Below are 284,942 nucleotides of genomic sequence, written 5' to 3'. Positions count from 1 at the left end.
TGGACCCCACACCGAAGTTGTCCCCACCTCAAATTTGTGCTGCCCTGATAGACCCAAGGGAGCCCTACAAACTGACATCAGAAACCTGGACTGCTGAGTTTTCTTTCCCAGGGAAAATGGCCAAAGGTTGTGCCCAGGGGCACCTAGCCCTGACAGCAAAAAATCCTTATATCGAAGGATGGACCCCACACCAAAGTTGTCCCCACCTCAAACTTGTGCTGCCCTGATAGACCCAAGGGAGCCCTACAAACTGACATCAGGAACCTGGACTGCTGAGTTTTCTTTCCCAGGGAAAATGGAAAAAGGATGTGCCCCGGGTCCCCTGGCCCTGGGCTGGGGCCTGACTGCAAAAAATCCTTATATCGAAGGATGGACCCCAGACCGAAGTTGTCCCCACCTCAAACTTGTGCTGCCCTGATAGACCCAAGGGAGCCCTACAAACTGACATCAGAAACCTGGACTGCTGAGTTTTCTTTCCCAGGGAAAATGGAAAAAAGACGTGCCCAGGGGACCCTGGCCCTGACTGCAAAAAATCCTTATATCGAAGGATGGAGCCCACACCGAAGTTGTCCCCACGTCAAACTTGTGCTGCCCTGATAGACCTAAGGAAGCCCTACAAACTGACATCAGGAACCTGGACTGCTGAGTTTTCTTTCCCAGGGAAAATGGAAAAAGGATGTGCCCAGGGGCCCCTGGCCCTGGGCTGGGGCCTCACTGCAAAGAATCCTTATATCGAAGGATGGACCCCACACCGAAGATGTCCCCACCTCAAACTTGTGCTGCCCTGATAGACCCAAGGGAGCCCTACAAACTGACATCAGGAACCTGGACTGCTGAGTTTTCTTTCCCAGGGAAAATGGAAAAAGGATGTGCCCAGGGGCCCCTGGCCCTGGGCTGGGGCCTCACTGCAAAGAATCCTTATATCGAAGGATGGACCCCACACCGAAGTTGTCCCCACCTCAAACTTGTGCTGCCCTGATAGACCCAAGGGAGCCCTACAAACTGACATCAGGAACCTGGACTGCTGAGTTTTCTTTCCCAGGGAAAATGGCCAAAGGTTGTGCCCAGGGGCTCCTAGCCCTGACTGCAAAAAATCCTTATATCGAAGGATGGACCCCACACCGAAGTTGTCCCCACCTCAAACTTGTGCTGCCCTGATAGACCCAAGGGAGCCCTACAAACTGACATCAGGAACCTGGACTGCTGAGTTTTCTTTCCCAGGGAAAATGGAAAAAGGATGTGCCCAGGGGCCCCTGACCCTGGGCTGGGGCCTCACTGCAAAGAATCCTTATATCGAAGGATGGACCCCACACCGAAGTTGTCCCCACCTCAAACTTGTGCTGCCCTGATAGACCCAAGGGAGCCCTACAAACTGACATCAGGAACCTGGACTGCTGAGTTTTCTTTCCCAGGGAAAATGGAAAAAGGATGTGCCCAGGGGCCCCTGGCCCTGACTGCAAAGAATCCTTATATCGAAGGATGGACCCCACACCGAAGTTGTCCCCACCTCAAACTTGTGCTGCCCTGATAGACCCAAGGGAGCCCTACAAACTGACATCAGGAACCTGGACTGCTGAGTTTTCTTTCCCAGGGAAAATGGATAAAGGATGTGCCCAGGGGCCCCTGGCCCTGACTGCAAAAAATCCATATATCTAAGGATGGACCCCACACCGAAGTTGTCCCCACCTCAAACTTGAGCTGCCCTGATAGACCTAAGGGAGCCCTACAAACTGACATCAGGAACCTGGACTGCTGAGTTTTCTTTCCCAGGGAAAATGCAAAAAGGATGTGCCCAGGGGCCCCTGGCCCTGGGCTTAGACCTCACTGCAAAAAAACCTTATATCGAAGGATGGACCCCACACCGTACATGTCCCCACCTCAAACTTGTGCTGCCCTGATACACCCAAGAGAGCCGGACAAACTGACATCAGGAACCTGGACTGCTGAGTTTTCTTTCCCAGGGAAAATGGAAAAAGGATGTGCCCAGGGGCCCCTGGCCCTGACTGCAAACAATCCTTATATCGAAAGATGGAACCCACACCGAAGTTGTCCCCACCTCAAACTTGTGCTGCCCTGATAGACCCAAGGGAGCCCTACAAACTGACATCAGGAACGTGGACTGCTGAGTTTTCTTTCCCAGGGAAAATGGAAAAAGGATGTGCCCAGGGGCCCCTGGCCCTGGGCAGGGGCCTCAATGCAAAGAATCCTTATATCGAAGGATGGATCCCACACCGATATTGTTCCCACCTCAAACTTGTGCTGCCCTGATAGACCCAAGGGAGCCCAACAAACTGACATCAGGAACCTGGACTGCTGAGTTTTCTTACCCAGGGAAAATGGCCAAAGGTTGTGTCCAGGGGCCCCTGGCCCTGGGCCACGGGCCCTGACTGCAAAAAATCCTTATATCGAAGGATGGAGCCCACACCGAAGTTGTCCCCACCTCAAACTTGTGCTGCCCTGATAGACCCAAGGGAGCCCTACATACTGACATCAGGAACCTGGACTGCTGAGTTTTCTTTCCCAGGGAAAATGGAAAAAGGATGTGCCCATGGTCCCCTGGCCCTGGGCCGCTGGCCCTGACTGCAAAAAATCCTTATATCGAAGGATGGAGCCCAGACCAAAGTTCTCCCCACCTCAAACTTGTGCTGCCCTGATAGACCCAAGGGAGCCCTACAAACTGACATCAGGAACCTGGACTGCTGAGTTTTCTTTCCCAGGGAAAATGGAAAAAGGATGTGCCCAGGTGCCCCTGGCCCTGACTGTAAAGAATCCTTATATCGAAGGATGGACCCCACACCGAAGTTGTCCCCACCTCAAACTTGTGCTGCCCTGATAGACCCAAGGGAGCCCAACAAACTGACATCAGGAACCTGGACTGCTGAGTTTTCTTTCCCAGGGAAAATGGCCAAAGGATGTGCCCAGGGGCCCCTGGCCCTGGGCTGGGGCCTCACTACAAAAAAACCTTATATCGAAGGATGGACCCCACACCGAAGTTGTCCCCACCTCAAACTTGTGCTGCCCTGATAGACCCACGGGAGCCCTACAAACTGACATCAGGAACCTGGACTGTTGAGTTTTCTTTCCCAGGGAAAATGGAAAAAGGATGTGCCCAGGGGCCCCTGGCCCTGGGCTGGGGCCTCAATGCAAAGAATCCTTATATCGAAGGATGGACCCCACACCGAAGTTATCCCCACCTCAAACTTGTGCTGCCCTGATAGACACAAGGGAGCCCTACAAACTGACATCAAGAACCTGGACTGCTGAGTTTTCTTTCCCAGGGAAAATGGAAAAAGGATGTGCCCAGGGGCCCCTGGCCCTGACTGCAAAGAATCCTTATATCGAAGGATGGACCCCACACCGAAGTTGTCCCCACCTCAAACTTGTGCTGCCCTGATAGACCCAAGGGAGCCCTACAAACTGACATGAGGAACCTGGACCGCTGAGTTTTCTTTCCCAGGGAAAATGGAAAAAGGATGTGCCCAGGGGCCCCTGGCCCTGACTGCAAAAAATCCATATATCGAAGGATGGACCCCACACCGAAGTTGTCCCCACCTCAAACTTGTGCTGCCCTGATAGACCCAAGGGAGCCCTACAAACTGACATCAGGAACCTGGACTGCTGAGTTTTCTTTCCCAGGGAAAATGGAAAAAGGATGTGCCCAGGGGCCCCTGGCCCTGGGCTTAGACCTCACTGCAAAAAAACCTTATATCGAAGGATGGACCCCACACCGAAGATGTCCCCACGTCAAACTTGTGCTGCCCTGATAGACCCAAGGGAGCCCTACAAACTGACATCAGGAACCTGGACTGCTGAGTTTTCTTTCCCAGGGAAAATGGAAAAAGGATGTGCCCCGGGTCCCCTGGCCCTGGGCTGGGACCTGACTGCAAAAAATCCTTATATCGAAGGATGGACCCCACACCGAAGTTGTCCCCACCTCAAACTTGTGCTGCCCTGATAGACCCAAGGGAGCCCTACAAACTGACATCAGAAACCTGGACTGCTGAGTTTTCTTTCCCAGGGAAAATGGAAAAAAGTTGTGCCCAGGGGACCCTGGCCCTGACTGCAAAAAATCCTTATATCGAAGGATGGAGCCCACACCGAAGTTGTCCCCACGTCAAACTTGTGCTGCCCTGATAGACCTAAGGAAGCCCTACAAACTGACATCAGGAACCTGGACTGCTGAGTTTTCTTTCCCAGGGAAAATGGAAAAAGGATGTGCCCAGGGGCCCCTGGCCCTGGGCTGGGGCCTGAATGCAAAAAATCCTTATATCGAAGGATGGACCCCACACCGAAGATGTCCCCACCTCAAACTTGTGCTGCCCTGATACACCCAAGGGAGCCCTACAAACTGACATCAGGAACCTGGACTGCTGAGTTTTCTTTCCCAGGGAAAATGGAAAAAGGATGTGCCCAGGGGCCCCTGGACCTGGGCTGGGGCCTCACTGCAAAGAATCCTTATATCGAAGGATGGACCCCACACCGAAGTTGTCCCCACCTCAAACTTGTGCTGCCCTGATAGACCCAAGGGAGCCCTACAAACTGACATCAGGAACCTGGACTGCTGAGTTTTCTTTCCCAGGGAAAATGCAAAAAGGATGTGCCCAGGGGCACCTGGCCATGACTACAAAAAATCCTTATATCGAAGGATGGAGCCCACACCGAAGTTGTCCCCACCTCAAACTTGTGCTGCCCTGATAGACCCAAGGGAGCCCTACAAACTGACATCAGGAACCTGGACTGCTGAGTTTTCTTTCCCAGGGAAAATGGAAAAAGGATGTGCCCAGGGGCCCCTGCCCCTGACTGCAAAGAATCCTAATATCGAAGGATGGACCCCACACCGAAGATGTCCCCACCTCAAACTTGTGCTGCCCTGATAGACCCAAGGGAGCCCTACAAACTGACATCAGGAACCTGGACTGCTGAGTTTTCTTTCCCAGGGAAAATGGAAAAAGGATGTGCCCAAGGGCCCCTAGCCCTGACTGGAAAAAATCCTTATATCGAAGGATGGACCCCACACCGAAGTTGTCCCCACCTCAAACTTGTGCTGCCCTGATAGACCCAAGGGAGCCCTACAAACTGACATCAGGAACCTGGACTGCTGAGTTTTCTTTCCCAGGGAAAATGGAAAAAGGATGTGCCCAGGGGCCCCTGGCCCTGGGCTGGGGCCTCACTGCAAAGAATCCTTATATCGAAGGATGGACCCCACACCGAAGATGTCCCCACCTCAAACTTGTGCTGCCCTGATACACCCAAGGGAGCCCTACAAACTGACATCAGGAACCTGGACTGCTGAGTTTTCTTTCCCAGGGAAAATGGAAAAAGGATGTGCCCAGGGGCCGCTGGACCTGGGCTGGGGCCTCACTGCAAAGAATCCTTATATCGAAGGATGGACCCCACACCGAAGTTGTCCCCACCTCAAACTTGTGCTGCCCTGATAGACCCAAGGGAGCCCTACAAACTGACATCAGGAACCTGGACTGCTGAGTTTTCTTTCCCAGGGAAAATGCAAAAAGGATGTGCCCAGGGGCACCTGGCCATGACTACAAAAAATCCTTATATCGAAGGATGGAGCCCACACCGAAGTTGTCCCCACCTCAAACTTGTGCTGCCCTGATAGACCCAAGGGAGCCCTACAAACTGACATCAGGAACCTGGACTGCTGAGTTTTCTTTCCCAGGGAAAATGGAAAAAGGATGTGCCCAGGGGCCCCTGCCCCTGACTGCAAAGAATCCTAATATCGAAGGATGGACCCCACACCGAAGATGTCCCCACCTCAAACTTGTGCTGCCCTGATAGACCCAAGGGAGCCCTACAAACTGACATCAGGAACCTGGACTGCTGAGTTTTCTTTCCCAGGGAAAATGGAAAAAGGATGTGCCCAAGGGCCCCTAGCCCTGACTGGAAAAAATCCTTATATCGAAGGATGGACCCCACACCGAAGTTGTCCCCACCTCAAACTTGTGCTGCCCTGATAGACCCAAGGGAGCCCTACAAACTGACATCAGGAACCTGGACTGCTGAGTTTTCTTTCCCAGGGAAAATGGAAAAAGGATGTGCCCATGGTCCCCTGGCCCTGGGCCCCTGGCCCTGAGTGCAAAAAATCCTTATATCGAAGGATGGAGCCCACAACGAAGTTGTCCCCACCTCAAACTTGTGCTGCCCTGATAGACCCAAGGGAGCCCTACAAACTGACATCAGGAACCTGGACTGCTGAGTTTTCTTTCCCAGGGAAAATGGAAAAAGGATGTGCCCGGGGGCCCGTGGACCTGGGCTGGGGCCTCACCGCAAAGAATCCTTATATCGAAGGATGGACCCCACACCGAAGTTGTCCCCACCTCAAACTTGTGCTGCCCTGATACACCCAAGGGAGCCCTACAAACTGACATCAGGAACCTGGACTGCTGAGTTTTCTTTCCCAGGGAAAATGGAAAAAGTATGTGCCCAGGGGCCCCTGGCCCTTGGCTGGGGCCTCACTGCAAAGAATCCTTATATAGAAGGATGGACCCCACACCGAAGATGTCCCCACCTCAAACTTGTGCTGCCCTGATAGACCCACGGGAGCCCTACAAACTGACATCAGGAACCTGGACTGCTGAGTTTTCTTTCCCAGGGAAAATGGAAAAAGGATGTGCCCAGGGGCCCCTGGCCCTGGGCAGGGGCCTCAATGCAAAGAATCCTTATATCGAAGGATGGATCCCACACCGAAGATGTCCCCACCTCAAACTTGTGCTGCCCTGATAGACCAAAGGGAGCCCTACAAACTGACATCAGGAACCTGGACTGCTGAGTTTTCTTTCCCAGGGAAAATGGAAAAAGGATGTGCCCAAGGGCCCCTAGCCCTGACTGGAAAAAATCCTTTTATCGAAGGATGGACCCCACACCGAAGTTGTCCCCACCTCAAACTTGTGCTGCCCTGATAGACCCAAGGGAGCCCAACAAACTCACATCAGGAACCTGGACTGCTGAGTTTTCTTTCCCCGGGAAAATGGAAAAAGGATGTGCCCAGGGGCCCCTGGCCCTGGCCTGGGGCCTCACTGCAAAGAATCCTTATATCGAAGGATGGACCCCACACCGAAATTGTCCCCACCTCAAACTTGTGCTGCCCTGATAGACCCAAGGGAGCCCAACAAACTGACATCAGGAACCTGGACTGCAGACTTTTCTTTCCCAGGGAAAATGGAAAAAGGATGTGCCCAGGGTCCCCTGGCCCTGACTGCAAAAAATCCATTTATCGAAGGATGGACCCCACACCGAAGTTGTCCCCACCTCAAATTTGTGCTGCCCTGATAGACCCAAGGGAGCTCTACAAACTGACATCAGGAACCTGGACTGCTGAGTTTTCTTTCCCAGGGAAAATGGCCAAAGGTTGTGCCCAGGGGCCCCTAGCCCTGACAGCAAAAAATCCTTATATCGAAGGATGGACCCCACACCAAAGTTGTCCCCACGTCAAACTTGTGCTGCCCTGATAGACCCAAGGGAGCCCTACAAACTGACATCAGGAACCTGGACTGCTGAGTTTTCTTTCCCAGGGAAAATGGAAAAAGGATGTGCCCCGGGTCCCCTGGCCCTGGGCTGGGGCCTGACTGCAAAAAATCCTTATATCGAAGGATGGACCCCAGACCGAAGTTGTCCCCACCTCAAACTTGTGCTGCCCTGATAGACCCAAGGGAGCCCTACAAACTGACATCAGAAACCTGGACTGCTGAGTTTTCTTTCCCAGGGAAAATGGAAAAAAGACGTGCCCAGGGGACCCTGGCCCTGACTGCAAAAAATCCTTATATCGAAGGATGGAGCCCACACCGAAGATGTCCCCACGTCAAACTTGTGCTGCCCTGATAGACCTAAGGAAGCCCTACAAAATGACATCAGGAACCTGGACTGCTGAGTTTTCTTTCCCAGGGAAAATGGAAAAAGGATGTGCCCAGGGGCCCCTGGCCCTGGGCTGGGGCCTCACTGCAAAGAATCCTTATATCGAAGGATGGACCCCACACCGAAGATGTCCCCACCTCAAACTTGTGCTGCCCTGATAGACCCACGGGAGCCCTACAAACTGACATCAGGAACCTGGACTGTTGAGTTTTCTTTCCCAGGGAAAATGGAAAAAGGATGTGCCCAGGGGCCCCTGGCCCTGGGCTGGGGCCTCAATGCAAAGAATCCTTATATCGAAGGATGGACCCCACACCGAAAATGTCCCAACCTCAAACTTGTGCTGCCCTGATAGACCAAAGGGAGCCCTACAAACTGACATCAGGAACCTGGACTGCTGAGTTTTCTTTCCCAGGGAAAATGGAAAAAGGATGTGCCCAGGGGCCCCTGGCCCTGACTGCAAAGAATCCTTATATCGAAGGATGGAGCCCACACCGAAGTTGTCCCCACCTCAAACTTGTGCTGCCCTGATAGACCCAAGGGAGCCCTACAAACTGACATCAGGAACCTGGACTGCTGAGTTTTCTTTCCCAGGGAAAATGCAAAAAGGATGTGCCCAGGGCCACCTGGCCATGACCGCAGAAAATCCTTATATCGAAGGATGGACCCCACACCGAAGATGTCCCCACCTCAAACTTGTGCTGCCCTGATACACCCAAGGGAGCCCTACAAACTGACATCAGGAACCTGGACTGCTGAGTTTTCTTTCCCAGGGAAAATGGAAAAAGGATGTGCCCAGGGGCCCCTGACCCTGGGCTGGGGCCTCACTGCAAAGAATCCTAATATCGAAGGATGGACCCCACACCGAAGATGTCCCCACCTCAAACTTGTGCTGCCCTGATAGACCCAAGGGAGCCCTACAAACTGACATCAGGAACCTGGACTGCTGAGTTTTCTTTCCCAGGGAAAATGCAAAAAGGATGTGCCCAGGGGCACCTGGCCATGACTGCAGAAAATCCTTATATCGAAGGATGGACCCCACACCGAAGTTGTCCCCTCCTCAAATTTGTGCTGCCCTGATAGACCCAAGGGAGCCCTACAAACTGACATCAGGAACCTGGACTGCTGAGTTTTCTTTCCCAGGGAAAATGGAAAAAGGATGTGCCCAGGGGCCCCTGACCCTGGGCTGGGGCCTCACTGCAAAGAATCCTAATATCGAAGGATGGACCCCACACCGAAGATGTCCCCACCTCAAACTTGTGCTGCCCTGATAGACCCAAGGGAGCCCTACAAACTGACATCAGGAACCTGGACTGCTGAGTTTTCTTTCCCAGGGAAAATGGAAAAAGGATGTGCCCAAGGGCCCCTAGCCCTGACTGGAAAAAATCCTTATATCGAAGGATGGACCCCACACCGAAGTTGTCCCCACCTCAAACTTGTGCTGCCCTGATAGACCCAAGGGAGCCCTACAAACTGACATCAGGAACCTGGACTGCTGAGTTTTCTTTCCCAGGGAAAATGGAAAAAGGATGTGCCCATGGTCCCCTGGCCCTGGGCCCCTGGCCCTGACTGCAAAAAATCCTTATATCGAAGGATGGACCCCACACCGAAGTTGTCCCCACCTCAAACTTGTGCTGCCCTGATAGACCCAAGGGAGCCCTACAAACTGACATCAGGAACCTGGACTGCTGAGTTTTCTTTCCCAGGGAAAATGGAAAAAGGATGTGCCCGGGGGCCCGTGGACCTGGGCTGGGGCCTCACCGCAAAGAATCCTTATATCGAAGGATGGACCCCACACCGAAGTTGTCCCCACCTCAAACTTGTGCTGCCCTGATAGACCCAAGGGAGCCCTACAAACTGACATCAGGAACCTGGACTGCTGAGTTTTCTTTCCCAGGGAAAATGGAAAAAGGATGTGCCCAGGGGCCCCTGGCCCTTGGCTGGGGCCTCACTGCAAAGAATCCTTATATAGAAGGATGGACCCCACACCGAAGATGTCCCCACCTCAAACTTGTGCTGCCCTGATAGACCCACGGGAGCCCTACAAACTGACATCAGGAACCTGGACTGCTGAGTTTTCTTTCCCAGGGAAAATGGAAAAAGGATGTGCCCAGGGGCCCCTGGCCCTGGGCAGGGGCCTCAATGCAAAGAATCCTTATATCGAAGGATGGATCCCACACCGAAAATGTCCCCACCTCAAACTTGTGCTGCCCTGATAGACCCAAGGGAGCCCTACAAACTGACATCAGGAACCTGGACTGCTGAGTTTTCTTTCCCAGGGAAAATGGAAAAAGGATGTGCCCAAGGGGCCCTAGCCCTGACTGGAAAAAATCCTTATATCGAAGGATGGACCCCACACCAAAGTTGTCCCCACCTCAAACTTGTGCTGCCCTGATAGACCCAAGGGAGCCCAACAAACTGACATCAGGAACCTGGACTGCTGAGTTTTCTTTCCCAGGGAAAATGGCCAAAGGATGTGCCCAGGGGCCCCTGGCCCTGGGCCACGGGACCTGACTGCAAAAAATCCTTATATCGAAGGATGGACCCCACACCGAAGTTGTCCCCACCTCAAACTTGTGCTGCCCTGATAGACCCAAGGGAGCCCTACAAACTGACATCAGGAACCTGGACTGCTGAGTTTTCTTTCCCAGGGAAAATGGAAAAAGGATGTGCCCAGGAGCCCCTGGCCCTGACTGCAAAGAATCCTTATATCGAAGGATGGAGCGCACACCGAAGGTGTCCCCACCTCAAACTTGTGCTGCCCTGATAGACCCACGGGAGCCCTACAAACTGATATCTGGAACCTGGACTTCTGAGTTTTCTTTCCCAGGGAAAATGGAAAAAGGATGTGCCCAGGGGCCCCTGGCCCTTAGCTGGGGCCTCACTGCAAAGAATCCTTATATCGAAGGATGGACCCCACACCGAAGTTGTCCCCACCTCAAACTTGTGCTGCCCTGATAGACCCAAGGGAGCCCTACATACTGACATCAGGAACCTGGACTGCTGAGTTTTCTTTCCCAGGGAAAATGGAAAAAGGATGTGCCCAGGGGCCCCTGACCCTGGGCTGGGGCCTCACTGCAAAGAATCCTAATATCGAAGGATGGACCCCACACCGAAGATGTCCCCACCTCAAACTTGTGCTGCCCTGATAGACCCAAGGGAGCCCTACAAACTGACATCAGGAACCTGGACTGCTGAGTTTTCTTTCCCAGGGAAAATGGAAAAAGGATGTGCCCAAGGGCCCCTAGCCCTGACTGGAAAAAATCCTTATATCGAAGGATGGACCCCACACCGAAGTTGTCCCCACCTCAAACTTGTGCTGCCCTGATAGACCCAAGGGAGCCCTACAAACTGACATCAGGAACCTGGACTGCTGAGTTTTCTTTCCCAGGGAAAATGGAAAAAGGATGTGCCCATGGTCCCCTGGCCCTGGGCCCCTGGCCCTGACTGCAAAAAATCCTTATATCGAAGGATGGACCCCACACCGAAGTTGTCCCCACCTCAAACTTGTGCTGCCCTGATAGACCCAAGGGAGCCCTACAAACTGACATCAGGAACCTGGACTGCTGAGTTTTCTTTCCCAGGGAAAATGGAAAAAGGATGTGCCCGGGGGCCCGTGGACCTGGGCTGGGGCCTCACCGCAAAGAATCCTTATATCGAAGGATGGACCCCACACCGAAGTTGTCCCCACCTCAAACTTGTGCTGCCCTGATAGACCCAAGGGAGCCCTACAAACTGACATCAGGAACCTGGACTGCTGAGTTTTCTTTCCCAGGGAAAATGGAAAAAGGATGTGCCCAGGGGCCCTTGGCCCTTGGCTGGGGCCTCACTGCAAAGAATCCTTATATAGAAGGATGGACCCCACACCGAAGATGTCCCCACCTCAAACTTGTGCTGCCCTGATAGACCCACGGGAGCCCTACAAACTGACATCAGGAACCTGGACTGCTGAGTTTTCTTTCCCAGGGAAAATGGAAAAAGGATGTGCCCAGGGGCCCCTGGCCCTGGGCAGGGGCCTCAATGCAAAGAATCCTTATATCGAAGGATGGATCCCACACCGAAAATGTCCCCACCTCAAACTTGTGCTGCCCTGATAGACCCAAGGGAGCCCTACAAACTGACATCAGGAACCTGGACTGCTGAGTTTTCTTTCCCAGGGAAAATGGAAAAAGGATGTGCCCAAGGGGCCCTAGCCCTGACTGGAAAAAATCCTTATATCGAAGGATGGACCCCACACCAAAGTTGTCCCCACCTCAAACTTGTGCTGCCCTGATAGACCCAAGGGAGCCCAACAAACTGACATCAGGAACCTGGACTGCTGAGTTTTCTTTCCCAGGGAAAATGGCCAAAGGATGTGCCCAGGGGCCCCTGGCCCTGGGCCACGGGACCTGACTGCAAAAAATCCTTATATCGAAGGATGGACCCCACACCGAAGTTGTCCCCACCTCAAACTTGTGCTGCCCTGATAGACCCAAGGGAGCCCTACAAACTGACATCAGGAACCTGGACTGCTGAGTTTTCTTTCCCAGGGAAAATGGAAAAAGGATGTGCCCAGGAGCCCCTGGCCCTGACTGCAAAGAATCCTTATATCGAAGGATGGAGCGCACACCGAAGGTGTCCCCACCTCAAACTTGTGCTGCCCTGATAGACCCACGGGAGCCCTACAAACTGATATCTGGAACCTGGACTTCTGAGTTTTCTTTCCCAGGGAAAATGGAAAAAGGATGTGCCCAGGGGCCCCTGGCCCTTAGCTGGGGCCTCACTGCAAAGAATCCTTATATCGAAGGATGGACCCCACACCGAAGTTGTCCCCACCTCAAACTTGTGCTGCCCTGATAGACCCAAGGGAGCCCTACATACTGACATCAGGAACCTGGACTGCTGAGTTTTCTTTCCCAGGGAAAATGGAAAAAGGATGTGCCCAGGGGCCCCTGGCCCTGACTGCAAAAAATCCTTATATCGAAGGATGGAGCCCAGACCGAAGTTCTCCCCACCTCAAACTTGTGCTGCCCTGATAGACCAAAGGGAGCCCTACAAACTGACATCAGGAACCTGGACTGCTGAGTTTTCTTTCCCAGGGAAAATGGAAAAAGGATGTGCCCAGGGGCCCCTGGCCCTGACTGCAAAAAATCCTTATATCGAAGGATGGACCCCACACCGAAGTTGTCCCCACCTCAAACTTGTGCTGCCCTGATAGACTCAAGGGAGCCCTACAAACTGACATCAGGAACCTGGACTGCTGAGTTTTCTTTCCCAGGGAAAATGGAAAAAGGATGTGCCCAGGGGCCCCTGACCCTGGGCTGGGGCCTCACTGTAAAGAATCTTTATATCGAAGGATGGACCCCACACCGAAGTTGTCCCCACCTCAAACTTGTGCTGCCCTGATAGACCCAAGGGAGCCCTACAAACTGACATCAGGAACCTGGACTGCTGAGTTTTCTTTCCCAGGGAAAATGGAAAAAGGATGTGCCCAGGGGCCCCTGGCCCTGACTGCAAAGAATCCTTATATCGAAGGATGGACCCCACACCGAAGTTGTCCCCACCTCAAACTTGTGCTGCCCTGATAGACCCAAGGGAGCCCTACAAACTGACATCAGGAACCTGGACTGCTGAGTTTTCTTTCCCAGGGAAAATGGAAAAAGGATGTGCCCAGGGGCCCCTGGCCCTGACTGCAAAAAATCCATATATCTAAGGATGGACCCCACACCGAAGTTGTCCCCACCTCAAACTTGAGCTGCCCTGATAGACCTAAGGGAGCCCTACAAACTGACATCAGGAACCTGGACTGCTGAGTTTTCTTTCCCAGGGAAAATGCAAAAAGGATGTGCCCAGGGGCCCCTGGCCCTGGGCTTAGACCTCACTGCAAAAAAACCTTATATCGAAGGATGGACCCCACACCGTACATGTCCCCACCTCAAACTTGTGCTGCCCTGATACACCCAAGAGAGCCGGACAAACTGACATCAGGAACCTGGACTGCTGAGTTTTCTTTCCCAAGGAAAATGGAAAAAGGATGTGCCCAGGGGCCCCTGGCCCTGACTGCAAACAAGCCTTATATCGAAAGATGGAACCCACACCGAAGTTGTCCCCACCTCAAACTTGTGCTGCCCTGATAGACCCAAGGGAGCCCTACAAACTGACATCAGGAACGTGGACTGCTGAGTTTTCTTTCCCAGGGAAAATGGAAAAAGGATGTGCCCAGGGGCCCCTGGCCCTGGGCAGGGGCCTCAATGCAAAGAATCCTTATATCGAAGGATGGACCCCACACCGAAGATGTCCCCACCTCAAACTTGTGCTGCCCTGATAGACCCAAGGGAGCCCAACAAACTGACATCAGGAACCTGGACTGCTGAGTTTTCTTTCCCAGGGAAAATGGCCAAAGGTTGTGTCCAGGGGCCCCTGGCCCTGGGCCACGGGCCCTGACTGCAAAAAATCCTTATATCGAAGGATGGAGCCCACACCGAAGTTGTCCCCACCTCAAACTTGTGCTGCCCTGATAGACCCAAGGGAGCCCTACATACTGACATCAGGAACCTGGACTGCTGAGTTTTCTTTCCCAGGGAAAATGGAAAAAGGATGTGCCCAGGTGCCCCTGGCCCTGACTGTAAAGAATCCTTATATCGAAGGATGGACCCCACACCGAAGTTGTCCCCACCTCAAACTTGTGCTGCCCTGATAGACCCAAGGGAGCCCAACAAACTGACATCAGGAACCTGGACTGCTGAGTTTTCTTTCCCAGGGAAAATGGCCAAAGGATGTGCCCAGGGGCCCCTGGCCCTGGGCTGGGGCCTCACTACAAAAAAACCTTATATCGAAGGATGGACCCCACACCGAAGTTGTCCCCACCTCAAACTTGTGCTGCCCTGATAGACCCACGGGAGCCCTACAAACTGACATCAGGAACCTGGACTGTTGAGTTTTCTTTCCCAGGGAAAATGGAAAAAGGATGTGCCCAGGGGCCCCTGGCCCTGGGCTGGGGCCTCAATGCAAAGAATCCTTATATCGAAGGATGGACCCCACACCGAAAATGTCCCAACCTCAAACTTGTGCTGCCCTGATAGACCCAAGGGAGCCCTACAAACTGACATCAGGAACCTGGACTGCTGAGTTTTCTTTCCCAGGGAAAATGGAAAAAGGATGTGCCCAGGGGCCCCTGGCCCTGGGCTGGGGCCTCACTGCAAAGAATCCTTATATCGAAGGATGGACCCCACACCGAAGATGTCCCCACCTCAAACTTGTGCTGCCCTGATACACCCAAGGGAGCCCTACAAACTGACATCAGGAACCTGGACTGCTGAGTTTTCTTTCCCAGGGAAAATGGAAAAAGGATGTGCCCCGGGTCCCCTGGCCCTGGGCTGGGGCCTGACTGCAAAAAATCCTTATATCGAAGGATGGACCCCACACCGAAGTTGTCCCCACCTCAAACTTGTGCTGCCCTGATAGACCCAAGGGAGCCCTACAAACTGACATCAGAAACCTGGACTGCTGAGTTTTCTTTCCCAGGGAAAATGGAAAAAAGTTGTGCCCAGGGGACCCTGGCCCTGACTGCAAAAAATCCTTATATCGAAGGATGGAGCCCACACCGAAGTTGTCCCCACGTCAAACTTGTGCTGCCCTGATAGACCTAAGGAAGCCCTACAAACTGACATCAGGAACCTGGACTGCTGAGTTTTCTTTCCCAGGGAAAATGGAAAAAGGATGTGCCCAGGGGCCCCTGGCCCTGGGCTGGGGCCTCACTGCAAAGAATCCTTATATCGAAGGATGGACCCCACACCGAAGATGTCCCCACCTCAAACTTGTGCTGCCCTGATACACCCAAGGGAGCCCTACAAACTGACATCAGGAACCTGGACTGCTGAGTTTTCTTTCCCAGGGAAAATGGAAAAAGGATGTGCCCAGGGGCCCCTGGACCTGGGCTGGGGCCTCACTGCAAAGAATCCTTATATCGAAGGATGGACCCCACACCGAAGTTGTCCCCACCTCAAACTTGTGCTGCCCTGATAGACCCAAGGGAGCCCTACAAACTGACATCAGGAACCTGGACTGCTGAGTTTTCTTTCCCAGGGAAAATGCAAAAAGGATGTGCCCAGGGGCACCTGGCCATGACTACAAAAAATCCTTATATCGAAGGATGGAGCCCACACCGAAGTTGTCCCCACCTCAAACTTGTGCTGCCCTGATAGACCCAAGGGAGCCCTACAAACTGACATCAGGAACCTGGACTGCTGAGTTTTCTTTCCCAGGGAAAATGGAAAAAGGATGTGCCCAGGGGCCCCTGGCCCTGACTGCAAAGAATCCTAATATCGAAGGATGGACCCCACACCGAAGATGTCCCCACCTCAAACTTGTGCTGCCCTGATAGACCCAAGGGAGCCCTACAAACTGACATCAGGAACCTGGACTGCTGAGTTTTCTTTCCCAGGGAAAATGGAAAAAGGATGTGCCCAAGGGCCCCTAGCCCTGACTGGAAAAAATCCTTATATCGAAGGATGGACCCCACACCGAAGTTGTCCCCACCTCAAACTTGTGCTGCCCTGATAGACCCAAGGGAGCCCTACAAACTGACATCAGGAACCTGGACTGCTGAGTTTTCTTTCCCAGGGAAAATGGAAAAAGGATGTGCCCATGGTCCCCTGGCCCTGGGCCCCTGGCCCTGAGTGCAAAAAATCCTTATATCGAAGGATGGAGCCCACAACGAAGTTGTCCCCACCTCAAACTTGTGCTGCCCTGATAGACCCAAGGGAGCCCTACAAACTGACATCAGGAACCTGGACTGCTGAGTTTTCTTTCCCAGGGAAAATGGAAAAAGGATGTGCCCGGGGGCCCGTGGACCTGGGCTGGGGCCTCACCGCAAAGAATCCTTATATCGAAGGATGGACCCCACACCGAAGTTGTCCCCACCTCAAACTTGTGCTGCCCTGATACACCCAAGGGAGCCCTACAAACTGACATCAGGAACCTGGACTGCTGAGTTTTCTTTCCCAGGGAAAATGGAAAAAGTATGTGCCCAGGGGCCCCTGGCCCTTGGCTGGGGCCTCACTGCAAAGAATCCTTATATAGAAGGATGGACCCCACACCGAAGATGTCCCCACCTCAAACTTGTGCTGCCCTGATAGACCCACGGGAGCCCTACAAACTGACATCAGGAACCTGGACTGCTGAGTTTTCTTTCCCAGGGAAAATGGAAAAAGGATGTGCCCAGGGGCCCCTGGCCCTGGGCAGGGGCCTCAATGCAAAGAATCCTTATATCGAAGGATGGATCCCACACCGAAGATGTCCCCACCTCAAACTTGTGCTGCCCTGATAGACCAAAGGGAGCCCTACAAACTGACATCAGGAACCTGGACTGCTGAGTTTTCTTTCCCAGGGAAAATGGAAAAAGGATGTGCCCAAGGGCCCCTAGCCCTGACTGGAAAAAATCCTTTTATCGAAGGATGGACCCCACACCGAAGTTGTCCCCACCTCAAACTTGTGCTGCCCTGATAGACCCAAGGGAGCCCAACAAACTGACATCAGGAACCTGGACTGCTGAGTTTTCTTTCCCCGGGAAAATGGAAAAAGGATGTGCCCAGGGGCCCCTGGCCCTGGCCTGGGGCCTCACTGCAAAGAATCCTTATATCGAAGGATGGACCCCACACCGAAATTGTCCCCACCTCAAACTTGTGCTGCCCTGATAGACCCAAGGGAGCCCAACAAACTGACATCAGGAACCTGGACTGCAGACTTTTCTTTCCCAGGGAAAATGGAAAAAGGATGTGCCCAGGGTCCCCTGGCCCTGACTGCAAAAAATCCATTTATCGAAGGATGGACCCCACACCGAAGTTGTCCCCAACTCAAATTTGTGCTGCCCTGATAGACCCAAGGGAGCCCTACAAACTGACATCAGGAACCTGGACTGCTGAGTTTTCTTTCCCAGGGAAAATGGCCAAAGGTTGTGCCCAGGGGCCCCTAGCCCTGACAGCAAAAAATCCTTATATCGAAGGATGGACCCCACACCAAAGTTGTCCCCACGTCAAACTTGTGCTGCCCTGATAGACCCAAGGGAGCCCTACAAACTGACATCAGGAACCTGGACTGCTGAGTTTTCTTTCCCAGGGAAAATGGAAAAAGGATGTGCCCCGGGTCCCCTGGCCCTGGGCTGGGGCCTGACTGCAAAAAATCCTTATATCGAAGGATGGACCCCAGACCGAAGTTGTCCCCACCTCAAACTTGTGCTGCCCTGATAGACCCAAGGGAGCCCTACAAACTGACATCAGAAACCTGGACTGCTGAGTTTTCTTTCCCAGGGAAAATGGAAAAAAGACGTGCCCAGGGGACCCTGGCCCTGACTGCAAAAAATCCTTATATCGAAGGATGGAGCCCACACCGAAGTTGTCCCCACGTCAAACTTGTGCTGCCCTGATAGACCTAAGGAAGCCCTACAAACTGACATCAGGAACCTGGACTGCTGAGTTTTCTTTCCCAGGGAAAATGGAAAAAGGATGTGCCCAGGGGCCCCTGGCCCTGGGCTGGGGCCTCACTGCAAAGAATCCTTATATCGAAGGATGGACCCCACACCGAAGATGTCCCCACCTCAAACTTGTGCTGCCCTGATACACCCAAGGGAGCCCTACAAACTGACATCAGGAACCTGGACTGCTGAGTTTTCTTTCCCAGGGAAAATGGAAAAAGGATGTGCCCAGGGGCCCCTGGCCCTGGGCTGGGGCCTCACTGCAAAGAATCCTTATATCGAAGGATGGACCCCACACCGAAGTTGTCCCCACCTCAAACTTGTGCTGCCCTGATAGACCCAAGGGAGCCCTACAAACTGACATCAGGAACCTGGACTGCTGAGTTTTCTTTCCCAGGGAAAATGGCCAAAGGTTGTGCCCAGGGGCTCCTAGCCCTGACTGCAAAAAATCCTTATATCGAAGGATGGACCCCACACCGAAGTTGTCCCCACCTCAAACTTGTGCTGCCCTGATAGACCCAAGGGAGCCCTACAAACTGACATCAGGAACCTGGACTGCTGAGTTTTCTTTCCCAGGGAAAATGGAAAAAGGATGTGCCCAGGGGCCCCTGGCCCTGACTGCAAAAAATCCTTATATCGAAGGATGGAGCCCAGACCAAAGTTGTCCCCACCGCAAACTTGTGCTGCCCTGATAGACCCAAGGGAGCCCTACAAACTGACATCAGGAACCTGCCCTGCTGAGTTTTCTTTCCCAGGGAAAATGCAAAAAGGATGTGCCCAGGGGCACCTGGCCATGACCGCAGAAAATCCTTATATCGAAGGATGGACCCCACACCGAAGATGTCCCCACCTCAAACTTGTGCTGCCCTGATACACCCAAGGGAGCCCTACAAACTGACATCAGGAACCTGGACTGCTGAGTTTTCTTTCCCAGGGAAAATGGAAAAAGGATGTGCCCAGGGGCCCCTGACCCTGGGCTGGGGCCTCACTGCAAAGAATCCTTATATCGAAGGATGGACCCCACACCGAAGATGTCCCCACCTCAAACTTGTGCTGCCCTGATAGACCCAAGGGAGCCCTACAAACTGACATCAGGAACCTGGACTGCTGAGTTTTCTTTCCCAGGGAAAATGCAAAAAGGATGTGCCCAGGGGCACCTGGCCATGACTGCAGAAAATCCTTATATCGAAGGATGGACCCCACACCGAAGTTGTCCCCTCCTCAAATTTGTGCTGCCCTGATAGACCCAAGGGAGCCCTACAAACTGACATCAGGAACCTGGACTGCTGAGTTTTCTTTCCCAGGGAAAATGGAAAAAGGATGTGCCCAGGGGCCCCTGACCCTGGGCTGGGGCCTCACTGCAAAGAATCCTAATATCGAAGGATGGACCCCACACCGAAGATGTCCCCACCTCAAACTTGTGCTGCCCTGATAGACCCAAGGGAGCCCTACAAACTGACATCAGGAACCTGGACTGCTGAGTTTTCTTTCCCAGGGAAAATGGAAAAAGGATGTGCCCAAGGGCCCCTAGCCCTGACTGGAAAAAATCCTTATATCGAAGGATGGACCCCACAACGAAGTTGTCCCCACCTCAAACTTGTGCTGCCCTGATAGACCCAAGGGAGCCCTACAAACTGACATCAGGAACCTGGACTGCTGAGTTTTCTTTCCCAGGGAAAATGGAAAAAGGATGTGCCCATGGTCCCCTGGCCCTGGGCCCCTGGCCCTGACTGCAAAAAATCCTTATATCGAAGGATGGACCCCACACCGAAGTTGTCCCCACCTCAAACTTGTGCTGCCCTGATAGACCCAAGGGAGCCCTACAAACTGACATCAGGAACCTGGACTGCTGAGTTTTCTTTCCCAGGGAAAATGGAAAAAGGATGTGCCCGGGGGCCCGTGGACCTGGGCTGGGGCCTCACCGCAAAGAATCCTTATATCGAAGGATGGAGCCCACACCGAAGTTGTCCCCACCTCAAACTTGTGCTGCCCTGATAGACCCAAGGGAGCCCTACAAACTGACATCAGGAACCTGGACTGCTGAGTTTTCTTTCCCAGGGAAAATGGAAAAAGGATGTGCCCAGGGGCCCCTGGCCCTTGGCTGGGGCCTCACTGCAAAGAATCCTTATATAGAAGGATGGACCCCACACCGAAGATGTCCCCACCTCAAACTTGTGCTGCCCTGATAGACCCACGGGAGCCCTACAAACTGACATCAGGAACCTGGACTGCTGAGTTTTCTTTCCCAGGGAAAATGGAAAAAGGATGTGCCCAGGGGCCCCTGGCCCTGGGCAGGGGCCTCAATGCAAAGAATCCTTATATCGAAGGATGGATCCCACACCGAAGATGTCCCCACCTCAAACTTGTGCTGCCCTGATAGACCCAAGGGAGCCCTACAAACTGACATCAGGAACCTGGACTGCTGAGTTTTCTTTCCCAGGGAAAATGGAAAAAGGATGTGCCCAAGGGCCCCTAGCCCTGACTGGAAAAAATCCTTATATCGAAGGATGGACCCCACACCAAAGTTGTCCCCACCTCAAACTTGTGCTGCCCTGATAGACCCAAGGGAGCCCAACAAACTGACATCAGGAACCTGGACTGCTGAGTTTTCTTTCCCAGGGAAAATGGCCAAAGGATGTGCCCAGGGGCCCCTGTCCCTGGGCCACGGGCCCTGACTGCAAAAAATCCTTATATCGAAGGATGGACCCCACACCGAAGTTGTCCCCACCTCAAACTTGTGCTGCCCTGATAGACCCAAGGGAGCCCTACAAACTGACATCAGGAACCTGGACTGCTGAGTTTTCTTTCCCAGGGAAAATGGAAAAAGGATGTGCCCAAGGGCCCCTAGCCCTGACTGGAAAAAATCCTTATATCGAAGGATGGACCCCACACCAAAGTTGTCCCCACCTCAAACTTGTGCTGCCCTGATAGACCCAAGGGAGCCCAACAAACTGACATCAGGAACCTGGACTGCTGAGTTTTCTTTCCCAGGGAAAATGGCCAAAGGATGTGCCCAGGGGCCCCTGGCCCTGGGCCCCTGGCCCTGACTGCAAAAAATCCTTATATCGAAGGATGGACCCCACACCGAAGTTGTCCCCACCTCAAACTTGTGCTGCCCTGATAGACCCAAGGGAGCCCTACAAACTGACATCAGGAACCTGGACTGCTGAGTTTTCTTTCCCAGGGAAAATGGAAAAAGGATGTGCCCGGGGGCCCGTGGACCTGGGCTGGGGCCTCACCGCAAAGAATCCTTATATCGAAGGATGGAGCCCACACCGAAGTTGTCCCCACCTCAAACTTGTGCTGCCCTGATAGACCCAAGGGAGCCCTACAAACTGACATCAGGAACCTGGACTGCTGAGTTTTCTTTCCCAGGGAAAATGGAAAAAGGATGTGCCCAGGGGCCCCTGGCCCTTGGCTGGGGCCTCACTGCAAAGAATCCTTATATAGAAGGATGGACCCCACACCGAAGATGTCCCCACCTCAAACTTGTGCTGCCCTGATAGACCCACGGGAGCCCTACAAACTGACATCAGGAACCTGGACTGCTGAGTTTTCTTTCCCAGGGAAAATGGAAAAAGGATGTGCCCAGGGGCCCCTGGCCCTGGGCAGGGGCCTCAATGCAAAGAATCCTTATATCGAAGGATGGATCCCACACCGAAGATGTCCCCACCTCAAACTTGTGCTGCCCTGATAGACCCAAGGGAGCCCTACAAACTGACATCAGGAACCTGGACTGCTGAGTTTTCTTTCCCAGGGAAAATGGAAAAAGGATGTGCCCAAGGGCCCCTAGCCCTGACTGGAAAAAATCCTTATATCGAAGGATGGACCCCACACCAAAGTTGTCCCCACCTCAAACTTGTGCTGCCCTGATAGACCCAAGGGAGCCCAACAAACTGACATCAGGAACCTGGACTGCTGAGTTTTCTTTCCCAGGGAAAATGGCCAAAGGATGTGCCCAGGGGCCCCTGTCCCTGGGCCACGGGCCCTGACTGCAAAAAATCCTTATATCGAAGGATGGACCCCACACCGAAGTTGTCCCCACCTCAAACTTGTGCTGCCCTGATAGACCCAAGGGAGCCCTACAAACTGACATCAGGAACCTGGACTGCTGAGTTTTCTTTCCCAGGGAAAATGGAAAAAGGATGTGCCCAAGGGCCCCTAGCCCTGACTGGAAAAAATCCTTATATCGAAGGATGGACCCCACACCAAAGTTGTCCCCACCTCAAACTTGTGCTGCCCTGATAGACCCAAGGGAGCCCAACAAACTGACATCAGGAACCTGGACTGCTGAGTTTTCTTTCCCAGGGAAAATGGCCAAAGGATGTGCCCAGGGGCCCCTGGCCCTGGGCCACGGGCCCTGACTGCAAAAAATCCTTATATCGAAGGATGGACCCCACACCGAAGTTGTCCCCACCTCAAACTTGTGCTGCCCTGATAGACCCAAGGGAGCCCTACAAACTGACATCAGGAACCTGGACTGCTGAGTTTTCTTTCCCAGGGAAAATGGAAAAAGGATGTGCCCAGGAGCCCCTGGCCCTGACTGCAAAGAATCCTTATATCGAAGGATGGAGCGCACACCGAAGGTGTCCCCACCTCAAACTTGTGCTGCCCTGATAGACCCACGGGAGCCCTACAAACTGATATCTGGAACCTGGACTTCTGAGTTTTCTTTCCCAGGGAAAATGGAAAAAGGATGTGCCCAGGGGCCCCTGGCCCTTAGCTGGGGCCTCACTGCAAAGAATCCTTATATCGAAGGATGGACCCCACACCGAAGTTGTCCCCACCTCAAACTTGTGCTGCCCTGATAGACCCAAGGGAGCCCTACATACTGACATCAGGAACCTGGACTGCTGAGTTTTCTTTCCCAGGGAAAATGGAAAAAGGATGTGCCCAGGGGCCCCTGGCCCTGACTGCAAAAAATCCTTATATCGAAGGATGGAGCCCAGACCGAAGTTCTCCCCACCTCAAACTTGTGCTGCCCTGATAGACCAAAGGGAGCCCTACAAACTGACATCAGGAACCTGGACTGCTGAGTTTTCTTTCCCAGGGAAAATGGAAAAAGGATGTGCCCAGGGGCCCCTGGCCCTGACTGGAAAAAATCCTTATATCGAAGGATGGACCCCACACCGAAGTTGTCCCCACCTCAAACTTGTGCTGCCCTGATAGACTCAAGGGAGCCCTACAAACTGACATCAGGAACCTGGACTGCTGAGTTTTCTTTCCCAGGGAAAATGGAAAAAGGATGTGCCCAGGGGCCCCTGACCCTGGGCTGGGGCCTCACTGTAAAGAATCTTTATATCGAAGGATGGACCCCACACCGAAGTTGTCCCCACCTCAAACTTGTGCTGCCCTGATAGACCCAAGGGAGCCCTACAAACTGACATCAGGAACCTGGACTGCTGAGTTTTCTTTCCCAGGGAAAATGGAAAAAGGATGTGCCCAGGGGCCCCTGGCCCTGACTGCAAAGAATCCTTATATCGAAGGATGGACCCCTCACCGAAGTTGTCCCCACCTCAAACTTGTGCTGCCCTGATAGACCCAAGGGAGCCCTACAAACTGACATCAGGAACCTGGACTGCTGAGTTTTCTTTCCCAGGGAAAATGGAAAAAGGATGTGCCCAGGGGCCCCTGGCCCTGACTGCAAAAAATCCATATATCTAAGGATGGACCCCACACCGAAGTTGTCCCCACCTCAAACTTGAGCTGCCCTGATAGACCTAAGGGAGCCCTACAAACTGACATCAGGAACCTGGACTGCTGAGTTTTCTTTCCCAGGGAAAATGCAAAAAGGATGTGCCCAGGGGCCCCTGGCCCTGGGCTTAGACCTCACTGCAAAAAAACCTTATATCGAAGGATGGACCCCACACCGTACATGTCCCCACCTCAAACTTGTGCTGCCCTGATACACCCAAGAGAGCCGGACAAACTGACATCAGGAACCTGGACTGCTGAGTTTTCTTTCCCAAGGAAAATGGAAAAAGGATGTGCCCAGGGGCCCCTGGCCCTGACTGCAAACAATCCTTATATCGAAAGATGGAACCCACACCGAAGTTGTCCCCACCTCAAACTTGTGCTGCCCTGATAGACCCAAGGGAGCCCTACAAACTGACATCAGGAACGTGGACTGCTGAGTTTTCTTTCCCAGGGAAAATGGAAAAAGGATGTGCCCAGGGGCCCCTGGCCCTGGGCAGGGGCCTCAATGCAAAGAATCCTTATATCGAAGGATGGACCCCACACCGAAGATGTCCCCACCTCAAACTTGTGCTGCCCTGATAGACCCAAGGGAGCCCAACAAACTGACATCAGGAACCTGGACTGCTGAGTTTTCTTTCCCAGGGAAAATGGCCAAAGGTTGTGTCCAGGGGCCCCTGGCCCTGGGCCACGGGCCCTGACTGCAAAAAATCCTTATATCGAAGGATGGAGCCCACACCGAAGTTGTCCCCACCTCAAACTTGTGCTGCCCTGATAGACCCAAGGGAGCCCTACATACTGACATCAGGAACCTGGACTGCTGAGTTTTCTTTCCCAGGGAAAATGGAAAAAGGATGTTCCCAGGGGCCCCTGGCCCTGACTGCAAAAAATCCTTATATCGAAGGATGGAGCCCAGACCAAAGTTCTCCCCACCTCAAACTTGTGCTGCCCTGATAGACCCAAGGGAGCCCTACAAACTGACATCAGGAACCTGGACTGCTGAGTTTTCTTTCCCAGGGAAAATGGAAAAAGGATGTGCCCAGGTGCCCCTGGCCCTGACTGTAAAGAATCCTTATATCGAAGGATGGACCCCACACCGAAGTTGTCCCCACCTCAAACTTGTGCTGCCCTGATAGACCCAAGGGAGCCCAACAAACTGACATCAGGAACCTGGACTGCTGAGTTTTCTTTCCCAGGGAAAATGGCCAAAGGATGTGCCCAGGGGCCCCTGGCCCTGGGCTGGGACCTCACTACAAAAAAACCTTATATCGAAGGATGGACCCCACACCGAAGTTGTCCCCACCTCAAACTTGTGCTGCCCTGATAGACCCACGGGAGCCCTACAAACTGACATCAGGAACCTGGACTGTTGAGTTTTCTTTCCCAGGGAAAATGGAAAAAGGATGTGCCCAGGGGCCCCTGGCCCTGGGCTGGGGCCTCAATGCAAAGAATCCTTATATCGAAGGATGGACCCCACACCGAAAATGTCCCAACCTCAAACTTGTGCTGCCCTGATAGACCAAAGGGAGCCCTACAAACTGACATCAGGAACCTGGACTGCTGAGTTTTCTTTCCCAGGGAAAATGGAAAAAGGATGTGCCCAGGGGCCCCTGGCCCTGACTGCAAAAAATCCTTATATCGAAGGATGGACCCCACACCGAAGTTGTCCCCACCTCAAACTTGTGCTGCCCTGATAGACCCAAGGGAGCCCTACAAACTGACATCAGGAACCTGGACTGCTGAGTTTTCTTTCCCAGGGAAAATGGAAAAAGGATGTGCCCAGGGGCCCCTGGCCCTGACTGCAAAAAATCCATATATCTAAGGATGGACCCCACACCGAAGTTGTCCCCACCTCAAACTTGAGCTGCCCTGATAGACCTAAGGGAGCCCTACAAACTGACATCAGGAACCTGGACTGCTGAGTTTTCTTTCCCAGGGAAAATGCAAAAAGGATGTGCCCAGGGGCCCCTGGCCCTGGGCTTAGACCTCACTGCAAAAAAACCTTATATCGAAGGATGGACCCCACACCGTACATGTCCCCACCTCAAACTTGTGCTGCCCTGATACACCCAAGAGAGCCGGATAAACTGACATCAGGAACCTGGACTGCTGAGTTTTCTTTCCCAAGGAAAATGGAAAAAGGATGTGCCCAGGGGCCGCTGGCCCTGACTGCAAACAATCCTTATATCGAAAGATGGAACCCACACCGAAGTTGTCCCCACCTCAAACTTGTGCTGCCCTGATAGACCCAAGGGAGCCCTACAAACTGACATCAGGAACGTGGACTGCTGAGTTTTCTTTCCCAGGGAAAATGGAAAAAGGATGTGCCCAGGGGCCCCTGGCCCTGGGCAGGGGCCTCAATGCAAAGAATCCTTATATCGAAGGATGGACCCCACACCGAAGATGTCCCCACCTCAAACTTGTGCTGCCCTGATAGACCCAAGGGAGCCCAACAAACTGACATCAGGAACCTGGACTGCTGAGTTTTCTTTCCCAGGGAAAATGGCCAAAGGTTGTGTCCAGGGGCCCCTGGCCCTGGGCCACGGGCCCTGACTGCAAAAAATCCTTATATCGAAGGATGGAGCCCACACCGAAGTTGTCCCCACCTCAAACTTGTGCTGCCCTGATAGACCCAAGGGAGCCCTACATACTGACATCAGGAACCTGGACTGCTGAGTTTTCTTTCCCAGGGAAAATGGAAAAAGGATGTTCCCAGGGGCCCCTGGCCCTGACTGCAAAAAATCCTTATATCGAAGGATGGAGCCCAGACCAAAGTTCTCCCCACCTCAAACTTGTGCTGCCCTGATAGACCCAAGGGAGCCCTACAAACTGACATCAGGAACCTGGACTGCTGAGTTTTCTTTCCCAGGGAAAATGGAAAAAGGATGTGCCCAGGTGCCCCTGGCCCTGACTGTAAAGAATCCTTATATCGAAGGATGGACCCCACACCGAAGTTGTCCCCACCTCAAACTTGTGCTGCCCTGATAGACCCAAGGGAGCCCAACAAACTGACATCAGGAACCTGGACTGCTGAGTTTTCTTTCCCAGGGAAAATGGCCAAAGGATGTGCCCAGGGGCCCCTGGCCCTGGGCTGGGACCTCACTACAAAAAAACCTTATATCGAAGGATGGACCCCACACCGAAGTTGTCCCCACCTCAAACTTGTGCTGCCCTGATAGACCCACGGGAGCCCTACAAACTGACATCAGGAACCTGGACTGTTGAGTTTTCTTTCCCAGGGAAAATGGAAAAAGGATGTGCCCAGGGGCCCCTGGCCCTGGGCTGGGGCCTCAATGCAAAGAATCCTTATATCGAAGGATGGACCCCACACCGAAAATGTCCCAACCTCAAACTTGTGCTGCCCTGATAGACCAAAGGGAGCCCTACAAACTGACATCAGGAACCTGGACTGCTGAGTTTTCTTTCCCAGGGAAAATGGAAAAAGGATGTGCCCAGGGGCCCCTGGCCCTGACTGCAAAAAATCCTTATATCGAAGGATGGACCCCACACCGAAGTTGTCCCCACCTCAAACTTGTGCTGCCCTGATAGACCCAAGGGAGCCCTACAAACTGACATCAGGAACCTGGACTGCTGAGTTTTCTTTCCCAGGGAAAATGGAAAAAGGATGTGCCCAGGGGCCCCTGGCCCTGGGCTGGGGCCTCACTGCAAAGAATCCTTATATCGAAGGATGGACCCCACACCGAAGTTGTCCCCACCTCAAAATTGTGCTGCCCTGATAGACCCAAGGGAGCCCTACAAACTGACATCAAGAACCTGGACTGCTGAGTTTTCTTTCCCAGGGAAAATGGAAAAAGGATGTGCCCAGGGGCCCCTGGCCCTGACTGCAAAGAATCCTTATATCGAAGGATGGACCCCACACCGAAGTTGTCCCCACCTCAAACTTGTGCTGCCCTGATAGACCCAAGGGAGCCCTACAAACTGACATCAGGAACCTGGACTGCTGAGTTTTCTTTCCCAGGGAAAATGGAAAAAGGATGTGCCCAGGGGCCCCTGGCCCTGACTGCAAAAAATCCATATATCGAAGGATGGACCCCACACCGAAGTTGTCCCCACCTCAAACTTGTGCTGCCCTGATAGACCCAAGGGAGCCCTACAAACTGACATCAGGAACCTGGACTGCTGAGTTTTCTTTCCCAGGGAAAATGGAAAAAGGATGTGCCCAGGGGCCCCTGGCCCTGGGCTTAGCCCTCACTGCAAAAAAACCTTATATCGAAGGATGGACCCCACACCGAACATGTCCCCACGTCAAACTTGTGCTGCCCTGATAGACCCAAGGGAGCCCTACAAACTGACATCAGGAACCTGGACTGCTGAGTTTTCTTTCCCTGGGAAAATGGAAAAAGGATGTGCCCCGGGTCCCCTGGCCCTGGGCTGGGGCCTGACTGCAGAAAATCCTTATATCGAAGGATGGACCCCAGACCGAAGTTGTCCCCACCTCAAACTTGTGCTGCCCTGATAGACCCAAGGGAGCCCTACAAACTGACATCAGAAACCTGGACTGCTGAGTTTTCTTTCCCAGGGAAAATGGAAAAAAGTTGTGCCCAGGGGACCCTGGCCCTGACTGCAAAAAATCCTTATATCGAAGGATGGAGCCCACACCGAAGTTGTCCCCACCTCAAACTTGTGCTGCCCTGATAGACCTAAGGAAGCCCTACAAACTGACATCAGGAACCTGGACTGCTGAGTTTTCTTTCCCAGGGAAAATGGAAAAAGGATGTGCCCAGGGGCCCCTGGCCCTGGGCTGGGGCCTCACTGCAAAGAATCCTTATATCGAAGGATGGACCCCACACCGAAGATGTCCCCACCTCAAACTTGTGCTGCCCTGATACACCCAAGGGAGCCCTACAAACTGACATCAGGAACCTGGACTGCTGAGTTTTCTTTCCCAGGGAAAATGGAAAAAGGATGTGCCCAGGGGCCCCTGGCCCTGGGCTGGGACCTCACTGCAAAGAATCCTTATATCGAAGGATGGACCCCACACCGAAGTTGTCCCCACCTCAAACTTGTGCTGCCCTGATAGACCCAAGGGAGCCCTACAAACTGACATCAGGAACCTGGACTGCTGAGTTTTCTTTCTCAGGGAAAATGGAAAAAGGATGTGCCCAGGGGCCCCTGGCCCTGACTACAAAAAATCCTTATATCGAAGGATGGAGCCCACACCGAAGTTGTCCCCACCTCAAACTTGTGCTGCCCTGATACACCCAAGGGAGCCCTACAAACTGACATCAGGAACCTGGACTGCTGAGTTTTCTTTCCCAGGGAAAATGGAAAAAGGATGTGCCCAGGGGCCCCTGACCCTGGGCTGGGGCCTCACTGCAAAGAATCCTAATATCGAAGGATGGACCCCACACCGAAGATGTCCCCACCTCAAACTTGTGCTGCCCTGATAGACCCAAGGGAGCCCTACAAACTGACATCAGGAACCTGGACTGCTGAGTTTTCTTTCCCAGGGAAAATGCAAAAAGGATGTGCCCAGGGGCACCTGGCCATGACTGCAGAAAATCCTTATATCGAAGGATGGACCCCACACCGAAGTTGTCCCCTCCTCAAATTTGTGCTGCCCTGATAGACCCAAGGGAGCCCTACAAACTGACATCAGGAACCTGGACTGCTGAGTTTTCTTTCCCAGGGAAAATGGAAAAAGGATGTGCCCAGGGGCCCCTGACCCTGGGCTGGGGCCTCACTGCAAAGAATCCTAATATCGAAGGATGGACCCCACGCCGAAGATGTCCCCACCTCAAACTTGTGCTGCCCTGATAGACCCAAGGGAGCCCTACAAACTGACATCAGGAACCTGGACTGCTGAGTTTTCTTTCCCAGGGAAAATGGAAAAAGGATGTGCCCAAGGGCCCCTAGCCCTGACTGGAAAAAATCCTTATATCGAAGGATGGACCCCACACCGAAGTTGTCCCCACCTCAAACTTGTGCTGCCCTGATAGACCCAAGGGAGCCCTACAAACTGACATCAGGAACCTGGACTACTGAGTTTTCTTTCCCAGGGAAAATGGAAAAAGGATGTGCCCATGGTCCCCTGGCCCTGGGCCCCTGGCCCTGACTGCAAAAAATCCTTATATCGAAGGATGGACCCCACACCGAAGTTGTCCCCACCTCAAACTTGTGCTGCCCTGATAGACCCAAGGGAGCCCTACAAACTGACATCAGGAACCTGGACTGCTGAGTTTTCTTTCCCAGGGAAAATGGAAAAAGGATGTGCCCGGGGGCCCGTGGACCTGGGCTGGGGCCTCACCGCAAAGAATCCTTATATCGAAGGATGGACCCCACACCGAAGTTGTCCCCACCTCAAACTTGTGCTGCCCTGATAGACCCAAGGGAGCCCTACAAACTGACATCAGGAACCTGGACTGCTGAGTTTTCTTTCCCAGGGAAAATGGAAAAAGGATGTGCCCAGGGGCCCCTGGCCCTTGGCTGGGGCCTCACTGCAAAGAATCCTTATATAGAAGGATGGACCCCACACCGAAGATGTCCCCACCTCAAACTTGTGCTGCCCTGATAGACCCACGGGAGCCCTACAAACTGACATCAGGAACCTGGACTGCTGAGTTTTCTTTCCCAGGGAAAATGGAAAAAGGATGTGCCCAGGGGCCCCTGGCCCTGGGCAGGGGCCTCAATGCAAAGAATCCTTATATCGAAGGATGGATCCCACACCGAAGATGTCCCCACCTCAAACTTGTGCTGCCCTGATAGACCCAAGGGAGCCCTACAAACTGACATCAGGAACCTGGACTGCTGAGTTTTCTTTCCCAGGGAAAATGGAAAAAGGATGTGCCCAAGGGCCCCTAGCCCTGACTGGAAAAAATCCTTATATCGAAGGATGGACCCCACACCAAAGTTGTCCCCACCTCAAACTTGTGCTGCCCTGATAGACCCAAGGGAGCCCAACAAACTGACATCAGGAACCTGGACTGCTGAGTTTTCTTTCCCAGGGAAAATGGCCAAAGGATGTGCCCAGGGGCCCCTGGCCCTGGGCCACGGGCCCTGACTGCAAAAAATCCTTATATCGAAGGATGGACCCCACACCGAAGTTGTCCCCACCTCAAACTTGTGCTGCCCTGATAGACCCAAGGGAGCCCTACAAACTGACATCAGGAACCTGGATTGCTGAGTTTTCTTTCCCAGGGAAAATGGAAAAAGGATGTGCCCAGGAGCCCCTGGCCCTGACTGCAAAGAATCCTTATATCGAAGGATGGAGCGCACACCGAAGGTGTCCCCACCTCAAACTTGTGCTGCCCTGATAGACCCACGGGAGCCCTACAAACTGATATCTGGAACCTGGACTTCTGAGTTTTCTTTCCCAGGGAAAATGGAAAAAGGATGTGCCCAGGGGCCCCTGGCCCTTAGCTGGGGCCTCACTGCAAAGAATCCTTATATCGAAGGATGGACCCCACACCGAAGTTGTCCCCACGTCAAACTTGTGCTGCCCTGATAGACCCAAGGGAGCCCTACATACTGACATCAGGAACCTGGACTGCTGAGTTTTCTTTCCCAGGGAAAATGGAAAAAGGATGTGCCCAGGGGCCCCTGGCCCTGACTGCAAAAAATCCTTATATCGAAGGATGGACCCCACACCGAAGTTCTCCCCACCTCAAACTTGTGCTGCCCTGATAGACCAAAGGGAGCCCTACAAACTGACATCAGGAACCTGGACTGCTGAGTTTTCTTTCCCAGGGAAAATGGAAAAAGGATGTGCCCAGGGGCCCCTAGCCCTGACTGCAAAAAATCCTTATATCGAAGGATGGACCCCACACCGAAGTTGTCCCCACCTCAAACTTGTGCTGCCCTGATAGACTCAAGGGAGCCCTACAAACTGACATCAGGAACCTGGACTGCTGAGTTTTCTTTCCCAGGGAAAATGGAAAAAGGATGTGCCCAGGGGCCCCTGGCCCTGGGCTGGGGCCTCACTGTAAAGAATCTTTATATCGAAGGATGGACCCCACACCGAAGTTGTCCCCACCTCAAACTTGTGCTGCCCTGATAGACCCAAGGGAGCCCTACAAACTGACATCAGGAACCTGGACTGCTGAGTTTTCTTTCCCAGGGAAAATGGAAAAAGGATGTGCCCAGGGGCCCCTGGCCCTGACTGCAAAGAATCCTTATATCGAAGGATGGAGCCCACACCGAAGTTGTCCCCACCTCAAACTTGTGCTGCCCTGATAGACCCAAGGGAGCCCTACAAACTGACATCAGGAACCTGGACTGCTGAGTTTTCTTTCCCAGGGAAAATGGAAAAAGGATGTGCCCAGGGGCCCCTGGCCCTGACTGCAAAAAATCCATATATCGAAGGATGGACCCCACACCGAAGTTGTCCCCACCTCAAACTTGAGCTGCCCTGATAGACCTAAGGGAGCCCTACAAACTGACATCAGGAACCTGGACTGCTGAGTTTTCTTTCCCAGGGAAAATGCAAAAAGGATGTGCCCAGGGGCCCCTGGCCCTGGGCTTAGACCTCACTGCAAAAAAACCTTATATCGAAGGATGGACCCCACACCGTACATGTCCCCACCTCAAACTTGTGCTGCCCTGATACACCCAAGAGAGCCGGACAAACTGACATCAGGAACCTGGACTGCTGAGTTTTCTTTCCCAAGGAAAATGGAAAAAGGATGTGCCCAGGGGCCCCTGGCCCTGACTGCAAACAATCCTTATATCGAAAGATGGAACCCACACCGAAGTTGTCCCCACCTCAAACTTGTGCTGCCCTGATAGACCCAAGGGAGCCCTACAAACTGACATCAGGAACGTGGACTGCTGAGTTTTCTTTCCCAGGGAAAATGGAAAAAGGATGTGCCCAGGGGCCCCTGGCCCTGGGCAGGGGCCTCAATGCAAAGAATGCTTATATCGAAGGATGGACCCCACACCGAAGATGTCCCCACCTCAAACTTGTGCTGCCCTGATAGACCCAAGGGAGCCCAACAAACTGACATCAGGAACCTGGACTGCTGAGTTTTCTTTCCCAGGGAAAATGGCCAAAGGTTGTGTCCAGGGGCCCCTGGGCCTGGGCCACGGGCCCTGACTGCAAAAAATCCTTATATCGAAGGATGGAGCCCACACCGAAGTTGTCCCCACCTCAAACTTGTGCTGCCCTGATAGACCCAAGGGAGCCCTACATACTGACATCAGGAACCTGGACTGCTGAGTTTTCTTTCCCAGGGAAAATGGAAAAAGGATGTTCCCAGGGGCCCCTGGCCCTGACTGCAAAAAATCCTTATATCGAAGGATGGAGCCCAGACCAAAGTTCTCCCCACCTCAAACTTGTGCTGCCCTGATAGACCCAAGGGAGCCCTACAAACTGACATCAGGAACCTGGACTGCTGAGTTTTCTTTCCCAGGGAAAATGGAAAAAGGATGTGCCCAGGTGCCCCTGGCCCTGACTGTAAAGAATCCTTATATCGAAGGATGGACCCCACACCGAAGTTGTCCCCACCTCAAACTTGTGCTGCCCTGATAGACCCAAGGGAGCCCAACAAACTGACATCAGGAACCTGGACTGCTGAGTTTTCTTTCCCAGGGAAAATGGCCAAAGGATGTGCCCAGGGGCCCCTGGCCCTGGGCTGGGGCCTCACTACAAAAAATCCTTATATCGAAGGATGGACCCCACACCGAAGTTGTCCCCACCTCAAACTTGTGCTGCCCTGATAGACCCACGGGAGCCCTACAAACTGACATCAGGAACCTGGACTGTTGAGTTTTCTTTCCCAGGGAAAATGGAAAAAGGATGTGCCCAGGGGCCCCTGGCCCTGGGCTGGGGCCTCAATGCAAAGAATCCTTATATCGAAGGATGGACCCCACACCGAAAATGTCCCAACCTCAAACTTGTGCTGCCCTGATAGACCAAAGGGAGCCCTACAAACTGACATCAGGAACCTGGACTGCTGAGTTTTCTTTCCCAGGGAAAATGGAAAAAGGATGTGCCCAGGGGCCCCTGGCCCTGACTGCAAAGAATCCTTATATCGAAGGATGGAGCCCACACCGAAGTTGTCCCCACCTCAAACTTGTGCTGCCCTGATAGACCCAAGGGAGCCCTACAAACTGACATCAGGAACCTGGACTGCTGAGTTTTCTTTCCCAGGGAAAATGGAAAAAGGATGTGCCCAGGGGCCCCTGGCCCTGGGCTGGGGCCTCACTGCAAAGAATCCTTATATCGAAGGATGGACCCCACACCGAAGTTGTCCCCACCTCAAAATTGTGCTGCCCTGATAGACCCAAGGGAGCCCTACAAACTGACATCAAGAACCTGGACTGCTGAGTTTTCTTTCCCAGGGAAAATGGAAAAAGGATGTGCCCAGGGGCCCCTGGCCCTGACTGCAAAGAATCCTTATATCGAAGGATGGACCCCACACCGAAGTTGTCCCCACCTCAAACTTGTGCTGCCCTGATAGACCCAAGGGAGCCCTACAAACTGACATCAGGAACCTGGACTGCTGAGTTTTCTTTCCCAGGGAAAATGGAAAAAGGATGTGCCCAGGGGCCCCTGGCCCTGACTGCAAAAAATCCATATATCGAAGGATGGACCCCACACCGAAGTTGTCCCCACCTCAAACTTGTGCTGCCCTGATAGACCCAAGGGAGCCCTACAAACTGACATCAGGAACCTGGACTGCTGAGTTTTCTTTCCCAGGGAAAATGGAAAAAGGATGTGCCCAGGGGCCCCTGGCCCTGGGCTTAGCCCTCACTGCAAAAAAACCTTATATCGAAGGATGGACCCCACACCGAACATGTCCCCACGTCAAACTTGTGCTGCCCTGATAGACCCAAGGGAGCCCTACAAACTGACATCAGAAACCTGGACTGCTGAGTTTTCTTTCCCAGGGAAAATGGAAAAAAGTTGTGCCCAGGGGACCCTGGCCCTGACTGCAAAAAATCCTTATATCGAAGGATGGAGCCCACACCGAAGTTGTCCCCACGTCAAACTTGTGCTGCCCTGATAGACCTAAGGAAGCCCTACAAACTGACATCAGGAACCTGGACTGCTGAGTTTTCTTTCCCAGGGAAAATGGAAAAAGGATGTGCCCAGGGGCCCCTGGCCCTGGGCTGGGGCCTCACTGCAAAGAATCCTTATATCGAAGGATGGACCCCACACCGAAGATGTCCCCACCAAAAACTTGTGCTGCCCTGATACACCCAAGGGAGCCCTACAAACTGACATCAGGAACCTGGACTGCTGAGTTTTCTTTCCCAGGGAAAATGGAAAAAGGATGTGCCCAGGGGCCCCTGGCCCTGGGCTGGGACCTCACTGCAAAGAATCCTTATATCGAAGGATGGACCCCACACCGAAGTTGTCCCCACCTCAAACTTGTGCTGCCCTGATAGACCCAAGGGAGCCCTACAAACTGACATCAGGAACCTGGACTGCTGAGTTTTCTTTCTCAGGGAAAATGGAAAAAGGATGTGCCCAGGGGCCCCTGGCCCTGACTACAAAAAATCCTTATATCGAAGGATGGAGCCCACACCGAAGTTGTCCCCACCTCAAACTTGTGCTGCCCTGATACACCCAAGGGAGCCCTACAAACTGACATCAGGAACCTGGACTGCTGAGTTTTCTTTCCCAGGGAAAATGGAAAAAGGATGTGCCCAGGGGCCCCTGGCCCTGACTGCAAAGAATCCTTATATCGAAGGATGGAGCCCAGACCAAAGTTGTCCCCACCTCAAACTTGTGCTGCCCTGATAGACCCAAGGGAGCCCTACAAACTGACATCAGGAACCTGGACTGCTGAGTTTTCTTTCCCAGGGAAAATGCAAAAAGGATGTGCCCAGGGGCACCTGGCCATGACTGCAGAAAATCCTTATATCGAAGGATGGACCCCACACCGAAGTTGTCCCCTCCTCAAATTTGTGCTGCCCTGATAGACCCAAGGGAGCCCTACAAACTGACATCAGGAACCTGGACTGCTGAGTTTTCTTTCCCAGGGAAAATGGAAAAAGGATGTGCCCAGGGGCCCCTGACCCTGGGCTGGGGCCTCACTGCAAAGAATCCTAATATCGAAGGATGGACCCCACACCGAAGATGTCCCCACCTCAAACTTGTGCTGCCCTGATAGACCCAAGGGAGCCCTACAAACTGACATCAGGAACCTGGACTGCTGAGTTTTCTTTCCCAGGGAAAATGGAAAAAGGATGTGCCCAAGGGCCCCTAGCCCTGACTGGAAAAAATCCTTATATCGAAGGATGGACCCCACACCGAAGTTGTCCCCACCTCAAACTTGTGCTGCCCTGATAGACCCAAGGGAGCCCTACAAACTGACATCAGGAACCTGGACTGCTGAGTTTTCTTTCCCAGGGAAAATGGAAAAAGGATGTGCCCAGGGGCCCCTGGCCCTTGGTTGGGGCCTCACTGCAAAGAATCCTTATATAGAAGGATGGACCCCAAACCGAAGATGTCCCCACCTCAAACTTGTGCTGCCCTGATAGACCCACGGGAGCCCTACAAACTGACATCAGGAACCTGGACTGCTGAGTTTTCTTTCCCAGGGAAAATGGAAAAAGGATGTGCCCAGGGGCCCCTGGCCCTGGGCAGGGGCCTCAATGCAAAGAATCCTTATATCGAAGGATGGATCCCACACCGAAGATGTCCCCACCTCAAACTTGTGCTGCCCTGATAGACCAAAGGGAGCCCTACAAACTGACATCAGGAACCTGGACTGCTGAGTTTTCTTTCCCAGGGAAAATGGAAAAAGGATGTGCCCAAGGGCCCCTAGCCCTGACTGGAAAAAATCCTTATATCGAAGGATGGAGCCCACACCGAAGTTGTCCCCACCTCAAACTTGTGCTGCCCTGATAGACCCAAGGGAGCCCAACAAACTGACATCAGGAACCTGGACTGCTGAGTTTTCTTTCCCAGGGAAAATGGCCAAAGGATGTGCCCAGGAGCCCCTGGCCCTGACTGCAAAGAATCCTTATATCGAAGGATGGAGCGCACACCGAAGGTGTCCCCACCTCAAACTTGTGCTGCCCTGATAGACCCAAGGGAGCCCTACAAACTGATAACTGGAACCTGGACTTCTGAGTTTTCTTTCCCAGGGAAAACGGAAAAAGGATGTGCCCAGGGGCCCCTGGCCCTTAGCTGGGGCCTCACTGCAAAGAATCCTTATATCGAAGGATGGACCCCACACCGAAGTTGTCCCCACCTCAAACTTGTGCTGCCCTGATAGATCCAAGGGAGCCCTACATACTGACATCAGGAACCTGGACTGCTGAGTTTTCTTTCCCAGGGAAAATGGAAAAAGGATGTGCCCAGGGGCCCCGGGCCCTGACTGCAAAAAATCCTTATATCGAAGGATGGAGCCCAGACCGAAGTTCTCCCCACCTCAAACTTGTGCTGCCCTGATAGACCAAAGGGAGCCCTACAAACTGACATCAGGAACCTGGACTGCTGAGTTTTCTTTCCCAGGGAAAATGGAAAAAGGATGTGCCCAGGGGCCCCTGGCCCTGACTGCAAAAAATCCTTATATCGAAGGATGGACCCCACACCGAAGTTGTCCCCACCTCAAACTTGTGCTGCCCTGATAGACTCAAGGGAGCCCTACAAACTGACATCAGGAACCTGGACTGCTGAGTTTTCTTTCCCAGGGAAAATGGAAAAAGGATGTGCCCAGGGGCCCCTGGCACTGGGCGGGGGCCTCACTGCAAAGAATCCTTATATCGAAGGATGGACCCCACACCGAAGTTGTCCCCACCTCAAACTTGTGCTGCCCTGATAGACCCAAGGGAGCCCTACAAACTGACATCAGGAACCTGGACTGCTGAGTTTTCTTTCCCAGGGAAAATGGAAAAAGGATGTGCCCAGGGGCCCCTGGCCCTGACGGCAAAGAATCCTTATATCGAAGGATGGAGCCCACACCGAAGTTGTCCCCACCTCAAACTTGTGCTGCCCTGATAGACCCAAGGGAGCCCTACAAACTGACATCAGGAACCTGGACTGCTGAGTTTTCTTTCCCAGGGAAAATGGAAAAAGGATGTGCCCAGGGGCCCCTGGCCCTGACTGCAAAAAATCCATATATCTAAGGATGGACCCCACACCGAAGTTGTCCCCACCTCAAACTTGAGCTGCCCTGATAGACCTAAGGGAGCCCTACAAACTGACATCAGGAACCTGGACTGCTGAGTTTTCTTTCCCAGGGAAAATGGAAAAAGGATGTGCCCAGGGGCCCCTGGCCCTGGGCAGGGGCCTCAATGCAAAGAATCCTTATATCGAAGGATGGATCCCACACCGAAGATGTCCCCACCTCAAACTTGTGCTGCCCTGATAGACCAAAGGGAGCCCTACAAACTGACATCAGGAACCTGGACTGCTGAGTTTTCTTTCCCAGGGAAAATGGAAAAAGGATGTGCCCAGGGGCCCCTGGCCCTGGGCTGGGGCCTCACTGCAAAGAATCCTTATATCGAAGGATGGAGCCCACACCGAAGTTGTCCCCACCTCAAACTTGTGCTGCCCTGATAGACCCAAGGGAGCCCTACAAACTGACATCAGGAACCTGGACTGCTGAGTTTTCTTTCCCAGGGAAAATGGAAAAAGGATGTGCCCAGGGGCCCCTGGCCCTGACTGCAAAGAATCCTTATATCGAAGGATGGAGCCCACACCGAAGTTGTCCCCACCTCAAACTTGTGCTGCCCTGATAGACCCAAGGGAGCCCTACAAACTGACATCAGGAACCTGGACTGCTGAGTTTTCTTTCCCAGGGAAAATGGAAAAAGGATGTGCCCAGGGGCCCCTGGCCCTGACTGCAAAGAATCCTTATATCGAAGGATGGAGCCCAGACCAAAGTTGTCCCCACCTCAAACTTGTGCTGCCCTGATAGACCCAAGGGAGCCCTACAAACTGACATCAGGAACCTGGACTGCTGAGTTTTCTTTCCCAGGGAAAATGCAAAAAGGATGTGCCCAGGGGCACCTGGCCATGACTGCAGAAAATCCTTATATCGAAGGATGGACCCCACACCGAAGTTGTCCCCTCCTCAAATTTGTGCTGCCCTGATAGACCCAAGGGAGCCCTACAAACTGACATCAGGAACCTGGACTGCTGAGTTTTCTTTCCCAGGGAAAATGGAAAAAGGATGTGCCCAGGGGCCCCTAGCCCTGGGCTGGGGCCTCACTGCAAAGAATCCTAATATCGAAGGATGGACCCCACACCGAAGATGTCCCCACCTCAAACTTGTGCTGCCCTGATAGACCCAAGGGAGCCCTACAAACTGACATCAGGAACCTGGACTGCTGAGTTTTCTTTCCCAGGGAAAATGGAAAAAGGATGTGCCCAAGGGCCCCTAGCCCTGACTGGAAAAAATCCTTATATCGAAGGATGGACCCCACACCGAAGTTGTCCCCACCTCAAACTTGTGCTGCCCTGATAGACCCAAGGGAGCCCTACAAACTGACATCAGGAACCTGGACTGCTGAGTTTTCTTTCCGAGGGAAAATGGAAAAAGGATGTGCCCATGGTCCCCTGGCCCTGGGCCCCTGGCCCTGACTGCAAAAAATCCTTATATCGAAGGATGGAGCCCACACCGAAGTTGTCCCCACCTCAAACTTGTGCTGCCCTGATAGACCCAAGGGAGCCCTACAAACTGACATCAGGAACCTGGACTGCTGAGTTTTCTTTCCCAGGGAAAATGGAAAAAGGATGTGCCCGGGGGCCCGTGGACCTGGGCTGGGGCCTCACCGCAAAGAATCCTTATATCGAAGGATGGACCCCACACCGAAGTTGTCCCCACCTCAAACTTGTGCTGCCCTGATAGACCCAAGGGAGCCCTACAAACTGACATCAGGAACCTGGACTGCTGAGTTTTCTTTCCCAGGGAAAATGGAAAAAGGATGTGCCCAGGGGCCCCTGGCCCTTGGTTGGGGCCTCACTGCAAAGAATCCTTATATAGAAGGATGGACCCCAAACCGAAGATGTCCCCACCTCAAACTTGTGCTGCCCTGATAGACCCACGGGAGCCCTACAAACTGACATCAGGAACCTGGACTGCTGAGTTTTCTTTCCCAGGGAAAATGGAAAAAGGATGTGCCCAGGGGCCCCTGGCCCTGGGCAGGGGCCTCAATGCAAAGAATCCTTATATCGAAGGATGGATCCCACACCGATGATGTCCCCACCTCAAACTTGTGCTGCCCTGATAGACCAAAGGGAGCCCTACAAACTGACATCAGGAACCTGGACTGCTGAGTTTTCTTTCCCAGGGAAAATGGAAAAAGGATGTGCCCAAGGGCCCCTAGCCCTGACTGGAAAAAATCCTTATATCGAAGGATGGACCCCACACCAAAGTTGTCCCCACCTCAAACTTGTGCTGCCCTGATAGACCCAAGGGAGCCCAACAAACTGACATCAGGAACCTGGACTGCTGAGTTTTCTTTCCCAGGGAAAATGGCCAAAGGATGTGCCCAGGAGCCCCTGGCCCTGACTGCAAAGAATCCTTATATCGAAGGATGGAGCGCACACCGAAGGTGTCCCCACCTCAAACTTGTGCTGCCCTGATAGACCCACGGGAGCCCTACAAACTGATATCTGGAACCTGGACTTCTGAGTTTTCTTTCCCAGGGAAAATGGAAAAAGGATGTGCCCAGGGGCCCCTGGCCCTTAGCTGGGGCCTCACTGCAAAGAATCCTTATATCGAAGGATGGACCCCACACCGAAGTTGTCCCCACCTCAAACTTGTGCTGCCCTGATAGACCCAAGGGAGCCCTACATACTGACATCAGGAACCTGGACTGCTGAGTTTTCTTTCCCAGGGAAAATGGAAAAAGGATGTGCCCAGGGGCCCCGGGCCCTGACTGCAAAAAATCCTTATATCGAAGGATGGAGCCCAGACCGAAGTTCTCCCCACCTCAAACTTGTGCTGCCCTGATAGACCAAAGGGAGCCCTACAAACTGACATCAGGAACCTGGACTGCTGAGTTTTCTTTCCCAGGGAAAATGGAAAAAGGATGTGCCCAGGGGCCCCGGGCCCTGACTGCAAAAAATCCTTATGTCGAAGGATGGACCCCACACCGAAGTTGTCCCCACCTCAAACTTGTGCTGCCCTGATAGACTCAAGGGAGCCCTACAAACTGACATCAGGAACCTGGACTGCTGAGTTTTCTTTCCCAGGGAAAATGGAAAAAGGATGTGCCCAGGGGCCCCTGGCCCTTGGCTGGGGCCTCACTGCAAAGAATCCTTATATCGAAGGATGGACCCCACACCGAAGTTGTCCCCACCTCAAACTTGTGCTGCCCTGATAGACCCAAGGGAGCCCTACAAACTGACATCAGGAACCTGGACTGCTGAGTTTTCTTTCCCAGGGAAAATGGAAAAAGGATGTGCCCAGGGGCCCCTGGCCCTGACGGCAAAGAATCCTTATATCGAAGGATGGAGCCCACACCGAAGTTGTCCCCACCTCAAACTTGTGCTGCCCTGATAGACCCAAGGGAGCCCTACAAACTGACATCAGGAACCTGGACTGCTGAGTTTTCTTTCCCAGGGAAAATGGAAAAAGGATGTGCCCAGGGGCCCCTGGCCCTGACTGCAAAAAATCCATATATCTAAGGATGGACCCCACACCGAAGTTGTCCCCACCTCAAACTTGAGCTGCCCTGATAGACCTAAGGGAGCCCTACAAACTGACATCAGGAACCTGGACTGCTGAGTTTTCTTTCCCAGGGAAAATGGAAAAAGGATGTGCCCAGGGGCCCCTGGCCCTGGGCAGGGGCCTCAATGCAAAGAATCCTTATATCGAAGGATGGATCCCACACCGAAGATGTCCCCACCTCAAACTTGTGCTGCCCTGATAGACCAAAGGGAGCCCTACAAACTGACATCAGGAACCTGGACTGCTGAGTTTTCTTTCCCAGGGAAAATGGAAAAAGGATGTGCCCAGGGGCCCCTGGCCCTGGGCTGGGGCCTCACTGCAAAGAATCCTTATATCGAAGGATGGAGCCCACACCGAAGTTGTCCCCACCTCAAACTTGTGCTGCCCTGATAGACCCAAGGGAGCCCTACAAACTGACATCAGGAACCTGGACTGCTGAGTTTTCTTTCCCAGGGAAAATGGAAAAAGGATGTGCCCAGGGGCCCCTGGCCCTGACTGCAAAGAATCCTTATATCGAAGGATGGAGCCCACACCGAAGTTGTCCCCACCTCAAACTTGTGCTGCCCTGATAGACCCAAGGGAGCCCTACAAACTGACATCAGGAACCTGGACTGCTGAGTTTTCTTTCCCAGGGAAAATGGAAAAAGGATGTGCCCAGGGGCCCCTGGCCCTGACTGCAAAGAATCCTTATATCGAAGGATGGAGCCCAGACCAAAGTTGTCCCCACCTCAAACTTGTGCTGCCCTGATAGACCCAAGGGAGCCCTACAAACTGACATCAGGAACCTGGACTGCTGAGTTTTCTTTCCCAGGGAAAATGCAAAAAGGATGTGCCCAGGGGCACCTGGCCATGACTGCAGAAAATCCTTATATCGAAGGATGGACCCCACACCGAAGTTGTCCCCTCCTCAAATTTGTGCTGCCCTGATAGACCCAAGGGAGCCCTACAAACTGACATCAGGAACCTGGACTGCTGAGTTTTCTTTCCCAGGGAAAATGGAAAAAGGATGTGCCCAGGGGCCCCTAGCCCTGGGCTGGGGCCTCACTGCAAAGAATCCTAATATCGAAGGATGGACCCCACACCGAAGATGTCCCCACCTCAAACTTGTGCTGCCCTGATAGACCCAAGGGAGCCCTACAAACTGACATCAGGAACCTGGACTGCTGAGTTTTCTTTCCCAGGGAAAATGGAAAAAGGATGTGCCCAAGGGCCCCTAGCCCTGACTGGAAAAAATCCTTATATCGAAGGATGGACCCCACACCGAAGTTGTCCCCACCTCAAACTTGTGCTGCCCTGATAGACCCAAGGGAGCCCTACAAACTGACATCAGGAACCTGGACTGCTGAGTTTTCTTTCCGAGGGAAAATGGAAAAAGGATGTGCCCATGGTCCCCTGGCCCTGGGCCCCTGGCCCTGACTGCAAAAAATCCTTATATCGAAGGATGGAGCCCACACCGAAGTTGTCCCCACCTCAAACTTGTGCTGCCCTGATAGACCCAAGGGAGCCCTACAAACTGACATCAGGAACCTGGACTGCTGAGTTTTCTTTCCCAGGGAAAATGGAAAAAGGATGTGCCCGGGGGCCCGTGGACCTGGGCTGGGGCCTCACCGCAAAGAATCCTTATATCGAAGGATGGACCCCACACCGAAGTTGTCCCCACCTCAAACTTGTGCTGCCCTGATAGACCCAAGGGAGCCCTACAAACTGACATCAGGAACCTGGACTGCTGAGTTTTCTTTCCCAGGGAAAATGGAAAAAGGATGTGCCCAGGGGCCCCTGGCCCTTGGTTGGGGCCTCACTGCAAAGAATCCTTATATAGAAGGATGGACCCCAAACCGAAGATGTCCCCACCTCAAACTTGTGCTGCCCTGATAGACCCACGGGAGCCCTACAAACTGACATCAGGAACCTGGACTGCTGAGTTTTCTTTCCCAGGGAAAATGGAAAAAGGATGTGCCCAGGGGCCCCTGGCCCTGGGCAGGGGCCTCAATGCAAAGAATCCTTATATCGAAGGATGGATCCCACACCGATGATGTCCCCACCTCAAACTTGTGCTGCCCTGATAGACCAAAGGGAGCCCTACAAACTGACATCAGGAACCTGGACTGCTGAGTTTTCTTTCCCAGGGAAAATGGAAAAAGGATGTGCCCAAGGGCCCCTAGCCCTGACTGGAAAAAATCCTTATATCGAAGGATGGACCCCACACCAAAGTTGTCCCCACCTCAAACTTGTGCTGCCCTGATAGACCCAAGGGAGCCCAACAAACTGACATCAGGAACCTGGACTGCTGAGTTTTCTTTCCCAGGGAAAATGGCCAAAGGATGTGCCCAGGAGCCCCTGGCCCTGACTGCAAAGAATCCTTATATCGAAGGATGGAGCGCACACCGAAGGTGTCCCCACCTCAAACTTGTGCTGCCCTGATAGACCCACGGGAGCCCTACAAACTGATATCTGGAACCTGGACTTCTGAGTTTTCTTTCCCAGGGAAAATGGAAAAAGGATGTGCCCAGGGGCCCCTGGCCCTTAGCTGGGGCCTCACTGCAAAGAATCCTTATATCGAAGGATGGACCCCACACCGAAGTTGTCCCCACCTCAAACTTGTGCTGCCCTGATAGACCCAAGGGAGCCCTACATACTGACATCAGGAACCTGGACTGCTGAGTTTTCTTTCCCAGGGAAAATGGAAAAAGGATGTGCCCAGGGGCCCCGGGCCCTGACTGCAAAAAATCCTTATATCGAAGGATGGAGCCCAGACCGAAGTTCTCCCCACCTCAAACTTGTGCTGCCCTGATAGACCAAAGGGAGCCCTACAAACTGACATCAGGAACCTGGACTGCTGAGTTTTCTTTCCCAGGGAAAATGGAAAAAGGATGTGCCCAGGGGCCCCGGGCCCTGACTGCAAAAAATCCTTATGTCGAAGGATGGACCCCACACCGAAGTTGTCCCCACCTCAAACTTGTGCTGCCCTGATAGACTCAAGGGAGCCCTACAAACTGACATCAGGAACCTGGACTGCTGAGTTTTCTTTCCCAGGGAAAATGGAAAAAGGATGTGCCCAGGGGCCCCTGGCCCTTGGCTGGGGCCTCACTGCAAAGAATCCTTATATCGAAGGATGGACCCCACACCGAAGTTGTCCCCACCTCAAACTTGTGCTGCCCTGATAGACCCAAGGGAGCCCTACAAACTGACATCAGGAACCTGGACTGCTGAGTTTTCTTTCCCAGGGAAAATGGAAAAAGGATGTGCCCAGGGGCCCCTGGCCCTGACGGCAAAGAATCCTTATATCGAAGGATGGAGCCCACACCGAAGTTGTCCCCACCTCAAACTTGTGCTGCCCTGATAGACCCAAGGGAGCCCTACAAACTGACATTAGGAACCTGGACTGCTGAGTTTTCTTTCCCAGGGAAAATGGAAAAAGGATGTGCCCAGGGGCCCCTGGCCCTGACTGCAAAAAATCCATATATCTAAGGATGGACCCCACACCGAAGTTGTCCCCACCTCAAACTTGAGCTGCCCTGATAGACCTAAGGGAGCCCTACAAACTGACATCAGGAACCTGGACTGCTGAGTTTTCTTTCCCAGGGAAAATGGAAAAAGGATGTGCCCAGGGGCCCCTGGCCCTGGGCAGGGGCCTCAATGCAAAGAATCCTTATATCGAAGGATGGATCCCACACCGAAGATGTCCCCACCTCAAACTTGTGCTGCCCTGATAGACCAAAGGGAGCCCTACAAACTGACATCAGGAACCTGGACTGCTGAGTTTTCTTTCCCAGGGAAAATGGAAAAAGGATGTGCCCAAGGGCCCCTAGCCCTGACTGGAAAAAATCCTTATATCGAAGGATGGACCCCACACCAAAGTTGTCCCCACCTCAAACTTGTGCTGCCCTGATAGACCCAAGGGAGCCCAACAAACTGACATCAGGAACCTGGACTGCTGAGTTTTCTTTCCCAGGGAAAATGGCCAAAGGATGTGCCCAGGGGCCCCTGGCCCTGGGCCACGGGCCCTGACTGCAAAAAATCCTTATATCGAAGGATGGACCCCACACCGAAGTTGTCCCCACCTCAAACTTGTGCTGCCCTGATAGACCCAAGGGAGCCCTACAAACTGACATCAGGAACCTGGACTGCTGAGTTTTCTTTCCCAGGGAAAATGGAAAAAGGATGTGCCCAGGAGCCCCTGGCCCTGACTGCAAAGAATCCTTATATCGAAGGATGGACCCCACACCGAAGTTGTCCCCACCTCAAACTTGTGCTGCCCTGATAGACCCAAGGGAGCCCTACAAACTGACATCAGGAACCTGGACTGCTGAGTTTTCTTTCCCAGGGAAAATGCAAAAAGGATGTGCCCAGGGGCACCTGGCCATGACTGCAGAAAATCCTTATATCGAAGGATGGACCCCACACCGAAGTTGTCCCCTCCTCAAACTTGTGCTGCCCTGATAGACCCAAGGGAGCCCTACAAACTGACATCAGGAACCTGGACTGCTGAGTTTTCTTTCCCAGGGAAAATGGAAAAAGGATGTGCCCAGGGGCCCCTGGCCCTGGGCTGGGGCCTCACTGCAAAGAATCCTAATATCGAAGGATGGACCCCACACCGAAGATGTCCCCACCTCAAACTTGTGCTGCCCTGATAGACCCAAGGGAGCCCTACAAACTGACATCAGGAACCTGGACTGCTGAGTTTTCTTTCCCAGGGAAAATGGAAAAAGGATGTGCCCAAGGGCCCCTAGCCCTGACTGGAAAAAATCCTTATATCGAAGGATGGACCCCACACCGAAGTTGTCCCCACCTCAAACTTGTGCTGCCCTGATAGACCCAAGGGAGCCCTACAAACTGACATCAGGAACCTGGACTGCTGAGTTTTCTTTCCGAGGGAAAATGGAAAAAGGATGTGCCCATGGTCCCCTGGCCCTGGGCCCCTGGCCCTGACTGCAAAAAATCCTTATATCGAAGGATGGACCCCACACCGAAGTTGTCCCCACCTCAAACTTGTGCTGCCCTGATAGACCCAAGGGAGCCCTACAAACTGACATCAGGAACCTGGACTGCTGAGTTTTCTTTCCCAGGGAAAATGGAAAAAGGATGTGCCCGGGGGCCCGTGGACCTGGGCTGGGGCCTCACCGCAAAGAATCCTTATATCGAAGGATGGACCCCACACCGAAGTTGTCCCCACCTCAAACTTGTGCTGCCCTGATAGACCCAAGGGAGCCCTACAAACTGACATCAGGAACCTGGACTGCTGAGTTTTCTTTCCCAGGGAAAATGGAAAAAGGATGTGCCCAGGGGCCCCTGGCCCTTGGTTGGGGCCTCACTGCAAAGAATCCTTATATAGAAGGATGGACCCCAAACCGAAGATGTCCCCACCTCAAACTTGTGCTGCCCTGATAGACCCACGGGAGCCCTACAAACTGACATCAGGAACCTGGACTGCTGAGTTTTCTTTCCCAGGGAAAATGGAAAAAGGATGTGCCCAGGGGCCCCTGGCCCTGGGCAGGGGCCTCAATGCAAAGAATCCTTATATCGAAGGATGGATCCCACACCGAAGATGTCCCCACCTCAAACTTGTGCTGCCCTGATAGACCAAAGGGAGCCCTACAAACTGACATCAGGAACCTGGACTGCTGAGTTTTCTTTCCCAGGGAAAATGGAAAAAGGATGTGCCCAAGGGCCCCTAGCCCTGACTGGAAAAAATCCTTATATCGAAGGATGGACCCCACACCAAAGTTGTCCCCACCTCAAACTTGTGCTGCCCTGATAGACCCAAGGGAGCCCAACAAACTGACATCAGGAACCTGGACTGCTGAGTTTTCTTTCCCAGGGAAAATGGCCAAAGGATGTGCCCAGGAGCCCCTGGCCCTGACTGCAAAGAATCCTTATATCGAAGGATGGAGCGCACACCGAAGGTGTCCCCACCTCAAACTTGTGCTGCCCTGATAGACCCAAGGGAGCCCTACAAACTGATATCTGGAACCTGGACTTCTGAGTTTTCTTTCCCAGGGAAAATGGAAAAAGGATGTGCCCAGGGGCCCCTGGCCCTTAGCTGGGGCCTCACTGCAAAGAATCCTTATATCGAAGGATGGACCCCACACCGAAGTTGTCCCCACCTCAAACTTGTGCTGCCCTGATAGACCCAAGGGAGCCCTACATACTGACATCAGGAACCTGGACTGCTGAGTTTTCTTTCCCAGGGAAAATGGAAAAAGGATGTGCCCAGGGGCCCCGGGCCCTGACTGCAAAAAATCCTTATATCGAAGGATGGAGCCCAGACCGAAGTTCTCCCCACCTCAAACTTGTGCTGCCCTGATAGACCAAAGGGAGCCCTACAAACTGACATCAGGAACCTGGACTGCTGAGTTTTCTTTCCCAGGGAAAATGGAAAAAGGATGTGCCCAGGGGCCCCGGGCCCTGACTGCAAAAAATCCTTATATCGAAGGATGGACCCCACACCGAAGTTGTCCCCACCTCAAACTTGTGCTGCCCTGATAGACTCAAGGGAGCCCTACAAACTGACATCAGGAACCTGGACTGCTGAGTTTTCTTTCCCAGGGAAAATGGAAAAAGGATGTGCCCAGGGGCCCCTGGCCCTGGGCGGGGGCCTCACTGCAAAGAATCCTTATATCGAAGGATGGACCCCACACCGAAGTTGTCCCCACCTCAAACTTGTGCTGCCCTGATAGACCCAAGGGAGCCCTACAAACTGACATCAGGAACCTGGACTGCTGAGTTTTCTTTCCCAGGGAAAATGGAAAAAGGATGTGCCCAGGGGCCCCTGGCCCTGACGGCAAAGAATCCTTATATCGAAGGATGGAGCCCACACCGAAGTTGTCCCCACCTCAAACTTGTGCTGCCCTGATAGACCCAAGGGAGCCCTACAAACTGACATTAGGAACCTGGACTGCTGAGTTTTCTTTCCCAGGGAAAATGGAAAAAGGATGTGCCCAGGGGCCCCTGGCCCTGACTGCAAAAAATCCATATATCTAAGGATGGACCCCACACCGAAGTTGTCCCCACCTCAAACTTGAGCTGCCCTGATAGACCTAAGGGAGCCCTACAAACTGACATCAGGAACCTGGACTGCTGAGTTTTCTTTCCCAGGGAAAATGGAAAAAGGATGTGCCCAGGGGCCCCTGGCCCTGGGCAGGGGCCTCAATGCAAAGAATCCTTATATCGAAGGATGGATCCCACACCGAAGATGTCCCCACCTCAAACTTGTGCTGCCCTGATAGACCAAAGGGAGCCCTACAAACTGACATCAGGAACCTGGACTGCTGAGTTTTCTTTCCCAGGGAAAATGGAAAAAGGATGTGCCCAAGGGCCCCTAGCCCTGACTGGAAAAAATCCTTATATCGAAGGATGGACCCCACACCAAAGTTGTCCCCACCTCAAACTTGTGCTGCCCTGATAGACCCAAGGGAGCCCAACAAACTGACATCAGGAACCTGGACTGCTGAGTTTTCTTTCCCAGGGAAAATGGCCAAAGGATGTGCCCAGGGGCCCCTGGCCCTGGGCCACGGGCCCTGACTGCAAAAAATCCTTATATCGAAGGATGGACCCCACACCGAAGTTGTCCCCACCTCAAACTTGTGCTGCCCTGATAGACCCAAGGGAGCCCTACAAACTGACATCAGGAACCTGGACTGCTGAGTTTTCTTTCCCAGGGAAAATGGAAAAAGGATGTGCCCAGGAGCCCCTGGCCCTGACTGCAAAGAATCCTTATATCGAAGGATGGAGCGCACACCGAAGGTGTCCCCACCTCAAATTTGTGCTGCCCTGATAGACCCACGGGAGCCCTACAAACTGATATCTGGAACCTGGACTTCTGAGTTTTCTTTCCCAGGGAAAATGGAAAAAGGATGTGCCCAGGGGCCCCTGGCCCTTAGCTGGGGCCTCACTGCAAAGAATCCTTATATCGAAGGATGGACCCCACACCGAAGTTGTCCCCACCTCAAACTTGTGCTGCCCTGATAGACCCAAGGGAGCCCTACATACTGACATCAGGAACCTGGACTGCTGAGTTTTCTTTCCCAGGGAAAATGGAAAAAGGATGTGCCCAGGGGCCCCTGGCCCTGACTGCAAAAAATCCTTATATCGAAGGATGGAGCCCAGACCGAAGTTCTCCCCACCTCAAACTTGTGCTGCCCTGATAGACCCAAGGGAGCCCTACAAACTGACATCAGGAACCTGGACTGCTGAGTTTTCTTTCCCAGGGAAAATGGAAAAAGGATGTGCCCAGGGGCCCCTGGCCCTGACTGCAAAGAATCCTTATATCGAAGGATGGACCCCACACCGAAGTTGTCCCCACCTCAAACTTGTGCTGCCCTGATAGACTCAAGGGAGCCCTACAAACTGACATCAGGAACCTGGACTGCTGAGTTTTCTTTCCCAGGGAAAATGGAAAAAGGATGTGCCCAGGGGCCCCTGGCACTGGGCGGGGGCCTCACTGCAAAGAATCCTTATATCGAAGGATGGACCCCACACCGAAGTTGTCCCCACCTCAAACTTGTGCTGCCCTGATAGACCCAAGGGAGCCCTACAAACTGACATCAGGAACCTGGACTGCTGAGTTTTCTTTCCCAGGGAAAATGGAAAAAGGATGTGCCCAGGGGCCCCTGGCCCTGACGGCAAAGAATCCTTATATCGAAGGATGGAGCCCACACCGAAGTTGTCCCCACCTCAAACTTGTGCTGCCCTGATAGACCCAAGGGAGCCCTACAAACTGACATCAGGAACCTGGACTGCTGAGTTTTCTTTCCCAGGGAAAATGGAAAAAGGATGTGCCCAGGGGCCCCTGGCCCTGACTGCAAAAAATCCATATATCTAAGGATGGACCCCACACCGAAGTTGTCCCCACCTCAAACTTGAGCTGCCCTGATAGACCTAAGGGAGCCCTACAAACTGACATCAGGAACCTGGACTGCTGAGTTTTCTTTCCCAGGGAAAATGGAAAAAGGATGTGCCCAGGGGCCCCTGGCCCTGGGCAGGGGCCTCAATGCAAAGAATCCTTATATCGAAGGATGGATCCCACACCGAAGATGTCCCCACCTCAAACTTGTGCTGCCCTGATAGACCAAAGGGAGCCCTACAAACTGACATCAGGAACCTGGACTGCTGAGTTTTCTTTCCCAGGGAAAATGGAAAAAGGATGTGCCCAGGGGCCCCTGGCCCTGGGCTGGGGCCTCACTGCAAAGAATCCTTATATCGAAGGATGGAGCCCACACCGAAGTTGTCCTCACCTCAAACTTGTGCTGCCCTGATAGACCCAAGGGAGCCCTACAAACTGACATCAGGAACCTGGACTGCTGAGTTTTCTTTCCCAGGGAAAATGGAAAAAGGATGTGCCCAGGGGCCCCTGGCCCTGACTGCAAAGAATCCTTATATCGAAGGATGGAGCCCACACCGAAGTTGTCCCCACCTCAAACTTGTGCTGCCCTGATAGACCCAAGGGAGCCCTACAAACTGACATCAGGAACCTGGACTGCTGAGTTTTCTTTCCCAGGGAAAATGGAAAAAGGATGTGCCCAGGGGCCCCTGGCCCTGACTGCAAAGAATCCTTATATCGAAGGATGGAGCCCAGACCAAAGTTGTCCCCACCTCAAACTTGTGCTGCCCTGATAGACCCAAGGGAGCCCTACAAACTGACATCAGGAACCTGGACTGCTGAGTTTTCTTTCCCAGGGAAAATGCAAAAAGGATGTGCCCAGGGGCACCTGGCCATGACTGCAGAAAATCCTTATATCGAAGGATGGACCCCACACCGAAGTTGTCCCCTCCTCAAATTTGTGCTGCCCTGATAGACCCAAGGGAGCCCTACAAACTGACATCAGGAACCTGGACTGCTGAGTTTTCTTTCCCAGGGAAAATGGAAAAAGGATGTGCCCAGGGGCCCCTAGCCCTGGGCTGGGGCCTCACTGCAAAGAATCCTAATATCGAAGGATGGACCCCACACCGAAGATGTCCCCACCTCAAACTTGTGCTGCCCTGATAGACCCAAGGGAGCCCTACAAACTGACATCAGGAACCTGGACTGCTGAGTTTTCTTTCCCAGGGAAAATGGAAAAAGGATGTGCCCAAGGGCCCCTAGCCCTGACTGGAAAAAATCCTTATATCGAAGGATGGACCCCACACCGAAGTTGTCCCCACCTCAAACTTGTGCTGCCCTGATAGACCCAAGGGAGCCCTACAAACTGACATCAGGAACCTGGACTGCTGAGTTTTCTTTCCGAGGGAAAATGGAAAAAGGATGTGCCCATGGTCCCCTGGCCCTGGGCCCCTGGCCCTGACTGCAAAAAATCCTTATATCGAAGGATGGAGCCCACACCGAAGTTGTCCCCACCTCAAACTTGTGCTGCCCTGATAGACCCAAGGGAGCCCTACAAACTGACATCAGGAACCTGGACTGCTGAGTTTTCTTTCCCAGGGAAAATGGAAAAAGGATGTGCCCGGGGGCCCGTGGACCTGGGCTGGGGCCTCACCGCAAAGAATCCTTATATCGAAGGATGGACCCCACACCGAAGTTGTCCCCACCTCAAACTTGTGCTGCCCTGATAGACCCAAGGGAGCCCTACAAACTGACATCAGGAACCTGGACTGCTGAGTTTTCTTTCCCAGGGAAAATGGAAAAAGGATGTGCCCAGGGGCCCCTGGCCCTTGGTTGGGGCCTCACTGCAAAGAATCCTTATATAGAAGGATGGACCCCAAACCGAAGATGTCCCCACCTCAAACTTGTGCTGCCCTGATAGACCCACGGGAGCCCTACAAACTGACATCAGGAACCTGGACTGCTGAGTTTTCTTTCCCAGGGAAAATGGAAAAAGGATGTGCCCAGGGGCCCCTGGCCCTGGGCAGGGGCCTCAATGCAAAGAATCCTTATATCGAAGGATGGATCCCACACCGATGATGTCCCCACCTCAAACTTGTGCTGCCCTGATAGACCAAAGGGAGCCCTACAAACTGACATCAGGAACCTGGACTGCTGAGTTTTCTTTCCCAGGGAAAATGGAAAAAGGATGTGCCCAAGGGCCCCTAGCCCTGACTGGAAAAAATCCTTATATCGAAGGATGGACCCCACACCAAAGTTGTCCCCACCTCAAACTTGTGCTGCCCTGATAGACCCAAGGGAGCCCAACAAACTGACATCAGGAACCTGGACTGCTGAGTTTTCTTTCCCAGGGAAAATGGCCAAAGGATGTGCCCAGGAGCCCCTGGCCCTGACTGCAAAGAATCCTTATATCGAAGGATGGAGCGCACACCGAAGGTGTCCCCACCTCAAACTTGTGCTGCCCTGATAGACCCACGGGAGCCCTACAAACTGATATCTGGAACCTGGACTTCTGAGTTTTCTTTCCCAGGGAAAATGGAAAAAGGATGTGCCCAGGGGCCCCTGGCCCTTAGCTGGGGCCTCACTGCAAAGAATCCTTATATCGAAGGATGGACCCCACACCGAAGTTGTCCCCACCTCAAACTTGTGCTGCCCTGATAGACCCAAGGGAGCCCTACATACTGACATCAGGAACCTGGACTGCTGAGTTTTCTTTCCCAGGGAAAATGGAAAAAGGATGTGCCCAGGGGCCCCGGGCCCTGACTGCAAAAAATCCTTATATCGAAGGATGGAGCCCAGACCGAAGTTCTCCCCACCTCAAACTTGTGCTGCCCTGATAGACCAAAGGGAGCCCTACAAACTGACATCAGGAACCTGGACTGCTGAGTTTTCTTTCCCAGGGAAAATGGAAAAAGGATGTGCCCAGGGGCCCCGGGCCCTGACTGCAAAAAATCCTTATGTCGAAGGATGGACCCCACACCGAAGTTGTCCCCACCTCAAACTTGTGCTGCCCTGATAGACTCAAGGGAGCCCTACAAACTGACATCAGGAACCTGGACTGCTGAGTTTTCTTTCCCAGGGAAAATGGAAAAAGGATGTGCCCAGGGGCCCCTGGCCCTTGGCTGGGGCCTCACTGCAAAGAATCCTTATATCGAAGGATGGACCCCACACCGAAGTTGTCCCCACCTCAAACTTGTGCTGCCCTGATAGACCCAAGGGAGCCCTACAAACTGACATCAGGAACCTGGACTGCTGAGTTTTCTTTCCCAGGGAAAATGGAAAAAGGATGTGCCCAGGGGCCCCTGGCCCTGACGGCAAAGAATCCTTATATCGAAGGATGGAGCCCACACCGAAGTTGTCCCCACCTCAAACTTGTGCTGCCCTGATAGACCCAAGGGAGCCCTACAAACTGACATTAGGAACCTGGACTGCTGAGTTTTCTTTCCCAGGGAAAATGGAAAAAGGATGTGCCCAGGGGCCCCTGGCCCTGACTGCAAAAAATCCATATATCTAAGGATGGACCCCACACCGAAGTTGTCCCCACCTCAAACTTGAGCTGCCCTGATAGACCTAAGGGAGCCCTACAAACTGACATCAGGAACCTGGACTGCTGAGTTTTCTTTCCCAGGGAAAATGGAAAAAGGATGTGCCCAGGGGCCCCTGGCCCTGGGCAGGGGCCTCAATGCAAAGAATCCTTATATCGAAGGATGGATCCCACACCGAAGATGTCCCCACCTCAAACTTGTGCTGCCCTGATAGACCAAAGGGAGCCCTACAAACTGACATCAGGAACCTGGACTGCTGAGTTTTCTTTCCCAGGGAAAATGGAAAAAGGATGTGCCCAAGGGCCCCTAGCCCTGACTGGAAAAAATCCTTATATCGAAGGATGGACCCCACACCAAAGTTGTCCCCACCTCAAACTTGTGCTGCCCTGATAGACCCAAGGGAGCCCAACAAACTGACATCAGGAACCTGGACTGCTGAGTTTTCTTTCCCAGGGAAAATGGCCAAAGGATGTGCCCAGGGGCCCCTGGCCCTGGGCCACGGGCCCTGACTGCAAAAAATCCTTATATCGAAGGATGGACCCCACACCGAAGTTGTCCCCACCTCAAACTTGTGCTGCCCTGATAGACCCAAGGGAGCCCTACAAACTGACATCAGGAACCTGGACTGCTGAGTTTTCTTTCCCAGGGAAAATGGAAAAAGGATGTGCCCAGGAGCCCCTGGCCCTGACTGCAAAGAATCCTTATATCGAAGGATGGACCCCACACCGAAGTTGTCCCCACCTCAAACTTGTGCTGCCCTGATAGACCCAAGGGAGCCCTACAAACTGACATCAGGAACCTGGACTGCTGAGTTTTCTTTCCCAGGGAAAATGCAAAAAGGATGTGCCCAGGGGCACCTGGCCATGACTGCAGAAAATCCTTATATCGAAGGATGGACCCCACACCGAAGTTGTCCCCTCCTCAAACTTGTGCTGCCCTGATAGACCCAAGGGAGCCCTACAAACTGACATCAGGAACCTGGACTGCTGAGTTTTCTTTCCCAGGGAAAATGGAAAAAGGATGTGCCCAGGGGCCCCTGGCCCTGGGCTGGGGCCTCACTGCAAAGAATCCTAATATCGAAGGATGGACCCCACACCGAAGATGTCCCCACCTCAAACTTGTGCTGCCCTGATAGACCCAAGGGAGCCCTACAAACTGACATCAGGAACCTGGACTGCTGAGTTTTCTTTCCCAGGGAAAATGGAAAAAGGATGTGCCCAAGGGCCCCTAGCCCTGACTGGAAAAAATCCTTATATCGAAGGATGGACCCCACACCGAAGTTGTCCCCACCTCAAACTTGTGCTGCCCTGATAGACCCAAGGGAGCCCTACAAACTGACATCAGGAACCTGGACTGCTGAGTTTTCTTTCCGAGGGAAAATGGAAAAAGGATGTGCCCATGGTCCCCTGGCCCTGGGCCCCTGGCCCTGACTGCAAAAAATCCTTATATCGAAGGATGGACCCCACACCGAAGTTGTCCCCACCTCAAACTTGTGCTGCCCTGATAGACCCAAGGGAGCCCTACAAACTGACATCAGGAACCTGGACTGCTGAGTTTTCTTTCCCAGGGAAAATGGAAAAAGGATGTGCCCGGGGGCCCGTGGACCTGGGCTGGGGCCTCACCGCAAAGAATCCTTATATCGAAGGATGGACCCCACACCGAAGTTGTCCCCACCTCAAACTTGTGCTGCCCTGATAGACCCAAGGGAGCCCTACAAACTGACATCAGGAACCTGGACTGCTGAGTTTTCTTTCCCAGGGAAAATGGAAAAAGGATGTGCCCAGGGGCCCCTGGCCCTTGGTTGGGGCCTCACTGCAAAGAATCCTTATATAGAAGGATGGACCCCAAACCGAAGATGTCCCCACCTCAAACTTGTGCTGCCCTGATAGACCCACGGGAGCCCTACAAACTGACATCAGGAACCTGGACTGCTGAGTTTTCTTTCCCAGGGAAAATGGAAAAAGGATGTGCCCAGGGGCCCCTGGCCCTGGGCAGGGGCCTCAATGCAAAGAATCCTTATATCGAAGGATGGATCCCACACCGAAGATGTCCCCACCTCAAACTTGTGCTGCCCTGATAGACCAAAGGGAGCCCTACAAACTGACATCAGGAACCTGGACTGCTGAGTTTTCTTTCCCAGGGAAAATGGAAAAAGGATGTGCCCAAGGGCCCCTAGCCCTGACTGGAAAAAATCCTTATATCGAAGGATGGACCCCACACCAAAGTTGTCCCCACCTCAAACTTGTGCTGCCCTGATAGACCCAAGGGAGCCCAACAAACTGACATCAGGAACCTGGACTGCTGAGTTTTCTTTCCCAGGGAAAATGGCCAAAGGATGTGCCCAGGAGCCCCTGGCCCTGACTGCAAAGAATCCTTATATCGAAGGATGGAGCGCACACCGAAGGTGTCCCCACCTCAAACTTGTGCTGCCCTGATAGACCCACGGGAGCCCTACAAACTGATATCTGGAACCTGGACTTCTGAGTTTTCTTTCCCAGGGAAAATGGAAAAAGGATGTGCCCAGGGGCCCCTGGCCCTTAGCTGGGGCCTCACTGCAAAGAATCCTTATATCGAAGGATGGACCCCACACCGAAGTTGTCCCCACCTCAAACTTGTGCTGCCCTGATAGACCCAAGGGAGCCCTACATACTGACATCAGGAACCTGGACTGCTGAGTTTTCTTTCCCAGGGAAAATGGAAAAAGGATGTGCCCAGGGGCCCCGGGCCCTGACTGCAAAAAATCCTTATATTGAAGGATGGAGCCCAGACCGAAGTTCTCCCCACCTCAAACTTGTGCTGCCCTGATAGACCAAAGGGAGCCCTACAAACTGACATCAGGAACCTGGACTGCTGAGTTTTCTTTCCCAGGGAAAATGGAAAAAGGATGTGCCCAGGGGCCCCGGGCCCTGACTGCAAAAAATCCTTATATCGAAGGATGGACCCCACACCGAAGTTGTCCCCACCTCAAACTTGTGCTGCCCTGATAGACTCAAGGGAGCCCTACAAACTGACATCAGGAACCTGGACTGCTGAGTTTTCTTTCCCAGGGAAAATGGAAAAAGGATGTGCCCAGGGGCCCCTGGCCCTGGGCGGGGGCCTCACTGCAAAGAATCCTTATATCGAAGGATGGACCCCACACCGAAGTTGTCCCCACCTCAAACTTGTGCTGCCCTGATAGACCCAAGGGAGCCCTACAAACTGACATCAGGAACCTGGACTGCTGAGTTTTCTTTCCCAGGGAAAATGGAAAAAGGATGTGCCCAGGGGCCCCTGGCCCTGACGGCAAAGAATCCTTATATCGAAGGATGGAGCCCACACCGAAGTTGTCCCCACCTCAAACTTGTGCTGCCCTGATAGACCCAAGGGAGCCCTACAAACTGACATTAGGAACCTGGACTGCTGAGTTTTCTTTCCCAGGGAAAATGGAAAAAGGATGTGCCCAGGGGCCCCTGGCCCTGACTGCAAAAAATCCATATATCTAAGGATGGACCCCACACCGAAGTTGTCCCCACCTCAAACTTGAGCTGCCCTGATAGACCTAAGGGAGCCCTACAAACTGACATCAGGAACCTGGACTGCTGAGTTTTCTTTCCCAGGGAAAATGGAAAAAGGATGTGCCCAGGGGCCCCTGGCCCTGGGCAGGGGCCTCAATGCAAAGAATCCTTATATCGAAGGATGGATCCCACACCGAAGATGTCCCCACCTCAAACTTGTGCTGCCCTGATAGACCAAAGGGAGCCCTACAAACTGACATCAGGAACCTGGACTGCTGAGTTTTCTTTCCCAGGGAAAATGGAAAAAGGATGTGCCCAAGGGCCCCTAGCCCTGACTGGAAAAAATCCTTATATCGAAGGATGGACCCCACACCAAAGTTGTCCCCACCTCAAACTTGTGCTGCCCTGATAGACCCAAGGGAGCCCAACAAACTGACATCAGGAACCTGGACTGCTGAGTTTTCTTTCCCAGGGAAAATGGCCAAAGGATGTGCCCAGGGGCCCCTGGCCCTGGGCCACGGGCCCTGACTGCAAAAAATCCTTATATCGAAGGATGGACCCCACACCGAAGTTGTCCCCACCTCAAACTTGTGCTGCCCTGATAGACCCAAGGGAGCCCTACAAACTGACATCAGGAACCTGGACTGCTGAGTTTTCTTTCCCAGGGAAAATGGAAAAAGGATGTGCCCAGGAGCCCCTGGCCCTGACTGCAAAGAATCCTTATATCGAAGGATGGAGCGCACACCGAAGGTGTCCCCACCTCAAATTTGTGCTGCCCTGATAGACCCACGGGAGCCCTACAAACTGATATCTGGAACCTGGACTTCTGAGTTTTCTTTCCCAGGGAAAATGGAAAAAGGATGTGCCCAGGGGCCCCTGGCCCTTAGCTGGGGCCTCACTGCAAAGAATCCTTATATCGAAGGATGGACCCCACACCGAAGTTGTCCCCACCTCAAACTTGTGCTGCCCTGATAGACCCAAGGGAGCCCTACATACTGACATCAGGAACCTGGACTGCTGAGTTTTCTTTCCCAGGGAAAATGGAAAAAGGATGTGCCCAGGGGCCCCTGGCCCTGACTGCAAAAAATCCTTATATCGAAGGATGGAGCCCAGACCGAAGTTCTCCCCACCTCAAACTTGTGCTGCCCTGATAGACCCAAGGGAGCCCTACAAACTGACATCAGGAACCTGGACTGCTGAGTTTTCTTTCCCAGGGAAAATGGAAAAAGGATGTGCCCAGGGGCCCCTGGCCCTGACTGCAAAGAATCCTTATATCGAAGGATGGACCCCACACCGAAGTTGTCCCCACCTCAAACTTGTGCTGCCCTGATAGACCCAAGGGAGCCCAACAAACTGACATCAGGAACCTGGACTGCTGAGTTTTCTTTCCCAGGGAAAATGGCCAAAGGATGTGCCCAGGGGCCCCTGGCCCTGGGCCACGGGCCCTGACTGCAAAAAATCCTTATATCGAAGGATGGACCCCACACCGAAGTTGTCCCCACCTCAAACTTGTGCTGCCCTGATAGACCCAAGGGAGCCCTACAAACTGACATCAGGAACCTGGACTGCTGAGTTTTCTTTCCCAGGGAAAATGGAAAAAGGATGTGCCCAGGAGCCCCTGGCCCTGACTGCAAAGAATCCTTATATCGAAGGATGGAGCGCACACCGAAGGTGTCCCCACCTCAAATTTGTGCTGCCCTGATAGACCCACGGGAGCCCTACAAACTGATATCTGGAACCTGGACTTCTGAGTTTTCTTTCCCAGGGAAAATGGAAAAAGGATGTGCCCAGGGGCCCCTGGCCCTTAGCTGGGGCCTCACTGCAAAGAATCCTTATATCGAAGGATGGACCCCACACCGAAGTTGTCCCCACCTCAAACTTGTGCTGCCCTGATAGACCCAAGGGAGCCCTACATACTGACATCAGGAACCTGGACTGCTGAGTTTTCTTTCCCAGGGAAAATGGAAAAAGGATGTGCCCAGGGGCCCCTGGCCCTGACTGCAAAAAATCCTTATATCGAAGGATGGAGCCCAGACCGAAGTTCTCCCCACCTCAAACTTGTGCTGCCCTGATAGACCCAAGGGAGCCCTACAAACTGACATCAGGAACCTGGACTGCTGAGTTTTCTTTCCCAGGGAAAATGGAAAAAGGATGTGCCCAGGGGCCCCTGGCCCTGACTGCAAAGAATCCTTATATCGAAGGATGGACCCCACACCGAAGTTGTCCCCACCTCAAACTTGTGCTGCCCTGATAGACTCAAGGGAGCCCTACAAACTGACATCAGGAACCTGGACTGCTGAGTTTTCTTTCCCAGGGAAAATGGAAAAAGGATGTGCCCAGGGGCCCCTGGCCCTGGGCTGGGGCCTCACTGCAAAGAATCCTTATATCGAAGGATGGACCCCACACCGAAGATGTCCCCACCTCAAACTTGTGCTGCCCTGATAGACCCAAGGGAGCCCTACAAACTGACATCAGGAACCTGGACTGCTGAGTTTTCTTTCCCAGGGAAAATGGAAAAAGGATGTGCCCAGGGGCCCCTGGCCCTGACTGCAAAGAATCCTTATATCGAAGGATGGAGCCCACACCGAAGTTGTCCCCACCTCAAACTTGTGCTGCCCTGATAGACCCAAGGGAGCCCTACAAACTGACATCAGGAACCTGGACTGCTGAGTTTTCTTTCCCAGGGAAAATGGAAAAAGGATGTGCCCAGGGGCCCCTGGCCCTGACTGCAAAAAATCCATATATCTAAGGATGGACCCCACACCGAAGTTGTCCCCACCTCAAACTTGAGCTGCCCTGATAGACCTAAGGGAGCCCTACAAACTGACATCAGGAACCTGGACTGCTGAGTTTTCTTTCCCAGGGAAAATGCAAAAAGGATGTGCCCAGGGGCCCCTGGCCCTGGGCTTAGACCTCACTGCAAAAAAACCTTATATCGAAGGATGGACCCCACACCGTACATGTCCCCACCTCAAACTTGTGCTGCCCTGATACACCCAAGAGAGCCGGACAAACTGACATCAGGAACCTGGACTGCTGAGTTTTCTTTCCCAAGGAAAATGGAAAAAGGATGTGCCCAGGGGCCCCTGGCCCTGACTGCAAACAATCCTTATATAAAAAGATGGAACCCACACCGAAGTTGTCCCCACCTCAAACTTGTGCTGCCCTGATAGACCCAAGGGAGCCCTACAAACTGACATCAGGAACGTGGACTGCTGAGTTTTCTTTCCCAGGGAAAATGGAAAAAGGATGTGCCCAGGGGCCCCTGGCCCTGGGCAGGGGCCTCAATGCAAAGAATCCTTATATCGAAGGATGGACCCCACACCGATATTGTTCCCACCTCAAACTTGTGCTGCCCTGATAGACCCAAGGGAGCCCAACAAACTGACATCAGGAACCTGGACTGCTGAGTTTTCTTTCCCAGGGAAAATGGCCAAAGGTTGTGTCCAGGGGCCCCTGGCCCTTGGCCACGGGCCCTGACTGCAAAAAATCCTTATATCGAAGGATGGAGCCCACACCGAAGTTGTCCCCACCTCAAACTTGTGCTGCCCTGATAGACCCAAGGGAGCCCTACATACTGACATCAGGAACCTGGACTGCTGAGTTTTCTTTCCCAGGGAAAATGGAAAAAGGATGTTCCCAGGGGCCCCTGGCCCTGACTGCAAAAAATCCTTATATCGAAGGATGGAGCCCAGACCAAAGTTGTCCCCACCTCAAACTTGTGCTGCCCTGATAGACCCAAGGGAGCCCTATAAACTGACATCAGGAACCTGGACTGCTGAGTTTTCTTTCCCAGGGAAAATGGAAAAAGGATGTGCCCAGGGGCCCCTGGCCCTGACTGCAAAAAATCCATATATCGAAGGATGGACCCCACACCGAAGTTGTCCCCACCTCAAACGTGTGCTGCCCTGATAGACCCAAGGGAGCCCTACAAACTGACATCAGGAACCTGGACTGCTGAGTTTTCTTTCCCAGGGAAAATGGAAAAAGGATGTGCCCAGGGGCCCCTGGCCCTGGGCTTAGACCTCACTGCAAAAAAACCTTATATCGAAGGATGGACCCCACACCGAACATGTCCCCACGTCAAACTTGTGCTGCCCTGATACACCCAAGGGAGCCGGACAAACTGACATCAGGAACCTGGACTGCTGAGTTTTCTTTCCCAAGGAAAATGGAAAAAGGATGTGCCCAGGGGCCCCTGGCCCTGACTGCAAACAATCCTTATATCGAAAGATGGAACCCACACCGAAGTTGTCCCCACCTCAAACTTGTGCTGCCCTGATAGACCCACGGGAGCCCTACAAACTGACATCAGGAACCTGGACTGCTGAGTTTTCTTTCCCAGGGAAAATGGAAAAAGGATGTGCCCAGGGGCCCCTAGCCCTGGGCAGGGGCCTCAATGCAAAGAATCCTTATATCGAAGGATGGACCCCACACCGAAGATGTCCCAACCTCACACTTGTGCTGCCCTGATAGACCCAAGGGAGCCCTACATACTGACATCAGGAACCTGGACTGCTGAATTTTCTTTCCCAGGGAAAATGGCCAAAGGATGTGCGCAGGGGCCCCTGGCCCTGACTGCAAAAAATCCTTATATCGAAGGATGGAGCCCAGACCAAAATTCTCCCCACCTCAAACTTGTGCTGCCCTGATAGACCAAAGGGAGCCCTACAAACTGACATCAGGAACCTGGACTGCTGAGTTTCCTTTCCCAGGGAAAATGGAAAAAGGATGTGCCGGGGGCCCCTGGCCCTGACTGCAAAAACTCCTTATATCGAAGGATGGAGCCCACACCTAAGTTGTCCCCACCTCAAACTTGTGCTGCCCTGATAGACCCAAGGGAGCCCTACAAACTGACATCAGGAACCTGGACTGCTGAGTTTTCTTTCGCAGGATAAATGGAAAAAGGATGTGCCCAGGGGCCCCTAGCCCAGACTGCAAAGAATCCTTATATCGAAGGATGGACCCCACACCGAAGTTGTCCCCACCTCAAACTTGTGCTGCCCTGATAGACCCAAGGGAGCCCTACATACTGACATCAGGAACCTGGACTGCTGAGTTTCCTTTCCCAGGGAAAATGGAAAAAGGATGTGCCCAGGGGCCCCTGGCCCTGACAGCAAAAAATCCTTATATTGAAGGATGGAGCCCAGACCGAAGTTCTCCCCACCTCAAACTTGTGCTGCCCTGATAGACCCAAGGGAGCCCTACAAACTGACATCAGGAACCTGGACTGCTGAGTTTTCTTTCCCAGGGAAAATGGAAAAAGGATGTGCCCAGGGGCCCCTGGCCCTGACTGCAAAAAATCCATATATCGAAGGATGGACCCCACACCGAAGTTGTCCCAACCTCACACTTGTGCTGCCCTGATAGACTCAAAGGAGCCCTACAAACTGACATCAGGAACCTGGACTGCTGAGTTTTCTTTCCCAGGGAAAATGGAAAAAGGATGTGCCCAGGGGCCCCTGGCCCTGGGCTGGGGCCTCACTGCAAAGAATCCTTATATCGAAGGATGGACCCCACACCGAAGTTGTCCCCACCTCAAACTTGTGCTGCCCTGATAGACCCAAGGGAGCCCTACAAACTGACATCAGGAACCTGGACTGCTGAGTTTTCTTTCCCAGGGAAAATGGAAAAAGGATGTGCCCAGGGGCCCCTGGCCGTGATTGCAAAGAATCCTTATATCGAAGGATGGACCCCACACCGAAGTTGTCCCCACCTCAAACTTGTGCTGCCCTGATAGACCCAAGGGAGCCCTACAAACTGACATCAGGAACCTGGACTGCTGAGTTTTCTTTCCCAGGGAAAATGGAAAAAGGATGTGCCCAGGGGCCCCTGGCCCTGACTGCAAAAAATCCATATATCTAAGGATGGACCCCACACCGAAGTTGTCCCCACCTCAAACTTGTGCTGCTCTGATACACCCAAGGGAGCCCTACAAACTGACATCAGGAACCTGGACTGCTGAGTTTTCTTTCCCAGGGAAAATGGAAAAAGGATGTGCCCAGGGGCCCCTAGCCCTGGACAGGGGCCTCAATGCAAAGAATCCTTATATCGAAGGATGGACCCCACACCGAAGATGTCCCCACCTCAAACTTGTGCTGCCCTGATAGACCCAAGGGAGCCCTACATACTGACATCAGGAACCTGGACTGCTGAATTTTCTTTCCCAGGGAAAATGGCCAAAGGATGTGCGCAGGGGCCCCTGGCCCTGACTGCAAAAAATCCTTATATCGAAGGATGGAGCCCAGACCAAAATTCTCCCCACCTCAAACTTGTGCTGCCCTGATAGACCAAAGGGAGCCCTACAAACTGACATCAGGAACCTGGACTGTTGAGTTTCCTTTCCCAGGGAAAATGGAAAAAGGATGTGCCCAGGGGCCCCTGGCCCTGACTGCAAAAACTCCTTATATCGAAGGATGGAGCCCACACCTAAGTTGTCCCCACCTCAAACTTGTGCTGCCCTGATAGACCCAAGGGAGCCCTACAAACTGACATCAGGAACCTGGACTGCTGAGTTTTCTTTCCCAGGGAAAATGGAAAAAGGATGTGCCCAGGGGCCCCTAGCCCTGACTGCAAAGAATCCTTATATCGAAGGATGGACCCCACACCGAAGTTGTCCCCACCTCAAACTTGTGCTGCCCTGATAGACCCAAGGGAGCCCTACATACTGACATCAGGAACCTGGACTGCTGAGTTTCCTTTCCCAGGGAAAATGGAAAAAGGATGTGCCCAGGGGCCCCTGGCCCTGACTGCAAAAAATCCTTATATTGAAGGATGGAGCCCAGACCGAAGTTCTCCCCACCTCAAACTTGTGCTGCCCTGATAGACCAAAGGGAGCCCTACAAACTGACATCAGGAACCTGGACTGCTGAGTTTTCTTTCCCAGGGAAAATGGAAAAAGGATGTGCCCAGGGGCCCCTGGCCCTGACTGCAAAAAATCCATATATCGAAGGATGGACCCCACACCGAAGTTGTCCCAACCTCACACTTGTGCTGCCCTGATAGACTCAAAGGAGCCCTACAAACTGACATCAGGAACCTGGACTGCTGAGTTTTCTTTCCCAGGGAAAATGGAAAAAGGATGTGCCCAGGAGCCCCTGGCCCTGGGCTGGGGCCTCACTGCAAAGAATCCTTATATTGAAGGATGGACCCCACACCGAAGTTGTCCCCACCTCAAACTTGTGCTGCCCTGATAGACCCAAGGGAGCCCTACAAACTGACATCAGGAACCTGGACTGCTGAGTTTTCTTTCCCAGGGAAAATGGAAAAAGGATGTGCCCAGGGGCCCCTGGCCGTGATTGCAAAGAATCCTTATATCGAAGGATGGACCCCACACCGAAGTTGTCCCCACCTCAAACTTGTGCTGCCCTGATAGACCCAAGGGAGCCCTACAAACTGACATCAGGAACCTGGACTGCTGAGTTTTCTTTCCCAGGGAAAATGGAAAAAGGATGTGCCCAGGGGCCCCTGGCCCTGACTGCAAAAAATCCATATATCTAAGGATGGACCCCACACCGAAGTTGTCCCCACCTCAAACTTGTGCTGCCCTGATACACCCAAGGGAGCCCTACAAACTGACATCAGGAACCTGGACTGCTGAGTTTTCTTTCCCAGGGAAAATGGAAAAAGCATGTGCCCAGGGGCCCCTGGCCCTGGGCTGGGGCCTCACTACAAAAAATCCTTATATCGAAGGATGGACCCCACACCGAAGTTGTCCCCACCTCAAACTTGTGCTGCCCTGATAGACCCAAGGGAGCCCTACAAACTGACATCAGGAACCTGGACTGCTGAGTTTTCTTTCCCAGGGAAAATGGAAAAAGGATGTGCCCAGGGGCCCGTGGCGCTGGGCTGGGACCGGACTACAAAGAATCCTTATATCGAAGGATGGAGCCCAGACCAAAGTTGTCCCCACCTCAAACTTGTGCTGCCCTGATAGACCCACGGGAGCCCTACAAAGTGACATTAGGAACCTGGACTGTTGAGTTTTCTTTCCCAGGGAAAATGGAAAAAGGATGTGCCCAAGGGCCCCTAGCCCTGAGAGGAAAAAATCCTTATATCGAAGGATGGACCCCACACCGAAGTTGTCCCCACCTCAAACTTGTGCTGCCCTGATAGACCCAAGGGAGCCCTACAAACTGACATCAGGAACCTGGACTGCTGAGTTTTCTTTCCCAGGGAAAATGGAAAAAGGATGTGCCCAGGGGCCCCTGGCCCTGAGTGCAAAAAATTCATATATCGAAGGATGGACCCCACACCGAAGTTGTCCCCAACTCAAACTTGTGCTGCCCTGATAGACTCAAGGGAGCCCTAAAAACTGACAGCAGGAACCTGGACTGCTGAGTTTTCTTTCCCAGGGAAAATGGAAAAAGGATGTGCCCAGGGGCCCCTGGCCCTGGGCTGGGACCTCACTGCAAAGAATCCTTATATCGAAGGATGGAGCCCACAGCAAAGTTGTCCCCACGTTAAAATTGTGCTGCCCTGATAGAGCCAAGGGAGCCCTACAAACTGACATCAGGAACTTGGACAGATGAGTTTCCATTCCCAGGGAAACTGGCCAAAGGTTGTGCCCAGGGGCCCCTAGCCGTGACTGCAAAAAATCCTTATATCGAAGGATGGACCCCACACCGAAGTTGTCCCCACCTCAAACTTGTGCTGCCCTGATACACCCAAGGGAGCCCTACAAACTGACATCAGGAACCTGGACTGCTGAGTTTTCTTTCCCAGGGAAAATGGAAAAAGGATGTGCCCAGGGGCCCCTGGCCCTGACTGCAAAAAATCCATATATCTAAGGATGGACCCCACACCGAAGTTGTCCCCACCTCAAACTTGTGCTGCCCTGATACACCCAAGGGAGCCCTAAAAACTGATATCAGGAACCTGGACTTCTGAGTTTTCTTTCCCAGGGAAAATGGAAAAAGGATGTGCCCAGGGGCCCCTGGCCCTGGGCTGGGCCCTGATTGCAAAAAATCCTTATATCGAAGGATGGAGCCCACACCGAAGTTGTCCCCACCTCAAACTTGTGCTGCCCTGATAGACCCAAGGGAGCCCTATAAACTGACATCAGGAACCTGGACTGCTGAGTTTTCTTTCCCAGGGAAAATGGAAAAAGGATGTGCCCAGGGGCCCCTGGCCCTGATTGCAAAAAATCCTTATATTGAAGGATGGACCCCACACCGAAGTTGTCCCCACCTCAAACTTGTGCAGCCCTGATACACCCAAGGGAGCCCTACAAACTGACATCAGGAACCTGGACTGCTGAGTTTTCTTTCCCAGGGAAAATGGCCAAAGGATGTGCGCAGGGGCCCCTGGCCCTGACTGCAAAAAATCCTTATATCGAAGGATGGAGCCCAGACCAAAATTCTCCCCACCTCAAACTTGTGCTGCCCTGATAGACCCAAGGGAGCCCTACAAACTGACATCAGGAACCTGGACTGCTGAGTTTCCTTTCCCAGGGAAAATGGAAAAAGGATGTGCCGGGGGCCCCTGGCCCTGACTGCAAAAACTCCATATATCGAAGGATGGACCCCACACCGAAGTTGTCCCAACCTCACACTTGTGCTGCCCTGATAGACTCAAAGGAGCCCTACAAACTGACATCAGGAACCTGGACTGCTGAGTTTTCTTTCCCAGGGAAAATGGAAAAAGGATGTGCCCAGGGGCCCCTGGCCCTGGGCTGGGGCCTCACTGCAAAGAATCCTTATATCGAAGGATGGACCCCACACCGAAGTTGTCCCCACCTCAAACTTGTGCTGCCCTGATAGACCCAAGGGAGCCCTACAAACTGACATCAAGAACCTGGACTGCTGAGTTTTCTTTCCCAGGGAAAATGGAAAAAGGATGTGCCCAGGGGCCCCTGGCCCTGACTGCAAAGAATCCTTATATCGAAGGATGGAGCCCAGACCAAAGTTGTCCCCACCTCAAACTTGTGCTGCCCTGATAGACCCAAGGGAGCCCTACAAACTGACATCAGGAACCTGGACTGCTGAGTTTTCTTTCCCAGGGAAAATGGAAAAAGGATGTGCCCAGGGGCCCCTGGCCCTGACTGCAAAAAATCCATATATCGAAGGATGGACCCCACACCGAAGTTGTCCCCACCTCAAACTTGTGCTGCCCTGATAGACCCAAGGGAGCCCTACAAACTGACATCAGGAACCTGGACTGCTGAGTTTTCTTTCCCAGGGAAAATGGAAAAAGGATGTGCCCAGGGGCCCCTGGCCCTGGGCTTAGACCTCACTGCAAAAAAACCTTATATCGAAGGATGGACCCCACACCGAACATGTCCCCACCTCAAACTTGTGCTGCCCTGATACACCCAAGGGAGCCGGACAAACTGACATCAGGAACCTGGACTGCTGAGTTTTCTTTCCCAAGGAAAATGGAAAAAGGATGTGCCCAGGGGCCCCTGGCCCTGACTGCAAACAATCCTTATATCGAAAGATGGAACCCACACCGAAGTTGTCCCCACCTCAAACTTGTGCTGCCCTGATAGACCCACGGGAGCCCTACAAACTGACATCAGGAACCTGGACTGCTGAGTTTTCTTTCCCAGGGAAAATGGAAAAAGGATGTGCCCAGGGGCCCCTAGCCCTGGGCAGGGGCCTCAATGCAAAGAATCCTTATATCGAAGGATGGACCCCACACCGAAGTTGTCCCCACCTCAAACTTGTGCTGCCCTGATAGACCCAAGGGAGCCCTACAAACTGACATAAGGAACCTGGACTGCTGAGTTTTCTTTCCCAAGGAAAATGGAAAAAGGATGTGCCCAGGGGCCCCTGGCCGTGATTGCAAAGAATCCTTATATCGAAGGATGGACCCCACACCGAAGTTGTCCCCACCTCAAACTTGTGCTGCCCTGATAGACCCAAGGGAGCCCTACAAACTGACATCAGGAACCTGGACTGCTGAGTTTTCTTTCCCAGGGAAAATGGAAAAAGGATGTGCCCAGGGGCCCCTGGCCCTGACTGCAAAAAATCCATATATCTAAGGATGGACCCCACACCGAAGTTGTCCCCACCTCAAACTTGTGCTGCCCTGATAGACCCAGGGGAGCCCTACAAACTGACATCAGGAACCTGGACTGCTGAGTTTTCTTTCCCAGGGAAAATGGAAAAAGGATGTGCCCGGGGGCCCCTGGCCCTGATTGCAAAAAATCCTTATATCGAAGGATGGACCCCACACCAAAGTTGTCTCTACCTCAAACTTGTGCTGCCCTGATAGACCCAAGGGAGCCCTACAAACTGACATCAGGAACCTGGACTGCTGAGTTTTCTTTCCCAGGGAAAATGGAAAAAGGATGTGCCCAGGGGCCCCTGGCCCTGACTGCAAAAAATCCTTATATCGAAGGATGGAGCCCAGACCAAAGTTCTCCCCACCTCAAACTTGTGCTGCCCTGATAGACCCAAGGGAGCCCTACAAACTGACATCAGGAACCTGGACTGCTGAGTTTTCTTTCCCAGGGAAAATGGAAAAAGGATGTGCCCAGGGGCCCCTGGCCGTGATTGCAAAGAATCCTTATATCGAAGGATGGACCCCACACCGAAGTTGTCCCCACCTCAAACTTGTGCTGCCCTGATAGACCCAAGGGAGCCCTACAAACTGACATCAGGAACCTGGACTGCTGAGTTTTCTTTCCCAGGGAAAATGGAAAAAGGATGTGCCCAGGGGCCCCTGGCCCTGACTGCAAAAAATCCATATATCTAAGGATGGACCCCACACCGAAGTTGTCCCCACCTCAAACTTGTGCTGCCCTGATACACCCAAGGGAGCCCTACAAACTGACATCAGGAACCTGGACTGCTGAGTTTTCTTTCCCAGGGAAAATGGAAAAAGGATGTGCCCAGGGGCCCCTAGCCCTGGGCAGGGGCCTCAATGCAAAGAATCCTTATATCGAAGGATGGACCCCACACCGAAGATGTCCCCACCTCAAACTTGTGCTGCCCTGATAGACCCAAGGGAGCCCTACATACTGACATCAGGAACCTGGACTGCTGAATTTTCTTTCCCAGGGAAAATGGCCAAAGGATGTGCGCAGGGGCCCCTGGCCCTGACTGCAAAAAATCCTTATATCGAAGGATGGAGCCCAGACCAAAATTCTCCCCACCTCAAACTTGTGCTGCCCTGATAGACCAAAGGGAGCCCTACAAACTGACATCAGGAACCTGGACTGTTGAGTTTCCTTTCCCAGGGAAAATGGAAAAAGGATGTGCCCAGGGGCCCCTGGCCCTGACTGCAAAAACTCCTTATATCGAAGGATGGAGCCCACACCGAAGTTGTCCCCACCTCAAACTTGTGCTGCCCTGATAGACCCAAGGGAGCCCTACAAACTGACATCAGGAACCTGGACTGCTGAGTTTTCTTTCCCAGGGAAAATGGAAAAAGGATGTGCCCAGGGGCCCCTAGCCCTGACTGCAAAAACTCCTTATATCGAAGGATGGACCCCACACCGAAGTTGTCCCCACCTCAAACTTGTGCTGCCCTGATAGACCCAAGGGAGCCCTACATACTGACATCAGGAACCTGGACTGCTGAGTTTTCTTTCCCAGGGAAAATGGAAAAAGGATGTGCCCAGGGGCCCCTGGCCCTGACTGCACAAAATCCTTATATTGAAGGATGGAGCCCAGACCGAAGTTCTCCCCACCTCAAACTTGTTCTGCCCTGATAGACCCAAGGGAGCCCTACAAACTGACATCAGGAACCTGGACTGCTGAGTTTTCTTTCCCAGGGAAAATGGAAAAAGGATGTGCCCAGGGGCCCCTGGCCCTGATTGCAAAGAATCCTTATATCGAAGGATGGACCCCACACCGAAGTTGTCCCCACCTCAAACTTGTGCTGCCCTGATAGACCCAAGGGAGCCCTACAAACTGACATCAGGAACCTGGACTGCTGAGTTTTCTTTCCCAGGGAAAATGGAAAAAGGATGTGCCCAGGGGCCCCTGGCCCTGGGCTGGGGCCTCACTGCAAAAAATCCATATATCTAAGGATGGACCCCACACCGAAGTTGTCCCCACCTCAAACTTGTGCTGCCCTGATACACCCAAGGGAGCCCTACAAACTGACATCAGGAACCTGGACTGCTGAGTTTTCTTTCCCAGGGAAAATGGAAAAAGGATGTGCCCGGGGGCCCCTGGCCCTGACTGCAAAAAATCCTTATATCGAAGGATGGACCCCACACCAAAGTTGTCTCTACCTCAAACTTGTGCTGCCCTGATAGACCCAAGGGAGCCCTACAAACTGACATCAGGAACCTGGACTGCTGAGTTTTCTTTCCCAGGGAAAATGGAAAAAGGATGTGCCCAGGGGCCCCTGGCCCTGACTGCAAAAAATCCTTATATCGAAGGATGGAGCCCAGACCAAAGTTCTCCCCACCTCAAACTTGTGCTGCCCTGATACACCCAAGGGAGCCCTACAAACTGACATCAGGAACCTGGACTGCTGAGTTTTCTTTCCCAGGGAAAATGGAAAAAGGATGTGCCCAAGGGCCCCTAGCCCTGAGAGGAAAAAATCCTTATATCGAAGGATGGACCCCACACCGAAGTTGTCCCCACCTCAAACTTGTGCTGCCCTGATAGACCCAAGGGAGCCCTACGAACTGACATCAGGAACCTGGACTGCTGAGTTTTCTTTCCCAGGGAAAATGGAAAAAGGATGTGCCCAGGGGCCCCTGGCCCTGACTGCAAAAAATTCATATATCGAAGGATGGACCCCACACCGAAGTTGTCCCCAACTCAAACTTGTGCTGCCCTGATAGACTCAAGGGAGCCCTACAAACTGACAGCAGGAACCTGGACTGCTGAGTTTTCTTTCCCAGGGAAAATGGAAAAAGGATGTGCCCAGGGGCCCCTGGCCCTGGGCTGGGACTTCACTGCAAAGAATCCTTATATCGAAGGATGGAGCCCACAGCAAAGTTGTCCCCACGTTAAAATTGTGCTGCCCTGATAGAGCCAAGGGAGCCCTACAAACTGACATCAGGAACTTGGACAGATGAGTTTCCATTCCCAGGGAAACTGGCCAAAGGTTGTGCCCAGGGGCCCCTAGCCGTGACTGCAAAAAATCCTTATATCGAAGGATGGACCCCACACCGAAGTTGTCCCCACCTCAAACTTGTGCTGCCCTGATACACCCAAGGGAGCCCTACAAACTGACATCAGGAACCTGGACTGCTGAGTTTTCTTTCCCAGGGAAAATGGAAAAAGGATGTGCCCAGGGGCCCCTGGCCCTGACTGCAAAAAATCCATATATCTAAGGATGGACCCCACACCGAAGTTGTCCCCACCTCAAACTTGTGCTGCCCTGATACACCCAAGGGAGCCCTAAAAACTGATATCAGGAACCTGGACTTCTGAGTTTTCTTTCCCAGGGAAAATGGAAAAAGGATGTGCCCAGGGGCCCCTGGCCCTGGGCTGGGCCCTGATTGCAAAAAATCCTTATATCGAAGGATGGAGCCCACACCGAAGTTGTCCCCACCTCAAACTTGTGCTGCCCTGATAGACCCAAGGGAGCCCTATAAACTGACATCAGGAACCTGGACTGCTGAGTTTTCTTTCCCAGGGAAAATGGAAAAAGGATGTGCCCAGGGGCCCCTGGCCCTGATTGCAAAAAATCCTTATATTGAAGGATGGACCCCACACCGAAGTTGTCCCCACCTCAAACTTGTGCAGCCCTGATACACCCAAGGGAGCCCTACAAACTGACATCAGGAACCTGGACTGCTGAGTTTTCTTTCCCAGGGAAAATGGCCAAAGGATGTGCCCAGGGGCCCCTGGCCCTGGGCTGGGCCCTCACTGCAAAGAATCCTTATATCGAAGGATGGACCCCACACCGAAGTTGTCCCCACCTCAAAATTGTGCTGCCCTGATAGACCCAAGGGAGCCCTACAAACTGACATCAAGAACCTGGACTGCTGAGTTTTCTTTCCCAGGGAAAATGGAAAAAGGATGTGCCCAGGGGCCCCTGGCCCTGACTGCAAAGAATCCTTATATCGAAGGATGGAGCCCAGACCAAAGTTGTCCCCACCTCAAACTTGTGCTGCCCTGATAGACCCAAGGGAGCCCTACAAACTGACATCAGGAACCTGGACTGCTGAGTTTTCTTTCCCAGGGAAAATGGAAAAAGGATGTGCCCAGGGGCCCCTGGCCCTGACTGCAAAAAATCCATATATCGAAGGATGGAGCCCACACCGAAGTTGTCCCCACCTCAAACTTGTGCTGCCCTGATAGACCCAAGGGAGCCCTACAAACTGACATCAGGAACCTGGACTGCTGAGTTTTCTTTCCCAGGGAAAATGGAAAAAGGATGTGCCCAGGGGCCCCTGGCCCTGGGCTTAGACCTCACTGCAAAAAAACCTTATATCGAAGGATGGACCCCACACCGAACATGTCCCCACCTCAAACTTGTGCTGCCCTGATACACCCAAGGGAGCCGGACAAACTGACATCAGGAACCTGGACTGCTGAGTTTTCTTTCCCAAGGAAAATGGAAAAAGGATGTGCCCAGGGGCCCCTGGCCCTGACTGCAAACAATCCTTATATCGAAAGATGGAACCCACACCGAAGTTGTCCCCACCTCAAACTTGTGCTGCCCTGATAGACCCACGGGAGCCCTACAAACTGACATCAGGAACCTGGACTGCTGAGTTTTCTTTCCCAGGGAAAATGGAAAAAGGATGTGCCCAGGGGCCCCTAGCCCTGGGCAGGGGCCTCAATGCAAAGAATCCTTATATCGAAGGATGGACCCCACACCGAAGTTGTCCCCACCTCAAACTTGTGCTGCCCTGATAGACCCAAGGGAGCCCTACAAACTGACATAAGGAACCTGGACTGCTGAGTTTTCTTTCCCAGGGAAAATGGAAAAAGGATGTGCCCAGGGGCCCCTGGCCGTGATTGCAAAGAATCCTTATATCGAAGGATGGACCCCACACCGAAGTTGTCCCCACCTCAAACTTGTGCTGCCCTGATAGACCCAAGGGAGCCCTACAAACTGACATCAGGAACCTGGACTGCTGAGTTTTCTTTCCCAGGGAAAATGGAAAAAGGATGTGCCCAGGGGCCCCTGGCCCTGACTGCAAAAAATCCATATATCTAAGGATGGACCCCACACCGAAGTTGTCCCCACCTCAAACTTGTGCTGCCCTGATAGACCCAGGGGAGCCCTACAAACTGACATCAGGAACCTGGACTGCTGAGTTTTCTTTCCCAGGGAAAATGGAAAAAGGATGTGCCCGGGGGCCCCTGGCCCTGATTGCAAAAAATCCTTATATCGAAGGATGGACCCCACACCAAAGTTGTCTCTACCTCAAACTTGTGCTGCCCTGATAGACCCAAGGGAGCCCTACAAACTGACATCAGGAACCTGGACTGCTGAGTTTTCTTTCCCAGGGAAAATGGAAAAAGGATGTGCCCAGGGGCCCCTGGCCCTGACTGCAAAAAATCCTTATATCGAAGGATGGAGCCCAGACCAAAGTTCTCCCCACCTCAAACTTGTGCTGCCCTGATACACCCAAGGGAGCCCTACAAACTGACATCAGGAACCTGGACTGCTGAGTTTTCTTTCCCAGGGAAAATGGCCAAAGTTGTGCCCAGGGGCCCCTGGCCCTGGGCTGGGGCCTCACTACAAAAAATCCTTATATCGAAGGATGGACCCCACACCGAAGTTGTCCCCACCTCAAACTTGTGCTGCCCTGATAGACCCAAGGGAGCCCTACAAACTGACATCAGGAACCTGGACTTCTGAGTTTTCTTTGCCAGGGAAAATGGCCAAAGGATTTGCCCAGGGGCCCCTAGCCCTGGGCTGGGCCCTCATTGCAAAGAATCCTTATATCGAAGGATGGAGCCCAGACCAAAGTTGTCCCCACCTCAAACTTGTGCTGCCCTGATAGACCCAAGGGAGCCCTACAAACTGACATTAGGAACCTGGACTGTTGAGTTTTCTTTCCCAGGGAAAATGGAAAAAGGATGTGCCCAAGGGCCCCTAGCCCTGAGAGGAAAAAATCCTTATATCGAAGGATGGACCCCACACCGAAGTTGTCCCCACCTCAAACTTGTGCTGCCCTGATAGACCCAAGGGAGCCCTACAAACTGACATCAGGAACCTGGACTGCTGAGTTTTCTTTCCCAGGGAAAATGGAAAAAGGATGTGCCCAGGGGCCCCTGGCCCTGGGCTGGGCCCTGACTGCAAAAAATCCTTATATCGAAGGATGGAGCCCACAGCAAAGTTGTCCCCACGTTAAAATAGTGCTGCCCTGATAGAGCCAAGGGAGCCCTACAAACTGACATCAGGAACTTGGACAGATGAGTTTCCATTCCCAGGGAAACTGGCCAAAGGTTGTGCCCAGGGGCCCCTAGCCGTGACTGCAAAAAATCCTTATATCGAAGGATGGACCCCACACCGAAGTTGTCCCCACCTCAAACTTGTGCTGCCCTGATAGACCCAAGGGAGCCCTACAAACTGACATCAGGAACCTGGACTGCTGAGTTTTCTTTCCCAGGGAAAATGGAAAAAGGATGTGCCCAGGGGCCCCTGGCCCTGACTGCAAAAAATCCATATATCTAAGGATGGACCCCACACCGAAGTTGTCCCCACCTCAAACTTGTGCTGCCCTGATACACCCAAGGGAGCCCTAAAAACTGATATCAGGAACCTGGACTTCTGAGTTTTCTTTCCCAGGGAAAATGGAAAAAGGATGTGCCCAGGGGCCCCTGGCCCTGGGCTGGGCCCTGATTGCAAAAAATCCTTATATCGAAGGATGGACCCCACACCGAAGTTGTCCCCACCTCAAACTTGTGCTGCCCTGATAGACCCAAGGGAGCCCTATAAACTGACATCAGGAACCTGGACTGCTGAGTTTTCTTTCCCAGGGAAAATGGAAAAAGGATGTGCCCAGGGGCCCCTGGCCCTGATTGCAAAAAATCCTTATATCGAAGGATGGACCCCACACCGAAGTTGTCCCCACCTCAAACTTGTGCAGCCCTGATAGACCCAAGGGAGCCCTACAAACTGACATCAGGAACCTGGACTGCTGAGTTTTCTTTCCCAGGGAAAATGGCCAAAGGATGTGCCCAGGGGCCCCTGGCCCTGGGCTGGGGCCTCACTGCAAATAATCCTTATATCGAAGGATGGACCCCACACCAACGTTGTCCCCACCTCAAACTTGTGCTGCCCTGATAGACCCAAGGGAGCCCTACAAACTGACATCAGGAACCTGGACTGCTGAGTTTTCTTTCCCAGGGAAAATGGAAAAAGGATGTGCCCAGGGGCCCGTGGCGCTGGGCTGGGACTGGACTGCAAAGAATCCTTATATCGAAGGATGGACCCCTGACTGAAGTTGTCCCCACCTCAAACTTGTGCTGCCCTGATAGACCCAAGGGAGCCCTACAAACTTACATCAGGAACCTGGACTGCTGAGTTTTCTTTCCCAGGGAAAATGGAAAAGGATGTGCCCAGGGGCCCCTGGCCCTGACTGCAAAGAATCATTATATCGAAGGATGGACCCCACACCGAATATGTTCCCACCTCAATCTTGTGCTGCCCTGATAGACCCACGGAAGCCCTACAAACTGACATCAGGAACCTGGACTGCTGAGTTTTCTTTCCCAGGGAAAATGGAAAAAGGATGTGCCCAGGGGCCCCTGGCCGTGATTGCAAAGAATCCTTATATCGAAGGATGGACCCCACACCGAAGTTGTCCCCACCTCAAACTTGTGCTGCCCTGATAGACCCAAGGGAGCCCTACAAACTGACATCAGGAACCTGGACTGCTGAGTTTTCTTTCCCAGGGAAAATGGAAAAAGGATGTGCCCAGGGGCCCCTGGCCCTGACTGCAAAAAATCCATATATCTAAGGATGGACCCCACACCGAAGTTGTCCCCACCTCAAACTTGTGCTGCCCTGATACACCCAAGGGAGCCCTACAAACTGACATCAGGAACCTGGACTGCTGAGTTTTCTTTCCCAGGGAAAATGGAAAAAGGATGTGCCCAGGGGCCCCTAGCCCTGGGCAGGGGCCTCAATGCAAAGAATCCTTATATCGAAGGATGGACCCCACACCGAAGATGTCCCCACCTCAAACTTCTGCTGCCCTGATAGACCCAAGGGAGCCCTACATACTGACATCAGGAACCTGGACTGCTGAATTTTCTTTCCCAGGGAAAATGGCCAAAGGATGTGCGCAGGGGCCCCTGGCCCTGACTGCAAAAAATCCTTATATCGAAGGATGGAGCCCAGACCAAAATTCTCCCCACCTCAAACTTGTGCTGCCCTGATAGACCAAAGGGAGCCCTACAAACTGACATCAGGAACCTGGACTGTTGAGTTTCCTTTCCCAGGGAAAATGGAAAAAGGATGTGCCCAGGGGCCCCTGGCCCTGACTGCAAAAACTCCTTATATCGAAGGATGGAGCCCACACCGAAGTTGTCCCCACCTCAAACTTGTGCTGCCCTGATAGACCCAAGGGAGCCCTACAAACTGACATCAGGAACCTGGACTGCTGAGTTTTCTTTCCCAGGGAAAATGGAAAAAGGATGTGCCCAGGGGCCCCTAGCCCTGACTGCAAAGAATCCTTATATCGAAGGATGGACCCCACACCGAAGTTGTCCCCACCTCAAACTTGTGCTGCCCTGATAGACCCAAGGGAGCCCTACATACTGACATCAGGAACCTGGACTGCTGAGTTTTCTTTCCCAGGGAAAATGGAAAAAGGATGTGCCCAGGGGCCCCTGGCCCTGACTGCACAAAATCCTTATATTGAAGGATGGAGCCCAGACCGAAGTTCTCCCCACCTCAAACTTGTTCTGCCCTGATAGACCCAAGGGAGCCCTACAAACTGACATCAGGAACCTGGACTGCTGAGTTTTCTTTCCCAGGGAAAATGGAAAAAGGATGTGCCCAGGGGCCCCTGGCCCTGATTGCAAAGAATCCTTATATCGAAGGATGGACCCCACACCGAAGTTGTCCCCACCTCAAACTTGTGCTGCCCTGATAGACCCAAGGGAGCCCTACAAACTGACATCAGGAACCTGGACTGCTGAGTTTTCTTTCCCAGGGAAAATGGAAAAAGGATGTGCCCAGGGGCCCCTGGCCCTGGGCTGGGGCCTCACTGCAAAAAATCCATATATCTAAGGATGGACCCCACACCGAAGTTGTCCCCACCTCAAACTTGTGCTGCCCTGATACACCCAAGGGAGCCCTACAAACTGACATCAGGAACCTGGACTGCTGAGTTTTCTTTCCCAGGGAAAATGGAAAAAGGATGTGCCCGGGGGCCCCTGGCCCTGACTGCAAAAAATCCTTATATCGAAGGATGGACCCCACACCAAAGTTGTCTCTACCTCAAACTTGTGCTGCCCTGATAGACCCAAGGGAGCCCTACAAACTGACATCAGGAACCTGGACTGCTGAGTTTTCTTTCCCAGGGAAAATGGAAAAAGGATGTGCCCAGGGGCCCCTGGCCCTGACTGCAAAAAATCCTTATATCGAAGGATGGAGCCCAGACCAAAGTTCTCCCCACCTCAAACTTGTGCTGCCCTGATACACCCAAGGGAGCCCTACAAACTGACATCAGGAACCTGGACTGCTGAGTTTTCTTTCCCAGGGAAAATGGAAAAAGGATGTGCCCAAGGGCCCCTAGCCCTGAGAGGAAAAAATCCTTATATCGAAGGATGGACCCCACACCGAAGTTGTCCCCACCTCAAACTTGTGCTGCCCTGATAGACCCAAGGGAGCCCTACGAACTGACATCAGGAACCTGGACTGCTGAGTTTTCTTTCCCAGGGAAAATGGAAAAAGGATGTGCCCAGGGGCCCCTGGCCCTGACTGCAAAAAATTCATATATCGAAGGATGGACCCCACACCGAAGTTGTCCCCAACTCAAACTTGTGCTGCCCTGATAGACTCAAGGGAGCCCTACAAACTGACAGCAGGAACCTGGACTGCTGAGTTTTCTTTCCCAGGGAAAATGGAAAAAGGATGTGCCCAGGGGCCCCTGGCCCTGGGCTGGGACTTCACTGCAAAGAATCCTTATATCGAAGGATGGAGCCCACAGCAAAGTTGTCCCCACGTTAAAATTGTGCTGCCCTGATAGAGCCAAGGGAGCCCTACAAACTGACATCAGGAACTTGGACAGATGAGTTTCCATTCCCAGGGAAACTGGCCAAAGGTTGTGCCCAGGGGCCCCTAGCCGTGACTGCAAAAAATCCTTATATCGAAGGATGGACCCCACACCGAAGTTGTCCCCACCTCAAACTTGTGCTGCCCTGATACACCCAAGGGAGCCCTACAAACTGACATCAGGAACCTGGACTGCTGAGTTTTCTTTCCCAGGGAAAATGGAAAAAGGATGTGCCCAGGGGCCCCTGGCCCTGACTGCAAAAAATCCATATATCTAAGGATGGACCCCACACCGAAGTTGTCCCCACCTCAAACTTGTGCTGCCCTGATACACCCAAGGGAGCCCTAAAAACTGATATCAGGAACCTGGACTTCTGAGTTTTCTTTCCCAGGGAAAATGGAAAAAGGATGTGCCCAGGGGCCCCTGGCCCTGGGCTGGGCCCTGATTGCAAAAAATCCTTATATCGAAGGATGGAGCCCACACCGAAGTTGTCCCCACCTCAAACTTGTGCTGCCCTGATAGACCCAAGGGAGCCCTATAAACTGACATCAGGAACCTGGACTGCTGAGTTTTCTTTCCCAGGGAAAATGGAAAAAGGATGTGCCCAGGGGCCCCTGGCCCTGATTGCAAAAAATCCTTATATTGAAGGATGGACCCCACACCGAAGTTGTCCCCACCTCAAACTTGTGCAGCCCTGATACACCCAAGGGAGCCCTACAAACTGACATCAGGAACCTGGACTGCTGAGTTTTCTTTCCCAGGGAAAATGGCCAAAGGATGTGCCCAGGGGCCCCTGGCCCTGGGCTGGGGCCTCACTGCAAAGAATCCTTATATCGAAGGATGGACCCCACACCGAAGTTGTCCCCACCTCAAAATTGTGCTGCCCTGATAGACCCAAGGGAGCCCTACAAACTGACATCAAGAACCTGGACTGCTGAGTTTTCTTTCCCAGGGAAAATGGAAAAAGGATGTGCCCAGGGGCCCCTGGCCCTGACTGCAAAGAATCCTTATATCGAAGGATGGAGCCCAGACCAAAGTTGTCCCCACCTCAAACTTGTGCTGCCCTGATAGACCCAAGGGAGCCCTACAAACTGACATCAGGAACCTGGACTGCTGAGTTTTCTTTCCCAGGGAAAATGGAAAAAGGATGTGCCCAGGGGCCCCTGGCCCTGACTGCAAAAAATCCATATATCGAAGGATGGACCCCACACCGAAGTTGTCCCCACCTCAAACTTGTGCTGCCCTGATAGACCCAAGGGAGCCCTACAAACTGACATCAGGAACCTGGACTGCTGAGTTTTCTTTCCCAGGGAAAATGGAAAAAGGATGTGCCCAGGGGCCCCTGGCCCTGGGCTTAGACCTCACTGCAAAAAAACCTTATATCGAAGGATGGACCCCACACCGAACATGTCCCCACCTCAAACTTGTGCTGCCCTGATACACCCAAGGGAGCCGGACAAACTGACATCAGGAACCTGGACTGCTGAGTTTTCTTTCCCAAGGAAAATGGAAAAAGGATGTGCCCAGGGGCCCCTGGCCCTGACTGCAAACAATCCTTATATCGAAAGATGGAACCCACACCGAAGTTGTCCCCACCTCAAACTTGTGCTGCCCTGATAGACCCACGGTAGCCCTACAAACTGACATCAGGAACCTGGACTGCTGAGTTTTCTTTCCCAGGGAAAATGGAAAAAGGATGTGCCCAGGGGCCCCTAGCCCTGGGCAGGGGCCTCAATGCAAAGAATCCTTATATCGAAGGATGGACCCCACACCGAAGATGTCCCCACCTCAAACTTGTGCTGCCCTGATAGACCCAAGGGAGCCCTACATACTGACATCAGGAACCTGGACTGCTGAATTTTCTTTCCCAGGGAAAATGGCCAAAGGATGTGCGCAGGGGCCCCTGGCCCTGACTGCAAAAAATCCTTATATCGAAGGATGGAGCCCAGACCAAAATTCTCCCCACCTCAAACTTGTGCTGCCCTGATAGACCAAAGGGAGCCCTACAAACTGACATCAGGAACCTGGACTGCTGAGTTTCCTTTCCCAGGGAAAATGGAAAAAGGATGTGCCGGGGGCCCCTGGCCCTGACTGCAAAAACTCCTTATATCGAAGGATGGAGCCCACACCTAAGTTGTCCCCACCTCAAACTTGTGCTGCCCTGATAGACCCAAGGGAGCCCTACAAACTGACATCAGGAACCTGGACTGCTGAGTTTTCTTTCGCAGGATAAATGGAAAAAGGATGTGCCCAGGGGCCCCTAGCCCTGACTGCAAAGAATCCTTATATCGAAGGATGGACCCCACACCGAAGTTGTCCCCACCTCAAACTTGTGCTGCCCTGATAGACCCAAGGGAGCCCTACATACTGACATCAGGAACCTGGACTGCTGAGTTTCCTTTCCCAGGGAAAATGGAAAAAGGATGTGCCCAGGGGCCCCTGGCCCTGACTGCAAAAAATCCTTATATTGAAGGATGGAGCCCAGACCGAAGTTCTCCCCACCTCAAACTTGTGCTGCCCTGATAGACCCAAGGGAGCCCTACAAACTGACATCAGGAACCTGGACTGCTGAGTTTTCTTTCCCAGGGAAAATGGAAAAAGGATGTGCCCAGGGGCCCCTGGCCCTGGGCTGGGGCCTCACTGCAAAGAATCCTTATATCGAAGGATGGACCCCACACCGAAGTTGTCCCCACCTCAAACTTGTGCTGCCCTGATAGACCCAAGGGAGCCCTACAAACTGACATAAGGAACCTGGACTGCTGAGTTTTCTTTCCCAGGGAAAATGGAAAAAGGATGTGCCCAGGGGCCCCTGGCCGTGATTGCAAAGAATCCTTATATCGAAGGATGGACCCCACACCGAAGTTGTCCCCACCTCAAACTTGTGCTGCCCTGATAGACCCAAGGGAGCCCTACAAACTGACATCAGGAACCTGGACTGCTGAGTTTTCTTTCCCAGGGAAAATGGAAAAAGGATGTGCCCAGGGGCCCCTGGCCCTGACTGCAAAAAATCCATATATCTAAGGATGGACCCCACACCGAAGTTGTCCCCACCTCAAACTTGTGCTGCCCTGATAGACCCAGGGGAGCCCTACAAACTGACATCAGGAACCTGGACTGCTGAGTTTTCTTTCCCAGGGAAAATGGAAAAAGGATGTGCCCGGGGCCCCTGGCCCTGATTGCAAAAAATCCTTATATCGAAGGATGGACCCCACACCAAAGTTGTCTCTACCTCAAACTTGTGCTGCCCTGATAGACCCAAGGGAGCCCTACAAACTGACATCAGGAACCTGGACTGCTGAGTTTTCTTTCCCAGGGAAAATGGAAAAAGGATGTGCCCAGGGGCCCCTGGCCCTGACTGCAAAAAATCCTTATATCGAAGGATGGAGCCCAGACCAAAGTTCTCCCCACCTCAAACTTGTGCTGCCCTGATACACCCAAGGGAGCCCTACAAACTGACATCAGGAACCTGGACTGCTGAGTTTTCTTTCCCAGGGAAAATGGCCAAAGTTGTGCCCAGGGGCCCCTGGCCCTGGGCTGGGGCCTCACTACAAAAAATCCTTATATCGAAGGATGGACCCCACACCAAAGTTGTCCCCACCTCAAACTTGTGCTGCCCTGATAGACCCAAGGGAGCCCTACAAACTGACATCAGGAACCTGGACTTCTGAGTTTTCTTTGCCAGGGAAAATGGCCAAAGGATTTGCCCAGGGGCCCCTAGCCCTGGGCTGGGCCCTCATTGCAAAGAATCCTTATATCGAAGGATGGAGCCCAGACCAAAGTTGTCCCCACCTCAAACTTGTGCTGCCCTGATAGACCCAAGGGAGCCCTACAAACTGACATTAGGAACCTGGACTGTTGAGTTTTCTTTCCCAGGGAAAATGGAAAAAGGATGTGCCCAAGGGCCCCTAGCCCTGAGAGGAAAAAATCCTTATATCGAAGGATGGACCCCACACCGAAGTTGTCCCCACCTCAAACTTGTGCTGCCCTGATAGACCCAAGGGAGCCCTACAAACTGACATCAGGAACCTGGACTGCTGAGTTTTCTTTCCCAGGGAAAATGGAAAAAGGATGTGCCCAGGGGCCCCTGGCCCTGGGCTGGGCCCTGACTGCAAAAAATCCTTATATCGAAGGATGGAGCCCACAGCAAAGTTGTCCCCACGTTAAAATAGTGCTGCCCTGATAGAGCCAAGGGAGCCCTACAAACTGACATCAGGAACTTGGACAGATGAGTTTCCATTCCCAGGGAAACTGGCCAAAGGTTGTGCCCAGGGGCCCCTAGCCGTGACTGCAAAAAATCCTTATATCGAAGGATGGACCCCACACCGAAGTTGTCCCCACCTCAAACTTGTGCTGCCCTGATAGACCCAAGGGAGCCCTACAAACTGACATCAGGAACCTGGACTGCTGAGTTTTCTTTCCCAGGGAAAATGGAAAAAGGATGTGCCCAGGGGCCCCTGGCCCTGACTGCAAAAAATCCATATATCTAAGGATGGACCCCACACCGAAGTTGTCCCCACCTCAAACTTGTGCTGCCCTGATACACCCAAGGGAGCCCTAAAAACTGATATCAGGAACCTGGACTTCTGAGTTTTCTTTCCCAGGGAAAATGGAAAAAGGATGTGCCCAGGGGCCCCTGGCCCTGGGCTGGGCCCTGATTGCAAAAAATCCTTATATCGAAGGATGGACCCCACACCGAAGTTGTCCCCACCTCAAACTTGTGCTGCCCTGATAGACCCAAGGGAGCCCTATAAACTGACATCAGGAACCTGGACTGCTGAGTTTTCTTTCCCAGGGAAAATGGAAAAAGGATGTGCCCAGGGGCCCCTGGCCCTGATTGCAAAAAATCCTTATATCGAAGGATGGACCCCACACCGAAGTTGTCCCCACCTCAAACTTGTGCAGCCCTGATAGACCCAAGGGAGCCCTACAAACTGACATCAGGAACCTGGACTGCTGAGTTTTCTTTCCCAGGGAAAATGGCCAAAGGATGTGCCCAGGGGCCCCTGGCCCTGGGCTGGGGCCTCACTGCAAATAATCCTTATATCGAAGGATGGACCCCACACCAACGTTGTCCCCACCTCAAACTTGTGCTGCCCTGATAGACCCAAGGGAGCCCTACAAACTGACATCAGGAACCTGGACTGCTGAGTTTTCTTTCCCAGGGAAAATGGAAAAAGGATGTGCCCAGGGGCCCGTGGCGCTGGGCTGGGACTGGACTGCAAAGAATCCTTATATCGAAGGATGGACCCCTGACTGAAGTTGTCCCCACCTCAAACTTGTGCTGCCCTGATAGACCCAAGGGAGCCCTACAAACTTACATCAGGAACCTGGACTGCTGAGTTTTCTTTCCCAGGGAAAATGGAAAAGGATGTGCCCAGGGGCCCCTGGCCCTGACTGCAAAGAATCATTATATCGAAGGATGGACCCCACACCGAATATGTTCCCACCTCAATCTTGTGCTGCCCTGATAGACCCACGGAAGCCCTACAAACTGACATCAGGAACCTGGACTGCTGAGTTTTCTTTCCCAGGGAAAATGGAAAAAGGATGTGCCCAGGGGCCCCTGGCCCTGGGCTGGGGCCCCAATGAAAAGAATCCTTATATCGAAGGATGGACCCCACACCGCAGATGTCCCAACCTCAAACTTGTGCTGCTCTGATGGACCCAAGGGAGCCCTACAAACTGACATCAGGAACCTGGACTGCTGAGTTTTCTTTCCCAGGGAAAATGGAAAAAGGATGTGCCCAGGGGCCCCTGGCCCTGGGCTGGGGCCTCACTGCAAAGAATCCTTATATCGAAGGATGGACCCCACACCGAAGTTGTCCCCACCTCAAACTTGTGCTGCCCTGATAGACCCAAGGGAGCCCTACAAACTGACATCAGGAACCTGGACTGCTGAGTTTTCTTTCCCAGGGAAAATGGAAAAAGGATGCGCCCAGGGGCCCCTGGCCCTGACTGCAAAGAATCCTTATATCGAAGGATGGACCCCACACCGAAGTTGTCCCCACCTCAAACTTGTGCTGCCCTGATAGACCCAAGGGAGCCCTACAAACTGACATCAGGAACCTGGACTGCTGAGTTTTCTTTCCCAGGGAAAATGGAAAAAGGGTGTGCCCAGGGGCCCCTGGCCCTGACTGCAAAAAATCCTTATATCGAAGGATGGACCCCACACCGAAGTTGTCCCCACCTCAAACTTGTGCTGCCCTGATAGACCCAAGGGAGCCCTACAAACTGACATCAGGAACCTGGACTGCTGAGTTTTCTTTCCCAGGGAAAATGGCCAAATGATGTGCCCAGGGGCCCCTGGCCCTGGGCTGGGGCCTCACTACAAAAAATCCTTATATCGAAGGATGGACCCCACACCAAAGTTGTCCCCACCTCAATCTTGTGCTGCCCTGATAGACCCAAGGGAACCCTACAAACTGACATCAGGAACGTGGACTGCTGAGTTTTCTTTCCCAGGGAAAATGGAAAAAGGATGTGCCCAGGGGCCCCTGGCCCTGACGGCAAAGAATCCTTATATCGAAGGATGGACCCCACACCGAAGTTGTCCCCACCTCAAACTTGTGCTGCCCTGATACACGCAAGGGAGCCCTACAAACTGACATCAGGAACCTGGACTGCTGAGTTTTCTTTCCCAGGGAAAACGGCCAAAGGATGTGCCCAGGGGCCCCTGGCGCTGGGCTGGGGCCTCACTACAAAAAATCCTTATATCGAAGGATGGAGCCCACACCGAAGTTGTCCCCACCTCAAACTTGTGCTGCCCTGATAGACCCAAGGGAGCCCTACAAACTGACATCAGGAACCTGGACTGCTGAGTTTTCTTTCCCAGGGAAAATGGAAAAAGGATGTGCCCGGGGGCCCCTGGCCCTGACTGCAAAGAATCCTTATATCGAAGGATGGACCCCACACCGAAGTTGTCCCCACCTCAAACTTGTGCTGCCCTGATAGACCCAAGGGAGCCCTACAAACTGACATCAGGAACCTGGACTGCTGAGTTTTCTTTCCCAGGGAAAATGGCCAAAGGATGTGCCCAGGGGCCCCTGGCCCTGGGCTGGGGCCTCACTGCAAATAATCCTTATATCGAAGGATGGACCCCACACCGAAGTTGTCCCCACCTCAAACTTGTGCTGCCCTGATAGACCCAAGGGAGCCCTACAAACTGACATCAGGAACCTGGACTGCTGAGTTTTCTTTCCCAGGGAAAATGGAAAAAGGATGTGCCCAGGGGCCCGTGGCGCTGGGCTGGGACTGGACTGCAAAGAATCCTTATATCGAAGGATGGACCCCTGACTGAAGTTGTCCCCACCTCAAACTTGTGCTGCCCTGATAGACCCAAGGGAGCCCTACAAACTTACATCAGGAACCTGGACTGCTGAGTTTTCTTTCCCAGGGAAAATGGAAAAGGATGTGCCCAGGGGCCCCTGGCCCTGACTGCAAAGAATCATTATATCGAAGGATGGACCCCACACCGAATATGTTCCCACCTCAATCTTGTGCTGCCCTGATAGACCCACGGAAGCCCTACAAACTGACATCAGGAACCTGGACTGCTGAGTTTTCTTTCCCAGGGAAAATGGAAAAAGGATGTGCCCAGGGGCCCCTGGCCCTGGGCTGGGGCCCCAATGAAAAGAATCCTTATATCGAAGGATGGACCCCACACCGCAGATGTCCCAACCTCAAACTTGTGCTGCTCTGATGGACCCAAGGGAGCCCTACAAACTGACATCAGGAACCTGGACTGCTGAGTTTTCTTTCCCAGGGAAAATGGAAAAAGGATGTGCCCAGGGGCCCCTGGCCCTGGGCTGGGGCCTCACTGCAAAGAATCCTTATATCGAAGGATGGACCCCACACCGAAGTTGTCCCCACCTCAAACTTGTGCTGCCCTGATAGACCCAAGGGAGCCCTACAAACTGACATCAGGAACCTGGACTGCTGAGTTTTCTTTCCCAGGGAAAATGGAAAAAGGATGCGCCCAGGGGCCCCTGGCCCTGACTGCAAAGAATCCTTATATCGAAGGATGGACCCCACACCGAAGTTGTCCCCACCTCAAACTTGTGCTGCCCTGATAGACCCAAGGGAGCCCTACAAACTGACATCAGGAACCTGGACTGCTGAGTTTTCTTTCCCAGGGAAAATGGAAAAAGGGTGTGCCCAGGGGCCCCTGGCCCTGACTGCAAAAAATCCTTATATCGAAGGATGGACCCCACACCGAAGTTGTCCCCACCTCAAACTTGTGCTGCCCTGATAGACCCAAGGGAGCCCTACAAACTGACATCAGGAACCTGGACTGCTGAGTTTTCTTTCCCAGGGAAAATGGCCAAATGATGTGCCCAGGGGCCCCTGGCCCTGGGCTGGGGCCTCACTACAAAAAATCCTTATATCGAAGGATGGACCCCACACCAAAGTTGTCCCCACCTCAATCTTGTGCTGCCCTGATAGACCCAAGGGAACCCTACAAACTGACATCAGGAACGTGGACTGCTGAGTTTTCTTTCCCAGGGAAAATGGAAAAAGGATGTGCCCAGGGGCCCCTGGCCCTGACGGCAAAGAATCCTTATATCGAAGGATGGACCCCACACCGAAGTTGTCCCCACCTCAAACTTGTGCTGCCCTGATACACGCAAGGGAGCCCTACAAACTGACATCAGGAACCTGGACTGCTGAGTTTTCTTTCCCAGGGAAAACGGCCAAAGGATGTGCCCAGGGGCCCCTGGCGCTGGGCTGGGGCCTCACTACAAAAAATCCTTATATCGAAGGATGGAGCCCACACCGAAGTTGTCCCCACCTCAAACTTGTGCTGCCCTGATAGACCCAAGGGAGCCCTACAAACTGACATCAGGAACCTGGACTGCTGAGTTTTCTTTCCCAGGGAAAATGGAAAAAGGATGTGCCCGGGGGCCCCTGGCCCTGACTGCAAAGAATCCTTATATCGAAGGATGGACCCCACACCGAAGTTGTCCCCACCTCAAACTTGTGCTGCCCTGATAGACCCAAGGGAGCCCTACAAACTGACATCAGGAACCTGGACTGCTGAGTTTTCTTTCCCAGGGAAAATGGAAAAAGGATGTGCCCAGGGGCCCCTGGCCCTGACTGCAAAGAATCCTTATATCGAAGGATGGACCCCACACCGAAGTTGTCCCCACCTCAAACTTGTGCTGCCCTGATAGACCCAAGGGAGCCCTACAAACTGACATCAGGAACCTGGATGCTGAGTTTTCTTTCCCAGGGAAAATGGAAAAAGGATGTGCCCAGGGGCCCCTGGTCCTGGGCTGGGGCCTCCCTACAAAAAATCCTCATATCGAAGGATGGATACCACACCGAAATTGTCCCCACCTCAATTTTGTGCTGCCCTGATAGACCCAAGGGAACCCTACAAACTGACATCAGCAACCTGGACTGCTGAATTTTCTTTCCCAGGGAAAATGGAAAAAGGATGTGCCCAGGGGCCCCTGGCCCTGACTGCAAAAAATCCTTATATCGAAGCATGGACCCCACACCGAAGTTGTCCCCACCTCAAACTTGTGCTGCCCTGATAGACCCAAGGGAGCCCTACAAACTGACATCAGGAACCTGGACTGCTGAGTTTTCTTTCCCAGGGAAAATGGAAAAAGGATGTGCCCAGGGGCCCCTGGCCCTGACTGCAAAAAATCCTTATATTGAAGAATGGACCCCACACCGAAGTTGTCCCCACCTCAAACTTGTGCTGCCCTGATAGAGCCAAGGGAGCCCTACAAACTGACATCAGGAACCTGGACTGCTGAGTTTTCTTTCCCAGGGAAAATGGAAAAAGGATGTGCCCAGGGGCCCCTGGCCGTGATTGCAAAAAATCCTTATATCGAAGGATGGACCCCACACCGAAGTTGTCCCCACCTCAAACTTGTGCTGCCCTGATACACCCAAGGGAGCCCTACAAACTGACATCAGGAACCTGGACTGCTGAGTTTTCTTTCCCAGGGAAAATGGAAAAAGGATGTGCCCAGGGGCCCGTGGCGCTGGGCTGGGACCGGACTGCAAAGAATCCTTATATCGAAGGATGGAGCCCAGACCAAAGTTGTCCCCACCTCAAACTTGTGCTGCCCTGATAGACCCAAGGGAGCCCTACAAAATGACATCAGGAACCTGGACTGCTGAGTTTTCTTTCCCAGAGAAAATGGAAAAAGGCTGTGCCCAGGGGCCACTGGACCAGGGCTGGGGCCTCACTGCAAAGAATCCATATATCGAAGGATGGATCCCACACCGAAATTGTCCCCACCTCAATCTTGTGCTGCCCTGATAGACCCAAGGGAACCCTACAAACTGACATCAGCAACCTGGACTGCTGAATTTTCTTTCCCAGGGAAAATGGAAAAAGGATGTGCCTAGGGGCCCCTGGCCCTGACTGCAAAAAATCCTTATATCGAAGGATGGACCCCACACCGAAGTTGTCCCCACCTCAAACTTGTGCTGCCCTGATAGACCCAAGGGAGCCCTACAAACTGACATCAGGAACCTGGACTGCTGAGTTTTCTTTCCCAGGGAAAATGGAAAAAGGATGTGCCCAGGGGCCCGTGGCTCTGGGCTGGGACCGGACTGCCAAGAATCCTTATATCGAAGGATGGAACCCAGACCAAAGTTGTCCCCACCTCAAACTTGTGCTGCCCTGATAGACCCAAGGGAGCCCTACAAAATGACATCAGGAACCTGGACTGCTGAGTTTTCTTTCCCAGAGAAAATGGAAAAAGGATGTGCCCAGGGGCCACTGGACCAGGGCTGGGGCCTCACTGCAAAGAATCCTTATATCGAAGGATGGACCCCACACCGAAGTTGTCCCCACCTCAAACTTGTGCTGCCCTGATAGACCCAAGGGAGCCCTACAAACTGACATCAGGAACCTGGACTGCTGAGTTTTCTTTCGCAGGATAAATGGAAAAAGGATGTGCCCAGGGGCCCCTAGCCGTGACTGCAAAAAATCCTTATATCGAAGGATGGACCCCACACTGAAGTTGTCCCCACCTCAAACTTGTGCTGCCCTGATACACCCAAGGGAGCCCTACAAACTGACATCAGGAACCTGGACTGCTGAGTTTTCTTTCCCAGGGAAAATGGAAAAAGGATGTGCCCAGGGGCCCCTGGCCCTGACTGCAAAGAATCCTTATATCGAAGGATGGAGCGCAGACCGAAGGTGTCCCCACCTCAAACTTGTGCTGCCCTGATAGACCCAAGGGAGCCCTAAAAACTGATATCAGGAACCTGGACTTCTGAGTTTTCTTTGCCAGGGAAAATGGCCAAAGGATTTGCCCAGGGGCCCCTAGCCCTGGGCTGGGCCCTCATTGCAAAGAATCCTTATATCGAAGGATGGAGCCCAGACCAAAGTTGTCCCCACCTCAAACTTGTGCTGCCCTGATAGACCCAAGGGAGCCCTATAAACTGACATCAGGAACCTGGACTGCTGAGTTTTCTTTCCCAGGGAAAATGGAAAAAGGATGTGCCCAGGGGCCCCTGGCCCTGGGCTGTGGCCTCACTGCAAAGAATCCTTATATCGAAGGATGGACCCCACACCGAAGATGTCCCCACCTCAAACTTGTGCTGCCCTGATAGACCCAAGGGAGCCCTACAAACTGACATCAGGAACCTGGACTGCTGAGTTTTCTTTCCCAGGGAAAATGGAAAAAGGATGTGCCCAAGGGCCCCTAGCCCTGACTGCAAAAAATCCTTATATCGAAGGATGGAGCCCACACCGAAGTTGTCCCCACCTCAATCTTGTGCTGCCCTGATAGACCCACGGAAGCCCTACAAACTGACATCAGGAACCTGGACTGCTGAGTTTTCTTTCCCAGGGAAAATGGAAAAAGGATGTGCCCAGGGGCCCCTGGCCCTGGGCTGGGGCCCCAATGAAAAGAATCCTTATATCGAAGGATGGACCCCACACCGCAGATGTCCCAACCTCAAACTTGTGCTGCTCTGATGGACCCAAGGGAGCCCTACAAACTGACATCAGGAACCTGGACTGCTGAGTTTTCTTTCCCAGGGAAAATGGAAAAAGGATGTGCCCAGGGGCCCCTGGCCCTGGGCTGGGGCCTCACTGCAAAGAATCCTTATATCGAAGGATGGACCCCACACCGAAGTTGTCCCCACCTCAAACTTGTGCTGCCCTGATAGACCCAAGGGATCCCTACAAACTGACATCAGGAACCTGGACTGCTGAGTTTTCTTTCCCAGGGAAAATGGAAAAAGGATGCGCCCAGGGGCCCCTGGCCCTGACTGCAAAGAATCCTTATATCGAAGGATGGACCCCACACCGAAGTTGTCCCCACCTCAAACTTGTGCTGCCCTGATAGACCCAAGGGAGCCCTACAAACTGACATCAGGAACCTGGACTGCTGAGTTTTCTTTCCCAGGGAAAATGGAAAAAGGGTGTGCCCAGGGGCCCCTGGCCCTGACTGCAAAAAATCCTTATATCGAAGGATGGACCCCACACCGAAGTTGTCCCCACCTCAAACTTGTGCTGCCCTGATAGACCCAAGGGAGCCCTACAAACTGACATCAGGAACCTGGACTGCTGAGTTTTCTTTCCCAGGGAAAATGGCCAAATGATGTGCCCAGGGGCCCCTGGCCCTGGGCTGGGGCCTCACTACAAAAAATCCTTATATCGAAGGATGGACCCCACACCAAAGTTGTCCCCACCTCAATCTTGTGCTGCCCTGATAGACCCAAGGGAACCCTACAAACTGACATCAGGAACGTGGACTGCTGAGTTTTCTTTCCCAGGGAAAATGGAAAAAGGATGTGCCCAGGGGCCCCTGGCCCTGACGGCAAAGAATCCTTATATCGAAGGATGGACCCCACACCGAAGTTGTCCCCACCTCAAACTTGTGCTGCCCTGATACACGCAAGGGAGCCCTACAAACTGACATCAGGAACCTGGACTGCTGAGTTTTCTTTCCCAGGGAAAACGGCCAAAGGATGTGCCCAGGGGCCCCTGGCGCTGGGCTGGGGCCTCACTACAAAAAATCCTTATATCGAAGGATGGAGCCCACACCGAAGTTGTCCCCACCTCAAACTTGTGCTGCCCTGATAGACCCAAGGGAGCCCTACAAACTGACATCAGGAACCTGGACTGCTGAGTTTTCTTTCCCAGGGAAAATGGAAAAAGGATGTGCCCGGGGGCCCCTGGCCCTGACTGCAAAGAATCCTTATATCGAAGGATGGACCCCACACCGAAGTTGTCCCCACCTCAAACTTGTGCTGCCCTGATAGACCCAAGGGAGCCCTACAAACTGACATCAGGAACCTGGACTGCTGAGTTTTCTTTCCCAGGGAAAATGGCCAAAGGATGTGCCCAGGGGCCCCTGGCCCTGGGCTGGGGCCTCACTGCAAATAATCCTTATATCGAAGGATGGACCCCACACCAACGTTGTCCCCACCTCAAACTTGTGCTGCCCTGATAGACCCAAGGGAGCCCTACAAACTGACATCAGGAACCTGGACTGCTGAGTTTTCTTTCCCAGGGAAAATGGAAAAAGGATGTGCCCAGGGGCCCGTGGCGCTGGGCTGGGACTGGACTGCAAAGAATCCTTATATCGAAGGATGGACCCCTGACTGAAGTTGTCCCCACCTCAAACTTGTGCTGCCCTGATAGACCCAAGGGAGCCCTACAAACTTACATCAGGAACCTGGACTGCTGAGTTTTCTTTCCCAGGGAAAATGGAAAAGGATGTGCCCAGGGGCCCCTGGCCCTGACTGCAAAGAATCATTATATCGAAGGATGGACCCCACACCGAATATGTTCCCACCTCAATCTTGTGCTGCCCTGATAGACCCACGGAAGCCCTACAAACTGACATCAGGAACCTGGACTGCTGAGTTTTCTTTCCCAGGGAAAATGGAAAAAGGATGTGCCCAGGGGCCCCTGGCCCTGGGCTGGGGCCCCAATGAAAAGAATCCTTATATCGAAGGATGGACCCCACACCGCAGATGTCCCAACCTCAAACTTGTGCTGCTCTGATGGACCCAAGGGAGCCCTACAAACTGACATCAGGAACCTGGACTGCTGAGTTTTCTTTCCCAGGGAAAATGGAAAAAGGATGTGCCCAGGGGCCCCTGGCCCTGGGCTGGGGCCTCACTGCAAAGAATCCTTATATCGAAGGATGGACCCCACACCGAAGTTGTCCCCACCTCAAACTTGTGCTGCCCTGATAGACCCAAGGGAGCCCTACAAACTGACATCAGGAACCTGGACTGCTGAGTTTTCTTTCCCAGGGAAAATGGAAAAAGGATGCGCCCAGGGGCCCCTGGCCCTGACTGCAAAGAATCCATATATCGAAGGATGGACCCCACACCGAAGTTGTCCCCACATCAAACTTGTGCTGCCCTGATAGACCCAAGGGAGCCCTACAAACTGACATCAGGAACCTGGACTGCTGAGTTTTCTTTCCCAGGGAAAATGGAAAAAGGGTGTGCCCAGGGGCCCCTGGCCCTGACTGCAAAAAATCCTTATATCGAAGGATGGACCCCACACCGAAGTTGTCCCCACCTCAAACTTGTGCTGCCCTGATAGACCCAAGGGAGCCCTACAAACTGACATCAGGAACCTGGACTGCTGAGTTTTCTTTCCCAGGGAAAATGGCCAAATGATGTGCCCAGGGGCCCCTGGCCCTGGGCTGGGGCCTCACTACAAAAAATCATTATATCGAAGGATGGACCCCACACCAAAGTTGTCCCCACCTCAATCTTGTGCTGCCCTGATAGACCCAAGGGAACCCTACAAACTGACATCAGGAACGTGGACTGCTGAGTTTTCTTTCCCAGGGAAAATGGAAAAAGGATGTGCCCAGGGGCCCCTGGCCCTGACGGCAAAGAATCCTTATATCGAAGGATGGACCCCACACCGAAGTTGTCCCCACCTCAAACTTGTGCTGCCCTGATACACGCAAGGGAGCCCTACAAACTGACATCAGGAACCTGGACTGCTGAGTTTTCTTTCCCAGGGAAAACGGCCAAAGGATGTGCCCAGGGGCCCCTGGCGCTGGGCTGGGGCCTCACTACAAAAAATCCTTATATCGAAGGATGGAGCCCACACCGAAGTTGTCCCCACCTCAAACTTGTGCTGCCCTGATAGACCCAAGGGAGCCCTACAAACTGACATCAGCAACCTGGACTGCTGAATTTTCTTTCCCAGGGAAAATGGAAAAAGGATGTGCCCAGGGGCCCCTGGCCCTGACTGCAAAAAATCCTTATATCGAAGCATGGACCCCACACCGAAGTTGTCCCCACCTCAAACTTGTGCTGCCCTGATAGACCCAAGGGAGCCCTACAAACTGACATCAGGAACCTGGACTGCTGAGTTTTCTTTCCCAGGGAAAATGGAAAAAGGATGTGCCCAGGGGCCCCTGGCCCTGACTGCAAAAAATCCTTATATTGAAGAATGGACCCCACACCGAAGTTGTCCCCACCTCAAACTTGTGCTGCCCTGATAGACCCAAGGGAGCCCTACAAACTGACATCAGGAACCTGGACTGCTGAGTTTTCTTTCCCAGGGAAAATGGAAAAAGGATGTGCCCAGGGGCCCCTGGCCGTGATTGCAAAAAATCCTTATATCGAAGGATGGACCCCACACCGAAGTTGTCCCCACCTCAAACTTGTGCTGCCCTGATACACCCAAGGGAGCCCTACAAACTGACATCAGGAACCTGGACTGCTGAGTTTTCTTTCCCAGGGAAAATGGAAAAAGGATGTGCCCAGGGGCCCGTGGCGCTGGGCTGGGACCGGACTGCAAAGAATCCTTATATCGAAGGATGGAGCCCAGACCAAAGTTGTCCCCACCTCAAACTTGTGCTGCCCTGATAGACCCAAGGGAGCCCTACAAAATGACATCAGGAACCTGGACTGCTGAGTTTTCTTTCCCAGAGAAAATGGAAAAAGGCTGTGCCCAGGGGCCACTGGACCAGGGCTGGGGCCTCACTGCAAAGAATCCATATATCGAAGGATGGATCCCACACCGAAATTGTCCCCACCTCAATCTTGTGCTGCCCTGATAGACCCAAGGGAACCCTACAAACTGACATCAGCAACCTGGACTGCTGAATTTTCTTTCCCAGGGAAAATGGAAAAAGGATGTGCCTAGGGGCCCCTGGCCCTGACTGCAAAAAATCCTTATATCGAAGGATGGACCCCACACCGAAGTTGTCCCCACCTCAAACTTGTGCTGCCCTGATAGACCCAAGGGAGCCCTACAAACTGACATCAGGAACCTGGACTGCTGAGTTTTCTTTCCCAGGGAAAATGGAAAAAGGATGTGCCCAGGGGCCCGTGGCTCTGGGCTGGGACCGGACTGCCAAGAATCCTTATATCGAAGGATGGAACCCAGACCAAAGTTGTCCCCACCTCAAACTTGTGCTGCCCTGATAGACCCAAGGGAGCCCTACAAAATGACATCAGGAACCTGGACTGCTGAGTTTTCTTTCCCAGAGAAAATGGAAAAAGGATGTGCCCAGGGGCCACTGGACCAGGGCTGGGGCCTCACTGCAAAGAATCCTTATATCGAAGGATGGACCCCACACCGAATTTGTCCCCACCTCAAACTTGTGCTGCCCTGATAGACCCAAGGGAGCCCTACAAACTGACATCAGGAACCTGGACTGCTGAGTTTTCTTTCGCAGGATAAATGGAAAAAGGATGTGCCCAGGGGCCCCTAGCCGTGACTGCAAAAAATCCTTATATCGAAGGATGGACCCCACACTGAAGTTGTCCCCACCTCAAACTTGTGCTGCCCTGATACACCCAAGGGAGCCCTACAAACTGACATCAGGAACCTGGACTGCTGAGTTTTCTTTCCCAGGGAAAATGGAAAAAGGATGTGCCCAGGGGCCCCTGGCCCTGACTGCAAAGAATCCTTATATCGAAGGATGGAGCGCAGACCGAAGGTGTCCCCACCTCAAACTTGTGCTGCCCTGATAGACCCAAGGGAGCCCTAAAAACTGATATCAGGAACCTGGACTTCTGAGTTTTCTTTGCCAGGGTAAATGGCCAAAGGATTTGCCCAGGGGCCCCTAGCCCTGGGCTGGGCCCTCATTGCAAAGAATCCTTATATCGAAGGATGGAGCCCAGACCAAAGTTGTCCCCACCTCAAACTTGTGCTGCCCTGATAGACCCAAGGGAGCCCTATAAACTGACATCAGGAACCTGGACTGCTGAGTTTTCTTTCCCAGGGAAAATGGAAAAAGGATGTGCCCAGGGGCCCCTGGCCCTGGGCTGTGGCCTCACTGCAAAGAATCCTTATATCGAAGGATGGACCCCACACCGAAGATGTCCCCACCTCAAACTTGTGCTGCCCTGATAGACCCAAGGGAGCCCTACAAACTGACATCAGGAACCTGGACTGCTGAGTTTTCTTTCCCAGGGAAAATGGAAAAAGGATGTGCCCAAGGGCCCCTAGCCCTGACTGCAAAAAATCCTTATATCGAAGGATGGAGCCCACACCGAAGTTGTCCCCACCTCAAACTTGTGCTGCCCTGATAGACCCAAGGGAGCCCTACAAACAGACATCAGGAACCTGGACTGCTGAGTTTTCTTTCCCAGGGAAAATGGAAAAAGGATGTGCCCAGGGGCCCCTGGCCCTGGGCCCCTGGCCCTGACTGCAAAAAATCTTTATATAGAAGGATGGAACCCACACCGAAGTTGTCCCCACCTCAAACTTGTGCTGCCCTGATAGACCCAAGGGAGCCCTACAAACTGACATCAGGAACCTGGACTGCTGAGTTTTCTTTCCCAGGGAAAATGGAAAAAGGATGTGCCCAGGGGCCCCTGGACCTGGGCTGGGGCCTCACTGCAAAGAATCCTTATATCGAAGGATGGACCCCACACCGAAGTTGTCCCCACCTCAAACTTGTGCTGCCCTGATAGACCCAAGGGAGCCCTACAAAATGACATCAGGAACCTGGACTGCTGAGTTTTCTTTCCCAGGGAAAATGGAAAAAGGTTGCGCCCAGGGGCCCCTGGCCCTGACTGCAAAAAATCCTTATATCGAAGGATGGAGCCCACACTAAAGTTGTCCCCACCTCAAACTTGTGCTGCCCTGATAGACCCAGGGGAGCCCTACAAACTGACATCAGGAACCTGGACTGCTGAGTTTTCTTTCCCAGGGAAAATGGAAAAAGGATGTGCCCAGGGGCCCCTGGCCCTGGGCTGGGGCCTCACTGCAAAGAATCCTTATATCGAAGGATGGACCCCAGACCGAAGTTGTCCCCACCTCAAACTTGTGCTGCCCTGATAGACCCAAGGGAGCCCTACAAAATGACATCACGAACTTGGACTGCTGAGTTTTCTTTCCCAGAGAAAATGGAAAAAGGATGTGCCCAGGAACCACTGGACCAGGGCTGGGGCCTCACTGCAAAGAATCCTTATATCGAAGGATGGACCCCACACCGAATTTGTCCCCACCTCAAACTTGTGCTGCCCTGATAGACCCAAGGGAGCCCTACAAACTGACATCAGGAACCTGGACTGCTGAGTTTTCTTTCGCAGGATAAATGGAAAAAGGATGTGCCCAGGGGCCCCTAGCCGTGACTGCAAAAAATCCTTATATCGAAGGATGGACCCCACACTGAAGTTGTCCCCACCTCAAACTTGTGCTGCCCTGATACACCCAAGGGAGCCCTACAAACTGACATCAGGAACCTGGACTGCTGAGTTTTCTTTCCCAGGGAAAATGGAAAAAGGATGTGCCCAGGGGCCCCTGGCCCTGACTGCAAAGAATCCTTATATCGAAGGGTGGAGCGCAGACCGAAGGTGTCCCCACCTCAAACTTGTGCTGCCCTGATAGACCCAAGGGAGCCCTAAAAACTGATATCAGGAACCTGGACTTCTGAGTTTTCTTTCCCAGGGAAAATGGCCAAAGGATTTGCCCAGGGGCCCCTAGCCCTGGGCTGGGCCCTCATTGCAAAGAATCCTTATATCGAAGGATGGAGCCCAGACCAAAGTTGTCCCCACCTCAAACTTGTGCTGCCCTGATAGACCCAAGGGAGCCCTATAAACTGACATCAGGAACCTGGACTGCTGAGTTTTCTTTCCCAGGGAAAATGGAAAAAGGATGTGCCCAGGGGCCCCTGGCCCTGGGCTGTGGCCTCACTGCAAAGAATCCTTATATCGAAGGATGGACCCCACACCGAAGATGTCCCCACCTCAAACTTGTGCTGCCCTGATAGACCCAAGGGAGCCCTACAAACTGACATCAGGAACCTGGACTGCTGAGTTTTCTTTCCCAGGGAAAATGGAAAAAGGATGTGCCCAAGGGCCCCTAGCCCTGACTGCAAAAAATCCTTATATCGAAGGATGGAGCCCACACCGAAGTTGTCCCCACCTCAAACTTGTGCTGCCCTGATAGACCCAAGGGAGCCCTACAAACAGACATCAGGAACCTGGACTGCTGAGTTTTCTTTCCCAGGGAAAATGGAAAAAGGATGTGCCCAGGGGCCCCTGGCCCTGGGCCCCTGGCCCTGACTGCAAAAAATCTTTATATAGAAGGATGGAACCCACACCGAAGTTGTCCCCACCTCAAACTTGTGCTGCCCTGATAGACCCAAGGGAGCCCTACAAACTGACATCAGGAACCTGGACTGCTGAGTTTTCTTTCCCAGGGAAAATGGAAAAAGGATGTGCCCAGGGGCCCCTGGACCTGGGCTGGGGCCTCACTGCAAAGAATCCTTATATCGAAGGATGGACCCCACACCGAAGTTGTCCCCACCTCAAACTTGTGCTGCCCTGATAGACCCAAGGGAGCCCTACAAAATGACATCAGGAACCTGGACTGCTGAGTTTTCTTTCCCAGGGAAAATGGAAAAAGGTTGCGCCCAGGGGCCCCTGGCCCTGACTGCAAAAAATCCTTATATCGAAGGATGGAGCCCACACTAAAGTTGTCCCCACCTCAAACTTGTGCTGCCCTGATAGACCCAGGGGAGCCCTACAAACTGACATCAGGAACCTGGACTGCTGAGTTTTCTTTCCCAGGGAAAATGGAAAAAGGATGTGCCCAGGGGCCCCTGGCCCTGGGCTGGGGCCTCACTGCAAAGAATCCTTATATCGAAGGATGGACCCCAGACCGAAGTTGTCCCCACCTCAAACTTGTGCTGCCCTGATAGACCCAAGGGAGCCCTACAAACTGACATCAGGAACCTGGACTGCTGAGTTTTCTTTCCCAGGGAAAATGGAAAAAGGATGTGCCCAGGGGCCCCTGGCCCTGACTGCAAAAAATCCTTATATCGAAGGATGGACCCCACACCGAAGTTGTCCCCACCTGAAACTTGTGCTGCCCTGATAGACCCAAGGGAGCCCTACAAACTGACATCAGGAACCTGGACTGCTGAGTTTTCTTTCCCAGGGAAAATGGAAAAAGGATGTTGCCAGGGGCCCCTGGCCCTGATTGCAAAAAATCCATATATCGAAGGATGGACCCCACACCGAAGTTGTCCCCACCTCAAACTTGTGCTGCCCTGATAGACCCAAGGGAGCCCTACAAACTGACATCAGGAACCTGGACTGCTGAGTTTTCTTTCGCAGGATAAATGGAAAAAGGATGTGCCCAGGGGCCCCAGGCCCTGACTGCAAAGAATCCTTATATCGAAGGATGGACCCGAGACCAAAGTTGACCCCACGTCAAACTTGTGCTGCCCTGATAGACCCAAGGGAGCCCTACAAACAGACATCAGGAACCTGGACTGCTGAGTTTTCTTTCCCAGGGAAAATGGAAAAAGGATGTGCCCAGGGGCCCCTGGCCCTGACTGCAAAGAATCCTTATATCGAAGGATGGAGCCCACACCGAAATTGTCCCCACCTCAAACTTGTGCTGCCCTGATAGACCCAAGGGAGCCCTACAAACTGACATCAGGAACCTGGACTGCTGAGTTTTCTTTCCCAGGGAAAATGGAAAAAGGATGTGCCCAGGGGCCCCTGGCCCTAGGCCCCGGGGCCTCACTGCAAAGAATCCTTATATCGAAGGATGGAGCCTAGACCGAAGTTGTCCCCACCTCAAACTTGTGCTGCCCTGATAGACTCAAGGGAGCCCTACAAACTCACATCAGGAACCTGGACTGCCGAGTTTTCTGTCCCAGGGAAAATGGAAAAAGGATGTGCCCAGGGGCCCCTGGCCCTGACTGCAAAAAATCCTTATATCGAAGGATGGACCCCACACCGAAGTTGTCCCCACCTCAAACTTCTGCAGCCCTGATACACCCAAGGGAGCCCTACAAACTGACATCAGGAACCTGGACTGCTGAGTTTTCTTTCCCAGGGAAAATGGCCAAAGGATGTGCCCAGGGGCCCCTGGCCCTGGGCTGGGACCTCACTGCAAAGAATCCTTATATCGAAGGATGGACCGCACACCAAAGTTGTCCCCACCTCAAACTTGTGCTGCCCTGATAGACCCAAGGGAGCCCTACAAACTGACATCAGGAACCTGGACTGCTGAGTTTTCTTTCCCAGGGAAAATGGAAAAGGATGTGCCCAGGGGCCCCTGGCTCTGACTGCAAAGAATCCTTATATCGAAGGATGGACCCCACCCCGAAGATGTCCCCACCTCAAACTTGTGCTGCCCTGATAGACCCACGGAAGCCCTACAAAGTGACATCAGGAACCTGGACTGCTGAGTTTTCTTTCCCAGGGAAAATGGAAAAAGGATGTGCCCAGGGGCCCCTGGCCCTGGGCTGGGGCCTCAATGCAAAGAATCCTTATATCGAAGGATGGAGCCCACACCGCAGATGTCCCAACCTCAAACTTGTGCTGCCCTGATAGACCCAAGGGAGCCCTACAAACTGACATCAGGAACCTGGACTGCTGAGTTTTCTTTCCCAGGGAAAATGGAAAAAGGATGTGCCCAGGGGCCCCTGGCCCTGACTGCAAAGAATCCTTATATCGAAGGATGGACCCCACACCGAAGATGTCCCCACCTCAAACTTGTGCTGCCCTGATAGACCCAAGGGAGCCCTACAAACTGACATCAGGAACCTGGACTGCTGAGTTTTCTTTCCCAGGGAAAATGGAAAAAGGATGTGCCCAGGGGCCCCTGGACCTGGGCTGGGGCCTCACTGCAAAGAATCCTTATATCGAAGGATGGACCCCACACCGAAGTTGTCCCCACCTCAAACTTGTGCTGCCCTGATAGACCCAAGGGAGCCCTACAAAATGACATCAGGAACCTGGACTGCTGAGTTTTCTTTCCCAGGGAAAATGGAAAAAGGTTGCGCCCAGGGGCCCCTGGCCCTGACTGCAAAAAATCCTTATATCGAAGGATGGAGCCCACACTAAAGTTGTCCCCACCTCAAACTTGTGCTGCCCTGATAGACCCAGGGGAGCCCTACAAACTGACATCAGGAACCTGGACTGCTGAGTTTTCTTTCCCAGGGAAAATGGAAAAAGGATGTGCCCAGGGGCCCCTGGCCCTGGGCTGGGGCCTCACTGCAAAGAATCCTTATATCGAAGGATGGACCCCAGACCGAAGTTGTCCCCACCTCAAACTTGTGCTGCCCTGATAGACCCAAGGGAGCCCTACAAAATGACATCACGAACTTGGACTGCTGAGTTTTCTTTCCCAGAGAAAATGGAAAAAGGATGTGCCCAGGGGCCACTGGACCAGGGCTGGGGCCTCACTGCAAAGAATCCTTATATCGAAGGATGGACCCCACACCGAATTTGTCCCCACCTCAAACTTGTGCTGCCCTGATAGACCCAAGGGAGCCCTACAAACTGACATCAGGAACCTGGACTGCTGAGTTTTCTTTCGCAGGATAAATGGAAAAAGGATGTGCCCAGGGGCCCCTAGCCGTGACTGCAAAAAATCCTTATATCGAAGGATGGACCCCACACTGAAGTTGTCCCCACCTCAAACTTGTGCTGCCCTGATACACCCAAGGGAGCCCTACAAACTGACATCAGGAACCTGGACTGCTGAGTTTTCTTTCCCAGGGAAAATGGAAAAAGGATGTGCCCAGGGGCCCCTGGCCCTGACTGCAAAGAATCCTTATATCGAAGGATGGAGCGCAGACCGAAGGTGTCCCCACCTCAAACTTGTGCTGCCCTGATAGACCCAAGGGAGCCCTAAAAACTGATATCAGGAACCTGGACTTCTGAGTTTTCTTTGCCAGGGAAAATGGCCAAAGGATTTGCCCAGGGGCCCCTAGCCCTGGGCTGGGCCCTCATTGCAAAGAATCCTTATATCGAAGGATGGAGCCCAGACCAAAGTTGTCCCCACCTCAAACTTGTGCTGCCCTGATAGACCCAAGGGAGCCCTATAAACTGACATCAGGAACCTGGACTGCTGAGTTTTCTTTCCCAGGGAAAATGGAAAAAGGATGTGCCCAGGGGCCCCTGGCCCTGGGCTGTGGCCTCACTGCAAAGAATCCTTATATCGAAGGATGGACCCCACACCGAAGATTTCCCCACCTCAAACTTGTGCTGCCCTGATAGACCCAAGGGAGCCCTACAAACTGACATCAGGAACCTGGACTGCTGAGTTTTCTTTCCCAGGGAAAATGGAAAAAGGATGTGCCCAAGGGCCCCTAGCCCTGACTGCAAAAAATCCTTATATCGAAGGATGGAGCCCACACCGAAGTTGTCCCCACCTCAAACTTGTGCTGCCCTGATAGACCCAAGGGAGCCCTACAAACAGACATCAGGAACCTGGACTGCTGAGTTTTCTTTCCCAGGGAAAATGGAAAAAGGATGTGCCCAGGGGCCCCTGGCCCTGGGCCCCTGGCCCTGACTGCAAAAAATCTTTATATAGAAGGATGGAACCCACACCGAAGTTGTCCCCACCTCAAACTTGTGCTGCCCTGATAGACCCAAGGGAGCCCTACAAACTGACATCAGGAACCTGGACTGCTGAGTTTTCTTTCCCAGGGAAAATGGAAAAAGGATGTGCCCAGGGGCCCCTGGACCTGGGCTGGGGCCTCACTGCAAAGAATCCTTATATCGAAGGATGGACCCCACACCGAAGTTGTCCCCACCTCAAACTTGTGCTGCCCTGATAGACCCAAGGGAGCCCTACAAAATGACATCAGGAACCTGGACTGCTGAGTTTTCTTTCCCAGGGAAAATGGAAAAAGGTTGCGCCCAGGGGCCCCTGGCCCTGACTGCAAAAAATCCTTATATCGAAGGATGGAGCCCACACTAAAGTTGTCCCCACCTCAAACTTGTGCTGCCCTGATAGACCCAGGGGAGCCCTACAAACTGACATCAGGAACCTGGACTGCTGAGTTTTCTTTCCCAGGGAAAATGGAAAAAGGATGTGCCCAGGGGCCCCTGGCCCTGGGCTGGGGCCTCACTGCAAAGAATCCTTATATCGAAGGATGGACCCCAGACCGAAGTTGTCCCCACCTCAAACTTGTGCTGCCCTGATAGACCCAAGGGAGCCCTACAAACTGACATCAGGAACCTGGACTGCTGAGTTTTCTTTCCCAGGGAAAATGGAAAAAGGATGTGCCCAGGGGCCCCTGGCCCTGACTGCAAAAAATCCTTATATCGAAGGATGGACCCCACACCGAAGTTGTCCCCACCTGAAACTTGTGCTGCCCTGATAGACCCAAGGGAGCCCTACAAACTGACATCAGGAACCTGGACTGCTGAGTTTTCTTTCCCAGGGAAAATGGAAAAAGGATGTTGCCAGGGGCCCCTGGCCCTGACTGCAAAAAATCCATATATCGAAGGATGGACCCCACACCGAAGTTGTCCCCACCTCAAACTTGTGCTGCCCTGATAGACCCAAGGGAGCCCTACAAACTGACATCAGGAACCTGGACTGCTGAGTTTTCTTTCGCAGGATAAATGGAAAAAGGATGTGCCCAGGGGCCCCAGGCCCTGACTGCAAAGAATCCTTATATCGAAGGATGGACCCGAGACCAAAGTTGACCCCACGTCAAACTTCTGCTGCCCTGATAGACCCAAGGGAGCCCTACAAACAGACATCAGGAACCTGGACTGCTGAGTTTTCTTTCCCAGGGAAAATGGAAAAAGGATGTGCCCAGGGGCCCCTGGCCCTGACTGCAAAGAATCCTTATATCGAAGGATGGAGCCCACACCGAAATTGTCCCCACCTCAAACTTGTGCTGCCCTGATAGACCCAAGGGAGCCCTACAAACTGACATCAGGAACCTGGACTGCTGAGTTTTCTTTCCCAGGGAAAATGGAAAAAGGATGTGCCCAGGGGCCCCTGGCCCTAGGCCCCGGGGCCTCACTGCAAAGAATCCTTATATCGAAGGATGGAGCCTAGACCGAAGTTGTCCCCACCTCAAACTTGTGCTGCCCTGATAGACTCAAGGGAGCCCTACAAACTCACATCAGGAACCTGGACTGCCGAGTTTTCTGTCCCAGGGAAAATGGAAAAAGGATGTGCCCAGGGGCCCCTGGCCCTGACTGCAAAAAATCCTTATATCGAAGGATGGACCCCACACCGAAGTTGTCCCCACCTCAAACTTCTGCAGCCCTGATACACCCAAGGGAGCCCTACAAACTGACATCAGGAACCTGGACTGCTGAGTTTTCTTTCCCAGGGAAAATGGCCAAAGGATGTGCCCAGGGGCCCCTGGCCCTGGGCTGGGACCTCACTGCAAAGAATCCTTATATCGAAGGATGGACCGCACACCAAAGTTGTCCCCACCTCAAACTTGTGCTGCCCTGATAGACCCAAGGGAGCCCTACAAACTGACATCAGGAACCTGGACTGCTGAGTTTTCTTTCCCAGGGAAAATGGAAAAGGATGTGCCCAGGGGCCCCTGGCTCTGACTGCAAAGAATCCTTATATCGAAGGATGGACCCCACCCCGAAGATGTCCCCACCTCAAACTTGTGCTGCCCTGATAGACCCACGGAAGCCCTACAAAGTGACATCAGGAACCTGGACTGCTGAGTTTTCTTTCCCAGGGAAAATGGAAAAAGGATGTGCCCAGGGGCCCCTGGCCCTGGGCTGGGGCCTCAATGCAAAGAATCCTTATATCGAAGGATGGAGCCCACACCGCAGATGTCCCAACCTCAAACTTGTGCTGCCCTGATAGACCCAAGGGAGCCCTACAAACTGACATCAGGAACCTGGACTGCTGAGTTTTCTTTCCCAGGGAAAATGGAAAAAGGATGTGCCCAGGGGCCCCTGGCCCTGACTGCAAAGAATCCTTATATCGAAGGATGGACCCCACACCGAAGATGTCCCCACCTCAAACTTGTGCTGCCCTGATAGACCCAAGGGAGCCCTACAAACTGACATCAGGAACCTGGACTGCTGAGTTTTCTTTCCCAGGGAAAATGGAAAAAGGATGTGCCCAGGGGCCCCTGGCCCTGACTGCAAAGAATCCTTATATCGAAGGATGGACCCCACACCGAAGATGTCCCCACCTCAAACTTGTGCTGCCCTGATAGACCCAAGGGAGCCCTACAAACTGACATCAGCAACCTGGACTGCTGAGTTTTCTTTCCCAGGGAAAATGGAAAAAGGATGTGCCCAGGCGCCCCTGGCCCTGGGCTGGGGCCTCACTGCAAAGAATCCTTATATCGAAGGATGGACCCCACACCGAAGTTGTCCCCACCTCAAACTTGTGCTGCCCTGATAGACCCAAGGGAGCCCTACAAACTGACATCAGGAACCTGGACTGCTGAGTTTTCTTTCCCAGGGAAAATGGAAAAAGGTTGCGCCCAGGGGCCCCTGGCCCTGACTGCAAAAAATCTTTATATAGAAGGATGGAACCCACACCGAAGTTGTCCCCACCTCAAACTTGTGCTGCCCTGATAGACCCAAGGGAGCCCTACAAACTGACATCAGGAACCTGGACTGCTGAGTTTTCTTTCCCAGGGAAAATGGAAAAAGGATGTGCCCAGGGGCCCCTGGACCTGGGCTGGGGCCTCACTGCAAAGAATCCTTATATCGAAGGATGGACCCCACACCGAAGTTGTCCCCACCTCAAACTTGTGCTGCCCTGATAGACCCAAGGGAGCCCTACAAAATGACATCAGGAACCTGGACTGCTGAGTTTTCTTTCCCAGGGAAAATGGAAAAAGGTTGCGCCCAGGGGCCCCTGGCCCTGACTGCAAAAAATCCTTATATCGAAGGATGGAGCCCACACTAAAGTTGTCCCCACCTCAAACTTGTGCTGCCCTGATAGACCCAGGGGAGCCCTACAAACTGACATCAGGAACCTGGACTGCTGAGTTTTCTTTCCCAGGGAAAATGGAAAAAGGATGTGCCCAGGGGCCCCTGGCCCTGGGCTGGGGCCTCACTGCAAAGAATCCTTATATCGAAGGATGGACCCCAGACCGAAGTTGTCCCCACCTCAAACTTGTGCTGCCCTGATAGACCCAAGGGAGCCCTACAAACTGACATCAGGAACCTGGACTGCTGAGTTTTCTTTCCCAGGGAAAATGGAAAAAGGATGTGCCCAGGGGCCCCTGGCCCTGACTGCAAAAAATCCTTATATCGAAGGATGGACCCCACACCGAAGTTGTCCCCACCTGAAACTTGTGCTGCCCTGATAGACCCAAGGGAGCCCTACAAACTGACATCAGGAACCTGGACTGCTGAGTTTTCTTTCCCAGGGAAAATGGAAAAAGGATGTTGCCAGGGGCCCCTGGCCCTGATTGCAAAAAATCCATATATCGAAGGATGGACCCCACACCGAAGTTGTCCCCACCTCAAACTTGTGCTGCCCTGATAGACCCAAGGGAGCCCTACAAACTGACATCAGGAACCTGGACTGCTGAGTTTTCTTTCGCAGGGAAAATGGAAAAAGGATGTGCCCAGGGGCCCCTGGCCCTGACTGCAAAGAATCCTTATATCGAAGGATGGAGCCCACACCGAAATTGTCCCCACCTCAAACTTGTGCTGCCCTGATAGACCCAAGGGAGCCCTACAAACTGACATCAGGAACCTGGACTGCTGAGTTTTCTTTCCCAGGGAAAATGGAAAAAGGATGTGCCCAGGGGCCCCTGGCCCTAGGCCCCGGGGCCTCACTGCAAAGAATCCTTATATCGAAGGATGGAGCCTAGACCGAAGTTGTCCCCACCTCAAACTTGTGCTGCCCTGATAGACTCAAGGGAGCCCTACAAACTCACATCAGGAACCTGGACTGCCGAGTTTTCTGTCCCAGGGAAAATGGAAAAAGGATGTGCCCAGGGGCCCCTGGCCCTGACTGCAAAAAATCCTTATATCGAAGGATGGACCCCACACCGAAGTTGTCCCCACCTCAAACTTCTGCAGCCCTGATACACCCAAGGGAGCCCTACAAACTGACATCAGGAACCTGGACTGCTGAGTTTTCTTTCCCAGGGAAAATGGCCAAAGGATGTGCCCAGGGGCCCCTGGCCCTGGGCTGGGACCTCACTGCAAAGAATCCTTATATCGAAGGATGGACCGCACACCAAAGTTGTCCCCACCTCAAACTTGTGCTGCCCTGATAGACCCAAGGGAGCCCTACAAACTGACATCAGGAACCTGGACTGCTGAGTTTTCTTTCCCAGGGAAAATGGAAAAGGATGTGCCCAGGGGCCCCTGGCTCTGACTGCAAAGAATCCTTATATCGAAGGATGGACCCCACCCCGAAGATGTCCCCACCTCAAACTTGTGCTGCCCTGATAGACCCACGGAAGCCCTACAAAGTGACATCAGGAACCTGGACTGCTGAGTTTTCTTTCCCAGGGAAAATGGAAAAAGGATGTGCCCAGGGGCCCCTGGCCCTGGGCTGGGGCCTCAATGCAAAGAATCCTTATATCGAAGGATGGAGCCCACACCGCAGATGTCCCAACCTCAAACTTGTGCTGCCCTGATAGACCCAAGGGAGCCCTACAAACTGACATCAGGAACCTGGACTGCTGAGTTTTCTTTCCCAGGGAAAATGGAAAAAGGATGTGCCCAGGGGCCCCTGGCCCTGACTGCAAAGAATCCTTATATCGAAGGATGGACCCCACACCGAAGATGTCCCCACCTCAAACTTGTGCTGCCCTGATAGACCCAAGGGAGCCCTACAAACTGACATCAGCAACCTGGACTGCTGAGTTTTCTTTCCCAGGGAAAATGGAAAAAGGATGTGCCCAGGGGCCCCTGGCCCTGGGCTGGGGCCTCACTGCAAAGAATCCTTATATCGAAGGATGGACCCCACACCGAAGTTGTCCCCACCTCAAACTTGTGCTGCCCTGATAGACCCAAGGGAGCCCTACAAACTGACATCAGGAACCTGGACTGCTGAGTTTTCTTTCGCAGGATAAATGGAAAAAGGATGTGCCCAGGGGCCCCTAGCCGTGACTGCAAAAAATCCTTATATCGAAGGATGGACCCCACACTGAAGTTGTCCCCACCTCAAACTTGTGCTGCCCTGATAGACCCAAGGGAGCCCTACAAACTGACATCAGGAACCTGGACTGCTGAGTTTTCTTTCCCAGGGAAAATGGAAAAAGGATGTGCCCAGGGGCCCCTGGCCCTGACTGCAAAGAATCCTTATATCGAAGGATGGAGCGCAGACCGAAGGTGTCCCCACCTCAAACTTGTGCTGCCCTGATAGACCCAAGGGAGCCCTAAAAACTGATATCAGGAACCTGGACTTCTGAGTTTTCTTTGCCAGGGAAAATGGCCAAAGGATTTGCCCAGGGGCCCCTAGCCCTGGGCTGGGCCCTCATTGCAAAGAATCCTTATATCGAAGGATGGAGCCCAGACCAAAGTTGTCCCCACCTCAAACTTGTGCTGCCCTGATAGACCCAAGGGAGCCCTATAAACTGACATCAGGAACCTGGACTGCTGAGTTTTCTTTCCCAGGGAAAATGGAAAAAGGATGTGCCCAGGGGCCCCTGGCCCTGGGCTGTGGCCTCACTGCAAAGAATCCTTATATCGAAGGATGGACCCCACACCGAAGATGTCCCCACCTCAAACTTGTGCTGCCCTGATAGACCCAAGGGAGCCCTACAAACTGACATCAGGAACCTGGACTGCTGAGTTTTCTTTCCCAGGGAAAATGGAAAAAGGATGTGCCCAAGGGCCCCTAGCCCTGACTGCAAAAAATCCTTATATCGAAGGATGGAGCCCACACCGAAGTTGTCCCCACCTCAAACTTGTGCTGCCCTGATAGACCCAAGGGAGCCCTACAAACAGACATCAGGAACCTGGACTGCTGAGTTTTCTTTCCCAGGGAAAATGGAAAAAGGATGTGCCCAGGGGCCCCTGGCCCTGGGCCCCTGGCCCTGACTGCAAAAAATCTTTATATAGAAGGATGGAACCCACACCGAAGTTGTCCCCACCTCAAACTTGTGCTGCCCTGATAGACCCAAGGGAGCCCTACAAACTGACATCAGGAACCTGGACTGCTGAGTTTTCTTTCCCAGGGAAAATGGAAAAAGGATGTGCCCAGGGGCCCCTGGACCTGGGCTGGGGCCTCACTGCAAAGAATCCTTATATCGAAGGATGGACCCCACACCGAAGTTGTCCCCACCTCAAACTTGTGCTGCCCTGATAGACCCAAGGGAGCCCTACAAAATGACATCAGGAACCTGGACTGCTGAGTTTTCTTTCCCAGGGAAAATGGAAAAAGGTTGCGCCCAGGGGCCCCTGGCCCTGACTGCAAAAAATCCTTATATCGAAGGATGGAGCCCACACTAAAGTTGTCCCCACCTCAAACTTGTGCTGCCCTGATAGACCCAGGGGAGCCCTACAAACTGACATCAGGAACCTGGACTGCTGAGTTTTCTTTCCCAGGGAAAATGGAAAAAGGATGTGCCCAGGGGCCCCTGGCCCTGGGCTGGGGCCTCACTGCAAAGAATCCTTATATCGAAGGATGGACCCCAGACCGAAGTTGTCCCCACCTCAAACTTGTGCTGCCCTGATAGACCCAAGGGAGCCCTACAAAATGACATCACGAACTTGGACTGCTGAGTTTTCTTTCCCAGAGAAAATGGAAAAAGGATGTGCCCAGGGGCCACTGGACCAGGGCTGGGGCCTCACTGCAAAGAATCCTTATATCGAAGGATGGACCCCACACCGAATTTGTCCCCACCTCAAACTTGTGCTGCCCTGATAGACCCAAGGGAGCCCTACAAACTGACATCAGGAACCTGGACTGCTGAGTTTTCTTTCGCAGGATAAATGGAAAAAGGATGTGCCCAGGGGCCCCTAGCCGTGACTGCAAAAAATCCTTATATCGAAGGATGGACCCCACACTGAAGTTGTCCCCACCTCAAACTTGTGCTGCCCTGATACACCCAAGGGAGCCCTACAAACTGACATCAGGAACCTGGACTGCTGAGTTTTCTTTCCCAGGGAAAATGGAAAAAGGATGTGCCCAGGGGCCCCTGGCCCTGACTGCAAAGAATCCTTATATCGAAGGATGGAGCGCAGACCGAAGGTGTCCCCACCTCAAACTTGTGCTGCCCTGATAGACCCAAGGGAGCCCTAAAAACTGATATCAGGAACCTGGACTTCTGAGTTTTCTTTGCCAGGGAAAATGGCCAAAGGATTTGCCCAGGGGCCCCTAGCCCTGGGCTGGGCCCTCATTGCAAAGAATCCTTATATCGAAGGATGGAGCCCAGACCAAAGTTGTCCCCACCTCAAACTTGTGCTGCCCTGATAGACCCAAGGGAGCCCTATAAACTGACATCAGGAACCTGGACTGCTGAGTTTTCTTTCCCAGGGAAAATGGAAAAAGGATGTGCCCAGGGGCCCCTGGCCCTGGGCTGTGGCCTCACTGCAAAGAATCCTTATATCGAAGGATGGACCCCACACCGAAGATTTCCCCACCTCAAACTTGTGCTGCCCTGATAGACCCAAGGGAGCCCTACAAACTGACATCAGGAACCTGGACTGCTGAGTTTTCTTTCCCAGGGAAAATGGAAAAAGGATGTGCCCAAGGGCCCCTAGCCCTGACTGCAAAAAATCCTTATATCGAAGGATGGAGCCCACACCGAAGTTGTCCCCACCTCAAACTTGTGCTGCCCTGATAGACCCAAGGGAGCCCTACAAACAGACATCAGGAACCTGGACTGCTGAGTTTTCTTTCCCAGGGAAAATGGAAAAAGGATGTGCCCAGGGGCCCCTGGCCCTGGGCCCCTGGCCCTGACTGCAAAAAATCTTTATATAGAAGGATGGAACCCACACCGAAGTTGTCCCCACCTCAAACTTGTGCTGCCCTGATAGACCCAAGGGAGCCCTACAAACTGACATCAGGAACCTGGACTGCTGAGTTTTCTTTCCCAGGGAAAATGGAAAAAGGATGTGCCCAGGGGCCCCTGGACCTGGGCTGGGGCCTCACTGCAAAGAATCCTTATATCGAAGGATGGACCCCACACCGAAGTTGTCCCCACCTCAAACTTGTGCTGCCCTGATAGACCCAAGGGAGCCCTACAAAATGACATCAGGAACCTGGACTGCTGAGTTTTCTTTCCCAGGGAAAATGGAAAAAGGTTGCGCCCAGGGGCCCCTGGCCCTGACTGCAAAAAATCCTTATATCGAAGGATGGAGCCCACACTAAAGTTGTCCCCACCTCAAACTTGTGCTGCCCTGATAGACCCAGGGGAGCCCTACAAACTGACATCAGGAACCTGGACTGCTGAGTTTTCTTTCCCAGGGAAAATGGAAAAAGGATGTGCCCAGGGGCCCCTGGCCCTGGGCTGGGGCCTCACTGCAAAGAATCCTTATATCGAAGGATGGACCCCAGACCGAAGTTGTCCCCACCTCAAACTTGTGCTGCCCTGATAGACCCAAGGGAGCCCTACAAACTGACATCAGGAACCTGGACTGCTGAGTTTTCTTTCCCAGGGAAAATGGAAAAAGGATGTGCCCAGGGGCCCCTGGCCCTGACTGCAAAAAATCCTTATATCGAAGGATGGACCCCACACCGAAGTTGTCCCCACCTGAAACTTGTGCTGCCCTGATAGACCCAAGGGAGCCCTACAAACTGACATCAGGAACCTGGACTGCTGAGTTTTCTTTCCCAGGGAAAATGGAAAAAGGATGTTGCCAGGGGCCCCTGGCCCTGACTGCAAAAAATCCATATATCGAAGGATGGACCCCACACCGAAGTTGTCCCCACCTCAAACTTGTGCTGCCCTGATAGACCCAAGGGAGCCCTACAAACTGACATCAGGAACCTGGACTGCTGAGTTTTCTTTCGCAGGATAAATGGAAAAAGGATGTGCCCAGGGGCCCCAGGCCCTGACTGCAAAGAATCCTTATATCGAAGGATGGACCCGAGACCAAAGTTGACCCCACGTCAAACTTCTGCTGCCCTGATAGACCCAAGGGAGCCCTACAAACAGACATCAGGAACCTGGACTGCTGAGTTTTCTTTCCCAGGGAAAATGGAAAAAGGATGTGCCCAGGGGCCCCTGGCCCTGACTGCAAAGAATCCTTATATCGAAGGATGGAGCCCACACCGAAATTGTCCCCACCTCAAACTTGTGCTGCCCTGATAGACCCAAGGGAGCCCTACAAACTGACATCAGGAACCTGGACTGCTGAGTTTTCTTTCCCAGGGAAAATGGAAAAAGGATGTGCCCAGGGGCCCCTGGCCCTAGGCCCCGGGGCCTCACTGCAAAGAATCCTTATATCGAAGGATGGAGCCTAGACCGAAGTTGTCCCCACCTCAAACTTGTGCTGCCCTGATAGACTCAAGGGAGCCCTACAAACTGACATCAGGAACCTGGACTGCCGAGTTTTCTGTCCCAGGGAAAATGGAAAAAGGATGTGCCCAGGGGCCCCTGGCCCTGACTGCAAAAAATCCTTATATCGAAGGATGGACCCCACACCGAAGTTGTCCCCACCTCAAACTTCTGCAGCCCTGATACACCCAAGGGAGCCCTACAAACTGACATCAGGAACCTGGACTGCTGAGTTTTCTTTCCCAGGGAAAATGGCCAAAGGATGTGCCCAGGGGCCCCTGGCCCTGGGCTGGGACCTCACTGCAAAGAATCCTTATATCGAAGGATGGACCGCACACCAAAGTTGTCCCCACCTCAAACTTGTGCTGCCCTGATAGACCCAAGGGAGCCCTACAAACTGACATCAGGAACCTGGACTGCTGAGTTTTCTTTCCCAGGGAAAATGGAAAAGGATGTGCCCAGGGGCCCCTGGCTCTGACTGCAAAGAATCCTTATATCGAAGGATGGACCCCACCCCGAAGATGTCCCCACCTCAAACTTGTGCTGCCCTGATAGACCCACGGAAGCCCTACAAAGTGACATCAGGAACCTGGACTGCTGAGTTTTCTTTCCCAGGGAAAATGGAAAAAGGATGTGCCCAGGGGCCCCTGGCCCTGGGCTGGGGCCTCAATGCAAAGAATCCTTATATCGAAGGATGGAGCCCACACCGCAGATGTCCCAACCTCAAACTTGTGCTGCCCTGATAGACCCAAGGGAGCCCTACAAACTGACATCAGGAACCTGGACTGCTGAGTTTTCTTTCCCAGGGAAAATGGAAAAAGGATGTGCCCAGGGGCCCCTGGCCCTGACTGCAAAGAATCCTTATATCGAAGGATGGACCCCACACCGAAGATGTCCCCACCTCAAACTTGTGCTGCCCTGATAGACCCAAGGGAGCCCTACAAACTGACATCAGGAACCTGGACTGCTGAGTTTTCTTTCCCAGGGAAAATGGAAAAAGGATGTGCCCAGGGGCCCCTGGCCCTGACTGCAAAGAATCCTTATATCGAAGGATGGACCCCACACCGAAGATGTCCCCACCTCAAACTTGTGCTGCCCTGATAGACCCAAGGGAGCCCTACAAACTGACATCAGCAACCTGGACTGCTGAGTTTTCTTTCCCAGGGAAAATGGAAAAAGGATGTGCCCAGGCGCCCCTGGCCCTGGGCTGGGGCCTCACTGCAAAGAATCCTTATATCGAAGGATGGACCCCACACCGAAGTTGTCCCCACCTCAAACTTGTGCTGCCCTGATAGACCCAAGGGAGCCCTACAAACTGACATCAGGAACCTGGACTGCTGAGTTTTCTTTCCCAGGGAAAATGGAAAAAGGTTGCGCCCAGGGGCCCCTGGCCCTGACTGCAAAAAATCCTTATATCGAAGGATGGAGCCCACACTAAAGTTGTCCCCACCTCAAACTTGTGCTGCCCTGATAGACCCAAGGGAGCCCTACAAACTGACATCAGGAACCTGGACTGCTGAGTTTTCTTTCCCAGGGAAAATGGAAAAAGGATGTGCCCAGGGGCCCCGGGCCCTGACTGCAAAAAATCCTTATATCGAAGGATGGACCCCAGACCAAAGTTGTCCCCACGTCAAACTTGTGCTGCCCTGATAGACCCAAGGGAGCCCTACAAACAGACATCAGGAACCTGGACTGCTGAGTTTTCTTTCCCAGGGAAAATGGAAAAAGGATGTGCCCAGGGGCCCCTGGCCCTGACTGCAAAGAATCCTTATATGGAAGGATGGAGCTCACACCGAAATTGTCCCCACCTCAAACTTGTGCTGCCCTGATAGACCCAAGGGAGCCCTACAAACTGACATCAGGAACCTGGACTGCTGAGTTTTCTTTCCCAGGGAAAATGGAAAAAGGATGTGCCCAGGGGCCCCTTGCCCGAGGCCCCGGGGCCTCACTGCAAAGAATCCTTATATCGAAGGATGGACCCCACACCGAAGTTGTCCCCACCTCAAACTTGTGCTGCCCTGATAGACCCAAGGGAGCCCTACAAACTGACATCAGGAACCTGGACTGCTGAGTTTTCTTTCCCAGGGAAAATGGAAAAAGGGTGTGCCCAGGGGCCCCTGGCCCTGACTGCAAAAAATCCTTATATCGAAGGATGGACCCCACACCGAAGTTGTCCCCACCTCAAACTTCTGCAGCCCTGATACACCCAAGGGAGCCCTACAAACTGACATCAGGAACCTGGACTGCTGAGTTTTCTTTCCCAGGGAAAATGGCCAAAGGATGTGCCCAGGGGCCCCTGGCCCTGGGCTGGGACCTCACTGCAAAGAATCCTTATATCGAAGGATGGACCGCACACCAAAGTTGTCCCCACCTCAAACTTGTGCTGCCCTGATAGACCCAAGGGAGCCCTACAAACTGACATCAGGAACCTGGACTGCTGAGTTTTCTTTCCCAGGGAAAATGGAAAAGGATGTGCCCAGGGGCCCCTGGCTCTGACTGCAAAGAATCCTTATATCGAAGGATGGACCCCACCCCGAAGATGTCCCCACCTCAAACTTGTGCTGCCCTGATAGACCCACGGAAGCCCTACAAAGTGACATCAGGAACCTGGACTGCTGAGTTTTCTTTCCCAGGGAAAATGGAAAAAGGATGTGCCCAGGGGCCCCTGGCCCTGGGCTGGGGCCTCAATGCAAAGAATCCTTATATCGAAGGATGGAGCCCACACCGCAGATGTCCCAACCTCAAACTTGTGCTGCCCTGATAGACCCAAGGGAGCCCTACAAACTGACATCAGGAACCTGGACTGCTGAGTTTTCTTTCCCAGGGAAAATGGAAAAAGGATGTGCCCAGGGGCCCCTGGCCCTGACTGCAAAGAATCCTTATATCGAAGGATGGACCCCACACCGAAGATGTCCCCACCTCAAACTTGTGCTGCCCTGATAGACCCAAGGGAGCCCTACAAACTGACATCAGGAACCTGGACTGCTGAGTTTTCTTTCCCAGGGAAAATGGAAAAAGGATGTGCCCAGGGGCCCCTGGCCCTGACTGCAAAGAATCCTTATATCGAAGGATGGACCCCACACCGAAGATGTCCCCACCTCAAACTTGTGCTGCCCTGATAGACCCAAGGGAGCCCTACAAACTGACATCAGCAACCTGGACTGCTGAGTTTTCTTTCCCAGGGAAAATGGAAAAAGGATGTGCCCAGGCGCCCCTGGCCCTGGGCTGGGGCCTCACTGCAAAGAATCCTTATATCGAAGGATGGACCCCACACCGAAGTTGTCCCCACCTCAAACTTGTGCTGCCCTGATAGACCCAAGGGAGCCCTACAAACTGACATCAGGAACCTGGACTGCTGAGTTTTCTTTCCCAGGGAAAATGGAAAAAGGTTGCGCCCAGGGGCCCCTGGCCCTGACTGCAAAAAATCCTTATATCGAAGGATGGAGCCCACACTAAAGTTGTCCCCACCTCAAACTTGTGCTGCCCTGATAGACCCAAGGGAGCCCTACAAACTGACATCAGGAACCTGGACTGCTGAGTTTTCTTTCCCAGGGAAAATGGAAAAAGGATGTGCCCAGGGGCCCCGGGCCCTGACTGCAAAAAATCCTTATATCGAAGGATGGACCCCAGACCAAAGTTGTCCCCACGTCAAACTTGTGCTGCCCTGATAGACCCAAGGGAGCCCTACAAACAGACATCAGGAACCTGGACTGCTGAGTTTTCTTTCCCAGGGAAAATGGAAAAAGGATGTGCCCAGGGGCCCCTGGCCCTGACTGCAAAGAATCCTTATATGGAAGGATGGAGCTCACACCGAAATTGTCCCCACCTCAAACTTGTGCTGCCCTGATAGACCCAAGGGAGCCCTACAAACTGACATCAGGAACCTGGACTGCTGAGTTTTCTTTCCCAGGGAAAATGGAAAAAGGATGTGCCCAGGGGCCCCTTGCCCGAGGCCCCGGGGCCTCACTGCAAAGAATCCTTATATCGAAGGATGGACCCCACACCGAAGTTGTCCCCACCTCAAACTTGTGCTGCCCTGATAGACCCAAGGGAGCCCTACAAACTGACATCAGGAACCTGGACTGCTGAGTTTTCTTTCCCAGGGAAAATGGAAAAAGGGTGTGCCCAGGGGCCCCTGGACCTGGGCTGGGGCCTCACTGCAAAGAATCCTTATATCGAAGGATGGACCCCACACCAAAGTTGTCCCCACCTCAAACTTGTGCTGCCCTGATAGACCCAAGGGAGCCCTACAAACTGACATCAGGAACCTGGATGCTGAGTTTTCTTTCCCAGGGAAAATGGAAAAAGGATGTGCCCAGGGGCCCCTGGTCCTGGGCTGGGGCCTCCCTACAAAAAATCCTCATATCGAAGGATGGATACCACACCGAAATTGTCCCCACCTCAATTTTGTGCTGCCCTGATAGACCCAAGGGAACCCTACAAACTGACATCAGCAACCTGGACTGCTGAATTTTCTTTCCCAGGGAAAATGGAAAAAGGATGTGCCTAGGGGCCCCTGGCCCTGACTGCAAAAAATCCTTATATCGAAGCATGGACCCCACACCGAAGTTGTCCCCACCTCAAACTTGTGCTGCCCTGATAGACCCAAGGGAGCCCTACAAACTGACATCAGGAACCTGGACTGCTGAGTTTTCTTTCCCAGGGAAAATGGAAAAAGGATGTGCCCAGGGGCCCCTGGCCCTGACTGCAAAGAATCCTTATATCGAAGGATGGACCCCACCCCGAAGATGTCCCCACCTCAAACTTGTGCTGCCCTGATAGACCCACGGAAGCCCTACAAAGTGACATCAGGAACCTGGACTGCTGAGTTTTCTTTCCCAGGGAAAATGGAAAAAGGATGTGCCCAGGGGCCCCTGGCCCTGGGCTGGGGCCTCAATGCAAAGAATCCTTATATCGAAGGATGGAGCCCACACCGCAGATGTCCCAACCTCAAACTTGTGCTGCCCTGATAGACCCAAGGGAGCCCTACAAACTGACATCAGGAACCTGGACTGCTGAGTTTTCTTTCCCAGGGAAAATGGAAAAAGGATGTGCCCAGGGGCCCCTGGCCCTGACTGCAAAGAATCCTTATATCGAAGGATGGACCCCACACCGAAGATGTCCCCACCTCAAACTTGTGCTGCCCTGATAGACCCAAGGGAGCCCTACAAACTGACATCAGCAACCTGGACTGCTGAGTTTTCTTTCCCAGGGAAAATGGAAAAAGGATGTGCCCAGGGGCCCCTGGCCCTGGGCTGGGGTCTCACTGCAAAGAATCCTTATATCGAAGGATGGACCCCACACCGAAGTTGTCCCCACCTCAAACTTGTGCTGCCCTGATAGACCCAAGGGAGCCCTACAAACTGACATCAGGAACCTGGACTGCTGAGTTTTCTTTCCCAGGGAAAATGGAAAAAGGTTGCGCCCAGGGGCCCCTGGCCCTGACTGCAAAAAATCCTTATATCGAAGGATGGAGCCCACACTAAAGTTGTCCCCACCTCAAACTTGTGCTGCCCTGATAGACCCAAGGGAGCCCTACAAACTGACATCAGGAACCTGGACTGCTGAGTTTTCTTTCCCAGGGAAAATGGAAAAAGGATGTGCCCAGGGGCCCCGGGCCCTGACTGCAAAAAATCCTTATATCGAAGGATGGACCCCAGACCAAAGTTGTCCCCACGTCAAACTTGTGCTGCCCTGATAGACCCAAGGGAGCCCTACAAACAGACATCAGGAACCTGGACTGCTGAGTTTTCTTTCCCAGGGAAAATGGAAAAAGGATGTGCCCAGGGGCCCCTGGCCCTGACTGCAAAGAATCCTTATATCGAAGGATGGAGCTCACACCGAAATTGTCCCCACCTCAAACTTGTGCTGCCCTGATAGACCCAAGGGAGCCCTACAAACTGACATCAGGAACCTGGACTGCTGAGTTTTCTTTCCCAGGGAAAATGGAAAAAGGATGTGCCCAGGGGCCCCTTGCCCTAGGCCCCGGGGCCTCACTGCAAAGAATCCTTATATCGAAGGATGGACCCCACACCGAAGTTGTCCCCACCTCAAACTTGTGCTGCCCTGATAGACCCAAGGGAGCCCTACAAACTGACATCAGGAACCTGGACTGCTGAGTTTTCTTTCCCAGGGAAAATGGAAAAAGGGTGTGCCCAGGGGCCCCTGGACCTGGGCTGGGGCCTCACTGCAAAGAATCCTTATATCGAAGGATGGACCCCACACCAAAGTTGTCCCCACCTCAAACTTGTGCTGCCCTGATAGACCCAAGGGAGCCCTACAAACTGACATCAGGAACCTGGATGCTGAGTTTTCTTTCCCAGGGAAAATGGAAAAAGGATGTGCCCAGGGGCCCCTGGTCCTGGGCTGGGGCCTCCCTACAAAAAATCCTCATATCGAAGGATGGATACCACACCGAAATTGTCCCCACCTCAATTTTGTGCTGCCCTGATAGACCCAAGGGAACCCTACAAACTGACATCAGCAACCTGGACTGCTGAATTTTCTTTCCCAGGGAAAATGGAAAAAGGATGTGCCCAGGGGCCCCTGGCCCTGACTGCAAAAAATCCTTATATCGAAGCATGGACCCCACACCGAAGTTGTCCCCACCTCAAACTTGTGCTGGCCTGATAGACCCAAGGGAGCCCTACAAACTGACATCAGGAACCTGGACTGCTGAGTTTTCTTTCCCAGGGAAAATGGAAAAAGGATGTGCCCAGGGGCCCCTGGCCCTGACTGCAAAAAATCCTTATATCGAAGGATGGAGCCCAGACCGAAGTTCTACCCACCTGAAACTTGTGCTGCCCTGATAGACCCAAGGGAGCCCTACAAACTGACATCAGGAACCTGGACTGCTGAGTTTTCTTTCCCAGGGAAAATGGAAAAAGGATGTGCCCAGGGGCCCCTGGCCCTGACTGCAAAGAATCCTTATATCGAAGGATGGACCCCACACCGAAGTTGTCCCCACCTCAAACTTGTGCTGCCCTGATACACCCAAGGGAGCCCTACAAACTGACATCAGGAACCTGGACTGCTGAGTTTTCTTTCCCAGGGAAAATGGAAAAAGGATGTGCCCTGGGGCCCGTGGCGCTGGGCTGGGACCGGACTGCAAAGAATCCTTATATCGAAGGATGGAGCCCAGACCAAAGTTGTCCCCACCTCAAACTTGTGCTGCCCTGATAGACCCAAGGGAGCCCTACAAAATGACATCAGGAACCTGGACTGCTGAGTTTTCTTTCCCAGAGAAAATGGAAAAAGGCTGTGCCCAGGGGCCACTGGACCAGGGCTGGGGCCTCACTGCAAAGAATCCATATATCGAAGGATGGATCCCACACCGAAATTGTCCCCACCTCAATCTTGTGCTGCCCTGATAGACCCAAGGGAACCCTACAAACTGACATCAGCAACCTGGACTGCTGAATTTTCTTTCCCAGGGAAAATGGAAAAAGGATGTGCCCAGGGGCCCCTGGCCCTGACTGCAAAGAATCCTTATATCGAAGGATGGACCCCACACCGAATTTGTCCCCACCTCAAACTTGTGCTGCCCTGATAGACCCAAGGGAGCCCTACAAACTGACATCAGGAACCTGGACTGCTGAGTTTTCTTTCGCAGGATAAATGGAAAAAGGATGTGCCCAGGGGCCCCTAGCCGTGACTGCAAAAAATCCTTATATCGAAGGATGGACCCCACACTGAAGTTGTCCCCACCTCAAACTTGTGCTGGCCTGATAGACCCAAGGGAGCCCTACAAACTGACATCAGGAACCTGGACTGCTGAGTTTTCTTTCCCAGGGAAAATGGAAAAAGGATGTGCCCAGGGGCCCCTGGCCCTGACTGCAAAGAATCCTTATATCGAAGGATGGAGCGCAGACCGAAGGTGTCCCCACCTCAAACTTGTGCTGCCCTGATAGACCCAAGGGAGCCCTAAAAACTGATATCAGGAACCTGGACTTCTGAGTTTTCTTTCCCAGGGAAAATGGCCAAAGGATTTGCCCAGGGGCCCCTAGCCCTGGGCTGGGTCCTCATTGCAAAGAATCCTTATATAGAAGGATGGAGCCCAGACCAAAGTTGTCCCCACCTCAAATTTGTGCTGCCCTGATAGACCCAAGGGAGCCCTATAAACTGACATCAGGAACCTGGACTGCTGAGTTTTCTTTCCCAGGGAAAATGGAAAAAGGATGTGCCCAGGGGCCCCTGGCCCTGGGCTGTGGCCTCACTGCAAAGAATCCTTATATCGAAGGATGGACCCCACACCGAAGATGTCCCCACCTCAAACTTGTGCTGCCCTGATAGACCCAAGGGAGCCCTACAAACTGACATCAGGAACCTGGACTGCTGAGTTTTCTTTCCCAGGGAAAATGGAAAAAGGATGTGCCCAAGGGCCCCTAGCCCTGACTGCAAAAAATCCTTATATCGAAGGATGGAGCCCACACCGAAGTTGTCCCCACCTCAAACTTGTGCTGCCCTGATAGACCCAAGGGAGCCCTACAAACAGACATCAGGAACCTGGACTGCTGAGTTTTCTTTCCCAGGGAAAATGGAAAAAGGATGTGCCCAGGGGCCCCTGGCCCTGGGCCCCTGGCCCTGACTGCAAAAAATCTTTATATAGAAGGATGGAACCCACACCGAAGTTGTCCCCACCTCAAACTTGTGCTGCCCTGATAGACCCAAGGGAGCCCTACAAACTGACATCAGGAACCTGGACTGCTGAGTTTTCTTTCCCAGGGAAAATGGAAAAAGGATGTGCCCAGGGGCCCCTGGACCTGGGCTGGGGCCTCACTGCAAAGAATCCTTATATCGAAGGATGGACCCCACACCGAAGTTGTCCCCACCTCAAACTTGTGCTGCCCTGATAGACCCAAGGGAGCCCTACAAACAGACATCAGGAACCTGGACTGCTGAGTTTTCTTTCCCAGGGAAAATGGAAAAAGGATGTGCCCAGGGGCCCCTGGCCCTTGGCCCCTGGCCCTGACTGCAAAAACTCCTTATATCGAAGGATGGAGCCCACACTAAAGTTGTCCCCACCTCAAACTTGTGCTGCCCTGATAGACCCAGGGGAGCCCTACAAACTGACATCAGGAACCTGGACTGCTGAGTTTTCTTTCCCAGGGAAAATGGAAAAAGGATGTGCCCAGGGGCCCCTGGCCCTGGGCTGGGGCCTCACTGCAAAGAATCCTTATATCGAAGGATGGACCCCAGACCGAAGTTGTAGCCACCTCAAACTTGTGCTGCCCTGATAGACCCAAGGGAGCCCTACAAACTGACATCAGGAACCTGGACTGCTGAGTTTTCTTTCCCAGGGAAAATGGAAAAAGGATGTGCCCAGGGGCCCCTGGCCCTGACTGCAAAAAATCCTTATATCGAAGGATGGACCCCACACCGAAGTTGTCCCCACCTGAAACTTGTGCTGCCCTGATAGACCCAAGGGAGCCCTACAAACTGACATCAGGAACCTGGACTGCTGAGTTTTCTTTCCCAGGGAAAATGGAAAAAGGATGTTGCCAGGGGCCCCTGGCCCTGACTGCAAAAAATCCATATATCGAAGGATGGACCCCACACCGAAGTTGTCCCCACCTCAAACTTGTGCTGCCCTGATAGACCCAAGGGAGCCCTACAAACTGACATCAGGAACCTGGACTGCTGAGTTTTCTTTCCCAGGGAAAATGGAAAAAGGATGTGCCCAGGGGCCCCAGGCCCTGACTGCAAAGAATCCTTATATCGAAGGATGGACCCGAGACCAAAGTTGACCCCACGTCAAACTTGTGCTGCCCTGATAGACCGAAGGGAGCCCTACAAACAGACATCAGGAACCTGGACTGCTGAGTTTTCTTTCCCAGGGAAAATGGAAAAAGGATGTGCCCAGGGGCCCCTGGCCCTAGGCCCCGGGGCCTCACTGCAAAGAATCCTTATATCGAAGGATGGAGCCTAGACCGAAGTTGTCCCCACCTCAAACTTGTGCTGCCCTGATAGACCCAAGGGAGCCCTACAAACTCACATCAGGAACCTGGACTGCTGAGTTTTCTTTCCCAGGGAAAATGGAAAAAGGATGTGCCCAGGGGCCCCTGGCCCTGACTGCAAAAAATCCTTATATCGAAGGATGGACCCCACACCGAAGTTGTCCCCACCTCAAACTTCTGCAGCCCTGATACACCCAAGGGAGCCCTACAAACTGACATCAGGAACCTGGACTGCTGAGTTTTCTTTCCCAGGGAAAATGGCCAAAGGATGTGCCCAGGGGCCCCTGGCCCTGGGCTGGGACCTCACTGCAAAGAATCCTTATATCGAAGGATGGACCGCACACCAAAGTTGTCCCCACCTCAAACTTGTGCTGCCCTGATAGACCCAAGGGAGCCCTACAAACTGACATCAGGAACCTGGACTGCTGAGTTTTCTTTCCCAGGGAAAATGGAAAAGGATGTGCCCAGGGGCCCCTGGCCCTGACTGCAAAGAATCCTTATATCGAAGGATGGACCCCACCCCGAAGATGTCCCCACCTCAAACTTGTGCTGCCCTGATAGACCCACGGAAGCCCTACAAAGTGACATCAGGAACCTGGACTGCTGAGTTTTCTTTCCCAGGGAAAATGGAAAAAGGATGTGCCCAGGGGCCCCTGGCCCTGGGCTGGGGCCTCAATGCAAAGAATCCTTATATCGAAGGATGGAGCCCACACCGCAGATGTCCCAACCTCAAACTTGTGCTGCCCTGATAGACCCAAGGGAGCCCTACAAACTGACATCAGGAACCTGGACTGCTGAGTTTTCTTTCCCAGGGAAAATGGAAAAAGGATGTGCCCAGGGGCCCCTGGCCCTGACTGCAAAGAATCCTTATATCGAAGGATGGACCCCACACCGAAGATGTCCCCACCTCAAACTTGTGCTGCCCTGATAGACCCAAGGGAGCCCTACAAACTGACATCAGCAACCTGGACTGCTGAGTTTTCTTTCCCAGGGAAAATGGAAAAAGGATGTGCCCAGGGGCCCCTGGCCCTGGGCCCCTGGCCCTGACTGCAAAGAATCCTTATATCGAAGGATGGACCCCACACCGAAGTTGTCCCCACCTCAAACTTGTGCTGCCCTGATAGACCCAAGGGAGCCCTACAAACTGACATCAGGAACCTGGACTGCTGAGTTTTCTTTCCCAGGGAAAATGGAAAAAGGTTGCGCCCAGGGGCCCCTGGCCCTGACTGCAAAAAATCCTTATATCGAAGGATGGAGCCCACACTAAAGTTGTCCCCACCTCAAACTTGTGCTGCCCTGATAGACCCAAGGGAGCCCTACAAACTGACATCAGGAACCTGGACTGCTGAGTTTTCTTTCCCAGGGAAAATGGAAAAAGGATGTGCCCAGGGGCCCCGGGCCCTGACTGCAAAAAATCCTTATATCGAAGGATGGACCCCAGACCAAAGTTGTCCCCACGTCAAACTTGTGCTGCCCTGATAGACCCAAGGGAGCCCTACAAACAGACATCAGGAACCTGGACTGCTGAGTTTTCTTTCCCAGGGAAAATGGAAAAAGGATGTGCCCAGGGGCCCCTGGCCCTGACTGCAAAGAATCCTTATATCGAAGGATGGAGCTCACACCGAAATTGTCCCCACCTCAAACTTGTGCTGCCCTGATAGACCCAAGGGAGCCCTACAAACTGACATCAGGAACCTGGACTGCTGAGTTTTCTTTCCCAGGGAAAATGGAAAAAGGATGTGCCCAGGGGCCCCTTGCCCTAGGCCCCGGGGCCTCACTGCAAAGAATCCTTATATCGAAGGATGGACCCCACACCGAAGTTGTCCCCACCTCAAACTTGTGCTGCCCTGATAGACCCAAGGGAGCCCTACAAACTGACATCAGGAACCTGGACTGCTGAGTTTTCTTTCCCAGGGAAAATGGAAAAAGGGTGTGCCCAGGGGCCCCTGGACCTGGGCTGGGGCCTCACTGCAAAGAATCCTTATATCGAAGGATGGACCCCACACCAAAGTTGTCCCCACCTCAAACTTGTGCTGCCCTGATAGACCCAAGGGAGCCCTACAAACTGACATCAGGAACCTGGACTGCTGAGTTTTCTTTCCCAGGGAAAATGGCCAAAGGATGTGCCCACGGGCCCCTAGCCCTGGGCTGGGGCCTCACTGCAAAAAATCCTTATATCGAAGGATGGAGCCCAGACCGATGTTGTCCCCACCTCAAAATTGTGCTGCCCTGATACACCCAAGGGAGCCCTACAAACTGACATCAGGAACCTGGACTGCTGAGTTTTCTTTCCCAGGGAAAATGGCCAGAGGATGTGCCCAGGGGCCCCTGGCCATGAGCTGGGCCAGCAGTGCAAAAAGTCCTTATATCGAAAGATGGACCCCAGACCGAAGTTGTCCCCACCTCAAACTTGTGCTGCCCTGATAGACCCAAGGGAGCCCTACAAACTGACATCAGGAACCTGGACTGCTGAGTTTTCTTTCCCAGGGAAAATGGAAAAAGGATTTGCCCAGGGGCCCCTGGCCCTGACTTCAAAGAATCCTTATATCGAAGGATGGAGCCCACACCGAAGTTGTCCCCACCTCAAACTTGTGCTGCCCTGATAGACCCAAGGGAGCCCTACAAACTGACATCAGGAACCTGGACTGCTGAGTTTTCTTTCCCAGGGAAAATGGAAAAAGGATGTGCCCAGGGGCCCCTGGCCCTGACTGCAAAAAATCCATATATCGAAGGATGGACCCCACACCGAAGTTGTCCCCACCTCTAACATGTGCTGCCCTGATAGACCCAAGGGAGCCCTACAAACTGACATCAGGAACCTGGACTGCTGAGTTTTCTTTCCCAGGGAAAATGGAAAAAGGATGTAGCCGGGGGCCCCTGGCCCTGACTGCAAAAAATCCTTGTATCGAAGGATGGACCCCAGGCCAAAGTTGTCCCCACCTCAAACTTGTGCTGCCCTGATAGACCCAAGGGAGCCCTACAGACAGACATCAGGAACCTGGACTGCTGAGTTTTCTTTCCCAGGGAAAATGGAAAAAGGATGTGCCCAGGGGCCCCTGGCCCTCACTGCAAAGAATCCTTATATTGAAGGATGGACCCCACACCGAAGTTGTCCCCACCTCAAACTTGTGCTGCCCTGATACACCCAAGGGAGCCCTACAAACTGACATCAGGAACCTGGACTGCTGAGTTTTCTTTCCCAGGGAAAATGGAAAAAGGATGTGCCCAGGGGCCCCTGGCCCTAGGCACCGGGGCCTCACTGCAAAGAATCCTTATATCGAAGGATGGAGCCCAGACCGAAGTTGTCCCCACCTCAAACTTGTGCTGCCCTGATAGACCCAAGGGAGCCCTACAAACTGACATCAGGAACCTGGACTGCTGAGTTTTCTTTCCCAGGGAAAATGGAAAAAGGATGTGCCCAGGGGCCCCTAGCCCTGACTGCAAAAAATCCTTATATCAAAGGATGGAGCCCACACCGAAGTTGTCCCCACCTCAAACTTGTGCTGCCCTGATAGACCCAAGGGAGCCCTACATACTGACATCAGGAACCTGGACTGCTGAGTTTTCTTTCCCAGGGAAAATGGAAAAAGGATGTGCCCAGGGGCCCCTGGCCCTGGGCCCCTGGCCCTGACTGCAAAAAATCCTTATATCGAAGGATGGAGCCCACACCGAAGTTGTCCCCACCTCAAACTTGTGCTGCCCTGATAGACCCAAGGGAGCCCTACAAACTGACATCAGGAACCTGGACTGCTGAGTTTTCTTTCCCAGCGAAAATGGAAAAAGGATGTGCCCAGGGGCCCCTGGACCTTGGCTGGGGCCTCACTGCAAAGAATCCTTATATCGAAGGATGGACCCCACACCAAAGTTGTCCCCACCTCAAACTTGTGCTGCCCTGATAGACCCAAGGGAGCCCTACAAACTGACATCAGGAACCTGGACTGCTGAGTTTTCTTTCCCAGGGAAAATGGAAAAAGGATGTGCCCAGGGGCCCCTGGCCCTGACTGCAAAAAATCCTTATATCGAAGGATGGACCCCACACCGAAGTTGTCCCCACCTCAAACTTGTGCTGCCCTGATAGACCCAAGGGAGCCCTACAAACTGACATCAGGAACCTGGACTGCTGAGTTTTCTTTCCCAGGGAAAATGGCCAAAGGATGTGCCCAGGGGCCCCTGGACCTGGGCTGGGCCCTGACTGCCAAAAATCCTTATATTGAAGGATGCACCCCACACGGAAGTTGTCCCCACCTCAAACTTGTGCTGCCCTGATAGACCCAAGGGAGCCCTACAAACTGACATCAGGAACCTGGACTGCTGAGTTTTCTTTCCCAGGGAAAATGGCCAGAGGATGTGCCCAGGGGCCCCTGGCCATGAGCTGGACCAGCAGTGCAAAAAGTCCTTATATCGAAAGATGGACCCCACACTGAAGTTGTCCCCACCTCAAACTTGTGCTGCCCTGATAGACCCAAGGGAGCCCTACAAACTGACATCAGGAACCTGGACTGCTGAGTTTTCTTTCCCAGGTAAAATGGCCAAAGGATGTGCCCAAGGGCCCCTGGCCCTAGGCTCAGACCTGACTGCAAATAATCCTTATATAGAAGAATGGAGCCCAGACCGAAGTTGTCCCCACCTCAAACTTGTGCTGCCCTGATAGACCCAAGGGAGCCCTACAAACTGACATCAGGAACCTGGACTGCTGAGTTTTTTTTCCCAGGGAAAATGGCCAAAGGATGTGCCCACGGGCTTGTGGCCCTGGGCTGGGCCCTGACTTCAAAAAATCCTTAAATCGAAGGATGGAGCCCAGACCGAAGTTGTTCCCACCTCAATCTTGTGCTGCCCTGATAGACCCAAGGGAGCCCTACAAACTGACATCAGGAACCTGGACTGCTCAGTTTTCTTTCCCAGAGAAAATGGCCAAAGGATGTGCCCTGGGGCCCCTAGCCCTGACTGCAAAAACTCCTTATATCGAAGGATGGACCCCACACCGAAGTTGTCCCCACCTCAAACTTGTGCTGCCCTGATAGACCCAAGGGAGCCCTACAAACTGACATCAGGAACCTGGACTGCTGAGTTTTCTTTCCCAGGGAAAATGGCTGCAGGTCCTGAAGGGAACAAAAAGGGCTCCCGGCCTTTGCCTCTGTTCTCTAACATTCCCCAAAAGGCATCGCAGTCCCGGAAGAGGTGTTTGTCATGCAGCCTGCCAAAATAAAGTCTTGTAAAATTCTAGCTCTGCCTTTTTTTTAACGTGTTCTTACTTCCTATTTATGTAATCGCAGAAAGCAAGGAAAGAATAAATGTGTCTGGTTGCCACTATTGCTCTGTGCACGCATTTTTAAAGCCTGCTGTAGTTCTATCCTCTTTTTCCACTCCAAGCTTGACTTTTCCCCTCCTTTTTCAAGGTCTGCTGCTTTGGGTTTCCCAGGCAGGGCTGGGTTCCTCGGCAGGGGTCTTAGGAGTTGGTGCAGATTCTGCTTTTTCCAAAGGTGTATCAAAGTGTGCCGGCAAAAGGATTGTTTTCTCCAGGAAAAAGCTTTCTCTCAATGACCATCAATGCATGTATGTGTTTTAATCGTGTAACCAGGTGGATTAAGAAAAGCCGACACCTGTAGCAGAGTTTTGTTGGATCTGTGTCTGTGAGAAGTGGGCTGTGTGCTGGAGAGGGAGAGACCAAGAGATGCTGTTGGAGAGTGGCAACAGTGGCAGGTGTGAGCTGCTAACTTGATGAGGGCCCAGAGCAGACACAGGTGTGAGCTGTTAAGATGATGAGGAAGAGGGGCGGATCCCTCTGGGGGCAGGTTATTTAAAGGCGAGGCTTTGCCTCGTCCTGCTTTTGCATGGAGCTGCTGGAGAAGAGGAATTTATGGGGGGCTCCCAGGGCTGTCTCATGGAAGGACGGTGAGTACTTTGAACAGGGTTTGGGGGATCACCTTGGCACATCCTTTGGCCATTTTCCCTAGGAAAGAAAACTCAGCAGTCCAGGTTCCTGATGTCAGTTTGTAGACCTCCCTTCTGTCTATCAGGGCAGCACAAGTTTGAGTTGAGGACAACTTCGGTCTGGGCTCCATCCTTCCATATAAGGATTTTTAGCAGTCAGGGCCAGGGGCCCCTGGGCACATCCTTTGGCCATTTTCCCTGGGAAAGAAAACTCAGCAGTCCAGGTTCCTGATGTCAGTTTGTAGGGCTTCCTTGGGTCTATCAGGGCAGCACAACTTAGAGTCGGGGACAACATTGCTCTGGGCTCCATCCTTCGATATAAGGATTTTTTGCAGTGAGGCCCCAGCCCAGGACCAGGGGCCCCAGGTCATAACCTTTGGCCATTTTCCCTGGGAAAGAAAACTCAGCAGTCCAGGTTCCTGATGTCAGTTTGTAGGGCTCCCTTGGGTCTATCAGGGCAGCACAAGTTTGAGGTGGGGACAACTTCGGTGTGGACTCCATCCTTCGATATAAGGATTCTTTGCAGTCAGGGCCAGGGGCCCCTGGGCACGTCCCTTTTCCATTTGCCCTGGGAAAGAAAGCTTACCAGTCCAGGTTCCTGATGTCAGTTTGTAGGGCTCCCTTGGGTGTATCAGGGCAGCACAAGTTTGAGGTGGGGACAACTTCGGTGTGGGGTCCATCCTTCGATATAAGGATTCTTTGCAGTCAGGGCTATGGCCCCCTGGGCACATCCTTTGGCCATTTTCCCTGGGAAAGAAAACTCAGCAGTCCAGGTTCCTGATGTCAGTTTGTAGGGCTCCCTTGGGTCTATCAGGGCAGCACAAGATTGAGGTGGGGACAACTTTGGTGTGGGGTGCATCCTTCGATATAAGGATTCTTTGCAGTGAGGCCCCAGCCCAGGACCAGGGGCCCCTGGGCACATACATTTTCCATTTTCCCTGGGAAAGAAAACTCAGCAGTCCAGGTTCCTGATGTCAGTTTGTAGGGCTCCCTTGGGTCTATCAGGGCAGCACAAGTTTGAGGTGGGGACAACTTCGGTGTGGGGTCCATCCTTCGATATAAGGATTTTTTGAAGTCAGGGCCAAGGGCCCAGGGTCAGGGGCCCCTGGGCACATCCTTTTTCCATTTTCCCTGGGAAAGAAAACTCAGCAGTCCAGGTTCCTGATGTCAGTTTGTAGGGCTCCCTTCGGTTTATCAGGGCAGCACAAGTTTGAGGTGGGGAGAACTTTGGTCTGGGCTCCATCCTTCGATATAAGGACTCTTTGAAGTCAGGCCCAAGCCCATGGCCAGGGGCCCCTGGGCACATCCTTTTTCCATTTTCCCTGGGAAAGAAAACTCAGCAGTCCAGGTTCCTGATGTCAGTTTGTAGGGCTCCCTTGGGTGTATCAGGGTAGCACAAGTTTGAGGTGGGGACAACTTTGGTCTGGGGACCATCCTTCGATATAAGGATTTTTTGCAGTCCAGGCCACGGGCCGCTGGGCACATCCTTTTTCCATTTTCCCTGGGAAAGAAAACTCAGCAGTCCAGGTTCCTGATGTCAGTTTGTAGGGCTCCCTTGAGTCTATCAGGGCAGCACAAGTTTGAGGAGGGGACAACTTCGGTGTGGGGTCCATCCTTCGATATATGGATTCTTTGCAGTCAGGGCCAGGGGCCCCAGGGCCAGGGACCCCTGGGCACATCCTTTTTCCATTTTCCCTGGGAAAGAAATCTCAGCAGTCCAGGTTGCTGATGTCTGTTTGTAGGGCTCCCTTGGGTCTATCAGGGCAGCACAAGTTTGAGGTGGGGACAACTTTGGTCTGGGCTCCATCCTTCGATATAAGGACTCTTTGAAGTCAGGCCCAAGCCCAGGGCCAGGGGCCCCTGGGCACATCCTTTTTCCATTTTCCCTGGGAAAGAAAACTCAGCAGTCCAGGTTCCTGATGTCAGTTTGTAGGGCTCCCTTGGGTCTATCAGGGCAGCATATGTTTGAGGTGGCGACAACTTCGGTGTGGGGTCCATCCTTCGATATAAGGATTTTTTGCAGTCAGGGCCAGGGGCCCTGGGCCAGGGACCCCTGGGCACAACCTTTTTCCATTTTCCCTGGGAAAGAAAACTCAGCAGTCCAGGTTCCTGATGTCAGTTTGTAGGGCTCCCTTGAGTCTATCAGGGCAGCACAAGTTTGAGGTGGGGACAACTTCGGTCTGGGCTCCATCCTTTGATATAAGGATTCTTTGCAGTCAGGCCCCAGCCCAGGGCCAGGGGACCCTGGGCACATCCTTTTTCCATTTTCCCTGGGAAAGAAAACTCAGCAGTCCAGGTTCCTGATGTCAGTTTGTAGGGCTCCCTTGGGTCTATCAGGGCAGCACAAGTTTGAGGTGGGGACAACTTCGGTGTGGGGTCCATCCTTCGATATAAGGATTTTTTGCAATGAGGTCCAAGCGCAGGGCCAGGGGCCCCTGGGCAAATCCTTTTTCCATTTTCCCTGGGAAAGAAAACTCAGCAGTCCAGGTTCCTGATGTCAGTTTGTAGGGCTCCCTTGGGTGTATCAGGGCAGCACAAGTTTGAGGTGGGGACAACTTGTGTGTGGGGTCCATCCTTAGATATGTGGATTTTTTGCACTCAGGGCCAAGGGAGCCCGGGAACACCCTTTGGCCATTTTCCCTGGGAAAGAAAACTCAGCAGTCCAGGTTGCTGATGTCTGTTTGTAGGGCTCCCTTGGGTCTATCAGGGCAGCACAAGTTTGAGGTGGGGACAACTTCGGTGTGGGCTCCATCCTTCGATATAAGGATTTTTTGAAGTCAGGACCGGGGGCCCCTGGGCACATCCTTTTTCTATTTTCCCTGGGAAAGAAAACTCAGCAGTCCAGGTTCCTGATGTCAGTTTGTAGGGCTCCCTTGAGTCTATCAGGGCAGCACAAGTTTGAGGTGGGGACAACTTCGGTGTGGGGTCCATCCTTCGATATAAGGATTCTTTGCAGTCAGGGCCAGGGGCCCCAGGGCACATCCTTTTTCCATTTTCCCTGGGAAAGAAAAGTCAGCAGTCCAGGTTGCTGATGTCTGTTTGTAGGGCTCCCTTGGGTCTATCAGGGCAGCACAAGTTTGAGGTGGGGACAACTTTGGTGTGGGGTCCATCCTTCGATATAAGGACTCTTTGAAATCAGGCCCAAGCCCAGGGCCAGGGGCCCCTGGGCACATCCTTTTTCCATTTTCCCTGGGAAAGAAAACTCAGCAGTCCAGGTTCCTGATGTCAGTTTGTAGGGCTCCCTTGGGTCTATCAGGGCAGCACAAGTTTGAGGTGGGGACAACTTCGGTCTGGGGTCCATCCTTCGGTATAAGGATTTTTTGCAGTCAGGGCCAGGGGCCCCTGGGCACATCCTTTTTCCATTTTCCCTGGGAAAGAAAACTCAGCAGTCCAGGTTCCTGATGTCAGTTTGTAGGGCTCCCTTGGGTCGATCAGGGCAGCACAAGTTTGAGGTGGGGACAACTTCGGTGTGGGGTCCATCCTTCGATATAAGGATTTTTTGCAGTCCAGGCCAGGGGCCCCTGGGCACATCCTTTTTCCATTTTCCCTGGGAAAGAAAACTCAGCAGTCCAGGTTCCTGATGTCAGTTTGTAGGGCTCCCTTGGGTCTATCAGGGCAGCACAAGTTTGAGGTGGGGACAACTTTGGTGTGGGCTCCATCCTTCGATATAAGGATTTTTTGCAGTCAGGGCCAGGGGCCCCTGGGCACATCCTTTTTCCATTTTCCCTGGGAAAGAAAACTCAGCAGTCCAGGTTCCTGATGTCAGTTTGTAGGGCTCCCTTGGGTCTATCAGGGCAGCACAAGTTTGAGGTGGGGACAACTTTGGTCTGGGCTCCATCCTTCGATATAAGGACTCTTTGAAGTCAGGCCCAAGCCCAGGGCCTGGGGCCCCTGGGCACATCCTTTTTCCATTTTCCCTGGGAAAGAAAACTCAGCAGTCCAGGTTCCTGATGTCAGTTTGTAGGGCTCCCTTGGGTCTATCAGGGCAGCACAAGTTTGAGGTGGGGACAACTTCGGTGTGGGGTCCATCCTTCGATATAAGGATTTTTTGCAGTCAGGGCCAGGGGCCCCTGGGCACATCCTTTTTCCATTTTCCCTGGGAAAGAAAACTCAGCAGTCCAGGTTCCTGATGTCAGTTTGTAGGGCTCCCTTGGGTCTATCAGGGCAGCACAAGTTTGAGGTGGGGACAACTTCGGTGCGGGCTCCATCCTTCGATATAAGGATTTTTTGCAGTCAGGGCCAGGGACCCCTGGGCACATCCTTTTTCCATTTTCCCTGGGAAAGAAAACTCAGCAGTCCAGGTTCCTGATGTCAGTTTGTAGGGCTCCCTTGGGTCTATCAGGGCAGCACAAGTTTGAGGTGGGGACAAATTCAGTGTGGGCTCCATCCTTCGATATAAGGATTTTTTGTAATTGTGGTCCAGCCCAGGGCCAGGGGCCCCTGGGCATAACCTTTATCCATTTTCCCTGGGAAAGAAAACTCAGCAGTATAGGTTCCTGATGTCAGTTTGTAGGGCTCCCTTCGGTTTATCAGGGCAGCACAAGTTTGAGTTGAGGACAACTTTGGTCTGGGCTCCATCCTTCGATATAAGGACTCTTTGAAGTCAGGCCAAAGCCCAGGGCCAGGGGCCCCTGGGCACATCCTTTTTCCATTTTCCCTGGGAAAGAAAACTCAGCACTCCAGGTTCCTGATGTCAGTTTGTAGGGCTCCCTTGGGTGTATCAGGGTAGCACAAGTTTGAGGTGGGGACAACTTTGGTCTGGGGTTCATCCTTCGTTATAAGGATTTTTTGCAGTCCAGGCCAGGGGCCCCTGGGCACATCCTTTTTCCATTTTCCCTGGGAAAGAAAACTCAGCAGTCCAGGTTCCTGATGTCAGTTTGTATTGCTCCCTTGGGTCTATCAGGGCAGCATATGTTTGAGGTGGCGACAACTTCGGTGTGGGGTCCATCGTTCGATATAAGGATTTTTTGCAGTCAGGGCCAGGGGCCCAGGGCCAGGGACCCCTGGGCACAACCTTTTTCCATTTTCCCTGGGAAAGAAAACTCAGCAGTCCAGGTTCCTGATGTCAGTTTGTAGGGCTCCCTTGAGTCTATCAGGGCAGCACAAGTTTGAGGAGGGGACAACTTCGGTGTGGGGTCCATCCTTCGATATAAGGATTTTTTGCAGTCAGGGCCAGGGGCCCCAGGGCCAGGGACCCCTGGGCACATCCTTTTTCCATTTTCCCTGGGAAAGAAAACTCAGCAGTCCAGGTTCCTGATGTCAGTTTGTAGGGCTCCCTTGGGTCTATCAGGGCAGCACAAGTTTGAGGTGGGGACAACTTCGGTGTGGGGTCCATCGTTTGATATAAGGATTCTTTGCAGTGTGGCCCCACCCCATGGCCAGGGGGCCCTGGGCACATCCTTTTTCCATTTTCCCTGGGAAAGAAAACTCAGCAGTCCAGGTTCCTGATGTCAGTTTGTAGGGGTCCCTTGGGTCTATCAGGGCAGCATATGTTTGAGGTGGCGACAACTTCGGTGTGGGGTCCATCCTTCGATATAAGGATTTTTTGCAGTCAGGGCCAGGGGCCCTGGGCCAGGGACCCCTGGGCACAACCTTTTTCCATTTTCCCTGGGAAAGAAAACTCAGCAGTCCAGGTTCCTGATGTCAGTTTGTAGGGCTCCCTTGAGTCTATCAGGGCAGCACAAGTTTGAGGTGGGGACAACTTCGGTCTGGGCTCCATCCTTTGATATAAGGATTCTTTGCAGTCAGGCCCCAGCCCAGGGCCAGGAAACCCTGGGCACATCCTTTTTCCATTTTCCCTGGGAAAGAAAACTCAGCAGTCCAGGTTCCTGATGTCAGTTTGTAGGGCTCCCTTGGGTCTATCAGGGCAGCACAAGTTTGAGGTGGGGACAACTTCGGTGTGGGGTCCATCCTTCGATATAAGGATTTTTTGCAATGAGGTCCAAGCGCAGGGCCAGGGGCCCCTGGGCAAATCCTTTTTCCATTTTCCCTGGGAAAGAAAACTCAGCAGTCCAGGTTCCTGATGTCAGTTTGTAGGGCTCCCTTGGGTCTATCAGGGCAGCACAAGTTTGAGGTGGGGACAACTTCGGTGTGGGGTCCATCCTTCGATATAAGGATTTTTTGCACTCAGGGCCAAGGGCGCCCGGGAACACCCTTTGGCCATTTTCCCTGGGAAAGAAAACTCCGAGTCCAGGTTGCTGATGTCAGTTTGTAGGGCTCCCTTGGGTCTATCAGGGCAGCACAAGTTTGAGGTGGGGACAACTTCGGTGTGGGGTCCATCCTTCGATATAAGGATTCTTTGCAGTCAGGGCCAGGGGCCCCAGGGCACATCCTTTTTCCATTTTCCCTGGGAAAGAAAACTCAGCAGTCCAGGTTGCTGATGTCTGTTTGTAGGGCTCCCTTGGGTCTATCAGGGCAGCACAAGTTTGAGGTGGGGACAACTTTGGTGTGGGGTCCATCCTTCGATATAAGGACTCTTTGAAGTCAGGCCCAAGCCCAGGGCCAGGGGCCCCTGGGCACATCCTTTTTCCATTTTCCCTGGGAAAGAAAACTCAGCAGTCCAGGTTCCTGATGTCAGTTTGTAGGGCTCCCTTGGGTCTATCAGGGCAGCACAAGTTTGAGGTGGGGACAACTTCGGTCTGGGGTCCATCCTTCGGTATAAGGATTTTTTGCAGTCAGGGCCAGGGGCCCCTGGGCACATCCTTTTTCCATTTTCCCTGGGAAAGAAAACTCAGCAGTCCAGGTTCCTGATGTCAGTTTGTAGGGCTCCCTTGGGTCGATCAGGGCAGCACAAGTTTGAGGTGGGGACAACTTCGGTGTGGGGTCCATCCTTCGATATAAAGATTTTTTGCAGTCCAGGCCAGGGGCCCCTGGGCACATCCTTTTTCCATTTTCCCTGGGAAAGAAAACTCAGCAGTCCAGGTTCCTGATGTCAGTTTGTAGGGCTCCCTTGGGTCTATCAGGGCAGCACAAGTTTGAGGTGGGGACAACTTTGGTGTGGGCTCCATCCTTCGATATAAGGATTTTTTGCAGTCAGGGCCAGGGGCCCCTGGGCACAACATTTTTCCATTTACCCTGGGAAAGAAAACTCAGCAGTCCAGGTTCCTGATGTCAGTTTGTAGGGCTCCCTTGGGTCTATCAGGGCAGCACAAGTTTGAGGTGGGGACAACTTCGGTGTGGGGTCCATCCTTCGATATAAGGATTTTTTGCAGTCAGGGCCAGGGGCCCCTGGGCACATCCTTTTTCCATTTTCCCTGGGAAAGAAAACTCAGCAGTCCAGGTTCCTGATGTCAGTTTGTAGGGCTCCCTTGGGTCTATCAGGGCAGCACAAGTTTGATGTGGGGACCACTTCGGTGTGGGGTCCATCCTTCGATATAAGGATTCTTTGCAGTCAGGGCCAGGGGCCCCTGGGCACATCCTTTTTCCATTTTCCCTGGGAAAGAAAACTCAGCAGTCCAGGTTCCTGATGTCAGTTTGTAGGGCTCCCTTGGGTCTATCAGGGCAGCACAAGTTTGAGGTGGGGACAACTTTGGTCTGGGCTCCATCCTTCGATATAAGGACTCTTTGAAGTCAGGCCCAAGCCCAGGGCCTGGGGCCCCTGGGCACATCCTTTTTCCATTTTCCCTGGGAAAGAAAACTCAGCAGTCCAGGTTCCTGATGTCAGTTTGTAGGGCTCCCTTGGGTCTATCAGGGCAGCACAAGTTTGAGGTGGGGACAACTTCGGTGTGGGGTCCATCCTTCGATATAAGGATTTTTTGCAGTCAGGGCCAGGGGCCCCTGGGCACATCCTTTTTCCATTTTCCCTGGGAAAGAAAACTCAGCAGTCCAGGTTCCTGATGTCAGTTTGTAGGGCTCCCTTGGGTCTATCAGGGCAGCACAAGTTTGAGGTGGGGACAACTTCGGTGCGGGCTCCATCCTTCGATATAAGGATTTTTTGCAGTCAGGGCCAGGGGCCCCTGGGCACATCCTTTTTCCATTTTCCCTGGGAAAGAAAACTCAGCAGTCCAGGTTCCTGATGTCAGTTTGTAGGGCTCCCTTGGGTCTATCAGGGCAGCACAAGTTTGAGGTGGGGACAACTTTGGTGTGGGCTCCATCCTTCGATATAAGGATTTTTTGTAATTGTGGTCCAGCCCAGGGCCAGGGGCCCCTGGGCATAACCTTTATCCATTTTCCCTGGGAAAGAAAACTCAGCAGTATAGGTTCCTGATGTCAGTTTGTAGGGCTCCCTTCGGTTTATCAGGGCAGCACAAGTTTGAGTTGAGGACAACTTTGGTCTGGGCTCCATCCTTCGATATAAGGACTCTTTGAAGTCAGGCCAAAGCCCAGGGCCAGGGGCCCCTGGGCACATCCTTTTTCCATTTTCCCTGGGAAAGAAAACTCAGCACTCCAGGTTCCTGATGTCAGTTTGTAGGGGTCCCTTGGGTCTATCAGGGCAGCATATGTTTGAGGTGGCGACAACTTCGGTGTGGGGTCCATCCTTCGATATAAGGATTTTTTGCAGTCAGGGCCAGGGGCCCTGGGCCAGGGACCCCTGGGCACAACCTTTTTCCATTTTCCCTGGGAAAGAAAACTCAGCAGTCCAGGTTCCTGATGTCAGTTTGTAGGGCTCCCTTGGGTCTATCAGGGCAGCACAAGTTTGAGGTGGGGACAACTTCGGTGTGGGGTCCATCCTTCGATATAAGGATTTTTTGCAGTGAGACCCCAGCCCAGGGCCAGGGGCCCCTGGGCACAACCTTTTTCCATTTTCCATGGGAAAGAAAACTCAGCAGTCCAGGTTCCTGATGTCAGTTTGTAGGGCTCCCTTGGGTCTATCAGGGCAGCACAAGTTTGAGGTGGGGACATCTTCAGTGTGGGGTCCATCCTTCGATATAAGGATTTTTTGCAGTGAGGCCCCAGCCCAGGGCTAGGGGCCCCTGGGCACATCCTTTTTCCATTTTCCCTGGGAAAGAAAACTCAGCAGTCCAGGTTCCAGATGTCAGTTTGTAGGGCTCCCTTGGGTCTATCAGGGCAGCACAAGTTTGAGGTGGGGACAATTTCGGTGTGGGGTCCATCCTTCGATATAAGGATTTTTTGCAGTCAGGGTCAGGGGCCCCTGGGCATATCCTTTTTCCATTTTCCCTGGGAAAGAAAACTCAGCAGTCCAGGTTCCTGATGTCAGTTTGTAGGGCTCCCTTGGGTCTATCAGGGCAGCACAAGTTTGAGGTGGGGACAACTTCGGTGTGGGGTCCATCCTTCGATATAAGGATTTTTTGCAGTGAGGCCCCACCCCAGGGCCTGGGGCCCCTGGGTGCATCCTTTTTCCATTTTCTCTGGGAAAGAAAACTCAGCAGTCCAGGTTCCTGATGTCAGTTTGTAGGGCTCCCTTGGGTCTATCAGGGCAGCACAAGTTTGAGGTGGGGACAACTTCGGTGTGGGCTCCATCCTTCGATATAAGGATTTTTTGCAATCAAAGCCAGGGGCCCCTGGGCACATCCTTTTTCCATTTTCCCTGGGAAAGAAAACTCAGCAGTCCAGGTTCCTGATGTCAGTTTGTAAGGCTCCCTTGGGTCTATCAGGGCAGCACAAGTTTGAGGTGGGGACAACTTCGGTGTGGGGTCCATCCTTTGATATAAGGATTCTTTGCAGTGAGGCCCCAGCCAGGGGCCCCGGGGCACATCCTTTTTCCATTTTCCCTGGGAAAGAAAACTCAGCAGTCCAGGTTCCTGATGTCAGATTGTAGGGCTCCCTTGGGTCTATCAGGGCAGCACAAGTTTGAGGTGGGGACAACTTCGGTGTGGGGTCCATCCTTCGATATAAGGATTTTTTTGCAGTGAGACCCCAGCCCAGAGCCAGGGAACCCCGGGCACATCCTTTGGCCATTTTCCTTGGGAAAGAAAACTCAGCAGTCCAGGTTCCTGATGTCAGTTTGTAGGGCTCCCTTGGGTCTATCAGGGCAGCACAAGTTTGAGGTGGGGACCACTTCGGTGTGGGGTCCATCCTTCGATATAAGGATTTTTTGCAGTCAGGGCCAGGGGCCCCTGGGCACATCCTTTTTCCATTTTCCCTGGGAAAGAAAACTCAGCAGTCCAGGTTCCTGATGTCAGTTTGTAGGGCTCCCTTGGGTCTATCAGGGCAGCACAAGTTTGAGGTGGGGACAACTTCGGTGTGGGCTCCATCCTTCGATATAAGGATTTTTTGCAGTCAGGGCCAGGGGCCCCGGGGCACATCCTTTTTCCATTTTCCCTGGGAAAGAAAACTCAGCAGTCCAGGTTCCTGATGTCAGTTTGTAGGGCTCCCTTGGGTCTATCAGGGCAGCACAAGTTTGAGGTGGGGACAACTTCGGTGTGGGCTCCATCCTTCGATATAAGGATTTTTTGCAGTGAGGCCCCAGCCCAGGGCCAGGGGCCCCTGGTCACAAACTTTTTCCATTTTCCCTGGGAAAGAAAACTCAGCAGTCCAGGTTCCTGATGTCAGTTTGTAGGGCTCCCTTGGGTCTATCAGGGCAGCACAAGTTTGAGGTGGGGACAACTTCGGTGTGAGGTCCATCCTTCGATATAAGGATTTTTTGCAGTCAGGGCCAGGGGCCCCTGGGCACATCCTTTTTCCATTTTCCCTGGGAAAGAAAACTCAGCAGTCCAGGTTCCTGATGTCAGTTTGTAGGGCTCCCTTGGGTCTATCAGGGCAGCACAAGTTTGAGGTGGGGACAACTTTGGTGTGGGCTCCATCCTTCGATATAAGGATTCTTTGCAGTGAGGCCCCAGCCCAGGGCCAGGGGCCCCTGGGCACATCCTTTTTCCATTTTCCCTGGGAAAGAAAACTCAGCAGTCCAGGTTCCTGATGTCAGTTTGTAGGGCTCCCTTGGGTCTATCAGGGCAGCACAAGTTTGGGGAGGGGACAACTTCGGTGTGGGGTCCATCCTTCGATATAAGGATTTTTTGCAGTCAGGGCCAGGGGCCCCTGGGCGTATCCTTTTTCCATTTTCCCTGGGAAAGAAAACTCAGCAGTCCAGGTTCCTGATGTCAGTTTGTAGGGCTCCCTTGGGTCTATCAGGGCAGCACAAGTTTGAGGTGGAGACAACTTCGGTGTGGGGTCCATCCTTCGATATAAGGATTTTTTGCAGTCAGGGCCAGGGGCCCCTGGGCACATCCTTTTTCCATTTTCCCTGGGAAAGAAAACTCAGCAGTCCAGGTTCCTGATGTCAGTTTGTAGGGCTCCCTTGGGTCTATCAGGGCAGCACAAGTTTGAGGTGGGGAACACTTTGGTGTGGGCTCCATCCTTCGATATAAGGATTCTTTGCAGTCAGGGCCAGGGGCCCCTGGGCACAAACTTTTTCCATTTTCCCTGGGAAAGAAAACTCAGCAGTCCAGGTTCCTGATGTCAGTTTGTAGGGCTCCCTTGGGTCTATCAGGGCAGCACAAGTTTGAGGTGGGGACAACTTCGTTGTGGGCTCCATCCTTCGATATAAGGATTTTTTGCAGTGAGACCCCAGCCCAGGGCCAGGGGCCCCTGGGCACAACCTTTTTCCATTTTCCCTGGGAAAGAAAACTCAGTAGTCCAGGTTCCTGATGTCAGTTTGTAGGGCTCCCTTGGGTCTATCAGGGCAGCACAAGTTTGAGGTGGGGATATCTTCAGTGTGGGGTCCATCCTTCGATATAAGGATTTTTTGCAGTGAGGCCCCAGCCCATGGCTAGGGGCCCCTGGGCACATCCTTTTTCCATTTTCCCTGGGAAAGAAAACTCAGCAGTCCAGGTTCCAGATGTCAGTTTGTAGGGCTCCCTTGGGTCTATCAGGGCAGCACAAGTTTGAGGTGGGGACAATTTCGGTGTGGGGTCCATCCTTCGATATAAGGATTCTTTGCAGTCAGGGTCAGGGGCCCCTGGGCATATCCTTTTTCCATTTTCCCTGGGAAAGAAAACTCAGCAGTCCAGGTTCCTGATGTCAGTTTGTAGGGCTCCCTTGGGTCTATCAGGGCAGCACATGTTTGAGGTGGGGACAACTTCGGTGTGGGCTCCATCCTTCGATATAAGGATTTTTTGTAGTGAGGCCCCAGCCCAGGGCCTGGGGCCCCTGGGCGTATCCTTTTTCAATTTTCTCTGGGAAAGAAAACTCAGCAGTCCAGGTTCCTGATGTCAGTTTGTAGGGCTCCCTTGGGTGTATCAGGGCAGCACAAGTTTGAGGTGGGGACAACTTCGGTGTGGGCTCCATCCTTCGATATAAGGATTTTTTGCAATCAGGGCCAGGGGCCCCTGGGCACATCCTTTTTCCATTTTCCCTGGGAAAGAAAACTCAGCAGTCCAGGTTCCTGATGTCAGTTTGTAAGGCTCCCTTGGGTCTATCAGGGCAGCACAAGTTTGAGGTGGGGACAACTTCGGTGTGGGGTCCGTCCTTTGATATAAGGATTCTTTGCAGTGAGGCCCCAGCCCAGGGCCAGGGGCCCCGGGGCACATCCTTTTTCCATTTTCTCTGGGAAAGAAAACTCAGTAGTCCAGGTTCCTGATGTCAGTTTGTAGGGCTCCCTTGGGTCTATCAGGGCAGCACAAGTTTGAGGTGGGGACAACTTCGGTGTGGGGTCCATCCTTCGATATAACGATTTTTTTGCAGTGAGACCCCAGCCCAGAGCCAGGGGACCCCGGGCACAACCTTTTTCCATTTTCCCTGGGAAAGAAAACTCAGCAGTCCAGGTTCCTGATGTCAGTTTGTAGGGCTCCCTTGGGTCTATCAGGGCAGCACAAGTTTGAGGTGGGGACAACTTCGGTGTGAGGTCCATCCTTCGATCTAAGGATTTTTTTCAGTCAGGGCCAGGGGCCCCTGGGCACATCCTTTTTCCATTTTCCCTGGGAAAGAAAACTCAGCAGTCCAGGTTCCTGATGTCAGTTTGTAGGGCTCCCTTGGGTGTATCAGGGCAGAACAAGTTTGAAGTGGGGACAACTTCGGTGTGGGCTCCATCCTACGATATAAGGATTTTTTGCAGTCAGGGCCAGGGGCCCCTGGGCACATCCTTTGGCCATTTTCCCTGGGAAAGAAAACTCAGCAGTCCAGGTTCCTGATGTGAGTTTGTAGGGCTCCCTTGGGTCTATCAGGGCAGCACAAGTTTGAGGTGGGGACAACTTCGGTTTGGGGTCCATCCTTCGATATAAGGATTTTTTACAGTCAGGTCCAGGGGCCCCTGGGCACATCCTTTTTCCATTTTCCCTGGGAAAGAAAACTCAGCAGTCCAGGTTCCTGATGTCAGTTTGTAGGGCTCCCTTGGGTCTATCAGGGCAGCACAAGTTTGAGGTGGGGACAACTTCGGTGTGGGGTCCATCCTTCGATATAAGGATTTTTTGCAGTCAGGGCCAGGGACCCCGGGGCACATCCTTTTTCCATTTTCCCTGGGAAAGAAAACTCAGCAGTCCAGGTTCCTGATGTCAGTTTGTAGGGCTCCCTTGGGTCTATCAGGGCAGCACAAGTTTGAGGTGGGGACAACTTTGGTGTGGGCTCCATCCTTCGATATAAGGATTTTTTGTAGTTGTGGCCCAGCCCAGGGCCAGGGGCCCCTGGGCACATCCTTTATCCATTTTCCCTGGGAAAGAAAACTCAGCAGTCCAGGTTCCTGATGTCAGTTTGTAGGGCTCCCTTGGGTCTATCAGGGCAGCACAAGTTTGAGGTGGGGAACACTTTGGTGTGGGCTCCATCCTTCGATATAAGGATTCTTTGCAGTCAGGGCCAGGGGCCCCTGGGCACATCCTTTTTCCATTTTCCCTGGGAAAGAAAACTCAGCAGTCCAGGTTCCTGATGTCAGTTTGTAGGGCTCCCTTGGGTCTATCAGGGCAGCACAAGTTTGAGGTGGGGACAACTTCGTTGTGGGCTCCATCCTTCGATATAAGGATTTTTTGCAGTGAGACCCAAGCCCAGGGCCAGGTACCCCTGGGCACAACCTTTTTCCATTTTCCCTGGGAAAGAAAACTCAGTAGTCCAGGTTCCTGATGTCAGTTTGTAGGGCTCCCTTGGGTCTATCAGGGCAGCACAAGTTTGAGGTGGGGACATCTTCATTGTGGGGTCCATCCTTCGATATAAGGATTTTTTGCAGTGAGACCCAAGCCCAGGGCCAGGGACCCCTGGGCACAACCTTTTTCCATTTTCCCTGGGAAAGAAAACTCAGTACTCCAGGTTCCTGATGTCAGTTTGTAGGGCTCCCTTGGGTCTATCAGGGCAGCACAAGTTTGAGGTGGGGACAATTTCGGTGTGGGCTCCATCCTTCGATATAAGGATTTTTTGCAGTGAGGCCCCAGCCCAGGGCTAGGGGCCCCTGGGCACATCCTTTTTCCATTTTCCCTGGGAAAGAAAACTCAGCAGTCCAGGTTCCAGATGTCAGTTTGTAGGGCTCCCTTGGGTCTATCAGGGCAGCACAAGTTTGAGGTGGGGACAATTTCGGTGTGGGGTCCATCCTTCGATATAAGGATTTTTTGCAGTCAGGGCCAGGGGCCCCTGGGCATATCCTTTTTCCATTTTCCCTGGGAAAGAAAACTCAGCAGTCCAGGTTCCTGATGTCAGTTTGTAGGGCTCCCTTGGGTCTATCAGGGCAGCACAAGTTTGAGGTGGGGACCACTTCGGTGTGGGGTCCATCCTTCGATATAAGGATTTTTTGCAGTCAGGGCCAGGGGCCCCTGGGCACATCCTTTTTCCATTTTCCCTGGGAAAGAAAACTCAGCAGTCCAGGTTCCTGATGTCAGTTTGTAGGGCTCCCTTGGGTCTATCAGGGCAGCACAAGTTTGAGGTGGGGACCACTTCGGTGTGGGGTCCATCCTTCGATATAAGGATTTTTTGCAGTCAGGGTCAGGGGCCCCTGGGCATATCCTTTTTCCATTTTCCCTGGGAAAGAAAACTCAGCAGTCCAAGTTCCTGATGTCAGTTTGTAGGGCTCCCTTGGGTCTATCAGGGCAGCACAAGTTTGAGGTGGGGACAACTTTGGTGTGGGCTCCATCCTTCGATATAAGGATTTTTTGTAGTTGTGGCCCAGCCCAGGGCCAGGGGCCCCTGGGCATAACCTTTATCCATTTTCCCTGGGAAAGAAAACTCAGCAGTCCAGGTTCCTGATGTCAGTTTGTAGGGCTCCCTTGGGTCTATCAGGGCAGCACAAGTTTGAGGTGGGGAACACTTTGGTGTGGGCTCCATCCTTCGATATAAGGATTCTTTGCAGTCAGGGCCAGGGGCCCCTGGGCACATCCTTTTTCCAATTTCCCTGGGAAAGAAAACTCAGCAGTCCAGGTTCCTGATGTCAGTTTGTAGGGCTCCCTTGGGTCTATCAGGGCAGCACAAGTTTGAGGTGGGGACAACTTCGGTGTGGGCTCCATCCTTCGATATAAGGATTTTTTGCAGTGAGACCCAAGCCCAGGGCCAGGGACCCCTGGGCACATCCTTTTTCCATTTTCCCTGGGAAAGAAAACTCAGTAGTCCAGGTTCCTGATGTCAGTTTGTAGGGCTCCCTTGGGTCTATCAGGGCAGCACAAGTTTGAGGTGGGGACATCTTCAGTGTGGGGTCCATCCTTCGATATAAGGATTTTTTGCAGTGAGGCCCCAGCCCAGGGCTAGGGGCCCCTGGGCATATCCTTTTTCCATTTTCCCTGGGAAAGAAAACTCAGCAGTCCAGGTTCCTGATGTCAGTTTGTAGGGCTCCCTTTGGTCTATCAGGGCAGCACAAGTTTGAGGTGGGGACAACTTCGGTGTGGGGTCCATCCTTCGATATAAGGATTTTTTGTAGTGAGGCCCCAGCCGAGGGCCTGGGGCCCCTGGGCGTATCCTTTTTCCATTTTCTCTGGGAAAGAAAACTCAGCAGTCCAGGTTCCTGATGTCAGTTTGTAGGGCTCCCTTGGGTGTATCAGGGCAGCACAAGTTTGAGGTGGGGACAACTTCGGTGTGGGCTCCATCCTTCGATATAAGGATTTTTTGCAGTCAGGGCCAGGGGCCCCTGGGCACATCCTTTTTCCATTTTCCCTGGGAAAGAAAACTCAGCAGTCCAGGTTCCTGATGTCAGTTTGTAGGGCTCCCTTGGGTCTATCAGGGCAGCACAAGTTTGAGGTGGGGACAACTTTGGTGTGGGGTCCATCCTTCGATATAAGGATTTTTTGCAGTCAGGGCCAGGGGCCCCTGGGCATATCCTTTTTCCATTTTCCCTGGGAAAGAAAACTCAGCAGTCCAGGTTCCTGATGTCAGTTTGTAGGGCTCCCTTGGGTCTATCAGGGCAGCACAAGTTTGAGGTGGGGACAATTTCGGTGTGGGCTCCATCCTTCGATATAAGGATTTTTTGCAGTCAGGGCCAGGGGCCCCTGGGCATATCCTTTTTCCATTTTCCCTGGGAAAGAAAACTCAGCAGTCCAGGTTCCTGATGTCAGTTTGTAGGGCTCCCTTGGGTCTATCAGGGCAGCACAAGTTTGAGGTGGGGACCACTTCGGTGTGGGGTCCATCCTTCGATTTAAGGATTCTTTGCAGTCAGGGCCAGGGGCCCCTGGGCACATCCTTTTTCCATTTTCCCTGGGAAAGAAAACTCAGCAGTCCAGGTTCCTGATGTCAGTTTGTAGGGCTCCCTTGGGTCTATCAGGGCAGCACAAGTTTGAGGTGGGGACAACTTCGGTGTGGGGTCCATCGTTTGATATAAGGATTCTTTGCAGTGTGGCCCCACCCCATGGCCAGGGGCCCCTGGGCACATCCTTTTTCCATTTTCCCTGGGAAAGAAAACTCAGCAGTCCAGGTTCCTGATGTCAGTTTGTAGGGCTCCCTTGGGTCTATCAGGGCAGCACAAGTTTGAGGTGGGGACAACTTCGGTGTGGGGTCCATCCTTCGATATAAGGATTTTTTGCAGTCAGGGCCAGGGGCCCCTGGGCATATCCTTTTTCCATTTTCCCTGGGAAAGAAAACTCAGCAGTCCAGGTTCCTGATGTCAGTTTGTAGGGCTCCCTTGGGTCTATCAGGGCAGCACAAGTTTGGGGAGGGGACAACTTTGGTGTGGGGTCCATCCTTCGATATAAGGATTTTTTGTAGTGAGGCCCCAGCCCAGGGCCTGGGGCCCCTGGGCGTATCCTTTTTCCATTTTCCCTGGGAAAGAAAACTCAGCAGTCCAGGTTCCTGATGTCAGTTTGTAGGGCTCCCTTGGGTCTATCAGGGCAGCACAAGTTTGAGGTGGGGACAACTTCGGTGTGGGCTCCATCCTTCGATATAAGGATTTTTTGCAGTCAGGGCCAGGGGCCCCTGGGCACATCCTTTTTCCATTTTCCCTGGGAAAGAAAACTCAGCAGTCCAGGTTCCTGATGTCAGTTTGTAGGGCTCCCTTGGGTCTATCAGGGCAGCACAAGTTTGAGGTGGGGACAACTTCGGTGCGGGCTCCATCCTTCGATATAAGGATTTTTTGCAGTCAGGGCCAGGGACCCCTGGGCACATCCTTTTTCCATTTTCCCTGGGAAAGAAAACTCAGCAGTCCAGGTTCCTGATGTCAGTTTGTAGGGCTCCCTTGGGTCTATCAGGGCAGCACAAGTTTGAGGTGGGGACAACTTTGGTGTGGGCTCCATCCTTCGATATAAGGATTTTTTGTAGTTGTGGCCCAGCCCAGGGCCAGGGACCCCTGGGCATAACCTTTATCCATTTTCCCTGGGAAAGAAAACTCAGCAGTCCAGGTTCCTGATGTCAGTTTGTAGGGCTCCCTTGGGTCTATCAGGGCAGCACAAGTTTGAGGTGGGGAACACTTTAGTGTGGGCTCCATCCTTCGATATAAGGATTTTTTGCAGTGAGGCCCCAGCCCAGGGCTAGGGGCCCCTGGGCACATCCTTTTTCCATTTTCCCTGGGAAAGAAAACTCAGCAGTCCAGGTTCCAGATGTCAGTTTGTAGGGCTCCCTTGGGTCTATCAGGGCAGCACAAGTTTGAGGTGGGGACAATTTCGGTTTGAGTTCCATACTTCGATATAAGGATTTTTTGCAGTCAGGGTCAGGGGCCCCTGGGCATATCCTTTTTCCATTTTCCCTGGGAAAGAAAACTCAGCAGTCCAGGTTCCTGATGTCAGTTTGTAGGGCTCCCTTGGGTCTATCAGGGCAGCACAAGTTTGAGGTGGGGACAACTTCGGTGTGGGGTCCATCCTTCGATATAAGGATTTTTTGCAGTCAGGGCCAGGGGCCCCTGGGCACATCCTTTTTCCATTTTCCCTGGGAAAGAAAACTCAGCAGTCCAGGTTCCTGATGTCAGTTTGTAGGGCTCCCTTGGGTCTATCAGGGCAGCACAAGTTTGAGGTGGGGACAACTTTGGTGTGGGGTCCATCCTTCGATATAAGGATTTTTTGCAGTCAGGGTCAGGGGCCCCTGGGCATATCCTTTTTCCATTTTCCCTGGGAAAGAAAACTCAGCAGTCCAGGTTCCTGATGTCAGTTTGTAGGGCTCCCTTGGGTCTATCAGGGCAGCACAAGTTTGAGGTGGGGACAACTTTGGTGTGGGCTCCATCCTTCGATATAAGGATTTTTTGTAGTTGTGGCCCAGCCCAGGGCCAGGGGCCCCTGGGCATAACATTTATCCATTTTCCCTGGGAAAGAAAACTCAGCAGTCCAGGTTCCTGATGTCAGTTTGTAGGGCTCCCTTGGGTCTATCAGGGCAGCACAAGTTTGAGGTGGGGAACACTTTGGTGTGGGCTCCATCCTTCGATATAAGGATTCTTTGCAGTCAGGGCCAGGGGCCCCTGGGCACATCCTTTTTCCAATTTCCCTGGGAAAGAAAACTCAGCAGTCCAGGTTCCTGATGTCAGTTTGTAGGGCTCCCTTGGGTCTATCAGGGCAGCACAAGTTTGAGGTGGGGACAACTTCTGTGTGGGCTCCATCCTTCGATATAAGGATTTTTTGCAGTGAGACCCAAGCCCAGGGCCAGGGACCCCTGGGCACATCCTTTTTCCATTTTCCCTGGGAAAGAAAACTCAGTAGTCCAGGTTCCTGATGTCAGTTTGTAGGGCTCCCTTGGGTCTATCAGGGCAGCACAAGTTTGAGGTGGGGACATCTTCAGTGTGGGGTCCATCCTTCGATATAAGGATTTTTTGTAGTGAGGCCCCAGCCGAGGGCCTGGGGCCCCTGGGCGTATCCTTTTTCCATTTTCTCTGGGAAAGAAAACTCAGCAGTCCAGGTTCCTGATGTCAGTTTGTAGGGCTCCCTTGGGTGTATCAGGGCAGCACAAGTTTGAGGTGGGGACAACTTCGGTGTGGGCTCCATCCTTCGATATAAGGATTTTTTGCAATCAGGGCCAGGGGCCCCTGGGCACATCCTTTTTCCATTTTCCCTGGGAAAGAAAACTCAGCAGTCCAGGTTCCTGATGTCAGTTTGTAAGGCTCCCTTGGGTCTATCAGGGCAGCACAAGTTTGAGGTGGGGACAACTTTGGTGTGGGGTCCATCCTTTGATATAAGGATTCTTTGCAGTGAGGCCCCAGCCCATGGCCAGGGGCCCCTGGGCACATCCTTTTTTCATTTTCCCTGGGAAAGAAAACTCAGTAGTCCAGGTTCCTGATGTCAGTTTGTAGGGCTCCCTTGGGTCTATCAGGGCAGCACAAGTTTGAGGTGGGGACAACTTCGGTGTGGGGTCCATCCTTCGATATAAGGATTTTTTTGCAGTGAGACCCCAGCCCAGAGCCAGGGGACCCCGGGCACAAACTTTGGCCATTTTCCCTGGGAAAGAAAACTCAGCAGTCCAGGTTCCTGATGTCAGTTTGTAGGGCTCCCTTGGGTCTATCAGGGCAGCACAAGTTTGAGGTGGGGACAACTTCGGTGTGAGGTCCATCCTTCGATATAAGGATTTTTTGCAGTCAGGGCCAGGGGCCCCTGGGCACATCCTTTTTCCATTTTCCCTGGGAAAGAAAACTCAGCAGTCCAGGTTCCTGATGTCAGTTTGTAGGGCTCCCTTGGGTCTATCAGGGCAGCACAAGTTTGAGGTGGGGACCACTTCGGTGTGGGCTCCATCCTTCGATATAAGGATTTTTTGCAGTCAGGGCCAGGGGACCCTGGGCACATCCTTTTTCCATTTTCCCTGGGAAAGAAAACTCAGCAGTCCAGGTTCCTGATGTCAGTTTGTAGGGCTCCCTTGGGTCTATCAGGGCAGCACAAGTTTGAGGTGGGGACAACTTCGGTGTGGGCTCCATCCTTCGATATAAGGATTTTTTGCAGTCAGGGCCAGGGGCCCCTGGGCACATCCTTTTTCCATTTTCCCTGGGAAAGAAAACTCAGCAGTCCAGGTTCCTGATGTCAGTTTGTAGGGCTCCCTTGGGTCTATCAGGGCAGCACAAGTTTGAGGTGGGGACAACTTCGGTGTGGGCTCCATCCTTCGATATAAGGATTTTTTGCAGTCAGGGCCAGGGGCCCCAGGGCACACCCTTTTTCCATTTTCCCTGGGAAAGAAAACTCAGCAGTCCAGGTTCCTGATGTCAGTTTGTAGGGCTCCCTTGGGTCTATCAGGGCAGCACAAGTTTGAGGTGGGGACAACTTCGGTGTGGGCTCCATCCTTCGATATAATGATTTTTTGCAGTCAGGGCCAGGGGCCCCTGGGCACATCCTTTTTCCATTTTCCCTGGGAAATAAAACTCAGCAGTCCAGGTTCCTGATGTCAGTTTGTAGGGCTCCCTTGGGTCTATCAGGGCAGCACAAGTTTGAGGTGGGGACAACTTCGGTGTGAGGTCCATCCTTCGATATAAGGATTTTTTGCAGTCAGGGCCAGGGGCCCCTGGGCACATCCTTTTTCCATTTTCCCTGGGAAAGAAAACTCAGCAGTCCAGGTTCCTGATGTCAGTTTGTAGGGCTCCCTTGGGTCTATCAGGGCAGCACAAGTTTGAGGTGGGGACCACTTCGGTGTGGGCTCCATCCTTCGATATAAGGATTTTTTGCAGTCAGGGCCAGGGGCCCCTGGGCACATCCTTTTTCCATTTTCCCTGGGAAAGAAAACTCAACAGTCCAGGTTCCTGATGTCAGTTTGTAAGGCTCCCTTGGGTCTATCAGGGCAGCACAAGTTTGAGGTGGGGACAACTTCTGTGTGGGCTCCATCCTTCGATATAAGGATTTTTTGTAGTGAGGTCCCAGACCAGGGCCAGGGGCCCCTGGGCACATCCTTTTTCCATTTTCCCTGGGAAAGAAAACTCAGCAGTCCAGGTTCCTGATGTCAGTTTGTAGGGCTCCCTTGGGTCTATCAGGGCAGCACAAGTTTGAGGTGGGGACAACTTCGGTGTGGGGTCCATCCTTCGATATAAGGATTTTTTGCAGTCAGGGACAGGGGCCCCTGGGCACATCCTTTGGCCATTTTCCCTGGGAAAGAAAACTCAGCAGTCCAGGTTCCTGATGTCAGTTTGTAGGGCTCCCTTGGGTCTATCAGGGCAGCACAAGTTTGAGGTGGGGACAACTTCGGTGTGGGGTCCATCCTTCGATATAAGGATTTTTTGCAGTCAGGGCCAGGGGCCCCTGGGCACATCCTTTTTCCATTTTCCCTGGGAAAGAAAACTCAGCAGTCCAGGTTCCTGATGTCAGTTTGTAGGGCTCCCTTGGGTCTATCAGGGCAGCACAAGTTTGAGGTGGGGACCACTTCGGTGTGGGGTCCATCCTTCGATATAAGGATTTTTTGCAGTCAGGGCCAGGGGCCCCTGGGCACATCCTTTTTCCATTTTCCCTGGGAAAGAAAACTCAGCAGTCCAGGTTCCTGATGTCAGTTTGTAAGGCTCCCTTGGGTCTATCAGGGCAGCACAAGTTTGAGGTGGGGACAACTTCGGTGTGGGGTCCATCCTTCGATATAAGGATTTTTTGTAGTGAGGCCCCAGCCCAGGGCCAGGGGCCCCTGGGCACATCCTTTTTCCATTTTCCCTGGGAAAGAAAACTCAGCAGTCCAGGTTCCTGATGTCAGTTTGTAGGGCTCCCTTGGGTCTATCAGGGCAGCACAAGTTTGAGGTGGGGACAACTTCGGTGTGGGGTCCATCCTTCGATATAAGGATTTTTTGCAGTCAGGGCCAGGGGCCCCTGGGCACAACCTTTGGCCATTTTCCCTGGGAAAGAAAACTCAGCAGTCCAGGTTCCTGATGTCAGTTTGTAGGGCTCCCTTGGGTCTATCAGGGCAGCACAAGTTTGAGGTGGGGACAACTTCGGTGTGGGGTCCATCCTTCGATATAAGGATTTTTTGCAGTCAGGGCCAGGGGCCCCTGGGCACATCCTTTTTCCATTTTCCCTGGGAAAGAAAACTCAGCAGTCCAGGTTCCTGATGTCAGTTTGTAGGGCTCCCTTGGGTCTATCAGGGCAGCACAAGTTTGAGGTGGGGACCACTTCGGTGTGGGGTCCATCCTTCGATATAAGGATTTTTTGCAGTCAGGGCCAGGGGACCCTGGGCACATCCTTTGGCCATTTTCCCTGGGAAAGAAAACTCAGCAGTCCAGGTTCCTGATGTCAGTTTGTAGGGCTCCCTTGGGTCTATCAGGGCAGCACAAGTTTGAGGTGGGGACAACTTCGGTGTGGGCTCCATCCTTCGATATAAGGATTTTTTGCAGTCAGGGCCAGGGGCCCCTGGGCACATCCTTTTTCCATTTTCCCTGGGAAAGAAAACTCAGCAGTCCAGGTTCCTGATGTCAGTTTGTAGGGCTCCCTTGGGTCTATCAGGGCAGCACAAGTTTGAGGTGGGGACAACTTCGGTGTGGGGTCCATCCTTCGATATAAGGATTTTTTGCCGTCAGGGCCAGGTGCCCCTGGGCACATCCTTTTTCCATTTTCCCTGGGAAAGAAAACTCAGCAGTCCAGGTTCCTGATGTCAGTTTGTATGGCTCCCTTGGGTCTATCAGGGCAGCACAAGTTTGAGGTGGGGACAACTTCGGTGTGGGCTCCATCCTTCGATATAAAGATTTTTTGCAGTCAGGGCCAGGGGCCCCTGGGCACATCCTTTTTCCATTTTCCCTGGGAAAGAAAACTCAGCAGTCCAGGTTCCTGATGTCAGTTTGTAGGGATCCCTTGGGTCTATCAGGGCAGCACAAGTTTGAGGTGGGGACCACTTCGGTGTGGGCTCCATCCTTCGATATAAGGATTTTTTGCAGTCAGGGCCAGGGGCCCCTGGGCACATCCTTTTTCCATTTTCCCTGGGAAAGAAAACTCAGCAGTCCAGGTTCCTGATGTCAGTTTGTAGGGCTCCCTTGGGTCTATCAGGGCAGCACAAGTTTGCGGTGGGGACAACTTCGGTGTGGGCTCCATCCTTCGATATAAGGATTTTTTGCAGTGAGGCCCCAGCCCAGGGCCAGGGGCCCCTGGTCACAAACTTTTTCCATTTTCCCTGGGAAAGAAAACTCAGCAGTCCAGGTTCCTGATGTCAGTTTGTAGGGCTCCCTTGGGTCTATCAGGGCAGCACAAGTTTGAGGTGGGGACAACTTCGGTGTGAGGTCCATCCTTCGATATAAGGATTTTTTGCAGTCAGGGCCAGGGGCCCCTGGGCACATCCTTTTTCCATTTTCCCTGGGAAAGAAAACTCAGCAGTCCAGGTTCCTGATGTCAGTTTGTAGGGCTCCCTTGGGTCTATCAGGGCAGCACAAGTTTGAGGTGGGGACCACTTCGGTGTGGGCTCCATCCTTCGATATAAGGATTTTTTGCAGTCAGGGCCAGGGGCCCCTGGGCACATCCTTTTTCCATTTTCCCTGGGAAAGAAAACTCAACAGTCCAGGTTCCTGATGTCAGTTTGTAGGGCTCCCTTGGGTCTATCAGGGCACCACAAGTTTGAGGTGGGGACAACTTCTGTGTGGGCTCCATCCTTCGATATATGGATTTTTTGTAGTGAGGCCCCAGCCCAGGGCCAGGGGCCCCTGGGCACATCCTTTTTCCATTTTCCCTGGGAAAGAAAACTCAGCAGTCCAGGTTCCTGATGTCAGTTTGTAGGGCTCCCTTGGGTCTATCAGGGCAGCACAAGTTTGAGGTGGGGACAACTTCGGTGTGGGCTCCATCCTCCGATATAAGGATTTTTTGCAGTCAGGGCCAGGGGCCCCTGGGCACATCCTTTGGCCATTTTCCCTGGGAAAGAAAACTCAACAGTCCAGGTTCCTGATGTCAGTTTGTAGGGCTCCCTTGGGTCTATCAGGGCAGCACAAGTTTGAGGTGGGGACAACTTCGTTGTGGGCTCCATCCTTCGATATAAGGATTTTTTGCAGTGAGACCCAAGCCCAGGGCCAGGGACCCCTGGGCACAACCTTTTTCCATTTTCCCTGGGAAAGAAAACTCAGCAGTCCAGGTTCCTGATGTCAGTTTGTAGGGCTCCCTTGGGTCTATCAGGGCAGCACAAGTTTGAGGTGGGGACATCTTCAGTGTGGGGTCCATCCTTCGATATAAGGATTTTTTGCAGTGAGGCCCCAGCCCAGGGCTAGGGGCCCCTGGGCACATCCTTTTTCCATTTTCCCTGGGAAAGAAAACTCAGCAGTCCAGGTTCCAGATGTCAGTTTGTAGGGCTCCCTTGGGTCTATCAGGGCAGCACAAGTTTGAGGTGGGGACAATTTCGGTGTGGGGTCCATCCTTCGATATAAGGATTTTTTGCAGTCAGGGTCAGGGGCCCCTGTGCATATCCTTTTTCCATTTTCCCTGGGAAAGAAAACTCAGCAGTCCAGGTTCCTGATGTCAGTTTGTAGGGCTCCCTTGGGTCTATCAGGGCAGCACAAGTTTGAGGTGGGGACCACTTCGGTGTGGGGTCCATCCTTCGATATAAGGATTTTTTGCAGTCAGGGCCAGGGGCCCCTGGGCACATCCTTTTTCCATTTTCCCTGGGAAAGAAAACTCAGCAGTCCAGGTTCCTGATGTCAGTTTGTAGGGCTCCCTTGGGTCTATCAGGGCAGCACAAGTTTGAGGTGGGGACAACTTTGGTGTGGGGTCCATCCTTCGATATAAGGATTTTTTGCAGTCAGGGTCAGGGGCCCCTGGGCATATCCTTTTTCCATTTTCCCTGGGAAAGAAAACTCAGCAGTCCAGGTTCCTGATGTCAGTTTGTAGGGCTCCCTTGGGTCTATCAGGGCAGCACAAGTTTGAGGTGGGGACAACTTTGGTGTGGGCTCCATCCTTCGATATAAGGATTTTTTTGTAGTTGTGGCCCGGCCCAGGGCCAGGGGCCCCTGGGCATAACCTTTATCCATTTTCCCTGGGAAAGAAAACTCAGCAGTCCAGGTTCCTGATGTCAGTTTGTAGGGCTCCCTTGGGTCTATCAGGGCAGCACAAGTTTGAGGTGGGGAACACTTTGGTGTGGGCTCCATCCTTCGATATAAGGATTCTTTGCAGTCAGGGCCAGGGGCCCCTGGGCACATCCTTTTTCCATTTTCCCTGGGAAAGAAAACTCAGCAGTCCAGGTTCCTGATGTCAGTTTGTAGGGCTCCCTTGGGTCTATCAGGGCAGCACAAGTTTGAGGTGGGGACAACTTCGGTGTGGGGTCCATCCTTCGATATAAGGATTTTTTGCCGTCAGGGCCAGGGGCCCCTGGGCACATCCTTTTTCCATTTTCCCTGGGAAAGAAAACTCAGCAGTCCAGGTTCCTGATGTCAGTTTGTATGGCTCCCTTGGGTCTATCAGGGCAGCACAAGTTTGAGGTGGGGACAACTTCGGTGTGGGCTCCATCCTTCGATATAAAGATTTTTTGCAGTCAGGGCCAGGGGCCCCTGGGCACATCCTTTTTCCATTTTCCCTGGGAAAGAAAACTCAGCAGTCCAGGTTCCTGATGTCAGTTTGTAGGGATCCCTTGGGTCTATCAGGGCAGCACAAGTTTGAGGTGGGGACCACTTCGGTGTGGGCTCCATCCTTCGATATAAGGATTTTTTGCAGTCAGGGCCAGGGGCCCCTGGGCACATCCTTTTTCCATTTTCCCTGGGAAAGAAAACTCAGCAGTCCAGGTTCCTGATGTCAGTTTGTAGGGCTCCCTTGGGTGTATCAGGGCAGCACAAGTTTGCGGTGGGGACAACTTCGGTGTGGGCTCCATCCTTCGATATAAGGATTTTTTGCAGTGAGGCCCCAGCCCAGGGCCAGGGGCCCCTGGTCACAAACTTTTTCCATTTTCCCTGGGAAAGAAAACTCAGCAGTCCAGGTTCCTGATGTCAGTTTGTAGGGCTCCCTTGGGTCTATCAGGGCAGCACAAGTTTGAGGTGGGGACAACTTCGGTGTGAGGTCCATCCTTCGATATAAGGATTTTTTGCAGTCAGGGCCAGGGGCCCCTGGGCACATCCTTTTTCCATTTTCCCTGGGAAAGAAAACTCAGCAGTCCAGGTTCCTGATGTCAGTTTGTAGGGATCCCTTGGGTCTATCAGGGCAGCACAAGTTTGAGGTGGGGACCACTTCGGTGTGGGCTCCATCCTTCGATATAAGGATTTTTTGCAGTCAGGGCCAGGGGCCCCTGGGCACATCCTTTTTCCATTTTCCCTGGGAAAGAAAACTCAACAGTCCAGGTTCCTGATGTCAGTTTGTAGGGCTCCCTTGGGTCTATCAGGGCAGCACAAGTTTGAGGTGGGGACAACTTCTGTGTGGGCTCCATCCTTCGATATATGGATTTTTTGTAGTGAGGCCCCAGCCCAGGGCCAGGTGCCCCTGGGCACATCCTTTTTCCATTTTCCCTGGGAAAGAAAACTCAGCAGTCCAGGTTCCTGATGTCAGTTTGTATGGCTCCCTTGGGTCTATCAGGGCAGCACAAGTTTGAGGTGGGGACAACTTCGGTGTGGGCTCCATCCTCCGATATAAGGATTTTTTGCAGTCAGGGCCAGGGGCCCCTGGGCACATCCTTTGGCCATTTTCCCTGGGAAAGAAAACTCAACAGTCCAGGTTCCTGATGTCAGTTTGTAGGGCTCCCTTGGGTCTATCAGGGCAGCACAAGTTTGAGGTGGGGACAACTTCGTTGTGGGCTCCATCCTTCGATATAAGGATTTTTTGCAGTGAGACCCAAGCCCAGGGCTAGGGGCCCCTGGGCACATCCTTTTTCCATTTTCCCTGGGAAAGAAAACTCAGCAGTCCAGGTTCCAGATGTCAGTTTGTAGGGCTCCCTTGGGTCTATCAGGGCAGCACAAGTTTGAGGTGGGGACAATTTCGGTGTGGGGTCCATCCTTCGATATAAGGATTTTTTGCAGTCAGGGTCAGGGGCCCCTGTGCATATCCTTTTTCCATTTTCCCTGGGAAAGAAAACTCACCAGTCCAGGTTCCTGATGTCAGTTTGTAGGGCTCCCTTGGGTCTATCAGGGCAGCACAAGTTTGAGGTGGGGACCACTTCGGTGTGGGGTCCATCCTTCGATATAAGGATTTTTTGCAGTCAGGGCCAGGGGCCCCTGGGCACATCCTTTTTCCATTTTCCCTGGGAAAGAAAACTCAGCAGTCCAGGTTCCTGATGTCAGTTTGTAGGGCTCCCTTGGGTCTATCAGGGCAGCACAAGTTTGAGGTGGGGACAACTTTGGTGTGGGGTCCATCCTTCGATATAAGGATTTTTTGCAGTCAGGGTCAGGGGCCCCTGGGCATATCCTTTTTCCATTTTCCCTGGGAAAGAAAACTCAGCAGTCCAGGTTCCTGATGTCAGTTTGTAGGGCTCCCTTGGGTCTATCAGGGCAGCACAAGTTTGAGGTGGGGACAACTTTGGTGTGGGCTCCATCCTTCGATATAAGGATTTTTTTGTAGTTGTGGCCCAGCCCAGGGCCAGGGGCCCCTGGGCATAACCTTTATCCATTTTCCCTGGGAAAGAAAACTCAGCAGTCCAGGTTCCTGATGTCAGTTTGTAGGGCTCCCTTGGGTCTATCAGGGCAGCACAAGTTTGAGGTGGGGAACACTTTGGTGTGGGCTCCATCCTTCGATATAAGGATTCTTTGCAGTCAGGGCCAGGGGCCCCTGGGCACATCCTTTTTCCAATTTCCCTGGGAAAGAAAACTCAGCAGTCCAGGTTCCTGATGTCAGTTTGTAGGGCTCCCTTGGGTCTATCAGGGCAGCACAAGTTTGAGGTGGGGACAACTTCTGTGTGGGCTCCATCCTTCGATATAAGGATTTTTTGCAGTGAGACCCAAGCCCAGGGCCAGGGACCCCTGGGCACATCCTTTTTCCATTTTCCCTGGGAAAGAAAACTCAGTAGTCCAGGTTCCTGATGTCAGTTTGTAGGGCTCCCTTGGGTCTATCAGGGCAGCACAAGTTTGAGGTGGGGACATCTTCAGTGTGGGGTCCATCCTTCGATATAAGGATTTTTTGCAGTGAGGCCCCAGCCCAGGGCTAGGGGCCCCTGGGCATATCCTTTTTCCATTTTCCCTGGGAAAGAAAACTCAGCAGTCCAGGTTCCTGATGTCAGTTTGTAGGGCTCCCTTGGGTCTATCAGGGCAGCACAAGTTTGAGGTGGGGACAACTTCGGTGTGGGGTCCATCCTTCGATATAAGGATTTTTTGTAGTGAGGCCCCAGCCGAGGGCCTGGGGCCCCTGGGCGTATCCTTTTTCCATTTTCTCTGGGAAAGAAAACTCAGCAGTCCAGGTTCCTGATGTCAGTTTGTAGGGCTCCCTTGGGTGTATCAGGGCAGCACAAGTTTGAGGTGGGGACAACTTCGGTGTGGGCTCCATCCTTCGATATAAGGATTTTTTGCAGTCAGGGCCAGGGGCCCCTGGGCACATCCTTTTTCCATTTTCCCTGGGAAAGAAAACTCAGCAGTCCAGGTTCCTGATGTCAGTTTGTAGGGCTCCCTTGGGTCTATCAGGGCAGCACAAGTTTGAGGTGGGGACAACTTTGGTGTGGGGTCCATCCTTCGATATAAGGATTTTTTGCAGTCAGGGCCAGGGGCCCCTGGGCATATCCTTTTTCCATTTTCCCTGGGAAAGAAAACTCAGCAGTCCAGGTTCCTGATGTCAGTTTGTAGGGCTCCCTTGGGTCTATCAGGGCAGCACAAGTTTGAGGTGGGGACAATTTCGGTGTGGGCTCCATCCTTCGATATAAGGATTTTTTGCAGTCAGGGCCAGGGGCCCCTGGGCACATCCTTTTTCCATTTTCCCTGGGAAAGAAAACTCAGCAGTCCAGGTTCCTGATGTCAGTTTGTAGGGCTCCCTTGGGTCTATCAGGGCAGCACAAGTTTGAGGTGGGGACCACTTCGGTGTGGGGTCCATCCTTCGATTTAAGGATTCTTTGCATTCAGGGCCAGGGGCCCCTGGGCACATCCTTTTTCCATTTTCCCTGGGAAAGAAAACTCAGCAGTCCAGGTTCCTGATGTCAGTTTGTAGGGCTCCCTTGGGTCTATCAGGGCAGCACAAGTTTGAGGTGGGGACAACTTCGGTGTGGGGTCCATCGTTTGATATAAGGATTCTTTGCAGTCAGGGCCAGGGGCCCCTGGGCATATCCTTTTTCCATTTTCCCTGGGAAAGAAAACTCAGCAGTCCAGGTTCCTGATGTCAGTTTGTAGGGCTCCCTTGGGTCTATCAGGGCAGCACAAGTTTGGGGAGGGGACAACTTTGGTGTGGGGTCCATCCTTCGATATAAGGATTTTTTGTAGTGAGGCCCCAGCCCAGGGCCTGGGGCCCCTGGGCGTATCCTTTTTCCATTTTCCCTGGGAAAGAAAACTCAGCAGTCCAGGTTCCTGATGTCAGTTTGTAGGGCTCCCTTGGGTCTATCAGGGCAGCACAAGTTTGAGGTGGGGACAACTTCGGTGTGGGGTCCATCCTTCGATATAAGGATTTTTTGCAGTCAGGGCCAGGGGCCCCTGGGCACATCCTTTTTCCATTTTCCCTGGGAAAGAAAACTCAGCAGTCCAGGTTCCTGATGTCAGTTTGTAGGGCTCCCTTGGGTCTATCAGGGCAGCACAAGTTTGAGGTGGGGACAACTTCGGTGCGGGCTCCATCCTTCGATATAAGGATTTTTTGCAGTCAGGGCCAGGTGCCCCTGGGCACATCCTTTTTCCATTTTCCCTGGGAAAGAAAACTCAGCAGTCCAGGTTCCTGATGTCAGTTTGTAGGGCTCCCTTGGGTCTATCAGGGCAGCACAAGTTTGAGGTGGGGACAACTTTGGTGTGGGCTCCATCCTTCGATATAAGGATTTTTTGTAGTTGCGGCCCAGCCCAGGGCCAGGGACCCCTGGGCATAACCTTTATCCATTTTCCCTGGGAAAGAAAACTCAGCAGTCCAGGTTCCTGATGTCAGTTTGTAGGGCTCCCTTGGGTCTATCAGGGCAGCACAAGTTTGAGGTGGGGACAACTTCGGTGTGGGGTCCATCCTTCGATATAAGGATTTTTTGTAGTGAGGCCCCAGTCGAGGGCCTGGGGCCCCTGGGCGTATCCTTTTTCCATTTTCTCTGGGAAAGAAAACTCAGCAGTCCAGGTTCCTGATGTCAGTTTGTAGGGCTCCCTTGGGTCTATCAGGGCAGCACAAGTTTGAGGTGGGGACAACTTCGGTGTGGGGTCCATCCTTCGATATAAGGATTTTTTGCAGTCAGGGCCAGGGGCCCCTGGGCACATCCTTTTTCCATTTTCCCTGGGAAAGAAAACTCAGCAGTCCAGGTTCCTGATGTCAGTTTGTAGGGCTCCCTTGGGTCTATCAGGGCAGCACAAGTTTGAGGTGGGGACAACTTTGGTGTGGGGTCCATCCTTCGATATAAGGATTTTTTGCAGTCAGGGCCAGGGGCCCCTGGGCACATCCTTTTTCCATTTTCCCTGGGAAAGAAAACTCAGCAGTCCAGGTTCCTGATGTCAGTTTGTAGGGCTCCCTTGGGTCTATCAGGGCAGCACAAGTTTGAGGTGGGGACAACTTCGGTGTGGGGTCCATCCTTCGATATAAGGATTTTTTGCAGTCAGGGCCAGGGGCCCCTGGGCACATCCTTTTTCCATTTTCCCTGGGAAAGAAAACTCAGCAGTCCAGGTTCCTGATGTCAGTTTGTAGGGCTCCCTTGGGTCTATCAGGGCAGCACAAGTTTGAGGTGGGGACCACTTCGGTGTGGGGTCCATCCTTCGATTTAAGGATTCTTTGCAGTCAGGGCCAGGGGCCCCTGGGCACATCCTTTTTCCATTTTCCCTGGGAAAGAAAACTCAGCAGTCCAGGTTCCTGATGTCAGTTTGTAGGGCTCCCTTGGGTCTATCAGGGCAGCACAAGTTTGAGGTGGGGACAACTTCGGTGTGGGGTCCATCCTTCGATATAAGGATTCTTTGCAGTGTGGCCCCACCCCATGGCCAGGGGCCCCTGGGCACATCCTTTTTCCATTTTCCCTGGGAAAGAAAACTCAGCAGTCCAGGTTCCTGATGTCAGTTTGTAGGGCTCCCTTGGGTCTATCAGGGCAGCACAAGTTTGAGGTGGGGACAACTTCGGTGTGGGGTCCATCCTTCGATATAAGGATTTTTTGCAGTCAGGGCCAGGGGCCCCTGGGCATATCCTTTTTCCATTTTCCCTGGGAAAGAAAACTCAGCAGTCCAGGTTCCTGATGTCAGTTTGTAGGGCTCCCTTGGGTCTATCAGGGCAGCACAAGTTTGGGGAGGGGACAACTTTGGTGTGGGGTCCATCCTTCGATATAAGGATTTTTTGTAGTGAGGCCCCAGCCCAGGGCCTGGGGCCCCTGGGCGTATCCTTTTTCCATTTTCCCTGGGAAAGAAAACTCAGCAGTCCAGGTTCCTGATGTCAGTTTGTAGGGCTCCCTTGGGTCTATCAGGGCAGCACAAGTTTGAGGTGGGGACAACTTCGGTGTGGGCTCCATCCTTCGATATAAGGATTTTTTGCAGTCAGGGCCAGGGGCCCCTGGGCACATCCTTTTTCCATTTTCCCTGGGAAAGAAAACTCAGCAGTCCAGGTTCCTGATGTCAGTTTGTAGGGCTCCCTTGGGTCTATCAGGGCAGCACAAGTTTGAGGTGGGGACAACTTCGGTGCGGGCTCCATCCTTCGATATAAGGATTTTTTGCAGTCAGGGCCAGGTGCCCCTGGGCACATCCTTTTTCCATTTTCCCTGGGAAAGAAAACTCAGCAGTCCAGGTTCCTGATGTCAGTTTGTAGGGCTCCCTTGGGTCTATCAGGGCAGCACAAGTTTGAGGTGGGGACAACTTTGGTGTGGGCTCCAGCCTTCGATATAAGGATTTTTTGTAGTTGTGGCCCAGCCCAGGGCCAGGGGCCCCTGGGCATAACCTTTATCCATTTTCCCTGGGAAAGAAAACTCAGCAGTCCAGGTTCCTGATGTCAGTTTGTAGGGCTCCCTTGGGTCTATCAGGGCAGCACAAGTTTGAGGTGGGGAACACTTTAGTGTGGGCTCCATCCTTCGATATAAGGATTCTGTGCAGTCAGGGCCAGGGGCCCCTGGGCACATCCTTTTTCCATTTTCCCTGGGAAAGAAAACTCAGCAGTCCAGGTTCCTGATGTCAGTTTGTAGGGCTCCCTTGGGTCTATCAGGGCAGCACAAGTTTGAGGTGGGGACAACTTCGTTGTGGGCTCCATCCTTCGATATAAGGATTTTTTGCAGTGAGACCCAAGCCCAGGGCCAGGGACCCCTGGGCACAACCTTTTTCCATTTTCCCTGGGAAAGAAAACTCAGCAGTCCAGGTTCCTGATGTCAGTTTGTAGGGCTCCCTTGGGTCTATCAGGGCAGCACAAGTTTGAGGTGGGGACATCTTCAGTGTGGGGTCCATCCTTCGATATAAGGATTTTTTGAAGTGAGGCCCCAGCCCAGGACTAGGGGCCCCTGGGCATATCCTTTTTCCATTTTCCCTGGGAAAGAAAACTCAGCAGTCCAGGTTCCTGATGTCAGTTTGTAGGGCTCCCTTGGGTCTATCAGGGCAGCACAAGTTTGAGGTGGGGACAATTTCGGTGTGGGGTCCATCCTTCGATATAAGGATTTTTTGCAGTCAGGGCCAGGGGCCCCTGGGCATATCCTTTTTCCATTTTCCCTGGGAAAGAAAACTCAGCAGTCCAGGTTCCTGATGTCAGTTTGTAGGGCTCCCTTGGGTCTATCAGGGCAGCACAAGTTTGAGGTGGGGACAACTTCGGTGTGGGGTCCATCCTTCGATATAAGGATTTTTTGCAGTCAGGGCCAGGGGCCCCTGGGCACATCCTTTTTCCATTTTCCCTGGGAAAGAAAACTCAGCAGTCCAGGTTCCTGATGTCAGTTTGTAGGGCTCCCTTGGGTCTATCAGGGCAGCACAAGTTTGAGGTGGGGACAACTTTGGTGTGGGCTCCATCCTTCGATATAAGGATTTTTTGTAGTTGTGGCCCAGCCCAGGGCCAGGGGCCCCTGGGCATAACCTTTATCCATTTTCCCTGGGAAAGAAAACTCAGCAGTCCAGGTTCCTGATGTCAGTTTGTAGGGCTCCCTTGGGTCTATCAGGGCAGCACAAGTTTGAGGTTGGGAACACTTTGGTGTGGGCTCCATCCTTCGATATAAGGATTCTTTGCAGTCAGGGCCAGGGGCCCCTGGGCACATCCTTTTTCCAATTTCCCTGGGAAAGAAAACTCAGCAGTCCAGGTTCCTGATGTCAGTTTGTAGGGCTCCCTTGGGTCTATCAGGGCAGCACAAGTTTGAGGTGGGGACAACTTCTGTGTGGGCTCCATCCTTCGATATAGGGATTTTTTGCAGTGAGACCCAAGCCCAGGGCCAGGGACCCCTGGGCACATCCTTTTTCCATTTTCCCTGGGAAAGAAAACTCAGTAGTCCAGGTTCCTGATGTCAGTTTGTAGGGCTCCCTTGGGTCTATCAGGGCAGCACAAGTTTGAGGTGGGGACCACTTCGGTGTGGGGTCCATCCTTCGATATAAGGATTTTTTGCAGTCAGGGCCAGGGGCCCCTGGGCACATCCTTTTTCCATTTTCCCTGGGAAAGAAAACTCAGCAGTCCAGGTTCCTGATGTCAGTTTGTAAGGCTCCCTTGGGTCTATCAGGGCAGCACAAGTTTGAGGTGGGGACAACTTCGGTGTGGGGTCCATCCTTCGATATAAGGATTTTTTGTAGTGAGGCCCCAGCCCAGGGCCAGGGGCCCCTGGGCACATCCTTTTTCCATTTTCCCTGGGAAAGAAAACTCAGCAGTCCAGGTTCCTGATGTCAGTTTGTAGGGCTCCCTTGGGTCTATCAGGGCAGCACAAGTTTGAGGTGGGGACAACTTCGGTGTGGGGTTAATCCTTCGATATAAGGATTTTTTGCAGTCAGGGCCAGGGGCCCCTGGGCACATCCTTTGGCCATTTTCCCTGGGAAAGAAAACTCAGCAGTCCAGGTTCCTGATGTCAGTTTGTAGGGCTCCCTTGGGTCTATCAGGGCAGCACAAGTTTGAGGTGGGGACAACTTCGGTGTTGGGTCCATCCTTCGATATAAGGATTTTTTGCAGTCAGGGCCAGGGGCCCCTGGGCACATCCTTTTTCCATTTTCCCTGGGAAAGAAAACTCAGCAGTCCAGGTTCCTGATGTCAGTTTGTAGGGCTCCCTTGGGTCTATCAGGGCAGCACAAGTTTGAGGTGGGGACCACTTCGGTGTGGGGTCCATCCTTCGATATAAGGATTTTTTGCAGTCAGGGCCAGGGGACCCTGGGCACATCCTTTTTCCATTTTCCCTGGGAAAGAAAACTCAGCAGTCCAGGTTCCTGATGTCAGTTTGTAGGGCTCCCTTGGGTCTATCAGGGCAGCACAAGTTTGAGGTGGGGACAACTTCGGTGTGGGCTCCATCCTTCGATATAAGGATTTTTTGCAGTCAGGGCCAGGGGCCCCTGGGCACATCCTTTTTCCATTTTCCCTGGGAAAGAAAACTCAGCAGTCCAGGTTCCTGATGTCAGTTTGTAGGGCTCCCTTGGGTCTATCAGGGCAGCACAAGTTTTAGGTGGGGACAACTTTGGTGTGGGCTCCATCCTTCGATATAAGGATTTTTTGCCGTCAGGGCCAGGTGCCCCTGGGCACATCCTTTTTCCATTTTCCCTGGGAAAGAAAACTCAGCAGTCCAGGTTCCTGATGTCAGTTTGTATGGCTCCCTTGGGTCTATCAGGGCAGCACAAGTTTGAGGTGGGGACAACTTCGGTGTGGGCTCCATCCTTCGATATAAAGACTTTTTGCAGTCAGGGCCAGGGGCCCCTGGGCACATCCTTTTTCCATTTTCCCTGGGAAAGAAAACTCAGCAGTCCAGGTTCCTGATGTCAGTTTGTAGGGATCCCTTGGGTCTATCAGGGCAGCACAAGTTTGAGGTGGGGACCACTTCGGTGTGGGCTCCATCCTTCGATATAAGGATTTTTTGCAGTCAGGGCCAGGGGCCCCTGGGCACATCCTTTTTCCATTTTCCCTGGGAAAGAAAACTCAGCAGTCCAGGTTCCTGATGTCAGTTTGTAGGGCTCCCTTGGGTCTATCAGGGCAGCACAAGTTTGCGGTGGGGACAACTTCGGTGTGGGCTCCATCCTTCGATATAAGGATTTTTTGCAGTGAGGCCCCAGCCCAGGGCCAGGGGCCCCTGGTCACAAACTTTTTCCATTTTCCCTGGGAAAGAAAACTCAGCAGTCCAGGTTCCTGATGTCAGTTTGTAGGGCTCCCTTGGGTCTATCAGGGCAGCACAAGTTTGAGGTGGGGACAACTTCGGTGTGAGGTCCATCCTTCGATATAAGGATTTTTTGCAGTCAGGGCCAGGAGCCCCTGGGCACATCCTTTTTCCATTTTCCCTGGGAAAGAAAACTCAGCAGTCCAGGTTCCTGATGTCAGTTTGTAGGGCTCCCTTGGGTCTATCAGGGCAGCACAAGTTTGAGGTGGGGACAACTTCGGTGTGGGCTCCATCCTTCGATATAAGGATTTTTTGCAGTCAGGGCCAGGGGCCCCTGGGCACATCCTTTTTCCATTTTCCCTGGGAAAGAAAACTCAGCAGTCCAGGTTCCTGATGTCAGTTTGTAGGGCTCCCTTGGGTCTATCAGGGCAGCACAAGTTTGAGGTGGGGACAACTTCTGTGTGGGCTCCATCCTTCGATATATGGATTTTTTGTAGTGAGGCCCCAGCCCAGGGCCAGGGGCCCCAGGGCACATCCTTTTTCCATTTTCCCTGGGAAAGAAAACTCAGCAGTCCAGGTTCCTGATGTCAGTTTGTAGGGCTCCCTTGGGTCTATCAAGGCAGCACAAGTTTGAGGTGGGGACAACTTCGGTGTGGGCTCCATCCTTCGATATAAGGATTTTTTGCAGTCAGGGCCAGGGGCCCCTGGGCACATCCTTTGGCCATTTTCCCTGGGAAAGAAAACTCAACAGTCCAGGTTCCTGATGTCAGTTTGTAGGGCTCCCTTGGGTCTATCAGGGCAGCACAAGTTTGAGGTGGGGACAACTTCGTTGTGGGCTCCATCCTTCGATATAAGGATTTTTTGCAGTGAGACCCAAGCCCAGGGCCAGGGACCCCTGGGCACAACCTTTTTCCATTTTCCCTGGGAAAGAAAACTCAGTAGTCCAGGTTCCTGATGGCAGTTTGTAGGGCTCCCTTGGGTCTATCAGGGCAGCACAAGTTTGAGGTGGGGACATCTTCAGTGTGGGGTCCATCCTTCGATATAAGGATTTTTTGCAGTGAGGCCCCAGCCCAGGGCTAGGGGCCCCTGGGCACATCCTTTTTCCATTTTCCCTGGGAAAGAAAACTCAGCAGTCCAGGTTCCAGATGTCAGTTTGTAGGGCTCCCTTGAGTCTATCAGGGCAGCACAAGTTTGAGGTGGGGACAATTTCGGTGTGGGCTCCATCCTTCGATATAAGGATTTTTTGCAGTCAGGGTCAGGGGCCCCTGGGCATATCCTTTTTCCATTTTCCCTGGGAAAGAAAACTCAGCAGTCCAGGTTCCTGATGTCAGTTTGTAGGGCTCCCTTGGGTCTATCAGGGCAGCACAAGTTTGAGGTGGGGACCACTTCGGTGTGGGGTCCATCCTTCGATATAAGGATTTTTTGCAGTCAGGGCCAGGGGCCCCTGGGCACATCCTTTTTCCATTTTCCCTGGGAAAGAAAACTCAGCAGTCCAGGTTCCTGATGTCAGTTTGTAGGGCTCCCTTGGGTCTATCAGGGCAGCACAAGTTTGAGGTGGGGACAACTTTGGTGTGGGGTCCATCCTTCGATATAAGGATTTTTTGTAGTTGTGGCCCAGCCCAGGGCCAGGGGCCCCTGGGCATAACCTTTATCCATTTTCCCTGGGAAAGAAAACTCAGCAGTCCAGGTTCCTGATGTCAGTTTGTAGGGCTCCCTTGGGTCTATCAGGGCAGCACAAGTTTGAGGTGGGGAACACTTTGGTGTGGGCTCCATCCTTCAATATAAGGATTCTTTGCAGTCAGGGCCAGGGGCCCCTGGGCACATCCTTTTTCCAATTTCCCTGGGAAAGAAAACTCAGCAGTCCAGGTTCCTGATGTCAGTTTGTAGGGCTCCCTTGGGTCTATCAGGGCAGCACAAGTTTGAGGTGGGGACAACTTCTGTGTGGGCTCCATCCTTCGATATAAGGATTTTTTGCAGTGAGACCCAAGCCCAGGGCCAGGGACCCCTGGGCACATCCTTTTTCCATTTTCCCTGGGAAAGAAAACTCAGTAGTCCAGGTTCCTGATGTCAGTTTGTAGGGCTCCCTTGGGTCTATCAGGGCAGCACAAGTTTGAGGTGGGGACATCTTCAGTGTGGGGTCCATCCTTCGATATAAGGATTTTTTGAAGTGAGGCCCCAGCCCAGGACTAGGGGCCCCTGGGCATATCCTTTTTCCATTTTCCCTGGGAAAGAAAACTCAGCAGTCCAGGTTCCTGATGTCAGTTTGTAGGGCTCCCGTGGGTCTATCAGGGCAGCACAAGTTTGAGGTGGGGACAACTTCGGTGTGGGGTCCATCCTTCGATATAAGGATTTTTTGTAGTGAGGCCCCAGCCGAGGGCCTGGGGCCCCTGGGCGTATCCTTTTTCCATTTTCTCTGGGAAAGAAAACTCAGCAGTCCAGGTTCCTGATGTCAGTTTGTAGGGCTCCCTTGGGTGTATCAGGGCAGCACAAGTTTGAGGTGGGGACAACTTCGGTGTGGGCTCCATCCTTCGATATAAGGATTTTTTGCAGTCAGGGCCAGGGGCCCCTGGGCACATCCTTTTTCCATTTTCCCTGGGAAAGAAAACTCAGCAGTCCAGGTTCCTGATGTCAGTTTGTAGGGCTCCCTTGGGTCTATCAGGGCAGCACAAGTTTGAGGTGGGGACAACTTTGGTGTGGGGTCCATCCTTCGATATAAGGATTTTTTGCAGTCAGGGCCAGGGGCCCCTGGGCATATCCTTTTTCCATTTTCCCTGGGAAAGAAAACTCAGCAGTCCAGGTTCCTGATGTCAGTTTGTAGGGCTCCCTTGGGTCTATCAGGGCAGCACAAGTTTGAGGTGGGGACAATTTCGGTGTGGGCTCCATCCTTCGATATAAGGATTTTTTGCAGTCAGGGCCAGGGGCCCCTGGGCACATCCTTTTTCCATTTTCCCTGGGAAAGAAAACTCAGCAGTCCAGGTTCCTGATGTCAGTTTGTAGGGCTCCCTTGGGTCTATCAGGGCAGCACAAGTTTGAGGTGGGGACCACTTCGGTGTGGGGTCCATCCTTCGATTTAAGGATTCTTTGCAGTCAGGGCCAGGGGCCCCTGGGCACATCCTTTTTCCATTTTCCCTGGGAAAGAAAACTCAGCAGTCCAGGTTCCTGATGTCAGTTTGTAGGGCTCCCTTGGGTCTATCAGGGCAGCACAAGTTTGAGGTGGGGACAACTTCGGTGTGGGGCCCATCGTTTGATATAAGGATTCTTTGCAGTGTGGCCCCACCCCATGGCCAGGGGCCCCTGGGCACATCCTTTTTCCATTTTCCCTGGGAAAGAAAACTCAGCAGTCCAGGTTCCTGATGTCAGTTTGTAGGGCTCCCTTGGGTCTATCAGGGCAGCACAAGTTTGAGGTGGGGACAACTTCGGTGTGGGCTCCATCCTTCGATATAAGGATTTTTTGCAGTCAGGGCCAGGGGCCCCTGGGCATATCCTTTTTCCATTTTCCCTGGGAAAGAAAACTCAGCAGTCCAGGTTCCTGATGTCAGTTTGTAGGGCTCCCTTGGGTCTATCAGGGCAGCACAAGTTTGGGGAGGGGACAACTTTGGTGTGGGGTCCATCCTTCGATATAAGGATTTTTTGTAGTGAGGCCCCAGCCCAGGGCCTGGGGCCCCTGGGCGTATCCTTTTTCCATTTTCCCTGGGAAAGAAAACTCAGCAGTCCAGGTTCCTGATGTCAGTTTGTAGGGCTCCCTTGGGTCTATCAGGGCAGCACAAGTTTGAGGTGGGGACAACTTCGTTGCGGGCCCCATCCTTCGATATAAGGATTTTTTGCAGTCAGGGCCAGGTGCCCCTGGGCACATCCTTTTTCCATTTTCCCTGGGAAAGAAAACTCAGCAGTCCAGGTTCCTGATGTCAGTTTGTAGGGCTCCCTTGGGTCTATCAGGGCAGCACAAGTTTGAGGTGGGGACAACTTTGGTGTGGGCTCCATCCTTCGATATAAGGATTTTTTGTAGTTGTGGCCCAGCCCAGGGCCAGGGGCCCCTGGGCATAACCTTTATCCATTTTCCCTGGGAAAGAAAACTCAGCAGTCCAGGTTCCTGATGTCAGTTTGTAGGGCTCCCTTGGGTCTATCAGGGCAGCACAAGTTTGAGGTGGGGAACACTTTAGTGTGGGCTCCATCCTTCGATATAAGGATTTTTTGCAGTCAGGGCCAGGGGCCCCTGGGCACATCCTTTTTCCATTTTCCCTGGGAAAGAAAACTCAGCAGTCCAGGTTCCTGATGTCAGTTTGTAGGGCTCCCTTGGGTCTATCAGGGCAGCACAAGTTTGAGGTGGGGACAACTTCGTTGTGGGCTCCATCCTTCGATATAAGGATTTTTTGCAGTGAGACCCAAGCCCAGGGCCAGGGACCCCTGGGCACAACCTTTTTCCATTTTCCCTGGGAAAGAAAACTCAGTAGTCCAGGTTCCTGATGTCAGTTTGTAGGGCTCCCTTGGGTCTATCAGGGCAGCACAAGTTTGAGGTGGGGACATCTTCAGTGTGGGGTCCATCCTTCGATATAAGGATTTTTTGCAGTGAGGCCCCAGCCCAGGGCTAGGGGCCCCTGGGCACATCCTTTTTCCATTTTCCCTGGGAAAGAAAACTCAGCAGTCCAGGTTCCAGATGTCAGTTTGTAGGGCTCCCTTGGGTCTATCAGGGCAGCACAAGTTTGAGGTGGGGACAATTTCGGTGTGGGGTCCATCCTTCGATATAAGGATTTTTTGCAGTCAGGGCCAGGGGCCCCTGGGCATATCCTTTTTCCATTTTCCCTGGGAAAGAAAACTCAGCAGTCCAGGTTCCTGATGTCAGTTTGTAGGGCTCCCTTGGGTCTATCAGGGCAGCACAAGTTTGAGGTGGGGACAACTTTGGTGTGGGGTCCATCCTTCGATATAAGGATTTTTTGCAGTCAGGGCCAGGGGCCCCTGGGCATATCCTTTTTCCATTTTCCCTGGGAAAGAAAACTCAGCAGTCCAGGTTCCTGATGTCAGTTTGTAGGGCTCCCTTGGGTCTATCAGGGCAGCACAAGTTTGAGGTGGGGACAATTTCGGTGTGGGCTCCATCCTTCGATATAAGGATTTTTTGCAGTCAGGGCCAGGGGCCCCTGGGCACATCCTTTTTCCATTTTCCCTGGGAAAGAAAACTCAGCAGTCCAGGTTCCTGATGTCAGTTTGTAGGGCTCCCTTGGGTCTATCAGGGCAGCACAAGTTTGAGGTGGGGACCACTTCGGTGTGGGGTCCATCCTTCGATTTAAGGATTCTTTGCAGTCAGGGCCAGGGGCCCCTGGGCACATCCTTTTTCCATTTTCCCTGGGAAAGAAAACTCAGCAGTCCAGGTTCCTGATGTCAGTTTGTAGGGCTCCCTTGGGTCTATCAGGGCAGCACAAGTTTGAGGTGGGGACAACTTCGGTGTGGGGCCCATCGTTTGATATAAGGATTCTTTGCAGTGTGGCCCCACCCCATGGCCAGGGGCCCCTGGGCACATCCTTTTTCCATTTTCCCTGGGAAAGAAAACTCAGCAGTCCAGGTTCCTGATGTCAGTTTGTAGGGCTCCCTTGGGTCTATCAGGGCAGCACAAGTTTGAGGTGGGGACAACTTCGGTGTGGGCTCCATCCTTCGATATAAGGATTTTTTGCAGTCAGGGCCAGGGGCCCCTGGGCATATCCTTTTTCCATTTTCCCTGGGAAAGAAAACTCAGCAGTCCAGGTTCCTGATGTCAGTTTGTAGGGCTCCCTTGGGTCTATCAGGGCAGCACAAGTTTGGGGAGGGGACAACTTTGGTGTGGGGTCCATCCTTCGATATAAGGATTTTTTGTAGTGAGGCCCCAGCCCAGGGCCTGGGGCCCCTGGGCGTATCCTTTTTCCATTTTCCCTGGGAAAGAAAACTCAGCAGTCCAGGTTCCTGATGTCAGTTTGTAGGGCTCCCTTGGGTCTATCAGGGCAGCACAAGTTTGAGGTGGGGACAACTTCGGTGTGGGCTCCATCCTTCGATATAAGGATTTTTTGCAGTCAGGGCCAGGGGCCCCTGGGCACATCCTTTTTCCATTTTCCCTGGGAAAGAAAACTCAGCAGTCCAGGTTCCTGATGTCAGTTTGTAGGGCTCCCTTGGGTCTATCAGGGCAGCACAAGTTTGAGGTGGGGACAACTTCGTTGCGGGCCCCATCCTTCGATATAAGGATTTTTTGCAGTCAGGGCCAGGTGCCCCTGGGCACATCCTTTTTCCATTTTCCCTGGGAAAGAAAACTCAGCAGTCCAGGTTCCTGATGTCAGTTTGTAGGGCTCCCTTGGGTCTATCAGGGCAGCACAAGTTTGAGGTGGGGACAACTTTGGTGTGGGCTCCATCCTTCGATATAAGGATTTTTTGTAGTTGTGGCCCAGCCCAGGGCCAGGGGCCCCTGGGCATAACCTTTATCCATTTTCCCTGGGAAAGAAAACTCAGCAGTCCAGGTTCCTGATGTCAGTTTGTAGGGCTCCCTTGGGTCTATCAGGGCAGCACAAGTTTGAGGTGGGGAACACTTTAGTGTGGGCTCCATCCTTCGATATAAGGATTTTTTGCAGTCAGGGCCAGGGGCCCCTGGGCACATCCTTTTTCCATTTTCCCTGGGAAAGAAAACTCAGCAGTCCAGGTTCCTGATGTCAGTTTGTAGGGCTCCCTTGGGTCTATCAGGGCAGCACAAGTTTGAGGTGGGGACAACTTCGTTGTGGGCTCCATCCTTCGATATAAGGATTTTTTGCAGTGAGACCCAAGCCCAGGGCCAGGGACCCCTGGGCACAACCTTTTTCCATTTTCCCTGGGAAAGAAAACTCAGTAGTCCAGGTTCCTGATGTCAGTTTGTAGGGCTCCCTTGGGTCTATCAGGGCAGCACAAGTTTGAGGTGGGGACATCTTCAGTGTGGGGTCCATCCTTCGATATAAGGATTTTTTGCAGTGAGGCCCCAGCCCAGGGCTAGGGGCCCCTGGGCACATCCTTTTTCCATTTTCCCTGGGAAAGAAAACTCAGCAGTCCAGGTTCCAGATGTCAGTTTGTAGGGCTCCCTTGGGTCTATCAGGGCAGCACAAGTTTGAGGTGGGGACAATTTCGGTGTGGGGTCCATCCTTCGATATAAGGATTTTTTGCAGTCAGGGCCAGGGGCCCCTGGGCATATCCTTTTTCCATTTTCCCTGGGAAAGAAAACTCAGCAGTCCAGGTTCCTGATGTCAGTTTGTAGGGCTCCCTTGGGTCTATCAGGGCAGCACAAGTTTGAGGTGGGGACAACTTCGGTGTGGGGTCCATCCTTCGATATAAGGATTTTTTGCAGTCAGGGCCAGGGGCCCCTGGGCACATCCTTTTTCCATTTTCCCTGGGAAAGAAAACTCAGCAGTCCAGGTTCCTGATGTCAGTTTGTAGGGCTCCCTTGGGTCTATCAGGGCAGCACAAGTTTGAGGTGGGGACAACTTCTGTGTGGGCTCCATCCTTCGATATAAGGATTTTTTGCAGTCAGGGTCAGGGGCCCCTGGGCATATCCTTTTTCCATTTTCCCTGGGAAAGAAAACTCAGCAGTCCAGGTTCCTGATGTCAGTTTGTAGGGCTCCCTTGGGTCTATCAGGGCAGCACAAGTTTGAGGTGGGGACAACTTTGGTGTGGGCTCCATCCTTCGATATAAGGATTTTTTGTAGTTGTGGCTCAGCCCAGGGCCAGGGGCCCCTGGGCATAACCTTTATCCATTTTCCCTGGGAAAGAAAACTCAGCAGTCCAGGTTCCTGATGTCAGTTTGTAGGGCTCCCTTGGGTCTATCAGGGCAGCACAAGTTTGAGGTGGGGAACACTTTGGTGTGGGCTCCATCCTTCGATATAAGGATTCTTTGCAGTCAGGGCCAGGGGCCCCTGGGCACATCCTTTTTCCAATTTCCCTGGGAAAGAAAACTCAGCAGTCCAGGTTCCTGATGTCAGTTTGTAGGGCTCCCTTGGGTCTATCAGGGCAGCACAAGTTTGAGGTGGGGACATCTTCAGTGTGGGGTCCATCCTTCGATATAAGGATTTTTTGCAGTGAGGCCCCAGCCCAGGGCTAGGGGCCCCTGGGCATATCCTTTTTCCATTTTCCCTGGGAAAGAAAACTCAGCAGTCCAGGTTCCTGATGTCAGTTTGTAGGGCTCCCTTGGGTCTATCAGGGCAGCACAAGTTTGAGGTGGGGACAACTTCGGTGCGGGCTCCATCCTTCGATATAAGGATTTTTTGTAGTGAGGCCCCAGCCGAGGGCCTGGGGCCCCTGGGCGTATCCTTTTTCCATTTTCTCTGGGAAAGAAAACTCAGCAGTCCAGGTTCCTGATGTCAGTTTGTAGGGCTCCCTTGGGTGTATCAGGGCAGCACAAGTTTGAGGTGGGGACAACTTCGGTGTGGGCTCCATCCTTCGATATAAGGATTTTTTGCAATCAGGGCCAGGGGCCCCTGGGCACATCCTTTTTCCATTTTCCCTGGGAAAGAAAACTCAGCAGTCCAGGTTCCTGATGTCAGTTTGTAAGGCTCCCTTGGGTCTATCAGGGCAGCACAAGTTTGAGGTGGGGACAACTTTGGTGTGGGGTCCATCCTTTGATATAAGGATTCTTTGCAGTGAGGCCCCAGCCCATGGCCAGGGGCCCCTGGGCACATCCTTTTTCCATTTTCCCTGGGAAAGAAAACTCAGTAGTCCAGGTTCCTGATGTCAGTTTGTAGGGCTCCCTTGGGTCTATCAGGGCAGCACAAGTTTGAGGTGGGGAAAACTTCGGTGTGGGGTCCATCCTTCGATATAAGGATTTTTTTGCAGTGAGACCCCAGCCCAGAGCCAGGGGACCCCGGGCACAAACTTTGGCCATTTTCCCTGGGAAAGAAAACTCAGCAGTCCAGGTTCCTGATGTCAGTTTGTAGGGCTCCCTTGGGTCTATCAGGGCAGCACAAGTTTGAGGTGGGGACAACTTCGGTGTGAGGTCCATCCTTCGATATAAGGATTTTTTGCAGTCAGGGCCAGGGGCCCCTGGGCACATCCTTTTTCCATTTTCCCTGGGAAAGAAAACTCAGCAGTCCAGGTTCCTGATGTCAGTTTGTAGGGCTCCCTTGGGTCTATCAGGGCAGCACAAGTTTGAGGTGGGGACCACTTCGGTGTGGGGTCCATCCTTCGATATAAGGATTTTTTGCAGTCAGGGCCAGGGGACCCTGGGCACATCCTTTTTCCATTTTCCCTGGGAAAGAAAACTCAGCAGTCCCGGTTCCTGATGTCAGTTTGTAGGGCTCCCTTGGGTCTATCAGGGCAGCACAAGTTTGAGGTGGGGACAACTTCGGTGTGGGCTCCATCCTTCGATATAAGGATTTTTTGCAGTCAGGGCCAGGGGCCCCTGGGCACATCCTTTTTCCATTTTCCCTGGGAAAGAAAACTCAGCAGTCCAGGTTCCTGATGTCAGTTTGTAGGGCTCCCTTGGGTCTATCAGGGCAGCACAAGTTTGAGGTGGGGACAACTTCGGTGTGGGCTCCATCCTTCGATATAAGGATTTTTTGCAGTCAGGGCCAGGTGCCCCTGGGCACATCCTTTTTCCATTTTCCCTGGGAAAGAAAACTCAGCAGTCCAGGTTCCTGATGTCAGTTTGTAGGGCTCCCTTGGGTCTATCAGGGCAGCACAAGTTTGAGGTGGGGACAACTTCGGTGTGGGCTCCATCCTTCGATATAAGGATTTTTTGCAGTCAGGGCCAGGGGCCCCTGGGCACATCCTTTTTCCATTTTCCCTGGGAAAGAAAACTCAGCAGTCCAGGTTCCTGATGTCAGTTTGTAGGGCTCCCTTGGGTCTATCAGGGCAGCACAAGTTTGAGGTGGGGACAACTTCGGTGTGAGGTCCATCCTTCGATATAAGGATTTTTTGCAGTCAGGGCCAGGGGCCCCTGGGCACATCCTTTTTCCATTTTCCCTGGGAAAGAAAACTCAGCAGTCCAGGTTCCTGATGTCAGTTTGTAAGGCTCCCTTGGGTCTATCAGGGCAGCACAAGTTTGAGGTGGGGACAACTTCTGTGTGGGCTCCATCCTTCGATATAAGGATTTTTTGTAGTGAGGCCCCAGCCCAGGGCCAGGGGCCCCTGGGCACATCCTTTTTCCATTTTCCCTGGGAAAGAAAACTCAGCAGTCCAGGTTCCTGATGTCAGTTTGTAGGGCTCCCTTGGGTCTATCAGGGCAGCACAAGTTTGAGGTGGGGACAACTTCTGTGTGGGCTCCATCCTTCGATATAAGGATTTTTTGCAGTCAGGGCCAGGGGCCCCTGGGCACATCCTTTTTCCATTTTCCCTGGGAAAGAAAACTCAGCAGTCCAGGTTCCTGATGTCAGTTTGTAGGGCTCCCTTGGGTCTATCAGGGCAGCACAAGTTTGAGGTGGGGACCACTTCGGTGTGGGCTCCATCCTTCGATATAAGGATTTTTTGCAGTCAGGGCCAGGGGCCCCTGGGCACATCCTTTTTCCATTTTCCCTGGGAAAGAAAACTCAGCAGTCCAGGTTCCTGATGTCAGTTTGTAGGGCTCCCTTGGGTCTATCAGGGCAGCACAAGTTTGAGGTGGGGACAACTTCTGTGTGGGCTCCATCCTTCGATATAAGGATTTTTTGTAGTGAGGCCCCAGCCCAGGGCCAGGGGCCCCTGGGCACATCCTTTTTCCATTTTCCCTGGGAAAGAAAACTCAGCAGTCCAGGTTCCTGATGTCAGTTTGTAGGGCTCCCTTGGGTCTATCAGGGCAGCACAAGTTTGAGGTGGGGACAACTTCGGTGTGGGCTCCATCCTTCGATATAAGGATTTTTTGCAGTCAGGGACAGGGGCCCCTGGGCACATCCTTTTTCCATTTTCCCTGGGAAAGAAAACTCAGCAGTCCAGGTTCCTGATGTCAGTTTGTAGGGCTCCCTTGGGTCTATCAGGGCAGCACAAGTTTGAGGTGGGGACAACTTCGGTGTGGGGTCCATCCTTCGATATAAGGATTTTTTGCAGTCAGGGCCAGGGGCCCCTGGGCACATCCTTTTTCCATTTTCCCTGGGAAAGAAAACTCAGCAGTCCAGGTTCCTGATGTCAGTTTGTAAGGCTCCCTTGGGTCTATCAGGGCAGCACAAGTTTGAGGTGGGGACAACTTCTGTGTGGGCTCCATCCTTCGATATAAGGATTTTTTGTAGTGAGGTCCCAGCCCAGGGCCAGGGGCCCCTGGGCACATCCTTTGGCCATTTTCCCTGGGAAAGAAAACTCAGCAGTCCAGGTTCCTGATGTCAGTTTGTAGGGCTCCCTTGGGTCTATCAGGGCAGCACAAGTTTGAGGTGGGGACCACTTCGGTGTGGGGTCCATCCTTCGATATAAGGATTTTTTGCAGTCAGGGCCAGGGGACCCTGGGCACATCCTTTTTCCATTTTCCCTGGGAAAGAAAACTCAGCAGTCCAGGTTCCTGATGTCAGTTTGTAGGGCTCCCTTGGGTGTATCAGGGCAGCACAAGTTTGAGGTGGGGACAACTTCGGTGTGGGCTCCATCCTTCGATATAAGGATTTTTTGCAGTCAGGGCCAGGGGCCCCTGGGCACATCCTTTTTCCATTTTCCCTGGGAAAGAAAACTCAGCAGTCCAGGTTCCTGATGTCAGTTTGTAGGGCTCCCTTGGGTCTATCAGGGCAGCACAAGTTTGAGGTGGGGACAACTTCGGTGTGGGCTCCATCCTTCGATATAAGGATTTTTTGCAGTCAGGGCCAGGTGCCCCTGGGCACATCCTTTTTCCATTTTCCCTGGGAAAGAAAACTCAGCAGTCCAGGTTCCTGATGTCAGTTTGTAGGGCTCCCTTGGGTCTATCAGGGCAGCACAAGTTTGAGGTGGGGACAACTTCGGTGTGGGCTCCATCCTTCGATATAAGGATTTTTTGCAGTCAGGGCCAGGGGCCCCTGGGCACATCCTTTTTCCATTTTCCCTGGGAAAGAAAACTCAGCAGTCCAGGTTCCTGATGTCAGTTTGTAGGGCTCCCTTGGGTCTATCAGGGCAGCACAAGTTTGAGGTGGGGACAACTTCGGTGTGAGGTCCATCCTTCGATATAAGGATTTTTTGCAGTCAGGGCCAGGGGCCCCTGGGCACATCCTTTTTCCATTTTCCCTGGGAAAGAAAACTCAGCAGTCCAGGTTCCTGATGTCAGTTTGTAAGGCTCCCTTGGGTCTATCAGGGCAGCACAAGTTTGAGGTGGGGACAACTTCTGTGTGGGCTCCATCCTTCGATATAAGGATTTTTTGTAGTGAGGCCCCAGCCCAGGGCCAGGGGCCCCTGGGCACATCCTTTTTCCATTTTCCCTGGGAAAGAAAACTCAGCAGTCCAGGTTCCTGATGTCAGTTTGTAGGGCTCCCTTGGGTCTATCAGGGCAGCACAAGTTTGAGGTGGGGACAACTTCTGTGTGGGCTCCATCCTTCGATATAAGGATTTTTTGCAGTCAGGGCCAGGGGCCCCTGGGCACATCCTTTTTCCATTTTCCCTGGGAAAGAAAACTCAGCAGTCCAGGTTCCTGATGTCAGTTTGTAGGGCTCCCTTGGGTCTATCAGGGCAGCACAAGTTTGAGGTGGGGACCACTTCGGTGTGGGCTCCATCCTTCGATATAAGGATTTTTTGCAGTCAGGGCCAGGGGCCCCTGGGCACATCCTTTTTCCATTTTCCCTGGGAAAGAAAACTCAGCAGTCCAGGTTCCTGATGTCAGTTTGTAGGGCTCCCTTGGGTCTATCAGGGCAGCACAAGTTTGAGGTGGGGACAACTTCTGTGTGGGCTCCATCCTTCGATATAAGGATTTTTTGTAGTGAGGCCCCAGCCCAGGGCCAGGGGCCCCTGGGCACATCCTTTTTCCATTTTCCCTGGGAAAGAAAACTCAGCAGTCCAGGTTCCTGATGTCAGTTTGTAGGGCTCCCTTGGGTCTATCAGGGCAGCACAAGTTTGAGGTGGGGACAACTTCGGTGTGGGGTCCATCCTTCGATATAAGGATTTTTTGCAGTCAGGGCCAGGGGCCCCTGGGCACATCCTTTGGCCATTTTCCCTGGGAAAGAAAACTCAGCAGTCCAGGTTCCTGATGTCAGTTTGTAGGGCTCCCTTGGGTCTATCAGGGCAGCACAAGTTTGAGGTGGGGACAACTTCGGTGTGGGGTCCATCCTTCGATATAAGGATTTTTTGCAGTCAGGGCCAGGGGCCCCTGGGCACATCCTTTTTCCATTTTCCCTGGGAAAGAAAACTCAGCAGTCCAGGTTCCTGATGTCAGTTTGTAAGGCTCCCTTGGGTCTATCAGGGCAGCACAAGTTTGAGGTGGGGACAACTTCTGTGTGGGCTCCATCCTTCGATATAAGGATTTTTTGTAGTGAGGCCCCAGCCCAGGGCCAGGGGCCCCTGGGCACATCCTTTTTCCATTTTCCCTGGGAAAGAAAACTCAGCAGTCCAGGTTCCTGATGTCAGTTTGTAGGGCTCCCTTGGGTCTATCAGGGCAGCACAAGTTTGAGGTGGGGACAACTTCGGTGTGGGGTCCATCCTTCGATATAAGGATTTTTTGCAGTCAGGGCCAGGGGCCCCTGGGCACATCCTTTGGCCATTTTCCCTGGGAAAGAAAACTCAGCAGTCCAGGTTCCTGATGTCAGTTTGTAGGGCTCCCTTGGGTCTATCAGGGCAGCACAAGTTTGAGGTGGGGACAACTTCGGTGTGGGGTCCATCCTTCGATATAAGGATTTTTTGCAGTCAGGGCCAGGGGCCCCTGGGCACATCCTTTTTCCATTTTCCCTGGGAAAGAAAACTCAGCAGTCCAGGTTCCTGATGTCAGTTTGTAGGGCTCCCTTGGGTCTATCAGGGCAGCACAAGTTTGAGGTGGGGACAACTTCGGTGTGGGGTCCATCCTTTGATATAAGGATTTTTTGCAGTCAGGGCCAGGTGCAACTGGGCACATCCTTTTTCCATTTTCCCTGGGAAAGAAAACTCAGCAGTCCAGGTTCCTGATGTCAGTTTGTAGGGCTCCCTTGGGTCTATCAGGGCAGCACAAGTTTGTGGTGGGGACAACTTTGGTGTGGGCTCCATCCTTCGATATAGGGATTTTTTTGCAGTCAGGGCCAGGGGCCCCTGGGCACAACCTTTTTCCATTTTCCCTGGGAAAAAAAACTCAGCAGTCCAGGTTCCTGATGTCAGTTTGTAGGGTTCCCTTCGATGTATCAGGGAAGCACAAGTTTGAGGTGGGGACAACTTCGGTGTGGGGTCCATCCTTCGATATAAGGATTTTTTGCAGTCAGGGCCAGGGGCCCCTGGGCACATCCTTTTTCCATTTTTCCTGGGAAAGAAAACTCAGCAGTCCAGGTTCCTGATGTCAGTTTGTAGGGCTCCCTTGGGTCTATCAGGGCAGCACAAGTTTGAGGTGGGGACAACTTCGGTGTGGGCTCCATCCTTCGATATAAGGATGTTTTGCAGTCAGGGCCAGGGGCCCCTGGGCACATCCTTTTTCCATTTTCCCTGGGAAAGAAAACTAAGCAGTCCAGGTTCCTGATGTCAGTTTGTAGGGCTCCCTTGGGTCTATCAGGGTAGCAAAAGTTTGAGGTGGGGACAACTTCGGTGTGGGGTCCATCCTTCGATATAACGATTTTTTGCAGTCAGGGCCAGGGGCCCCTGGGCACATCCTTTTTCCATTTTCCCTGGGAAAGAAAACTCAGCAGTCCAGGTTCCTGATGTCAGTTTGTAGGGCTCCCTTGGGTCTATCAGGGCAGCACAAGTTTGAGGTGGGGACAACTTTGGTGTGGGCTCCATCCTTCTATATAAGGATTTTTTATAGTGTGGCCACAGCCCAGGGCCAGGGACCCCTGGGCACATCCTTTTTCCATTTTCCCTGGGAAAGAAAACTCAGCAGTCCAGGTTCCTGATGTCAGTTTGTAGGGCTCCCTTGGGTGTATCAGGGCAGCACAAGTTTGAGGTGGGGACAACTTCGGTGTGGGGTCCATCCTTCGATATAAGGATTCTTTGCAATCAGGGCTAGGGGCCCCTGGGCACATCCTTTTTCCATTTTCCCTGGGAAAGAAAACTCAGCAGTCCAGGTTCCTGATGTCAGTTTCTAGGGCTCCCTTGGGTCTATCAGGGCAGCACAAGTTTGAGGTGGGGACATCTTCGGGTTGGGGTCCATCCTTCGATATAAGGATTTTTTGCAGTGAGGCCCCAGCTCAGGGCCAGGGGCCCCTGGGCACATCCTTTTTCCATTTTCCCTGGGAAAGAAAACTCAGCAGTCCAGGTTCCAGATGTCAGTTTGTAGGGCTCCCTTGGATCTATCAGGGCAGCACAAGTTTGAGGTGGGGAGAACTTCGGTGTGGGGTCCATCCTTCGATATAAGGATTTTTTGCAGTCAGGGCCAGGGGCCGCTGGGCACATCCTTTTTCCATTTTCCCTGGGAAAGAAAACTCAGCAGTCCAGGTTCCTGATGTCAGTTTGTAGGGCTCCCTTGGGTCTATCAGGGCAGCACAAGTTTGAGGTGGGGACAACTTCGGTGTGGGGTCCATCCTTCGATATAAGGATTTTTTGTAGTGAGGTCCCAAACAAGGGCCAGGGGCCCCTGGGCACATCCTTTTTCCATTTTCCCTGGGAAAGAAAACTCAGCAGTCCAGGTTCCTGATGTCAGTTTGTAGGGCTCCCCTGGGTGTATCAGGGCAGCACAAGTTTGGGGTGGGGACATCTTCGGTTTGGGGTCCATCCTTCGATATAAGGATTTTTTGCAGTGAGGCCCCAGCCCAGGGCCAGGGGCCCCTGGGCACATCCTTTTTCCATTTTCCCTGGGAAAGAAAACTCAGCAGTCCAGGTTCCTGATGTCAGTTTGTAGGGCTCCCTTGGGTCTATCAGGGCAGCACAAGTTTGAGGTGGGGACAACTTCGGTGTGGGCTCCATCCTTCGATATAAGGATTTTTTGCAGTCAGGGCCAGGGACCCCTGGGCACATCCTTTTTCCATTTTCCCTGGGAAAGAAAACTCAGCAGTCCAGGTTCCTGATGTCAGTTTGTAGGGCTCCCTTGGGTCTATCAGGGCAGCACAAGTTTGAGGTGGGGACAACTTCGGTGTGGGCTCCATCCTTCGATATAAGGATTTTTTGCAGTCAGGGCCAGGGGCCCCTTGGCACATCCTTTTTCCATTTTCCCTGGGAAAGAAAACTCAGCAGTCCAGGTTCCTGATGTCAGTTTGTAGGGCTCCCTTGGATGTATCAGGGTAGCACAAGTTTGAGGTGGGGACAACTTCGGTGTGGGGTCCATCCTTCGATATAACGATTTTTTGCAGTCAGGGCCAGGGGCCCCTGGGCACATCCTTTTTCCATTTTCCCTGGGAAAGAAAACTCAGCAGTCCAGGTTCCTGATGTCAGTTTGTAGGGCTCCCTTGGGTGTATCAGGGTAGCACAAGTTTGAGGTGGGGACAACTTCGGTGTGGGCTCCATCCTTCGATATAAGGATTTTTTGCAGTCAGGGCCAGGGGCCCCCGGGCACATCCTTTTTCCATTTTCCCTGGGAAAGAAAACTCAGCAGTCCAGGTTCCTGATGTCAGTTTGTAGGGCTCCCTTGGGTCTATCAGGGCAGCACAAGTTTGAGGTGGGGACAACTTCGGTGTGGGGTCCATCCTTCGATATATGGATTCTTTGCAGTCAGAACCAGGGGCCCCCGGGCACATCCTTTTTCCATTTTCCCTGGGAAAGAAAACTCAGCAGTCCAGGTTCCTGATGTCAGTTTGTAGGGCTCCCGTGGGTCTATCAGGGCAGCACAAGTTTGAGGTGGGGACAACTTCGGTGTGGGGTCCATCCTTCGATATAAGGATTTTTTGCAGTCAGGGCCAGGGGCCCTTGGGCACATCCTTTTTCCATTTTCCCTGGGAAAGAAAACTCAGCAGTCCAGGTTCCTGATGTCAGTTTGTAGGGCTCCCTTGGGTCTATCAGGGCAGCACAAGTTTGAGGTGGGGACAACTTCGGTGTGGGGTCCATCCTTCGATATATGGATTCTTTGCAGTCAGAACCAGGGGCCCCCGGGCACATCCTTTTTCCATTTTCCCTGGGAAAGAAAACTCAGCAGTCCAGGTTCCTGATGTCAGTTTGTAGGGCTCCCTTGGGTCTATCAGGGCAGCACAAGTTTGAGGTGGGGACAACTTCGGTGTGGGGTCCATCCTTCGATATAAGGATTTTTTGCAGTCAGGGCCAGGGGCCCCTGGGCACATCCTTTTTCCATTTTCCCTGGGAAAGAAAACTCAGCAGTCCAGGTTCCTGATGTCAGTTTGTAGGGCTCCCTTGGGTCTATCAGGGCAGCACAAGTTTGAGGTGGGGACAACTTCGGTGTGGGCTCCATCCTTCGATATAAGGATTCTTTGCAGTGAGGCCCCAGCCCAGGTCCAGGGGCCCCTGGGCACATCCTTTTTCCATTTTCCCTGGGAAAGAAAACTCAGCAGTCCAGGTTCCTGATGTCAGTTTGTAGGGCTCCCTTGGGTCTATCAGGGCAGCACAAGTTTGAGGTGGGGACAACTTCGGTGTGGGCTCCATCCTTCGATATAAGGATTTTTTGCAGTCAGGGCCAGGGGCCCCCGGCACATCCTTTTTCCATTTTCCCTGGGAAAGAAAACTCAGCAGTCCAGGTTCCTGATGTCAGTTTGTAGGGCTCCCTTGGGTGTATCAGGGCAGCACAAGTTTGAGGTGGGGACAACTTCGGTGTGGGGTCCATCCTTCGATATAAGGATTTTTTGCAGTCAGGGCCAGGGGCCCCTGGGCACATCCTTTTTCCATTTTCCCTGGGAAAGAAAACTCAGCAGTCCAGGTTCCTGATGTCAGTTTGTAGGGCTCCCTTGGGTCTATCAGGGCAGCACAAGTTTGAGGTGGGGACAACTTCGGTGTGGGGTCCATCCTTCGATATAAGGATTTTTTGCAGTGAGGTCCCTGCCCAGGGCCAGGGCCCCTGGGCACATCCTTTTTCCATTTTCCCTGGGAAAGAAAACTCAGCAGTCCAGGTTCCTGATGTCAGTTTGTAGGGCTCCCTTGGGTCTATCAGGGCAGCACAAGTTTGAGGTGGGGACAACTTCGGTGTGGGGTCCATCCTTCGATATATGGATTCTTTGCAGTCAGAACCAGGGGCCCCCGGGCACATCCTTTTTCCATTTTCCCTGGGAAAGAAAACTCAGCAGTCCAGGTTCCTGATGTCAGTTTGTAGGGCTCCCTTGGGTCTATCAGGGCAGCACAAGTTTGAGGTGGGGACAACTTCGGTGTGGGGTCCATCCTTCGATATAAGGATTTTTTGCAGTCAGGGCCAGGGGCCCCTGGGCACATCCTTTTTCCATTTTCCCTGGGAAAGAAAACTCAGCAGTCCAGGTTCCTGATGTCAGTTTGTAGGGCTCCCTTGGGTCTATCAGGGCAGCACAAGTTTGAGGTGGGGACAACTTCGGTGTGGGCTCCATCCTTCGATATAAGGATTCTTTGCAGTGAGGCCCCAGCCCAGGTCCAGGGGCCCCTGGGCACATCCTTTTTCCATTTTCCCTGGGAAAGAAAACTCAGCAGTCCAGGTTCCTGATGTCAGTTTGTAGGGCTCCCTTGGGTCTATCAGGGCAGCACAAGTTTGAGGTGGGGACAACTTCGGTGTGGGGTCCATACTTCGATATAACGATTCTATGCAGTCAGGGCCAGGGGCCCCCGTCACATCCTTTTTCCATTTTCCCTGGGAAAGAAAACTCAGCAGTCCAGGTTCCTGATGTCAGTTTGTAGGGCTCCCTTGGGTCTATCAGGGCAGCACAAGTTTGAGGTGGGGACAACTTCGGTGTGGGGTCCATACTTCGATATAACGATTCTATGCAGTCAGGGCCAGGGGCCCCTGGGCACATCCTTTTTCCATTTTCCCTGGGAAAGAAAACTCAGCAGTCCAGGTTCCTGATGTCAGTTTGTAGGGCTCCCTTGGGTCTATCAGGGCAGCACAAGTTTGAGGTGGGGACAACTTCGGTGTGGGGTCCATCCTTCGATATAAGGATTTTTTGCAGTGAGGCCCCAGCCCAGGTCCAGGGGCCCCTGGGCACATCCTTTTTCCATTTTCCCTGGGAAAGAAAACTCAGCAGTCCAGGTTCCTGATGTCAGTTTGTAGGGCTCCCTTGGGTCTATCAGGGCAGCACAAGTTTGAGGTGGGGACAACTTCGGTGTGGGCTCCATCCTTCGATATAACGATTCTATGCAGTCAGGGCCAGGGGCCCCCGGCACATCCTTTTTCCATTTTCCCTGGGAAAGAAAACTCAGCAGTCCAGGTTCCTGATGTCAGTGTGTAGGGCTCCCTTGGGTCTATCAGGGCAGCACAAGTTTGAGGTGGGGACAACTTCGGTGTGGGGTCCATCCTTCGATATAAGGATTTTTTGCAGTCAGGGCCAGGGGGCCCCCGGCACATCCTTTTTCCATTTTCCCTGGGAAAGAAAACTCAGCAGTCCAGGTTCCTGATGTCAGTTTGTAGGGCTCCCTTGGGTCTATCAGGGCAGCACAAGTTTGAGGTGGGGACAACTTCGGTGTGGGCTCCATCCTTCGATATAAGGATTTTTTGCAGTCAGGGCCAGGGGCCCCTGGGCACATCCTTTTTCCATTTTCCCTGGGAAAGAAAACTCAGCAGTCCAGGTTCCTGATGTCAGTTTGTAGGGCTCCCTTGGGTCTATCAGGGCAGCACAAGTTTGAGGTGGGGACAACTTTGGTGTGGGGTCCATCCTTCGATATATGGATTCTTTGCAGTCAGAACCAGGGGCCCCTGGGCACATCCTTTTTCCATTTTCCCTGGGAAAGAAAACTCAGCAGTCCAGGTTCCTGATGTCAGTTTGTAGGGCTCCCTTGGGTCTATCAGGGCAGCACAAGTTTGAGGTGGGGACAACTTCGGTGTGGGCTCCATCCTTCGATATAAGGATTTTTTGCAGTCAGGGACAGGGGCCCCTGGGCACATCCTTTTTCCATTTTCCCTGGGAAAGAAAACTCAGCAGTCCAGGTTCCTGATGTCAGTTTGTAGGGCTCCCTTGGGTCTATCAGGGCAGCACAAGTTTGAGGTGGGGACAACTTCGGTGTGGGGTCCATCCTTCGATATAAGGATTTTTTGCAGTGAGGTCCCTGCCCAGGGCCAGGGCCCCTGGGCACATCCTTTTTCCATTTTCCCTGGGAAAGAAAACTCAGCAGTCCAGGTTCCTGATGTCAGTTTGTAGGGCTCCCTTGGGTCTATCAGGGCAGCACAAGTTTGAGGTGGGGACAACTTCGGTGTGGGCTCCATCCTTCGATATAAGGATTTTTTGCAGTCAGGGCCAGGGGCCCCTGGGCACATCCTTTTTCCATTTTCCCTGGGAAAGAAAACTCAGCAGTCCAGGTTCCTGATGTCAGTTTGTAGGGCTCCCTTGGGTCTATCAGGGCAGCACAAGTTTGAGGTGGGGACAACTTCGGTGTGGGCTCCATCCTTCGATATAAGGATTCTTTGCAGTGAGGCCCCAGCCCAGGTCCAGGGGCCCCTGGGCACATCCTTTATCCATTTTCCCTGGGAAAGAAAACTCAGCAGTCCAGGTTCCTGATGTCAGTTTGTAGGGCTCCCTTGGGTCTATCAGGGCAGCACAAGTTTGAGGTGGGGACAACTTCGGTGTGGGGTCCATCCTTCGATATAAGGATTTTTTGCAGTCAGGGCCAGGGGCCCCTGGGCACATCCTTTTTCCATTTTCCCTGGGAAAGAAAACTCAGCAGTCCAGGTTCCTGATGTCAGTTTGTAGGGCTCCCTTGGGTCTATCAGGGCAGCACAAGTTTGAGGTGGGGACAACTTCGGTGTGGGGTCCATCCTTCGATATAAGGATTTTTTGCAGTGAGGTCCCTGCCCAGGGCCGGGGCCCCTGGGCACATCCTTTTTCCATTTTCCCTGGGAAAGAAAACTCAGCAGTCCAGGTTCCTGATGTCAGTTTGTAGGGCTCCCTTGGGTCTATCAGGGCAGCACAAGTTTGAGGTGGGGACAACTTCGGTGTGGGGTCCATCCTTCGATATAAGGATTTTTTGCAGTGAGGTCCCTGCCCAGGGCCAGGGCCCCTGGGCACACCCTTTTTCCATTTTCCCTGGGAAAGAAAACTCAGCAGTCCAGGTTCCTGATGTCAGTTTGTAGGGCTCCCTTGGGTCTATCAGGGCAGCACAAGTTTGAGGTGGGGACAACTTTGGTGTGGGGTCCATCCTTCGATATATGGATTCTTTGCAGTCAGAACCAGGGGCCCCTGGGCACATCCTTTTTCCATTTTCCCTGGGAAAGAAAACTCAGCAGTCCAGGTTCCTGATGTCAGTTTGTAGGGCTCCCTTGGGTCTATCAGGGCAGCACAAGTTTGAGGTGGGGACAACTTCGGTGTGGGCTCCATCCTTCGATATAAGGATTTTTTGCAGTCAGGGACAGGGGCCCCTGGGCACATCCTTTTTCCATTTTCCCTGGGAAAGAAAACTCAGCAGTCCAGGTTCCTGATGTCAGTGTGTAGGGCTCCCTTGGGTCTATCAGGGCAGCACAAGTTTGAGGTGGGGACAACTTCGGTGTGGGGTCCATCCTTCGATATAAGGATTTTTTGCAGTCAGGGCCAGGGGGCCCCCGGCACATCCTTTTTCCATTTTCCCTGGGAAAGAAAACTCAGCAGTCCAGGTTCCTGATGTCAGTTTGTAGGGCTCCCTTGGGTCTATCAGGGCAGCACAAGTTTGAGGTGGGGACAACTTCGGTGTGGGCTCCATCCTTCGATATAAGGATTTTTTGCAGTCAGGGCCAGGGGCCCCTGGGCACATCCTTTTTCCATTTTCCCTGGGAAAGAAAACTCAGCAGTCCAGGTTCCTGATGTCAGTTTGTAGGGCTCCCTTGGGTCTATCAGGGCAGCACAAGTTTGAGGTGGGGACAACTTCGGTGTGGGGTCCATCCTTCGATATAAGGATTTTTTGCAGTGAGGTCCCTGCCCAGGGCCGGGGCCCCTGGGCACATCCTTTTTCCATTTTCCCTGGGAAAGAAAACTCAGCAGTCCAGGTTCCTGATGTCAGTTTGTAGGGCTCCCTTGGGTCTATCAGGGCAGCACAAGTTTGAGGTGGGGACAACTTCGGTGTGGGGTCCATCCTTCGATATAAGGATTTTTTGCAGTGAGGTCCCTGCCCAGGGCCAGGGCCCCTGGGCACATCCTTTTTCCATTTTCCCTGGGAAAGAAAACTCAGCAGTCCAGGTTCCTGATGTCAGTTTGTAGGGCTCCCTTGGGTGTATCAGGGCAGCACAAGTTTGAGGTGGGGACAACTTCGGTGTGGGGTCCATCCTTCGATATAAGGATTTTTTGCAGTCAGGGCCAGGGGCCCCAGGGCACATCCTTTTTCCATTTTCCCTGGGAAAGAAAACTCAACAGTCCAGGTTCCTGATGTCAGTTTGTAGGGCTCCCTTGGGTCTATCAGGGCAGCACAAGTTTGAGGTGGGGACAACTTCGGTGTGGGGTCCATCCTTCGATATAAGGATTTTTTGCAGTCATGGCCAGGGCCCCTGGGCACATCCTTTTTCCATTTTCCCTGGGAAAGAAAACTCAGCAGTCCAGGTTCCTGATGTCAGTTTGTAGGGCTCCCTTGGGTCTATCAGGGCAGCACAAGTTTGAGGTGGGGACAACTTCGGTGTGGGGTCCATCCTTCGATATAAGGATTTTTTGCAGTGAGGTCCCTGCCCAGGGCCAGGGCCCCTGGGCACATCCTTTTTCCATTTTCCCTGGGAAAGAAAACTCAGCAGTCCAGGTTCCTGATGTCAGTTTGTAGGGCTCCCTTGGGTCTATCAGGGCAGCACAAGTTTGAGGTGGGGACAACTTCGGTGTGGGGTCCATCCTTCGATATAAGGATTTTTTGCAGTCAGGGCCAGGGGCCCCTGGGCACATCCTTTTTCCATTTTCCCTGGGAAAGAAAACTCAGCAGTCCAGGTTCCTGATGTCAGTTTGTAGGGCTCCCTTGGGTCTATCAGGGCAGCACAAGTTTGAGGTGGGGACAACTTCGGTGTGGGCTCCATCCTTCGATATAAGGATTCTTTGCAGTGAGGCCCCAGCCCAGGTCCAGGGGTCCCTGGGCACATCCTTTTTCCATTTTCCCTGGGAAAGAAAACTCAGCAGTCCAGGTTCCTGATGTCAGTTTGTAGGGCTCCCTTGGGTCTATCAGGGCAGCACAAGTTTGAGGTGGGGACAACTTCGGTGTGGGGTCCATCCTTCGATATAAGGATTTTTTGCAGTCAGGGACAGGGGCCCCTGGGCACATCCTTTTTCCATTTTCCCTGGGAAAGAAAACTCAGCAGTCCAGGTTCCTGATGTCAGTTTGTAGGGCTCCCTTGGGTCTATCAGGGCAGCACAAGTTTGAGGTGGGGACAACTTCGGTGTGGGGTCCATCCTTCGATATAAGGATTCTTTGCAATGAGGTCCCTACCCAGGTCCAGGGGCACCTGGGCATATCATTTGGCCATTTTCCCTGGGAAAGAAAACTCACCAGTTCAGGTTCCTGATGTCAGTTTGTAGGGCTCCCTTGGGTCTATCAGGGCAGCACAAGTTTGAGGTGGGGACAACTTCGGTGTGGGGTCCATCCTTCGATATAAGGATTTTTTGCAGTGAGGTCCCTGCCCAGGGCCGGGGCCCCTGGGCACATCCTTTTTCCATTTTCCCTGGGAAAGAAAACTCAGCAGTCCAGGTTCCTGATGTCAGTTTGTAGGGCTCCCTTGGGTCTATCAGGGCAGCACAAGTTTGAGGTGGGGACAACTTCGGTGTGGGGTCCATCCTTCGATATAAGGATTTTTTGCAGTGAGGTCCCTGCCCAGGGCCAGGGCCCCTGGGCACACCCTTTTTCCATTTTCCCTGGGAAAGAAAACTCAGCAGTCCAGGTTCCTGATGTCAGTTTGTAGGGCTCCCTTGGGTCTATCAGGGCAGCACAAGTTTGAGGTGGGGACAACTTTGGTGTGGGGTCCATCCTTCGATATATGGATTCTTTGCAGTCAGAACCAGGGGCCCCTGGGCACATCCTTTTTCCATTTTCCCTGGGAAAGAAAACTCAGCAGTCCAGGTTCCTGATGTCAGTTTGTAGGGCTCCCTTGGGTCTATCAGGGCAGCACAAGTTTGAGGTGGGGACAACTTCGGTGTGGGCTCCATCCTTCGATATAAGGATTTTTTGCAGTCAGGGACAGGGGCCCCTGGGCACATCCTTTTTCCATTTTCCCTGGGAAAGAAAACTCAGCAGTCCAGGTTCCTGATGTCAGTGTGTAGGGCTCCCTTGGGTCTATCAGGGCAGCACAAGTTTGAGGTGGGGACAACTTCGGTGTGGGGTCCATCCTTCGATATAAGGATTTTTTGCAGTCAGGGCCAGGGGGCCCCCGGCACATCCTTTTTCCATTTTCCCTGGGAAAGAAAACTCAGCAGTCCAGGTTCCTGATGTCAGTTTGTAGGGCTCCCTTGGGTCTATCAGGGCAGCACAAGTTTGAGGTGGGGACAACTTCGGTGTGGGCTCCATCCTTCGATATAAGGATTTTTTGCAGTCAGGGCCAGGGGACCCTGGGCACATCCTTTTTCCATTTTCCCTGGGAAAGAAAACTCACCAGTCCAGGTTCCTGATGTCAGTTTGTAGGGCTCCCTTGGGTCTATCAGGGCAGCACAAGTTTGAGGTGGGGACAACTTCGGTGTGGGGTCCATCCTTCGATAAAAGGATTTTTTGCAGTGAGGTCCCTGCCCAGGGCCGGGGCCCCTGGGCACATCCTTTTTCCATTTTCCCTGGGAAAGAAAACTCAGCAGTCCAGGTTCCTGATGTCAGTTTGTAGGGCTCCCTTGGGTCTATCAGGGCAGCACAAGTTTGAGGTGGGGACAACTTCGGTGTGGGGTCCATCCTTCGATATAAGGATTTTTTGCAGTGAGGTCCCTGCCCAGGGCCAGGGCCCCTGGGCACATCCTTTTTCCATTTTCCCTGGGAAAGAAAACTCAGCAGTCCAGGTTCCTGATGTCAGTTTGTAGGGCTCCCTTGGGTGTATCAGGGCAGCACAAGTTTGAGGTGGGGACAACTTCGGTGTGGGGTCCATCCTTCGATATAAGGATTTTTTGCAGTCAGGTCCAGGGGACCCTGGGCACATCCTTTTTCCATTTTCCCTGGGAAAGAAAACTCACCAGTCCAGGTTCCTGATGTCAGTTTGTAGGGCTCCCTTGGGTCTATCAGGGCAGCACAAGTTTGATGTGGGGACAACTTCGGTGTGGGGTGCATCTTTCGATATAAGGATTTTTTGCAGTGAGGTCCCTGCCCGGGGCCGGGGCCCCTGGGCACATCCTTTTTCCATTTTCCCTGGGAAAGAAAACTCAGCAGTCCAGGTTCCTGATGTCAGTTTGTAGGGCTCCCGTGGGTCTATCAGGGCAGCACAAGTTTGAGGTGGGGACAACTTCGGTGTGGGGTCCATCCTTCGATATAAGGATTTTTTGCAGTCAGGGCCAGGGGCCCCAGGGCACATCCTTTTTCCATTTTCCCTGGGAAAGAAAACTCAACAGTCCAGGTTCCTGATGTCAGTTTGTAGGGCTCCCTTGGGTCTATCAGGGCAGCACAAGTTTGAGGTGGGGACAACTTCGGTGTGGGGTCCATCCTTCGATATAAGGATTCTTTGCAGTCAGGGCCAGGGGCCCCCGGGCACATCCTTTTTCCATTTTCCCTGGGAAAGAAAACTCAGCAGTCCAGGTTCCTGATGTCAGTTTGTAGGGCTCCCTTGGGTCTATCAGGGCAGCACAAGTTTGAGGTGGGGACAACTTCGGTGTGGGGTCCATCCTTCGATATAACGATTCTATGCAGTCAGGGCCAGGGGCCCCCGGCATATCCTTTTTCCATTTTCCCTGGGAAAGAAAACTCAGCAGTCCAGGTTCCTGATGTCAGTTTGTAGGGCTCCCTTGGGTCTATCAGGGCAGCACAAGTTTGAGGTGGGGACAACTTCGGTGTGGGGTCCATCCTTCGATATAAGGATTTTTTGCAGTCAGGGCCAGGGGCCCCTGGGCACATCCTTTTTCCATTTTCCCTGGGAAAGAAAACTCAGCAGTCCAGGTTCCTGATGTCAGTTTGTAGGGCTCCCTTGGGTCTATCAGGGCAGCACAAGTTTGAGGTGGGGACAACTTCGGTGTGGGGTCCATCCTTCGATATAAGGATTCTTTGCAATGAGGTCCCAACCCAGGTCCAGGGGCCCCTGGGCACATCATTTGGCCATTTTCCCTGGGAAAGAAAACTCAGCAGTCCAGGTTCCTGATGTCAGTTTGTAGGGCTCCCTTGGGTGTATCAGGGCAGCACAAGTTTGAGGTGGGGACAACTTCGGTGTGGGGTCCATCCTTCGATATAAGGATTTTTTGCAGTGAGGTCCCTGCCCAGGGCCGGGGCCCCTTGGCACATCCTTTTTCCATTTTCCCTGGGAAAGAAAACTCAGCAGTCCAGGTTCCTGATGTCAGTTTGTAGGGCTCCCTTGGGTCTATCAGGGCAGCACAAGTTTGAGGTGGGGACAACTTCGGTGTGGGGTCCATCCTTCGATATAAGGATTTTTTGCAGTGAGGTCCCTGCCCAGGGCCAGGGCCCCTGGGCACACCCTTTTTCCATTTTCCCTGGGAAAGAAAACTCAGCAGTCCAGGTTCCTGATGTCAGTTTGTAGGGCTCCCTTGGGTCTATCAGGGCAGCACAAGTTTGAGGTGGGGACAACTTTGGTGTGGGGTCCATCCTTCGATATATGGATTCTTTGCAGTCAGAACCAGGGGCCCCTGGGCACATCCTTTTTCCATTTTCCCTGGGAAAGAAAACTCAGCAGTCCAGGTTCCTGATGTCAGTTTGTAGGGCTCCCTTGGGTCTATCAGGGCAGCACAAGTTTGAGGTGGGGACAACTTCGGTGTGGGCTCCATCCTTCGATATAAGGATTTTTTGCAGTCAGGGACAGGGGCCCCTGGGCACATCCTTTTTCCATTTTCCCTGGGAAAGAAAACTCAGCAGTCCAGGTTCCTGATGTCAGTGTGTAGGGCTCCCTTGGGTCTATCAGGGCAGCACAAGTTTGAGGTGGGGACAACTTCGGTGTGGGGTCCATCCTTCGATATAAGGATTTTTTGCAGTCAGGGCCAGGGGGCCCCCGGCACATCCTTTTTCCATTTTCCCTGGGAAAGAAAACTCAGCAGTCCAGGTTCCTGATGTCAGTTTGTAGGGCTCCCTTGGGTCTATCAGGGCAGCACAAGTTTGAGGTGGGGACAACTTCGGTGTGGGCTCCATCCTTCGATATAAGGATTTTTTGCAGTCAGGGCCAGGGGCCCCTGGGCACATCCTTTTTCCATTTTCCCTGGGAAAGAAAACTCAGCAGTCCAGGTTCCTGATGTCAGTTTGTAGGGCTCCCTTGGGTCTATCAGGGCAGCACAAGTTTGAGGTGGGGACAACTTCGGTGTGGGGTCCATCCTTCGATATAAGGATTTTTTGCAGTGAGGTCCCTGCCCAGGGCCGGGGCCCCTGGGCACATCCTTTTTCCATTTTCCCTGGGAAAGAAAACTCAGCAGTCCAGGTTCCTGATGTCAGTTTGTAGGGCTCCCTTGGGTCTATCAGGGCAGCACAAGTTTGAGGTGGGGACAACTTCGGTGTGGGGTCCATCCTTCGATATAAGGATTTTTTGCAGTGAGGTCCCTGCCCAGGGCCAGGGCCCCTGGGCACATCCTTTTTCCATTTTCCCTGGGAAAGAAAACTCAGCAGTCCAGGTTCCTGATGTCAGTTTGTAGGGCTCCCTTGGGTCTATCAGGGCAGCACAAGTTTGAGGTGGGGACAACTTCGGTGTGGGCTCCATCCTTCGATATAAGGATTTTTTGCAGTCAGGTCCAGGGGACCCTGGGCACATCCTTTTTCCATTTTCCCTGGGAAAGAAAACTCACCAGTCCAGGTTCCTGATGTCAGTTTGTAGGGCTCCCTTGGGTCTATCAGGGCAGCACAAGTTTGATGTGGGGACAACTTCGGTGTGGGGTGCATCCTTCGATATAAGGATTTTTTGCAGTGAGGTCCCTGCCCGGGGCCGGGGCCCCTGGGCACATCCTTTTTCCATTTTCCCTGGGAAAGAAAACTCAGCAGTCCAGGTTCCTGATGTCAGTTTGTAGGGCTCCCGTGGGTCTATCAGGGCAGCACAAGTTTGAGGTGGGGACAACTTCGGTGTGGGCTCCATCCTTCGATATAAGGATTTTTTGCAGTCAGGGCCAGGGGCCCCAGGGCACATCCTTTTTCCATTTTCCCTGGGAAAGAAAACTCAACAGTCCAGGTTCCTGATGTCAGTTTGTAGGGCTCCCTTGGGTCTATCAGGGCAGCACAAGTTTGAGGTGGGGACAACTTCGGTGTGGGGTCCATCCTTCGATATAAGGATTCTTTGCAGTCAGGGCCAGGGGCCCCCGGGCACATCCTTTTTCCATTTTCCCTGGGAAAGAAAACTCAGCAGTCCAGGTTCCTGATGTCAGTTTGTAGGGCTCCCTTGGGTCTATCAGGGCAGCACAAGTTTGAGGTGGGGACAACTTCGGTGTGGGGTCCATCCTTCGATATAAGGATTCTTTGCAATGAGGTCCCTACCCAGGTCCAGGGGCCCCTGGGCACATCATTTGGCCATTTTCCCTGGGAAAGAAAACTCAGCAGTCCAGGTTCCTGATGTCAGTTTGTAGGGCTCCCTTGGGTCTATCAGGGCAGCACAAGTTTGAGGTGGGGACAACTTCGGTGTGGGGTCCATCCTTCGATATAAGGATTTTTTGCAGTGAGGTCCCTGCCCAGGGCCAGGGCCCCTGGGCACACCCTTTTTCCATTTTCCCTGGGAAAGAAAACTCAGCAGTCCAGGTTCCTGATGTCAGTTTGTAGGGCTCCCTTGGGTCTATCAGGGCAGCACAAGTTTGAGGTGGGGACAACTTCGGTGTGGGGTCCATCCTTCGATATATGGATTCTTTGCAGTCAGAACCAGGGGCCCCTGGGCACATCCTTTTTCCATTTTCCCTGGGAAAGAAAACTCAGCAGTCCAGGTTCCTGATGTCAGTTTGTAGGGCTCCCTTGGGTCTATCAGGGCAGCACAAGTTTGAGGTGGGGACAACTTCGGTGTGGGCTCCATCCTTCGATATAAGGATTTTTTGCAGTCAGGGACAGGGGCCCCTGGGCACATCCTTTTTCCATTTTCCCTGGGAAAGAAAACTCAGCAGTCCAGGTTCCTGATGTCAGTGTGTAGGGCTCCCTTGGGTCTATCAGGGCAGCACAAGTTTGAGGTGGGGACAACTTCGGTGTGGGGTCCATCCTTCGATATAAGGATTTTTTGCAGTCAGGGCCAGGGGGCCCCCGGCACATCCTTTTTCCATTTTCCCTGGGAAAGAAAACTCAGCAGTCCAGGTTCCTGATGTCAGTTTGTAGGGCTCCCTTGGGTCTATCAGGGCAGCACAAGTTTGAGGTGGGGACAACTTCGGTGTGGGCTCCATCCTTCGATATAAGGATTTTTTGCAGTCAGGGCCAGGGGCCCCTGGGCACATCCTTTTTCCATTTTCCCTGGGAAAGAAAACTCAGCAGTCCAGGTTCCTGATGTCAGTTTGTAGGGCTCCCTTGGGTCTATCAGGGCAGCACAAGTTTGAGGTGGGGACAACTTCGGTGTGGGGTCCATCCTTCGATATAAGGATTTTTTGCAGTGAGGTCCCTGCCCAGGGCCAGGGCCCCTGGGCACACCCTTTTTCCATTTTCCCTGGGAAAGAAAACTCAGCAGTCCAGGTTCCTGATGTCAGTTTGTAGGGCTCCCTTGGGTCTATCAGGGCAGCACAAGTTTGAGGTGGGGACAACTTCGGTGTGGGGTCCATCCTTCGATATAAGGATTTTTTGCAGTCAGGGCCAGGGGCCCCAGGGCACATCCTTTTTCCATTTTCCCTGGGAAAGAAAACTCAAAAGTCCAGGTTCCTGATGTCAGTTTGTAGGGCTCCCTTGGGTCTATCAGGGCAGCACAAGTTTGAGGTGGGGACAACTTCGGTGTGGGGTCCATCCTTCGATATAAGGATTCTTTGCAGTCAGGGCCAGGGGCCCCCGGGCACATCCTTTTTCCATTTTCCCTGGGAAAGAAAACTCAGCAGTCCAGGTTCCTGATGTCAGTTTGTAGGGCTGCCTTGGGTTTATCAGGGCAGCACAAGTTTGAGGTGGGGACAACTTCGGTGTGGGGTCCATCCTTCGATATAAGGATTTTTTGCAGTCAGGGCCAGGAGCCCCTGGGTACATCCTTTTTCCATTTTCCCTGGGAAAGAAAACTCAGCAGTCCAGGTTCCTGATGTCAGTTTGTAGGGCTCCCTTGGGTGTATCAGGGCAGCACAAGTTTGAGGTGGGGACAACTTCGGTGTGGGCTCCATCCTTCGATATAAGGATTTTTTGCAGTCAGGGCCAGGGGCCCCTGGGCACATCCTTTTTCCATTTTCCCTGGGAAAGAAAACTCAGCAGTCCAGGTTCCTGATGTCAGTTTGTAGGGCTCCCTTGGGTCTATCAGGGCAGCACAAGTTTGAGGTGGGGACAACTTCGGTGTGGGGTCCATCCTTCGATATAAGGATTCTTTTCAGTGAGGTCCCTGCCCAGGGCCAGGGCCCCTGGGCACATCCTTTTTCCATTTTCCCTGGGAAAGAAAACTCAGCAGTCCAGGTTCCTGATGTCAGTTTGTAGGGCTGCCTTGGGTCTATCAGGGCAGTACAAGTTTGAGGTGGGCACAGCTTCGGTGTGGGTTCCATCCTTCAATATAAGGATATTTTGCAGTCAGGGCCAGGGGCCCCTGGGCACATCCTTTTTCCATTTTCCCTGGGAAAGAAAACTCAGCAGTCCAGGTTCCTGATGTCAGTTTGTAGGGCTGCCTTGGGTTTATCAGGGCAGCACAAGTTTGAGGTGGGGACAACTTCGGTGTGGGGTCCATCCTTCGATATAAGGATTTTTTGCAGTCAGGGCCAGGAGCCCTTGGGTACATCCTTTTTCCATTTTCCCTGGGAAAGAAAACTCAGCAGTCCAGGTTCCTGATGTCAGTTTGTAGGGCTCCCTTGGGTGTATCAGGGCAGCACAAGTTTGAGGTGGGGACAACTTCGGTGTGGGCTCCATCCTTCGATATAAGGATTTTTTGCAGTCAGGGCCAGGGGCCCCTGGGCACATCCTTTTTCCATTTTCCCTGGGAAAGAAAACTCAGCAGTCCAGGTTCCTGATGTCAGTTTGTAGGGCTCCCTTGGGTCTATCAGGGCAGCACAAGTTTGAGGTGGGGACAACTTCGGTGTGGGGTCCATCCTTCGATATAAGGATTTTTTGCAGTGAGGTCCCTGCCCAGGGCCAGGGCCCCTGGGCACATCCTTTTTCCATTTTCCCTGGGAAAGAAAACTCAGCAGTCCAGGTTCCTGATGTCAGTTTGTAGGGCTCCCTTGGGTCTATCAGGGCAGCACAAGTTTGAGTTGGGGACAACTTCGGTGTGGGGTCCATCCTTCGATATAAGGAGTTTTTGGAGTCAGGGCCAGGGGCCCAGGGCCAGGGCCCCCTGGGCACATCCTTTTTCCATTTTCCCTGGGAAAGAAAACTCAGCAGTCGAGGTTCCTGACGTCAGTTTGTAGGGCTCCCTTGGGTCTATCAGGGCAGCACAAGTTTGAGGTGGGGACAACTTCGGTGTGGGCTCCATCCTTCGATATAAGGATTTTTTGCAGTCAGGGCCAGGGGCCCCTGGGCACATCCTTTTTCCATTTTCCCTGGGAAAGAAAACTCAGCAGTCCAGGTTCCTGATGTCAGTTTGTAGGGCTCCCTTGGGTCTATCAGGGCAGCACAAGTTTGAGGTGGGGACAACTTCGGTGTGGGGTCCATCCTTCGATATAAGGATTTTTTGCAGTCAGGGCCAGGAGCCCTTGGGTACATCCTTTTTCCATTTTCCCTGGGAAAGAAAACTCAGCAGTCCAGGTTCCTGATGTCAGTTTGTAGGGCTCCCTTGGGTCTATCAGGGCAGCACAAGTTTGAGGTGGGGACAACTTCGGTGTGGGCTCCATCCTTCGATATAAGGATTTTTTGCAGTCAGGGCCAGGGGCCCCTGGGCACATCCTTTTTCCATTTTCCCTGGGAAAGAAAACTCAGCAGTCCAGGTTCCTGATGTCAGTTTGTAGGGCTCCCTTGGGTCTATCAGGGCAGCACAAGTTTGAGGTGGGGACAACTTCGGTGTGGGGTCCATCCTTCGATATATGGATTCTTTGCAGTGAGGTCCCTGCCCAGGGCCAGGGCCCCTGGGCACATCCTTTTTCCATTTTCCCTGGGAAAGAAAACTCAGCAGTCCAGGTTCCTGATGTCAGTTTGTAGGGCTCCCTTGGGTGTATCAGGGCAGCACAAGTTTGAGGTGGGGACAACTTCGGTGTGGGCTCCATCCTTCGATATAAGGATTTTTTGCAGTCAGGGCCAGGGGCCCCAGGGCACATCCTTTTTCCATTTTCCCTGGGAAAGAAAACTCAGCAGTCCAGGTTCCTGATGTCAGTTTGTAGGGTTCTCTTGGGTGTATCAGGGCAGCACAAGTTTGAGGTGGGGACAACTTCGGTGCGGGGTCCATCCTTCGATATAAGGATTTTTTTCAGTCAGGGCCAAGGGCTCCCTGGCACAACCTTTGGCCATTTTCCCTGGGAAAGAAAATTCAGCAGTCCAGGTTCCTGATGTCAGTTTGTAGGGCTCCCTTGGGTGTATCAGGGCAGCACAAGTTTGAGGTGGGGACAACTTCGGTGTGGGGTCCATCCTTCGATATAAGGATTCTTTGCAATGAGGTCCCTACCCAGGTCCAGGGGCCCCTGGGCACACCATTTGGCCATTTTCCCTGGGAAAGAAAACTCAGCAGTCCAGGTTCCTGATGTCAGTTTGTATGGCTCCCTTGGGTCTATCAGGGCAGCACAAGTTTGAGGTGGGGACAACTTCGGTGTGGGGTCCATCCTTCGATATAAGGATTTTTTGCAGTGAGGTCCCTGCCCAGGGCCGGGGCCCCTGGGCACATCCTTTTTCCATTTTCCCTGGGAAAGAAAACTCAGCAGTCCAGGTTCCTGATGTCAGTTTGTAGGGCTCCCTTGGGTCTATCAGGGCAGCACAAGTTTGAGGTGGGGACAACTTCGGTGTGGGGTCCATCCTTCGATATAAGGATTTTTTGCAGTCAGGGACAGGGGCCCCTGGGCACATCCTTTTTCCATTTTCCCTGGGAAAGAAAACTCAGCAGTCCAGGTTCCTGATGTCAGTGTGTAGGGCTCCCTTGGGTCTATCAGGGCAGCACAAGTTTGAGGTGGGGACAACTTCGGTGTGGGGTCCATCCTTCGATATAAGGATTTTTTGCAGTCAGGGCCAGGGGGCCCCCGGCACATCCTTTTTCCATTTTCCCTGGGAAAGAAAACTCAGCAGTCCAGGTTCCTGATGTCAGTTTGTAGGGCTCCCTTGGGTCTATCAGGGCAGCACAAGTTTGAGGTGGGGACAACTTCGGTGTGGGCTCCATCCTTCGATATAAGGATTTTTTGCAGTCAGGGCCAGGGGCCCCTGGGCACATCCTTTTTCCATTTTCCCTGGGAAAGAAAACTCAGCAGTCCAGGTTCCTGATGTCAGTTTGTAGGGCTCCCTTGGGTCTATCAGGGCAGCACAAGTTTGAGGTGGGGACAACTTCGGTGTGGGGTCCATCCTTCGATATAAGGATTTTTTGCAGTGAGGTCCCTGCCCAGGGCCGGGGCCCCTGGGCACATCCTTTTTCCATTTTCCCTGGGAAAGAAAACTCAGCAGTCCAGGTTCCTGATGTCAGTTTGTAGGGCTCCCTTGGGTCTATCAGGGCAGCACAAGTTTGAGGTGGGGACAACTTCGGTGTGGGGTCCATCCTTCGATATAAGGATTTTTTGCAGTGAGGTCCCTGCCCAGGGCCAGGGCCCCTGGGCACATCCTTTTTCCATTTTCCCTGGGAAAGAAAACTCAGCAGTCCAGGTTCCTGATGTCAGTTTGTAGGGCTCCCTTGGGTCTATCAGGGCAGCACAAGTTTGAGGTGGGGACAACTTCGGTGTGGGCTCCATCCTTCGATATAAGGATTTTTTGCAGTCAGGTCCAGGGGACCCTGGGCACATCCTTTTTCCATTTTCCCTGGGAAAGAAAACTCACCAGTCCAGGTTCCTGATGTCAGTTTGTAGGGCTCCCTTGGGTCTATCAGGGCAGCACAAGTTTGATGTGGGGACAACTTCGGTGTGGGGTGCATCCTTCGATATAAGGATTTTTTGCAGTGAGGTCCCTGCCCGGGGCCGGGGCCCCTGGGCACATCCTTTTTCCATTTTCCCTGGGAAAGAAAACTCAGCAGTCCAGGTTCCTGATGTCAGTTTGTAGGGCTCCCGTGGGTCTATCAGGGCAGCACAAGTTTGAGGTGGGGACAACTTCGGTGTGGGCTCCATCCTTCGATATAAGGATTTTTTGCAGTCAGGGCCAGGGGCCCCAGGGCACATCCTTTTTCCATTTTCCCTGGGAAAGAAAACTCAACAGTCCAGGTTCCTGATGTCAGTTTGTAGGGCTCCCTTGGGTCTATCAGGGCAGCACAAGTTTGAGGTGGGGACAACTTCGGTGTGGGGTCCATCCTTCGATATAAGGATTCTTTGCAGTCAGGGCCAGGGGCCCCCGGGCACATCCTTTTTCCATTTTCCCTGGGAAAGAAAACTCAGCAGTCCAGGTTCCTGATGTCAGTTTGTAGGGCTCCCTTGGGTCTATCAGGGCAGCACAAGTTTGAGGTGGGGACAACTTCGGTGTGGGGTCCATCCTTCGATATATGGATTCTTTGCAGTCAGAACCAGGGGCCCCTGGGCACATCCTTTTTCCATTTTCCCTGGGAAAGAAAACTCAGCAGTCCAGGTTCCTGATGTCAGTTTGTAGGGCTCCCTTGGGTCTATCAGGGCAGCACAAGTTTGAGGTGGGGACAACTTCGGTGTGGGCTCCATCCTTCGATATAAGGATTTTTTGCAGTCAGGGACAGGGGCCCCTGGGCACATCCTTTTTCCATTTTCCCTGGGAAAGAAAACTCAGCAGTCCAGGTTCCTGATGTCAGTGTGTAGGGCTCCCTTGGGTCTATCAGGGCAGCACAAGTTTGAGGTGGGGACAACTTCGGTGTGGGGTCCATCCTTCGATATAAGGATTTTTTGCAGTCAGGGCCAGGGGGCCCCCGGCACATCCTTTTTCCATTTTCCCTGGGAAAGAAAACTCAGCAGTCCAGGTTCCTGATGTCAGTTTGTAGGGCTGCCTTGGGTTTATCAGGGCAGCACAAGTTTGAGGTGGGGACAACTTCGGTGTGGGGTCCATCCTTCGATATAAGGATTTTTTGCAGTCAGGGCCAGGAGCCCCTGGGTACATCCTTTTTCCATTTTCCCTGGGAAAGAAAACTCAGCAGTCCAGGTTCCTGATGTCAGTTTGTAGGGCTCCCTTGGGTGTATCAGGGCAGCACAAGTTTGAGGTGGGGACAACTTCGGTGTGGGCTCCATCCTTCGATATAAGGATTTTTTGCAGTCAGGGCCAGGGGCCCCTGGGCACATCCTTTTTCCATTTTCCCTGGGAAAGAAAACTCAGCAGTCCAGGTTCCTGATGTCAGTTTGTAGGGCTCCCTTGGGTCTATCAGGGCAGCACAAGTTTGAGGTGGGGACAACTTCGGTGTGGGGTCCATCCTTCGATATAAGGATTCTTTTCAGTGAGGTCCCTGCCCAGGGCCAGGGCCCCTGGGCACATCCTTTTTCCATTTTCCCTGGGAAAGAAAACTCAGCAGTCCAGGTTCCTGATGTCAGTTTGTAGGGCTGCCTTGGGTCTATCAGGGCAGTACAAGTTTGAGGTGGGCACAGCTTCGGTGTGGGTTCCATCCTTCAATATAAGGATATTTTGCAGTCAGGGCCAGGGGCCCCTGGGCACATCCTTTTTCCATTTTCCCTGGGAAAGAAAACTCAGCAGTCCAGGTTCCTGATGTCAGTTTGTAGGGCTGCCTTGGGTTTATCAGGGCAGCACAAGTTTGAGGTGGGGACAACTTCGGTGTGGGGTCCATCCTTCGATATAAGGATTTTTTGCAGTCAGGGCCAGGAGCCCTTGGGTACATCCTTTTTCCATTTTCCCTGGGAAAGAAAACTCAGCAGTCCAGGTTCCTGATGTCAGTTTGTAGGGCTCCCTTGGGTGTATCAGGGCAGCACAAGTTTGAGGTGGGGACAACTTCGGTGTGGGCTCCATCCTTCGATATAAGGATTTTTTGCAGTCAGGGCCAGGGGCCCCTGGGCACATCCTTTTTCCATTTTCCCTGGGAAAGAAAACTCAGCAGTCCAGGTTCCTGATGTCAGTTTGTAGGGCTCCCTTGGGTCTATCAGGGCAGCACAAGTTTGAGGTGGGGACAACTTCGGTGTGGGGTCCATCCTTCGATATAAGGATTTTTTGCAGTGAGGTCCCTGCCCAGGGCCAGGGCCCCTGGGCACATCCTTTTTCCATTTTCCCTGGGAAAGAAAACTCAGCAGTCCAGGTTCCTGATGTCAGTTTGTAGGGCTCCCTTGGGTCTATCAGGGCAGCACAAGTTTGAGTTGGGGACAACTTCGGTGTGGGGTCCATCCTTCGATATAAGGAGTTTTTGGAGTCAGGGCCAGGGGCCCAGGGCCAGGGCCCCCTGGGCACATCCTTTTTCCATTTTCCCTGGGAAAGAAAACTCAGCAGTCGAGGTTCCTGACGTCAGTTTGTAGGGCTCCCTTGGGTCTATCAGGGCAGCACAAGTTTGAGGTGGGGACAACTTCGGTGTGGGCTCCATCCTTCGATATAAGGATTTTTTGCAGTCAGGGCCAGGGGCCCCTGGGCACATCCTTTTTCCATTTTCCCTGGGAAAGAAAACTCAGCAGTCCAGGTTCCTGATGTCAGTTTGTAGGGCTCCCTTGGGTCTATCAGGGCAGCACAAGTTTGAGGTGGGGACAACTTCGGTGTGGGGTCCATCCTTCGATATAAGGATTTTTTGCAGTCAGGGCCAGGAGCCCTTGGGTACATCCTTTTTCCATTTTCCCTGGGAAAGAAAACTCAGCAGTCCAGGTTCCTGATGTCAGTTTGTAGGGCTCCCTTGGGTCTATCAGGGCAGCACAAGTTTGAGGTGGGGACAACTTCGGTGTGGGCTCCATCCTTCGATATAAGGATTTTTTGCAGTCAGGGCCAGGGGCCCCTGGGCACATCCTTTTACCATTTTCCCTGGGAAAGAAAACTCAGCAGTCCAGGTTCCTGATGTCAGTTTGTAGGGCTCCCTTGGGTCTATCAGGGCAGCACAAGTTTGAGGTGGGGACAACTTCGGTGTGGGGTCCATCCTTCGATATATGGATTCTTTGCAGTGAGGTCCCTGCCCAGGGCCAGGGCCCCTGGGCACATCCTTTTTCCATTTTCCCTGGGAAAGAAAACTCAGCAGTCCAGGTTCCTGATGTCAGTTTGTAGGGCTCCCTTGGGTGTATCAGGGCAGCACAAGTTTGAGGTGGGGACAACTTCGGTGTGGGCTCCATCCTTCGATATAAGGATTTTTTGCAGTCAGGGCCAGGGGCCCCAGGGCACATCCTTTTTCCATTTTCCCTGGGAAAGAAAACTCAGCAGTCCAGGTTCCTGATGTCAGTTTGTAGGGTTCTCTTGGGTGTATCAGGGCAGCACAAGTTTGAGGTGGGGACAACTTCGGTGCGGGGTCCATCCTTCGATATAAGGATTTTTTTCAGTCAGGGCCAAGGGCTCCCTGGCACAACCTTTGGCCATTTTCCCTGGGAAAGAAAATTCAGCAGTCCAGGTTCCTGATGTCAGTTTGTAGGGCTCCCTTGGGTGTATCAGGGCAGCACAAGTTTGAGGTGGGGACAACTTCGGTGTGGGGTCCATCCTTCGATATAAGGATTCTTTGCAATGAGGTCCCTACCCAGGTCCAGGGGCCCCTGGGCACACCATTTGGCCATTTTCCCTGGGAAAGAAAACTCAGCAGTCCAGGTTCCTGATGTCAGTTTGTATGGCTCCCTTGGGTGTATCAGGGCAGCACAAGTTTGAGGTGGGGACAACTTCGGTGTGGGGTCCATCCTTCGATATAAGGATTTTTTGCAGTGAGGTCCCTGCCCAGGGCCGGGGCCCCTGGGCACATCCTTTTTCCATTTTCCCTGGGAAAGAAAACTCAGCAGTCCAGGTTCCTGATGTCAGTTTGTAGGGCTCCCTTGGGTCTATCAGGGCAGCACAAGTTTGAGGTGGGGACAACTTCGGTGTGGGGTCCATCCTTCGATATAAGGATTTTTTGCAGTCATGGCCAGGGGCCCCTGGGCACATCCTTTTTCCATTTTCCCTGGGAAAGAAAACTCAGCAGTCCAGGTTCCTGATGTCAGTTTGTAGGGCTCCCTTGGGTCTATCAGGGCAGCACAAGTTTGAGGTGGGGACAACTTCGGTGTGGGCTCCATCCTTCGATATATGGATTCTTTGCAGTCAGAACCAGGGGCCCCCGGGCACATCCTTTTTCCATTTTCCCTGGGAAAGAAAACTCAGCAGTCCAGGTTCCTGATGTCAGTTTGTAGGGCTGCCTTGGGTTTATCAGGGCAGCACAAGTTTGAGGTGGGGACCACTTCGGTGTGGGGTCCATCCTTCGATATAAGGATTTTTTGCAGTCAGGGCCAGGAGCCCCTGGGTACATCCTTTTTCCATTTTCCCTGGGAAAGAAAACTCAGCAGTCCAGGTTCCTGATGTCAGTTTGTAGGGCTCCCTTGGGTCTATCAGGGCAGCACAAGTTTGAGGTGGGGACAACTTCGGTGTGGGCTCCATCCTTCGATATAAGGATTTTTTGCAGTCAGGGCCAGGGGCCCCTGGGCACATCCTTTTTCCATTTTCCCTGGGAAAGAAAACTCAGCAGTCCAGGTTCCTGATGTCAGTTTGTAGGGCTCCCTTGGGTCTATCAGGGCAGCACAAGTTTGAGGTGGGGACAACGTCGGTGTGGGGTCCATCCTTCGATATAAGGATTCTTTGCAGTGAGGCCCCAGCCCAGGTCCAGGGGCCCCTGGGCACATCCTTTTTCCATTTTCCCTGGGAAAGAAAACTCAGCAGTCCAGGTTCCTGATGTCAGTTTGTAGGGCTCCCTTGGGTCTATCAGGGCAGCACAAGTTTGAGGTGGGGACAACTTCGGTGTGGGCTCCATCCTTCGATATAAGGATTTTTTGCAGTCAGGGCCAGGGGCCCCAGGGCACATCCTTTTTCCATTTTCCCTGGGAAAGAAAACTCAGCAGTCCAGGTTCCTGATGTCAGTTTGTAGGGTTCTCTTGGGTGTATCAGGGCAGCACAAGTTTGAGGTGGGGAGAACTTCGGTGTGGGGTCCATCCTTCGATATAAGGATTTTTTGCAGTCATGGCCAGGGGCCCCTGGGCACATCCTTTTTCCATTTTCCCTGGGAAAGAAAACTCAGCAGTCCAGGTTCCTGATGTCAGTTTGTAGGGCTCCCTTGGTTCTATCAGGGCAGCACAAGTTTGAGGTGGGGAGAACTTCGGTGTGGGGTCCATCCTTCGATATAAGGATTTTTTGCAGTCATGGCCAGGGGCCCCTGGGCACATCCTTTTTCCATTTTCCCTGGGAAAGAAAACTCAGCAGTCCAGGTTCCTGATGTCAGTTTGTAGGGCTCCCTTGGGTCTATCAGGGCAGCACAAGTTTGAGGTGGGGACAACTTCGGTGTGGGGTCCATCCTTCGATATAAGGATTTTTTGCAGTGAGGTCCCTGCCCATGGCCAGGGCCCCTGGGCACATCCTTTTTCCATTTTCCCTGGGAAAGAAAACTCAGCAGTCCAGGTTCCTGATGTCAGTTTGTAGGGCTCCCTTGGGTCTATCAGGGCAGCACAAGTTTGAGGTGGGGACAAATTCGGTGTGGGGTCCATCCTTCGATATATGGATTCTTTGCAGTCAGAACCAGGGGCCCCCGGGCACATCCTTTTTCCATTTTCCCTGGGAAAGAAAACTCAGCAGTCCAGGTTCCTGATGTCAGTTTGTAGGGCTCCCTTGGGTCTATCAGGGCAGCACAAGTTTGAGGTGGGGACAACTTCGGTGTGGGGTCCATCCTTCGATATAAGGATTTTTTGCAGTGAGGTCCCTGCCCAGGGCCGGGGCCCCTTGGCACATCCTTTTTCCATTTTCCCTGGGAAAGGAAACTCAGCAGTCCAGGTTCCTGATGTCAGTTTGTAGGGCTCCCTTGGGTCTATCAGGGCAGCACAAGTTTGAGGTGGGGACAACTTCGGTGTGGGGTCCATCCTTCGATATAAGGATTTTTTGCGGTCAGGGACAGGGGCCCCTGGGCACATCCTTTTTCCATTTTCCCTGGGAAAGAAAACTCAGCAGTCCAGGTTCCTGATGTCAGTTTGTAGGGCTCCCTTGGGTCTATCAGGGCAGCACAAGTTTGAGGTGGGGACAACTTCGGTGTGGGGTCCATCCTTCGATATAAGGATTTTTTGCAGTCAGGGCCAGGGGGCCCCCGGCACACCGTTTTTCCATTTTCCCTGGGAAAGAAAACTCAGCAGTCCAGGTTCCTGATGTCAGTTTGTAGGGCTCCCTTGGGTCTATCAGGGCAGCACAAGTTTGAGGTGGGGACAACTTCGGTGTGGGCTCCATCCTTCGATATAAGGATTTTTTGCAGTCAGGGCCAGGGGCCCCTGGGCACATCCTTTTTCCATTTTCCCTGGGAAAGAAAACTCAGCAGTCCAGGTTCCTGATGTCAGTTTGTAGGGCTCCCTTGGGTCTATCAGGGCAGCACAAGTTTGAGGTGGGGACAACTTCGGTGTGGGGTCCATCCTTCGATATAAGGATTCTTTGCAATGAGGTCCCTACCCAGGTCCAGGGGCCCCTGGGCACATCATTTGGCCATTTTCCCTGGGAAAGAAAACTCAGCAGTCCAGGTTCCTGATGTCAGTTTGTAGGGCTCCCTTGGGTCTATCAGGGCAGCACAAGTTTGAGGTGGGGACAACTTCGGTGTGGGGTCCATCCTTCGATATAAGGATTCTTTGCAGTCAGGGCCAGGGGCCCCCGGGAACATCCTTTTTCCATTTTCCCTGGGAAAGAAAACTCAGCAGTCCAGGTTCCTGATGTCAGTTTGTAGGGCTCCCTTGGGTCTATCAGGGCAGCACAAGTTTGAGGTGGGGACAACTTCGGTGTGGGCTCCATCCTTCGATATAAGGATATTTCGCAGTCAGGGCCAGGGGCCCCTGGGCACATCCTTTTTCCATTTTCCCTGGGAAAGAAAACTCAGCAGTCCAGGTTCCTGATGTCAGTTTGTAGGGCTGCCTTGGGTTTATCAGGGCAGCACAAGTTTGAGGTGGGGACAACTTCGGTGTGGGGTCCATCCTTCGATATAAGGATTTTTTGCAGTCAGGGCCAGGGGCCCCTGGGCACATCCTTTTTCCATTTTCCCTGGGAAAGAAAACTCAGCAGTCCAGGTTCCTGATGTCAGTTTGTAGGGCTCCCTTGAGTCTATCAGGGCAGCACAAGTTTGAGGTGGGGACAACTTCGGTGTGGGGTCCATCCTTCGATATAAGGATTTATTGCAGTCAGGGCCAGGGGCCCCTGGGCACATCCTTTTTCCATTTTCCCTGGGAAAGAAAACTCAGCAGTCCAGGTTCCTGATGTCAGTTTGTAGGGCTCCCTTGGGTCTATCAGGGCAGCACAAGTTTGAGGTGGGGACAACTTCGGTGTGGGGTCCATCCTTCGATATAAGGATTTTTTGCAGTGAGGTCCCTGCCCAGGGCCAGGGCCCCTGGGCACATCCTTTTTCCATTTTCCCTGGGAAAGAAAACTCAGCAGTCCAGGTTCCTGATGTCAGTTTGTAGGGCTCCCTTGGGTCTATCAGGGCAGCACAAGTTTGAGGTGGGGACAACTTCGGTGTGGGCTCCATCCTTCGATATAAGGATTTTTTGCAGTCAGGGCCATGGGCCCCAGGGCACACCCTTTTTCCATTTTCCCTGGGAAAGAAAACTCAGCAGTCCAGGTTGCTGATGTCAGTTTGTAGGGCTCCCTTGGGTCTATCAGGGCAGCACAAGTTTGAGGTGGGGACAACTTCGGTGTGGGGTCCATCCTTCGATATAAGGATTTTTTGCAGTCAGGGCCAGGGGCCCCTTGGCACATCCTTTTTCCATTTTCCCTGGGAAAGAAAACTCAGCAGTCCAGGTTGCTGATGTCAGTTTGTAGGGCTCCCTTGGGTCTATCAGGGCAGCACAAGTTTGAGGTGGGGACAACTTCGGTGTGGGGTCCATCCTTCGATATAAGGATTTTTTGCAGTGAGGTCCCTGCCCAGGGCCGGGGCCCCGGGGCACATCCTTTTTCCATTTTCCCTGGGAAAGAAAACTCAGCAGTCCAGGTTCCTGATGTCAGTTTGTAGGGCTCCCTTGGGTCTATCAGGGCAGCACAAGTTTGAGGTGGGGACAACTTCGGTGTGGGGTCCATCCTTCGATATAAGGATTTTTTGCAGTGAGGTCCCTGCCCAGGGCCAGGGCCCCGGGGCACATCCTTTTTCCATTTTCCCTGGGAAAGAAAACTCAGCAGTCCAGGTTCCTGATGTCAGTTTGTAGGGCTCCCTTGGGTCTATCAGGGCAGCACAAGTTTGAGGTGGGGACAACTTCGGTGTGGGGTCCATCCTTCGATATATGGATTCTTTGCAGTCAGAACCAGGGGCCCCCGGGCACATCCTTTTTCCATTTTCCCTGGGAAAGAAAACTCAGCAGTCCAGGTTCCTGATGTCAGTTTGTAGGGCTCCCTTGGGTCTATCAGGGCAGCACAAGTTTGAGGTGGGGACAACTTCGGTGTGGGGTCCATCCTTCGATATAAGGATTTTTTGCAGTCAGGGCCAGGGGCCCCTGGGCACATCCTTTTTCCATTTTCCCTGGGAAAGAAAACTCAGCAGTCCAGGTTCCTGATGTCAGTTTGTAGGGCTCCCTTGGGTCTATCAGAGCAGCACAAGTTTGAGGTGGGGACAACTTCGGTGTGGGGTCCATCCTTCGATATAAGGATTTTTTGCAGTGAGGTCCCTGCCCAGGGCCAGGGCCCCCGGGCACATCCTTTTTCCATTTTCCCTGGGAAAGAAAACTCAGCAGTCCAGGTTCCTTATGTCAGTTTGTAGGGCTCCCTTGGGTCTATCAGGGCAGCACAAGTTTGAGGTGGGGACAACTTCGGTGTGGGGTCCATCCTTCGATATAAGGATTCTTTGCAGTCAGAACCAGGGGCCCCCGGGCACATCATTTGGCCATTTTCCCTGGGAAAGAAAACTCAGCAGTCCAGGTTCCTGATGTCAGTTTGTAGGGCTCCCTTGGGTCTATCAGGGCAGCACAAGTTTGAGGTGGGGACAACTTTGGTGTGGGGTCCATCCTTCGATATAAGGATTCTTTGCAGTGAGGCCCCAGCCCAGGTCCAGGCGCCCCTGGGCACATCCTTTTTCCATTTTCCCTGGGAAAGAAAACTCAGCAGTCCAGGTTCCTGATGTCAGTTTGTAGGGCTCCCTTGGGTCTATCAGGGCAGCACAAGTTTGAGGTGGGGACAACTTCCGTGTGGGGTCCATCCTTCGATATATGGATTCTTTGCAGTCAGAACCAGGGGCCCCCGGGCACCTCCTTTTTCCATTTTCCCTGGGAAAGAAAACTCAGCAGTCCAGGTTCCTGATGTCAGTATGTAGGGCTCCCTTGGGTCTATCAGGGCAGCACAAGTTTGAGGTGCGGACAACTTCGGTGTGGGGTCCATCCTTCGATATATGGATTTTTTGCAGTCAGGGCCAGGGGGCCCCCGGCACATCCTTTTTCCATTTTCCCTGGGAAAGAAAACTCAGCAGTCCAGGTTCCTGATGTCAGTTTGTAGGGCTCCCTTGGGTCTATCAGGGCAGCACAAGTTTGAGGTGGGGACAACTTCGGTGTGGGCTCCATCCTTCGATATAAGGATTTTTTGCAGTCAGGGCCAGGGGCCCCAGGGCACATCCTTTTTCCATTTTCCCTGGGAAAGAAAACTCAGCAGTCCAGGTTCCTGATGTCAGTTTGTAGGGTTCTCTTGGGTGTATCAGGGCAGCACAAGTTTGAGGTGGGGACAACTTCGGTGTGGGGTCCATCCTTCGATATAAGGATTATTTGCAGTCATGGCCAGGGGCACCTGGGCACATCCTTTTTCCATTTTCCCTGGGAAAGAAAACTCAGCAGTCCAGGTTGCTGATGTCAGTTTGTAGGGCTCCCTTGGGTCTATCAGGGCAGCACAAGTTTGAGGTGGGGACAACTTTGGTGCGGGGTCCATCCTTCGATATAAGGATTTTTTTCAGTCAGGGCCAAGGGCTCCCGGGCACAACCTTTGGCCATTTTCCCTGGGAAAGAAAATTCAGCAGTCCAGGTTCCTGATGTCAGTTTGTAGGGCTCCCTTGGGTGTATCAGGGCAGCACAAGTTTGAGGTGGGGACAACTTCGGTGTGGGGTCCATCCTTCGATATCAGGATTCTTTGCAATGAGGTCCCTACCCAGGTCCAGGGGCCCCTGGGCACATCATTTGGCCATTTTCCCTGGGAAAGAAAACTCAGCAGTCCAGGTTCCTGATGTCAGTTTGTAGGGCTCCCTTGGGTCTATCAGGGCAGCACAAGTTTGAGGTGGGGACAACTTCGGTGTGGGCTCCATCCTTCGATATAAGGATTTTTTGCAGTCAGGGCCAGGGGCCCCTGGGCACATCCTTTTTCCATTTTCCCTGGGAAAGAAAACTCAGCAGTCCAGGTTCCTGATGTCAGTTTGTAGGGCTCCCTTGGGTCTATCAGGGCAGCACAAGTTTGAGGTGGGGACAACTTCGGTGTGGGGTCCATCCTTCGATATAAGGATTCTTTGCAGTGAGGCCCCAGCCCAGGTCCAGGGGCCCCTGGGCACATCCTTTTTCCATTTTCCCTGGGAAAGAAAACTCAGCAGTCCAGGTTCCTGATGTCAGTTTGTAGGGCTCCCTTGGGTCTATCAGGGCAGCACAAGTTTGAGGTGGGGACAACTTCAGTGTGGGGTCCATCCTTCGATATAAGGATTTTTTGCAGTCAGGGCCAGGGGCCCCTGGGCACATCCTTTTTCCATTTTCGCTGGGAAAGAAAACTCAGCAGTCCAGGTTCCTGATGTCAGTTTGTAGGGCTCCCTTGGGTGTATCAGGGCAGCACAAGTTTGAGGTGGGGACAACTTCGGTGTGGGGTCCATCCTTCGATATAAGGATTTTTTGCAGTCAGGGCCAGGGGCCCCTGGGCACATCCTTTTTCCATTTTCCCTGGGAAAGAAAACTCAGCAGTCCAGGTTCCTGATGTCAGTTTGTAGGGCTCCCTTGGGTCTATCAGGGCAGCACAAGTTTGAGGTGGGGACAACTTCGGTGTGGGGTCCATCCTTCGATATACGGATTTATTGCAGTCAGGGCCAGGGGCCCCTGGGCACATCCTTTTTCCATTTTCCCTGGGAAAGAAAAGTCAGCAGTCCAGGTTCCTGATGTCAGTTTGTAGGGCTCCCTTGGGTCTATCAGGGCAGCACAAGTTTGAGGTGGGGACAACTTCGGTGTGGGCTCCATCCTTCGATATAAGGATTTTTTGCAGTGAGGTCCCTGCCCAGGGCCAGGGCCCCTGGGCACATCCTTTTTCCATTTTCCCTGGGAAAGAAAACTCAGCAGTCCAGGTTCCTGATGTCAGTTTGTAGGGCTCCCTTGGGTCTATCAGGGCAGCACAAGTTTGAGGTGGGGACAACTTCGGTGTGGGGTCCATCCTTTGATATAATGATTCTTTGCAATGAGGTCCCTACCCAGGTCCAGAGGCCCCTGGGCACATCATTTGGCCATTTTCCCTGGGAAAGAAAACTCAGCAGTCCAGGTTCCTGATGTCAGTTTGTAGGGCTCCCTTGGGTCTATCACGGCAGCACAAGTTTGAGGTGCGGACAACTTCGGTGTGGGCTCCATCCTTCGATATAAGGATTTTTTGCAGTGAGGTCCCTGCCCAGGGCCAGGGCCCCTGGGCACATCCTTTTTCCATTTTCCCTGGGAAAGAAAACTCAGCAGTCCAGGTTCCTGATGTCAGTTTGTAGGGCTCCCTTGGGTCTATCAGGGCAGCACAAGTTTGAGGTGGGGACAACTTCGGTGTGGGGTCCATCCTTCGATATATGGATTCTTTGCAGTCAGAACCAGGGGCCCCCGGGCACATCCTTTTTCCATTTTCCCTGGGAAAGAAAACTCAGCAGTCCAGGTTCCTGATGTCAGTTTGTAGGGCTCCCTTGGGTCTATCAGGGCAGCACAAGTTTGAGGTGCGGACAACTTCGGTGTGGGGTCCATCCTTCGATATAAGGATTTTTTGCAGTCAGGGCCAGGGGGCCCCCGGCACATCCTTTTTCCATTTTCCCTGGGAAAGAAAACTCAGCAGTCCAGGTTCCTGATGTCAGTTTGTAGGGCTCCCTTGGGTCTATCAGGGCAGCACAAGTTTGAGGTGGGGACAACTTCGGTGTGGGGTCCATCCTTCGATATAAGGATTTTTTGCAGTCAGGGCCAGGGGCCCCTGGGCACATCCTTTTTCCATTTTCCCTGGGAAAGAAAACTCAGCAGTCCAGGTTCCTGATGTCAGTTTGTAGGGCTCCCTTGGGTCTATCAGGGCAGCACAAGTTTGAGGTGGGGACAACTTCGGTGTGGGGTCCATCCTTCGATATAAGGATTCTTTGCAATGAGGTCCCTACCCAGGTCCAGGGGCCCCTGGGCACATCATTTGGCCATTTTCCCTGGGAAAGAAAACTCAGCAGTACAGGTTCCTGATGTCAATTTTTAGGGCTCCCTTGGGTCTATCAGGGCAGCACAAGTTTGAGGTGGGGACAGCTTCGGTGTGGGGTCCATCCTTCGATATAAGGATTTTTTGCAGTCAGGGCCAGGGGACCCTGGGCACATCCTTTTTCCATTTTCCCTGGGAAAGAAAACTCAGCAGTCCAGGTTCCTGATGTCAGTTTGTAGGGCTCCCTTGGGTCTATCAGGGCAGCACAAGTTTGAGGTGGGGACAACTTCGGTGTGGGGTCCATCCTTTGATATAATGATTCTTTGCAGTGAGGTCCCTACCCAGGTCCAGGGGCCTCTGGGCACATCATTTGGCCATTTTCCCTGGGAAAGAAAACTCAGCAGTCCAGGTTCCTGATGTCAGTTTGTAGGGCTCCCTTGGGTCTATCAGGGCAGCACAAGTTTGAGGTGGGGACAACTTCGGTGTGGGGTCCATCCTTCGATATAAGGATTTTTTGCAGTCAGGGACAGGGGCCCCTGGGCACATCCTTTTTCCATTTTCCCTGGGAAAGAAAACTCAGCAGTCCAGGTTCCTGATGTCAGTTTGTAGGGCTCCCTTGGGTCTATCAGGGCAGCACAAGTTTGAGGTGGGGACAACTTCGGTGTGGGCTCCATCCTTCGATATATGGATTCTTTGCAGTCAGAACCAGGGGCCCCTGGGCACATCCTTTTTCCATTTTCCCTGGGAAAGAAAACTCAGCAGTCCAGGTTCCTGATGTCAGTTTGTAGGGCTCCCTTGGGTCTATCAGGGCAGCAACAGTTTGAGGTGGGGACAACTTCGGTGTGGGGTCCATCCTTCGATATAAGGATTTTTTGCAGTGAGGTCCCTGCCCAGGGCCGGGGCCCCTGGGCACATCCTTTTTCCATTTTCCCTGGGAAAGAAAACTCAGCAGTCCAGGTTCCTGATGTCAGTTTGTAGGGCTCCCTTGGGTCTATCAGGGCAGCACAAGTTTGAGGTGGGGACAACTTCGGTGTGGGGTCCATCCTTCGATATAAGGATTTTTTGCAGTGAGGTCCCTGCCCAGGGCCAGTGCCCCTGGGCACATCCTTTTTCCATTTTCCCTGGGAAAGAAAACTCAGCAGTCCAGGTTCCTGATGTCAGTTTGTAGGGCTCCCTTGGGTCTATCAGGGCAGCACAAGTTTGAGGTGGGGACAACTTCGGTGTGGGGTCCATCCTTCGATATATGGATTCTTTGCAGTCAGAACCAGGGGCCCCCGGGCACATCCTTTTTCCATTTTCCCTGGGAAAGAAAACTCAGCAGTCCAGGTTCCTGATGTCAGTTTGTAGGGCTCCCTTGGGTCTATCAGGGCAGCACAAGTTTGAGGTGGGGACAACTTCGGTGTGGGGTCCATCCTTCGATATAAGGATTTTTTGCAGTGAGGCCCCAGCCCAGGGCCAGGGGCCCCTGGGCACATCCTTTTTCCATTTTCCCTGGGAAAGAAAACTCAGCAGTCCAGGTTCCTGATGTCAGTTTGTAGGGCTCCCTTGGGTCTATCAGGGCAGCACAAGTTTGAGGTGGGGACAACTTCCGTGTGGGGTCCATCCTTCGATATATGGATTCTTTGCAGTCAGAACCAGGGGCCCCCGGGCACATCCTTTTTCCATTTTCCCTGGGAAAGAAAACTCAGCAGTCCAGGTTCCTGATGTCAGTTTGTAGGGCTCCCTTGGGTCTATCAGGGCAGCACAAGTTTGAGGTGCGGACAACTTCGGTGTGGGGTCCATCCTTCGATATAAGGATTTTTTGCAGTCAGGGCCAGGGGGCCCCCGGCACATCCTTTTTCCATTTTCCCTGGGAAAGAAAACTCAGCAGTCCAGGTTCCTGATGTCAGTTTGTAGGGCTCCCTTGGGTCTATCAGGGCAGCACAAGTTTGAGGTGGGGACAACTTCGGTGTGGGGTCCATCCTTCGATATAAGGATTTTTTGCAGTCAGGGCCAGGGGCCCCTGGGCACATCCTTTTTCCATTTTCCCTGGGAAAGAAAACTCAGCAGTCCAGGTTCCTGATGTCAGTTTGTAGGGCTCCCTTGGGTCTATCAGGGCAGCACAAGTTTGAGGTGGGGACAACTTCGGTGTGGGGTCCATCCTTCGATATAAGGATTCTTTGCAATGAGGTCCCTACCCAGGTCCAGGGGCCCCTGGGCACATCATTTGGCCATTTTCCCTGGGAAAGAAAACTCAGCAGTACAGGTTCCTGATGTCAATTTGTAGGGCTCCCTTGGGTCTATCAGGGCAGCACAAGTTTGAGGTGGGGACAGCTTCGGTGTGGGGTCCATCCTTCGATATAAGGATTTTTTGCAGTCAGGGCCAGGGGACCCTGGGCACATCCTTTTTCCATTTTCCCTGGGAAAGAAAACTCAGCAGTCCAGGTTCCTGATGTCAGTTTGTAGGGCTCCCTTGGGTCTATCAGGGCAGCACAAGTTTGAGGTGGGGACAACTTCGGTGTGGGGTCCATCCTTTGATATAATGATTCTTTGCAGTGAGGTCCCTACCCAGGTCCAGGGGCCTCTGGGCACATCATTTGGCCATTTTCCCTGGGAAAGAAAACTCAGCAGTCCAGGTTCCTGATGTCAGTTTGTAGGGCTCCCTTGGGTCTATCAGGGCAGCACAAGTTTGAGGTGGGGACAACTTCGGTGTGGGGTCCATCCTTCGATATAAGGATTTTTTGCAGTCAGGGCCAGGGGCCCCTGGGCACATCCTTTTTCCATTTTCCCTGGGAAAGAAAACTCAGCAGTCCAGGTTCCTGATGTCAGTTTGTAGGGCTCCCTTGGGTCTATCAGGGCAGCACAAGTTTGAGGTGGGGACAACTTCGGTGTGGGCTCCATCCTTCGATATATGGATTCTTTGCAGTCAGAACCAGGGGCCCCTGGGCACATCCTTTTTCCATTTTCCCTGGGAAAGAAAACTCAGCAGTCCAGGTTCCTGATGTCAGTTTGTAGGGCTCCCTTGGGTCTATCAGGGCAGCAACAGTTTGAGGTGGGGACAACTTCGGTGTGGGGTCCATCCTTCGATATAAGGATTTTTTGCAGTGAGGTCCCTGCCCAGGGCCGGGGCCCCTGGGCACATCCTTTTTCCATTTTCCCTGGGAAAGAAAACTCAGCAGTCCAGGTTCCTGATGTCAGTTTGTAGGGCTCCCTTGGGTCTATCAGGGCAGCACAAGTTTGAGGTGGGGACAGCTTCGGTGTGGGGTCCATCCTTCGATATAAGGATTCTTTGCAGTCAGGGCCAGGGGCCCCCGGGCACATCCTTTTTCCATTTTCCCTGGGAAAGAAAACTCAGCAGTCCAGGTTCCTGATGTCAGTTTGTAGGGCTCCCTTGGGTCTATCAGGGCAGCACAAGTTTGAGGTGGGGACAACTTCGGTGTGGGGTCCATCCTTCGATATAAGGATTTTTTGCAGTCAGGGCCAGGGGCCCCTGGGCACATCCTTTTTCCATTTTCCCTGGGAAAGAAAACTCAGCAGTCCAGGTTCCTGATGTCAGTTTGTAGGGCTCCCTTGGGTCTATCAGGGCAGCACAAGTTTGAGGTGGGGACAACTTCGGTGTGGGGTCCATCCTTCGATATAAGGATTCTTTGCAGTCAGGGCCAGGGGCCCCCGGCACATCCTTTTTCCATTTTCCCTGGGAAAGAAAACTCAGCAGTCCAGGTTCCTGATGTCAGTATGTAGGGCTCCCTTGGGTCTATCAGGGCAGCACAAGTTTGAGGTGGGGACAACTTCGGTGTGGGGTCCATCCTTCGATATAAGGATTCTTTGCAGTCAGGGCCAGGGGCCCCTGGGCACATCCTTTTTCCATTTTCCCTGGGAAAGAAAACTCAGCAGTCCAGGTTCCTGATGTCAGTTTGTAGGGCTCCCTTGGGTCTATCAGGGCAGCACAAGTTTGAGGTGGGGACAACTTCGGTGTGGGCTCCATTCTTCGATATATGGATTTTTTGCAGTGAGGTCCCTTCCCAGGGCCAGGGCCCCTGGGCACATCCTTTTTCCATTTTCCCTGGGAAAGAAAACTCAGCAGTCCAGGTTCCTGATGTCAGTTTGTAGGGCTCCCTTGGGTCTATCAGGGCAGCACAAGTTTGAGGTGGGGACAACTTCGGTGTGGGGTCCATCCTTCGATATAAGGATTTTTTGCAGTCAGGGACAGGGGCCCCTGGGCACATCCTTTTTCCATTTTCCCTGGGAAAGAAAACTCAGCAGTCCAGGTTCCTGATGTCAGTTTGTAGGGCTCCCTTGGGTCTATCAGGGCAGCACAAGTTTGAGGTGGGGACAACTTCGGTGTGGGGTCCATCCTTCGATATAAGGATTTTTTGCAGTGAGGTCCCTGCCCAGGGCCGGGGCCCCTGGGCACATCCTTTTTCTATTTTCCCTGGGAAAGAAAACTCAGCAGTCCAGGTTCCTGATGTCAGTTTGTAGGGCTCCCTTGGGTCTATCAGGGCAGCACAAGTTTGAGGTGGGGACAACTTCGGTGTGGGGTCCATCCTTCGATATAAGGATTTTTTGCAGTGAGGTCCCTGCCCAGGGCCGGGGCCCCTGGGCACATCCTTTTTCCATTTTCCCTGGGAAAGAAAAGTCAGCAGTCCAGGTTCCTGATGTCAGTTTGTAGGGCTCCCTTGGGTCTATCAGGGCAGCACAAGTTTGAGGTGGGGACAACTTCGGTGTGGGCTCCATCCTTCGATATAAGGATTTTTTGCAGTGAGGTCCCTGCCCAGGGCCAGGGCCCCTGGGCACATCCTTTTTCCATTTTCCCTGGGAAAGAAAACTCAGCAGTCCAGGTTCCTGATGTCAGTTTGTAGGGCTCCCTTGGGTCTATCAGGGCAGCACAAGTTTGAGGTGGGGACAACTTCGGTGTGGGCTCCATCCTTCGATATAAGGATTTTTTGCAGTCAGGGCCAGGGGCCCCTGGGCACATCCTTTTTCCATTTTCCCTGGGAAAGAAAACTCAGCAGTCCAGGTTCCTGATGTCAGTTTGTAGGGCTCCCTTGGGTCTATCAGGGCAGCACAAGTTTGAGGTGGGGACAACTTCGGTGTGGGGTCCATCCTTTGATATAATGATTCTTTGCAATGAGGTCCCTACCCAGGTCCAGAGGCCCCTGGGCACATCATTTGGCCATTTTCCCTGGGAAAGAAAACTCAGCAGTCCAGGTTCCTGATGTCAGTTTGTAGGGCTCCCTTGGGTCTATCACGGCAGCACAAGTTTGAGGTGCGGACAACTTCGGTGTGGGCTCCATCCTTCGATATAAGGATTTTTTGCAGTGAGGTCCCTGCCCAGGGCCAGGGCCCCTGGGCACATCCTTTTTCCATTTTCCCTGGGAAAGAAAACTCAGCAGTCCAGGTTCCTGATGTCAGTTTGTAGGGCTCCCTTGGGTCTATCAGGGCAGCACAAGTTTGAGGTGGGGACAACTTCGGTGTGGGGTCCATCCTTCGATATATGGATTCTTTGCAGTCAGAACCAGGGGCCCCCGGGCACATCCTTTTTCCATTTTCCCTGGGAAAGAAAACTCAGCAGTCCAGGTTCCTGATGTCAGTTTGTAGGGCTCCCTTGGGTCTATCAGGGCAGCACAAGTTTGAGGTGCGGACAACTTCGGTGTGGGGTCCATCCTTCGATATAAGGATTTTTTGCAGTCAGGGCCAGGGGGCCCCCGGCACATCCTTTTTCCATTTTCCCTGGGAAAGAAAACTCAGCAGTCCAGGTTCCTGATGTCAGTTTGTAGGGCTCCCTTGGGTCTATCAGGGCAGCACAAGTTTGAGGTGGGGACAACTTCGGTGTGGGGTCCATCCTTCGATATAAGGATTTTTTGCAGTCAGGGCCAGGGGCCCCTGGGCACATCCTTTTTCCATTTTCCCTGGGAAAGAAAACTCAGCAGTCCAGGTTCCTGATGTCAGTTTGTAGGGCTCCCTTGGGTCTATCAGGGCAGCACAAGTTTGAGGTGGGGACAACTTCGGTGTGGGGTCCATCCTTCGATATAAGGATTCTTTGCAATGAGGTCCCTACCCAGGTCCAGGGGCCCCTGGGCACATCATTTGGCCATTTTCCCTGGGAAAGAAAACTCAGCAGTACAGGTTCCTGATGTCAATTTTTAGGGCTCCCTTGGGTCTATCAGGGCAGCACAAGTTTGAGGTGGGGACAGCTTCGGTGTGGGGTCCATCCTTCGATATAAGGATTTTTTGCAGTCAGGGCCAGGGGACCCTGGGCACATCCTTTTTCCATTTTCCCTGGGAAAGAAAACTCAGCAGTCCAGGTTCCTGATGTCAGTTTGTAGGGCTCCCTTGGGTCTATCAGGGCAGCACAAGTTTGAGGTGGGGACAACTTCGGTGTGGGGTCCATCCTTTGATATAATGATTCTTTGCAGTGAGGTCCCTACCCAGGTCCAGGGGCCTCTGGGCACATCATTTGGCCATTTTCCCTGGGAAAGAAAACTCAGCAGTCCAGGTTCCTGATGTCAGTTTGTAGGGCTCCCTTGGGTCTATCAGGGCAGCACAAGTTTGAGGTGGGGACAACTTCGGTGTGGGGTCCATCCTTCGATATAAGGATTTTTTGCAGTCAGGGCCAGGGGGCCCCCGGCACATCCTTTTTCCATTTTCCCTGGGAAAGAAAACTCAACAGTCCAGGTTCCTGATGTCAGTTTGTAGGGCTCCCTTGGGTCTATCAGGGCAGCACAAGTTTGAGGTGGGGACAACTTCGGTGTGGGGTCCATCCTTCGATATAAGGATTTTTTGCAGTGAGGCCCAGCCCAGGGCCAGGGGCCCCTGTGCACATCCTTTTTCCATTTTCCCTGGGAAAGAAAACTCAGCAGTCCAGGTTCCTGATGTCAGTTTGTAGGGCTCCCTTGGGTCTATCAGGGCAGCACAAGTTTGAGGTGGGGACAACTTCCGTGTGGGGTCCATCCTTCGATATATGGATTCTTTGCAGTCAGAACCAGGGGCCCCCGGGCACATCCTTTTTCCATTTTCCCTGGGAAAGAAAACTCAGCAGTCCAGGTTCCTGATGTCAGTTTGTAGGGCTCCCTTGGGTCTATCAGGGCAGCACAAGTTTGAGGTGCGGACAACTTCGGTGTGGGGTCCATCCTTCGATATAAGGATTTTTTGCAGTCAGGGCCAGGGGGCCCCCGGCACATCCTTTTTCCATTTTCCCTGGGAAAGAAAACTCAGCAGTCCAGGTTCCTGATGTCAGTTTGTAGGGCTCCCTTGGGTCTATCAGGGCAGCACAAGTTTGAGGTGGGGACAACTTCGGTGTGGGGTCCATCCTTCGATATAAGGATTTTTTGCAGTCAGGGCCAGGGGCCCCTGGGCACATCCTTTTTCCATTTTCCCTGGGAAAGAAAACTCAGCAGTCCAGGTTCCTGATGTCAGTTTGTAGGGCTCCCTTGGGTCTATCAGGGCAGCACAAGTTTGAGGTGGGGACAACTTCGGTGTGGGGTCCATCCTTTGATATAATGATTCTTTGCAGTGAGGTCCCTACCCAGGTCCAGGGGCCTCTGGGCACATCATTTGGCCATTTTCCCTGGGAAAGAAAACTCAGCAGTCCAGGTTCCTGATGTCAGTTTGTAGGGCTCCCTTGGGTCTATCAGGGCAGCACAAGTTTGAGGTGGGGACAACTTCGGTGTGGGGTCCATCCTTCGATATAAGGATTTTTTGCAGTCAGGGCCAGGGGCCCCTGGGCACATCCTTTTTCCATTTTCCCTGGGAAAGAAAACTCAGCAGTCCAGGTTCCTGATGTCAGTTTGTAGGGCTCCCTTGGGTCTATCAGGGCAGCACAAGTTTGAGGTGGGGACAACTTCGGTGTGGGCTCCATCCTTCGATATATGGATTCTTTGCAGTCAGAACCAGGGGCCCCTGGGCACATCCTTTTTCCATTTTCCCTGGGAAAGAAAACTCAGCAGTCCAGGTTCCTGATGTCAGTTTGTAGGGCTCCCTTGGGTCTATCAGGGCAGCAACAGTTTGAGGTGGGGACAACTTCGGTGTGGGGTCCATCCTTCGATATAAGGATTTTTTGCAGTGAGGTCCCTGCCCAGGGCCGGGGCCCCTGGGCACATCCTTTTTCCATTTTCCCTGGGAAAGAAAACTCAGCAGTCCAGGTTCCTGATGTCAGTTTGTAGGGCTCCCTTGGGTCTATCAGGGCAGCACAAGTTTGAGGTGGGGACAGCTTCGGTGTGGGGTCCATCCTTCGATATAAGGATTTTTTGCAGTCAGGGCCAGGGGCCCCCGGGCACATCCTTTTTCCATTTTCCCTGGGAAAGAAAACTCAGCAGTCCAGGTTCCTGATGTCAGTTTGTAGGGCTCCCTTGGGTCTATCAGGGCAGCACAAGTTTGAGGTGGGGACAACTTCGGTGTGGGGTCCATCCTTCGATATAAGGATTTTTTGCAGTCAGGGCCAGGGGCCCCAGGGCACATCCTTTTTCCATTTTCCCTGGGAAAGAAAACTCAGCAGTCCAGGTTCCTGATGTCAGTTTGTAGGGCTCCCTTGGGTCTATCAGGGCAGCACAAGTTTGAGGTGGGGACAACTTCGGTGTGGGGTCCATCCTTCGATATAAGGATTCTTTGCAGTCAGGGCCAGGGGCCCCCGGCACATCCTTTTTCCATTTTCCCTGGGAAAGAAAACTCAGCAGTCCAGGTTCCTGATGTCAGTATGTAGGGCTCCCTTGGGTCTATCAGGGCAGCACAAGTTTGAGGTGGGGACAACTTCGGTGTGGGGTCCATCCTTCGATATAAGGATTCTTTGCAGTCAGGGCCAGGGGCCCCTGGGCACATCCTTTTTCCATTTTCCCTGGGAAAGAAAACTCAGCAGTCCAGGTTCCTGATGTCAGTTTGTAGGGCTCCCTTGGGTCTATCAGGGCAGCACAAGTTTGAGGTGGGGACAACTTCGGTGTGGGCTCCATTCTTCGATATATGGATTTTTTGCAGTGAGGTCCCTTCCCAGGGCCAGGGCCCCTGGGCACATCCTTTTTCCATTTTCCCTGGGAAAGAAAACTCAGCAGTCCAGGTTCCTGATGTCAGTTTGTAGGGCTCCCTTGGGTCTATCAGGGCAGCACAAGTTTGAGGTGGGGACAACTTCGGTGTGGGGTCCATCCTTCGATATAAGGATTTTTTGCGGTCAGGGACAGGGGCCCCTGGGCACATCCTTTTTCCATTTTCCCTGGGAAAGAAAACTCAGCAGTCCAGGTTCCTGATGTCAGTTTGTAGGGCTCCCTTGGGTCTATCAGGGCAGCACAAGTTTGAGGTGGGGACAACTTCGGTGTGGGCTCCATCCTTCGATATAAGGATTCTTTGCAGTCAGGGCCAGGGGGCCCCCGGCACGTCCTTTTTCCATTTTCCCTGGGAAAGAAAACTCAGCAGTCCAGGTTCCTGATGTCAGTTTGTAGTGCTCCCTTGGGTCTATCAGGGCAGCACAAGTTTGAGGTGGGGACAACTTCGGTGTGGGGTCCATCCTTCGATATAAGGATTCTTTGCAGTGAGGTCCCTACCCAGGTCCAGGGGCCTCTGGGCACATCATTTGGCCATTTTCCCTGGGAAAGAAAACTCAGCAGTCCAGGTTCCTGATGTCAGTTTGTAGGGCTCCCTTGGGTCTATCAGGGCAGCACAAGTTTGAGGTGGGGACAACTTCGGTGTGGGCTCCATCCTTCGATATAAGGATTTTTTGCAGTGAGGTCCCTGCCCAGGGCCGGGGCCCCTGGGCACACCCTTTTTCTATTTTCCCTGGGAAAGAAAACTCAGCAGTCCAGGTTCCTGATGTCAGTTTGTAGGGCTCCCTTGGGTCTATCAGGGCAGCACAAGTTTGAGGTGGGGACAACTTCGGTGTGGGCTCCATCCTTCGATATAAGGATTTTTTGCAGTCAGGGACAGGGGCCCCAGGGCACATCCTTTTTCCATTTTCCCTGGGAAAGAAAACTCAACAGTCCAGGTTCCTGATGTCAGTTTGTAGGGCTCCCTTGGGTCTATCAGGGCAGCACAAGTTTGAGGTGGGGAAAACTTCGGTGTGGGGTCCATCCTTCGATATAAGGATTCTTTGCAGTCAGGGCCAGGGGCCCCCGGGCACATCCTTTTTCCATTTTCCCTGGGAAAGAAAACTCAGCAGTCCAGGTTCCTGCTGTCAGTTTGTAGGGCTCCCTTGGGTCTATCAGGGCAGCACAAGTTTGAGGTGGGGACAACTTCGGTGTGGGGTCCATTCTTCGATATAATGATTCTTTGCAGTGAGGTCGCAGCCCTGAGCCAGGGGCCCCCGGGCACATTCTTTTTCCATTTTCTCTGGGAAAGAAAACTCAGCAGTCCAGGTTCCTGATGTCAGTTTGTAGGGCTCCCTTGGGTCTATCAGGGCAGCACAAGTTTGAGGTGGGGACAACTTCGGTGTGGGGTCCATCCTTCGATATAAGGATTCTTTGCAGTCTGGGCCAGGGGCCGCTGGGCACATCCTTTGGCCATTTTCCCTGGGAAAGAAAACTCAGCAGTCCAGGTTCCTGATGTCAGTTTGTAGGGCTCCCTTGGGTCTATCAGGGCAGCACAAGTTTGAGGTGGGGACAACTTCGGTGTGGGGTCCATCCTTCGATATAAGGATTTTTTGCAGTCAGGGCCAGGGGCCCCTGGGCACATCCTTTTTCCATTTTCCCTGGGAAAGAAAACTCAGCAGTCCAGGTTCCTGATGTCAGTTTGTAGGGCTCCCTTGGGTCTATCAGGGCAGCACAAGTTTGAGGTGGGGACAACTTCGGTGTGGGGTCCATCCTTCGATATAAGGATTCTTTGCAGTGAGGTCCCTACCCAGGTCCAGGGGCCCCTGGGCACATCATTTGGCCATTTTCCCTGGGAAAGAAAACTCAGCAGTACAGGTTCCTGATGTCAATTTGTAGGGCTCCCTTGGGTCTATCAGGGCAGCACAAGTTTGAGGTGGGGACAACTTCGGTGTGGGGTCCATCCTTCGATATATGGATTCTTTGCAGTCAGGGCCAGGGGCCCCTGGGCACATCCTTTTTCCATTTTCCCTGGGAAAGAAAACTCAGCAGTCCAGGTTCCTGATGTCAGTTTGTAGGGCTCCCTTGGGTCTATCAGGGCAGCACAAGTTTGAGGTGGGGACAGCTTCGGTGTGGGGTCCATCCTTCGATATAAGGATTTTTTGCAGTCAGGGCCAGGGGACCCTGGGCACATCCTTTTTCCATTTTCCCTGGGAAAGAAAACTCAGCAGTCCAGGTTCCTGATGTCAGTTTGTAGGGCTCCCTTGGGTGTATCAGGGCAGCACAAGTTTGAGGTGGGGACAACTTCGGTGTGGGGTCCATCCTTCGATATAATGATTCTTTGCAGTGAGGTCGCAGCCCTGAGCCAGGGGCCCCCGGGCACATTCTTTTTCCATTTTCTCTGGGAAAGAAAACTCAGCAGTCCAGGTTCCTGATGTCAGTTTGTAGGGCTCCCTTGGGTCTATCAGGGCAGCACAAGTTTGAGGTGGGGACAACTTCGGTGTGGGGTCCATCCTTCGATATAAGGATTCTTTGCAGTCTGGGCCAGGGGCCGCTGGGCACATCCTTTGGCCATTTTCCCTGGGAAAGAAAACTCAGCAGTCCAGGTTCCTGATGTCAGTTTGTAGGGCTCCCTTGGGTCTATCAGGGCAGCACAAGTTTGAGGTGGGGACAACTTCGGTGTGGGGTCCATCCTTCGATATAAGGATTTTTTGCAGTCAGGGCCAGGGGCCCCTGGGCACATCCTTTTTCCATTTTCCCTGGGAAAGAAAACTCAGCAGTCCAGGTTCCTGATGTCAGTTTGTAGGGCTCCCTTGGGTCTATCAGGGCAGCACAAGTTTGAGGTGGGGACAACTTCGGTGTGGGGTCCATCCTTCGATATAAGGATTCTTTGCAGTGAGGTCCCTACCCAGGTCCAGGGGCCCCTGGGCACATCATTTGGCCATTTTCCCTGGGAAAGAAAACTCAGCAGTACAGGTTCCTGATGTCAATTTGTAGGGCTCCCTTGGGTCTATCAGGGCAGCACAAGTTTGAGGTGGGGACAACTTCGGTGTGGGGTCCATCCTTCGATTTAAGGATTTTTTGCAGTCAGGGCCAGGGGCCCCTGGGCACATCCTTTTTCCATTTTCCCTGGGAAAGAAAACTCAGCAGTCCAGGTTCCTGATGTCAGTTTGTAGTGCTCCCTTGGGTCTATCAGGGCAGCACAAGTTTGAGGTGGGGACAACTTCGGTGTGGGGTCCATCCTTCGATATAAGGATTTTTTGCAGTGAGGTCCCTGCCCAGGGCCAGGGCCCCTGGGCACATCCTTTTTCCATTTTCCCTGGGAAAGAAAACTCAGCAGTCCAGGTTCCTGATGTCAGTTTGTAGGGCTCCCTTGGGTCTATCAGGGCAGAACAAGTTTGAGGTGGGGACAACTTCGGTGTGGGGTCCATCCTTCGATATATGGATTCTTTGCAGTCAGAACCAGGGGCCCCCGGGCACATCCTTTTTCCATTTTCCCTGGGAAAGAAAACTCAGCAGTCCAGGTTCCTGATGTCAGTTTGTAGGGCTCCCTTGGGTCTATCAGGGCAGCACAAGTTTGAGGTGGGGACAACTTCGGTGTGGGGTCCATCCTTCGATATAAGGATTTTTTGCAGTCAGGGACAGGGGCCCCTGGGCACATCCTTTTTCCATTTTCCCTGGGAAAGAAAACTCAGCAGTCCAGGTTCCTGATGTCAGTTTGTAGGGCTCCCTTGGGTGTATCAGGGCAGCACAAGTTTGAGGTGGGGACAACTTCGGTGTGGGGTCCATCCTTCGATATAAGGATTTTTTGCAGTCAGGGACAGGGGCCCCAGGGCACATCCTTTTTCCATTTTCCCTGGGAAAGAAAACTCAGCAGTCCAGGTTCCTGATGTCAGTTTGTAGGGCTCCCTTGGGTCTATCAGGGCAGCACAAGTTTGAGGTGGGGACAACTTCGGTGTGGGCTCCATCCTTCGATATAAGGATTTTTTGCAGTGAGGTCCCTGCCCAGGGCCGGGGCCCCTGGGCACATCCTTTTTCCATTTTCCCTGGGAAAGAAAACTCAGCAGTCCAGGTTCCTGATGTCAGTTTGTAGGGCTCCCTTGGGTCTATCAGGGCAGCACAAGTTTGAGGTGGGGACAGCTTCGGTGTGGGGTCCATCCTTCGATATAAGGATTTTTTGCAGTCAGGGCCAGGGGCCCCCGGGCACATCCTTTTTCCATTTTCCCTGGGAAAGAAAACTCAGCAGTCCAGGTTCCTGATGTCAGTTTGTAGGGCTCCCTTGGGTGTATCAGGGCAGCACAAGTTTGAGGTGGGGACAACTTCGGTGTGGGGTCCATCCTTCGATATAAGGATTTTTTGCAATCAGGGCCAGGGGCCCCTGGGCACATCCTTTTTCCATTTTCCCTGGGAAAGAAAACTCAGCAGTCCAGGTTCCTGATGTCAGTTTGTAGTGCTCCCTTGGGTCTATCAGGGCAGCACAAGTTTGAGGTGGGGACAACTTCGGTGTGGGGTCCATCCTTCGATATAAGGATTTTTTGCAGTGAGGTCCCTGCCCAGGGCCGGGGCCCCTGGGCACATCCTTTTTCCATTTTCCCTGGGAAAGAAAACTCAGCAGTCCAGGTTCCTGATGTCAGTTTGTAGGGCTCCCTTGGGTCTATCAGGGCAGCACAAGTTTGAGGTGGGGACAACTTCGGTGTGGGGTCCATCCTTCGATATAAGGATTCTTTGCAGTGAGGCCCTAGCCCAGGGCCAGGGGCCCCTGGGCACATCCTTTTTCCATTTTCCCTGGGAAAGAAAACTCAGCAGTCCAGGTTCCTGATGTCAGTTTGTAGGGCTCCCTTGGGTCTATCAGGGCAGCACAAGTTTGAGGTGGGGACAGCTTCGGTGTGGGGTCCATCCTTCGATATAAGGATTTTTTGCAGTCAGGGCCAGGGGCCCCCGGGCACATCCTTTTTCCATTTTCCCTGGGAAAGAAAACTCAGCAGTCCAGGTTGCTGATGTCAGTTTGTAGGGCTCCCTTGGGTCTATCAGGGCAGCACAAGTTTGAGGTGGGGACAACTTCGGTGTGGGGTCCATCCTTCGATATATGGATTCTTTGCAGTCAGAACCAGGGGCCCCCGGGCACATCCTTTTTCCATTTTCCCTGGGAAAGAAAACTCAGCAGTCCAGGTTCCTGATGTCAGTTTGTAGGGCTCCCTTGGGTGTATCAGGGCAGCACAAGTTTGAGGTGGGGACAACTTCGGTGTGGGGTCCATCCTTCGATATAAGGATTTTTTGCAGTCAGGGACAGGGGCCCCTAGGCACATCCTTTTTCCATTTTCCCTGGGAAAGAAAACTCAGCAGTCCAGGTTCCTGATGTCAGTTTGTAGGGCTCCCTTGGGTCTATCAGGGCAGCACAAGTTTGAGGTGGGGACAACTTCAGTGTGGGGTCCATCCTTCGATATAAGGATTTTTTGCAGTCAGGGCCAGGGGGCCCCCGGCACATCCTTTTTCCATTTTCCCTGGGAAAGAAAACTCAGCAGTCCAGGTTCCTGATGTCAGTTTGTAGGTCTCCCTTGGGTCTATCAGGGCAGCACAAGTTTGAGGTGGGGACAACTTCGGTGTGGGGTCCATCCTTCGATATAAGGATTTTTTGCAGTGAGGTCCCTGCCCAGGGCCGGGGCCCCTGGGCACATCCTTTTTCCATTTTCCCTGGGAAAGAAAACTCAGCAGTCCAGGTTCCTGATGTCAGTTTGTAGGGCTCCCTTGGGTCTATCAGGGCAGCACAAGTTTGAGGTGGGGACAACTTCGGTGTGGGGTCCATCCTTCGATATAAGGATTTTTTGCAGTGAGGTCCCTGCCCAGGGCCAGGGCCCCTGGGCACATCCTTTTTCCATTTTCCCTGGGAAAGAAAACTCAGCAGTCCAGGTTCCTGATGTCAGTTTGTAGGGCTCCCTTGGGTCTATCAGGGCAGCACAAGTTTGAGGTGGGGACAACTTCGGTGTGGGGTCCATCCTTCGATATATGGATTCTTTGCAGTCAGAACCAGGGGCCTCTGGGCACATCATTTGGCCATTTTCCCTGGGAAAGAAAACTCAGCAGTCCAGGTTCCTGATGTCAGTTTGTAGGGCTCCCTTGGGTCTATCAGGGCAGCACAAGTTTGAGGTGGGGACAACTTCGGTGTGGGGTCCATCCTTCGATATAAGGATTTTTTGCAGTCAGGGACAGGGGCCCCTAGGCACATCCTTTTTCCATTTTCCCTGGGAAAGAAAACTCAGCAGTCCAGGTTCCTGATGTCAGTTTGTAGGGCTCCCTTGGGTCTATCAGGGCAGCACAAGTTTGAGGTGGGGACAACTTCGGTGTGGGGTCCATCCTTCGATATATGGATTCTTTGCAGTCAGAACCAGGGGCCCCCGGGCACATCCTTTTTCCATTTTCCCTGGGAAAGAAAACTCAGCAGTCCAGGTTCCTGATGTCAGTTTGTAGGGCTCCCTTGGGTCTATCAGGGCAGCACAAGTTTGAGGTGGGGACAACTTCGGTGTGGGCTCCATCCTTCGATATAAGGATTCTTTGCAGTCTGGGCCAGGGGCCCCTGGGCACGTCCTTTGGCCATTTTCCCTGGGAAAGAAAACTCAGCAGTCCAGGTTCCTGATGTCAGTTTGTAGGGCTCCCTTGGGTCTATCAGGGCAGCACAAGTTTGAGGTGGGGACAACTTCGGTGTGGGGTCCATCCTTCGATATAAGGATTTTTTGTAGTGAGGCCCCAGCCCAGGGCCAGGGGCCCCAGGGCACATCCTTTTTCCATTTTCCCTGGGAAAGAAAACTCATCAGTCCAAGTTCCTGATGTCAGTTTGTAGGGCTCCCTTGGGTCTATCAGGGCAGCACAAGTTTGAGGTGGGGACAACTTCAGTGTGGGGTCCATCCTTCTATATATGGATTTTTTGCAGTCAGGGCCCGGGGTCGCTGGGCACATCCTTTGGCCATTTTCCCTGGGAGAGGAAACTCAGCAGTCCCGGTTCCTGATGTCAGTTTGTAGGGCTCCCTTGGGTCTATCAGGGCAGCACAAGTTTGAGGTGGGGACAACTTCGGTCTGGGGTCCATCCTTCAATATAAAGATTTTTTGCAGTCGGGACCCAGCTTAGGGCCAGGGGCTCCTGGGCACGTCCTTTGCCATTTTCCCTGGGAAAGAAAACTCAGCAGTCCAGGTTCCTGATGTCAGTTTGTAGGGCTCCCTTGGGTCTATCAGGGCAGCACGAGTTTGAGGTGGGTGCTCTTTGGGCCTGGGTTATATTTTTCTATGTTCATATTTCCTGCACTCAGTTGTCCACGCATGGACGCAAGGTTCTGTGCGCTAATTCCAGATCTTTTCCCTAGGAAAGCACGCTCGCCAGTCTTGGTTCCTGAAGTCAGTTTGCGATTTGTGCTTGGGATCATCAAAGCAACCCCTCATCGACATGAAAGCAGCTTGGGTCCACAACACATCCTTCTCCATTCAGATTTTCAAGGGGCAACCCTTTTTTCGTGGCCCCTGGCTCTTGGGCTCTGTCGCTGGCCCTATTCTGTTTGAAACATGGCTCACTCTCTACACTTCCTGATGTCAGTGTCAAGGAGGTGCTTGTCTCTTCCAGGGCAGGGAGAATTCTTGCTGGCAGCAGTTTTTCTCCTGGATAAATCCTGTGCCATTCAGAACAAAAAGATGTAGAAAGTCACTTGGGGCCACAGGCCTTGTGACCCGACCTCTGCCCATTTTCCGTGTAAAACCAACCTCACTCTCCCTGTGTGTTGATGTGTGTTTACTGGAGGCGTGCTGCTCTCCAAAGGCAGTGAGAGTTCCTGGTGGTGGCAGATGTGGTCTGCGAGAAATCATTCACTGTTTGCAATTTTGGTAGCACAATTCCTGTTTGGCCAGGGGAAAGATTGTTAATTATCTTGGCAATGAAAATCTGGCACCCCATTGTTTAAGGGTCTGGCAAAGGCCTGCGTAGGGAAGGGAACACCCCACAGGACCTTTCTTCACCTCATCCCCCACTCCTAGGTGTAGCAGCTCCCCGTGTGAGCAGCTGCTTTCAGTGCAGCTACCTGGGCACACCTGCACAGGGAGCTGCTAATCCAGAGGGGCTAACAGGGGTATCCCAAGTGTCCCTCCAGGAGCTATGGCTGGAACATCCAGCAGGGATCGGGGAGCAGCCGGACCCACCCGGGCACGGAGCATCCCTTTGAGAAAATGCCGAGGGAAGAGCCCTCTTGCCAAGGGGCAGCACCTGAGCAGGCCGGGCAGCATGTGGGGTTCCACGGGAGAGCTTTCAACTTTCCCCTTTTATTGTGTCAGTCCCTCCTTAGAACCCCCAGACCTTCCACAGCGCTCCCAGAAAAATGAGGGGTTATGGAGAGAAAAGGGGTTTAAATTGTGGGAAAAAGCTTCCTTTTCCATTATTTCTTGTGTTCAAATCATGAAGGAATCCATTTCCCCTGCAATTTGTAATGCATGGTGTATTCAATATATATTCAAGTACTGTTTATAGAAAGATTTTTTTTTTTGTTTTTGTTTTTATTTGGTTAGAGGCAGGGCATTAATGGAAAAAATATGTATATACATTTTATTTTGATATCGTTCTAAATATGGAAATATATATTCAATATATACAGATATATATAAAATATAAAATAGAAATAAAAATAGTATTAGGAAGAGATAGACTATAAATAACACCATACATCAATCTACATTTAAAATGTAAATTTGACTATAAATGCTAAAAATAGAAATAAATTTAAATGGAGTTTAAATAAAGGGTTTTTTTAAAAGATTTTTACTTGGATAGAGTCAGGTTTTTATTTTAATCAATATAAACCTTTTAGAACTCTAAATCTAACTATAGAAATATGTAAGCAATCTATTAAGATATGTATAAAAATATAAAATATAATAAAATATAATAAATGGAATAAATGTAAGGAATTATGAAAATACAATTATATATCAATATACATTATAAATCCGAATGTGAATATAAATGTGAAAAATGTAAAAATAAACTCTGTTGAAATGCAGTTTAAGAGGAAAGGTTTTTTCTTTCGGTTCCTATCGGGTCAGAGGCAGGGTTTTTGTTCCGTTCTTTCCCGCGCGGATCTTTGGGGCATTCGCTGCTGACGGCTCAGTGCTGCCGCCGTGTGGGCAGAGAGCGGCACTGCAGCCCGCCGCCCGCGGCCGCCATCTTAGGAGTGGCGAGGACGTTGAAATTCGAGGACCCGTGTCTGTTTTTTACACTGCCTGAATTGCCCGCACCGCCGGCGCCCCGCAACGGGATTTTCCGCGGCGTTTCTGGTATCGTGCACACGGGCCGTGGGGTCAGCAGCGCCGCAAGCGTGCGGGTTTTTGGCGGGAGCCGACAGGCATCAGCAGAAACGCCTGTCACCATCACGGTCCCCACGGGCCGCCATCTTGTCGCGGACTCACTTGACAAGTGCTGCCGCCTTGTGGACACAGGGCGGTACTGCAGCCCCGCAGCCAGCGCGACCCCAAAACCATCGGGACGGCCCTGGAACGCCCAAAATTCCTTTCGGGACCCCAAAAACACCCCTGGGACCCCCAAAATTCCCTTCGGGACCCAGAACACCCCCTGGGACCCCCAAAATTCCCTTCAGAACCCAGAAAACCCCCCTGGGACCACCAAAATTCCCTTCAGGACCCCGAAAACCCCCCTGGGACCCCCAAAATTCCAAGCAGGGTCCCCGAAATTCATCCTGGGAAGCCCCAAAACTCTTTGAGACCCCAAAATTCCCTTCAAGATGCCAAAATTCCTCATGGGACCCCCCAAAACCCCACTGAGACCCCCAAAATTCCCATCAGGGTCACCAAAATTATTTCTGGGACTCCCAAAAACTTGGTGAGACCCCAAAATTCTTTTCAGGACCCCAAAACCTCACCCAGGACCCAAAAAATTCTACTCCGGACCCCCAAAATTCCCCCCAAAAACCCCCAGAGACCCTCAAAATTCTCCCCAGGACTCCAAAAACCCCCTTGGACGCTCAAAATTCCCTTCGGGACGCCAAACGCCCCCCCTGGGACTCCCAAAATTCCATTCGGGCCCCCAAAAACCCCACTGGGACCCCCAAAATTCCCATCAGGGTCCCCAAAATTCCTTCTGGGACCTCCCAAAAACTTCGTGAGACACCAAAACTTCCTTCAGGACCCCAAAAGTCCTCATGGGACCCTCCAAAAAGTCCCAGAGACCCCAAAATTCTCTTCAGTAACCAAACTCCCCCCTGGGACTCCCAAAATTCTACACGGGACCCCCAAAATTCCTCCCAAAAACCGCCTGGGACCCCCAAAATTCTCCCCAGGACTCCAAAACCCCCCCTGGGACCCAAAAAAACCTATCAGGGACCCCGAAATTCCACCTGGGACCCCCAAAAACCCCCTGAGACCCCTAAAATTCCCATCAGGACCCCAACCCACCCCCGTGGGATCCCCAAAATTCTACCCGGGACCCCCAAAATTCCTCCCAAAAACCCCCTGGGACGCCCAAAATTCCCTTCAGCACCACAAAACCCCCCCTGGGACTCCCAAAATTCCCATTAGGACCCCAAAACCCCCCCTGGGACCCCCAAAATTCCCTTCAAAACCCCAAACCCTCCCCCAGGACCCACAAAATTCTACTCGGGACCCCCAAAATTCCTCCCAAAAAAACCCTGAGACCCTGAAAATTCTCCCCAGGACTCCAAAACTCCCCCTGGGACAGCCAAAATTCCCTTTGCGACCCCAAAACCCCCCGTGGGACCCACAAAATTCTACCCGGGACTCCCAAAATTCCTCCCAAAACCCCCCTAGAACTCCCAAAATTCCCTTCGGGACCCCAAAACCCCCCCTGGGACCCCAAAAATTCCCTTCAGGACCCCAAAATTCCTCCTGGGAGCCCACAAATACTTCCAGAGACCCCCAAAATTCTCTTCAGAACCCCAAACCCGCCCCAAGACCCACAAAATTCTACTCTGGACCCCCAAAATTCCTCCCAAAAAACCCCTGAGACCCACAAAATTCTCCCCAGGACTCCAAAACCCCCCTTGGGACTCCCAAAATTCCCTTCAGAACCCCAAACCCACCCCCAGGACCCCCAAAATTATAATCGGGACCCCCGAAATTCCTCCCAAAAAACCCCTGAGACCATCAAAATTCTCCCCAGGACTCCAAAACCCCCCCTGGGACTCCCAAAATTCCCTTCAGGACCCCAAAACCCCCCCTGGGACCCAAAAAATTCTACCCGGGACCCCAAAAATTCCTCCCAAAAAACGCCTGACACCATCAAAACTCTCCCCAGGACTCCAAAACCCCCCGTGGGACCCCCAAAATTCCCATCACGGTCCCCAAAATTCCCTCCTGGGATGCCCCAAAAACTCCCTGAGACCCAAAAATTCCTTTCAGGACCTCAAAACCTCCCCCAGGACCCACAAAATTCTCCCCAGGACTCCAAAACTCCCCCTGGGATGGCCAAAATTCCCTTTGTGACCCCAAAAGCCCCCCTGGGACACCCAAAATTCTACCCGGGACTCCCAAAATTCCTCACAAAAACCCCCTGGGACGCCCAAAATTCCCTTTGGGACCACAAAACACACACTTGGACCCCCAAAATTCCCTTCAGGACCCCAAAATTCCTCCTGGGAACCCCCAAAAACTTGGTGAGACCCCCAAAATTCTCTTCAGAACCCCAAACCCCCCCTGGGACCCAAAAAATTCTACCCGGGACCCCCAAAATTCCTCCCAAAAAATCCCTGAGACCCTCAAAATTCTCCCCAGGACTCCAAAACCCCCCCTGGAACGCCTAAAATTCCCTTTGGGACACCAAAAACCCCCCTCGGGGAACCTAAAAATTCCCATCAGGGTCCCCGAAATTCCTCCAGGGACCCCCCAAAACTCCTTGAGACCCCCAAAGTTCCCTTCAGGTCCCCAAACCCACCCCCAGAACCCCCAAAATTCTACTCGGGACCCCAGAAATTCCTCCCCAAAAAACCCTGAGACCATCAAAATTCTCCCCAGGACTACAATCCCCCCACCTGGGACTCCCAAAATTCCCTTCGGGACCCCAAAACACCCCTGGGATCCCCAGAATTCCCATCAGGGTCCCCGAAATATCTCCTGGGACCCCCCAAAAACTCCCTGAGACTCCAAAATTCCCTTCAGGACCATAAACCCCCCCCCAGGACCCCCAAAATTCTCCCCAGGACTCCAAAACCCCCCATCAGGGTCCCACAAAATTCCCTTCAGGACCCCAAACCCTCCCCAGGACACACAAAATTCTACCCGGGACCCCCAAAATTCCTCCCAAAAAACCACTGAGACCCCCTAAAATTCTCCCCAGGACACCACAAGCCCCCCTGGGACACCCAAAATTCCCATCAGGGTCCCTGAAATTCCTCCTGGGAGACCCAAAACCCCACTGAGACCCCCAAAATTCCCTTCGGGACCCCAAAACCCTCCACTGGGAGCCCCAAAATTCCCATCAGGGTCCCCGAAATTCTTTCTGGGACCCCCCAAAAACTTCCTGAGACCCCAAAATTCACTTCAGGACCCCAAACCCCCCCACCCCCAGGACCCCGAAAATTCTACTCGGGACCCCCAAAATTCCTCCCAAAAACTCCCTGAGACCCTCAAAATTCTCCCCAGGACTCCAAAACCCCCCCTGGGACCCAAAAAAACCTATCAGGGACCCCGAAATTCCACCTGGGACCCCCCAAAACCCCCTGAGACCTCTAAAATTCCCTTCAGGACCCCAACCCACCGCCGTGGGATCCCCAAAATTCTACCCGGGACCCCCAAAATTCCTCCCAAAAAACCCCTGGGACGCCCAAAATTCCCTTCAGCACCACAAAACCCCCCCTGGGACTCCCAAAATTCCCATTAGGACCCCAAAACCCCCCCCGGGACCCCCAAAATTCCCTTCAAAACCCCAAACCCTCCCCCAGAACCCACAAAATTCTACTCGGGACCCCCAAAATTCCTCCCAAAAAAACCCTGAGACCCTGAAAATTCTCCCCAGGACTCCAAAACTCCCCCTGGGACAGCCAAAATTCCCTTTGCGACCCCAAAACCCCCCGTGGGACCCACAAAATTCTACCCGGGACTCCCAAAATTCCTCCCAAAACCCCCCTAGAACTCCCAAAATTCCCTTCGGGACCCCAAAACCCACCTGGGAGCCCCAAAATTCCCTTCAGGACCCCAAAATTCCTTCTGGGACCACCCCCCACAAACTCCCAGAGACCCAAAAATTCCCTTCAGGACACCAAACCCCCCCTGGGACCCAAAAAATTCTACCCGGGACCCCAAAAATTCCTCCCAAAAAACGCCTGACACCATCAAAACTCTCCCCAGGACTCCAAAACCCCCCGTGGGACCCCCAAAATTCCCATCACGGTCCCCAAAATTCCCTCCTGGGATGCCCCAAAAACTCCCTGAGACCCAAAAATTCCTTTCAGGACCTCAAAACCTCCCCCAGGACCCACAAAATTCTCCCCAGGACTCCAAAACTCCCCCTGGGATGGCCAAAATTCCCTTTGTGACCCCAAAAGCCCCCCTGGGACACCCAAAATTCTACCCGGGACTCCCAAAATTCCTCACAAAAACCCCCTGGGACGCCCAAAATTCCCTTTGGGACCACAAAACACACACTTGGACCCCCAAAATTCCCTTCAGGACCCCAAAATTCCTCCTGGGAACCCCCAAAAACTTGGTGAGACCCCCAAAATTCTCTTCAGAACCCCAAACCCCCCCTGGGACCCAAAAAATTCTACCCGGGACCCCCAAAATTCCTCCCAAAAAATCCCTGAGACCCTCAAAATTCTCCCCAGGACTCCAAAACCCCCCCTGGAACGCCTAAAATTCCCTTTGGGACACCAAAAACCCCCCTCGGGGAACCTAAAAATTCCCATCAGGGTCCCCGAAATTCCTCCAGGGACCCCCCAAAACTCCTTGAGACCCCCAAAGTTCCCTTCAGGTCCCCAAACCCACCCCCAGAACCCCCAAAATTCTACTCGGGACCCCAGAAATTCCTCCCCAAAAAACCCTGAGACCATCAAAATTCTCCCCAGGACTACAATCCCCCCACCTGGGACTCCCAAAATTCCCTTCGGGACCCCAAAACACCCCTGGGATCCCCAGAATTCCCATCAGGGTCCCCGAAATATCTCCTGGGACCCCCCAAAAACTCCCTGAGACTCCAAAATTCCCTTCAGGACCATAAACCCCCCCCCAGGACCCCCAAAATTCTCCCCAGGACTCCAAAACCCCCCATCAGGGTCCCACAAAATTCCCTTCAGGACCCCAAACCCTCCCCAGGACACACAAAATTCTACCCGGGACCCCCAAAATTCCTCCCAAAAAACCACTGAGACCCCCTAAAATTCTCCCCAGGACACCACAAGCCCCCCTGGGACACCCAAAATTCCCATCAGGGTCCCTGAAATTCCTCCTGGGAGACCCAAAACCCCACTGAGACCCCCAAAATTCCCTTCGGGACCCCAAAACCCTCCACTGGGAGCCCCAAAATTCCCATCAGGGTCCCCGAAATTCTTTCTGGGACCCCCCAAAAACTTCCTGAGACCCCAAAATTCACTTCAGGACCCCAAACCCCCCCACCCCCAGGACCCCGAAAATTCTACTCGGGACCCCCAAAATTCCTCCCAAAAACTCCCTGAGACCCTCAAAATTCTCCCCAGGACTCCAAAACCCCCCCTGGGACCCAAAAAAACCTATCAGGGACCCCGAAATTCCACCTGGGACCCCCCAAAACCCCCTGAGACCTCTAAAATTCCCTTCAGGACCCCAACCCACCGCCGTGGGATCCCCAAAATTCTACCCGGGACCCCCAAAATTCCTCCCAAAAAACCCCTGGGACGCCCAAAATTCCCTTCAGCACCACAAAACCCCCCCTGGGACTCCCAAAATTCCCATTAGGACCCCAAAACCCCCCCCGGGACCCCCAAAATTCCCTTCAAAACCCCAAACCCTCCCCCAGAACCCACAAAATTCTACTCGGGACCCCCAAAATTCCTCCCAAAAAAACTCTGAGACCCTGAAAATTCTCCCCAGGACTCCAAAACTCCCCCTGGGACAGCCAAAATTCCCTTTGCGACCCCAAAACCCCCCGTGGGACCCACAAAATTCTACCCGGGACTCCCAAAATTCCTCCCAAAACCCCCCTAGAACTCCCAAAATTCCCTTCGGGACCCCAAAACCCACCTGGGAGCCCCAAAATTCCCTTCAGGACCCCAAAATTCCTTCTGGGACCGCCCCCCACAAACTCCCAGAGACCCAAAAATTCCCTTCAGGACACCAAACCCCCCCTGGGACCCAAAAAATTCTACCCGGGACCCCAAAAATTCCTCCCAAAAAACGCCTGACACCATCAAAACTCTCCCCAGGACTCCAAAACCCCCCGTGGGACCCCCAAAATTCCCATCACGGTCCCCAAAATTCCCTCCTGGGATGCCCCAAAAACTCCCTGAGACCCAAAAATTCCTTTCAGGACCTCAAAACCTCCCCCAGGACCCACAAAATTCTCCCCAGGACTCCAAAACTCCCCCTGGGATGGCCAAAATTCCCTTTGGGACACCAAAAACCCCCCTCGGGGAACCTAAAAATTCCCATCAGGGTCCCCGAAATTCCTCCAGGGACCCCCCAAAACTCCTTGAGACCCCCAAAGTTCCCTTCAGGTCCCCAAACCCACCCCCAGAACCCCCAAAATTCTACTCGGGACCCCAGAAATTCCTCCCCAAAAAACCCTGAGACCATCAAAATTCTCCCCAGGACTACAATCCCCCCACCTGGGACTCCCAAAATTCCCTTCGGGACCCCAAAACACCCCTGGGATCCCCAGAATTCCCATCAGGGTCCCCGAAATATCTCCTGGGACCCCCCAAAAACTCCCAGAGACTCCAAAATTCCCTTCAGGACCATAAACCCCCCCCAGGACCCCCAAAATTCTCCCCAGGACTCCAAAACCCCCCATCAGGGTCCCACAAAATTCCCTTCAGGACCCCAAACCCTCCCCAGGACACACAAAATTCTACCCGGGACCCCCAAAATTCCTCCCAAAAAAACCCTGAGACCCCTAAATTCTCCCCAGGACACCACAAGCCCCCCTGGGACACCCAAAATTCCCATCAGGGTCCCTGAAATTCCTCCTGGGAGACCCAAAACCCCACTGAGACCCCCAAAATTCCCTTCGGGACCCCAAAACCCTCCACCGGGAGCCCCAAAATTCCCATCAGGGTCCCCAAAATTCTTCCTGGGACCCCCCAAAAACTTCCTGAGACCCCAAAATTCACTTCAGGACCCCAAACCCCCCCACCCCCAGGACCCCGAAAATTCTACTCGGGACCCCCAAAATTCCTCCCAAAAACTCCCTGAGACCCTCAAAATTCTCCCCAGGACTCCAAAACCCCCCCTGGGACCCAAAAAAACCTATCAGGGACCCCGAAATTCCACCTGGGACCCCCAAAAACCCCCTGAGACCCCTAAAATTCCCTTCAGGACCCCAACCCACCGCCGTGGGATCCCCAAAATTCTACCCGGGACCCCCAAAATTCCTCCCAAAAAAACCCTGAGTCCCTCAAAATTCTCCCCAGGACTCCAAAACTCTCCCTATGACTCCCAAAATTCCCTTCGGGACCTCAAAACTTCCCCCAGGACCCACAAAATTCTACTCGGGACCCCAAAATTCCTCCCCCAAAACCCCCCCTGGGACGCCCAGAATTCCCTTTGGGACCCCAAAACCCCCACTGGGGGCCTCAAAATTCCCTTCAGAACCCCAAACCCTCCCCAGGACCCACAAAATTCTAGTCGGGACCCCCAAAATTCCTCCCAAAACCCCCCTGAGACCCTCAAAATTCTCCCCAGGACTCCAAAACCCCCCCTGGGACTCCCAAAATTCCCTTTGGGACCCCAAAACTTCCACTGGGACCCGCCAAATTCCCATCAGAGTCCCCAAAATTCTTTCTGGGACCCCCCAAAAACTTCGTGAGACCCCAAAATTCCCTTCAGAACCCCAAAACCTCTCCCAGGACCCACAAAATTCTCCCCGGGACCCCCAAAATTCCTCCCAAAAACCCTCCCCAGGACCCCCAAAATTCTCCCCAGGACTCCAATACCCCCCCTGGGACACCCAAAATTCCCTTCAGGACACCAAAACACCCCCTGGGACTTCCAAAATTCCCTTTGGGACCCAAAAACCCCCCCCGGGACCCCCAAAATTTCCATCAGGGTCCTTGAAATTCCTCCTGGGAGACCCAAAACCCCACTGAGACCCCCAAAATTCCCTTTGGGACCCCAAAACCCCCTGCCCGGGAGCCCCAAAATTCTCATCAGGGTCCCCAAAATTCTTTCTGGGACCCCCAAAAACTTCGTGAGACTCCAAAATTCCCTTCAGGACCCCAAACCCACCTCCTGGGACTCCCAAAATTCTCTTCAGGACACCAAAACCCCCCCTGGGACTCCCAAAATTCCCTTTGGGACCACAAAACCCCCCCTGGGACCCCCAAATTTCCTTTCAGGACCCCTGTGGGAACTCATAATGTCTCTCAGACATTTTTAGTGGTTCCAGGCCTTGGTCAGAAGCATATGGGACCCTGGCAGGCAGCTGGAAACAGCTGTGATTTTGAGTTTGAGCCATGGAATGATTTACCAACTTTGGAGGTGGAACAAGCAATCACAAAAGGTTAGATAGTACAGTAAAAGTAATTACAAAGTAGAGGGGAAATTTTTTTAGTATTGTACAGGGGGGTTTTAGCACCGGTACAGGGGGGTTTTCACTTTGTACATGGAGGTCAGAAGTTCTAAGATGGAGGAAAGTGGGCTGATCCTGTTCTTCCTCCTTCTTTTTCCTTACCTCCATGTTCTTGGTGATGTTGGCACTCACAGATTGGTTTAGAGTAGAAAAACACTTGGCAACGTAGGTAGTAGGTACTGGAGAATAATTGTAAACATGTAATACGTAATATATCTTATAAAAGATAGCAGCAGCCCTGGGCGGGGGGAGAGATGAAGAAGACAGCAGATAGAGAGGATGTCAGGGGGTGTGTGTGCCTCTACCCAGGCTGCTGATCAAATAGCCGCAGTCCAAGAACATAATCTGTTAGATAACTAGCGATAAACTGCCTTGAGACTGAACAGCTAAAGCCTGCGGAGTTTTTCTTTGGAAGCACGGGTTGGAGGAGGAATTTCACCACATGAGACCCCAGAGAAAGGCTGGGGTTCTCACAAACCCCAAATTCCTCCTGGGACCCCCCACAAACTCCCAGAGACCCCCAAAATTCCCTTCGGGACCCCAAACCCCCCCCAGGACCCTCAAAATTCTAGTCGGGACCCCCAAAATTCCTCCCAAAAACCCCCTGAGACCATCAAAATTGCCTTCGGGACACCAAAACCCCTCCTGGAATGCCCAGAATTCCATTTGGGACCCCAAAAACCCCCCTAGGGCCTCCAAAATTCCCATCAGGGTCCCCGAAATCCCTCCTGGGACCCCCCAAGATTACTTGAGACCCCAAATTTCCCTTCAGGACTCCAAAATTTCTACTGGAACCCCCAAAAACTCCCAGAGACCCCCAAAATTCCCTTCAGAACCCCAAACCCTCCCCAGGACCCACAAAATTCCACTCGGGACCCCCAAAATTCTACCCAAAAACCCCCTGAGACCCTCAAAATTCTCCCCAGGACTCCAAAACTCCCCCTGGGACGCCCAAAATTCCCTTTGGAACCCCAAACCCCCCCCTGGGACCCCCAAAATTCATATCAGGGTCCCCGAAATTCCTCCTGGGACACCCCAAAACCCCCTGAGACCCCCAAAGTTCCCTTCAGGACCTAAACCCTCCCCAGGACCCACAAAATTCTCTTTGGGACCCCAAAATTCCTCCCAAAAACCTCCTGAGATCCCCAAAATTCTCCCCAGGACTCCAAAACCCCCCCTGGGACGCCCAAAATTCCCTTTGGGACCCCAAAACCCCCCCTGGGACCCCCAAAATTCTCATCAAGGTCCCCAAAATTCCTTCTGGGATCCCCCAAAAACCCCTGAGACCCTAAAATTCCCTTCCGAAACCCAAAACCTCCCCCAGGACCCACAAAATTCTACTCGGGACCACCAAAATTTCTCCCAAAAACCCCTGAGACCCTCAAAATTTTCCCCAGGACTCCAAAACCCCCCTGGGAGGCCCAAAATTCCCTTCAGGACCCCAAAACCCCCCTGGGACTTCCAAATTTCCCTTTAGGACCCCTGAAATTCCTCCTGGGACCCCAAAAACTCCCTGAGAACCCCCCAAAAACCTCTCCAGGACCTCAAAACCACCCCGGGACCCCCAAAATTCCCATCAGGATCCCCAAAATTCCTCCTGGGACCCCCCCAAAACTCCCTGAGACCCCAAAATTCCCTTCAGGACCCCCAAACCCCCCATGGGACCCCCAAAATTCCCTTCGGGACCCCAGAACACCCCCTAGACCCCCAAAATTCTACTCGTCACCCCAAAACACCTTCTGGGACCTCCAAATTTCTCTTTAGGACCCCTGAAATTTTTCCTGGGTCCCCAAAAACTCCCTGAGACCCCCCCAAAAACCTCTCCAGGACCTCAAAACACCCCCTGGGACCCCCAAAATTCCCATCAAGGTCCCCAAAATTCCTTCTGGGACCCCCCAAAAACTCTCTGAGACCCCCTAAATTCCCTTCATGACTCCCCAAAAACCCCCTGACACCCCAAAATTCCTCCTGGGATGCTGCAAAGACCTTCCAGAGCCCCCCAGGCCCCCCCCAATTTTGGGTCCCCCCCCAATTCGGGGTTCCCCCCGATTTTTAGGTCCCCAGGCTGGTGGCTCATGAGGACGACCCCAACTCGGACCCCGAACGCCCCCCGGATTCAGCCCTCCATGTGTCCTTGGTATCAGAGGCTGGAATTGCAGAGTTGCCACTTTACCCGCAGACGTAATTTTTGATGTGGTTGTGCCACTTGAACAGTATTTGAAATCTGTTTGTGCTCTTGCAGCAGCATTTCCGAACCACAATGGAAATTTAGCCCTTCTGCCTGGGGCTGCTCACAGAATCGTGGAATCCCAGAAGGGTTTGGATGGGAAGGCACCTTTATTTAAAGCTCGTCCCGTTCCACCCCTGCCATGGGCAGGGACACCTTCCACCATGCCAGGGTGCTCCAAGCCCTGTCCAGCCTGGCCTTGGACACTTCCAGGGATCCGGGGGCAGCCACAGCTTCTGTGGGCAACCTGTGCTGGACAGCAGCTTTGAAAGGCAGAGTGAAGTACAGCTGTGATTTTTGTGCTGCCCCTAACTTTGTATTGCCTGGCAAATGTGCCTTTGGGGTTTTTTGGGGTTTTTTGGGGTTTTTTTTTTAGTTTTTTGGGGTGTTTTTTTTTTTTAAATTTTTGTGACTAAAAAGCTACCTTGTGTTCCTGGAATGTTGCATTCTACCTCTGTTGTTTTCCCAGTCAGTCTGGATCCTCTGCTTACATTTTTTCCTTCACTTATTAGATGTCATGGATGTGCTGGCTGTTCTGATGGAGGGCAGTGATGGCTTAGATGAAGGAACTGGGTTCTCTTTAAATGAAGACGTGATTATCCAAACATTTCCCTTCAGTGCTGTTGTCCCTGCTGCATGAGCAGCCAGGAATATGCTGTTGTTTCAGTCTGAAAATGGAACAGGTACAGGGGTTTTTTTATGTTTTATGTGTCATTTCTAGCAGTGGAGTGAAAGCGGCATCATTTCTACCCTCTTGTAATAATTTTTTACCATTTATCATTTTTTACCTTGAGGCATTTTATTATCTTCCCTGCAAGCAGCAGGAGGTGCAGATTCACGGTGCTTTGTGCTCAGGAGGGGCATTGAAGCTCTGTAGGTGCTTCTGCCCTTTTTCCCTGACCCTGAAGAGAAGGGACACTGTCCCTGCATGGACAGTCTTGGTCTGGAAGTAACTGGCCTCAGTAACAGCGTTTTAAGGGCAGAGCGTGGCGATCAGGAGAGGAAGGTGGTTCCCGTGCCTGTGGGCAGCTCTTCCCGAGAGCAGGGAGAGGGGACTGCCTTGTTAAGTAGGAAATGGGTGCGTTTCCCAAGGAAAACTTCAGAAATTAAGCTCCAGGGGCAAACACTGTGAGGTTCTACCACCTCCTTGAGGACATCCTTAAAACCACAGGGGCATCAGCAGGGCTTGGAGCAGGACTGGCCAACCCCAGAGCACCTCACGAAGCCCTCTGTGTGTCTGTGGCAGTCGAGTAGCACCTGGGGGGTGCTGAAAGTCCCAGTTCTGAGAGAAAATTCTGTTTAACTCGTACACGTTGGCTGGGTGTGTCCCCCCAGTACAGCTCGGTTCTTCTCTGAGGCGGTGCCTGGCAGGGTCTCTCCCTGTTAAGGGCTGGGCGTGTTTTTGGCACAACACAGTGAAGGTGGATTATTTGCTTAAGCAAGAGCTGATGATGTCTGGAGGGTTTTTCAGGTACCTCAGCGGCCAGGAGCACCTGTCTAGGTCACTAGGAACACTTTTTGATCTCGATCAGTTCTTTTCTGCGTGAGGCTCTGTCGGCTGCTGGCAAGGCCCAAAGTAAGGAAGGTTGCCCCAGTGTCCGTGCTCATGTCAATAGTTTAATTTATTTGGCTTTTCTAGGAGCAGACATCGTGGAGGACCTTGGTGCTGTTTTCACTGGCCTCCTGCACTCTCTGAGAGAACCCCTTGCTCCCTGCGTGACGTTCCAGCTCTCTGACAAAGCTGCTAAGTATCCTCAGCTCTACCAGTTTAACCAATACTATAGACTCTGGATGCCCAAGCAGTCCCAGGCACCTGTGGTATGGAATCCCTGAAGTCACTGAATTCTTGAGCCAGTATTCCTATAAAATCCTCGCAGTCGACAGAGGTAACATTTCCATCAGAAACAGCGTTTTTATTGAGGAGGTAATTCTGCATCTCTTGTTGATCGTGCTGGGGACACATGTTTGCTCCAGGGCTTTTCTCTGATGACACAAGAGGTCTCTGTGGTGTTTGGGAGGCGATGCCAGGGCTCAGGGCTCATACAGAGACTCCTCACTGGGCACAGCAGAGCCTGGTGTGTGCTGTGGCCTCTGTTTACAGCGCCCGGAGTTCCCCCGGGTGGGTGGAGGATCACAGGCCCCTGGGCTGGGTTTGGTGAGTTTTTCTCAGCTCAGCAGTGTGAACACTCCAGATGCCCCTGGGGACACTGCTGGACAGCATCCATCCACTCTCTCCATCCACTCATTTGTACCCAGGAATGTAGGAAACTCTGACTGGGGACGGGCAGTAGTTCTGAAAATCATGCCCTAGCCTTTTTCTTCAGGAACGAACCAAGCGAGTGCCCTGAAACCAGCGGAGCAGCTGCAGGGGCTGAAGGGAACAGAAAGGGCTCCCCGGCACCTTTTGCCTCCGTTCTCTGCCATTCCCCAAAAGGCGTCGCAGTCCCTGAAGAGGTGTTTGTCATGCAGCCTGCCAAAATAAAGACCTGTAAAATCCTAGCTCTGCCTTTTGTTTAACGTGTTCTTACTTCCTATTTATGTCATCACAGAAAGCAAGGAAAGAAGAAATGTGTCTGGTTCCCACTATTGCTCCGTGCAGGCATTTTTAAAGGCTGCTGTACTTCTGTCCTCTTTTTCCACTCCAAGCTTGACTTTTCCCCTCCTTTTTTGAGGTCTGCTGCTTTGGGTGTCCCAGGCAGGGCTGGGTTCCTCTGCAGGGGTCTTAGGAGTTGGTGCAGATTCTGCTTTTTCCGAAGGTGTATCAAAGTGTGCCGGCAAAAGGACTGTTTTCTCCAGGGGAAAGCTTTCTCTCAAAGACCATCAATGCATGTATGTGTTTTAATCGTGTAACCAGGTGGATTAAGAAAAGCCGACACCTGTAGCAGATTTTTGTTGGATCTGTGTCTGTGAGAAGTCGGCTGTGTGCTGGAGAGGGAGAGACCAAGAGACGCTGTTGGAGAGTGGATACAGTGCCAGGTGTGAGCTGTTAGCAGGATGAGGGCTCAGAGCAGCCACAGGTGTGAGCTGTTAAGTTGATGAGGGCTCAGAGCAGCCACAGGTGTGAGCTGTCAGGATGATGACGAGGGGCGGGGTCCCTCCGGGGGGAGGTTAATTAAGGGCGAGGCTTTGCCCCAGCCCGTTTTCGCGTGGAGCTGCTGGAGAAGAGGAGTTTATGGGGAGCTCCCGGGACTGTCTCATGGAAGGACGGTGAGTGCTTTGGACTGGGTCCGGGGGATCACCTGGACACATCCTTTGCCACTTTCCCTGGGAAAGAAAACTCAGCAGTCCAGGTTCCTGATGTCAGTTTGTAGGGCTCCCTTGGGACTATCAAGGCAGCACAAGGTTGAGGTGAGGACAACTTAGGTGTGGGGACCATCATTTGATATAAGGACTTTTTGCTGTCAGTCCCAGCCGAGTGTGGGGGGCCCCTGGGCACATCCTTTTTCCATTTTCCCTGGGAAAGAAAACTCAGCAGTCCAGGTTCCTGATGTCAGTTTGTAGGGCTCCCTTGGGTCTATCAGGGCAGCACAAGTTTGAGGTGGGGACAACTTCGGTGTGGGGTCCATCCTTCGATATAAGGATTTTTTGCAGTCAGGGCCAGGGGCCCCTGGGCACATCCTTTTTCCATTTTCCCTGGGAAAGAAAACTCAGCAGTCCAGGTTCCTGATGTCAGTTTGTAGGGCTCCCTTGGGTCTATCAGGGCAGCACAAGTTTGAGGTTGCAACAACTTTGGTGTGGGGTCCATCCTTCGATATAAGGATTTTTTGCAGTGAGGCCCAGCCCAGGGCCAGGGGCCCCTGTGCACATGCTTTTTCCATTTTCCCTGGGAAAGAAAACTCAGCAGTCCAGGTTCCTGATGTCAGTTTGTAGGGCTCCCTTGGGTCTATCAGGGCAGCACAAGTTTGAGGTGGGGACAACTTCGGTGTGGGGTCCATCCTTCGATATAAGGATTTTTTGCAGTCAGGGCCAGGGGCCCCTGTGCACATCCTTTTTCCATTTTCCCTGGGAAAGAAAACTCAGCAGTCCAGGTTCCTGATGTCAGTTTGTAGGGCTCCCTTGGGTCTATCAGGGCAGCACAAGTTTGAGGTGGGGACAACTTCGGTGTGGGGTCCATCCTTCGATATAAGGATTCTTTGCAGTCAGGGCCAGGGGCCCCTGGGCACATCCTTTTTCCATTTTCCCTGGGAAAGAAAACTCAGCAGTCCAGGTTCCTGATGTCAGTTTGTAGGGCTCCCTTGGGTCTATCAGGGCAGCACAAGTTTGAGGTGGGGACAATTTCGGTGTGGGGTACATCCTTCGATATAAGGATTTCTTCTAGTGAGGTCCCTGTCCAGGGCCAGGGGCCCCTGGGCCCATCCTTTTTCCATTTTCCCTGGGAAAGGAAACTCAGCAGTCCAGGTTCCTGATGTCAGTTTGTAGGGCTCCCTTGGGTCTATCAGGGCAGCACAAGTTTGAGGTGGGGACAACTTCGGTGTGGGGTCCATCCTTCGATATAAGGATTTTTTGCAGTCAGGGCCAGGGGCCCCTGGGCACATCCTTTTTCCATTTTCCCTGGGAAAGAAAACTCAGCAGTCCAGGTTCCTGATGTCAGTTTGTAGGGCTCCCTTGGGTCTATCAGGGCAGCACAAGTTTGAGGTGGCAACAACTTCGGTGTGGGGTCCATCCTTCGATATAAGGATTTTTTGCAGTCAGGGCCAGGGGCCCCTGGGCACATCCTTTTTCCATTTTCCCTGGGAAAGAAAACTCAGCAGTCCAGGTTCCTGATGTCAGCTTGTAGGGCTCCCTTGGGTCTATCAGGGCAGCACAAGTTTGAGGTGGGGACAACTTCGGTGTGGGGTTCATCCTTCGATATAAGGATTCTTTGCAGTGAGGCCCCAGCCCAGGTCCAGGGGCCCCTGGGCACATCCTTTTTCCATTTTCCCTGGGAAAGAAAACTCAGCAGTCCAGGTTCCTGATGTCAGTTTGTAGGGCTCCCTTGGGTTCATCAGGGCAGCACAAGTTTGAGGTGAGGACAAATTCAGTGTGGGGTCCATCCTTCGATATAAGGATTTTTTTGCAGTCAGGGCCAGGGGCCCCTGGGCACATCCTTTTTCCATTTTCCCTGGGAAAGAAAACTCAGCAGTCCAGGTTCCTGATGTCAGTTTCTAGGGCTCCCTTGGGTCTATCAGGGCAGCACAAGTTTGAGTTGGGGACAACATCGGTGTGGGGTCCATCCTTCGATATAAGGAGTTTTTGGAGTCAGGGCCAGGGGCCCAGGGCCAGGGGCCCCTGGGCACATCCTTTTTCCATTTTCCCTGGGAAAGAAAACTCAGCAGTCCAGGTTCCTGATGTCAGTTTGTAGGGCTCCCTTGGGTGTATCAGGGCACCACAAGTTTGAGGTGGGGACAACTTCGGTGTGGGGTCCATCCTTCGATATAAGGATTCTTTGCAGTGAGGTCCCAGCCCAGGGCCAGGGGCCCCTGTGCACATCCTTTTTCCATTTTCCCTGGGAAAGAAAACTCAGCAGTCCAGGTTCCTGATGTCAGTTTGTAGGGCTCCCTTGGGTCTATCAGGGCAGCACAAGTTTGAGGTGGGGACAACTTCGGTGTGGGGTCTATCCTTCGATATAAGGATTCTTTGCAGTCAGGGCCAGGGGCCCCTGGGCACATCCTTTTTCCATTTTCCCTGGGAAAGAAAACTCAGCAGTCCAGGTTCCTGATGTCAGTTTGTAGGGCTCCCTTGGGTCTATCAGGGCAGCACAAGTTTGAGGTGGGGACAACTTCGGTGTGGGGTCCATCCTTCGATATAAGGATTTTTTGCAGTCAGGGCCAGGGGCCCCTGGGCACATCCTTTTTCCATTTTCCCTGGGAAAGAAAACTCAGCAGTCCAGGTTCCTGATGTCAGTTTGTAGGGCTCCCTTGGGTCTATCTGGGCAGCACAAGTTTGAGGTGGGGACAATTTTGGTGTGGGGTCCATCCTTCGATATAAGGATTTTTTGTAGTCAGGGCCAGGGGCCCAGGGCCAGGGGCCCCTGGGCACATCCTTTTTCCATTTTCCCTGGGAAAGAAAACTCACCAGTCCAGGTTCCTGATGTCAGTTTGTAGGGCTCCCTTGGGTCTATCAGGGCAGCACAAGTTTGAGGTGGGGACAACTTCGGTGTGGGGTCCATCCTTCGATATAAGGATTTTTTGCAGTCAGGGCCAGGGGCCCCTGGGCACATCCTTTTTCCATTTTCCCTGGGAAAGAAAACTCAGCAGTCCAGGTTCCTGATGTCAGTTTGTAGGGCTCCCTTGGGTCTATCAGGGCAGCACAAGTTTGAGGTGGGGACAACTTCGGTGTGGGGTCCATCCTTCGATATAAGGATTTCTTGTAGTGACGTCCCTGTCCAGGGCCAGGGGCCCCTGGGCACATCCTTTTTCCATTTTCCCTGGGAAAGGAAACTCAGCAGTCCAGGTTCCTGATGTCAGTTTGTAGGGCTCCCTTGGGTGTATCAGGGCAGCACAAGTTTGAGGTGGGGACAACTTCGGTGTGGGCTCCATCCTTCGATATAAGGATTCTTTGCAGTCAGGGCCAGGGGCCCAGGGCCAGGGGCCCCTGGGCACATCCTTTTTCCATTTTCCCTGGGAAAGAAAACTCAGCAGTCCAGGTTCCTGATGTCAGTTTGTAGGGCTCCCTTGGGTCTATCAGGGCAGCACAAGTTTGAGGTGGGGACAACTTCGGTGTGGGCTCCATCCTTCGATATAAGGATTTTTTGCAGTCAGGGCCAGGGGCCCCTGGGCACATCCTTTTTCCATTTTCCCTGGGAAAGAAAACTCAGCAGTCCAGGTCCCTGATGTCAGTTTGTAGGGCTCCCTTGGGTCTATCAGGGCAGCACAAGTTTGAGGTGGGGACAATTTCGGTGTGGGGTCCATCCTTCGATATAAGGATTTCTTGTAGTGAGGTCCCTGTCCAGGGCCAGGGGCCCCTGGGCCCATCCTTTTTCCATTTTCCCTGGGAAAGGAAACTCAGCAGTCCAGGTTCCTGATGTCAGTTTGTAGGGCTCCCTTGGGTCTATCAGGGCAGCACAAGTTTGAGGTGGGGACATCTTCGGTGTGGGGTCCATCCTTCGATATAAGGATTTTTTGCAGTCAGGGCCAGGGGCCCCTGGGCACATCCTTTTTCCATTTTCCCTGGGAAAGAAAACTCAGCAGTCCAGGTCCCTGATGTCAGTTTGTAGGGCTCCCTTGGGTCTATCAGGGCAGCACAAGTTTGAGGTGGGGACAACTTCGGTGTGGGGTCCATCCTTCGATATAATGATTTTTTGCAGTCAGGGCCAGGGGCCCGTGGGCACATCCTTTTTCCATTTTCCCTGGGAAAGAAAACTCAGCAGTCCAGGTTCCTGATGTCAGTTTGTAGGGCTCCCTTGGGTCTATCAGGGCAGCACAAGTTTGAGGTGGGGACAACTTCGGTGTGGGGTCCATCCTTCGATATAAGGATTTTTTGCAGTCAGGGCCAGGGGCCCCTGTGCACATCCTTTTTCCATTTTCCCTGGGAAAGAAAACTCAGCAGTCCAGGTTCCTGATGTCAGTTTGTATGGCTCCCTTGGGTGTATCAGGGCACCACAAGTTTGAGGTGGGGACAACTTTGGTGTGGGGTCCATCCTTCGATATAAGGATTCTTTGAAGTCAGGCCCCAGCCCAGGGCCAGGGGCCCCTGTGCACATCCTTTTTCCATTTTCCCTGGGAAAGAAAACTCAGCAGTCCAGGTTCCTGATGTCAGTTTGTAGGGCTCCCTTGGGTGTATCAGGGCAGCACAAGTTTGAGGCGGGGACAGCTTCGGTGTGGGGTCCATCCTTCGATATAAGGATTTTTTGCAGTCAGGGCCAGGGGCCCCTGGGCACATCCTTTTTCCATTTTCCCTGGGAAAGAAAACTCAGCAGTCCAGGTTCCTGATGTCAGTTTGTAGGGCTCCCTTGGGTCTATCAGGGCAGCACAAGTTTGAGGTGGGGACAACTTCGGTGTGGGGTCTATCCTTCGATATAAGGATTCTTTGCAGTCAGGGCCAGGGGCCCCTGGGCACATCCTTTTTCCATTTTCCCTGGGAAAGAAAACTCAGCAGTCCAGGTTCCTGATGTCAGTTTGTAGGGCTCCCTTGGGTCTATCAGGGCAGCACAAGTTTGAGGTGGGGACAACTTCGGTGTGGGGTCCATCCTTCGATATAAGGATTTTTTGCAGTCAGGGCCAGGGGCCCCTGGGCACATCCTTTTTCCATTTTCCCTGGGAAAGAAAACTCAGCAGTCCAGGTTCCTGATGTCAGTTTGTAGGGCTCCCTTGGGTCTATCTGGGCAGCACAAGTTTGAGGTGGGGACAATTTTGGTGTGGGGTCCATCCTTCGATATAAGGATTTTTTGCAGTCAGGGCCAGGGGCCCAGGGCCAGGGGCCCCTGGGCACATCCTTTTTCCATTTTCCCTGGGAAAGAAAACTCACCAGTCCAGGTTCCTGATGTCAGTTTGTAGGGCTCCCTTGGGTCTATCAGGGCAGCACAAGTTTGAGGTGGGGACAACTTCGGTGTGGGGTCCATCCTTCGATATAAGGATTTTTTGCAGTCAGGGCCAGGGGCCCCTGGGCACATCCTTTTTCCATTTTCCCTGGGAAAGAAAACTCAGCAGTCCAGGTTCCTGATGTCAGTTTGTAGGGCTCCCTTGGGTCTATCAGGGCAGCACAAGTTTGAGGTGGGGACAACTTCGGTGTGGGGTCCATCCTTCGATATAAGGATTTCTTGTAGTGACGTCCCTGTCCAGGGCCAGGGGCCCCTGGGCACATCCTTTTTCCATTTTCCCTGGGAAAGGAAACTCAGCAGTCCAGGTTCCTGATGTCAGTTTGTAGGGCTCCCTTGGGTGTATCAGGGCAGCACAAGTTTGAGGTGGGGACAACTTCGGTGTGGGGTCTATCCTTCGATATAAGGATTCTTTGCAGTCAGGGCCAGGGGCCCCTGGGCACATCCTTTTTCCATTTTCCCTGGGAAAGAAAACTCAGCAGTCCAGGTCCCTGATGTCAGTTTGTAGGGCTCCCTTGGGTCTATCAGGGCAGCACAAGTTTGAGGTGGGGACAATTTCGGTGTGGGGTCCATCCTTCGATATAAGGATTTCTTGTAGTGAGGTCCCTGTCCAGGGCCAGGGGCCCCTGGGCCCATCCTTTTTCCATTTTCCCTGGGAAAGGAAACTCAGCAGTCCAGGTTCCTGATGTCAGTTTGTAGGGCTCCCTTGGGTCTATCAGGGCAGCACAAGTTTGAGGTGGGGACATCTTCGGTGTGGGGTCCATCCTTCGATATAAGGATTTTTTGCAGTCAGGGCCAGGGGCCCCTGGGCACATCCTTTTTCCATTTTCCCTGGGAAAGAAAACTCAGCAGTCCAGGTCCCTGATGTCAGTTTGTAGGGCTCCCTTGGGTCTATCAGGGCAGCACAAGTTTGAGGTGGGGACAACTTCGGTGTGGGGTCCATCCTTCGATATAATGATTTTTTGCAGTCAGGGCCAGGGGCCCGTGGGCACATCCTTTTTCCATTTTCCCTGGGAAAGAAAACTCAGCAGTCCAGGTTCCTGATGTCAGTTTGTAGGGCTCCCTTGGGTCTATCAGGGCAGCACAAGTTTGAGGTGGGGACAACTTCGGTGTGGGGTCCATCCTTCGATATAAGGATTTTTTGCAGTCAGGGCCAGGGGCCCCTGTGCACATCCTTTTTCCATTTTCCCTGGGAAAGAAAACTCAGCAGTCCAGGTTCCTGATGGCAGTTTGTATGGCTCCCTTGGGTGTATCAGGGCACCACAAGTTTGAGGTGGGGACAACTTCGGTGTGGGGTCCATCCTTCGATATAAGGATTCTTTGAAGTCAGGCCCCAGCCCAGGGCCAGGGGCCCCTGTGCACATCCTTTTTCCATTTTCCCTGGGAAAGAAAACTCAGCAGTCCAGGTTCCTGATGTCAGTTTGTAGGGCTCCCTTGGGTGTATCAGGGCAGCACAAGTTTGAGGCGGGGACAGCTTCGGTGTGGGGTCCATCCTTCGATATAAGGATTTTTTGCAGTCAGGGCCAGGGGCCCCTGGGCACATCCTTTTTCCATTTTCCCTGGGAAAGAAAACTCAGCAGTCCAGGTTCCTGATGTCAGTTTGTAGGGCTCCCTTGGGTCTATCAGGGCAGCACAAGTTTGAGGTTGCAACAACTTTGGTGTGGGGTCCATCCTTCGATATAAGGATTTTTTGCAGTGAGGCCCAGCCCAGGGCCAGGGGCCCCTGTGCACGTCCTTTTTCCATTTTCCCTGGGAAAGAAAACTCAGCAGTCCAGGTTCCTGATGTCAGTTTGTAGGGCTCCCTTGGGTCTATCAAGGCAGCACAAGTTTGAGGTGGGGACAACTTCGGTGTGGGGTCCATCCTTCGATATAAGGATTCTTTGCAGTCAGGGCCAGGGGCCCCTGGGCACATCCTTTTTCCATTTTCCCTGGGAAAGAAAACTCAGCAGTCCAGGTTCCTGATGTCAGTTTGTAGGGCTCCCTTGGGTCTATCAAGGCAGCACAAGTTTGAGGTGGGGACAATTTCGGTGTGGGGTACATCCTTCGATATAAGGATTTCTTCTAGTGAGGTCCCTGTCCAGGGCCAGGGGCCCCTGGGCCCATCCTTTTTCCATTTTCCCTGGGAAAGAAAACTCAGCAGTCCAGGTTCCTGATGTCAGTTTGTAGGGCTCCCTTGGGTCTATCAGGGCAGCACAAGTTTGAGGTGGGGACAACTTCGGTGTGGGGTCCATCCTTCGATATAAGGATTTTTTGCAGTCAGGGCCAGGGGCCCCTGGGCACATCCTTTTTCCATTTTCCCTGGGAAAGAAAACTCAGCAGTCCAGGTTCCTGATGTCAGTTTGTAGGGCTCCCTTGGGTCTATCAGGGCAGCACAAGTTTGAGGTGGGGACAACTTCGGTGTGGGGTCCATCCTTCGATATAAGGATTCTTTGCAGTGAGGCACCAGCCCAGGGCCATGGGCCCCTGGGCACATCCTTTTTCCATTTTCCCTGGGAAAGAAAACTCAGCAGTCCAGGTTCCTGATGTCAGTTTGTAGGGCTCCCATGGGTCTATCAGGGCAGCACAAGTTTGAGGTGGGGACAACTTCGGTGTGGGGTCCATCCTTCGATATAAGGATTTTTTGCAGTCAGGGCCAGGGGCCCCTGGGCACATCCTTTTTCCATTTTCCCTGGGAAAGAAAACTCAGCAGTCCAGGTTCCTGATGTCAGTTTGTAGGGCTCCCTTGGGTCTATCAGGGCAGCACAAGTTTGAGGTGGCAACAACTTCGGTGTGGGGTCCATCCTTCGATATAAGGATTTTTTGCAGTCAGGGCCAGGGGCCCCTGGGCACATCCTTTTTCCATTTTCCCTGGGAAAGAAAACTCAGCAGTCCAGGTTCCTGATGTCAGCTTGTAGGGCTCCCTTGGGTCTATCAGGGCAGCACAAGTTTGAGGTGGGGACAACTTCGGTGTGGGGTTCATCCTTCGATATAAGGATTCTTTGCAGTGAGGCCCCAGCCCAGGTCCAGGGGCCCCTGGGCACATCCTTTTTCCATTTTCCCTGGGAAAGAAAACTCAGCAGTCCAGGTTCCTGATGTCAGTTTCTAGGGCTCCCTTGGGTCTATCAGGGCAGCACAAGTTTGAGTTGGGGACAACTTCGGTGTGGGGTCCATCCTTCGATATAAGGAGTTTTTGGAGTCAGGGCCAGGGGCCCAGGGCCAGGGGCCCCTGGGCACATCCTTTTTCCATTTTCCCTGGGAAAGAAAACTCAGCAGTCCAGGTTCCTGATGTCAGTTTGTAGGGCTCCCTTGGGTGTATCAGGGCACCACAAGTTTGAGGTGGGGACAACTTCGGTGTGGGGTCCATCCTTCGATATAAGGATTCTTTGCAGTGAGGTCCCAGCCCAGGGCCAGGGGCCCCTGTGCACATCCTTTTTCCATTTTCCCTGGGAAAGAAAACTCAGCAGTCCAGGTTCCTGATGTCAGTTTGTAGGGCTCCCTTGGGTCTATCAGGGCAGCACAAGTTTGAGGTGGGGACAACTTCGGTGTGGGCTCCATCCTTCGATATAAGGATTTTTTGCAGTCAGGGCCAGGGGCCCCTGGGCACATCCTTTTTCCATTTTCCCTGGGAAAGAAAACTCAGCAGTCCAGGTTCCTGATGTCAGTTTGTAGGGCTCCCTTGGGTCTATCAGGGCAGCACAAGTTTGAGGTGGGGACATCTTCGGTGTGGGGTCCATCCTTCGATATAAGGATTTTTTGCAGTCAGGGCCAGGGGCCCAGGGCCAGGGGCCCCTGGGCACATCCTTTTTCCATTTTCCCTGGGAAAGAAAACTCAGCAGTCCAGGTTCCTGATGTCAGTTTGTAGGGCTCCCTTGGGTCTATCAGGGCAGCACAAGTTTGAGGTGGGGACAACTTCGGTGTGGGGTCCATCCTTCGATATAAGGATTTTTTGCAGTCAGGGCCAGGGGCCCCTGGGCACATCCTTTTTCCATTTTCCCTGGGAAAGAAAACTCAGCAGTCCAGGTTCCTGATGTCAGTTTGTAGGGCTCCCTTGGGTCTATCAGGGCAGCACAAGTTTGAGGTGGGGACAATTTCGGTGTGGGGTCCATCCTTCGATATAAGGATTTCTTGTAGTGAGGTCCCTGTCCAGGGCCAGGGGCCCCTGGGCCCATCCTTTTTCCATTTTCCCTGGGAAAGGAAACTCAGCAGTCCAGGTTCCTGATGTCAGTTTGTAGGGCTCCCTTGGGTGTATCAGGGCAGCACAAGTTTGAGGTGGGGACAACTTCGGTGTGGGGTCCATCCTTCGATATAAGGATTCTTTGCAGTCAGGCCCCAGCCCAGGGCCAGGGGCCCCTGTGCACATCCTTTTTCCATTTTCCCTGGGAAAGAAAACTCAGCAGTCCAGGTTCCTGATGTCAGTTTGTAGGGCTCCCTTGGGTCTATCAGGGCAGCACAAGTTTGAGGTGGGGACATCTTCGGTGTGGGGTCCATCCTTCGATATAAGGATTTTTTGCAGTCAGGGCCAGGGGCCCCTGGGCACATCCTTTTTCCATTTTCCCTGGGAAAGAAAACTCAGCAGTCCAGGTCCCTGATGTCAGTTTGTAGGGCTCCCTTGGGTCTATCAGGGCAGCACAAGTTTGAGGTGGGGACAACTTCGGTGTGGGGTCCATCCTTCGATATAAGGATTTTTTGCAGTCAGGGCCAGGGGCCCGTGGGCACATCCTTTTTCCATTTTCCCTGGGAAAGGAAACTCAGCAGTCCAGGTTCCTGATGTCAGTTTGTAGGGCTCCCTTGGGTGTATCAGGGCAGCAGAAGTTTGAGGTGGGGACAACTTCGGTGTGGGCTCCATCCTTCGATATAAGGATTCTTTGCAGTCAGGGCCAGGGGCCCAGGGCCAGGGGCCCCTGGGCACATCCTTTTTCCATTTTCCCTGGGAAAGAAAACTCAGCAGTCCAGGTTCCTGATGTCAGTTTGTAGGGCTCCCTTGGGTCTATCAGGGCAGCACAAGTTTGAGGTGGGGACAACTTCGGTGTGGGCTCCATCCTTCGATATAAGGATTTTTTGCAGTCAGGGCCAGGGGCCCCTGGGCACATCCTTTTTCCATTTTCCCTGGGAAAGAAAACTCAGCAGTCCAGGTCCCTGATGTCAGTTTGTAGGGCTCCCTTGGGTCTATCAGGGCAGCACAAGTTTGAGGTGGGGACAATTTCGGTGTGGGGTCCATCCTTCGATATAAGGATTTCTTGTAGTGAGGTCCCTGTCCAGGGCCAGGGGCCCCTGGGCCCATCCTTTTTCCATTTTCCCTGGGAAAGGAAACTCAGCAGTCCAGGTTCCTGATGTCAGTTTGTAGGGCTCCCTTGGGTCTATCAGGGCAGCACAAGTTTGAGGTGGGGACATCTTCGGTGTGGGGTCCATCCTTCGATATAAGGATTTTTTGCAGTCAGGGCCAGGGGCCCCTGGGCACATCCTTTTTCCATTTTCCCTGGGAAAGAAAACTCAGCAGTCCAGGTCCCTGATGTCAGTTTGTAGGGCTCCCTTGGGTCTATCAGGGCAGCACAAGTTTGAGGTGGGGACAACTTCGGTGTGGGGTCCATCCTTCGATATAATGATTTTTTGCAGTCAGGGCCAGGGGCCCGTGGGCACATCCTTTTTCCATTTTCCCTGGGAAAGAAAACTCAGCAGTCCAGGTTCCTGATGTCAGTTTGTAGGGCTCCCTTGGGTCTATCAGGGCAGCACAAGTTTGAGGTGGGGACAACTTCGGTGTGGGGTCCATCCTTCGATATAAGGATTTTTTGCAGTCAGGGCCAGGGGCCCCTGTGCACATCCTTTTTCCATTTTCCCTGGGAAAGAAAACTCAGCAGTCCAGGTTCCTGATGGCAGTTTGTATGGCTCCCTTGGGTGTATCAGGGCACCACAAGTTTGAGGTGGGGACAACTTCGGTGTGGGGTCCATCCTTCGATATAAGGATTCTTTGAAGTCAGGCCCCAGCCCAGGGCCAGGGGCCCCTGTGCACATCCTTTTTCCATTTTCCCTGGGAAAGAAAACTCAGCAGTCCAGGTTCCTGATGTCAGTTTGTAGGGCTCCCTTGGGTGTATCAGGGCAGCACAAGTTTGAGGCGGGGACAGCTTCGGTGTGGGGTCCATCCTTCGATATAAGGATTTTTTGCAGTCAGGGCCAGGGGCCCCTGGGCACATCCTTTTTCCATTTTCCCTGGGAAAGAAAACTCAGCAGTCCAGGTTCCTGATGTCAGTTTGTAGGGCTCCCTTGGGTCTATCAGGGCAGCACAAGTTTGAGGTTGCAACAACTTTGGTGTGGGGTCCATCCTTCGATATAAGGATTTTTTGCAGTGAGGCCCAGCCCAGGGCCAGGGGCCCCTGTGCACGTCCTTTTTCCATTTTCCCTGGGAAAGAAAACTCAGCAGTCCAGGTTCCTGATGTCAGTTTGTAGGGCTCCCTTGGGTCTATCAAGGCAGCACAAGTTTGAGGTGGGGACAACTTCGGTGTGGGGTCCATCCTTCGATATAAGGATTCTTTGCAGTCAGGGCCAGGGGCCCCTGGGCACATCCTTTTTCCATTTTCCCTGGGAAAGAAAACTCAGCAGTCCAGGTTCCTGATGTCAGTTTGTAGGGCTCCCTTGGGTCTATCAAGGCAGCACAAGTTTGAGGTGGGGACAATTTCGGTGTGGGGTACATCCTTCGATATAAGGATTTCTTCTAGTGAGGTCCCTGTCCAGGGCCAGGGGCCCCTGGGCCCATCCTTTTTCCATTTTCCCTGGGAAAGAAAACTCAGCAGTCCAGGTTCCTGATGTCAGTTTGTAGGGCTCCCTTGGGTCTATCAGGGCAGCACAAGTTTGAGGTGGGGACAACTTCGGTGTGGGGTCCATCCTTCGATATAACGATTTTTTGCAGTCAGGGCCAGGGGCCCCTGGGCACATCCTTTTTCCATTTTCCCTGGGAAAGAAAACTCAGCAGTCCAGGTTCCTGATGTCAGTTTGTAGGGCTCCCTTGGGTCTATCAGGGCAGCACAAGTTTGAGGTGGGGACAACTTCGGTGTGGGGTCCATCCTTCGATATAAGGATTCTTTGCAGTGAGGCACCAGCCCAGGGCCATGGGCCCCTGGGCACATCCTTTTTCCATTTTCCCTGGGAAAGAAAACTCAGCAGTCCAGGTTCCTGATGTCAGTTTGTAGGGCTCCCATGGGTCTATCAGGGCAGCACAAGTTTGAGGTGGGGACAACTTCGGTGTGGGGTCCATCCTTCGATATAAGGATTTTTTGCAGTCAGGGCCAGGGGCCCCTGGGCACATCCTTTTTCCATTTTCCCTGGGAAAGAAAACTCAGCAGTCCAGGTTCCTGATGTCAGTTTGTAGGGCTCCCTTGGGTCTATCAGGGCAGCACAAGTTTGAGGTGGCAACAACTTCGGTGTGGGGTCCATCCTTCGATATAAGGATTTTTTGCAGTCAGGGCCAGGGGCCCCTGGGCACATCCTTTTTCCATTTTCCCTGGGAAAGAAAACTCAGCAGTCCAGGTTCCTGATGTCAGCTTGTAGGGCTCCCTTGGGTCTATCAGGGCAGCACAAGTTTGAGGTGGGGACAACTTCGGTGTGGGGTTCATCCTTCGATATAAGGATTCTTTGCAGTGAGGCCCCAGCCCAGGTCCAGGGGCCCCTGGGCACATCCTTTTTCCATTTTCCCTGGGAAAGAAAACTCAGCAGTCCAGGTTCCTGATGTCAGTTTCTAGGGCTCCCTTGGGTCTATCAGGGCAGCACAAGTTTGAGTTGGGGACAACTTCGGTGTGGGGTCCATCCTTCGATATAAGGAGTTTTTGGAGTCAGGGCCAGGGGCCCAGGGCCAGGGGCCCCTGGGCACATCCTTTTTCCATTTTCCCTGGGAAAGAAAACTCAGCAGTCCAGGTTCCTGATGTCAGTTTGTAGGGCTCCCTTGGGTGTATCAGGGCACCACAAGTTTGAGGTGGGGACAACTTCGGTGTGGGGTCCATCCTTCGATATAAGGATTCTTTGCAGTGAGGTCCCAGCCCAGGGCCAGGGGCCCCTGTGCACATCCTTTTTCCATTTTCCCTGGGAAAGAAAACTCAGCAGTCCAGGTTCCTGATGTCAGTTTGTAGGGCTCCCTTGGGTCTATCAGGGCAGCACAAGTTTGAGGTGGGGACAACTTCGGTGTGGGGTCCATCCTTCGATATAAGGATTTTTTGCAGTCAGGGCCAGGGGCCCCTGGGCACATCCTTTTTCCATTTTCCCTGGGAAAGAAAACTCAGCAGTCCAGGTTCCTGATGTCAGTTTGTAGGGCTCCCTTGGGTCTATCAGGGCAGCACAAGTTTGAGGTGGGGACATCTTCGGTGTGGGGTCCATCCTTCGATATAAGGATTTTTTGCAGTCAGGGCCAGGGGCCCAGGGCCAGGGGCCCCTGGGCACATCCTTTTTCCATTTTCCCTGGGAAAGAAAACTCAGCAGTCCAGGTTCCTGATGTCAGTTTGTAGGGCTCCCTTGGGTCTATCAGGGCAGCACAAGTTTGAGGTGGGGACAACTTCGGTGTGGGGTCCATCCTTCGATATAAGGATTTTTTGCAGTCAGGGCCAGGGGCCCCTGGGCACATCCTTTTTCCATTTTCCCTGGGAAAGAAAACTCAGCAGTCCAGGTTCCTGATGTCAGTTTGTAGGGCTCCCTTGGGTCTATCAGGGCAGCACAAGTTTGAGGTGGGGACAATTTCGGTGTGGGGTCCATCCTTCGATATAAGGATTTCTTGTAGTGAGGTCCCTGTCCAGGGCCAGGGGCCCCTGGGCCCATCCTTTTTCCATTTTCCCTGGGAAAGGAAACTCAGCAGTCCAGGTTCCTGATGTCAGTTTGTAGGGCTCCCTTGGGTGTATCAGGGCAGCACAAGTTTGAGGTGGGGACAACTTCGGTGTGGGGTCCATCCTTCGATATAAGGATTCTTTGCAGTCAGGCCCCAGCCCAGGGCCAGGGGCCCCTGTGCACATCCTTTTTCCATTTTCCCTGGGAAAGAAAACTCAGCAGTCCAGGTTCCTGATGTCAGTTTGTAGGGCTCCCTTGGGTCTATCAGGGCAGCACAAGTTTGAGGTGGGGACATCTTCGGTGTGGGGTCCATCCTTCGATATAAGGATTTTTTGCAGTCAGGGCCAGGGGCCCCTGGGCACATCCTTTTTCCATTTTCCCTGGGAAAGAAAACTCAGCAGTCCAGGTCCCTGATGTCAGTTTGTAGGGCTCCCTTGGGTCTATCAGGGCAGCACAAGTTTGAGGTGGGGACAACTTCGGTGTGGGGTCCATCCTTCGATATAATGATTTTTTGCAGTCAGGGCCAGGGGCCCGTGGGCACATCCTTTTTCCATTTTCCCTGGGAAAGAAAACTCAGCAGTCCAGGTTCCTGATGTCAGTTTGTAGGGCTCCCTTGGGTCTATCAGGGCAGCACAAGTTTGAGGTGGGGACAATTTCGGTGTGGGGTACATCCTTCGATATAAGGATTTTTTCCAGTGAGGGCCAGGGGCCCAGGGCCAGGGGCCCCTGGGCACATCCTTTTTCCATTTTCCCTGGGAAAGAAAACTCAGCAGTCCAGGTTCCTGATGTCAGTTTGTAGGGCTCCCTTGGGTCTATCAGGGCAGCACAAGTTTGAGGTGGGGACAACTTCGGTGTGGGGTCCATCCTTCGATATAAGGATTCTTTGCAGTCAGGGCCAGGGGCCCCTGGGCACATCCTTTTTCCATTTTCCCTGGGAAAGAAAACTCAGCAGTCCAGGTTCCTGATGTCAGTTTGTAGGGCTCCCTTGGGTCTATCAAGGCAGCACAAGTTTGAGGTGGGGACAATTTCGGTGTGGGGTACATCCTTCGATATAAGGATTTCTTCTAGTGAGGTCCCTGTCCAGGGCCAGGGGCCCCTGGGCCCATCCTTTTTCCATTTTCCCTGGGAAAGAAAACTCAGCAGTCCAGGTTCCTGATGTCAGTTTGTAGGGCTCCCTTGGGTGTATCAGGGCAGCACAAGTTTGAGGTGGGGACAACTTCGGTGTGGGGTCCATCCTTCGATATAAGGATTTTTTGCAGTCAGGGCCAGGGGCCCCTGGGCACATCCTTTTTCCATTTTCCCTGGGAAAGAAAACTCAGCAGTCCAGGTTCCTGATGTCAGTTTGTAGGGCTCCCTTGGGTCTATCAGGGCAGCACAAGTTTGAGGTGGGGACAATTTCGGTGTGGGGTCCATCCTTCGATATAAGGATTTCTTGTAGTGAGGTCCCTGTCCAGGGCCAGGGGCCCCTGGGCCCATCCTTTTTCCATTTTCCCTGGGAAAGGAAACTCAGCAGTCCAGGTTCCTGATGTCAGTTTGTAGGGCTCCCTTGGGTGTATCAGGGCAGCACAAGTTTGAGGTGGGGACATCTTCGGTGTGGGGTCCATCCTTCGATATAAGGATTTTTTGCAGTCAGGGCCAGGGGCCCAGGGCCAGGGGCCCCTGGGCACATCCTTTTTCCATTTTCCCTGGGAAAGAAAACTCAGCAGTCCAGGTTCCTGATGTCAGTTTGTAGGGCTCCCTTGGGTCTATCAGGGCAGCACAAGTTTGAGGTGGGGACAACTTCGGTGTGGGCTCCATCCTTCGATATAAGGATTTTTTGCAGTCAGGGCCAGGGGCCCCTGGGCACATCCTTTTTCCATTTTCCCTGGGAAAGAAAACTCAGCAGTCCAGGTTCCTGATGTCAGTTTGTAGGGCTCCCTTGGGTCTATCAGGGCAGCACAAGTTTGAGGTGGGGACAATTTCGGTGTGGGGTCCATCCTTCGATATAAGGATTTCTTGTAGTGAGGTCCCTGTCCAGGGCCAGGGGCCCCTGGGCCCATCCTTTTTCCATTTTCCCTGGGAAAGGAAACTCAGCAGTCCAGGTTCCTGATGTCAGTTTGTAGGGCTCCCTTGGGTGTATCAGGGCAGCACAAGTTTGAGGTGGGGACAACTTCGGTGTGGGGTCCATCCTTCGATATAAGGATTCTTTGCAGTCAGGCCCCAGCCCAGGGCCAGGGGCCCCTGTGCACATCCTTTTTCCATTTTCCCTGGGAAAGAAAACTCAGCAGTCCAGGTTCCTGATGTCAGTTTGTAGGGCTCCCTTGGGTCTATCAGGGCAGCACAAGTTTGAGGTGGGGACATCTTCGGTGTGGGGTCCATCCTTCGATATAAGGATTTTTTGCAGTCAGGGCCAGGGGCCCCTGGGCACATCCTTTTTCCATTTTCCCTGGGAAAGAAAACTCAGCAGTCCAGGTCCCTGATGTCAGTTTGTAGGGCTCCCTTGGGTCTATCAGGGCAGCACAAGTTTGAGGTGGGGACAACTTCGGTGTGGGGTCCATCCTTCGATATAATGATTTTTTGCAGTCAGGGCCAGGGGCCCGTGGGCACATCCTTTTTCCATTTTCCCTGGGAAAGAAAACTCAGCAGTCCAGGTTCCTGATGTCAGTTTGTAGGGCTCCCTTGGGTCTATCAGGGCAGCACAAGTTTGAGGTGGGGACAATTTCGGTGTGGGGTACATCCTTCGATATAAGGATTTTTTCCAGTGAGGGCCAGGGGCCCAGGGCCAGGGGCCCCTGGGCACATCCTTTTTCCATTTTCCCTGGGAAAGAAAACTCAGCAGTCCAGGTTCCTGATGTCAGTTTGTAGGGCTCCCTTGGGTCTATCAGGGCAGCACAAGTTTGAGGTGGGGACAACTTCGGTGTGGGGTCCATCCTTCGATATAAGGATTCTTTGCAGTCAGGGCCAGGGGCCCCTGGGCACATCCTTTTTCCATTTTCCCTGGGAAAGAAAACTCAGCAGTCCAGGTTCCTGATGTCAGTTTGTAGGGCTCCCTTGGGTGTATCAGGGCAGCACAAGTTTGAGGTGGGGACAATTTCGGTGTGGGGTACATCCTTCGATATAAGGATTTCTTCTAGTGAGGTCCCTGTCCAGGGCCAGGGGCCCCTGGGCCCATCCTTTTTCCATTTTCCCTGGGAAAGAAAACTCAGCAGTCCAGGTTCCTGATGTCAGTTTGTAGGGCTCCCTTGGGTCTATCAGGGCAGCACAAGTTTGAGGTGGGGACAACTTCGGTGTGGGGTCCATCCTTCGATATAAGGATTTTTTGCAGTCAGGGCCAGGGGCCCCTGGGCACATCCTTTTTCCATTTTCCCTGGGAAAGAAAACTCAGCAGTCCAGGTTCCTGATGTCAGTTTGTAGGGCTCCCTTGGGTCTATCAGGGCAGCACAAGTTTGAGGTGGGGACAATTTCGGTGTGGGGTCCATCCTTCGATATAAGGATTTCTTGTAGTGAGGTCCCTGTCCAGGGCCAGGGGCCCCTGGGCCCATCCTTTTTCCATTTTCCCTGGGAAAGGAAACTCAGCAGTCCAGGTTCCTGATGTCAGTTTGTAGGGCTCCCTTGGGTCTATCAGGGCAGCACAAGTTTGAGGTGGGGACAACTTCGGTGTGGGGTCCATCCTTCGATATAAGGATTCTTTGCAGTCAGGCCCCAGCCCAGGGCCAGGGGCCCCTGTGCACATCCTTTTTCCATTTTCCCTGGGAAAGAAAACTCACCAGTCCAGGTTCCTGATGTCAGTTTGTAGGGCTCCCTTGGGTCTATCAGGGCAGCACAAGTTTGAGGTGGGGACAACTTCGGTGTGGGGTCCATCCTTCGATATAAGGATTTTTTGCAGTCAGGGCCAGGGGCCCCTGGGCACATCCTTTTTCCATTTTCCCTGGGAAAGAAAACTCAGCAGTCCAGGTCCCTGATGTCAGTTTGTAGGGCTCCCTTGGGTCTATCAGGGCAGCACAAGTTTGAGGTGGGGACAACTTCGGTGTGGGGTCCATCCTTCGAAATAATGATTTTTTGCAGTCAGGGCCAGGGGCCCGTGGGCACATCCTTTTTCCATTTTCCCTGGGAAAGAAAACTCAGCAGTCCAGGTTCCTGATGTCAGTTTGTAGGGCTCCCTTGGGTCTATCAGGGCAGCACAAGTTTGAGGTGGGGACAATTTCGGTGTGGGGTACATCCTTCGATATAAGGATTTTTTCCAGTGAGGGCCAGGGGCCCAGGGCCAGGGGCCCCTGGGCCCATCCTTTTTCCATTTTCCCTGGGAAAGAAAACTCAGCAGTCCAGGTTCCTGATGTCAGTTTGTAGGGCTCCCTTGGGTCTATCAGGGCAGCACAAGTTTGAGGTGGGGACAACTTCGGTGTGGGGTCCATCCTTCGATATAAGGATTCTTTGCAGTCAGGGCCAGGGGCCCCTGGGCACATCCTTTTTCCATTTTCCCTGGGAAAGAAAACTCAGCAGTCCAGGTTCCTGATGTCAGCTTGTAGGGCTCCCTTGGGTCTATCAGGGCAGCACAAGTTTGAGGTGGGGACAACTTCGGTGTGGGGTTCATCCTTCGATATAAGGATTCTTTGCAGTGAGGCCCCAGCCCAGGTCCAGGGGCCCCTGGGCACATCCTTTTTCCATTTTCCCTGGGAAAGAAAACTCAGCAGTCCAGGTTCCTGATGTCAGTTTGTAGGGCTCCCTTGGGTTTATCAGGGCAGCACAAGTTTGAGGTGAGGACAAATTCAGTGTGGGGTCCATCCTTCGATATAAGGATTTTGTGCAGTCAGGGCCAGGGGCCCCTGGGCACATCCTTTTTCCATTTTCCCTGGGAAAGAAAACTCAGCAGTCCAGGTTCCTGATGTCAGTTTCTAGGGCTCCCTTGGGTCTATCAGGGCAGCACAAGTTTGAGTTGGGGACAACTTCGGTGTGGGGTCCATCCTTCGATATAAGGAGTTTTTGGAGTCAGGGCCAGGGGCCCAGGGCCAGGGGCCCCTGGGCACATCCTTTTTCCATTTTCCCTGGGAAAGAAAACTCAGCAGTCCAGGTTCCTGATGTCAGTTTGTAGGGCTCCCTTGGGTGTATCAGGGCACCACAAGTTTGAGGTGGGGACAACTTCGGTGTGGGGTCCATCCTTCGATATAAGGATTCTTTGCAGTGAGGTCCCAGCCCAGGGCCAGGGGCCCCTGTGCACATCCTTTTTCCATTTTCCCTGGGAAAGAAAACTCAGCAGTCCAGGTTCCTGATGTCAGCTTGTAGGGCTCCCTTGGGTCTATCAGGGCAGCACAAGTTTGAGGCGGGGACAGTTTCGGTGTGGGGTCCATCCTTCGATATAAGGATTTTTTGCAGTCAGGGCCAGGGGCCCCTGGGCACATCCTTTTTCCATTTTCCCTGGGAAAGAAAACTCAGCAGTCCAGGTTCCTGATGTCAGTTTGTAGGGCTCCCTTGGGTCTATCAGGGCAGCACAAGTTTGAGGTGGGGACAACTTCGGTGTGGGCTCCATCCTTCGATATAAGGATTTTTTGCAGTCAGGGCCAGGGGCCCCTGGGCACATCCTTTTTCCATTTTCCCTGGGAAAGAAAACTCAGCAGTCCAGGTTCCTGATGTCAGTTTGTAGGGCTCCCTTGGGTCTATCTGGGCCGCACAAGTTTGAGGTGGGGACAACTTCGGTGTGGGGTCCATCCTTCGATATAAGGATTTTTTGCAGTCAGGGCCAGGGGCCCAGGGCCAGGGGCCCCTGGGCACATCCTTTTTCCATTTTCCCTGGGAAAGAAAACTCACCAGTCCAGGTTCCTGATGTCAGTTTGTAGGGCTCCCTTGGGTCTATCAGGGCAGCACAAGTTTGAGGTGGGGACAACTTCGGTGTGGGGTCCATCCTTCGATATAAGGATTTTTTGCAGTCAGGGCCAGGGGCCCCTGGGCACATCCTTTTTCCATTTTCCCTGGGAAAGAAAACTCAGCAGTCCAGGTTCCTGATGTCAGTTTGTAGGGCTCCCTTGGGTCTATCAGGGCAGCACAAGTTTGAGGTGGGGACAATTTCGGTGTGGGGTCCATCCTTCGATATAAGGATTCCTTGTAGTGACGTCCCTGTCCAGGGCCAGGGGCCCCTGGGCACATCCTTTTTCCATTTTCCCTGGGAAAGGAAACTCAGCAGTCCAGGTTCCTGATGTCAGTTTGTAGGGCTCCCTTGGGTGTATCAGGGCAGCACAAGTTTGAGGTGGGGACAACTTCGGTGTGGGGTCCATCCTTCGATATAAGGATTCTTTGCAGTCAGGCCCCAGCCCAGGGCCAGGAGCCCCTGTGCACATCCTTTTTCCATTTTCCCTGGGAAAGAAAACTCAGCAGTCCAGGTTCCTGATGTCAGTTTGTAGGGCTCCCTTGGGTCTATCAGGGCAGCACAAGTTTGAGGTGGGGACAAATTCAGTGTGGGGTCCATCCTTCGATATAAGGATTTTTTGCAGTCAGGGCCAGGGGCCCCTGGGCACATCCTTTTTCCATTTTCCCTGGGAAAGAAAACTCAGCAGTCCAGGTTCCTGATGTCAGTTTGTAGGGCTCCCTTGGGTCTATCAGGGCAGCACAAGTTTGAGGTGGGGACATCTTCGGTGTGGGGTCCATCCTTCGATATAAGGATTTTTTGCAGTCAGGGCCAGGGGCCCAGGGCCAGGGGCCCCTGGGCACATCCTTTTTCCATTTTCCCTGGGAAAGAAAACTCACCAGTCCAGGTTCCTGATGTCAGTTTGTAGGGCTCCCTTGGGTCTATCAGGGCAGCACAAGTTTGAGGTGGGGACAACTTCGGTGTGGGGTCCATCCTTCGATATAAGGATTCTTTGCAGTCAGGGCCAGGGGCCCCTGGGCACATCCTTTTTCCATTTTCCCTGGGAAAGAAAACTCAGCAGTCCAGGTTCCTGATGTCAGTTTGTAGGGCTCCCTTGGGTCTATCAGGGCAGCACAAGTTTGAGGTGGGGACAAATTCAGTGTGGGCTCCATCCTTCGATATAAGGATTTTTTCCAGTGAGGGCCAGGGGCCCAGGGCCAGGGGCCCCTGGGCACATCCTTTTTCCATTTTCCCTGGGAAAGAAAACTCAGCAGTCCAGGTTCCTGATGTCAGTTTGTAGGGCTCCCTTGGGTCTATCAGGGCAGCACAAGTTTGAGGTGGGGACAACTTCGGTGTGGGGTCCATCCTTCGATATAAGGATTCTTTGCAGTCAGGGCCAGGGGCCCCTGGGCACATCCTTTTTCCATTTTCCCTGGGAAAGAAAACTCAGCAGTCCAGGTTCCTGATGTCAGTTTGTAGGGCTCCCTTGGGTCTATCAGGGCAGCACAAGTTTGAGGTGGGGACAACTTCGGTGTGGGGTCCATCCTTCGATATAAGGATTTTTTGCAGTCAGGGCCAGGGGCCCCTGGGCACATCCTTTTTCCATTTTCCCTGGGAAAGAAAACTCAGCAGTCCAGGTTCCTGATGTCAGTTTGTAGGGCTCCCTTGGGTCTATCAGGGCAGCACAAGTTTGAGGTGGGGACAACTTTGGTGTGGGGTCCATCCTTGGATATAAGGATTTTTTGCAGTGAGGTCCCTGCCCAGGGCCAGGGGCCCGTGGGCACATCCTTTTTCCATTTTCCCTGGGAAAGAAAACTCAGCAGTCCAGGTTCCTGATGTCAGTTTGTAGGGCTCCCATGGGTCTATCAGGGCAGCACAAGTTTGAGGTGGGGACAACTTCGGTGTGGGGTCCATCCTTCGATATAAGGATTTTTTGCAGTCAGGGCCAGGGGCCCCTGGGCACATCCTTTTTCCATTTTCCCTGGGAAAGAAAACTCAGCAGTCCAGGTTCCTGATGTCAGTTTGTAGGGCTCCCTTGGGTCTATCAGGGCAGCACAAGTTTGAGGTGGGGACAACTTCGGTGTGGGGTCTATCCTTCGATATAAGGATTCTTTGCAGTCAGGGCCAGGGGCCCCTGGGCACATCCTTTTTCCATTTTCCCTGGGAAAGAAAACTCAGCAGTCCAGGTTCCTGATGTCAGTTTGTAGGGCTCCCTTGGGTCTATCAGGGCAGCACAAGTTTGAGGCGGGGACAGCTTCGGTGTGGGGTCCATCCTTCGATATAAGGATTTTTTGCAGTCAGGGCCAGGGGCCCCTGGGCACATCCTTTTTCCATTTTCCCTGGGAAAGAAAACTCAGCAGTCCAGGTTCCTGATGTCAGTTTGTAGGGCTCCCTTGGGTGTATCAGGGCAGCACAAGTTTGAGGTGGGGACAATTTCGGTGTGGGGTCCATCCTTCGATATAAGGATTCCTTGTAGTGACGTCCCTGTCCAGGGCCAGGGGCCCCTGGGCACATCCTTTTTCCATTTTCCCTGGGAAAGGAAACTCAGCAGTCCAGGTTCCTGATGTCAGTTTGTAGGGCTCCCTTGGGTGTATCAGGGCAGCACAAGTTTGAGGTGGGGACAACTTCGGTGTGGGGTCCATCCTTCGATATAAGGATTCTTTGCAGTCAGGCCCCAGCCGAGGGCCAGGAGCCCCTGTGCACATCCTTTTTCCATTTTCCCTGGGAAAGAAAACTCAGCAGTCCAGGTTCCTGATGTCAGTTTGTAGGGCTCCCTTGGGTCTATCAGGGCAGCACAAATTTGAGGTGGGGACAAATTCAGTGTGGGGTCCATCCTTCGATATAAGGATTTTTTGCAGTCAGGGCCAGGGGCCCCTGGGCACATCCTTTTTCCATTTTCCCTGGGAAAGAAAACTCAGCAGTCCAGGTTCCTGATGTCAGTTTGTAGGGCTCCCTTGGGTCTATCAGGGCAGCACAAGTTTGAGGTGGGGACAACTTCGGTGTGGGGTCTATCCTTCGATATAAGGATTCTTTGCAGTCAGGGCCAGGGGCCCCTGGGCACATCCTTTTTCCATTTTCCCTGGGAAAGAAAACTGAGCAGTCCAGGTTCCTGATGTCAGTTTGTAGGGCTCCCTTGGGTCTATCAGGGCAGCACAAGTTTGAGGTGGGGACAAATTCAGTGTGGGCTCCATCCTTCGATATAAGGATTTTTTGCAGTCAGGGCCAGGGGCCCCTGGGCACATCCTTTTTCCATTTTCCCTGGGAAAGAAAACTCAGCAGTCCAGGTTCCTGATGTCAGTTTGTAGGGCTCCCTTGGGTCTATCAGGGCAGCACAAGTTTGAGGTGGGGACAACTTCGGTGTGGGGTCCATCCTTCGATATAAGGATTCTTTGCAGTGAGGCCCCAGCCCAGGTCCAGGGGCCCCTGGGCACATCCTTTTTCCATTTTCCCTGGGAAAGAAAACTCAGCAGTCCAGGTTCCTGATGTCAGTTTGTAGGGCTCCCTTGAGTCTATCAGGGCAGCACAAGTTTGAGTTGGGGACAACTTCGGTGTGGGCTCCATCCTTCGATATAAGGATTTTTTGCAGTCAGGGCCAGGGGCCCCTGTGCACATCCTTTTTCCATTTTCCCTGGGAAAGAAAACTCAGCAGTCCAGGTTCCTGATGTCAGTTTGTAGGGCTCCCTTGGGTCTATCAGGGCAGCACAAGTTTGAGGTGGGGACAAATTCAGTGTGGGCTCCATCCTTCAATATAAGGATTTTTTGCAGTCAGGGCCAGGGGCCCCTGGGCACATCCTTTTTCCATTTTCCCTGGGAAAGGAAACTCAGCAGTCCAGGTTCCTGATGTCAGTTTGTAGGGCTCCCTTGGGTCTATCAGGGCAGCACAAGTTTGAGGTGGGGACATCTTCGGTGTGGGGTCCATCCTTCGATATAAGGATTTTTTGCAGTCAGGGCCAGGGGCCCCTGGGCACATCCTTTTTCCATTTTCCCTGGGAAAGAAAACTCAGCAGTCCAGGTTCCTGATGTCAGTTTGTAGGGCTCCCTTGGGTGTATCAGAGCAGCACAAGTTTGAGGTGGGGACAACTTCGGTGTGGGGTCCATCCTTCGATATAAGGATTTTTTGCAGTCAGGTCCAGGGGCCCCTGGGCACATCCTTTTTCCATTTTCCCTGGGAAAGAAAACTCAGCAGTCCAGGTTCCTGATGTCAGTTTGTAGGGCTCCCTTGGGTCTATCAGGGCAGCACAAGTTTGAGGTGGGGACAACTTCGGTGTGGGGTCCATCCTTCGATATAAGGATTTTTTGCAGTCAGGGCCAGGGGCCCAGGGCCAGGGGCCCCTGGCACATCCTTTTTCCATTTTCCCTGGGAAAGAAAACTCAGCAGTCCAGGTTCCTGATGTCAGTTTGTAGGGCTCCCTTGGGTCTATCAGGGCAGCACAAGTTTGAGGTGGGGACAACTTCGGTGTGGGGTCCATCCTTCGATATAAGGATTTTTTGCAGTCAGGGCCAGGGGCCCCTGGGCACATCCTTTTTCCATTTTCCCTGGGAAAGAAAACTCAGCAGTCCAGGTTCCTGATGTCAGTTTGTAGGGCTCCCTTGGGTCTATCAGGGCAGCACAAGTTTGAGGTGGGGACAACTTCGGTGTGGGGTCCATCCATCGATATAAGGATTTTTTGCAGTCAGGGCCAGGGGCCCCTGGGCACAACCTTTGGCCATTTTCCCTGGGAAAGAAAACTCAGCAGTCCAGGTTCCTGATGTCAGTTTGTAGGGCTCCCTTGGGTCTATCAGGGCAGCACAAGTTTGAGGTGGGGACAACTTCGGTGTGGGGTCCATCCTTCGATATAAGGATTTTTTGCAGTCAGGGCCAGGGGCCCCTGGGCACAACCTTTGGCCATTTTCCCTGGGAAAGAAAACTCAGCAGTCCAGGTTCCTGATGTCAGTTTGTAGGGCTCCCTTGGGTCTATCAGGGCAGCACAAGTTTGAGGTGGGGACAAATTCAGTGTGGGCTCCATCCTTCGATATAAGGATTTTTTGCAGTCAGGGCCAGGGGCCCCTGGGCACATCCTTTTTCCATTTTCCCTGGGAAAGGAAACTCAGCAGTCCAGGTTCCTGATGTCAGTTTGTAGGGCTCCCTTGGGTCTATCAGGGCAGCACAAGTTTGAGGTGGGGACATCTTCGGTGTGGGGTCCATCCTTCGATATAAGGATTTTTTGCAGTCAGGGCCAGGGGCCCCTGGGCACATCCTTTTTCCATTTTCCCTGGGAAAGAAAACTCAGCAGTCCAGGTTCCTGATGTCCGTTTGTAGGGCTCCCTTGGGTGTATCAGAGCAGCACAAGTTTGAGGTGGGGACAACTTCGGTGTGGGGTCCATCCTTCGATATAAGGATTTTTTGCAGTCAGGTCCAGGGGCCCCTGGGCACATCCTTTTTCCATTTTCCCTGGGAAAGAAAACTCAGCAGTCCAGGTTCCTGATGTCAGTTTGTAGGGCTCCCTTGGGTCTATCAGGGCAGCACAAGTTTGAGGTGGGGACAACTTCGGTGTGGGGTCCATCCTTCGATATAAGGATTTTTTGCAGTCAGGGCCAGGGGCCCAGGGCCAGGGGCCCCTGGCACATCCTTTTTCCATTTTCCCTGGGAAAGAAAACTCAGCAGTCCAGGTTCCTGATGTCAGTTTGTAGGGCTCCCTTGGGTCTATCAGGGCAGCACAAGTTTGAGGTGGGGACATCTTCGGTGTGGGGTCCATCCTTCGATATAAGGATTTTTTGCAGTCAGGGCCAGGGGCCCCTGTGCACATCCTTTTTCCATTTTCCCTGGGAAAGAAAACTCAGCAGTCCAGGTTCCTGATGTCAGTTTGTAGGGCTCCCTTGGGTCTATCAGGGCAGCACAAGTTTGAGGTGGGGACAAATTCAGTGTGGGCTCCATCCTTCGATATAAGGATTTTTTGCAGTCAGGGCCAGGGGCCCCTGGGCACATCCTTTTTCCATTTTCCCTGGGAAAGGAAACTCAGCAGTCCAGGTTCCTGATGTCAGTTTGTAGGGCTCCCTTGGGTCTATCAGGGCAGCACAAGTTTGAGGTGGGGACATCTTCGGTGTGGGGTCCATCCTTCGATATAAGGATTTTTTGCAGTCAGGGCCAGGGGCCCCTGGGCACATCCTTTTTCCATTTTCCCTGGGAAAGAAAACTCAGCAGTCCAGGTTCCTGATGTCAGTTTGTAGGGCTCCCTTGGGTGTATCAGAGCAGCACAAGTTTGAGGTGGGGACAACTTCGGTGTGGGGTCCATCCTTCGATATAAGGATTTTTTGCAGTCAGGTCCAGGGGCCCCTGGGCACATCCTTTTTCCATTTTCCCTGGGAAAGAAAACTCAGCAGTCCAGGTTCCTGATGTCAGTTTGTAGGGCTCCCTTGGGTCTATCAGGGCAGCACAAGTTTGAGGTGGGGACAACTTCGGTGTGGGCTCCATCCTTCGATATAAGGATTTTTTGCAGTCAGGGCCAGGGGCCCAGGGCCAGGGGCCCCTGGCACATCCTTTTTCCATTTTCCCTGGGAAAGAAAACTCAGCAGTCCAGGTTCCTGATGTCAGTTTGTAGGGCTCCCTTGGGTCTATCAGGGCAGCACAAGTTTGAGGTGGGGACATCTTCGGTGTGGGGTCCATCCTTCGATATAAGGATTTTTTGCAGTCAGGGCCAGGGGCCCCTGGGCACATCCTTTTTCCATTTTCCCTGGGAAAGAAAACTCAGCAGTCCAGGTTCCTGATGTCAGTTTGTAGGGCTCCCTTGGGTCTATCAGGGCAGCACAAGTTTGAGGTGGGGACAACTTCGGTGTGGGGTCCATCCTTCGATATAAGGATTTTTTGCAGTCAGGTCCAGGGGCCCCTGGGCACATCCTTTTTCCATTTTCCCTGGGAAAGAAAACTCAGCAGTCCAGGTTCCTGATGTCAGTTTGTAGGGCTCCCTTGGGTGTATCAGGGCAGCACAAGTTTGAGGTGGGGACATCTTCGGTGTGGGGTCCATCCTTCGATATAAGGATTTTTTGCAGTCAGGGCCAGGGGCCCCTGGGCACATCCTTTTTCCATTTTCCCTGGGAAAGAAAACTCAGCAGTCCAGGTTCCTGATGTCAGTTTGTAGGGCTCCCTTGGGTCTATCAGGGCAGCACAAGTTTGAGGTGGGGACAACTTCGGTGTGGGGTCCATCCTTCGATATAAGGATTTTTTGCAGTCAGGGCCAGGGGCCCCTGGGCACAACCTTTGGCCATTTTCCCTGGGAAAGAAAACTCAGCAGTCCAGGTTCCTGATGTCAGTTTGTAGGGCTCCCTTGGGTCTATCAGGGCAGCACAAGTTTGAGGTGGCAACAACTTCGGTGTGGGGTCCATCCTTCGATATAAGGAGATTTTGGAGTCAGGGCCAGGGGCCCCTGTGCACATCCTTTTTCCATTTTCCCTGGGAAAGAAAACTCAGCAGTCCAGGTTCCTGATGTCAGTTTGTAGGGCTCCCTTGGGTCTATCAGGGCAGCACAAGTTTGAGGTGGGGACAACTTCGGTGTGGGGTCCATCCTTCGATATAAGGATTTTTTGCAGTCAGGGCCACGGGCCCCTGGGCACATCCTTTTTCCATTTTCCCTGGGAAAGAAAACTCAGCAGTCCAGGTTCGTGATGTCAGCTTGTAGGGCTCCCTTGGGTCTATCAGGGCAGCACAAGTTTGAGGTGGGGACAACTTCGGTGTGGGGTTCATCCTTCGATATAAGGATTCTTTGCAGTGAGGCCCCAGCCCAGGTCCAGGGGCCCCTGGGCACATCCTTTTTCCATTTTCCCTGGGAAAGAAAACTCAGCAGTCCAGGTTCCTGATGTCAGTTTGTAGGGCTCCCTTGGGTTTATCAGGGCAGCACAAGTTTGAGGTGAGGACAAATTCACTGTGGGGTCCATCCTTCGATATAAGGAGTTTTTGCAGTCAGGGCCAGGGGCCCAGGGCCAGGGGCCCCTGGGCACATCCTTTTTCCATTTTCCCTGGGAAAGAAAACTCAGCAGTCCAGGTTCCTGATGTCAGTTTGTAGGGCTCCCTTGGGTCTATCAGGGCAGCACAAGTTTGAGGTGGGGACAACTTCGGTGTGGGGTCCATCCTTCGATATAACGATTTTTTGCAGTCAGGGCCAGGGGCCCCTGGGCACATCCTTTTTCCATTTTCCCTGGGAAAGAAAACTCAGCAGTCCAGGTTCCTGATGTCAGTTTGTAGGGCTCCCTTGGGTCTATCAGGGCAGCACAAGTTTGAGGTGGGGACAACTTCGGTGTGGGGTCCATCCTTCGATATAAGGATTTTTTGCAGTCAGGGCCAGGGGCCCCTGGGCACAACCTTTGGCCATTTTCCCTGGGAAAGAAAACTCAGCAGTCCAGGTTCCTGATGTCAGTTTGTAGGGCTCCCTTGGGTCTATCAGGGCAGCACAAGTTTGAGGTGGGGACAACTTCGGTGTGGGCTCCATCCTTCGATATAAGGATTCTTTGCAGTGAGGCACCAGCCCAGGGCCAGGGGCCCCTGGGCACATCCTTTTTCCATTTTCCCTGGGAAAGAAAACTCAGCAGTCCAGGTTCCTGATGTCAGTTTGTAGGGCTCCCTTGGGTCTATCAGGGCAGCACAAGTTTTAGGTGGGGACAACTTCAGTGTGGGGTCCATCCTTCGATATAAGGATTTTTTGCAGTCAGGGCCAGGGGCCCCTGGGCACATCCTTTTTCCATTTCCCCTGGGAAAGAAAACTCAGCAGTCCAGGTTCCTGATGTCCGTTTGTAGGGCTCCCTTGGGTCTATCAGGGCAGCACAAGTTTGAGGTGGGGACAACTTCGGTGTGGGGTCCATCCTTCGATATAAGGATTTTTTGCAGTCAGGGCCAGGGGCCCCTGGGCACATCCTTTTTCCATTTTCCCTGGGAAAGAAAACTCAGCAGTCCAGGTTCCTGATGTCAGTTTGTAGGGCTCCCTTGGGTCTATCAGGGCAGCACAAGTTTGAGGTGGGGACAACTTCGGTGTGGGGTCCATCCTTCGATATAAGGATTTTTTGCAGTCAGGGCCAGGGGCCCCTGGGCACACCCTTTTTCCATTTTCCCTGGGAAAGAAAACTCAGCAGTCCAGGTTCCTGATGTCAGTTTGTAGGGCTCCCTTGGGTCTATCAGGGCAGCACAAGTTTGAGGTGGGGACAACTTCGGTGTGGGGTCCATCCTACGATATAAGGATTCTTTGCAGTGAGGCCCCAGCCCAGGTCCAGGGGCCCCTGGCACATCCTTTTTCCATTTTCCCTGGGAAAGAAAACTCAGCAGTCCAGGTTCCTGATGTCAGTTTGTAGGGCTCCCTTGGGTCTATCAGGGCAGCACAAGTTTGAGGTGGGGACAACTTCGGTGTGGGGTCCATCCTTCGATATAAGGATTTTTTGCAGTCAGGGCCAGGGGCCCCTGGGCACACCCTTTTTCCATTTTCCCTGGGAAAGAAAACTCAGCAGTCCAGGTTCCTGATGTCAGTTTGTAGGGCTCCCTTGGGTCTATCAGGGCAGCACAAGTTTGAGGTGGGGACAAATTCAGTGTGGGCTCCACCTTCGATATATGGATTTTTTGCAGTCAGGGCCAGGGGCCCCTGGGCACAACCTTTGGCCATTTTCCCTGGGAAAGAAAACTCAGCAGTCCAGGTTCCTGATGTCAGTTTGTAGGGCTCCCTTGGGTCTATCAGGGCAGCACAAGTTTGAGGTGGGGACAACTTCGGTGTGGGCTCCATCCTTCGATATAAGGAGTTTTTGCAGTCAGGGCCAGGGGCCCAGGGCCAGGGGCCCCTGGGCACATCCTTTTTCCATTTTCCCTGGGAAAGAAAACTCAGCAGTCCAGGTTCCTGATGTCAGTTTGTAGGGCTCCCTTGGGTCTATCAGGGCAGCACAAGTTTGAGGTGGGGACAACTTCGGTGTGGGGTCCATCCTTCGATATAAGGATTCTTTGCAGTGAGGCACCAGCCCAGGGCCAGGGGCCCCTGGGCACATCCTTTTTCCATTTTCCCTGGGAAAGAAAACTCAGCAGTCCAGGTTCCTGATGTCAGTTTGTAGGGCTCCCTTGGGTCTATCAGGGCAGCACAAGTTTTAGGTGGGGACAACTTCAGTGTGGGGTCCATCCTTCGATATAAGGATTTTTTGCAGTCAGGGCCAGGGGCCCCTGGGCACATCCTTTTTCCATTTTCCCTGGGAAAGAAAACTCAGCAGTCCAGGTTCCTGATGTCCGTTTGTAGGGCTCCCTTGGGTCTATCAGGGCAGCACAAGTTTGAGGTGGGGACAACTTCGGTGTGGGGTCCATCCTTCGATATAAGGATTTTTTGCAGTCAGGGCCAGGGGCCCCTGGGCACATCCTTTTTCCATTTTCCCTGGGAAAGAAAACTCAGCAGTCCAGGTTCCTGATGTCAGTTTGTAGGGCTCCCTTGGGTCTATCAGGGCAGCACAAGTTTGAGGTGGGGACAACTTCGGTGTGGGGTCCATCCTTCGATATAAGGATTTTTTGCAGTCAGGGCCAGGGGCCCCTGGGCACACCCTTTTTCCATTTTCCCTGGGAAAGAAAACTCAGCAGTCCAGGTTCCTGATGTCAGTTTGTAGGGCTCCCTTGGGTCTATCAGGGCAGCACAAGTTTGAGGTGGGGACAAATTCAGTGTGGGCTCCATCCTTCGATATATGGATTTTTTGCAGTCAGGGCCAGGGGCCCCTGGGCACATCCTTTTTCCATTTTCCCTGGGAAAGAAAACTCAGCAGTCCAGGTTCCTGATGTCCGTTTGTAGGGCTCCCTTGGGTCTATCAGGGCAGCACAAGTTTGAGGTGGGGACAACTTCGGTGTGGGGTCCATCCTTCGATATAAGGATTTTTTGCAGTCAGGGGCAGGGGCCCCTGGGCACATCCTTTTTCAATTTTCCCTGGGAAAGAAAACTCAGCAGTCCAGATTCCTGATGTCAGTTTGTAGGGCTCCCTTGGGTCTATCAGGGCAGCACAAGTTTGAGGTGGGGACAACTTCGGTGTGGGGTCCATCCTTCGATATAAGGATTCTTTGCAGTGAGGCCCCAGCCCAGGTCCAGGGGCCCCTGGCACATCCTTTTTCCATTTTCCCTGGGAAAGAAAACTCAGCAGTCCAGGTTCCTGATGTCAGTTTGTAGGGCTCCCTTGGGTCTATCAGGGCAGCACAAGTTTGAGGTGGGGACAACTTCGGTGTGGGGTCCATCCTTCGATATAAGGATTTTTTGCAGTCAGGGCCAGGGGCCCCTGGGCACACCCTTTTTCCATTTTCCCTGGGAAAGAAAACTCAGCAGTCCAGGTTCCTGATGTCAGTTTGTAGGGCTCCCTTGGGTCTATCAGGGCAGCACAAGTTTTAGGTGGGGACAACTTCAGTGTGGGGTCCATCCTTCGATATAAGGATTTTTTGCAGTCAGGGCCAGGGGCCCCTGGGCACATCCTTTTTCCATTTTCCCTGGGAAAGAAAACTCAGCAGTCCAGGTTCCTGATGTCAGTTTGTAGGGCTCCCTTGGGTCTATCAGGGCAGCACAAGTTTGAGGTGGGGACAACTTCGGTGTGGGGTCCATCCTTCGATATAACGATTTTTTGCAGTGAGGCCCCTGCCCAGGGCCAGGGGCCCCTGGGCACATCCTTTTTCCATTTTCCCTGGGAAAGAAAACTCAGCAGTCCAGGTTCCTGATGTCAGTTTGTAGGGCTCCCATGGGTCTATCAGGGCAGCACAAGTTTGAGGTGGGGACAACTTCGGTGTGGGGTCCATCCTTCGATATAAGGAGTTTTTGGAGTCAGGGCCAGGGGCCCAGGTCCAGGGGCCCCTGGGCACATCCTTTTTCCATTTTCCCTGGGAAAGAAAACTCAGCAGTCCAGGTTCCTGATGTCAGTTTGTAGGGCTCCCATGGGTCTATCAGGGTAGCACAATTTTGAGGTGGGGACAACTTCGGTGTGGGGTCCATCCTTCGATATAAGGAGTTTTTGGAGTCAGGGCTAGGGGCCCAGGTCCAGGGGCCCCTGGGCACATCCTTTTTCCATTTTCCCTGGGAAAGAAAACTCAGCAGTCCAGGTTCCTGATGTCAGTTTGTAGGGCTCCCTTGGGTCTATCAGGGTAGCACAAGTTTGAGGTGGCAACAACTTCGGTGTGGGGTCCATCCTTCGATATAAGGATTTTTTGCAGTCAGGCCCACGGGCCCCTGGGCACATCCTTTTTCCATTTTCCCTGGGAAAGAAAACTCAGCAGTCCAGGCTCGTGATGTCAGTTTGTAGGGCTCCCTTGGGTTTATCAGGGCAGCACAAGTTTGAGGTGAGGACAAATTCAGTGTGGGGTCCATCCTTCGATATAAGGATTTTTTGCAGTCAGGGCCAGGGGCCCCTGGGCACATCCTTTTTCCATTTTCCCTGGGAAAGAAAACTCAGCAGTCCAGGTTCCTGATGTCAGTTTGTAGGGCGCCCTTGGGTCTATCAGGGCAGCACAAGTTTGAGTTGGGGACAACTTCGGTGTGGGCTCCATCCTTCGATATAAGGATTTTTTGCAGTCAGGGCCAGGGGCCCAGGGCCAGGGGCCCCTGGGCACATCCTTTTTCCATTTTCCCTGGGAAAGAAAACTCAGCAGTCCAGGTTCCTGATGTCAGTTTGTAGGGCTCCCTTGGGTCTATCAGGGCAGCACAAGTTTGAGGTGGGGACAACTTCGGTGTGGGGTCTATCCTTCGATATAAGGATTCTTTGCAGTCAGGGCCAGGGGCCCCTGGGCACATCCTTTTTCCATTTTCCCTGGGAAAGAAAACTCAGCAGTCCAGGTTCCTGATGTCAGTTTGTAGGGCTCCCTTGGGTCTATCAGGGCAGCACAAGTTTGAGGTGGGGACAACTTCGGTGTGGGGTCCATCCTTCGATATAAGGATTTTTTGCAGTCAGGGCCAGGGGCCCCTGGGCACATCCTTTTTCCATTTTCCCTGGGAAAGAAAACTCAGCAGTCCAGGTTCCTGATGTCAGTTTGTAGGGCTCCCTTGGGTGTATCAGGGCAGCACAAGTTTGAGGTGGGGACAAATTCAGTGTGGGCTCCATCCTTCGATATAAGGATTTTTTGCAGTCAGGGCCAGGGGCCCCTGGGCACATCCTTTTTCCATTTTCCCTGGGAAAGAAAACTCAGCAGTCCAGGTTCCTGATGTCAGTTTGTAGGGCTCCCTTGGGTCTATCAGGGCAGCACAAGTTTGAGGTGGGGACATCTTCGGTGTGGGGTCCATCCTTCGATATAAGGATTTTTTGCAGTCAGGGCCAGGGGCCCAGGGCCAGGGGCCCCTGGGCACATCCTTTTTCCATTTTCCCTGGGAAAGAAAACTCACCAGTCCAGGTTCCTGATGTCAGTTTGTAGGGCTCCCTTGGGTCTATCAGGGCAGCACAAGTTTGAGGTGGGGACAACTTCGGTGTGGGCTCCATCCTTCGATATAAGGAGTTTTTGCAGTCAGGGCCAGGGGCCCCTGGGCACATCCTTTTTCCATTTTCCCTGGGAAAGAAAACTCAGCAGTCCAGGTTCCTGATGTCAGTTTGTAGGGCTCCCTTGGGTCTATCAGGGCAGCACAAGTTTGAGGTGGGGACAATTTCGGTGTGGGGTCCATCCTTCGATATAAGGATTTCTTGTAGTGAGGTGCCTGTCCAGGGCCAGGGGCCCCTGGGCACATCCTTTTTCCATTTTCCCTGGGAAAGAAAACTCAGCAGTCCAGGTTCCTGATGTCAGTTTGTAGGGCTCCCTTGGGTCTATCAGGGCAGCACAAGTTTGAGGTGGGGACAAATTCAGTGTGGGCTCCATCCTTCGATATAAGGATTTTTTGCAGTCAGGGCCAGGGGCCCCTGGGCACATCCTTTTTCCATTTTCCCTGGGAAAGAAAACTCAGCAGTCCAGGTCCCTGATGTCAGTTTGTAGGGCTCCCTTGGGTCTATCAGGGCAGCACAAGTTTGAGGTGGGGACAACTTCGGTGTGGGGTCCATCCTTCGATATAAGGATTTTTTGCAGTCAGGGCCAGGGGCCCGTGGGCACATCCTTTTTCCATTTTCCCTGGGAAAGAAAACTCAGCAGTCCAGGTTCCTGATGTCAGTTTGTAGGGCTCCCTTGGGTCTATCAGGGCAGCACAAGTTTGAGGTGGGGACAACTTCGGTGTGGGGTCCATCCTTCGATATAAGGATTTTTTGCAGTCAGGGCCAGGGGCCCAGGGCCAGGGGCCCCTGGGCACATCCTTTTTCCATTTTCCCTGGGAAAGAAAACTCAGCAGTCCAGGTTCCTGATGTCAGTTTGTAGGGCTCCCTTGGGTCTATCAGGGCAGCACAAGTTTGAGGTGGGGACAACTTCGGTGTGGGGTCCATCCTTGGATATAAGGATTTTTTGCAGTGAGGCCCCTGCCCAGGGCCAGGGGCCCCTGGGCACATCCTTTTTCCATTTTCCCTGGGAAAGAAAACTCAGCAGTCCAGGTTCCTGATGTCAGTTTGTAGGGCTCCCTTGGGTCTATCAGGGCAGCACAAGTTTGAGGTGGGGAAAACTTCGGTGTGGGGTCCATCCTTCGATATAAGGAGTTTTTGGAGTCAGGGCCAGGGGCCCAGGTCCAGGGGCCCCTGGGCACATCCTTTTTCCATTTTCCCTGGGAAAGAAAACTCAGCAGTCCAGGTTCCTGATGTCAGTTTGTAGGGCTCCCTTGGGTCTATCAGGGCAGCACAAGTTTGAGGTGGGGACAAATTCAGTGTGGGCTCCATCCTTCGATATAAGGATTTTTTGCAGTCAGGGCCAGGGGCCCCTGGGCACATCCTTTTTCCATTTTCCCTGGGAAAGAAAACTCAGCAGTCCAGGTTCCTGATGTCAGTTTGTAGGGCTGCCTTGGGTCTATCAGGGCAGCACAAGTTTGAGGTGGGGACATCTTCGGTGTGGGGTCCATCCTTCGATATAAGGATTTTTTGCAGTCAGGGCCAGGGGCCCAGGGCCAGGGGCCCCTGGGCACATCCTTTTTCCATTTTCCCTGGGAAAGAAAACTCAGCAGTCCAGGTTCCTGATGTCAGTTTGTAGGGCTCCCTTGGGTCTATCAGGGCAGCACAAGTTTGAGGTGGGGACAACTTCGGTGTGGGCTCCATCCTTCGATATAAGGAGTTTTTGCAGTCAGGGCCAGGGGCCCCTGGGCACATCCTTTTTCCATTTTCCCTGGGAAAGAAAACTCAGCAGTCCAGGTTCCTGATGTCAGTTTGTAGGGCTCCCTTGGGTCTATCAGGGCAGCACAAGTTTGAGGTGGGGACAATTTCGGTGTGGGGTCCATCCTTCGATATAAGGATTTCTTGTAGTGAGGTCCCTGTCCAGGGCCAGGGGCCCCTGGGCACATCCTTTTTCCATTTTCCCTGGGAAAGGAAACTCAGCAGTCCAGGTTCCTGATGTCAGTTTGTAGGGCTCCCTTGGGTGTATCAGGGCAGCACAAGTTTGAGGTGGGGACAACTTCGGTGTGGGGTCCATCCTTCGATATAAGGATTCTTTGCAGTCAGGCGCCAGCCCAGGGCCAGGGGCCCCTGTGCACATCCTTTTTCCATTTTCCCTGGGAAAGAAAACTCAGCAGTCCAGGTTCCTGATGTCAGTTTGTAGGGCTCCCTTGGGTCTATCAGGGCAGCACAAGTTTGAGGTGGGGACAAATTCAGTGTGGGCTCCATCCTTCGATATAAGGATTTTTTGCAGTCACGGCCAGGGGCCCCTGGGCACATCCTTTTTCCATTTTCCCTGGGAAAGAAAACTCAGCAGTCCAGGTCCCTGATGTCAGTTTGTAGGGCTCCCTTGGGTCTATCAGGGCAGCACAAGTTTGAGGTGGGGACAACTTCGGTGTGGGGTCCATCCTTCGATATAATGATTTTTTGCAGTCAGGGCCAGGGGCCCGTGGGCACATCCTTTTTCCATTTTCCCTGGGAAAGAAAACTCAGCAGTCCAGGTTCCTGATGTCAGTTTGTAGGGCTCCCTTGGGTCTATCAGGGCAGCACAAGTTTGAGGTGGGGACAACTTCGGTGTGGGGTCCATCCTTCGATATAAGGATTTTTTGCAGTCAGGGCCAGGGGCCCAGGGCCAGGGGCCCCTGGGCACATCCTTTTTCCATTTTCCCTGGGAAAGAAAACTCAGCAGTCCAGGTTCCTGATGTCAGTTTGTAGGGCTCCCTTGGGTCTATCAGGGCAGCACAAGTTTGAGGTGGGGACAACTTCGGTGTGGGGTCCATCCTTCGATATAAGGATTTTTTGCAGTGAGGCCCCTGCCCAGGGCCAGGGGCCCCTGGGCACATCCTTTTTCCATTTTCCCTGGGAAAGAAAACTCAGCAGTCCAGGTTCCTGATGTCAGTTTGTAGGGCTCCCTTGGGTCTATCAGGGCAGCACAAGTTTGAGGTGGGGACATCTTCGGTGTGGGGTCCATCCTTCGATATAAGGATTCTTTGCAGTGAGGCCCCAGCCCAGGTCCAGGGGCCCCTGGGCACATCCTTTTTCCATTTTCCCTGGGAAAGAAAACTCAGCAGTCCAGGTTCCTGATGTCAGCTTGTAGGGCTCCCTTGGGTCTATCAGGGCAGCACAAGTTTGAGTTGGGGACAACTTCGGTGTGGGCTCCATCCTTCGATATAAGGATTTTTTGCAGTCAGGGCCAGGGGCCCCTGGGCACATCCTTTTTCCATTTTCCCTGGGAAAGAAAACTCAGCAGTCCAGGTTCCTGATGTCAGTTTGTAGGGCTCCCTTGGGTCTATCAGGGCAGCACAAGTTTGAGGTGGGGACAACTTCGGTGTGGGGTCCATCCTTCGATATAAGGATTTTTTGCAGTCAGGGCCAGGGGCCCCTGGGCACATCCTTTTTCCATTTTCCCTGGGAAAGAAAACTCAGCAGTCCAGGTTCCTGATGTCAGTTTGTAGGGCTCCCTTGGGTCTATCAGGGCAGCACAAGTTTGAGGTGGGGACATCTTCGGTGTGGGGTCCATCCTTCGATATAAGGATTTTTTGCAGTCAGGGCCAGGGGCCCCTGGGCACATCCTTTTTCCATTTTCCCTGGGAAAGAAAACTCAGCAGTCCAGGTTCCTGATGTCAGTTTGTAGGGCTCCCTTGGGTCTATCAGGGCAGCACAAGTTTGAGGTGGGGACAACTTCGGTGTGGGGTCCATCCTTCGATATAAGGATTTTTTGCAGTCAGGGCCAGGGGCCCCTGGGCACATCCTTTTTCCATTTTCCCTGGGAAAGAAAACTCAGCAGTCCAGGTTCCTGATGTCAGTTTGTAGGGCTCCCTTGGGTCTATCAGGGCAGCACAAGTTTGAGGTGGGGACAACCTCGGTGTGGGGTCCATCCTTCGATATAAGGATTTTTTGCAGTCAGGGCCACGGGCCCCTGGGCACATCCTTTTTCCATTTTCCCTGGGAAAGAAAACTCAGCAGTCCAGGTTCGTGATGTCAGCTTGTAGGGCTCCCTTGGGTCTATCAGGGCAGCACAAGTTTGAGGTGGGGACAACTTCGGTGTGGGGTCCATCCTTCGATATAAGGATTTTTTGCAGTCAGGGCCAGGGGCCCCTGGGCACATCCTTTTTCCATTTTCCCTGGGAAAGAAAACTCAGCAGTCCAGGTTCCTGATGTCAGTTTGTAGGGCTCCCTTGGGTCTATCAGGGCAGCACAAGTTTGAGTTGGGGACAACTTCGGTGTGGGGTCCATCCTTCGATATAAGGATTTTTTGCAGTCAGGGCCAGGGGCCCAGGGCCAGGGGCCCCTGGGCACATCCTTTTTCCATTTTCCCTGGGAAAGAAAACTCAGCAGTCCAGGTTCCTGATGTCAGTTTGTAGGGCTCCCTTGGGTCTATCAGGGCAGCACAAGTTTGAGGTGGGGACAACTTCGGTGTGGGGTCCATCCTTCGATATAAGGATTTTTTGCAGTCAGGGCCAGGGGCCCCTGGGCACAACCTTTGGCCATTTTCCCTGGGAAAGAAAACTCAGCAGTCCAGGTTCCTGATGTCAGTTTGTAGGGCTCCCTTGGGTCTATCAGGGCAGCACAAGTTTGAGGTGGGGACAACTTCGGTGTGGGGTCCATCCTTCGATATAACGATTTTTTGCAGTCAGGGCCAGGGGCCCCTGGGCACATCCTTTTTCCATTTTCCCTGGGAAAGAAAACTCAGCAGTCCAGGTTCCTGATGTCAGTTTGTAGGGCTGCCTTGGGTCTATCAGGGCAGCACAAGTTTGAGGTGGGGACAACTTCGGTGTGGGGTCCATCCTTCGATATAAGGATTCTTTGCAGTGAGGCACCAGCCCAGGGCCAGGGGCCCCTGGGCACATCCTTTTTCCATTTTCCCTGGGAAAGAAAACTCAGCAGTCCAGGTTCCTGATGTCAGTTTGTAGGGCTCCCTTGGGTCCATCAGGGCAGCACAAGTTTGAGGTGGGGACAACTTCGGTGTGGGGTCCATCCTTCGATATAAGGATTTTTTGCAGTGAGGTCCCTGCTCAGGGCCACGGGCCCCTGGGCACATCCTTTTTCCATTTTCCCTGGGAAAGAAAACTCAGCAGTCCAGGTTCCTGATGTCAGTTTGTAGGGCTCCCTTGGGTCTATCAGGGCAGCACAAGTTTGAGGTGGGGACAACTTCGGTGTGGGGTCCATCCTTCGATATAAGGATTTTTTGCAGTCAGGGCCAGGGGTCCCCGGGCACATCCTTTTTCCATTTTCCCTGGGAAAGAAAACTCAGCAGTCCAGGTTCCTGATGTCAGTTTGTAGGGCTCCCTTGGGTCTATCAGGGTAGCACAAGTCTGAGGTGGCAACAACTTCGGTGTGGGGTCCATCCTTCGATATAAGGATTTTTTGCAGTCAGGGCCACGGGCCCCTGGGCACATCCTTTTTCCATTTTCCCTGGGAAAGAAAACTCAGCAGTCCAGGTTCGTGATGTCAGCTTGTAGGGCTCCCTTGGGTCTATCAGGGCAGCACAAGTTTGAGGTGGGGACAACTTCGGTGTGGGGTTCATCCTTCGATATAAGGATTCTTTGCAGTGAGGTCCCAGCCCAGGTCCAGGGGCCCCTGGGCACATCCTTTTTCCATTTTCCCTGGGAAAGAAAACTCAGCAGTCCAGGTTCCTGATGTCAGTTTGTAGGGCTCCCTTGGGTTTATCAGGGCAGCACAAGTTTGAGGTGAGGACAAATTCAGTGTGGGGTCCATCCTTCGATATAAGGATTTTTTGCAGTCAGGGCCAGGGGCCCCCGGGCACACCCTTTTTCCATTTTCCCTGGGAAAGAAAACTCAGCAGTCCAGGTTCCTGATGTCAGTTTGTAGGGCTCCCTTGGGTCTATCAGGGCAGCACAAGTTTGAGGTGGGGACAACTTCGGTGTGGGGTCCATCCTTCGATATAACGATTTTTTGCAGTCAGGGCCAGGGGCCCCTGGGCACATCCTTTTTCCATTTTCCCTGGGAAAGAAAACTCAGCAGTCCAGGTTCCTGATGTCAGTTTGTAGGGCTCCCTTGGGTCTATCAGGGCAGCACAAGTTTGAGGTGGGGACAACTTCGGTGTGGGGTCCATCCTTGGATATAAGGATTTTTTGCAGTGAGGTCCCTGCTCAGGGCCAGGGGCCCCTGGGCACATCCTTTTTCCATTTTCCCTGGGAAAGAAAACTCAGCAGTCCAGGTTGCTGATGTCAGTTTGTAGGGCTCCCTTGGGTCTATCAGGGCAGCACAAGTTTGAGGTGGGGACAACTTCGGTGTGGGGTCCATCCTTCGATATAAGGATTTTTTGCAGTCAGGGCCACGGGCCCCTGGGCACATCCTTTTTCCATTTTCCCTGGGAAAGAAAACTCAGCAGTCCAGGTTCGTGATGTCAGCTTGTAGGGCTCCCTTGGGTCTATCAGGGCAGCACAAGTTTGAGGTGGGGACAACTTCGGTGTGGGGTTCATCCTTCGATATAAGGATTTTTTGCAGTCAGGGCCAGGGGCCCAGGGCCAGGGGCCCCTGGGCACATCCTTTTTCCATTTTCCCTGGGAAAGAAAACTCAGCAGTCCAGGTTCCTGATGTCAGTTTGTAGGGCTCCCTTGGGTCTATCAGGGCAGCACAAGTTTGAGGTGGGGACATCTTCGGTGTGGGGTCCATCCTTCGATATAAGGATTTTTTGCAGTCAGGGCCAGGGGCCCCTGGGCACAACCTTTGGCCATTTTCCCTGGGAAAGAAAACTCAGCAGTCCAGGTTCCTGATGTCAGTTTGTAGGGCTCCCTTGGGTCTATCAGGGCAGCACAAGTTTGAGGTGGGGACAACTTCGGTGTGGGCTCCATCCTTCGATATAAGGATTTTTTGCAGTCAGGGCCAGGGGCCCAGGGCCAGGGGCCCCTGGGCACATCCTTTTTCCATTTTCCCTGGGAAAGAAAACTCAGCAGTCCAGGTTCCTGATGTCAGTTTGTAGGGCTCCCTTGGGTCTATCAGGGCAGCACAAGTTTGAGGTGGGGACAACTTCGGTGTGGGGTCCATCCTTCGATATAACGATTTTTTGCAGTCAGGGCCAGGGGCCCCTGGGCACATCCTTTTTCCATTTTCCCTGGGAAAGAAAACTCAGCAGTCCAGGTTCCTGATGTCAGTTTGTAGGGCTCCCTTGGGTCTATCAGGGCAGCACAAGTTTGAGGTGGGGACATCTTCGGTGTGGGGTCCATCCTTCGTTATAAGGATTTTTTGCAGTGAGGCCCCAGCCCAGGGCCAGGGGCCCCTGGGCACATCCTTTTTCCATTTTCCCTGGGAAAGAAAACTCAGCAGTCCAGGTTGCTGATGTCAGTTTGTAGGGCTCCCTTGGGTCTATCAGGGCAGCACAAGTTTGAGGTGGTCACAACTTAGGTGTGGGCTCCATCCTTCGATATAAGGATTTTTTGCAGTCAGGGCCAGGGGCCCCTGGGCACATCCTTTTTCCATTTTCCCTGGGAAAGAAAACTCAGCAGTCCAGGTTCCTGATGTCAGTTTGTAGGGCTCCCTTGGGTCTATCAGGGCAGCACAAGTTTGAGGTGGGGACAACTTCGGTGTGGGGTCCATCCTTCGATATAAGGAGTTTTTGGAGTCAGGGCCAGGGGCCCAGGTCCAGGGGCCCCTGGGCACATCCTTTTTCCATTTTCCCTGGGAAAGAAAACTCAGCAGTCCAGGTTCCTGATGTCAGTTTGTAGGGCTCCCTTGGGTCTATCAGAGCAGCACAAGTTTGAGGTGGGGACAACTTCGGTGTGGGGTCCATCCTTCGATATAAGGATTTTTTGCAGTCAGGGCCAGGGGCCCCTGGGCACATCCTTTTTCCATTTTCCCTGGGAAAGAAAACTCAGCAGTCCAGGTTCCTGATGTCAGTTTGTAGGGCTCCCTTGGGTCTATCAGGGCAGCACAAGTTTGAGGTGGGGACAACTTCGGTGTGGGGTCCATCCTTCGATATAAGGATTTTTTGCAGTCAGGGCCAGGGGCCCCTGGGCACAACCTTTGGCCATTTTCCCTGGGAAAGAAAACTCAGCAGTCCAGGTTCCTGATGTCAGTTTGTAGGGCTCCCTTGGGTCTATCAGGGCAGCACAAGTTTGAGGTGGGGACAACTTCGGTGTGGGGTCCATCCTTCGATATAACGATTTTTTGCAGTCAGGGCCAGGGGCCCCTGGGCACATCCTTTTTCCATTTTCCCTGGGAAAGAAAACTCAGCAGTCCAGGTTCCTGATGTCAGTTTGTAGGGCTCCCTTGGGTCTATCAGGGCAGCACAAGTTTGAGGTGGGGACAACTTCGGTGTGGGGTCCATCCTTCGATATAAGGATTCTTTGCAGTGAGGCACCAGCCCAGGGCCAGGGGCCCCTGGGCACATCCTTTTTCCATTTTCCCTGGGAAAGAAAACTCAGCAGTCCAGGTTCCTGATGTCTGTTTGTAGGGCTCCCTTGGGTCTATCAGGGCAGCACAAGTTTGAGGTGGGGACAACTTCGGTGTGGGGTCCATCCTTCGATATAAGGAATTTTTGCAGTCAGGGCCAGGGGCCCCTGGGCACACCCTTTTTCCATTTTCCCTGGGAAAGAAAACTCAGCAGTCCAGGTTCCTGATGTCAGTTTGTAGGGCTCCCTTGGGTCTATCAGGGCAGCACAAGTTTGAGGTGGGGACAACTTCGGTGTGGGCTCCATCCTTCGATATAAGGTGTTTTTGCAGTCAGGGCCAGGGGCCCAGGGCCAGGGGCCCCTGGGCACATCCTTTTTCCATTTTCCCTGGGAAAGAAAACTCAGCAGTCCAGGTTCCTGATGTCAGTTTGTAGGGCTCCCTTGGGTCTATCAGGGCAGCACAAGTTTGAGGTGGGGACAACTTCGGTGTGGGGTCCATCCTTCGATATAACGATTTTTTGCAGTCAGGGCCAGGGGCCCCTGGGCACATCCTTTTTCCATTTTCCCTGGGAAAGAAAACTCAGCAGTCCAGGTTCCTGATGTCAGTTTGTAGGGCTCCCTTGGGTTTATCAGGGCAGCACAAGTTTGAGGTGAGGACAAATTCAGTGTGGGGTCCATCCTTCGATATAAGGATTTTTTGCAGTCAGGGCCAGGGGCCCCTGGGCACATCCTTTTTCCATTTTCCCTGGGAAAGAAAACTCAGCAGTCCAGGTTCCTGATGTCAGTTTGTAGGGCTCCCTTGGGTCTATCAGGGCAGCACAAGTTTGAGTTGGGGACAACTTCGGTGTGGGGTCCATCCTTCGATATAAGGAGTTTTTGGAGTCAGGGCCAGGGGCCCAGGGCCAGGGGCCCCTGGGCACATCCTTTTTCCATTTTCCCTGGGAAAGAAAACTCAGCAGTCCAGGTTCCTGATGTCAGTTTGTAGGGCTCCCTTGGGTCTATCAGGGCAGCACAAGTTTGAGGTGGGGACAACTTCGGTGTGG

This window comes from Lonchura striata, chromosome 24 (genome assembly GCF_050655825.1).
Source record: "Lonchura striata isolate lonStrDom1 chromosome 24, ASM5065582v1, whole genome shotgun sequence".
Classification (NCBI taxonomy): Eukaryota; Metazoa; Chordata; class Aves; order Passeriformes; family Estrildidae; genus Lonchura; species Lonchura striata.
The sequence above is the reverse complement of the archived record's forward strand: the minus strand, read 5'-3'. Positions refer to the sequence as shown.